This window comes from Lepisosteus platostomus, chromosome 12 (genome assembly GCF_059453375.1).
Source record: "Lepisosteus platostomus isolate fLepPlt1 chromosome 12, fLepPlt1.hap1, whole genome shotgun sequence".
Lineage (NCBI taxonomy): Eukaryota > Metazoa > Chordata > Actinopteri > Semionotiformes > Lepisosteidae > Lepisosteus > Lepisosteus platostomus.
The window spans coordinates 5,410,284-5,686,900 of NC_142622.1; the positions used below are offsets into that span (position 1 = coordinate 5,410,284).

The 276,617-nt window shown below is 39.3% G+C and overlaps 6 protein-coding genes and 1 long non-coding RNA gene across 27 annotated transcripts; 5 read left to right on the forward strand and 2 right to left on the reverse strand.

Annotated features, from left to right (window-relative positions):
* Positions 1 to 840: 840 nt before the first annotated feature.
* On the forward strand, positions 841 to 14,865 carry krit1 (KRIT1 ankyrin repeat containing). Of its 2 annotated transcripts, none has more exons than XM_088600565.1 (17): positions 841 to 1,047; positions 2,921 to 3,090; positions 3,588 to 3,744; positions 5,753 to 5,845; positions 6,299 to 6,428; positions 6,582 to 6,825; positions 7,115 to 7,230; positions 7,936 to 8,079; positions 8,998 to 9,154; positions 9,492 to 9,599; positions 9,987 to 10,143; positions 11,043 to 11,194; positions 11,739 to 11,905; positions 12,418 to 12,505; positions 12,810 to 13,016; positions 13,408 to 13,524; positions 14,521 to 14,865. In XM_088600565.1, exons 2-17 carry the CDS (start codon positions 2,989 to 2,991, stop codon positions 14,608 to 14,610), a joined length of 2,229 nt encoding a protein of 742 aa, XP_088456691.1. In that variant the 5' UTR covers positions 841 to 1,047; positions 2,921 to 2,988; the 3' UTR covers positions 14,611 to 14,865. The 2 variants fall into 2 exon arrangements, with proteins under 2 accessions (XP_088456691.1, XP_088456689.1); XM_088600563.1 differs by lacking the exon at positions 841 to 1,047 and adding an exon at positions 1,200 to 1,399.
* Positions 14,866 to 17,693: 2,828 nt separating this feature from the next.
* Positions 17,694 to 22,368, reverse strand: LOC148650925 (uncharacterized). Of its 5 annotated transcripts, none has more exons than XM_088600595.1 (8): positions 22,271 to 22,368; positions 19,073 to 19,204; positions 18,753 to 18,823; positions 18,496 to 18,675; positions 18,338 to 18,408; positions 18,197 to 18,241; positions 17,836 to 17,970; positions 17,694 to 17,740 (listed from the first exon to the last, which is right to left on the reverse strand). In XM_088600595.1, the coding sequence occupies exons 2-8, from the start codon at positions 19,180 to 19,182 to the stop codon at positions 17,711 to 17,713; spliced, it is 642 nt and encodes a 213-aa protein (XP_088456721.1). In that variant the 5' UTR covers positions 19,183 to 19,204; positions 22,271 to 22,368; the 3' UTR covers positions 17,694 to 17,710. The 5 variants fall into 5 exon arrangements, with proteins under 5 accessions (XP_088456721.1, XP_088456722.1, XP_088456720.1 ...); XM_088600596.1 differs by having other exon boundaries at positions 22,201 to 22,337; XM_088600594.1 differs by having other exon boundaries at positions 22,023 to 22,318.
* A 1-nt stretch (position 22,369) lies between these two features.
* On the forward strand, positions 22,370 to 27,597 carry LOC148650926 (uncharacterized). Its single transcript, XM_088600566.1, has 6 exons — positions 22,370 to 22,458; positions 22,952 to 24,501; positions 24,837 to 25,035; positions 25,455 to 25,616; positions 26,011 to 26,131; positions 27,102 to 27,597. Exons 2-6 carry the CDS (start codon positions 22,984 to 22,986, stop codon positions 27,280 to 27,282), a joined length of 2,181 nt encoding a protein of 726 aa, XP_088456692.1. The 5' UTR covers positions 22,370 to 22,458; positions 22,952 to 22,983; the 3' UTR covers positions 27,283 to 27,597.
* A 4,398-nt stretch (positions 27,598 to 31,995) lies between these two features.
* On the forward strand, positions 31,996 to 41,534 carry cyp51a1 (cytochrome P450 family 51 subfamily A member 1). Of its 4 annotated transcripts, none has more exons than XM_088600567.1 (10): positions 31,996 to 32,531; positions 34,550 to 34,651; positions 35,366 to 35,542; positions 35,972 to 36,098; positions 36,485 to 36,659; positions 37,170 to 37,289; positions 38,176 to 38,371; positions 39,485 to 39,583; positions 40,617 to 40,785; positions 41,081 to 41,534. In XM_088600567.1, exons 1-10 carry the CDS (start codon positions 32,364 to 32,366, stop codon positions 41,257 to 41,259), a joined length of 1,512 nt encoding a protein of 503 aa, XP_088456693.1. In that variant the 5' UTR covers positions 31,996 to 32,363; the 3' UTR covers positions 41,260 to 41,534. The 4 variants fall into 4 exon arrangements, with proteins under 4 accessions (XP_088456693.1, XP_088456696.1, XP_088456694.1 ...); XM_088600570.1 differs by having other exon boundaries at positions 31,997 to 32,531; positions 34,553 to 34,651; XM_088600568.1 differs by having other exon boundaries at positions 31,998 to 32,531; positions 39,488 to 39,583.
* A 256-nt stretch (positions 41,535 to 41,790) lies between these two features.
* akap9 (A-kinase anchoring protein 9) lies at positions 41,791 to 124,334 on the reverse strand. Of its 7 annotated transcripts, none has more exons than XM_088600551.1 (54): positions 124,192 to 124,334; positions 109,686 to 109,889; positions 101,790 to 101,834; positions 99,776 to 99,832; positions 99,162 to 99,332; positions 97,332 to 97,487; positions 95,540 to 95,737; positions 92,349 to 94,991; positions 90,379 to 90,483; positions 89,487 to 89,700; positions 88,425 to 88,504; positions 87,945 to 88,077; positions 87,712 to 87,809; positions 87,336 to 87,447; positions 86,282 to 86,498; positions 83,885 to 83,945; positions 82,922 to 83,251; positions 82,146 to 82,568; positions 81,553 to 81,720; positions 80,865 to 80,951; positions 80,298 to 80,410; positions 79,204 to 79,367; positions 76,414 to 76,640; positions 72,021 to 72,183; positions 66,692 to 66,904; positions 65,829 to 65,870; positions 64,016 to 64,248; positions 63,307 to 63,426; positions 62,094 to 62,270; positions 61,487 to 61,591; positions 60,723 to 60,875; positions 59,232 to 59,405; positions 56,522 to 57,817; positions 54,040 to 55,239; positions 53,393 to 53,437; positions 52,848 to 52,997; positions 51,608 to 52,111; positions 51,445 to 51,508; positions 50,675 to 50,814; positions 49,805 to 49,996; positions 49,153 to 49,341; positions 48,661 to 48,811; positions 48,043 to 48,205; positions 47,701 to 47,851; positions 46,652 to 47,326; positions 46,143 to 46,366; positions 45,540 to 45,648; positions 44,658 to 44,843; positions 44,184 to 44,387; positions 43,780 to 44,012; positions 43,094 to 43,188; positions 42,729 to 42,849; positions 42,407 to 42,540; positions 41,791 to 42,304 (listed from the first exon to the last, which is right to left on the reverse strand). In XM_088600551.1, exons 1-54 carry the CDS (start codon positions 124,237 to 124,239, stop codon positions 42,261 to 42,263), a joined length of 13,704 nt encoding a protein of 4,567 aa, XP_088456677.1. In that variant the 5' UTR covers positions 124,240 to 124,334; the 3' UTR covers positions 41,791 to 42,260. The 7 variants fall into 7 exon arrangements, with proteins under 7 accessions (XP_088456677.1, XP_088456676.1, XP_088456678.1 ...); XM_088600550.1 differs by having other exon boundaries at positions 46,143 to 46,369; XM_088600552.1 differs by lacking the exon at positions 124,192 to 124,334 and adding an exon at positions 110,308 to 110,400 and having other exon boundaries at positions 46,143 to 46,369.
* An 81-nt stretch (positions 124,335 to 124,415) lies between these two features.
* On the forward strand, positions 124,416 to 134,796 carry mterf1 (mitochondrial transcription termination factor 1). Of its 7 annotated transcripts, none has more exons than XM_088600578.1 (3): positions 124,480 to 124,551; positions 131,858 to 132,063; positions 133,336 to 134,796. In XM_088600578.1, exon 3 carries the CDS (start codon positions 133,351 to 133,353, stop codon positions 134,509 to 134,511), a length of 1,161 nt encoding a protein of 386 aa, XP_088456704.1. In that variant the 5' UTR covers positions 124,480 to 124,551; positions 131,858 to 132,063; positions 133,336 to 133,350; the 3' UTR covers positions 134,512 to 134,796. The 7 variants fall into 7 exon arrangements, with proteins under 7 accessions (XP_088456706.1, XP_088456704.1, XP_088456705.1 ...); XM_088600577.1 differs by lacking the exon at positions 124,480 to 124,551 and adding an exon at positions 130,475 to 130,615; XM_088600576.1 differs by lacking the exon at positions 124,480 to 124,551 and adding an exon at positions 130,623 to 131,093.
* Positions 134,797 to 256,160: 121,364 nt separating this feature from the next.
* Positions 256,161 to 273,338, forward strand: LOC148650930 (uncharacterized). Its single transcript, XR_015925613.1, has 2 exons — positions 256,161 to 256,461; positions 272,016 to 273,338. It is a non-coding gene; the product is annotated as an uncharacterized LOC148650930 (long non-coding RNA).
* The last annotated feature ends 3,279 nt before the right edge of the window (positions 273,339 to 276,617 follow it).

Below are 276,617 nucleotides of genomic sequence, written 5' to 3' on the forward strand. Positions count from 1 at the left end.
CGCAAGACTGTGACATTGTTAATTATTAAGAACTTGGTTGGGGCAAAAACCAGAAGACAGTGTTTCTCTAGGGTCATAGTTGTGAACCTCTGCCGTAGACAACCCATTGATCCGTTGATAACAAATCTTTATCAGCAGGACGAGTTGACCAACGTTGAGTTTGTCCCACGGTGTCAGTGGGGCACGTGCTACAAAAATAATCGTCGTTTTTCTATTAATCGGTTTAAGTCAGTTTCTTTTGTTGTTCTTTATCTATCTCAGGCCATTGAAGATGAAGTACGTAAATGAACATATGTAAAGTATGTTTTGCATGCCTGTTGCCTATATTGTGTGAGGTCTTATTTTGCATGGCTTTTGCGTGCGACAGAGTGGTTGATTCAGCGGCACTTGTTTTTCACGTGGACCTGTTTCTGCTTTTATCCTCTGTCACACCATAAAATCCAACAATCCATCAGTCCTCATCCCCACCCCACCCACCCTTAACCTGATCATCTGCCTCAGTGTTGTTCCCCTCCACGTTTCTGGAACACCCACCCACACAACAAGCCTTTTTTATAATACAATTACTTGGAACGTGGATTTTATTTGTTCAGTATATTGATTCAGGTTAACTGCCACGTAAACGAGCGCACCCAAATTCATTTAATGGCAACTGGATTTACTGGATTACCGGATTACTACAACTGGATTTACTCACATAATATATCGTGTTGGATTTTTCCTAATAGATTTTCCAATAATTAATAAAACATTTTTGTCAATTCATTTATATCTTAGACTGCATCAAAGCCTTGGGAACGCAATGATTAGGGCTGTCGGCGCCTCTCTGCTAGAGATTTTCTGGAGGCTCGACTGCTTGTAGTAAACCGGATCACGGCTGATCTCTCGGTCTAAAATTGAAACTGAAAATAAATGTATTCCGGAGCTGGGGGGCGATCTTTAAATTTGTCCGCTACATGGGTATGACATCCTGAATGCTCGTGTAGCGGTGTGCATTAGAAATCCAGTATTGCCACTGGAGCCAATATCGCCAGCCTAACAGGAAAGGTAAGAGGTAACCGGCATCATTTTAACCATCTGTTGCAGTATGTACAAGCTCAGAAAAGGTCAACAGCTCAAACTGGCCCCCTGGCAATTCAAATGAGATGTAATTTGTCTCCATGAGCCGAACAGCTCTTAACTGCTGCTAGTGCCACAAGCGTGACCCGGAACTTCAAAACTTACCAAGCCGAAATAATAGCGTGTAGGAGGAGAGCAGAGCTGTTGGTGAGGAAATGGTTACACAGGAAGCCAGAGACCTTTTTATCTTATGTTTTGTTGTTATTGTTGTTGTTCCATATTTACCTGTAAAGGCATTCGTCTGAATTTCCATATAAAACGGCACGCTTCTGGATGATAGGTAAGAAATTTATTTTAACAATGAACAGAGGAGCGAATACCCTGTGCTTCTGCACTGTACACAGTTTGATGCTGCTATTAATAACGATGCTAAGGTTATACATGTATTTATACTCCTGTTGAACGATTGTAATTCGCTCTTCGTCGGTATGTTTATAAATTCTCAGATTACGAAATGTTAAAATGCAGGAACAACAACGTACTGATTTTGTAGCGGTTGACTTAAACTGGGTGTGACTGTCACTGCTGTATTGTGTTGTGATGTCACTCCTTGAGATGTTAGACAAAACGAAAGAATAGATTTGTGCACCCGAATATCTCAAATAAATCTGTCTTTGGTTTGAATGAATAGGCTAGCAAGGATATTGTGATTCACAATTTTTAGTATTAAAATACAGTGTTACTTTAAGACATGATACTGTATCATGTACATTATAAGAAAGTATCTGCTTTAACAACACTCGTTGTTCTTATTGTTACAACGTCGTAACGTTTACTGTTTTGTAATGTATTGTCTGCATTGTGAGGTCTTATCTGCTGTAGTGTGCATGTCCCGAGAGAACAGCGCAAATAAGATTCTCGTTGTACACGTACACATGGCAAATAAACTCCTCTAATTCTCTCTATAAGTTGTAAAAGGTTCATACGGATGGGAGTTTTTCCGTTAGCAGTACAGCTTGAAATGCACCCATTCCGTTGTGTTTGCTGTAGTTACAACCACTGTCCACCTGGTGGCACAGCTATGCTATACGGTCAAATGAAATCTACTGCCTTTGCGTTTCGAGGTAAATTGAGATAAAAGTTATTGCTCCCTAGGGGAAAGTTCTTGTGGACAAACTGAACGTTCTGTACATCTGAATACATAACAAAACATTATACATCACGTCTATTGCACATGCATAACTCTTTGCAAAAAATAGTTATGGCCGGTTACACAAGAAAAAGAAAGTCTCTTTAAAAAGAAGTGGTAATGACGATACCAGCTGAATATAAAATAAAGGAGATTAAAACATCCTGTCGTTTTACAGTTCACTTTATTTCTTAGTAGTCGTATTCCTTAGATGAGGAAAGAAAATGCCTTTTACATGTTAAATAATGATCCATACAAAGAGTAGAATCATTTGGTGCACACTTAAGCCCTATCTTTACACTATATTTTAGGAAATATCATAGTACAGGCTGAGCTCAAGGTAATGGTTAAATACTAATAGCATTATTTCTAAGCCTCACACCGCCCTGTGAGAGTTAAGTGACGTCAAAACTCAACGGTCGGTGTTCAGTTGCAGGCTGAGGAGCCCTCCTGTAGAATCCTGGCCCCAGTGAGCTAACAGCACAACAACAGGCTCGAGCCAGCTGTGGTTATACTACGGGGCTGTACTTCTCTATGCACTTTAATCACTGGGTCACTCATGGGGACCCAGGAGAGCTCGGTTCTACACATGGAACCCATCTAGTTAACTCTGTAGCGAAGTTTAGAAGAAAGCCTGCAGTACTCGTATTGTGTGTGTTTCAATTTCTTTAGGCATGGTGAACCTCGGGGGGCTATTCTTACTTCTGAAGCGTGTGAGAAACTGAAGCCGATCCCACAGAATGGGGAACCAGGGCAACCTGGAAGACATATTTGTAGCTGTGATTCGACCGAAGAATCCCGTCAGTCTGAACTCCAAGGAATACAGGGCCAAGGCGTATGAGGTAAGGAGGAAAACTAGATAGAAACGGAAGTGCAATATTATGTCTAATGGTTCAGATGTTTAGGAACCTGGGTTTTAATTATTGAAAAAGTACCACCGACCTTTATTTAAGCCTCAGCTGAATCCTTAACCCTTATGATAGCTTTACTGCTTTCTCTATCCCTGACTGCTGCTCGAACTCTAACAATTACCCTCTCTTAAATCCTGATCCTAACCTTAACACCAGATCCTAATTCTTACCATATTTCTAGTGCAATTTTTAACAGTAAACCCAGATTTGACTGCTGTCTGTTGCTTTAACTGTAAGCTAGATCCCAGCTTTACTGTTAACCCAGCCTGTAGCTTTAAACATAACTGGCACCACAACCCTTAATGTAGCCCTCATCCTTGCCCTCAACCTTACACCTAGTCCTTAGCTTTAGCCTAACCCTGTTTATGTCTCCAGCTCTAACCTTTGCACAGATTAAAAACTGTTACTGCTTCTTTTTTCACTTTCAGATTCTTCTCTTAGAAGTTCCTTTGGAAGGGAAGGAAAAGAAGAGGAAGAAAGTTCTTCTAAGAACCAAAATCCAAATAGATGGTGATAAATCCAGGTCAATTTTAGAATATGTGGATGAGACAACCAAACCTGTATCGAACAACCAAGGGTTCAAAGGTAGATTCAACTATGACTTGATTGTGGGCATGGAATTCTTGGTGTGGTTATTTGTGCATGACCTAAATATATGATTTTAGGAATTCTCTAATTGAAACATGGTATCTGGTCAAAGTGTCTTTACATTAATTTGCATTACAGTAAGTACAGAGTGGGCATCTTACATCACCTGTACATATACCATGAGCAGTTTAAAAAATGTGGACATTTTTAATAAATAGGAAAACGTTATCCGTTCACATTTAATTGACTAATTTAGCTGACAGGCTTTTGTGCCACTGGTCCATGAAGGATTTCAGCCATAGCCACAACAGGTTAGTAAGTTAACGTGAGAGGAATTGTAGTTGAAATGCATTGTTGAAAGTCTTTTGCCTTTTTAAAAATATAGTTTGAACATTGTGTCCACCCCTGCTCTGATTAGTGTAGTAAATTCTCACAACAGCAGCAGCAGTCTTGCATACAAGTTGGGTGTATTATGTCTGATAGGTCAGTAGTGTCTGATGTTGTCTTTTAGATACACATACACTTGAAAATGGTAGTCTGGCTTTCTGATTATAAGCAACCATGTCTACACAGGGCATATTCATGTGCTAGAAATGTTTCAGCAATAGCGTGTGTTAAATTAAACTTTTTTTTTTTATTTTGTTGAAAGGTATGACTTTGGAATTAGCCAGTTCTGCCTGATGTTGTTTTATTGTAAAGAAAATATAGCAGGGAGCTGTGTCATGTGAGCAAACAAGAGGTAGTGAAGGCAGAAGAAAGAACAGTATTTTTGCAGAAAGGCAATATTTTGCAGAAATTTTTAATTGCTGAAAATTTGTTTTCTTGTTTTTTTTACTTACCGTCGTGAAAAACTTTTGAACCGTCCAACATCGTTGTTGTTTTCTAATTCAATATAATTTTGGTTGCTGTGAGCAAGTGGTTTCCTGTAACTGTAGCCACAAAAACAAACATTTCAGATGGCTTTAGTGAGAGAGCATGCTCATGCTGGAAGAGGTGAGGTTAGTTTTTGTTTTTCTTTTGTCGTGGTGAGGCTTATGACTCAAAGGCAGCCGTCTCCGAACCCAGGCTTTTTTATCGAGTCTCTGTCAAGCTGAAACACACCTTACTGGATGAGGCAGAAAAGAAAATAACCTTGGCCAAAACTTTGTTTTTTAAACCGCAGTTTATACTGCTCATGCATTTTATTACAAATACATGCAGTTTGTGCAAGAGGGTGCATTTTACTCAATTCAGAAAAGTGACGTTCCCAGCCCTGATCTTTGGGGATCACTGTGTGTCCTGAGCTCAAAATCCCCAGTGGTAATTCATGCCTTTAATTGGTCTCCTGGCTTGTTCAGTCTTTTGGCTAATCTGATTCTGCACTCAATCCTGAGTTTCACAGATCTCCCATTTCAAGGTTATAGTATCCAACAACTACAGCTTGGAGACCTCTATAGACCTTCTCCTCTATGTGCCTGTCTAAACAGCACTTAATTACTCAATTACTTAGTTACTCAAGTTTATAATGTGGATATACTCACTCAGGTGGGAGTGACAATTTATTAAACACTTCTACAATTAGTTTAGTTTCCTTCTGTTTGACTGGTCACACTTCAGGAAACATCCTTAAATAATGGGTAGTTCTGACACTTATCAGTTGTATTTACAAACATGCCACAAGCATAAAACGTAAAATACATGTGTCCTGTAATTAAGAACTAGAACACAACTAAAACCTGTAATTAAGGAGAAAAATGCAGAAGGGAGGGTTGGGAATAAAATGACAGAATATTATTCCACGTTGGTTGTGTCTTTCCAGGAAATTCTGAGACTTGTATTGCAATCATTACATGGCCTGAAGAACTACAGTGTCAGTCAGACAGATAAACGGGGCTCTTTCGTCAGGGTGTCTTTGCGTCAGTAAGGCTTTTGAAGAAGGCAAGTTAACGGGAGCGCTGCGGTTGTTGTGTGAGGAGAGAACAGTTTTTTTAAAGGGCGTGGCCGTGGTGTGTGTTGCTCGCTGCAGGTAAGCGAGTGGTACACATGAGGACGTTTCCTCTGGATGGGGAGAACGCGGGGAAGGAGGCCTCTTTGTTCGTTGTGCCAGTCACTCCCAAAGGTAAGCTGCTGCCGGACGGTTTTTTAAGTCGGAGATTAGCGGAGGCTTTGCTGTACCTGAATGTGTTGCCTGGAAGAGATCTTACCGTTTTCATAGATGCATATAAAACGGGCTTTTAACATATTCAGTCTAAAATAGAAAAATGAATAATAAGATGTATGTAATGGCAATAAAATGAAATGTGGTGAATAAAACCTCTTACCCGAATGGCAGTGATTTGTGATTTCAGTGTGGATGGTTTGAGTTCAAATTACAGAATTATAGAAACTAGTGTAGCTGTGAGTTTCACTGAAAGTTTACCTGCAAGAGCTAATTTGGCCATTCTTTTTTTTTATCTGGCACTCATTTATAGTGGAACTTGGCTATGGGTTCTAAGATGGCATCTAAACCTGTTATTTTCCAGTAGAATACTGGTAAGCAAGATGTCTGTCCTCACTTGTTCCTAATTCACAGACAACAGCAAGCCTGTGTATTGCCCCGGGAGTCCAAGCTTTTACTGCTTTCAAGACATCATGCGAGTGTGCAGTGAGACGAGCACTCATTTCTCTACTATTACGGCTCGGATGCTCATAGCTCTGGACAAGTAAGGTTCAATTCCAACGCTCCGTGAACGTGATACCTCTACATGTAGAGCACCGCAGAGTATGAGCGGTTCTTGTCAGCCTTCGGTGCAGATCGGCTCATCTGTCAGGCTTACATCTGCTGACGGTGCTCTGTTTCTCTCCCTGGTCCCAAGGTGGCTCGCCGAGCAGCACGCCGTACCCCACGCCATACCAGCGCTCTTCAGACCCGCCCCTGTGGAGCGGGTTAAAACCAATGTCACCAACCCTGCCTATTCCATTGAGAGCAGCCAGTCAGAAGACACGCTGCACATGGGCTACACTGCCCTGGAGATAAAGAGCAGGATGATGTCTCTGGAGAAAGCAGACATGTGTATTCAGAACCCACTCTATGGCTCTGATCTGCAGTATACAAATCGGGTAAATTCAAATGTTAGAAAATTGTGCAAAACAGCTCTGAGCTGTAGAAGTATACAGATATTTGAGTGTGTTATTTGCTTCGGAACACTGATATAAGGTTGAAGTTTGGTTTAATCCAATTCCACAATGTCTACTGGCAATTCAGATTTACTCCACAGTGCTCAAGTTTTTTAAATCTGCTGGGTGACTGTTTTCTTTGATGCAGGAGTGATTAAAAGGCGTGAGTGCATGTTGTGTGTGAGCATCCTCTCAAGCACTGCAGCAAAGTGCATGTCTCTCATATTCCCAGGTGGACAAAGTGGTCATAAATCCGTACTTTGGCCTTGGAGCTCCAGACTATTCCAAAATCCAGATCCCAAAGAGGGAGAAATGGCAGCACAGCATGAGCAGTGTGACTGAAGACAAGTGAGAAACTTTTCTTTCTCAATCGTTCCTGTGCCACTGAACGCTGGAACAGATCTCGGGCCTCAATGAAGTTCTTTGAGCAGACTTCTGAAATGATCCTTTTTGTTCGAAAATTGACCTCTGACCGCATAATACCTTTAAGTTTGGATTTATGTATATGTTAACGGTGTGAAGTTTGTATGAGTATCAGCACTTTATTCAGTATTTCATGGACACAAAAGTGTTCTTATTGGCAACCTTGTTTTCGAGCCCTAGGAGTTTTTGCATCTCAATATTTGTTTGCACGATTTGCAGCCTCCTTACATTTAGTTAGCAATCATTGGTACAACAATTTGTCCATTTATTAGCGCGGCCCTTTTGCTGGTTAGACTTCCCTCAATTTTCCAAGCGTTTGGCTATGAAACCGCAAAGAAATTCTTGCAATGATGAGAAGCGAATTAAAGAGCTGCTACTCCCAGTTGTTCCTTCTCAGTGGCCCCTGACAGCCTTCACTATGGTAATAGCGGTGATGGAACTGTATTTCTACAAGCTGTCGCTCTTGATGATACCCCCTGGAAAAACACGTAAATTTGCAAATACTGGAGTTTCTCGGGACGGGACGTGTTCGGGAACGCCAGCCGGGTCGTGTATAATTTTCTGGTGAACCCGTGATGGGGTCCAGGGTCCTTTCAGGAATGAGGATGTGTCTGTGTGCTCGGTCCTCAGGGAGCGGCAGTGGGTGGATGACTTCCCCCTGCACCGCAGTGCCTGCGAGGGGGACACCGAGCTGCTCACCAAGCTGCTGGACAGCGGCTTTTCGGTCAATCAGCTGGACAGTGATCACTGGGCCCCCATACACTACGCTTGCTGGTAGGTTGTCATGGGAAAGCAGAGGCTTCCCAGGTGTCTTTAATGCATCACTGAAGTCAGTAATAGTAGAGTATCCTTCCATGTTTCCTTGTTGTCAAAGCAATATATATAATTTACTAAGAAATCTAGCAGTGGTCTAAACTGAGAGAGTTTTTAAGTGCAGTGTACTCAACACCTGCTAGAAACCTGCTACATCCGCATGTAAGTGTTCACTTTTGCACATTATAATGTCCTTTGAAAACCTAATTTATAACCTGTATTTGCCACGGTGTTATCTGCTGTGTAGTGGGGTTGCTGGTGCACAATGGCTGCCATGTGTCATCCAGGTAGGTGCTGTCCTTCATAGATGGATGAAATGGGTGCAGTAAAATGAGGCTTATAAATTCAGAGAATTATCATTGTTAAATATGGCTATTAAAATTACCATGCAAGTTATTTCTGTATGTTTGTGAGCACATTTCACAGTCTGATGCACAAATATAACAGTGCCAAGCCAAGTAATGTGCATGAGCAGGTTTGGGCCTGTGAATTTGATTCGAGTTTGAACTCCAGCTCTTCTTTTTCATTAATTGTCAAATTGCAGGTGGTTGACTGCATTTGGATTGTGGATTGGTTAATAGTGTGGGGGTACCACAGGGATCTGTACTTGGACCACTGCTCTTTTAAATTAAATAATAAAACATCAAAACATCAGCTGATACAGCTAATACACAGTCAAGTGTGCCGATGATACTAAATCAAGAGGATGAGCACACAGTAGAAGCATCACTCAATTTTTCAACCTTGTATGGTGGGCCTTATCAAAAGCTTTCTGGACATCTTAAATATACTGCATTATGCCATGTGCCATTTTATCTCATGTCCTTGTTGCTCATTTGAGGAATTCAGGCGAAATAGTTGAAGTGAATTTTGCTGCAGGTGCGGAAAGGTGGAAGCCACACAGCTGCTGCTGGACAAGGGGAAATGCAATCCCAACCTCCTGAACGGGCAGCTGAGCTCCCCGCTGCACTTCGCTGCAGGAGGAGGACATTCCGAAATAGTGCAGCTTCTGCTCCAGCACCCGGAAATCGACAGGGTAAGCCTGGCATCGAGCAGCACGCTGGCGCAGTGGTTGGTATCGGGGCCTCGCTGCGCTGGAGCCCTGGGTTCACTTTCTGAGGTGGCATCTGCGTAGATTTCGTAGGTTCTCCCTGTTTGTGCGCGGGTTTCCTCCGAGTGCTCCAGTTTCCTCCCACAATTCAAGAACATGCTGGTCGGTTCATTGGCTTCTGGGAACAGGAGCCTTGGTGTAAGTGTGTGCGTGTTTGTCCATATAGGTTAAGGTGTGTCTTGAAAACCTCTGTGGAATCTGCAATATCCAATGAGTCCTTCGTGTAACAACTATAAGATATATCATTGCTTATTTTTTCCAGCACATCGTGGACCAACAGGAACGAACACCATTACAAGTCTGTGAAGAGAACAAGCAAAACGATTGGGAGGCAACTGTTAAGTCCCTCCAACAAGCCATGAACAAACCAGTATGTGAATTTATATAATATTTATACTTAACATGAAATACTGTTTAACTGAGATGTCTTAGAGCCAAGTTCGTACTGCATAGATTTCAACTTCATAAGCTGGACATGTATTCACACTTTTTGGGAGTTTTAAAAATGCATACTGTGTTTTAAAAAGTAAAAAAACGCAAGAACTGTGAGGGAAAAAAAGCTGAGAAAATTCAACAATGCATGACACATTTGTCCATGTAATAGTGCTACCAGTGGTATGTGAAAAAAACAGTTTAAAGATGTTATTGATCCTCCCTGTAAAAACCATTCAGCTTCTGAAAAAAATCACACATCACTATGATCTATTTTTCTGCAAATAATTTTTGCAGAAGAGCAAATGCTTGTTTCCGTTTCTAGTATGAAAAGGTGCGGATCTACCGCATGGACGGCTCGTACCGCTCTGTGGAGCTGAAGCATGGGAACAACACCTCTGTGCAGCAGATCATGGAAGGCATGAGGCTGTCCCAGGAGACGCAGCAGTACTTCACCATCTGGATCTGCTCCGACAACCTCAGTAAGAACTGCAGGCCTGTCTCCTGCTGACTGACTGGAATTCCCGGTGGTGTGTCTGTCCGGCCCGCGGTGACCTGTGACTCGGCCCGTGGTGTGTCTGTCCGGCCCGTGGTGTGACCTGTGACCCGGCCGGTGGTGTGTCTGTCCGGCCCGTGGTGTGACCTGTGACCCGGCCGGTGGTGTGTCTGTCCGGCCCGTGGTGTGACCTGTGACCCGGCCGGTGGTGTGTCTGTCCGGCCCGTGGTGTGACCTGTGACCCGGCCGGTGGTGTGTCTGTCCGGCCCGTGGTGTGACCTGTGACCCGTGCCGGTGGTGTGTCTGTCCGGCCCGTTGTGTGACCTCTGACCCGGCCGGTCATGTGTCTGTCCGGCCCGTGGTGTGACCTGTGACCCGTGCCGGTCGTGTGTCTGTCTGGCCCGTGGTGTGACCTGTGACCCGGCTGGTCGTGTGTCTGTCCGGCCCGTTGTGTGACCTCTGACCCGTGCCGGTCGTGTGTCTGTCTGGCCCGTGGTGTGACCTCTGACCCGGACGGTCGTGTGTCTGTCCGGCCCATTGTGTGACCTCTGACCCGGCCGGTCGTGTGTCTGTCCGGCCCGTGGTGACCTGTGACCCATGCCGGTCGTGTGTCTGTCCGGCCCGTGGTGACCTGTGACCCGGCCGGTCGTGTGTCTGTCCGGCCCGTGGTGACCTGTGACCCGTGCCGGTCGTGTGTCTGTCCGGCCCGTGGTGTGACCTCTGACCCGTGCCGGTCGTGTGTCTGTCCGGCCCGTTGTGTGACCTCTGACCCGGCCGGTCGTGTGTCTGTCCGGCCTGTGGTGACCTGTGACCCATGCCGGTCGTGTGTCTGTCCGGCCCGTGGTGACCTGTGACCCGGTCGGTCTGTGTGCTGCCTCCCTTCAGGCCTCCAGCTGAAGCCGTATCACAAGCCCCTGCAGCACCTGCGCGTCTGGCCAGAGATCGTCAACGAGCTGACCGTGCTGGATCCCCAGAGGGAAACCCCCCAGCTCTTCCTCCGCAGAGACGTGAGGCTGCCCCTGGATATCGAGAAAAAGGTTGGGTTTAAAATGCACTCTTTGATCTACGAACCCTGATATGATCTCTTTTATTTTAGACTTCTGTTCTTTTGCTGTTTAAGTTCTGAATTCCAAGGTCAGGTCTAAGTGCATTTTAACATCAGTCATGCAGAGAAGAGCTTTTGCATCCTGGATTGTTTTACTTAATTACTATGCAAGATTATTGACGTCCACAACAGCTCAAAATAAGGGGGGGAAGAGCAGGCAAACGCACTGCTCTTACTTTAGAAACATGCATCTGGCTTCCCCCCCCTTGTTACAGGAATTGGTGCCATTTACAGAGATAAAACTCGTAAAACCTCCATGTAGATCCTGCTCTCCTTTATAAAGAAGAATGGCAGATCATGATAAAGTAGATGCCTTTTAAGACCCCAGTGCCATTCCCCTTGTCTCCACTTTACAGCTTGCAATACTCATTGAGACCTTTGCCAGTGGTAATAAGACCTTACAGACTTGAGTCGGAGAGGGGGGAAACTGGGGGCCTCGCACAGGAGAGCTAACGCATCGCTCTTGAACTGCCTAGGTTGAAGACCCCCTGTCTATTCTCATACTGTTCGACGAAGCCCGCCACTGCTTGCTCAAAGGGTTCTTCCCCTGCCCTGACAGCAAGCTGATAACCCTGGCAAGCCTGCTGCTACAGATCATCTACGGAAATTACGAGAGTAAAAAGCACAAGCAAGGATTCCTCAAGTAAGAGCAAACGTATGGCCTTGGTTTATGTGTTTATGGGTTGTTTATTGTTCCATCCCATGGAGAAGGCCTATCTTCTTCAGTTACAGGGGGCTTTAAGGTCACCCGTCTTATGATAAATGAGAAGAACCCACATAGCTCAGTTGAGTGCTGGTAACTAAGCTAATTAATAGCAGAGAATATCATTCTGCCATTTCTTGAGCTAGAATATTTGATACTACGGCTGGGTAACTTTTTCTAGACTGCCTCTTTATGTAAAGAAGAGCCTACTGTTCTCAGTGTTCTCTTTTGGCCTCAATAGAGACTATGAATATGTAAAGAAAGTAAAGTAGGACACTGAAAAACTTTAGAAGCTTCAGCTAAAATCCAGAAACTTGATCTTTGCAGACCCTTAAACGGCACAATTAATCCACATATTTTTATATACAGAGGTGGTCGCAATCGTAATGCAAGTAATGTATTCTTTTTATGCTGTTTTGAAATCTTTTTCTTAACATATTCTTCTTTAACAGTGAGGAAAATCTGAAATCAATTGTCCCAATTACAAAGGTGAAATACAAAGCACATCATTGGACAAACAGGATACTCCATGAATACAAGGTTGGTTTTATTTTTGCAGTGCCACATGAGTTTTTGTTTCACATGCACCTGGTTCTATATTTTGAAAATATATCTATATTTGAACCAAGACAATTTGGGGAAAATGCCTGGCTTTTCTTAATTATGCATTTTTTTGCATTCATTGTGTACAAAAAGACTTAATCAGGCTTTTCAATCACTAATTAGAAAAATTACCTTTCTGAATATGCAATGGAAAAGCAGCTCTTTCTAGTGTCCACAGGGACAGGGAAGGAGGGAGCACAGTGAGAAACGGGCTTTCCAGCTGACTCTGGTTGTGTTTCAGAGCCTCAGCACCAGTGAGGGTGTGAGCAAAGAGATGCACCATCTCCAGCGTCTCTTCCTGCAGAACTGCTGGGACATCCCCACCTATGGAGCGGCCTTCTTCACCGGCCAGGTCTTCACCAAGGCCAGCTCCAGCAACCACAAAGTCATCCGGGTCTCCATTGGGGTCAACACCAAGGGGCTGCACCTCATGAACATGGAGACCAAGGTGCTGCCATTGCATTTAACTGATTATTTCTGCTTGTGGGGAACGTACATTTCATTGACACCAAGACGCTTCTTAATGTCTCGGAGGTTTGAGCAGAGAGCTGTGTCAACACCACAGTGAGAGGGAGAAACGAGAAGCACAGCTTTTCAGCTCCTGCAGAAGGCCCAGCAGCCGAGACAGTGTTTTTCTTTCGGCTTTTCTTTAAATGCTGTTTTAGGAAAAATCACAGCTTATCATATTTTCATTCACATGTTTGAGTTAATAATACATTGCTAGTTTTCCCTCTGTACATGTAATACATTGCTAGTTTTCCCTCTGTACATATGTTGGTGTCTTTGGCCTGAATGGTGCAAAGGAAGTTGAAATAAAGCTCTCTTCTTTTTGACCCAAGGCCCTGCTCATCAGCCTGAAGTATGGTTCATTCATGTGGCAGCTGGGAGAGGCAGACCAGTACTTCCAGATCCACAGCCTGGAGAATAAAATGAACTTTATTGTGCACACCAAGCAGGTAAGAGGCAGTGGGCCCAGCCAGCAGTGTTGTGCTCCCTTCTCTTTACAGTGTGCTGCATGGTGTTGTGCTGAAATATAATTAACCTCAGACTGCGATTAAGGTAAAAAATAGTCGATCCATCTCCTGGATCTATGGGTTACATTTGCATTTTCTCCAAATACCTCTTTACCTTCCAAAGAAAGGACAGGTTTAACGTTTTTGCCTTTTTTTTAATTATATGCTATCCAGTAGCTTGTAATGTGGAGACTGTTGGATTATAGATTTGCCAGACGCCACAGGATGTGATCACCCGTCCTTTTTCCTTTGTCAAGGGGACTGGGGAGACCAGCTGTTTCCACCAGTTAATAACCAGCTGATCCAGTTCATCCACATGCAGGGAAGCTCTTTGAAAGGGGGATCGCCTGTTTATATGCCCCATCCCTCCTGTATTATTTTGAAAGGGCTTTTTTGTTAACAAAACTAGTTTAAAACAAAGGAATTCAATCTGCAGTTTGAAAAAAGATGGTACATACTACATTATGTGTACAAAATAATATATCTTACAACATTATAACCAACTTAAAATGACCCTGAGGTGTTGAGGGACTAGTTAACAGCTGATCTGCTTCTAGAAGCTGTAAAAGACCTTGATTACTTGTAAATAGACACAGTAGGTGCTAATTAGTTTATTGATGGTGGTTGTCCTAATTCACACCTGGTTAAGTAATGGAATGTTTGGGTACATAAAGGACTTTCTCAGCCCTTTCTGGTGGTTGTGTGCTTGGCAGCAGGCTGGGGAGACTGCTAAGGAGTAATTTTGTTCACAAAACCTACAGAGTCTCCGTGCTGACCAGTATTGTCCTTTATGAGTTTTCATGAGACATCTTCAAATTTACTCTTCAAATAGGACAGGCTGTACACATCCATAAAATAACTTTCAATTACATGGTTATATAAAGAGGATTTGGACTGAGAAAGGTTATAGTTTTTTTTTCCTCCCATTCTTGTTAATAGGCTGGCCTCATTGTCAAGCTGCTAATGAAGCTGAGTGGACAGATGACGCCTAATGACCGAAGTTTATCTGACAAGTACGCCTATGGATAACTTGACGTTTAATGGACACAGATGAACGTTTTTGTTTAATAGTTCTTCATTGGTTTGTATGCGGGAGTGTTACTGGATTCTGTCCAGTCATTTCCAGAGTGGTCCTCAGCGTCTTGCTTCAGATGGTAGCCTCTTTATTAACTTTCACAGTTTTTTTATTGCTATTTTTGTAGTCGACATTGAGGTAGAGTTTCTTTTATGCTTTTTGTACATATGTATTATTGTTTCATTTTATTAAAGAGTATATATATTGCAGGGTGCCTGAGCATTCTTATCCAGCTATGTTTTTATTTGGAGTGCCCATCCATCTCGTTTCTAACTCCTTCATCCAGTTCAGGGCCAAGAGCCTATCTCAGCAAGCAGCAACGGGCGCAAGGCAGGGTATACCTTGGTCGAGAAGCCAGTCCATCGCAGGGCTCACACAAACGTACACTCGCTCACACCAGGAGCCATTTATGCCAGAACCCAATTAACCATAAGCCAATTAAGACCTACACTAACACGGGAGAACATACAAACTCCACACAGATAGCATCCCAGGTTTGGAACTGAACATGGGGGGACCCTGTGTTACCATGCTGCCCTGTGTGGATGTAAAGTATCGGAGCTGAAGGTTGATCAGGATAATGTGATTTGAGAAGACGACCCTAATGATTTGATTTGTGACACAATGACAGAGCTGAATCCAGATCCTGGGATCTCTAGCAGATTCTTCTTCCTGACATTTAATAGCTCAGTATTGGTATCGGTTCCCATGTTTAAACACTGGAGAAGCAACAAATAAAGTGCATGTTTTTTTTTTTTCCCTTGAAACACAGAGCAGGATGATGCTACATAAGGAAAACAATCTTCGGTGTTTATGTTCACAGATCATTTTCGTGTTCCAGACAATGTGGGAAAACAATGAGGCAAACAAAATCTTAGTCTAAGTGTAGAAGTTGAATCAGGGCACGTTTAGGTTGTAGTATTGTTGCTCTGGAATCAGTCTGACCGGCATTGAGGACGTCAAACCAGTGGAGTTCTTTAGAATGGACGGTGAAAATTTGAGGATACAAGTGAAAATAACTTTAAAATGTATTTAAAAACCCAAGAACAAAAGCCAGAGGGATGTGGGGGTGTGGACCTGGCTAGCCAGCCATGTCGTTGAGGCTGACGCCCCAAATTCCTTCAAGAAACAGGGGGATGAGGTCCTTGATCAATTGGCTGCTAACTACCAAACAGGGTAGAATGGTCAAATGCCCTCTTCGTGTGGGAACTATTTTTGTGTTCTTATGGTCCAATGTAATGGAGTCTGAAATTTCCTCACTAATAGTTTAGAAAGAATCATTCTCCAGGGTATATCGACACACCACCTTATTGAACGTCTGGATTATGTGTGGACATTTAGAAACCAATGTGAGAGGTTGTTGCTTTTAACTGAAACTGCTTTTTTGTATCCCGTTATACCACTAGAGGGAGTTAAAGACAGAAATACTGTAATGAGCGCAATAAATTACAGACACGTATAACCTTGCAGGCATCATTCCCAGTTTTGCAAATTCCAGTTAAAAACCACTTCCCAGTTTCAGCTCCGTATATTTTAAAATACTGGAACTGGCAATTGATTTGCCAGACTGAATTGGCATACAATAATACATAACCATGAACCATGTTATAGTGTTGTCTGATTAAGAAACATTTATGAAAGGAAATCTAAAGTTAAAACTAAAGTAGACTATATATTTCATAGGGGCTATAGCTTCTTCTCTCAGCGCATGTTCTTGTTTGGCTTTTTGGTTTCAGGAAACAAGATCGAACTGTACCTGTTAATGTAACTATAGCAACACATCTTAGCCTGACCCGAGTAGGTGAGGACAATATTAGCCTGACTTCATGAGGAAGAGCACGCTTTGCCTACCAATCATTTTAAATGAGCCGGTTAACGTGGGAGCAACTGTCAGGACAAACTTGTTCGGAGATGAAGTCTGGAGATCGCCACAGCCGTTTACAGTTCGCGTACACGTTTTTATTTGAAATATACTGTACAGTTTCAGCACACACGATCTCCTTTGATAATGTTACTCGTTGCAGCTTATCGCTAACAGAAGAAATACAACCTACAGTATGTGCACTGGGCTGCGATACTGGAGAGTGGTGCATTTCTTTGCTCCGTAGGCGACTCGGCGAGCTATAGCAAAGCCACAGTGTGCCGAACAGTAAGGAAAGCGATGTTTGCACTGAAAGTTTTTGCATGCATTCATAGTTTCCTTGCTATGTATGAATGAATACCGTCGAACAGGTTTAATAAAATAGCAGGTAATATCGTCATATACAATATTATCCAGTGTACACGTAGCTTCTGTTTCCTGACGCTATGTACCCTTATCGAAACATGTTCTTTGTCAAATGTACAGCGGAATAAAATATAATCGAAAACATTGTACATATGACACAATAAAAACTGTCTATTATTTCCACACCAGCAACATGTACAGTATATTACTCTCAACTACTCAGGTCTTAAAATACAATGTTTTGGGAAGCAGTTTCATTTTACTTCATTCCTCTATGATTCAGGTCCACTTGTGTTTCACCTGCACCACCTTTTAAATACCTGCCCTTCCTGACTCAGACCCTGAAGCCCAGGGCTGCTTTCACTGGACTCTCACAAAGACAAGAGGCTGCACTGAGATCACATTTGGGATCTCGAAGTTAAGATTTCACTGTCTTGGCAGTCTGAGATTGTCCCCAGACAGGGCATGTAACATCACTGTCGCATGTGCTGAGCTGACTCACACTGCCTCCCTTAGGAAGGAGAGAGTTCCTCCCTGCCACCTCTATCCTACACTACCCTCCTCCCATTCCTCTGGGTGAACAGGATCTGGCAGAGACATCATAGCAGAAGAACATCATTCTAGTTAACAGTGACCAATTATTTTAGGAAATATTTTTGGGGGTTTACATGAAGGTGATTTTTTTATTCTGATTATATTTAGGTCACGTTTTTACCTGGCTTGAGGCTTTCTGCAACATGGAGAAGGGGAAAGTGTCACCAACTAGCTAAATCACTCCAAAGCATGTTTGGGAAAAAAAAGACAAAGCAATAAAGGAAACTTGCTCTTTATTGTGAAGATGACGATGATGATGATTCCTATGAGGGAGAGAAAAAAGCAGTTAAATCAATCACCCCAAAAGCACTTAACACTCGATTCATTTTAGTAAAGTGCTCGACGTGTACACACTTACATTCAGCTGCTTCTCAAGAAGCTTGATTTCCAGCTCCACCTTCCTCCTCTTTAGCCTGTAGTATTCTGTCTGTTCTTGCAGGTATCTCTGATAGGTGGTCTTGATATCTTCATCAAGGGTTTGACTTCTAGACCTCTGAAAACCAGCAATGAAGATGTAGTTACTGGCACAACCAGATCATACATTGAGAACATCCTGCACCTAGTGACACCTGTCATCTCCATGCTTACAGGCCTTGGGGTAGAAGGGCCAGCCTCTGGGTAGGGTGGATGTGGGTCAGTTTCCTATAGATATCAAGTTCACCACTCAGGGGGCATACAGTCACGTGGGATTTACACTGATTTCGACAACTAGATTTTACCTTCACATGGTCAGAGAAAACAGAAATGGTCTCTTCATCTCTAACCTGTATGAGAAAGAAAAACAATGCGAGGTTTACAGCCACACACATCCACTATCAGCACAGCTTCCATATCATGTGGCAGCACAGGCTGTAACTCACAAGAGTGGCAAGTTCCCCTTTGTCCAAGATTTTAGGTCGTGGGTCCGGGAGGCTGACTGACCCACTGGTCACTGCAAAAGTAGGAGCAACGTCATAACACGGTGGGAGAGAGACACAGTGGCAAGAAGTGCAAACCACAGAAAATGCAGTTAACCAACCTTTGTCTGAAGAGCGTGTTATGGTGGGGCTTGCCTGTTGAGAACAGCTGCCCCTAAGACGTCCGTCCTTTATAGGGCGACCCTGATCCTGCACAAGGCTGTGCAGCTCGTCGGCAGGGCTGAAGTCTTGGAGTGGGGAGCCCTCTCCGGTCTTTCTCTCCTCACGCTTCTTCTTGTTGGCTAAAATTAGGGAACACTTCCATTCAGAGGTTTGTGCTACGTGGTGCATAGTACAGCTCTCAGGAATAACCACTTACCGCTTTGGATGATATTCTTGTATTTGGTCTTGACCTGCTTCCAGGTCCTCTTGACTCCCATTGTGGTACAGCTGGATGCATAAATTGAATTAATTGGGAATTAACCTTTATGTCCCCTAAGGGAATTTACTTGAATTTTCTTAAAATCCCTCAATTACTGCTGCATTAAAACAATGCTGTACAACTACACGATGGCTTAAATAGAAGCTCCATTTCGATGCCGTAATGGTGTAAGTTAAGGAATCACAATCAACGCGTGCTGACCCTCCTTAGTTTTATCATTTTCAGAGACGTTTCATTGCATCAAGTAATTCACTTACGCATTCAATTTATCAGCGATTCTTTGCCAGGCATCTTCTCTGGCTTTTGCGGCAGCTAGGGTGTTGTTCCTCGCTGTTAGAACAGATTTTTCCTTCTCATAGTTCTCCATAAGCAGCCGCAATTCGTCCACGCTGAAATAAGACGCACGTTCTTTTGCCATGATTTCGTTTGCGCGGACGGACGATCGCCGTTTAAAGGGCGGCTTGCACTCAGAGTTTGCGCCTGACTTGCTTTAACCAGACAAATGAAACCAGATTTTGCTCTCGTGAAACCGGAGCGAAGCTGAAGTCAGCTATTGGGTTAATTCAACCCGGCTAACTTAAGAAAAATCCTGAAGAGGTCAAACCTGCTTTGTGAAGCAGCCTCAGATACGGAAACCTCTTCAGACCTGAATTCAGTCTTCTGTAAGAGGACACATATCTTGGTCTGGGAATCAATTAATCTTGGAGTTTTGAGCTGGGGGTGTGTCACAAAGCAAAATTACTCAGTCAGCCGGGTAACTTTAGTAAATACTGTATGTTGACAAAGGTCTGGATTTTCGGTTTCAGGAAGCAAGACCGAACTGTATCCGGTTAAGTAACTATAGCAACACATCCTATTAGTCTGTTCCGGGCAGGATAGTTCAGTCTTAGCCTGGCTTTGCGGTTAAGCGCTGTACTCACAGACCAATCAGCCCCCTGCAAAACAAATGATGTCACGTTTCTTAAGGGATCCGGGTGATGTTGAAGCAACCATCAGGAGAGCTTTGCAGAGAGAATAGCAGCCACTATACATGTAGCCGTTCCCTGTAGCTATATACCGTGATCTAAACACTTTCTTGCACGATCTCTCAATGTAATAGGCGCTCTGGACTGCACAGGCATTAAAACCCCAACAGGGCCAAGCAAGGCTGATTTTGTTCACAGAAAGTCAATTCACAGTATTATAATAATAATAATAATAATAATAATAATAATAATAATAATAATAATAATAATAGCTAACACTTATATAGCGCTTTTCTGGACACTCCACACAAAGTGTATAAATGTATAGGTGAAAAAATGCTATTCTAAAAAGATATGACCACTGCTTACACAGGGCACAATCAAAACTGTCAATAATTTCCATTTAAAGTTTTTAAACGTGTACCTACAGTGGGTGTTAGGTAGATTCGGGAGTTCTGAATCATATTAATGTACAGTTTCTGTCATCACCATGATTCCTATGTTATCAGATTGATCTGCGAAGCATGGTGTCACATCAGCATCAGATATTTAGAGAATCTATGCTGTGTTATACATTCGAGCAAGGTATGGAAGAAAAACAATCATTCCAACAACCATGAAGTACACTGTGTTGTGAAACAATCACGTTTAGTTCCAGTAACCTGCTTTTCCAGTCAGTGCCCTGGACCTCTTCTTTGGGGATAGTTAAACAGTGACCAGTTATTTTAAGTCACTTTCTGCACTTTGGTCACTTTCACAGAGGCTTCAATAGGAGCTCCAGTTCAATGCCATTATAACGTAAGTCACGACAATACACGTGTGCTCACGCCATTTGGATAATTTTGTCATATCTTAAGATATGGCATTATATTACATAATGTAGTTCATTCAATTTCTCGGCGATTCTTTTCCAGGTGTCTCCTCTGGCTTTGTTATCTCGTAAGATTGTTTAAACTTGACTTGCTTTAACCAGACAACTGAAAACGTATTTTGCAATCATGAGATGGGAAGCAAGCCTGAAGTCAGTCATCAGGTTAATTAAATCTGGCTAATCTGAGAAAATCTTAGTTAAACCTGCTTGGTGAAATAGCCTCCTGATCTTACAGTCTGATCTTGCTTTAAGAAACCAAAAAGCCAGACCTGTGTCAACATATTTATGAAAGTAAACCGGCTGATCTCACCTTGTGTAATACTGTACCTCCATGAATTACACAGAATAGGAAATATGCCCCTTAGATGCTATGTGAGTTTTGAATACATAGAGTTATGTAAAAACAGTCTGTATAAGCAGAGAAAAACACCAAACAATACTTTCAAGGCTGAAAAAGGTGAATATCCACTGCAAATTAACACACAGAAGAGAGCAACATCTCCTATCACCACGAGGCCTTAAAAGCTCAGAGATGAGGTCCCTCTGCCAGTTGACCTGAGGCTCAGTGACAACAACCAGCCTTCAAATAGCACTGCTACAACACCACTAATCAGAGTAAAGCCCAACAACTGTACCTCACCCACTGGACCCTAAAAAGACTAAACTCACTGACTGAGTATCTGACCAGGCTAAGAGCCAAAAAGGAGAAACAGAGAGGACAGGCTCAATGACCACTGCCTTTCCATAGAAACTGGGCGACAATTTGATCAGACAGACCTCGGTCCTCTCTGGACAGTAGGTGGCTGCTCATACAGTACAGGCTGTGCTCCCACTGCCAGCAGGGATAAGCAGAGCCTGGGCTGCACTTTGTACTGCGCTGTAAAAAAAACACTGAGGGATCACACAAACGGTGTTCTCTAAAATCACTAATCTAATCTCAGACTTTCCCACACCTGGCAGAATCAGAACAGATTCCAATGCTCCTGGGAGAGAAAGGAAACTCAGTAAAGCTGGGGCCCACTATGTGATCTCCTGTCACAGCATGAGAAACAGAAAATGAGCCTCTCTAATAATAATAATAATAATAATAATAATAATAATAATAATAATAATAATAATAATAATAAAACTGTCCCCTACAGGATGTATCCTGTTCCTGCTGGGAAGTAAAGCCCTGCTGTGTTGAGTAAAACAGTTAAATGAATGATGGATGTATAATATGTTTTTAAGATATAAATGTCTCATAAAAGTGCTTTTACTGTAAATCTTCCATTAGTTGTTATTGCTTTCTCAGGACTGTAATTCATTGGTCATGCTCTTTAAATCTGAACTTGTGCACAATCAGAGAAGCAGAGAGGCTCCAGTTGGTACCTTGTCAGGTGGGATACAGTACAACCAAGACGGCACTGGATCATCTAACCACAAATGCAAACTGGAATTAGCAATCATACTTATCTGCGCATCTCTTCATCACGATCGGCATTGGTACATTTGCATCCATTGATAAATGCGGCGATTGAACTAAAAAAAAAAGCCTCTGCTATCTTACTTTCTCCCCTGTCCTTTCACAGACAGGAAGTGCACAGTATACCGAGCAAGTGACAACAACCAACACTCACACCACGCCAATATCACCCCTCAACCCAGTGTCACTTCACGAATTCGGGCAATTTTCGACGCATCCTTGTGGCGTAATAGCAAGAGTACTTCCTGTTTCATTGTTACTATGACAACGCATTACAGGAAGTAGCGTGCTACACAAGCATTGTTCACAGAAAGTTTATGCAGAATAATTCCTCTTCCCGTGGTAAGTTTAAACGACATAAGATTTTTGGACACAGATTTGATAAATTACTGAGTTTAGGCTACTGTGGAATTTGTGTTAATATAGGATTTATTCCCTCCACATGTAGATCAGTTTCTTTAATTCCTATTTTGCAAAAGCTAATTGTATATCAATAGGAAATATCTATTTTATATACAGGCATTCGTTTGAAATAAAATGATCAACAATGAATATTAAACTAGCAAGTTTGTCACTGCTGATGTTAGTGGTGCACCTTAATTTTAATTTTAATTTTAATATCACTACTGCAATTACTCTGTGAGAATAAGACTTGAAAATTCTTTTGAATTGTAATGTACGTGAAACATTTAACTATTAATTTGTTACGTGACTGCGGTGACAGTGATTTAAGGATTTTATATAAGAAAATAACAGCAACAACAAAATTGATTGAATTTGTTAGAGCACACTTAATGAAATGCCTTAATGTCTTGATAATATATTTATTTTTCAGGAGAACCTTACGTTGAGACCTGAGGGAGGAAAATGTTACAGGAAAATTTTAGGAACACTCTGAATGCCTCTCTGTCTTTTGATGGAAGAGGTCTAAAAGCATTCCCTGGTGAAATCATGAAAGAACACTGTTTAAAAAAACTCTCTTTAGCCAACAATGATATTAAAATAGTGCCTGAAGAAATCGGGAGTCTGACCGATCTGGAAGTTTTATCTGTACGAGGTAACAAACTTACCACAGTTCCCCCTGCTATCTGCTCACTATTTCAGCTCAAAACTTTGGACATCAGCAATAATCAGGTATCATGGCTACCGGAGGAAATATGTCATCTGGCGAATATTGCACAGCTCTATGCCAGTTATAACAGTCTCGAAAGCTTGCCTGCTCTATTTGGCGGCCTGACTTCTTTAGAAGTTCTCAGCCTTGCAGCAAACAGACTGATGTCTTTACCAGTGTCAATGTCAAACTTGAAAAACCTTCACATATTAAACATTGAGGCCAACAAGTTGACATCTTTCCCACCAGTTATATGTCACCTCCCTCAGCTAATCAAGCTCAGCCTGTCTGAAAATGAGATCGAAAGCTTGCCCAAGCAAATTTCTGAGCTGAGGCGTCTGAGAGAACTTTCTTTGAACAACAATAAGCTGAGCTTTTTACCTGTTCAGCTCTTTCGCCTGTCTAACTTGGAGGAACTCAAGCTTTGTGGAAACCGTCTCACGACAGTTTCAGATGAGATTGAAAAGTTGCAGGAGCTGAGGGTGCTCCAGCTCAGTAACAACAGGATCAGTGTGGTTACAGAGAAACTGTGCAATTGCACCAGGCTTCAGCACCTGGCCTTGAACGGAAACCTAGTGGCAAGACTACCCAGACATTTAGGGGCCTTAGCAAACCTCAGAGAGCTGCTGATCAGTAAAAATCAGATGGAGTCCTTACCTGATGGAATCTCCCATCTGAAAAATCTTTCCTTATTTGAGTCTTCAGGGAATCTGCTGAGCTGTGTTCCTATAGAGATCAGTAACTGCACTCTCCTGACCACTGTTGACCTAAGTGGTAATCAGCTGTACAGGTTTCCAGCCGGCCTCTGCTCTGGAGCTGCTTTGAGGCGTCTGAACCTGAACAACAACATGATCTCTAAAATACCCGCAGATATTAGTGCAATACAGAGCCTGCAGCATCTGGAGCTGAACAGAAATAACCTGTCTTCATTCCCAGCTCACCTCTTCCGTCTTCACAAGCTTGTCTACTTGGATTTGAGCAGTAATAGAATAGACAGCATTCCAAGTGGCGCCTCTGCTTGCAGCTGTATCCAGGTCCTCCTCCTCCAGTCCAACAAGTTTGAAGTTTTCCCTGCAGAACTGTGCTGCCTGAAGAGCCTCCAGGTCCTTGACCTCTCGGAAAATCAAATCGGGAATATTCCTGCTGACATCAGGAACTTGGAAGAACTTAAAGACCTCAATCTTTCCAACAACAATTTTACTTTCTTTCCCGTTGAAACCTGTCATTTGAGTTCTCTAGAGAAATTTAGAATCTGTCAAAAGAAAGGTCCAAAGGTAAGGTAGGCAATCTTTAGTGACTTATATTTGATTCAACCACCAATTGTAGCAAACGTTGAGGCAGTTTAATAAGAAGGATGTTTTACATTTGCATAGTGTGTCAGAACTCTTTTGGTTTTTACTGTAAGTATTAAGTTAAGCTTCATTAAATCGATTTGTAGGGGTCATTTTCAGTGGATTCTTCGTTTATGTACAGCAGTGCAACACCAAAGGGAAGTTCTGTCGCTTGATGTAAAGCCTCTATATTGTAAAACAGAATATCCTGCCATGTCCTCCATCAGTTAAGTGTATTGTTGTTTGTATAATGTGTTTATTTCTTATTTACTTGTTAGCTGACTTTGCTTCCAGAGGAACTGTCAAATCTGTGTAATCTCAGAGAACTGGATTTGTCAGACAACGGAATCCTGGAGATACCGGAGAGCGTTGGAGAACTGAAGAACCTGATCAAGCTGACAGCCAATAACAACTGCCTCAGCAAGCTGCCAAGATCCATGTCTTCTCTCCGGAGCTTACAGCATATGAGCTTCAGAGGTCTGACTCTCGGAAATGTGGGGAATTTAAAACATTTGTTTTCATAAAAAAAATAGGTGGTACAGTATGTCCCAATAAAGTCAAAGCCCTTCAAAACTAATGCAGAAGTTCGAAAAACCTACTTTATATTCTTTTAAATCATGCACCAAAGCACCGATTCATGTATTTCAGCTGAAAGGTGCTATCACTGAAGACCTGAGTGTTACAATGCTACATAGAGATACATTGCTTCTTATTGCAAAAACACATCAAAAATAAAAATGTAACAGTTCAGATTATGAAAGATGAAACAACTGTATCAGTGCCAGGCCATTATCAGTACCCTCAGGCAGGTGGTAATGCATTCTGATGAAACACATTTATGTTTGATGACATCATCCTCATTTTATCCGCACGTTAACCCCAGAGCCTGTTTCCAGGGAATCATCTGACATCCCTGCCTGGTGATATTGGGCAGCTGCTTTTGCTGAGACAGGTGGAGCTGGAGGGGAACCCTCTGACTAGACCACCCTCAGCAGTCTGTGAGGGACAGCAGCTGCATCCCATCGGACAGTACCTAAGAAGTGCAGCTCAGAGAGATGGTGGGTCGAGCTGTGGTGCAGTGTGTTATTTACTAGTAGACCTGACAAAATACTCAGTTAAGTAGAACATGTTATTTTGCACTAGAGTGCATTATGTATTTGCATATGGCATATATCTTTTTATCACTCCAAACAACATTAATATTATTATATCAAGGATAGTGGTACACTGATCACACGTTAGATAAAATGTTTATATAGTTTTTAGGGCTTTTAATTACTAAACACTATTGTTCTGCAGCTTCACTACTAGTGAGACACAATAGTTAGACAGCCACTTCCCTGTGAAAACCAAAATGAAATTCTGATGATTAAAGACTGATGTTGTGTGCAACATCACAATATTTGAAAGAAAGGCTAATATGGAAAACATGCACTTTGTCTTTTTATTCAGAAAAAATCTTACAGAAAGTCTTCAAATTTGTGGCAAACAATATATCACAATTGGACTTTGAACACTTCTGCAAAAAGCTCAGAGTGCCTCTTGAGGAGCTCAAGTCTGGACAGAACAGACGGTAGGTAGGAACAACACAGGTTTTATTTATGGGGTTGAACAGGTAAGCACATTATCACTGCAATTCTATTCTGATGAAATCACAAACTAAGGATACTGAAAAGGAGCTCGTACAGGAGCTCTTTTGTAAGAGTGTTTGGACATAATATTATATCTCTTTCCATTTATGCATAATTACAAGTTGGTCGACTTCATTTGTCACTTAGGCGAGAGAACTGCAGCAATGAAATTTAATTCACTTATAAAAGGGACCAAGCAGAAGAGGTTCCCATGGATACCAAGAGCACACACCAGGGGGCACTGCTTGTATATCCTAGGAATCCACTGTGTGAACTCTGGTTGGCACTGGAAATGTTAGTGCCCCATGGGCTGTAGAAATGATCTTACATCTGAGCCTGCTGGTGAGCCTTCCTCAGGTGTGCCGAAGGTGCCCAAGGAAGGCTCAACAGCTGACATGTTGTTTCTTCTTTCTACTTCTCTGTGTGAAATTATCCATTGCTCATATATTGTATACACACACACCCTTAAGTGAAAGCTCACGGGTATTTAACCATTTCTAGACAGCACCAGAAGAAATAAAGCTATGTATTTGTGGCTTTTTAGATTGGTCCCAAAATCATTGATTCTTTTTCCACTCACACAAAACACAGTCACTTGCACTACACTGAGGAAAAGGGGTTTGTTTTTGTTCAAATGATCATGACATCTACAGCAACAGACCTCACTAAAATGCTCGCTGATTATCAAAAAACTGTTACAGAGGGTGAGAAGTGGTACAGTACAGTGTAGAACTGTTTAATTACAATTAGACACTAGACTCTTGTTTGGATTATTTTACTACATCAAGTGCCAGAAATCGCTTATTGCTTCTATTTCCATACAAATGGCGTAATTAGAACTGTTAGCCGAGCTTTTGCACTGCTTCTAATGAACAGAGAATGAACGCTGGATGTGTGTCTCTGTCTGCACAGGATGCCGCTGAAGGACAAGGCCCTGCTTGCTCTGAGCCTGTGGAGAGTGTCCAGGCAAGCCGGCCAGGAGCCCAGCGCGGTCACTGCCCAGCTGGTGAGGACTCTGCTCATGTCCGGTCTGCACAGCACTGCTGCCAGTGTTCAAGCCCTCAGGATATACTCACAAGCCATCAGGCTCTGAAGACCCTCAGCAGCGAACACGACCCACTGTGTCCAACACTCATCGCAATGAAAACGTCATGTGCCGTTAGAGTGACACGTTTCTCAGCCCCTTCCTAAATTGACAACGTGAGCACTTACAGCAGTATCTTTAAAGATGTTTGACTGCTATGGAATTACATTATTTTTCAATTAGGAAAAAAAAAAGTATATTTTATGTGCAGATTTTCTATTATATTTTACACTCTCTGATTAATAGCAATGTAACTTGTTTTTAAAATACAATTCCAGCCAAGCTTTTAAAACGAAAAAAGATTAAAATTAAAGACGACAAACAGTACACGTGTGTTCACTGAAATTTCAGATTGGACGAGCTTTTCCCGATTTGTGTGATCACACCACAGAAACCCAGCAAGGTCTGTAAGTCATTTAAAATCTGGAACACAAAGTCTGCTTTCCCCACCACGAACCACAGCGATCACCCCGGAGAAAGGGGGCTATCGGCCTGAAACACTTCCAGACGGGTGTTGGGCAGCAGCAGAGCGGCCCGGAGCCCAGGTGCGGGATTTAGTGCTGTTTTAGAGAAGAAGGAAACGGCGACAAACGGCAAAATCACCGGACGGGTCATTATGAACTGTTCAAAAAAAATTAAGCGAGGGTCCCAGACGAAAAATAAAGAAGGGAGGTTGACGAGCCAACGCAGATGTAATAGTTTACACAATCCAAAAAAAAAATACAAAGGAAAGAGGCGAAAACACGGGGCAAAAAAAAAAAAGAAATAAAACCGACCAGGACAAAAGAAGCACAGAAAACAAACTTTCGTTCACAGAGCGGCGACCGCTCGCACGGAAACTGGAGCTCTGACACCAGAACAACGATGAGCAGGTTTGAAGAAACCAAACAGGGCATCTAACGAACAAGATTATTGATCTAGATCGGGGGCCTGACTGAAAACGGTCTGGCTGAATTGAACGGCCCCCCGATCTCGTTTGAGCGACAGGCGGGCAGCTCGCGGGCGCGTTGCCGTTGCCAGGGGCAACAGGACGACGCGAGTGCGGCCGGCGGGGCGTGACAACATGCGATTCGGCCCCGTGACGGTTCAGGAGTTTCTGCACTCTTCGATAATATTATAATGTTCGATAATAAGCACTACCAGAAAGATGGCGTTAATGGATGAAACACGTCAGTAACAGCTCAGTATTGTGCTCCCTTAAACGGTGTTTTATAACACATCTCCTTCCCTCCAGCAGCTCTTCATTGCAAAGTACTGAGGCAGGCTAAACGGGTGGAATACTATATAAATGAGAAAAGATATAATATCATGTATATGAATATATTCATATAATATCATATAATATTCATATAATATCATGAATATAATATCATGCAGATATTATACCAATTCCGTACTGTGGACCTCTATTATATCAATCACAACACACTTATATCTAAAGAGTGTTTTATTCAGAGCCAGAATAACAGAGCTGTCAGATTTCTTGATAAATGCGCGGGCAAGCGGGCTGAGAGAGGCGCCTGGGGGCGGGACTGCGGGACTGTATATAGTGGGGCGGAGGCCGGGAGACAGCCCTTCCCTTCGTGTCTGTGTGCCAGTGTAGGTGCAGCGGTGAAACCTCTGTCCCTGTGTGTGCATCTTTCCCGGTTCAAGTGTTCAGCCGTATTCCCTGAGTCCCATGCCTGCTCCATTCCGTACCGAAACCCGGATTCGTTACAATATGTAGATTTGCGCACTATCGGATATGTGCACATATTGCAATTCTACCGAAACTGAAACATGCATGTTTTAAAAGGCTTACAAAATTGGTTGACATGAAGGAAAAGGGTGGAAATCACAAATAAAGCATAAAGGAAAGTTATGGGACTGTCAGAGAAACACAGAAACACAGCTGATCGATTCGATGACAGAGAGGAAGGAGCAAGTTGGAGAGGAAGAGGAGAAAAAGAGAGCAAAGGAGAGGAAGGGCGAAGGCCAGCAAGATCCTTAGACAAAATAGGAACAGAAGAGCTGGAGGAGCCCGGGTCAAGAGCAAGCCTTTAGGAACAACACATGGGGGCAAATGTGAGTCTGCAATCAACAGCCCAGGTTGTGAGAGCCGTCGTGAAACCTCCCAAATTCAGTCCAGCAGCAGTGAGACGCTTAACACAAATAAGATCCAGCATCAAGAGGAATTCAAAAAGAATGACCAAGAACTTCTATCAACTAAAACCCAGAGACAAGAGACGCCAAACCTGTCAGTGCCAGCAAGAGAGAACTCAGGCCCCACAGAATCTGGGACAGAACCACAGAACAGGCCTGGGCCACTACAGGAATCTGAGCTAGAGAGCAGCTCTATCCCCACTGCGCTCCCACAGCCTGGAGACGGAGAGGAGAAAACGCCAACAGATCATCAGCAAAACCACAAACAAGCAGTTCAATGACAATGACAATGAACTAAAAGGAGAAGGAAGAATGAAGGAGTTGGAGGACAGGGATGGGGAAGGGACTGCTAAAGAAAACGAGGACAAGGGAAACGAGGAGAAGGAGGTCAAACCTACAGATAAAAATGAAAGACCTGAGGACGAAAAAAGGGCAACATGGTGAAAATGGTGCCAGGGGTGAGGATGAGACTGAAAGAACAAAGAATGAGCCAGCAGGAAAAAATGATGTTTGTGACAAAATTGACAATGGTGAGGAGATACAGAGCAGGGCACAAACAGAGGACAACAACACTGGTGCCATCTTCCCGGGAGAAGAGGCTTCCTGTGGAGCAGACACAGAGAGAAGCACACCCACCCCTCTGACGCCCCTGCAATGCAGCTGCAGGTCCAGACCCCTGTAGACCCACACAGCTCTGCAGCCGACAGAGACCCCCGCTGACCTGAGAGGACAGGAGGGCCACACTGATGCAGCCCCCTGCATGCCCTCCACAGCCCTGGGACAGGGAGGGCTAAAGACTACAGAAACACAAAAGAGACTCGAGCCCGAGAACGAAGAGGGAGACAAGGAAGACGAACTGAACGCAGAGGAGAAAAGAGGTGGGTGCCACACTTAACACTGAAACACAAAACAAAGAAAATGTCACGGATGTCGGAAGGGATGAACCGTGGAGAGGCAGGAGAGCGGAAAACAGCCCATACTTCTGGCGCTGCTGGTGGTCGTTTTCGGAGGGGCAGGCCAGGCAGGCGGGTCAGCGGCTAAACCATCAGACGAGCAACCCCTAGCAGAGGCAGTCAGATCGCCCGGTTTGGGTTGTTCTGTGAGCCCAAAATGAGCGAGTAAAGTTCCCTGTTTTCCCTTGGGCATCACTGCCCCCCTTCAGAAATATATATGGGAAACTGAATTTTTTATATATGTGTTGAAAACTGAATGTCATTGGACATTTTCTGTGAAAATTCACTGTACGCCTTTTGTTGTTGTTGTTGTTGAGACGTTAGCAGGAGCGACTTGATAGCTCGTCCGTTTGTCACGTGAAAAGAAACGTTGCCTACTTTTGCAACAGCGCCACCAGAGGCCTTGATCGGTAAGAGCATTCAATTGCATAGCTCTTTCTACGGCAACTACACGCTCAAAACAGAAACGCCAATGTAGTCTATACCGGAAAAAAGTGACACATAAAAATAGGATTTTTATTAAATGGACAGTTTCCATATTTTAGAGACCCCTCCCCCCCAAATTTTCGCAAATGGTCTCTTCAGGGGAGCTAAGCTCTCCCGTAATTCGCGCTACTGTATGGTTGTATGATTAATATAGATGCAAAGTAGTATTGAAATGATTTCAAATAAGATTATAAAAGTAACACGTTATGTGCACTGATTCAAAATCAAAATGGATGTTTTATCAGAGATCTTGGATTTTAAAAATAATGTCAGCTTTCAAATTATTCCACAGGCGGTAGATACTGATCTAAACTACGAAGACACAAATACAATTACGAGATAAACACAAAATGCAACCCTACTGTAGATTCTTAAGGAGAGAATAAAATCTTACTGATCCTAAACGCCGAGGAGCCAGAAATATTGATATGAATGACGTTTAACACATGGCATTTTTAAAAAGGATTCACAACATACAGATCTGACTTTCCCGGTACAAACAATGCAATCCGTATCACACATAAGGAAGCTCTTCAATAAACCTCAATTTTATTTCAGTTAACATGATCTTGTCCTGTAGCTATAGCTACACACGTGTAAAAATCACCTGTGCAATTGCGTATCTTTAAAAAATATTTAGTGCAATGATTTTGTATTAAATATTGTATAGTTGGAAATAAATCAGCTTCATGACTACACTTAAAACACGTACTCTACTGTGCCCTTCATACAGCGTGAACTATGTAGACAAGATCGGATCACTTTATTGGCCATATACAATTTCTTGCATTAGGAATTCGTCTTTTCTCATACCCCAGCCTGCTCTCCATGAGACACACAGACAGGGAGAGAGGCCTGGGGTCAGAGCACAGGGTCAGCCGTTTATACGGCGCCTGGAGCAGCTGGGGTGAAGGGCCTTGCTCAGGGGCACAACGGAGTAGGATTCCTCTGCCGGCCGCGGGATACAAACCGGCAGCCTTCCTCTGAAGCAGCCTACAGCCTACCGCACACGACACCTCTCTCTCCCGTTACAGCCCTGTGTTCCTCCGGCAGCCAATGCAGCGCCTCCCCGGTGTAGCCAGTTCAGGAGACCGGCCTATGACATCATATAGCCAGACATCAGTTCAGGCCGCGTCACCCAATCACGGCGCGGAGCTGCAGACGCAGAACATGAAGCTATTCGGTAGAGATATCAAGCCGCCCTGAAAGAAAAACCGTTCCCTACTCGACGCAGCTGCGAGTCCAGGATATTGTTTTGGGCTTCATGATATCTGCTCGATTTAACGCTGCCAGAAAGATATGTTGGCTTGGTATTACTGCCACGCAAGGGGACGTCGGTTTTGCATGTAGGCTAGCCCGTTAAAAGCTTGCACTTGACCGACCTCATAGAATAATACAGTTTATAACTGGATATTGGTGCAAAAAGTTTGTAGGAGAAAATAAAGTTCGTTTCTAGCTTACTAGTTTGCAGGCTATTTAGTAAACCGGGCACTGAAAGGCGCACAGAAGATGTCACAGTCGTTATTCGAGGCTGGCAGCTCTCTGATCGAGAATGCGGTGGGGAAGATGGGTGACAATTTGACGTCTATGGTCTTGGTTACCACAGCGTCTATCCTCAGCCTGGGCTACGTCTCAAAGCTGGTGTTCAGGCAATTACAGGCACCGGACAAAGACGAGGTATGTATGAATTTACGCTTAGTTACAAAGTAGATGCGTCTCAAGACGTGTTGTGCTCGCTATTACTTCGTGGTTTTAATTTGTTATTAATTTAAATGTAATTAATTTAATGTCATTTAATAACAATAATGACATGGAGAAATCCTGTTATATTCCACATGAACAAATCAATGCAGTATTCTGACCAACCAATATATGCAACGTACTGACCTTTGCTTGTCTGAACGATACTAGAGTGAGATATTCGCTTAATTTAAATACGAATAAACATTTATATTAACCTGGTCAATACACAGTTATACATACATATATATATGTATACGCAAGTATACAACTATGAATATACAACTATGGGTATTCAGTGTCGTGCAAAAGTACTCCCCCTATCAGTGCCATTCCATTTTGCTGAATAACTGCGATGTATAGGTGTTTTTAATTTATTATTTTTAAAAAAACTTCAGTTTACACTGAACTCTCAAAAGGGTGAAAGAAATGAAATATCAGCAAAATAAATTGAAAATAAAATATGTTGATTTCAAAAGTATTCACCCTTCTTTAGTATGGTAATGCTAAACTAGTAAAAGTGCACATTTTTTTTGACAAGTCATCCAATTAGTCTCAGGTCATCTGTGTGTGATACTAGTGGTTTACCTGATTTCAGAATAAACCCAGCTGTCTCTGAAATGTCCCACGGTCAGGTAGTGGATTTCAAGTAAAGATTCAACCAATAAGACTAAGGGGCTTTCAAAACAACTTGAGGATAACAAAGATCAAAGACACTGAGAGTGGGAATGACACCCTACAAGTGCAGTGATATTGATGACAAATACCCGGAAAGTGTATGCTATCACCCAGAACAGACTGTCTTTTCAAACTGAGCAGCTGGTAAGAACTGAGTGACACAGCAAACAGTACTGGACACCAGCCTGCAGGGGCTGTCACTGGGCTGTCTCTGGGTCGTGATCCTGACAGATACAGCACAGTTTCTGTACCCTAGTGAACCCAGTCCATAACCTAGCAAACACGGTCCGACTGCCTGCTTACTTTCACAAGGAGCTGGCTGCCTCTCTATCTCCTGTCTGCTCTTTCCACAGTAAAGTCTCGCTGTTCCAGATTTGGAACCCATCTTCAGGAACCTGAAATCCCTCACATTCAGTTCGCTCTGGCAGACTCGCTATATAGGCATTACATTGGGGGCGGAGTGGTGGCTCTGTGGCTCAGGATCTGCTTCTGTGGCTTGAAGGCTGCTGGTTCGTATCCCGCGGCCGGAAGAGGAATCCTACTCCGTTGGGCCCTTCAGCAAGGCCCTTAACCCCAACTGCTCCAGGGGCGCTGTACAATGGCTGACCCTGTGCTCTGACCCCAAGCTTCTCTCTCCTCGTCTGTGTGCCTGTGTGTCTCATGGAGAGCAAGCAGGGGTATTTGAAAAGACAAATTCCTAATACAAGAAATTGTATATGGCCAATAAAGTGATCTTATTACACCATCTGGATCTATAGTATCTCCCAGCTTGCCCATGTCGCTTTTCAGTGACGTACAATTTGGAGACGACAGCCCCAAGCTGTGCTGAACAGTTTTCTGGCATTGCTGAGACCTGGAACGTCTTCGCCAGCTCAGTTTTCACAGGCTGCTCCAATGACTGCCCCGGGGGGCGGCCATGTTGGCCAGCTTTGGACAGTCAGGCTCTTTCAGGTTCTTCTTAGCTGGAGAAGAAATGGGGCATCAAGTCTCATGGCTTGGAGCACAACAAGAACACATGGTGTGGTGAGCTACAGCCTTGAGAAACTGGTCACTTGCTGATTTTAACCTTTCTCAAGAAAGAAGGGACATACAAGGTGTGTATTGAGGATTTGTGTTGCGTTTTGAGGATATAGGTTTTACAGACAGTAAAGCAAAATATATATATATAACTGGCAAGTATATTTACATTTTTGTAGGTTTTGCCACAGGGTTTATTTAAGATGTTATATTACTTTGTTGTGATTAAAAAAAAAACAAACTATTGTATTCTTTTCCAGCAGAAATACCCTCCATATATCCAATCAAGCATTCCTTTTCTGGGCCACGCAGTAGCATTTGGGAAAAGTCCCATTGAATTTCTAGAAAATGCATATGAAAAGGTAAGGCTGCCGTTCTACTGGGGAAAATACACACAAGCTAGGGAATAGGACTATTTACTGCTGTGCACTACAGTAGACCATTACACTTTGGCTAAGCTAATTTATTTGGCTTATGTTTTTATTCAAAGCAACTTACATTTGCATCCATCTATGAATTGTTTACAGATAACATATAGATTATTTGCCTGGACCAGTCTTGGGGAAGTGTCTTTTTTCAAGAGAACAACAACAGTGTCTCACCTGGGATTTGTATGGTCACTTGCATTGCTAAGCGCCTTGGAGCAACCTTGTCGTGAGAGGCGCTATATAAAATAAATTGAATTGAATTTGAACCCACACTCTTCTAGTTATAAGTCCAGGGTACCAACCACTGCTCCAGTGACGACACATTAAAGCATAATCCAGCAAATATCATAAACTTACTGCTTTAAGATGTAGGACAGTTTCTGTAAATTGTTTTGTTATTTAGTAAAAGTATTTGAAAGAATTGTAAACTTTTGTCACAGATTGTTTCCTCGAACATTGAAGGTGAAGCTGAAATCTCAGAAAAGCAATTGCTGCTCATTTGCTCTGTAAAAAAATGAAATACATACTTATATTAATAAACTAAATTCCTTCTTTATAGCTGGTGATGTAAATATGTTAAGAAAGCCGGATCAGCGAAAGGTAACGGTTCATGGGCTTGCTTTTTAAAGTACATTTCTCTTTTCACAGTATGGGCCCGTTTTCAGCTTCACGATGGTGGGCAAGACATTTACATACCTGATAGGAAGTGATGCGGCCAGCCTGCTCTTCAACAGCAAAAACGAAGACCTCAATGCCGAGGATGTGTACTCCCGCCTCACAACGCCGGTCTTCGGCAAAGGAGTGGCTTATGATGTCCCGAACCCTGTAAGAGGAAGCAGCTCATGGGAATTTGCTTGAAACGACAAGCACTTGGAAAAGGGATTTCCTACTTTATGCCTAAGAGCTCCTTGTAGTTTTACTTATGCTGTGAAGATCAGCACCATGGACAGTGACACAGAGACTACCCTCCCCTCATTGTCCATCCTTTACAGTATAATAGGAGTGGACCTAAGGTCCTGTAGCTCCATGTTTAATTTTTTTTTTTGCATTAACTGTGTTTTCCTAGTAGTTTTAAACACGCAGCAGTTAGGTTGACATACACATAATTTTACTCATTCTATGGATATTCATTTACAAGCCATAAATGAGCTAAATATTAAAAATAGAAAATAAAACAAACTTGTGATTTTTTTGCTCCACCTCAAAGAAGGTGCACTCATGTTCTGATCAAGGGATCTGAATCCGCTCTTGCAGATCTTTCTGGAGCAGAAGAAAATGTTGAAGACGGGACTGAACATTGCTCAGTTCAGAAATCACGTTCACGTGATCGAGGAGGAGACCAAGGATTATTTCACACGCTGGGGAGACCGTGGAGAAAAAAGTAAGATGCTTTGCTGAAGAAACTACACTGAAATGGTGTGGGTTGAGCCGCAAAGATATACAGTATGAGCCCTGACTATAGCATTCAGATAGATGCTTCCATTTCTGTTGCACAAGCCATTCAGAATTTGATATGATTATATTAATATTTTGTACACTGCTTGTATATCTAGCAGCTCCTTGGCTTTAATACAGGTTGGATTAGAACAGCAGAAGAGTCTGTAGTTTCTAGTCTAGTTCAAGGTGTGCTCTGGTCTAATTACTGCATGTCCATTCTGCTAGAGGTCAGCTACCAACATTGGCTCTGCGGCTCCTGAGCCTCGGCTGGCCACAGCTCATCCTAAATCCGCACGGCTCACTCTCTCTCTCTCGCTCCCCTCTGCTCAGACCTGTTCGAGGCTCTTTCCGAGCTCATCATCCTGACGGCCAGCTGCTGCCTGCACGGGAGGGAGATCCGGGCCATGCTGGATGAGAAGGTGGCCCAGCTGTACGCAGATCTGGACGGGGGCTTCACTCACGCCGCCTGGCTGCTGCCGGGCTGGCTCCCCCTGCCAAGCTTCAGGTGGGACAGGGCGTGAGTGTGGCTCTTGCACACTGCTGGCTTGTGAACACTGGGCGTGATCATTACCACGCCGTGCACATTGAGGGCTTTTTTCGAATACCGCATTAGATATGAAAACTTTGTTGAGAGTGGTATTTCATTTCATTGTTAAATGTTATTCTGTTAAAATGATTCAAACATGAAGATGATTTAGAAGCACCGGCAGGCCAGATATCCATGCAGATACAGTCAGCCTGGGATCACTGCTGACCAGTTACAGACTCCGTATGACAGGGAGCACACCCAATGCCAAAGCATGGCCACAGCCTTTTTGCTCTATTTATACACTGGCCAATTGCGTTCTGTAAATAGGACAACAGAAAAAATACAGACGTCTACACATCCCTTGTAGCCCGTCCAAGATTTACAGCAAAACTCTTCTACAAGGTCCAGGTATGGCTTTTAGAGCATTTCAGACTGATGCAAGCTGCTCTGCTAACAGTTATTTACGTTTGAAATGTTTGTTTGAAGGCGCAGGGACAGAGCTCACAGGGAGATCAAAAGCATCTTTTACAAGGTCATTCAGAAACGGAAGGAGTCCGGCGCGAGAGAGGATGATATGCTGCAGACGCTCATGGACGCTACATATAAGTAAGACTCTAGACATTGTTGTCTTGTCATGCAGTCGTTTCTATAGACAGCAGGAGGCCATCCGACTCTTCGAGCTCACTTGGTTGGTCCTAGGATCTCATTGCGTGAAAGAAGCTTTGACAACATGGCTGGGTAGCTTGTTGCAGACACTACAGTATATGTGAATAAGTGCCTCCTGTTCCCAGGTTTAAATGTCCTCCTCCATAGTCCGCACTGTTGAAAGTGAGGAAGTCTTCTGGTTTGACTGTGACTGGGACTAGAGGAATTTGAGTCCTCTGAGTACTTAAGCTCGTAGTCTTCTCTGTTCAAGGCTAAAAAGGTTCGGTTCTTTAAGTCTCTCAGTGCAGGACATTTCTTCAAGCCTGACAACGTGTGTTACAAAAAAAAAACTACTTATTGAAGTTCAGTTGCTATTCTTGTTTTCTTTTACTGCTTCTCAGCTCAGATTGTTGCGCGCTTGTCATTCTAGTTAAGGTCACTCAAGATCCAAGACTTTCTGTTAGAATCAGGACAGATTGCTGAAAAATGTCATTTGGTTGTCTGCAGAAATAAATATAAAAGTTTTCTGCGTTTTCATGAAGCCCATGTATAGGTTTAGCATAGAAAGAGTAGACTGGGCCACCTTATTTTGAAAAACATAATCTAAACTCATCTGTCTTAGAGACTATGGGCATCAGGCCATATTTAAGAAAAATCTAGTTGGAAATATTCATTGTAAAAATGATTTCCCAGTTGTCCTAAACTCATTTCTGTATACTCATCTATTATTTCTTGTAAAGGAGGGCAATCCAGGATTCCGTGCCTTGTATTCCTGGAAATCAGGAAGGTAACAGATTCAGTGTTGTTTTGTTACACGGTGCAATCTCTGACCCCTGTGACTCTGCAGGGATGGACGGGCCTTGACAGACGACGAGATAGCGGGGATGTTGATCGGGCTGCTCCTGGCAGGACAGCACACCTCCTCCACCACCAGTGCCTGGCTGGGCTTTTTCCTGGCCAGAGACCGGGCACTGCAGGAACGCTGCTATGCTGAGCAGAAGGCTGTGTGTGGAGAGGACCTGCCTTCCCTGCAATACGACCAGGTGGGCTCTGCTTGTCTGCTGGACGCAGACGTATAGGTTGCAAAGAGTGAGCTTGCGTATTATACCTGCATCTCCTTTATGGTTCATTTTTAGAAAATACCTTTTGCAGTTCTTTCGACGACTGCCACACTTTAAAAGATTTTTCACTGAATCCTTGCATTTTAAACGTTATTTGATCTAATTCAGGGAGGTGCATCATGTTTCAAATTCAGTGAAAAACTGTTAAAAGGACACCTCCCACCTATCCAAGCACAGACACAGACACTAGTTTTGCACATGCTGTGTTACCGATTAATAGGGGACAGTGTGAACCTGCTGTATATTGGCCATCCATTATCAGCATAATGTTCATGTAGGAACAATAACAGAATCGTTTGTCGGCAGTTTTTGGATTTGTGTTCAGATGATTGTGCTTCATTCTATATCCATTTAATGATCCACTTGCTCTAGTCTGCAGTGGCATGTTTGTGCTGTTTTAGGTATCTGAAAAATCACAGTGGGAGCAGAATTACCAAAAGCGAGCGCACCCTTCACAGACAATCCCAAAAAAACTACAATACAGGCGTTCTGACGCTTTGTGCCTCCTTACAAGCTGTGATGTCAGGGGTGGATAGAATGTAATCCTTGATTAAGGAGTTAAAGATGATTTTGTATTCAACAGCTGTTTCATGAAAGAAGCTGTGGTACTAGCTTTCCACACCCCTACAACCCTTTGTGTAAAGTAGTGCCTCTAGTTCCCAGTTTTAAATTCATGTCCATGACAATAACATCTTTAACGCAACAGGTCCAAAAATAATCGTGAGATTAAGAATTGGTAGGATGTTGATTAAAATATTAACTGGAGGTTCAAGGGCAGCATGGTGGTGCAGTGGTCAGCATTGTTGCCTTGACATATTGATAAATTACTAAAGACATACTGGGAGGTTATTAGGCTTCTGGGAGAATTGGCCCTGACGTGAGTGTGCGCCTGTCCAGGGTGGACCGTGCCTTGCGCCCGTTGCTTGCTGAGACCTGTGAGCCTGAATTGTACAAAGCAGTTCGAATCCGAAAGGCTGCAGGATACACAACCACCCGTTCTGGCTGAATTGCTAATTGCCTTTGTCTTTTTTTAAGCAGCTGAAGGACTTGAACCTACTGGACCGCTGTCTGAAAGAAACTTTAAGACTTCGGCCCCCAATCATGACGATGATGAGGATGGCAAGGGGCCCTCAGGTCAGTGTCCGATGTTTGAGGTTGGGCTATAACTGAGGAGAAGCGAATCTGAGGCACCGGGGGCATAGAAAGTCACAGGGAGGACTGGACAATCATCCTGATACACTACCAGAAAAGTCATCATTACCATCCGATTGAAAAAAATGTTTTAGAAAGAGAAGGTGTTAGGGGGCGTGGTGTAGTGGCATTAAATATATCATCACGTCTTAACCAGAAAATGGACATCATGTGGGAATCCCACTGATCTTCCCTCCAGGTGTGGATGTACCACAGCTCAATTGTGCCCATTCAGTCCAAATCTCCAGGGGCGATGTTTTGCACTTTTTAAAAAGGTTAACAATTGTTTTTCCACAAAGATTAATTTTGAATACAAAGATTAATTTGGATTTCTTTGTTGTATTTCAAGATCATGAGTATAGAAGAGATCGACCTGGAGTTAAGATAACTACAGTTTTTTAATTGTGGAGGGTGGAGTCAACAAAATTGACTCATTTGGCAAAATAACCTTTCTAAACTGATAAATTCATAGGTATGAATTAAAAACGTATAGTTTTTATTTAAAGCTACAGAATAGCAAGCGCAAACAAGCCCAGTGAAAAATGTCTGGAGTAAATGATCTGCCAGTGTACTGCTTGGTCAGTTAATGTTTCTTGTTTTATCTGTTTTTTTTCTTTTTCCATAAAAAAAAATGAAAACATGTGATGGACCTAATGGATTAGAATTAAAAACATTATAATTTTATTGAATTAAAAACACACGAAAGGCCCGTTGAATGTGTTTGGTAAACTGGAGTAGTTAATTGATCCAAGGTTGTCCTTGCAGGCAAAGCCAGAATATCAGCTCCACAAGCTGGGTAGCTTGTTCCATACTCCCACTACCCTTTGTGTGTTGAAATGCCTCCTGTTCTCAGTTTTAGAAGAAAACCACAGTATGTTATTAATTCTGAAATGACTGGCAGAAATAATTGAAAAGGATGTGGTACTGTAACATAATGGTGCTAAAGTTGTCTTTTTTTTCACACGTCTGTTTGTAGAAGGTTGCAGGCTATACCATTCCTGCTGGCCATCAAGTATGTGTGTCCCCCACTGTAAATCACAGACTACACGACAGCTGGGTGGAGAGGCTGGACTTTAATCCTGATCGCTACCTGCAAGACAACCCAGCAGCTGGGGAGAAGTTTGCATATGTGCCATTTGGAGCAGGTACGTCTGAGCTGATGTATGGGACAGAAACATTTTTTTATGTCATTATAAAAGACGCTAAACATTAAGAACATACCCCTCATAACAGGTTGTCACTCTATTCTAAACTAAATAACAGGGCACTTAAACAAGACTTCCAATTCCAAAACAAGAATACTTGTAGTATTTAAAATACTAGACTGCAATAGTACTCTAGAATACTTTCTCACTATGTTTCAAGTGTTGGAATCAAGTTCAAGTTCTGCGGTTTGGATGCTTGTTTGACGTGTAATGTCCTCATGCTGGATTGCTCTAGGCCGTCACCGATGCATCGGTGAGAACTTCGCTTATGCTCAGATCAAGACGATCTGGTCCACCATGCTCCGGCTGTATGACTTCGAACTTGTGGATGGCTACTTCCCAACGGTGAACTACACAACGATGATCCACACGCCCCACAACCCCATCATCAGATACAAGCGGCGAGAGCACTGACAGAATGTACAGACTCTGCGCCACGAGTGTCAGTCCATGAAAGGGATCCTCTCAAAGTCTTCATTTCTACATAAAAAGCCGCCAATATAAAGATCAGATTGAATGGAATACCTTTTACTTGAATTTCTTTAATTTTTTATGTGACACTAAATGATTGTTAGGATTTAAACATTTTTTTCTGTGTTTCTTATGAATTACTTGCATCTCACAGCTTTCAACGTACGGAACTGTTCAAAATGTTAGGAGCAGCAATAAACTAAATTGGGATGTTTAAAGTTTTTTGTTTCTTCTAAGTTTTAACTGAATGTCAGGTTTGATCAGCTATTTAAAAAAGCGTTGATAACCATTGATAAAACTACGCTAAATTAATTTTTCAATTGACAATATCATTGATGAAGTCAAAAAGATTATAAATTCAAATTTAAATATTATTTTCAGGAAATTAGTTTGGATGTAAAAATCTGTAAAATATAAACTTGGGAAACAATCTGCGCTCAAGAGTAATGTGTGTACAACAGAACAAATAACAGCTTTCAAATGTTATATTAATCTTTATTTTGGATTTTTGACAAAATACCCATAAAATTCAGAACCTCTAGCTTTACAAAAATAAGCCTCTAGAAACTGTTTTCTGCCATCCAGTCCCAGCAGTTCATGAAGGACAGTGTAGTAAAACCTATAGCAGCTGTCTCACAGTGAAGCCCTGCATCCACCAGATATTCCTCCACCCACACAATACACAGTATAAATAAATCAGTTTCAAATTAGCATTCCACAAATATACATTTAAACGACTGTTTTATGCACAACAAACAAGCAGACTGATATACATAGAAGCTGTTTATCCTCTCAAGTGCTGGCAAGAAAACCGGCAGTAATATTACACATTTAATTTGGTCCCACAAATATATATACACAGCATTATTACTGTACAAAAACACAGCAGCTCAGCATTAGAAAAAGGCAACCGAGTTTCAAGTCAGTCTGCAAATGGAGGACTTTCATCTTCTTATCCCGTAATGCAACGGGGCATATGACGTTGAGCCTGCAGAAGGGACATAGAGAAGCCTTTTAGAAACATTCTCGAAAGGCACACCTGCGCTGAATAAGGTATACTTCCCTAAGGTTGTCCGGTTTTGTTCTGTACCTGACTGCACACTCCCCAGCCTCCTCTGCAGCGCCTCCAGCCTGGAGATGTAATCTGTCAGTGCCCTGTCTGGGTCATAGTTCTGGAGATGAGAGCAGGCAAGAGAACCTGGGGCGTCAGCAGTGGTCTGGTACCTGCAAGAAGACCGATGAGAGCAACATCAAGGGCCTTGAAATTTAATTGAGGAGCACAGGCACAAGAAAATGAGCCAACTACATACTGCACTTAGAGAGACTTTTATTTCTTGACTGTTACATAAACACAGGGACAATATAAGCACTGGCAGGGTTCATTCACAGACATCATGTCTGTCCTCCTGTACCTGTGGTGCACTGACAGGGTGGATCTGGGCGATTCCCGGCCGGATCTCCCTCTGCTGGACGCCCTGCGCTCCCCATACACCTCCGGGTGGAGATACGGCGAGTCTGTTCTCACTTCGTTCCCTGAGGAAAAGGGCGATGGTGTCAGCCCCAGCAGGACAGAGGTATACTGCTGACAATGCTGGCCCTGACTTTATCACTCATTCAACACACAGCCCACGCCCCATCCTCACTGCCCTGCCAACCTTGAAGGTCTCAGTAAATAAGTCAGTGAATACTCTCAATTCCCTGAAACAATTACTAGCAATTATATTTTACGTCAATCTTTTTAACTTCTTCCATTAATGTATGCCGAAAAAATCCTTACCAGTTATCTGGCCAAACCCATTTCGGTTAACACTGGATGCTGGGCTTGATCCTGACCCTGTTGCCCTCTGCCACCTTCTCACCAGAAACTTCATTCTGGAAGAGATTATCATTCTGCTAAGACCGCAGTGCTTTACAAACACACTGTCTGGCAATAAAGTAGACATTAAAATAATGACAGAAACATTTGCAGGTTTCCTTCCACAGTTCAAAATCAAACTGGATTCTAGGAAAAGTGGCCTTAGATCCGAGACTCTGCATGTCTGTGTTTGTGTCTGTGTGTGCCCTGTGACGGACTGGCGTCTCACCCAGGGTGCACCCTGCCTCACGCCCGCTGCTTGCTGGGATAGGTTCGTACTGCCCTACATTTTTCAATTGGAACAAGCCGGTTAGGGAACGGTTGGATGGATTTAATATCTTGTTATAACTGCACCCCTCCAGCTAAGATAAAGACTGTCGAATTAAAAAAAATCCTAGGTGCAATATTGCCCACAATGGAGAGGAATGATAGAGACCTCTGTGTTATAAATGATTTCCCTGTGTTTTAAGCCATCCTGCCACACATGAGCAAAGAGGACGGCTCAGATCATTGGCTGTAGGTGGTTCTTGCTCCATCCCCACACTTTCTGGAGGTACTCATCCTGTGCACACTCCTATCAGCTCGTGTGAGAGCTCCAGTGGGCTTACCTGGAGAGTGCTATCGAGACCCGGACCACAGATCGGAATCTGGTGAAGCCCCTCCTGTGGTGAGTGATGACCTCTAAGTTTGTGTAGGAAGGTCGGCCGCCCATTCTGGCAATTAGAGAGAGGGTGGCCTCTTCGCATTCCTGAAAGCCTCCCAGTAACAGCAGCAAATACTTCTTCTGGTAAATAAGAGCCTTCCGGAAACTCTCTGCCCGCAGGTACTTCCCATAGATTCTCTGAGGAAGAGATGTTTTTACAGGCAAGTTAAAAGACAAATCCTTAGAGATAACAGCAGCCATTTCAAAACTGCCTTTTTAGTGCAAACTCCAGTCAGGGTGAATGAGCATTTTATTAAAAGGCTGAATGCATGCATTCAAGATGACATGCATCCCGACATGAAATGTCACCTTTAATGCAGTACTGTCGGAGTCAGACCCTGCCATATCTCTGCAGAGGGAATCTGTCCTGAGCTCGCTGCGCAGTCTGGACACCTCTGCCTCAGCCTGCTGCAAAGATTTCTCCAGGCTGGCCTTCTCCCTGTTCCAGGCCTCTCGATCTGACACCAGAATGGCATCAATGGCATCCTGGTTATCCACGGGGCTCCTATTGGTCTGCAAATTAAAAACAAACAAACAAACAAACAAACAAACAAACAAACAAACCTTTTAAGAGCTGCATATGAAAGCTTAAGCAGACTTGTTGACTGCACAGAATGTTGTTTTGCTGTAAGAAAATGCTGTCCAATACTGTGCTATTATTTCTAGGATTTACTGGCTCAGCAATATTAAACAGTACAATAAAGTCACCTGAGGCTTTGCATTAAACCAGGTAACTATACGCAAGGATACTGAAAATCAAGAAGCTGATCACCGTGTACTTACACAGTCCCCTCCTGCGAGGCCTCTATGGCGGTAGCGACGCAGCTCCTCCTCCAGCTTGATGAGGGCGTTGCGCAGGTCGTTCTTCTCCTCCGTCAGGCGACTCACGAACCCGGTGAGCTCCGCGTTCTGCCTGAGGAGCCGCTCGGCCAGCGAGCTGGAGGGGTCTCCCGAGGGCACCGGCGGGCTCTGCACACGGACACAGGCACAGTAGGACTCGCTCCTCGCCCACACGCCAGGGCGGGGTGTGGAAGCAAGGCACAGCCGGGCTCTCGACCAATCCTTTCCTTCACACCATTCCATTTTAATGAGCAACTACAAAATCCGATTCCCTAGCCTAGATACACTTGATTTTATATAGCACCTTTTAAAGTTGCATCTCGAAGCAAAAAGATCTCAAAATTGTTTTCTTAAACAGTTTAAAGAATCCAAAAGTCAAATATGATCCTTACATCCATTTCAGTCATTACCATTGCTGGTGTAAAATACAAAGCACTGGGCTTTACATGAGTACCCTGCGAGTACTGTCAGCGGTGTTTAGCCACTGATCAACATGAGATAAAACACACTTATCGACAAATGGTAAAATACTGAGACTTCTTGTGAACTGCAAGATATTATTAGAGCATTTCCTGTTGATAAGCATGAAAACAATAAATAACTCAGAAACCTGGTGCATTCTTTATGAGTTGCCCTTTATATATTTCTGAATAGTTTAGAACAGTTCATTTCAATCACCAAAGTTATTTTGTAAAACATTTAGCTGATTGATTCTGTTATGTGTATACTGACTTCCTAGTCTTCAAAGGCAGGAGAAATTGGCCGATGTGCACAAGTGGGCTCTCAGTCAGGAAAGGGGAGTACTCAGTCCCAGGGATCACCTACCTCGGGCACAGGAGGGACAGGAGGCAGCTGCTGGAGCTGGGAGACAACATCCTGCACGCTGTTCAGGAGCCACACCAGACTCTCGCTGTCCAGCTCTTCAAACGGCACGCTGCACACACACAAGGACAGGGCCATCATGTGCAGGGGACAGCACACAGGCTGCTGTACACTAGCCATTACACACATCTCAAACAATCCAGGCCTTCTTTAAAACATTGATGTTTTTCTCTGGTCAGAACAAGTTTGCATGTCTCAAAAAGTGTATAGGATTTTTAAGATCTCTTTTATAAGTTACTTTAGCACTGAAGATTTATAAACTATGTCAGATATGATGCACTGAATTAAAACTTCCACAAAGTTGTGATGCTAAATCTTGACATTTTTTCGTATTGACCGTTGCTGCTATATGAAAAAACAAATCAGCAACGTTTCTTGCAAAAATAGATCTCTGAATTGATTACATTTTTCTGTAGTACAATATCACAATGTAGAACACAGAATTTTTAAGGGTTAGATTATTTTTAGGCAGATTAGGGCAATAAGAACAGCATTTTAAAGCTGAAAACCATTTGTTCACATTCTTCAAGCTTGAAGGTACAGTACCTGCTGGAAGCTTTGCTTGCAAGTGATCTGATTTTGGAAGCAATGAGCTGGAGCTCCGGTATGACGCTGTCGAGGAGTCTGGAGTCTGTGGGAGCAGCCTGACTCGCAGCCCCTTCCTTCAGGGGGAGAGAGCTGGAGCCGGCTGTCAGCACCTCAGACATTTTCTGCTGCAAGACCCAGTCTCTTGTCCTGTCACTGGGCTGTAGGTCTGCCTTCCACGGATTCTGCTTCGAAAACAAAAACAAATAAGCACCATGCAATACATTTCAAGATATTATTGTCCCCCCCACATGAATTATAGCTTTGAACTACCTAATACACGTCTTCCAGACTATGATACTGGAGAAAAGCAAAAAAAAAAACGAAATAAAAAATTGTTGGCAAACTGTCCTAGTTATCAGTTACACTTTATTCACTGCAACAGAAAAGAAAGGCAACAGTGCCGAAATAAGCAAGATGGCATGTTGGCATTGCTGATTCAGCTCACTGCGCAGCGAAGCAGGACTCACCGCTCGTGCGTCGGGATGCTGTGGCTGCGCGGAGTCTCGGGCCGCCTCGCTGAGCCGAGCCGTGTCCTGCAGCTCTCGGACGCTGTCGCCCAGGCGGTCCCTCTCCTGCTGCAGCCTGAGGACCTGCTGCCGCTCCCTGTCCAGCTGCCTCTGGAGCTCCTGGGCCTTCCCCTGCAGCTGCTGCAGCTTGTCCTGCGCAAGCTGCAGCGCCTCCCGTTCCCTCTGCGCGGCCAGCCGCTGCGAGCGCCTCTCCTCGTCCCACTGCTGCCCCACCTGCGCGGCTTCCAGCTTGTGCCTCTCCACGTCTCCCACCAGCTGCGCGATGCGGCTGTGCTTCTCGTCCAGCTGCCTCTGCAAATCGGCGAGGAGCTCTTCCACCCGCTGTTCTCCCTCCTCCTCCTCCTCCTCCTCCTCCTCAGCCCTGCGCTGTGGGCTCTGCTGCTGCCTGCGCCGGCTGTGCAGGCCCCTCTCCCGCTCCAGGGCGCCGCTCAGCTCCTGGGCCCGGGCCTTCTCCGACTCCAGCTGCACCTGCAGCTCGGCCACGCGGCCCTGCTCGTGGGTCAGCCGGGCCTGCTGGCGGGCCCTCTCGGACTCGGCCGCCTCCCGCTCCTGCTCCAGGCTCTCAGCCAGCTGGCCCGCCCTGTGCTTCTGGTCCGCCAGGGCCAGCTTCAGGTCCTGAAGCGATTGTCGGAAAGGGTTACCGGGGGCTCAAAGAGAGACTACCTGGACCTCTGCCACAGAGGTCATTAAAGATGGGTCATTAGTCCAGTTACAATGACTGAATCACTTCCTAATACAACATTACCAATTAGTTCTTTTATAAATGCTTTTAGCTTGAATTTGGTAAAGAACCAGCTTCTCTACTTGGCCAGTTTTCAGGTCCGTAAAAAAGCTATTATATAAGCTCTATGTACTGTACAATAGCACACCCAGAGGTCCACATCAGTTGAGACTTTGTACACTGAAAAGATAAATACTTTTTTGGTCTTCTTCGCCACAACAAGTCGATTTTGCTTATTTCAATCCGCTTGTCAAACGCAGTAACTTACTTCAAGCTCCTCGTTTTCTCGCTCTTTTGTCCTCTCCGACTTGCACTTCTCTTTTTCAAACGCCCACTGAAGCTCTCTGGCCTTCCTCTGTTCCTCTGCCAGGGCATCGTTTAGTCTGTCCACTTCGGCAGCCTTTTCTGAGACCTCAGTCCTGTAAATAAAGACGTTTATTGACCAGCAATTTCAAACATTAGACATGACAGAATTTTCTGTACTCTTAGGAAGTTATGTGTGGTATGTTACGATATTATACGCAGCAGATTATACTATAGGAAAGCTTTTTAGGATAGCATGACCAGGAGAGTCAGCCAACAGGAATACTATAGTACGTGAGGAACGTGCCTGAGGGCTTCCAGCTCTTTCAAACGCTTGTGCTGTGCAGCCAGTGTTGTTTCCAGCTCCAGCCTGGTCTGAGCCAGCTCGTTCTTCAGATCAGCCAGCACCATCCTCTCGGAGAGCAGAGCCTCCTTGCCTTCAGCTGCCTGCTGGTTCTGCGCATGGCCACCTGAAATTGACATGATTACAACTCACCGAACATAACCTTTCACTCAGATCTTATTAATCAAGACATATTCTCTAATGACAGTCTAGGTTCTTCAATGTAAAAAGCTATTCTCTCCTTTGGTTTGGTATCATACATCTTTGTTCCATTTAATGTGTAAGTCGTGTCTGTCATATGATCTTCAGGTTCCTTTTACTCTTAATGTCTGATATTCTGTAACTTTTTTAAACTGGTGGCAAATGAAATTCATTATGTGGAGACAGAAGTGTCTGGAGAAGACGAATTAGGCTACTAGATTATTGATTTGACCCGTCATATTCATTGTAACAGTTTTATACACAGGGCTTCTGAAAACATCTTTAAATATATCACTCTGTATGAAATACCCCTTTCGCCAAGCTGATTTGTACAATGAGCAACGTACTTCCATGAGATTAGAAGGAGACCTTAGCCTTTACCTGAGGCGAGTAAGGATTGCCCATCAGTCTCTCTCCTGCTCTGCCCTGGCTGGGTACTGTGGAGCTGGGCTTGGAGCTGCCTGACGTCCGTCAGCAGGCTCTGTCTATCAGCACCCTGCAGGAACTCCATGGCTTCCCTGTGCCGGGTGTCCTGTCAGAAAGTATCGCGTCAGGCCTCTGTGTCAAACTAACAGTTTGTGCTGGTGGTAATAACAGGGCAGTGAGGTGTCAGGGCTTTTCCTAGAGATCTGTGTTTTTTAAATGGCAGTTTAGTGTAATACACAGCTTTTGAAATAGCCATTTTTTTTCTTAAACAATCCTATCGCTCAGGGGTTGCATTTTTAAGGTAGCATCTCCAGTGTCCTCCCCACCAGGTGCTGTAGGACTGTCCACCCTTCAGCAATCAGTGTCGAGGTTTGTTTTGTCAGACCCATCAATGCTCCAGAAAATCTTCGGCCTGCGGCTGATCATTTCGAGTCTGCCCTCTTTTACCTGTTCGTCCAGCCTGCATTCCAGCTGGTTCAGGTGGACCACGATGTCGCTTGTATCCAACAGCTCCAAATGAGTTTTAAGAGCACTGGTTAGCACACCGCGCTCCTTCAGGAACACCTGCTGGACAGCGTGCAAGAGCTCTCCTCGCCAGTCTGCCGACTGCTCGGCTGCGATGTTCCCAGCCAAAGGCTGCGGGACAGAAAGAACCCCATGTCACAATCTGGCCAAGTCAATAAAGTCTTTATCCCAAATAAAAGGCACATGAATGGCAAACCTTTAAATGGAACCTGAATGGCCTTTAGAGAGACTGAGAAAATGAAATGTACCAGTTAAGAAACCATATTTGGACTTGAACTATACATCTTTGTAGTGTTAAATTAAAACCATCAGACTGCATATTTGATTAATTACACTCAATTTTTAACATTTTTGTTTCAGCTTACAGCAACAATCATACATGTCACCTTTCAGCTTCATCTGCATACAAAAATTTAGCTGCTCTCCATTGTCTTCCTTTTCAAGACCCTTCCATGAACAGCCTTCACGAAAGGCACAGCAGTTCACCTCCTCTCATTTAAGGACGCCTGACTATCAGCTGCACTAAAAAGCAGATCACAGAGAGATGCAGTGGAATGAACCTCAATGAATGTACCTCAGGGCCTCTGTGAGCCTGCATCGTGGTAATCAACGTCTTGAGGGATTCGACAGCTGCCAGGAGTGCGTCCCTCTCCCTCTGCCAGCTCTGAGAGGGCTCCCCTGCCCCTGTGGGCTCTACGTCAGAGAACGGCAGCTCCGACAGAGACAGTACCTGCATGCCCTCCTTATGCACCTCTCTCAACAGGCTCTGCACAGACACATGAGCAGACGTCACTCCACCCCACCTGTCCACAAACACTGGCCCCCCAGCTGCACCATTATATGGGGATTTTTCCCCTGTGTATCACCAGCAGTCTTATCTGACCCAAGTATCTTTCTTGGGATCCTTTTCAACATTACAAAGAAACTTGTTATTGTTTACAGTCATAATGGCAGAACTGAAACTGGCATTTTTTGTCATGCAAAGGAACAAGTAAAGGTTAATTTCACACTGAAACGTAGTAAGAAGAGACACAACACTATTATCAATATCGATTAATGAATAGATATTAAGATTTTCAGCACAATTGTGGTACTGTTTCTGTTAAAGAAAGAAAAAACTCCATAGGTCTGGGATGATAAAGTAGTGACATGAGCCAAGAAAAGAGAAAAACAAGTCCAGTATCAAGGACACACTAAAACAGCTTTTTACGATAAACACTGGGCCAGGCGTTCACTAAACCAAAATAAGGGAGTCATGAATAGCCATCAATAAAAAAAAATAAAGGTTAGCAGGAAGAGACCAAACTTTTCTAACAATGTAAGATGCAAACTGACTTTAATTCCATCCATGTAAAAAGGATGAAACAACATTTATTGGGGGAAAAAATCAGTGTTGCTCTATTAGAAGGTAGTGGACAAAATACAACAAAATGAAATGTCGTACCTTAATTTTGTCAGGAAGCATATCTTCTGCTAACTGACGCACTTCATTGTCCCTTCTGGCTCCTTCAGGTGTGCTTCTGAATTCCTGGTTCTGGGAACCAATGTCATAACCCAGTCTCTGACTCCAGTCTGAGCTACTGTCTGAAAAAGGTCAGAAAAATCATTCTGGTGTGTACAGTATGTGAGACAGGACCAAACTCATGGTCAGAACTGTTCTCATGGGAAATGATCCGTCTTATTTTATAAAAAGAAATACTATAATCTGCTACTACTGTAAGTCAACACAAGGCACAAGTTCCAATTCTAAATATTTACATTTTCCTTTTGCAAAAGTAAATTGATAATGAAATGTAGCTTGATTCATATATCTAATGTTTTTCATCCGAAGGGATCTCAAAGTGCTTTATGTATAAGAGGAGACCGTCATCATCCACCACTTAGATGCAGCACCAACAGCACTTATTATGCATCAGCAGCAACTGTGCTCAGAAGGTCAAGCAGATAAGTGAGAAACTGCTTTACCAGCTGAACAAAGAAGAAATTTGGGAAGGCCAGACTGTTCAAACCCAGGCTCTAGAGATAATATTTTATAACATCTATATATAAAACTTATAATATTGTAATATTTGTAATATTAAGTAATATTGTTTCCACTGCATGAAATATTTCACCTTTTCAGCGCCACTGATTACAGCATGCTGCAAGATGAAAGCATGGAAATTGCAATGATGGATGAACTGGTCTAGCCTTTATTGGTAGCATAAAACTTACCACTGGTGTACCCGTCTTTAAATTGGGAGGTAACAGGATGCTCCAATCTGGATGAGATGATACCCTAATTAAAAAAATAAACTGTATTAGATCAAGCTTTCCTTCTTTGTGTAAGTTAAGAATACACTCACAATAACGAAACACAAAAATCCCCCAAACCAACCTCTGCTGTCCTCAGCTTGTCCACAAGTGCATTGAGGGCCTGGCATTCTTCACGCAACATCTCCAAATCTCTTTTCAGGGTTTCGCTCTCAGAAATGTGTCTGGTCTCCATGTCCATGATCTCAGCAGCATGCAGATCCTGCATCTGTCCGATCTTCTCAGTGTACTGACTGATGACCTCGGCAATATCCTCTGACCTGGCAGCACCAGGTTTCACCAGGTCAGCCTGGACCTCTGCATCTCTGCAGGCCACTGGCAGAGTTTGGACGCTTCCATTGACAACAACAGGCTTGTCAGTCTGGGAAGCAGAGCTCCTTCTGGGCAGCGAAGCTTTGTCTTTGGTTATTGTGCCATTGTTCTTGTCAGAGATGAAGTCAAGTTCACCCTCTGGAGCTCCAGCTTCCTTGTTGACTGTATGAAGTGCCAGTTCCCTTTCCGACCCTGCTAAAGCTTCTTTCACCCGCTGGAGGTCTTCCCGAAGCTGAGCTACTGACAGGTCTCTTACCTACACAAAACAAACAACAACCCTCAAGACCTGTATACACTCTACGAAGGCCCAGGGAAATTTCTATTTTATTGGCAATGGGTTTTCTTTTGGCAAAAAAAAAATCAGATTTTTCAGTATCAGCATATAGTTCCCCGAAAGGTTTCAAAACATTAGTTTCAAAAGTCACTTGCTACACATCGGCATTGCTAAAGTATTAGATGATATACCTTAATACACAATTACTCAATGGTGACCACTAAGTGGGTAAAAGGTGTGTTGAGGTGGTTAAAATAGCCACTGTGATTTTGAGTATGTGTCATCTCAGTATTACATCACACTTTTCAAGTATTACATTACAGAGAAAGCCTGACTGCTCTTTTCAAATAGAATAGTTAACCAAAAAGAGAGTCTTTGGTTACCTCTTGTTAATGGTGTCAGAATGAAAAAAAGAAAATATACTGTTCCTTTAAACGAAACTGATGAAACGTTGCAACACTGATTTCTTTCTCTGGACTGGCTAGATACAATTTCAAAAAAGAAGTGCAGTTTGTATATTGGGCAAACAACATTCATTATAGCGCTTCTAACTATACTACAAGCACTTGTTCCGCATCCCAGGTTAAACCCCATCACAATCCTCCCAGGGACATGGAACCTTTCAGATTTTATATTATTCACGAAATAGAGTCTTACTGCAGAAAGACTTAAGTTCTTAATAATGGTTCTTAATAACAGGCTGATTTCTGCTCTGTACCTGCAGCACCTCCTGCAGCTTGTCGGCGCGCTCCCTGGAGCTGCTCAGCTCCTCCTTCGTGGCAGCAGCCTCAGCCCTGACCTCCTGCAGCTCCTGAGCCAGCTGAGACACAGCAGCTCGGTCGGCCTCTTCACCCGCACTGCCTGAGGCCTGAGAAACATTCATCAACAACACCTCTATATTGGCTGAGGAATTGCACATCTCATCAAACCACGCAGAACAAAGAATATATTCCTAAAAGACATCATTGTCATTACAGTATAGATTTAGTAAGTTAAGCAGGATGCTTAAATGTCCAAATTAAACCACATTAAACCCACCAATCCCAAAGCACGATCCGGGTTCATGACAGGGGCTGTCCATGAAACAGGAGGACAGCTCTGCTGAGCAGAAAGCTGCCATCAAGCACCAGATTTGGAATCTGGGACTGGTGAGTGGCCTCAGGTTTGGGTTTAATCCAGGTACAAGGAGACCTCAGTTTAATGAAATCTAGCACTCGTAGTGCTTTAAACTGCTGCATTGTGATGATGCTGAAGATACTTTACCTTTCTGAGATCTTCTTGAAGCTGCTTTATTGTCAGTTCTCTTGCCTGAAACAGAAATAAGACAATTCCATTAACCAGAATCTAAACAAACAGTATACACTCAATCACTCACAAAAAGATCATAGACTGTTCCAAATCATGTTTAAAACTTTGACTTAACCTAAATATGCTTTATAAAATCAGCAAAAGGGATGTTAAATACCCATGTTTTCATAACGAAGCAAAATAATTAACAATAAAAAGATAAAGCCTAAAGATAACTTTTAAAATAGCAGTTAGCCTATAAATTTGTCACTGTAGAAACACTTAAAAATGAAAAACATTAATTCATTTTCTTTTGATAAATCTGATCAATAACTGATTGGTGTGACTGGAGTATCTAGACAGACTTCAAATAAAGGGGAAGTGCATCAGATAAGTGGGATAATGTTGATTTTCAGTAACGCATTAATAACTTAATGTGCACACTAGTCTTACACAAGTAAACTTTACTCGAATGCGTGTTGCTTTAGTAATCTTATTTTATAAGAAGTAGCATTTATTTGCTTCCCAGCCATGGTTAAAACATTAAACACATCCTCTGCTGGAGACACTAGGTGAAACTGTTCTCTCCCCACAGTCCGGAGTGGCTGTGTCCTGCCCTGTACCTGCAGCTCCTCCTTCAGCTTGTCGGCGCGCTCCCTGGAGCTGCTCAGCTCCTCCTGCAGCTTGTCTGCATGCTCCCTGGAGCTGCTCAGCTCCTCCTGCAGCTTGTCTGCGCGCTCCCTGGAGCTGCTCAGTTCCTCCTGCAGCTTGTCTGCATGCTCCCTGGAGCTGCTCAGCTCCTCCTGCAGCTTGTCGGCGCGCTCCCTGGAGCTGCTCAGCTCCTCCTGCAGCTTGTCGGCGCGCTCCCTGGAGCTGCTCAGCTCCTCCTGCAGCTTGTCGGCGTGCTCCCTGGAGCTGCTCAGCTCCTCCTGCAGCTTGTCGGCGTGCTCCCTGGAGCTGCTCAGCTCCTCCTGCAGCTTGTCGGTGTGCTCCCTGGAGCTGCTCAGCTCCTCCTGCAGCTTGTCGGTGTGCTCCCTGGAGCTACTCAGCTCCTCCTGCAGCTTGTCGGTGTGCTCCCTGGAGCTGCTCAGCCCCTCCTGCAGCTTGTCTGCGCGCTCCCTGGAGCTGCTCAGCTCCTCCTGCAGCTTGTCTGCATGCTCCCTGGAGCTGCTCAGCTCCTCCTGCAGCTTGTCGGTGTGCTCCCTGGAGCTGCTCAGCCCCTCCTGCAGCTTGTCTGCGCGCTCCCTGGAGCTGCTCAGCTCCTCCTGCAGCTTGTCGGTGTGCTCCCTGGAGCTGCTCAGCTCCTCCTGCAGCTTGTCGGTGTGCTCCCTGGAGCTGCTCAGCTCCTCCTTCAGCTTGTCGGCGTGCTCCCTGGAGCTGCTCAGCTCCTCCTGCAGCTTGTCGGCGCGCTCCCTGGAGCTGCTCAGCTCCTCCTGCAGCTTGTCGGCGCGCTCCCTGGAGCTGCTCAGCTCCTCCTGCAGCTTGTCGGCGCGCTCCCTGGAGCTGCTCAGCTCCTCCTGCAGCTTGTCTGCATGCTCCCTGGAGCTGCTCAGCTCCTCCTGCAGCTTGTCGGCGCGCTCCCTGGAGCTGCTCAGCTCCTCCTGCAGCTTGTCTGCATGCTCCCTGGAGCTGCTCAGCTCCTCCTGCAGCTTGTCGGCGCGCTCCCTGGAGCTGCGCAGCTCCTCCTGCAGCTTGTCAGCGCGCTCCCTGGAGCTGCTCAGCTCCTCCTTCGTGGCAGCAGCCTCAGCCCTGACCTCCTGCAGCTCCTGAGCCAGCTGAGACACAGCAGCTCGGTCGGCCTCTTCACCCGCACTGCCTGAGGCCTAGAATAATTAGGAGAACACGAGAAATTAAGAAAATTCAAGACATTTCACTTTACTTTGTGTTGCTTAGCGTGGTCTAACTAAATTAAAACAGTCTTAAACTTGTTATTTTCTCCTGTTTTTACACTCATGAGAAGTATTTTGAAAGATGATGCAATGTATTTTTCATTTAATCTACAGGAAATAACACTTTATAGCCTTTGCTTTGACCTTCCCAATATACAATTGGTTTTGTGTTTATGTCACATATTATTTATATCCATGTCTGACTGAGAAAAGTAAAACACAGACAATATTTTTTGCTGGAAAGTACTCTGGAGGATATTCATGACAGGATTTCAAACTTCTTTTCACTGTTACTTATTTAACTGATGAAAGTAATCACACTACATTTACAGCAGGGGTGCAGACCATTACACAGGTGAAGAAGACAGAGAACCAAGAAATAACCTAAAAAAATAACAGATTACTAGCTGGAAAAACACCTTAGCATTTCTTATAAGTTTTTTTGTTATCAATTTTCATAAGAGATAAAACTAAAATAATTTAACCACACAGGTGAACCTGACTACAGTTTCTACGGATAGAGAGCACTTTCATATAAGAGTCAGGGTCAGGATTTGGTATGATCTTCCTAGCTTTCTGACACTTATAAAGTGTGTTAAGCAATATGAAGCTGCATAATCTGCTACTAAGTGGAAAATTGGCTTTCACTTCTTATGTCTTGTTGGATTTATGTCAGTTTTAAAGTAACACCACTAACATTTAACAGATTATTCTTCACAAGCAGGACTGACAGATTCCATTTACTTTCATGTCCTTTAATCCAGGACCAGTTGTAGGCTCAGAAATCAGGGTTCAGCATTACTAACAGCCTTTGACTGTGTCAGAGACACCAACTGTTAATTAATCTATGACTTAACATTCTTTAAATAGCGACTTGTAATTAAGGAAATAATTGTTTTTCAAATGTTAAGACCCAACAGGTGATAACATGTTAACAAAGCTTAAATTCCTAGAATTATTGCAGGACGGAATCTTCACAACAGCAGGTAACATATTGATGCATTCAGCCAATTATGTTTATGCTTTCTAGCCTTTTGTATGACTGTGTTCATCATTACAAAAGCATCATATAATTAATGATCATTACTTCAAGGGTTTGGACATTGAAACAAAAGTGTTATTTTTATAGTACACACATGGACTGCCAAGACCTTTATATTAACTTATGCAGTAAGTTAGCAACATTAATCCACAGCATCAAAATGTATCGTTTTACCTTCTTTGTCAAAGTCTCTTGCTTTTCTGCCCCCCACTTCGAGATCTGCTCCAAGAGGTTCATCAGTCGAACGAGTCTCTTCTCATACTCTTCCAGCTCCTCTTCTGAGCCAAGCAATAGCTGCTTTTGTAGATCTTGATCCTTCTGCACATCAGTCAGCTCGTTCTCCAAATCTATGATCTTCTGTGTTAAATCAGACAGCTTTGTTCTAGTCACCTCTTTACTTTCATGGTCTTGCATTTGCATTTTCTTACCTGGGTCAGCAACACTGAATGCTTTAACTGCGAAGTTCTCAGCAGTCTTTTCAGACTCTTCTGTTCTTCCTACCTGTCCGGGGTGTTCAGATGGATGACCCTGAAGTTCTTCAATTTGACTGTAAAGCTCTTTGGTGTGCTCTTTTGATTGCTGCAGGAAAGCACCAAGTTGTGCTTGACTCACTAGGGCAGCAGCCACCTTCTCCCGGAGCGCGTCTTCCAACTGTAGAATTTTCCGCTGAAGGGTTTGAGCTTCAGCACGAGTCTGATCCACTTGAAGACGACAAAAGCGCAGCTCAGAATCTTTCTCTTCCACAGAAACCTCAAGATCCTCCACTTTGGCATTCAAGTCGGCCACTCTGGAATTTGCACTCTGTTCCAAAGCTTTTAATTCAGCCTGAATAACTAAGATGGCCGCAGTCTTTTCTTGTAAGGCTTCTTCAAGCTCCATTGTTCTGCCATTTTTCTTATCAACAGAGCAATCTGATATTGTTTCCTGTAAGCACCTGTGTTTCTCTAACAAGGAGAGATGATCAGCCTTAACAGATTCCAATTCTTGACATGCCTGCTCCATTTTCAGCCTTATCTCTTCCAGCTCCTCCTCTCTTTCATTTTTCTTTTCTGTAGAGCTATCTGATGATTCCTTCAGCAAACAGTCATATTTCTCTAACAGCACAATATGATCAGACTTTAGGGTATCCAGTTCTTGGTTTGTCTGCTCCATTTTCATCTTCAGTTCTTCAAACTCTGCCTTGACCAGACTGAGCTCATCACAAACCTTCTCATCTTGGCCCTTAGGATAGTCTCTCTCCAATATTCTCTCCAGTAGGTGCTGTTGACTGAGGGGGTCTTCAGAGTCAGGAAGGTATTCTTCTGCGGTTTTATGCTCGATCTTTGAAAGTTCCTGCTGTAGCTTTTCAATCACTTCATTCAGCTGCTCTACTTCATCTTCGCTTTTCTTTTTCAAGCGCTCTTGCTCGCTCCTTAAACACTCGATTTCAGATCTTAGCTCTTTCAGCAGCTCATCTTTTTCTTCAATTTCCTAAAAACAGAAAAGAAATATACCATTCATGTACTGTAAGTAAATATGGGAGTTTTCCCAACAGCCTGTATGAATTATCAGTAGAGCCTGAGAGTTGTATTTATTTGGACTACTTTTCTAACCTGTATTTCAGTGTTTGATTTAAAAAAAACATTGCCATAAGCAGCCATCTATTCAGAGCTCTACTTTAAAGGAAGAAAATAGAACAATATCAAGGGTATTCAAGAACTAGACCTCTCCAGTGCATTCCAGTACAGCTCCTTATTAGAAACACTTTCTTAATTAAGAAAGTGAATTAATTATTAATGAAGCATTAAGTATGTGATTGCCAAATTACTGCAAAGAAAGAAAATATATCTTATTTGAGATATTTGCTTAGCTGTACTGTACCAGAGGTATGTACCTCAGGTAAATACAAATGATCGAAGGGATGTTTCTACTTTCGTTAATTAAGTTCTTGATAAATCATCAGAGGTTTGTGAACTCAGAAACATAGGATAGAAAAACAGTCACCAAGGATGGGAAAGAAAGAGGGAGGAAACTGAAAGGAAGACTGAAGAAAAAAAGGACACTGGAGAGAAGAACAGCACCATTACCCTTCTCTTCCTCCAAGCTTGTCCTATGTGAAAGGACATTGTCCTGATCAGTCTTGGAGACTAAGAACATTGCTAAAGAGAACTTGCTGTCTGTTTTATTTTAGGAAATTCTAAATTCCTTTTTAGTGAAATCCTCAGGGTAAAGACTTTCTCTCCTAGTCTGGTGATAGTGATAGTCTTAAAGGGACTCAATTAATCTAATATTACATGTGCTCCACTCATCAACATTGATTTTACCACTGATGTTGATTTGTTGATTGATTATTGTTAAATATCCTATTATTGCTCCATTTTATATTCATATGTCTGTATACTCTTGTAACATTCTGGCTTAAGTTTTAAGATATATGAAGCTGACGTCCCATGTTTCTCACCAGAATATTTGGGAAGATGTCAAGAAAGACATAACATTGACTTGAAGGGGGAACTCAGCGAGTAGTGCACCACAACTTATAGATAAGGACCGCTGTCTCCGAAATACATGCATGCAAGGTATTGCAAACTGTTTCTGATTACAAGCGTAGAATTCTGCATTTCTAGGTGGGTCTGCAGGACGTAGGCCTCCGAGACACAACATTTTATAAATAGTGTCATGTTTAATGTTGGATGCTGTTAAAGGTTTTGTGTCATTTAGTTTTAGGGTATTTTATTTTAATGTTTGTCTGTTCATGTTTTGACTGAATTATTACTCTTTCGCCAGAGATCTGCCAGGGAATAAAGTACTCATGAGCCTCACATTAGGCATACTGCTCAGGTTTATTTACATTTCTATTTCTCTGTGCCCCAATATAAATAACAATATACATTCCCTGTATTACCTTGTTATCAGGTACATTTTCCAGCTGCTGAAGCTTAAACAGTTGTTCATTCAGGAGTGCAATCTCCCTGTCTTTGTCTTCCATGACTTTCGTTAGGTTAGAAATTCTTACTCGATCTTCCACAGACACATCTTCAGAGTCACAGTGGGATTTCTTTAAAAGCTCCACTTCATTCTGTAATCACACAGAAAGCATTGTTTTAATGTCTGGCCTAGAAATACAATTCGTGAAAACAAGGATAATATTATGAATTATGGAAAACAGTATATACTGTTTAAAACAAGACTGGATGGTACTTTAGTTTTCTAAATAACATATACATTTTATTTAAGAGTTAAGGGTAGACAGTGTCCTGAGAACTAGTAAACTGGCACCACAAATGTTCTCTTCTAGAGATTAAGAGCCTTTAGACCACAAACCTGACTGAGCTCCTAATACCACGATGGACTATTCTGACCAGGGATACTGCCTGGGCTCCATGGAGAAATACCCACTGAACAGTGATAGGGAATGGAAGTGTGGACCTAGCTGGGCGAGATCTGTCTTTGAGAAAACGGTCTTTGTACGCATTTCAGCCGCAAAAACAGGAATCTGAACCTCATTAATCCAAAACAAAGGAAATGTGGCAAGGTGGCACAGTGGTTCACACTGGGCCCTGTGTTCAACTCCCGGGGGTGCCACCTGTGGGCGTCTTTTTCCTCTGGGCGCTCCAGTTTCCTCCCACAGTCCGAAGACTTACTAAGTCAGCTAATTGGCTTCTTGGAAAAATGGCTGCTGTGTGTGTTTGTGTCTGTGTGTCCCCTGTGATGGACTGGCTAGGGTGTCTCCTCCCTTGTGCCCACTGCTTGCAGGGATATATTCCGGTTCCCTTGCAGCCCTGGACTGGATAAAGTGATTAGAAACTGTATGGACGGTATGGAAAGGAAGGAGACTAAACACAGAATTTAACAGCAGACTTTAAGATATTCTCCCGCTCAGGCAAAATACGCTGAATAATCTATTTTGAGATTATTTTATGTATTTAGAATATGAGTGCAGTCCAACTCAGAAATCTGCTCATGCAGGTCTTCAGGTCCAACACCTTGGGTGAGGGTGATAGTCTCCTCTCGCACAGCATCACACCAGCGGAATTGACCCCACAAATCCACTGGAGATTAAGTGACGGCTGACCCTCACAGAACTCACTCAAAGACCTATCTTATCATTACAGCTATTAATGAACGGCTTAGCTTCACTCTTAGTTTCATTATGTCAGTCTGCTGTAATTTTTACCACTTTCTTTTTTGCTTCTGATGTATAGAGCAAATGTGTTACTGTAAACAGCTCTGAGTTTCTTGAAAAGCGCACGTACAAATTGTATCTGTATGATAAAACGGATAACATTGTAAGAACTCCCACAGAGGGTGGCAATAATAAAAGGAGGTGAACTACAATACTGAATCTATATTCGTCTTTGAAGAGAGTCAGAAAGGAGAAGCCCTGCTGTTTTACTTTCAGCAGCGTGTTTCCGTGTTCCAGCTCTTGCTGTTGAGTGCTCAGCTCCTTCCTCTGGATCTCCATCTGCATGTGCAGCTGCTGCACCTCCTCGTTTTTATTCTCCAGCTCCTCTCTGAACTGCTCCAACTGCTCCTCCAGATTGCAGATCTGAGAGGACAAGTACAACTTTTATGTACGCTGATTTACACATGTATAGATAATACGGCCTGGGAAAACCCCTGAGTAACAGTGGCAGAGCTGCAGTTTCTGTTACACTGCGATAAATACTGCACGGATTAGACAACAATTTTTCCCTAAAATAACAAATCACATTCCAACATCTACCAGAATCAGAACAGCCATCAATCCTTCTGGAAGAGAGCAGAAGAAACAACAGCTACGAATACCTCCTCTCACAGTCAGAGAGTGAACCTCTTAAATGATCAGATGTCATCGATGTGCATTTTTGCTAATTGTCATTGCTTTGGTATTTTTGTAAGGCTGCTGTACAGTGAAAAGCAGTAACAAATATTTTGTAACCTTTCTTTATTGTAACCATATTGAGGGCCTGCTCCATGCCACTAAGGCTCTTTAACTCTGAATTTGAAATAAAATCAATTAAAGAAATCTGAATTAACTAGCATCTGTTTCGAAAGGATTTTGAATAATTTTGGGAATTCAGAATCTTAGTAAAGGCAATAGCAAGCCCTATAATTGGCAGTAAATACATGTCACATCATACAATTGTGATCAAATTATACTAAAATAAATAAAAACACCTCTTTTTCTTTTCTGTCTAAAGCTTCCCGCTCCGTCTGCAATTGAACTTCAAGCGTCATTTCTCCTGGGGCGTCAACAGAGGCATATTGCTTCCTCTCCTCCACCTTAAAAACAAGATGAGATTTCTAAAGGACAGGTACAGTACATTAGTACTCAGCTTTCAAAAACGCACTGAGCAGGCAATATACTGTAAGTTCAACCATGTTTTATTCAGTCATCACTCCATCCTTACGGGGTTTTGTTGATCTAGAGTCTAACCCAGCAGGTGTAAGGAAGCACCTTGGAGAGGGCAGCGGTCCACTCCAGGGAACACAGGGAGCACAGACACACACAGGAGAGTCATTCACAAACAATTAACCTGCTCAGCATGTTTTTGGACTGTGGGAAGAAACCAGGGCACCTGGAGAAAACCCACATAGAGGGATGTAGAGAAGGAAATGGACCCAGAACTACAGCACTCTGCAAAGAGCAAATTCTATCATTAATTGGGCCTTCTCGTTACATTGCTGTAACCTGCAGACCGTTCATGTGTGAACATGTTGTTTATTCAGTGGAAGGAAGCGCCAAAGCTCGGACTGCCGTACAGCGAAAGTATCAACATCCCACCTTTTGCAACCTTTCCGTGCTCACGATAAGGGCCTGTTCCAGTTCCCGGATGCGGCATTCCAGCTTCTCGATCTCCTCGTTTCGCTCCTGGACGTCGCGGTCCAGCTGCTCCACGTGCAGAAGGAGCTCGCTGCATCGATCTGCCTTCTCCTTCAGCTGGCTGGTCAGCTGCTCCACCTGGCAGAAACGTCCACAAAGACGTGCGCAGCAGGCAGTGAATCAATTCGTCATCGAAAACACAATGCATAAAGTTCTTTAACAGGTGGATTCTTTTCACAACAATAATGCCAATGATGCAAGTGACTGCACCAGCAAATGCACTATATTTAAAGTCCAGCTCCTGACTGCTAACATGCCAGCTACGCAAAGACAATTTTAAAGTCTTATTGCTCAACACTTCTTTCGTGCATTACCTTAAGCCCCCTCTCCAAAACAATGGTAACTGTTACTAATGTATGCCATAACCCAAGGCTACAAAACTGACTTACTATAATTCAACTTGGGCATACATACAGCTGAGGTACCCAATATGCGTTCAGGTATAATAGCCTTTAGGCTACCCCATCCAAAATGCTTTGTTGTAGAGTATTGTGCATGGACAGGAAGATTTTTGCACTTTGTATTTGTGGCCAAAGATTTAAGAGCTCCAAGCAGCTAAAACCAGTCAGCTGTTGGGAGTTGCTGGGGAACTGGTTTGATAGACATTCCCACCAGCTTGCTCTCCATAAAAACAGGAAGTGCGGACACTGGCTCTTAGCCATCAAAGAGTTAAAGTCTTGCAATGCACTAACACTGGGAAAAAGAGAGTTTCATCAAATAATGTATTTTGTTCTGTATTGCAGGAATTAACTCATCTGTAGGTGAATGATGATAAAGGTTCAACGCACTTCCACAGTATGTTCATCAATGAGAGCTTCAGAAAAATCCTAACTCATGGCTTTGCTTTTATGACAAACAAAGGAGACTTCCTACAAAACAATCAATGTGTGCATATTTCTTAGGTCCTGTCCAACGAGTTTGGCATCATATTGTATGTCTGATGCATAAGTAATAGTACTTTGGTATTGTTCAATTCTACTATCCTATCTGGGAAAATCACATATTATGCACATTAAACTGGCATTATGACACCTGTTCCTTTTGTTAGAGCACAATAGGTAGATGACAGTTTAAAACCCTGCAGTGCTTTAAATGGAGACTATAGATACTGTACCTTTCTATTTCTTTGTTCGCTAGTCGGCTGCAGCTTTTGTGGACTCTTCAGCTGCTGTTCTAGTTTCTGTATCTCTTGCTGAAAGACATCCCTTTCATGCTCTCTGTCAATAGCTTGCTCCTGTGAATCAACACCAGTAATGCAAGAAAATAACTCACAGTACGTCAAACTCTATTAAGACATAAAATACTGACCAAAGAAATGTAAAATTAATATTCAAGATATTTAAGGTTTTACTACAAATAAATATATTATATTTTCATGCACCAGGTAATCTTTTGAACAAAAAATGACTGGCATGAAAAACATTCAAAAACAGAACACTTTATTTTTTCCAAAATATAATGGTAATGCAACGTGTAGGTTTTGTAACACTGCACATTTAATAGTTGGTTTTAAGGAATGATGATAAAGCTTTGCTCCCTCAACAGTCAGCAGTATTTCAGTGCAATTCGGTTAGCCAACAGACTTTCACATTACTAGGGAGAAGACTACTGGACTGCAACGTTTCTGTAGAAAACTACAGTAGGTCACCCAAGGTTTTAAAACAAGTGTAATAAGGCTGTTTTTTAATCTGGTGCTTCAATGTGAAAAACAGAAACAAAAAAGCACTTGTTTTTATAACATTCTTTTAATTCTCGACTTGATTGAGGCAAAGACAAAGCCGCCCACAATAATCCAGACCACGCGGACGCACAAGTGTACTCACGTCCAGGAACTTCCTGTTCTTCTCCAGCTGTTTCTCCAGGGCCTGGATCTGCTGCCGGAGGTCGGCGGACTCGGCGGCCTTGGCCTGCTCCAGCTCGACGGCTCGGTTCACCTGCTCCTCCAGCTCCACCTCCAGCGCCTTCACCTGCTGCAGCAGGTCGCCGCTCTCCTTCTCCGCCTGCCTCTGCACCTCCACCTTCTCCTTCATCAGCTTCTCCGTCTCCTCCAGCAGGCCTGCAAAGCAACACAGGCTGTCTGCATGCTGCTTCTGGCCCTTCCTCTCGTTTCGGGGTCTTCATTCAATGATTACAATACAGGGGAGGCAGGGATGCAGACACAAAGCTCAGTTGGTGGCTGTCACACAAGGTTAAATAGATGGCATTCATGATTAAGGTTGAGCTGCATATTCTTTATACTGATAGGGGAGGTATTTTGAAGCTGCTCAACAACCTTTAGGTTTCATAAAAACGTCTACAGTATGTGATAAGAACTCTCTTGTTGCATGCACACGTGCAAATGAACATGCATTTACTCCCATTTTCTTAAGTGTGGGAATTTAAAAAAATCTATCATGTATACAGTATATGGGCATATACTGATGTTTAAATTGGTACACTAATTTGAAATCTACTTTAAATTGAGTTTTTTGCCTATTCTTCAGTATTATACAGCATGCGTTCTGTGTAATTCTCTGCTGTTGTCTCTACTTCACTCACCATGATAAATAATTTTTCTAAAGCTTTTGTCAAGATTATAACTTAATGAATGCAATGTCAGGAAGTGTGTAAGGGAGGCAAAAAAGTGCTTCTCCATATTTTTTGATACATTGCTAAAATGCCACTCTAGTAGGATTCCTTAACTCACCAGCTTTGAATAGTTTTTTACAAAGGGGTATTGGTGCAATTTGAAGGCATGATAAATGTAGCAGAAATGCTACATAAACTCACACAAAGTGTGCAAAGTCTCACTAGCAATGAAATACGGGAATGAACCCATCACATCACAATTTGCATCTTTAAAACTGGAATGAATTGATTTTAAAGCCTAAGAGTTTAATTCTTAATTATAATACAGATCGGGGGGGACACATTTTTGTTTTTGCAATTCTAGTTTGTTATGTATTGTTTGACTGGCATCCACAACATCACTTTGTGACATATCCCCTTGATGACCGGTTACAGTCCACGCCCAGCGATTTGCTCCAGTCAGTAACCACATTATCACCTGATTCCCTAGCACCCATCCCAACAATCCACAGCTTTACCCAATGAGGAGATAAAGCAGACAAGACTGTTAGTAAAAGGAAGGGCAAGAAAGTGCAAGGGAAAGCAACCATGGAAAAACAATTATACAACATCCAATATGACGACCATCACCATGTGCATTTCAGGCAAGGGAAATATCCCAAATTGAACAATCATCTTAATGGACAGTTGCGACAGCACTGGAAACTCAGAAAATCAGAAAGAGGAAAGAGTTCTTTAATCCCTGCGGAAACAGTAACGTACTCCAGAATCACAGCAGGATTTCTTTAGATCTCTCTGGGATCATAAATTAAGATGATTGCAGATTAGGATATTTTAATTTCTCAGCGTTTAATAGGGCAGTGCTCTCATGCTCTCTACGAACATATTGTTAAAGTTTTATAATTAAAGGCAACGAAACAAATCAAGGCAGAAGTTGTACGTTAGTAAGAGTAAGTGAGCTGAAGGCAAGCAAGCTCCAAGCTTCCCATAGCATCGGATTCACCAGCGGGTAATTCCTGTGTGCCGCCCAATTAAAAGATGAACTGGCCATGCTTAATGTAAACACACCTGCTTCAGGTGCTGCGTCAGTTAGGCCAGCGTCAACTAGGCCTGGGAGAACAAAAAAAGCGTAAGAATTCACATGCTGTCTTGGCAACAGGACTACAGGAAGAAAGCACAAGAAGAAAATGAAAGATGCGGCCTTACAGGTCGTGAACATTACAGTCGTTAGGTGCATCTGGAGAGGAAGATTAAGGCAATGCTGGGAGAAAAAAACATCGGTTAGGTCTTCCTAAAATGTCTTGTCTTGCATTTTGTACTTCCCACATGTTTTGTCTGTCACAAAGCTTGCCTTTCGCCTGCAGGTGTGTAAAGGCACAGTGAAAAGTGTTTCTTGATACTGTAGAAACAGACCTTCTGAAATTAATACAAAAATTAGTTTATAAACCAGGTCTCAAATCAAGATCCTGCTAATGTCGATATACTGCAATCTAATTTTGATTGTACAAGGTATTTATTGGTTGCATGCAAAAATGAGTTAATAATTTGTACTAATGAAAATTTGATTAGTGAACAAAATAGCCTACTACCGTATGTAAAGCATTAAAGATTCAATTATTAAACTGAAAAAAAAAAAACACTTCGGACTGCAATCTTTTAAAATAAAGGAAAGTGATCAAAGAAATTCTAACAAATTGCACCCTGTAGACATGCATATGGTGAACAATATGGTAAGCATAAAAATAAAATCTGACGTCTTCCCCCCCCAATATGTGCATAGCAGCAGGGCGCCATTTTGTTTTTGTGACAAAAGAGCGACTGGGAGACCAGTTTCCCAGGTCTTTAAAAGGGTGGGAAGTCCAGTGACAGGACAGAGGTGGGCCGCGCGATGGAACCCGCGAGGAAGGGGAGCGATTAGCGGCCGCACGTACACAGCTCTCGCGGTCCGGCCGCGTCCCTCATGGCGGCCTGCTGGCGGGACAGCAGCTCCCTCTCCTGCTGCATCTGCTGCCTCTCCTGCTCCAGCTCCAGCAGCCGGCTGCCCGTCACCCGCAGCTCCTGCTCCAGGTGCTGCAGCAGCTCCTCCTTCTGACGCACCTGCTCCTCCATCGCGGCCTTCTCCTCCGTGTAGCCATCGATCAGCCCTGCGGGACAAGCGCAGCGCGTCAAGCCGCGCAGCAAGGGCGCTGGGAGCGCAAGGGTTTCTGAACTGGGTCCTTGCATTTGTGTTCCTTAACTGGGCCTAAAGGTACAGGAAGGGACACCTACTGTACTAGAGGTCTGCGCGGGCATGAAATTGAAACCCGGCCCATACCCGAGACCTTGAGACCCAGCCCGAACGGTACTGCCAAATTTGAGACCCGAACTGGAATCGGACACTGTCTTTTCTATCTCAGAGCGAGTAGACACGGAGACGGAATATCACAGTTTGACGGTGCTTTTCTGGGCTGCTGTGCGTTACACACATAGGAGAGAGAGAGAGAATGAACGAGCGAGCGGGTTATGCAAAATGAGTTACGAATCTCTTCTAATAAAAATACATTTAAAGCATAAAAGAATAATAATAATTCATTTTCACTTATTAGAAAACAAGCCGGAACCCGGCCCGAGCCCGGTTGTACTGTATGTGAAAAACCGACCCAAACCCAGCCTGAAACCCGATACTTCAATGGGCCCCATCAGGCTCGGGTAGGGTCTCAACCTCTAACAGACCTCTAACACCTAGTAATAATAGAAGTAAAAAAAAATATGCTATAAGTGATTTTTAAATGATGACGTGGTACTCCATTGACAAAGTGGACAGCTTCGATGGCACGGCGCACCTCTTCAGCAATCGGTGTGTAATTAATCAGTCTAAACCTACAGACACAACTTGTTAGAAAGAGATGCAAGTCAAAACAAAGGAGCAAGCAAAAAAAAAATCTTATTTTGAAAACAGAAAAGGAAAAAACAAAACAACTGGGGGTAAAGCACACCCCACTCTTGCCACATTCAAAAACCTTCCTCTACCAAGCAAATCTGATTTCGTCTAACCCTGTTGCAAAATGTAATAAGGCACTGTATTATAAAATAATTCAGAGCCAAATTAAAAAATCGGATTAAATCCTTTTGGGATGTGTTAACTAAACCTATAAATATGTTGAAAAAGTTGTCATGTTTATATGATTGATTTAATAAAATTTACAGCCAAATAAGCAAAACACAGAAAATTAAAATTACTTCAAATAATAAAGCAATTATTAATTTGAAGTATTTTAATTAATATTATTTTTTTAAATATAAGACTGTTAAGAGAAGATGTTAACATGTTTAAACCCTGCAATGGTCTGGAGTCCCTTCATTCAGGGTGTATGGTATTGTGCCCGGTGTCTTTCAAGTTCCATTAACCAGTATTTGACTAAGCAGTTATTGAAAATGGTTTGATGGATTATCTTTTAAAGCATACCTCAACAACTGGAAATAAATAACACACATTTCAGCTGCATCTGCACTGTGCCCCAAAGCAACGTCTTTGTATTCTGTTAATAGCTTTCTGAAGCCAAGATTCATTCCTGAAACAACTTCTTTCACCAGGGGAGAAAACTTTTTCAGCATGAGCAAACTCCTCATTAAACTCTCTGGAATGCAGCGCATGGTTACAGCATGTAAATGAATGAATGCTACATAACTACCCATAGAACCTACTACTGCACAGTGAGTCCAGAATGCAGGGGATCACCTAGACTGTAAATCAAACTGGCAGAGAGCAAGCCATGACATGAATCTAGCCCTATTAGTAAAGCAAAAATACACTCAGCATTCAATTCTTCATACATTCTACACACACTTTTAATTAATGAAGGACAGATGTTCAATGATCAAAGACTTTGATGAACATTTTAAAGACGTATGTTCCATGAGCTAGATTATTACTTGAAAAAAGAAACTTGCATGTGCATAAACATTATTAATTTGATAAATATCACAGATATTGTTTACGGTTGAGTGCTTTTGTGAGATAGTGTTATTCATTAGAAGATAACTAGTTCTAGTTAAGATTTATACATCAGATTATAACAAAAGTATCATTTTTTAAATATTTAATTTTTAAAAAGGTCAAATACTTACAGCATCTGAGCTGCTGTCTTGTTTTATTTGTGTTCTATATGCAATATTAAAATTAACACCTGTTGCCTTTAAAGACCCTGGCCAATAGCAGTGAAGGATTAGATAGATACTTTATTGATCCCGTGAGGGAAATTGCAGATTATTTGATAAAGAAGCAACCATTTCATTGTGTGTACACATAGGTGTGGTGTTTTCTTAGAGGACAGAGATCCTTTAAAACATACTGTACTTCAGGAGTGGGACATAGTGCTTACTACTGTGAATGACTGTTCATAATATACCTAATAACCATACACCCTTACAGCTAACAAAACCAAACCACTATCCACTATGTTAGGATTGTTGGTCTTATCCACAGGAGTTATATTTCAAATGCATGTACTTAAATATAATCTGTAAACCATACTACACTTCATACTAAAATCCTCCCAGCCTAAAAACATCTGGCCATTCCTGGGTTCAAAGAAATGATTTGCATGAAACTTTTTAGTCTTAATGCAGTCAGAGGCTTCAAAAGCATTCAAAAAATTAAATCTACAATCTTCTTCAGAATCAGCAGAGAAACATGAATTTCTCATAGTTTCCTCTGCAATACAAGAGGAAACTATATGGAAGAGCTTTTAAAAAACAAACCAGGAGTTTTTTTTACACAAGGGGTGTACAAGGGGGGGAGCACGTTGCCGGATCATAATCTTGAAGCTTTCAAGAAAGATAAAGTTATCTGGTCAATCAGTTGCCAATAATCAAAGGAGCTACAAAAATAGCTTTACCTGGATTTAACTTCTTTATAAATTCTTTAATGAAACATATGCAGATTTGGCACACTCTGACAGATCTAGGGAACAATCTTAAAAAAAAGTGAGTCCTGTAGAACTTATTAAAGACTGACTCAGATGACGTATTCAGCATAAATATTTTAAAGGTGAAAGCTATGTATGTATTACTGACACATATCGTAGCTAATGCTACAACAGGTTGCAGGAAAGCATACATTCTAGATTTGTAATGCAAATTATCTCTGTCATTAGAATAAAGTTAGTCACTCAGTAACACTACAGAATTCTGAAACTACTTTTCATAAAAGCAGGTTAGAAATTATTTATCTCTTATGAAGAATCAAAATATGCCATGAAAAAAACAGATGTACACATATAGAATATGCAGCTACTTAAATGTGGGTTTTCAAACTTTTGCAGCACAGGAAATTCAATAATTGTACTATAATTCAACAAACATAACGAAGGAACCGCAATGTAAAAAAACTGCATCTTCGAGATACATCTGAGAATGATGTTTTAGAAAGGGTATCAACCTTCATTCTGCACAGAACTGTGTATTACAGAAGAATCTTACTTTCCTCAATATGCATTTATAATAAAAAGAAAAAGAACCAAAATAAAAAAATTGCATTATAACAGCAGTATAATTCTTCTTGTTTTCATATTTTATATAATTTAATCTGCTAGTAAATAAAAACATAAGAAAGGTTACAAAGAGAGGAAGACCTTTAGGTAGTTAGTAGGTTATTGATCCAAGAATCTCAACCATCTGCTTCTAGAAGCCAGGGTATCAGCTGAGCAGCTTGTACTATGCTCCCATACAAAATGTAGATGTATTGCGAATACTGCAATAGTCACACATTTCTATATCCTTTTATAACAACTTCTATTCTTCCAGCTCTATTTCAAGATCTTAAATTTATACTTATTCTCTTCAAAATCTCAATTTTGGCTTTGATTGGCAGATTAATTGTATCCCTCAGTAATGTGTTTGTACAAGTGCCAACAAGTATTATTTACCATGTCTCATTTGTTCAATTTGAATGCAAACTTCTAAGGCATGTTAAACTCCAAAGCATACTGAGATAATCAGTTTAGTGCACAGATATGCTTCTAAAATATTTTTGCCGGGCAAAAGTAGTTATATTCCATGTTCTCTCCTGTGTACTCATCAACAGAAGGGCAAAAGGTTTTATGCTGGTCATATGCAAACTTAAGGAAATCAGTCATGAATTCCAATCTCATGCAATGTTCTACATAAAATATCACATAAACATACATAACATAAAAAACATAACAGATGATTTTTAGAACAGTCAATGCAATTACTTTGTAAAATACAATAAAGTCTTCTGCAATACATTGACCTGAATAATGACAATAGCACTTAACAACTGGCAGATCACAGTCAAGAATGAACTTTAAACAGATGATTAGCCCAGTTCAACCAGTATTTCCACACCACACCTGTCACAATTACCCACAGCAGGACAGACAAAAAGCATAGGATTAGGCACAGAACAGCACAAAAATACTAGTGTTTTGACACAGCAGGACACTATAACTAAAGATATCAGTATTTAATCTGAAACTAAATATATTGATCAAATTTAAAATATCAAATACAGTATCTCACTGACCTAAAACATGTAACCAAAGACAAATCCATATTCATTATGAATATTTCCGTTTCGATTTCTGAATTCCAGTCCTCCTTTTGTTTCTTGACTTGAGTTATGCAGGTGCATTGAAAAATAAAACAGCTGAGAGATCAAATTGTTCAAGCACGGAACTATTAAAGTCATTGTTTAATGAGTTTCAGGGGATGATATTTTGTGGGTGGAGATGAAAAGTAATCATGCCCTTTTCAGTCAGCTGAGCATGACTTTGTTGACTTAACCTAGCTGTGTGAAGTGTAAAGATCCCCCCCCCCCTCCTCCCCCAGTTTACAGCAGCAGTCCGTGCCAGCAGAGTGGAACAGGTGCTGTACTGTGCTGTGCTGTGCTGTGCTGTGTGTGCACCTTTCACAGACAAGCGGACAAGCTCTCCCCGGGGAGGGCTGTGACATCACACGCACTATGGTGACCAGCTCCAGCAGTTACAATATCCCGCAGCGCAGCGTGAAGCGTGCTCGCTTCTTTCACTGATCTATTATTCATTCTCCCATGTGACACATGTGACACCAGATCCTGCCCATCCCAAAGCAGCTAGCAAGCGCTCTGTATCCTGCCCAGCCCTAAACTGGTATGTTTCTCAGAGAACCCGCATGGAGAGTCGCCACCTGGAGTACAGTGCCAGTAACGATATACCAGGCTCCTGGCGGTCAGAAAGGATACGGAGTAATGTATTACGTGCCCTGTTGGCCATACCACACCTTCGGCCCTGTGGAGCTCCAGCGCCAGCTGCTCCTTGGCTTTGGCCTCCTCGTCGAGTCTCTCCTGCAGCTCCTCCTGCTGCCTCACCAGCTCACTAATTTCAGCATTGTGCCTGAATGACTCCCGCATCAGCTCCGTCTGGGTCACTTTGGCATGTTCAAGCTGGGAAAGACAATGAAACCAGAAAATCCGACAATCATTACAAATATCTCCGCCTGCTGCCCCTTGGAGCGTAACATTCCTGAAGCTCCATCTACATAATTAAACTGTGTCACTATGGAGGCACTGGTGCCCAGTTTGGGGACAGCTAAACAAAACTCTCTTATTGTTTTCAGAATAGGATGCAGCACTTGACGAGAAAGAAGATCGGGGCATCTAGACCTTTTAATCAATATATGCATTTTTAAATTTTCTTTAAGTGGTTAAAGTTTAATCTTTAAAATCCTTGCATTCCTCATACCATATTGGTTTATACACAACCTGGAATACAGCAGGAATGTGTGGCCTATAAAGTTCTTTAAGGTAGAATATCAAAGATCACATACAGCGACTGTGTCTTCTCCTGAGAATATCCTTTTTCACTTCGAGCACGAATGAGCCTATAACTTCCAGAACAAAAAGTTCCAAAATACCCGCGCAGTATAACGGTAAAGAAAGAGAATTTTTAAAAACCCATTTCACTTTGCTCTAAACATACAAACCTCCAAAAGCAGTTTTGCACCTGAATAACATACTAAAGCACTTTAACAAATAATTCTGTGTAATAGAGAAAATATAACATTCTTGCACTTGCACTTACTGTGTAAGGAGGTGTTGGTAAAGATATTTTAGAGACCACTCGAAGGAGGTGCCCATTTATCCTATGATTAATGTGCGAAATTTGGGTCTGCACCACAACTGAGTTTTTTTCATTTAAACTGGAGGGGAGAGGAAAGGGTCTCGGCAGCGGGACTCGAGATTCGACTTCATAGATGTCTTCATCCTGACCTTCGACCCACAGGGCCCCCAGAGAGTTTGATTTCCAGTACGTCCGATAAGAATCCATTCTGGACGACAAAGCTGCCTCCCGGGTCGCACTTCACCTGGAAGCTGTGCCACTTCTGGAAGCACTTGGTAAGGATGAAAAGTGCCCAGGATTTGAAGCTCCGTGAAAGGGCAACATTGCCGAGCTAAGCAACTGTCTCCACGGAGCTGCCACTAAGAACCTTAGGCAAATACAGGCAGCTCACATGGGCAATCGCAATGCACACCGGGTCCCAGGTAAATATTAAGAAGATTAAGGTGTCAACAAACACTGAGCCAATCCCTGCATGAAGAAAGAACTGCAGTTCTCAGAATCCTTGCAGAGAGTACCTGTGGCTAAAGTGCATTCCAAACGGTTTCAAAAGTGTCAGACAGACGAAGACCAAACCCGGTCACAAACAGCTTTCCTTGTCCTCGCCGAAGCTCAGCCTGCGACGGCTTCTCACTCCCTCTGTGGGTTGAGATGTATCCCTGTTAGCAAATCCACGCCCCCAAGGCAACGGGGCGCCTGGGAAAGCTCGCAGGCCATCAGTTACTTCCCGCAACAAACAGCGGAGAGGGAGCACAGGAGCAGCACAGGGCCAGCACAAGTGCGGAGCTCTTCCCAGAATGGAATTTCTCTGGTGAAGGGAGGGGAAGCCTGCCTAGCACTTCCTGAAACACAAGCATGTCCAGGATCTAGAGCTGCAGGGAAGACAGAAGAGGAGGTGTGGCCTGCAGCCTTCAGGTAATTAGGCAGGTAGAGCCACAAACTGGAGATCAGCCTTTGAGAAAAGCTCGTCTGACTGGATTCATTTTCCACGTCAACAGTTCTGACAGGGCTGCGTTTTCTTTAATGTTCCAAGAATGGTCTGCTTGTGCTTCGTGTAAACGTAGAGATTCAAAACTCATCTTTTAAAATAAACCTTGGGCTGTGGACTGTATTAAAACACTCAGCCCTGAAAGATGCAAACTATGTATTTCAGAGCGTCAGGGCTTCAGGCAGAATTCTATTCACCCAAGTTACAATAACAAAACTGAAGTCCTGAGCTGAATATATGGGAATTTGTTTTTCAAAACACAAGTGTACAAGAGCAAATAGCAGTAAAATTCTGAATTCTACTGTAAAACAATCTTCTCTGACTTTCATGTACAAGAATAAAACCACACTTAATGCCACAAGGGGACATTCTGTTATCATTACAGTTCATTCTTTAATGCTTTGGTGATTATGGAATAGACTCTAAAGGCTGACTTAGTCCTTTTTGTTCCCCAAGTCTACAAAAAACTTGAGTTTCCTCAGTCTTGTGACACTTCACTGCATCATTCAGGTTTACATTCCTAAATAATCCTAAAGAAGAATTGTATACAATAACTATTTTCAACACAATTCTTAACCTCCAATTATCACTTGTTGAAACTGAAAGCTTTAAAGTCACAACCTAACAAGGGACATGAAACCTGAGGTGGAAATTGATATGAACTGTTTCTTTGTAATCTGTAATGCAATTCACAAAGCTTCTTGTAGGAAATGTTATATAACATTAATGGTAATTTAAATACTGAATGGCAACATATAGTTTAAGAACTGCAACAGCTACTGCTGGGTACAATTAGGTATTGTGTTTCTGAAAAAAACATCTGAAGACCCTCACAGCAATGCCTTCAAATGACTGGTACTGTTGCAAGTATACTGATGTGTATTAATAATTAACAGCATAAATGTCAAAGATCAAAATCTTTATTGCTGAACAGGGAGATCTGAGTAAAGTTGGGACTGCAGGAGGTAGAAATAATCATGGAGTTTGACATTGCTGCATGACATCAAGTAGTGTAAAAGAGATTTATAGGAAAGTAACAATCTTAAGTCCTACAGGCCGCAATGGAGTTAGAAAACAGAGACACTTACCTTTAGGACATACTTGAAAAAAATATATATAGCTGGGAAATGTGCTACTCAGATTAGTTTCTGGTTAGAAATAGAAATATTTTTTTAATTTTTCCTTGGCTGCATTTTACTGAAAAACATGATTAACCCCTGATCCATCCATTAACAACAGCTAATGCATCCCGGAGGGCTGCTCATAATGAGCACTGAGAGAACATGCAAACGTCAAAGAGAAAGCTCCAGGCTGGAATTAAACCTAGAAGCCTTGAACAAGAGCTTCAGTAAGCAGCACTGTTAGCTATCACATCACCCTCAGTACAATGAAGTGCAGGATATTCAGGTATTAATATCCATCAAAAACCACATTTAAATACAGTACTCCAGTACATTTTGTTGATTTAAGGCAGACTGTTGATTCTTTTTCAGCAGCAGAGGTCAGAGTACACCTTCATTCCAATATTTTATTAGGCCCGAGGAAAGGTTTACAGTGGCTGCATAAATGCAGGAGGTGGATATTAACCTGCCCATTTTATCGCACGTTGAGCAAAATACTACTGAGCTCTCAATAACTTGTTGTGCAATGCAAATGCAAAGCTGTTTCTAGGGTGGTACTGACATGGGGAGAATTAAAAAGACCAAACTACTTTCTACTGTTGAGGACACAAAACATGAAAATGAACAACCTCGCCAAGCCACTCTGAAACGGATATATTCAAAATTCTGAAAGTTATTGACAAAGTCAAGCCAAGGGCATATTCAAGGAATACCTGCAAAACTATCACTCCAGGAAGCAAGTGCATTGGGGGCTTCAAACAGGTAATATTTGCTAACAGTTAGGTTATGGAAGCTGATTCCTGGAATCCTTTTAGTAACCGCTACAAGCAACCATATGATTGAGACTTGCCGAAGGGTCTATTCATTTGTAATCTTTCTTATGTTCTTATGTGGGGGTCCTGATATTTGAAGCCATGTAGGTTAACGTGCCTAATTCAAGGATATAGGCAAAAAAAAGGACAATATATTCAAGTATAATACAAGTACAAGAACAACCATCATACTATTATATTAGACACTGAGAAAGCAGGATGGAATCCAGGCTGCCCCTGTCATTTATCGTTGTTGTGTAGCAAAACTAGTGCAACAGCAGGACTGCATAGGCAGTCACTGTCCTTACCATCTTAGGGGTTAATATCTGTTCATTGACACTTAAACTTTGTTGTCCCTTGTAGATTTATAGGCCAAATATATGACTGTATGTGTGTCTTTTGTTTTCCCAGGTCAGTGTTTGATTGGAGTGGTGAACCTTTCAGATTAACAACAGCCAGGCATAAAAGTAGCATAAAACATAGGTCAAAGAAACTCTGCTAGCTAAGAAACACAAAGAATTATTCCTGGAAATGTCAACAAAAGCTCCAAGACCCTGCTAGGAAAACTGACATATCCAGGACCTGGGAGGTTTCTGAGTTTTCTTTTCCCTCAATGAAACTTAAGGCTGGTAGTACCTGATTTGTTGTTTCAGTGATGGCCTCCAGCAGTTTCTCCACTGCTCCCTGGAGCCGCGAACTGATGCTCATTAGGTACTCCTCGTTCTCCAGCTGGAGGTCAGCTCCTTGAAACAGGCCGTCTGTGAGCCGCTGAGACATCTCCAGGCCCTGTTCAGTCTCCCCTGACCACACACTCCCATCACCCCTGCCTGCTTCACTGCCATGGCAGGACTCTGAGGAAGCATCTTGAAACAAAGCAAGAGCAAGAGTGGGCAATCAGACTGGACAAATCACATCAGCGGGACTAAAGACAGGATTACTCTATGACTTCTGTGATTGTGAAAACGATTAGGAGTACTATGCTGACTACAAAAGCAGATTTCATCATACTTAGATGCATGTTTTGAAGAGGAGAATTTGACAAAGGGGGTGAATAAAAACAAATTTATTCTTCTAATCCCCAACATGCCAGCATTTCGCACAAAGGTAATGTTTACCGCAGTTCTCCAAACCCGATATCTGTGGCAAAGGAAAAACAAGGAAGATAATCAAACCGATGTTGGTCTTCAAAAATAAATGATATAAAAAAACCTAGGAATCATATAACATTTTGTAATGATTCCTGGTGTTTCCAGTTCATGTGGTATTCTGAAACACTCTATACCACCAGAGGGCTTCTCACTTTCACTCAGCTGTGACAGGATGCTGCCTCCCGAGTATAACTAATGGTTGCATGCAGACCTGTGCTCTCACAGAAAACTTTCACTAGCATACGAAATGATTAGTTGCAAAAGACATTTCAACTGCTATTCCAAATTCTGAGAGCAAAACATACTAATGTTATGCACATAAAACAAGCTCAACCATGCACAGTAAGCCACTTCAAACACAATTGCCACATTTGCACAATTTACAGAGCATAATAAACCATCCACCTAACTCAAATTACTTTACTGCCTATTAAAATTCCAGGGTCTTCCGCCCTGCCTGAGAAAGACAGGCAATGGCAAAGACATTTTAGCTGTACGGAGAGGTTTTAAAAATGCTGTCTTAGCCAAGGAAGTCACAGAAAATTTAAAAACATTTATGCTAGAATTGCTACAAGGAAATTTCACAGAATTGCATACTTAAAACACATATTATTCATTTTCCATTACCAAAACTATTCTAGCAGCCTATTTAGACAGGGGTAATACTACCTTTTAACTTCAAAAAAGCAAAAGTAGTACAAATAAGTAAAAAAGTTGGTATTACTGACCCAAGTAATAATAGATCAATAGGCCTTTTCTTCTATTACATGCAAGTCAATGGCAGAGAATCATCTCTATGGCAGTCAAGTTTGAAAGGATAGTCAAAGTGAACTTAGAATGTATAGGTTTTGCTAAACCAACTTGTTACAGTGCTTGTTCAAAGAAACAGCAGCGATGGATACAAACAGGGCATATGTCAAAATGCATTTAAATTTTTAGTAGGCTTTTGCTAAAGTTCCCAGTAAAAGAAATTTGCACATTTCAGGCATTTATGGTAATGTGTATATCTGGATTGATAACTGATTACTAGAATACAGGACAGAATACAGACACGGGGTACATGCTGAAATTGGGGTGATATACTGTAATTACAGGAGCACCACAGGGAACTGTAGTAAATCCAGTGCTCTTCCTTATTTCCATTAATAATCCAGAGCATGGTTTAGTTAGGAAACTAAGTTTACAATCAATACCAAAAAGGGATGATCGGCAAATACTGTAGAGGATGAATTTCAAAAAGATTTAGAGCAAAGGGGCAAACACATGGCAGAACACATCTGATATATACAGAATGTTACATGGAAGAAGGAAAAATTATAGATATAAAACAGGGAGCATTGAACAAGGTTTTGGTGTTGATATTGTTGCATCATTTTAAACTGCTGGAAAATGTGTCGGAAAGTAGCAAAATGAAAATGGAAATAAAAGTGTAGAATTAAACCAAGGTATGTTATCTAATTGTTCAATGCACTATTAACATCACATTTAAAATAATGTGTACACTTTTGTTCACCGTAGTACAAAAATGACATTGCTGTCCTGGATCCTCTCATGTCTGTTACAGATTTGTCAAACTAAGAAGTACTCTTTTCTGACATTACTCATTCGATATAGTAGTCCAATTACAATGTTGACTGCTAGCTGTCTGGGGAATGGTTTGGGAGTGTAATTTCATGACTTACTGAAAGGAAATCTAGTTTAAATGCCACATAACAGGAATCCTATACCACAGTCTTTACTCTGGATATGCTGGGATGATCCTTACACTGCTGTGATAACTAGCCATATGGATTGAGAAAAATACATCTCTTATTAGGCAACTAAGCTGCTTTCCTTGAGAGGATAAACTGATTTGTTTGAAGAACTGAAGGAGTTGTGTAAAGGATTGGCACACTGTGGAACTTAGCATAATAGGAACTGATGCATGGGGAGTCAACTTGTCTTTATGGGCACAGTGCAATAGTATCGAGTTCTACAGTAGTAAACAGAATGGAGGTCTATCATTGTAGTAAAGACAGGAACTTCTTATCTTCTAAAACATTTTAGCCCAAGTTTCTAGTACTGTTTTCCCTAGTAAAAAATGTTAAAAAGAAGGCCCAGATAAACAAAGGACACTTAATTATTAGGCATATTCATTATGGGAGAAATAACCATTATGAAAAAAACAACCTTTGACTACAGACCCCTGAAATCTTTTTTCCCCCCCAAAGAGCCTGTCCTGCAAGATATTGGTGACTGCAGCCGTCAGCGTGTCCCCGAGGGAGAGAGCAATACACACCTCCCCCAGGCCCAGCAGCTGATCTGAGCTGAGGCTGTCCTCTACCGGACGCGTCCAGCAGTCCCTCAACATGACGCCCAATCGTCTCCTCGGCCGCGGCGGTGGTCTTCAGCACGTCGCGCAGAACCTGCCGCAGACGCTCATTGGCCCTTCTTAAGACATTCCTGACGTGGAGGAGAGAAAACCACACATTTCTGCACCACGCTGCGGTTGTTCTGATGCAGCCAAAGACAACTCAAGACACATGCTAATGGTATCCGTGGGCAGCACACCTTCTCAGTCTACTGTCCGGAATGCTACAAACATGAGTTACATCCTTTCTCGGGAATTCCATGGGACACATTTTGGAAAGCTACACTGGCACAGGACAAACACGGTGAAGCAGAAGGAGAGCGTCACCCTACAAGCAGAAATACAGCAACTTCTATCCTCAACCATGAAGACACCATCGGGAACCATGATACAGAGACCTTTGGATCAACTTTCAAAAGTTTTCTTCCTAAGGTTCTGTATAATACATGCAGCATATATGCTGGGTATAAAAGAACATGTCAGAAGTCCCCTGGTATCAGACCATATCAGACAGTTCCCCGGCATATTTGAATAATTATCACTACCTGCTTATCTCTGCAAATCATTAAAATTACTAAAGGGCCTCTGATGACAATGGAGCCGTGTAACATTAAACAAAATATTTGTCTGGTTTCACTGTGATAATGCATTCTGGACCAGCAGCAAAAAGTAAAATTACTAACTTATTTTCTAAACATAAAATTGAAAAAAATACACTTTATTTTAGTTTTAAGAAATTAATTAGAAAAACACACAAAAAAAGAAAAGGTTATTTACAAACATCTGACACTTTATTTTAAATATTGCACATCTGTCTTATAATAAGCCAGTATTATAATAAGGTTAGTATTAACTACTATGTTGCAAATGTCAGACACAGTTTTAAGTTATCTATAAAAACTACTCTACTGCAGATGGCCCAAGTTTCTGAGAAAAGGTAGTTCCCTACATTTTTTTCAAAATTAATGAGAAATCAAAAGTCCAAGCTGTTTTGTGAACTTCCATCAAGAAACTATTCAAACCTTTCAGTTGTGTCTCCATCAGGTGCAGGGTGCTCTGTCTTTCCTGGACCTTCTGCTGAAGTTTCGGGATCAGTTTTCTTTTCCTCATCTCCCTGCTTGTTTTCTTCCTCATTCTGCAACAACGACCGGAGAGGCAGAAAAGACAAAAAGGACAACAAACCCGTCATGCTATCCTCACTTGCTTTCTAGAACCTTTCCTCCCTGGCAAACTAGAATTGAAACAGTTACATTTACTTAAGTTAAGAGGACAGCAAGAACGTGCTTCTTCGGTAAAACCTGGTGCAGACAGGTGGCATCAACAGAGATTAATATCTCAGTGTCTCTGCAAGGCTGGAAAGCAGAAACATTCCCATCTGCTTGCCGTCATAGCAACAGTTGCACCTGTAAAGCACTACAGAGGACACACGCTCCACCTATCAGCTGGTATGCAGAAGTGCACGACAAGATCGTTCAAGACTGGCAATCATATTTAGAGCAGGCTTGCTTCCCTAATCTGATGGCACTAAGTGCAGAAATGCACAAACTCCTGCATCTTTTTGGAGATCTGTGCAAAGAGTATCATGTTACCTGCTCAGTCTGTGTGCTTCTGCTTTGCAGTGCAGGGCCGTACCCCTCCTGTCTTACAGTCTCTGGGCCCTCTCTTCTTGCCTTTGCCTAAATAAGAGTTCAATTCTTTGTAATTGAATTGAATGGAAGAGTTGTGCATATACTTTTTCTGAAAATGGGTCTGAATGTAAAATAATTCTACCTTTGCAAATCTGTAGGATGTATGTTTATAGTATTGTGAAGCTGCAATAAAATATATACCTTTTAAAAAAAATGAGGGCAATTAATTAAAAAAAAACTTTTGCAGTAGATATGATTTGCAACTCCTGTATGGTGCCATAAATAAAATCTAAAATGTAAAAATGAAAATATTGAAATGCAAAAACATCAGGCCAAATGTGACCAACAAATATTTTCAAAACTGGGACAGCCTGTATAACTCTTATGAAGAATACATTTCTCTTGTTAAGGCTGACATTAGAGATCATCACCAAAATACGTGATTCGTTGTCATTGTATGTTACTTATCGGCTACTTAGAAAATAAAGACTTGGATCCAAACTAGACAGTTCATAAAAAAACAATACAATTACAGGTTTGTTAGGGCACTGTCTGCCACATGGTAGGGTTTCTTGCCTGAACTACAGACTCTTTGCACTGAGGAGGTCTGCAGGATTACTGTTGCCTCGTGGTTGGCGGGGAGACGCACCTGAACGAGCTGTGTTCCCCGGCTGTCCAGCTCCGCTCTGCGGGAGACCTGTTCCTCCTGCTGCCTGTCTAGCGGCTGTGTGTGGGCCACCCTCAGGGCCTGCGCCGCCTGCAGGTGCTCCTGCTTCTGGTTCTGGCACTGATCTTCTGCCAGGCCAGCGGTGGCCACCTGCAGCACACACACCACTGAGGACACCTTCCACACAGTGATTCCTTTTCAAATAATTAAGAGTCACAACTGCAAGGACAGTAATTTAATCGCTCCAGTCTCTAGGAACAGAGACGCAAAGACATGCAAAAAGGGGACAAAAATTCCCATGTCACCAAAAAAGGCTTTGGTCATCTAAAGTCACTCTGTATAATTATATGGGTTAAGGTTAAGCTATGTTTAAAATTTCCGCATTTATATTTCAGTATTGCATAGAATATTACTAGCAAGCCGAAGAACATAAACAGAGTGTCATGAAGATGGATGCTGAAAAAATCTTGCCATGGCCAACTTTCAACCTCAGTCTGCCTGTCAGTTTGTTAGAAAAGAGTCTTATTTACAGCAAGTAAAAGATCAAGGTGCACATTGCAGTCTTAAACACTTACCTTACTTTCCGGAAGGACAGGTTCTTGTGTGATCACAGACTCAAGAGGCAGTATAATACCCGTGTCCTCTGAGTGTTTTGGGGATCCTCCCTCAGTATCGGAGAACTGGCACTCTTTGTCAAGCATCAGTGGAGCGCCTCTAGTCTGCTGCAGCTGCTTGGTCAACGTCAGGATTTCAGCAGTCTTTTCTTGCAGTTGTTTGCTCAGTGCGGCTTTTTCTTCCAAAAGCCTCCTCTCCGAGTCCTTATTCTTCTGCTCCAGAGCGAGTCCCGGCTCCTCACTGGAAGGGTCCGTTTCTGCCTCTCCTTCTCCCTCCGGGTCTCCCGCCAGCGTCTGCATCTCGGTCGTCGTCTCCCTTGCTTGCTTGTTAAGTCTTGCCAGCTCGGTCTGCTGAGCAAATTCAACCGACATCTGCACGATCACCTGCACGCACAGAAAACAGACATGTAAGACACCCGATCAATAAGTCCAGTAAATCAATAGTCCATGTACTATTTGCTTTTGCTTATGGAAAAAGTAACCATGTTCATAGAGAATGACCATGAGTAAAATAAACATCTTAAGTTTCACAATTATAAATTAATTTTAAACATTCCAAGAGCTCTTTAGATAATTGAGATATTTAAATTTTAATTATTATTAAAAACGGAAATTCAGCTCCCTAGTCCAGTATATCTCCAAAGACCTCAAAGTCTCCCAGGGCTAGCCAGGCAATGGCTAAGCACAGAGCTTTTTCATACAGTATATGCTAATACAGCAGATAAAATAAATGATACCTTTGCTACTTCCTCCTCTGTCCTTTCTTTGTGCCGTTTCTCCAGTTCCTGAATATTTCTGATGAGGTCTTCTTCAGTGTCAGGGCCTTCAATGGACCGGACTCCTTTTAAGCTCTCTGGGCCTGAGTCTGAGACTTCCTCTTGGAGAGCTTGCTGTTTGCTCAGTCTCAGCGCCAGCAGTTCCAGCTCTCCCCTGTGCTGCTCCTTCAGAGCAGAGACCTCCTGGACATATTTGGCGTACAGGGCTTTTCTCAAGGTCTGCAGCTGATGGGTCAGTCCAACAGACTTTAGTGGATAGTTTAGGGCCACTTCCAATTCAATATCATCCAGCTGAAAATTATATATATATATATTTCATTGTTCTCACTATTTTTTTTTTAAAAGAGTGCTGTACTTTATATTTAAATAGCTCCTATATACAGTAATTCTGTCACAAAATCAATCCCTACAAGAATAATAAAATACACTGAAATTGTACACATGAAGAAAAAACAACCAAACAATTCACACTAATAGTTGATGTTTTGTCTCTCAAACTCCCAGAACAGTAGCAGCATTCAAAATGGAGTAGCTCATCACACACCAGTGGTTGGAGAAGAGAGCTGTGCTTTAAGAGTGCGTCTTTAAAATTGATTGAATCATCCATGCAAGAGAAATTGCTCTTTCATGCAGATGGGAAATTACAGCCATGTTCAGGTTACTGAATTTCAGTTTGTTTTTTCATCAACAAATTCATCATAACATAGCCTCTTTTACATTGTGCACCCATGTAAAGATATAAGACAAGAAAGTGCCCCAGGCAGTATCCCAGCTATTCATAATGGCTCACTGAATCTTTTAATTTAAATATGGATTTTGTTTCAAAGACACCATTAAGTTACAGACTTCTAAAGTAAGCAAGAAATACTGTTCACTTATATGATGCAAGGAAGTCAAAATTATTTTAAAAGGAACAAAAAATACCTTTAGTTCTTCAATGCTTTGCATTTCCTTTTGCTCAAAAAGCTGGGCTTCACTTGAAATACTGAAAGACAATTTTAAACCTCCAGGTCAAGCTTACTGTTTTGCACTGACATCTCACAAAACACAGAAACATTTTGTGAACTTTGACATATTCAATGCTGCTGGTGTTTGGAACAATGGCACCTAGAATAAAGCAAGCATCTTATTCTTTATTTCATCAAGGTTCATAACATTCTGTACTGCATATTTGTACCATTTTAAACACTTTCAAGACTTCAAAAAGTCTTAAACTAATAAAAATAAAGGAAATATACAAGAAGAAAAAGGAATAGGTAAACTGTTGAACATAGAGAAACATTTCTTATATTTCTTTTCAAACGTTAAAATTTACTTTTATGATGGTGAGCAAAAAAATCTATCTCCTTTAATGCCAGCAGAGGGCATCACAACATCAATCGGGTTTTGCTGCAAAGTTCTTAACACCAGCTGCCAATTTTGAACTTCCCTGTCTCCTGATATGACGGGGTTTCTCAGACGTTTTGAGTGGCAGACCACTTTTCAAGCAATCACTTGATAAAGATGCCCAAATTAACTCCTAAACCAAACCAACATGAAATAATTTCAAAATACAAGCTGGAATGATATTCTACCAAATGTAGAGTTGCACATACGCAAATGCAGTGTATGATTGAAGCACCAAGCACACTGCCTAGCAGTGTTGATTTTAAATACTACAACCGTATACCAAAAGGGTGAAAAGTTTCCCTTGTTTTCCTGATTTTTAAATCCAAGAAGTCTTGGAACTCCAGCTCTGTTTTTGGAATATCTACACATATAACTAAGCTTGTACAAGAAATGTTTTAGCTTGTAACATCTAGTGAGGAAGCAAACACTGCCATATTAGTGGAATTTAGTTCACTATATATGCACATGCTTTTAAATATATTTTATATTAAATTTATGTGTAAGATTACTTACAAATAGAACTAACTATTTAGCTTTTGCTGTTTCAAAAAACCGTGGAGGGTGGAACCATATAAAGAGAACTTTATTAACATCTTTTGCTTGTAAAAAGTCAAAGTTGGTAGCCACAGACTGCTGTTTTGTCCTTATTAATGTCCAACAGCATGACATAGCTGACATTAACCAGCGCACTGACTATATTTGTGTATACTCCACAAGAACCCTTCAGGTTTACAGTGTTTTCATAGTGACTGTATGCTCTTAAAAACACTACAGGAAGAGCAAATTCATATGAATTCCTATAATCCACAGTAAATGCTTGCTCTATAAAGGTTACCATCACCATCATCATCATCAGTCTCTTTGGCAGCACTGCCCCTTGGGGCTGATTGCTTGCTTCACCATTCTTTCCCATGTTGCTGTGTCTAGTGCCAGTTATCTAAGGCTATGTAGATTCTTCTATATCAGACAGACATTCTCTTGATGAGCATCCATTTTGTTCTTTCCTGCCATGATTCCAAACACTGCTGCCTTTGTCAGCCTGTCATTGTGCATTCTGCAGATGTGTACAAACAGACCACTCTATTCCTCACAATTAAAATATATATTTTCAAATACTCATACTAACTGGAGTCTCTGTGAAACTGGTCTGCAGAATGAGCAAATGGTCTTCAAAAACCATAAGCTACTAAAGGTAACTGTGTGACTACTACTGTATATATACAGTAGCTCTAAATTGCCTGTAAAGAAGAGATTAAATGTAATAAAATTAAACTACATGGATAAGTGCAGAGACCTCTGGAAGCAGGCAGGACAGCACATAATTAAACTGTACTTCAAAATTACTAATGAGTCTGCTAAGGGTATTCCCATTACCCTAGATGAATAGTTGACAATCTAGAATTTCCCTGTGTCTTGGTATCAGATCACTCTACCCTGATATGCACTCATGCTCTCTCCTGCTTGAGACAAAGCACAAAGAACATGACCACGGTTTTCATAAATCTTTAAATACCAGTGGGAAGTAACAAAATATCACTTTCTTACCTAAAGTCTTCAAATTCATGTGAACCAGAACTTTTGTAAAAAAATTTTTACCCATTCTACAGTACCCATTAATACTGGTGTCTGCCCTTAAAAAATTCAGAACCTTTAAAAAACATTTGATAATAGTAAAGAATGGAATATAAGTCGTAAAACCCAAGCTAAATATCACACTATGCTGTTCAAATCAATTAAAAAATATATATTTTTAGATAAATGGTATATGATTTAGAAACCAATGTTCAACACCAAATAATCCTCAAGATAACTGCTTGAAGAAACTGTGAAAAATGTGAATTGGCATGCCAATAATTTGTGGTTACTTTAAAAGAGAAAAATGTCTGCTTTGTAGAACTGCGAAGCCAGCTGCACATTTGAGCATTTCCTTACCTGCACTGCGCCTCCTGCAGCCTCTGCTGGAGAAGGACGAGCTCTGTGGTGTATCTGTCCTCCAAGTCCCTGGCCTGCTGCTGATAATAAACCCGGAGACGCTCGATCTCCTGGAGGTGCTGCTCCTGCAGCTGGGCCTGCCGCTGATGAAACTCTGTTTTCAGCTTCTCGACCTCCTCAAGATGCGCCGACCGCCCCTTCAGCTGCTCCTTGAGATCTAAGCGATTGAAGGAATAACATTTCTCACACAAGTGGATACATTTAAATCTTCTACCCGTAAATTTCATCCAATGGAGTTTTCCCACTTATGTCCTACGGCGCGTGTTTGACTGTTGATCCTGAATAAGTCCACTGAGTTGACTGTATTCCTGCCCAAATCCTCAAAGGCACAGACAAAATCAACCCAGTGGACTTCTTCAGGACCGACAGTGAAAACCAGCAGCAGTGGAACTATGGTTTTAAAATTGTGTACCTTCACAATTACAGGAGGCACTTTTTTATATACGTTTGTGGAAGTAAGGAACGAGTTCCTAGCCATGTTGCTGAAAGGAATTACTCGGCTTTTTTCAAGAAAGAGCTGGATGCTCTGTTCAATTACAGTACGACCAAACGGCTGTTCTTTAGTTCATTAGACACCTTATTTCTAAAGAGATTTTACCTGGACATTGAATTGATGATCAAAGCCACAAAAACAATAGCATGAATCTAAAATATATCTTAACAAAAAATAATGTGATTTACAATCAATTTGACAAATAATAGCTGTGAAAATGTGCAACAACTACAGTATACAATGATTACAGATGTGTCACATACCATAACCATGCAGGAGCAATTCTGCAGTGTATTGGTTTACTCAGAAAAGAACAGAAATGTTTTTACAAGGCTTCAAACATTATAATATATTTTCATGTGGAATAATGACTAATAAAAGTGAATCTTTCCATATTGTTTAACATCAATGCACCATTTAACCATTAATCAGATCAGTGCTGGCAGGCTAAAAGGAAAGTATATCAATTAAAAAAAATAATAATTCTTATGTACAAATTACCACTCAGATCCTGAGAGCTGGCACGAGAGCTATCAATTTGCATTCGAAGGCTGGCAATTTCCTTTTCGCTCTGATGTCTGAGCTCATCATATGCTGTCTGAAGCTCTTCCAGCTGAAAACAAAATGACAAGTTAGATTAGGATGGGGAAAATGTTTGAAGTATCTTATTTTCCATTAATGAATCGATTATATACTGTATATCCAAAACACAATTAAGCACAATGTTCTGCAACAGCTCGAGCTGCATCAGTTTTGTTGGACCAAACCGTGATTGGCACAATGCTGCAGTTAATGCAAAATCTTATTTTGAAATGGGCAAACCTCAGTATTTGATCACAAATTCAACTGCAGCCAGTAAGGAAGAAATACACCATACCTTGTTGCAGTCAGATGTCAGTAAGGACTGAAGTTCTGTCAGGCGATTACATTCCTGCAAAATCCTGTCCTTGAGCATATGTAGACTTGTATGCAATTCTAAAATTAAAGTAAAAAAACAAAGTTTGGAGATGTTTGAACCTATCTGTTCCATGAATGGCCTTTCTTCTGTTTTCAAAGTAATGTCACCAGTCACTAACAATGACTAAATTAATATGCTAGCGTAAAACATACCTTTTGCTTCTTGAAGTAATGGACCAGGATCTTCGGTTTTCCTTTCACCAGGTTTCCCTGCACTCTTCGGCTCTGCAGTTTCTTTGAACTGAAGTGGCACTAAGTAGTCTTCTCCCAGAACTTTGGACAACGACTAAAAGCCCATTTCAAATAATTATTCAATATATAGTAGATGGACAGTTGGTGTGATGAGTTTCATAGTTTCGATTTCACAGTGCAATAACAGCTGATTGACAGGACCTGCTACACAGTTCAAAAGTGAACAGCGTTCACAGCTACTGGAGTGTTCAGAATTTAATCTTACGAAAAAACAATTACTCATGATTTTACAGTATTCAAAATTGATATAACACTGAAAAACTCGAATACCAAACTGCAGTGCTCCAAAGAATAACCTGCATAAACCTTTCTTTATAAAGCTGATAAGTCACCAATCAAAACTGGCAAATCGTAACCAACATATTGTGGCAAATATTTTACCAGAATCAGTTGCGTGCATTCTTCGGATACCATGCTGATAAACCTCTGGTGCTTCGAAGATCTTGACTCAGCTTCATAATCTAAAAAAATCACAATATTGTAAAATCAGTAACTTCTACAAGACATGGTCATATTTTGGTCACGATTGAAATTTTGTCTCCATTCCATCTCTAAAATGTATCAAAGTCCTGGCCAGAGATGTGAGAAAAGGACCACCTTCTAAAACTGAGATTACTGCACCACTCAACACATCTACTCAGAGTTTTTTTTTTGGACTGAAAACCTTCATAACCCCACATTCATCTTACAAATGGGCTTACAAATCTATGCCACAACTAGGCTGTATCCATGCAAACCCCTCATATCCATAATCAACGACTTCAAGGTTTTTAATAAGAAAGCATTTGCCCCTGTAGGGAAAAGACGACAAATTAATCAAACATAAATGTTTAATAATGAATTGGATTGGGATATGTGCTACAGTTCCCAGAAACTGTTACTGTAAGAGGACTGGAAGACTAGTTTGCTGTACATAGCTGCACCTCCCTAGTATTTTGTTTCTTCCTACTTGTCCTGTTTGTCCCATGACAGTCCAGACTGTTGTTTCCTAAGGCTATTACTTGCCCTCATTATAATGACTCCTGAGCAGACATCACAAATTGGATTTAAAGAGGTGTACAAATGAAATAAAGTTCATCGGCAAAAGGGAGAATAGATAGTACACATAAGTAAAGTAGCAAAACCAACTATGAACGTGTTTTGCACATTATGCACCGTGGCCTGGTGCTACCAGATGGACTGGAGTTGTACTTCTACAGTAGACCTGACAAAACAGAAAAATAAAAAGTGAACTCAATGGGTCACTTTTTATTCTGTTCACAAACAAAAACAAGCTGTGGAGAGTTTGCCAACCCAGAATGGGTTATGTGCTCCATGTTGAAAAAACTAAGCAGGACACACTGGCCAGGTAACAGCGGCATGAATGATGGATCAAAGGGAAGCCAGCAGCTGTGATGTTCTTTTTCCTGCACAGAATCTGCTTCAGACCAGCGCTCCTCTCACCTGCTTTTTGTTCTTTCAAGTGCTGCAGCTCCTGCTGGTGCTTTTCATGGAGCTGCTGTACCTCCTGCGCGTGCCTGCCCACGAGGCTCTCTTCAAGGCTGTGCAGGCAGGCCTCCTTCTCAGCTAGCAGGCTCTCTCTCAGGAGCTCCAGCTGTGCTGCACAGATCTGGGAGAGACTGATGCGCTGGGCCTCCATCTGCAGCCTGAGCTCGTCCTGTGGGGAGTGGTGACAGACTCTCGCTTGGTGCTCCCGGTCTTCATTTTCACATCAAGGCAACGAAAACAGCAAGCTAGCTAACCCTGCCGTGCTCAGAATCAGGTTGCCTCACTTGACAATGGGCAAAAAAGCCAGTTATGAAACGGAACCTGCCATAATCTTACTGTACATCTATTATAATAAAATACCTGTGATTTGTCAATTAGGCTAAGGCCATGCTTTAGAAACTTACACTGGGGCTGGACGGACATGTGCATGCATATTAATCTTACAGAACATCACTTCATATCATCGCTCAATAACAAATATAAATCATTTTACATCTAATTTAGGCCAACAAATGTCAACACCTCCAGCAACAGATGTAAAATGGGTGATTTCCTAAAAAGCAGCAAATATATGAAGTTACACATTACATAAAAACTAAACATCCTTAAAGATTCACAGATTCACAGCCTGCAATTCCAAAGATATCAATAAAATTAAAATAATGTAAAAACAAAAGAGGAATTACGTTAAAGTTAATATTTACTTGTGACAGTGAAATAACAATCTCAAATGAATTTCACACTGATGATCTATTTCCCAGTCAATAGTATTCCAAGCTTCTCGTTTAAAGAAGGCTGTGCAGAACTCCATTTTAGAGTGACAAATGTGTCACAACTGGAGACTTACATTCAACAGCACCTGCTTCTGGTCCATTTCAGCCGGATCTGCTGTGCGGTGCGTTATCTGTTCATCTCGAGTATGGACCTCATGATCTACCAGATACTTTTCATCCTACAAAAAAGTGTAGTCCACCATTATTGCCTTCAAAAGCTACATGAACATGATTGAATTCAAAAGAACATGACTGAATTCCTCTTGTAAGAGTGTTCTCGCTTACTGAGATAGTAACTGAACCATGTTAAACATAATTAGTAATCAAGTAAAGTTAGTATGGCACTGGTATGTTCTAATGAAGCTGCTAAATACACAAGTGTTCTATTGTATGTAAATGCAGCAGTTACACAATGTTATTGTAATAATCCAATTATAATGTTATTTTATTTTGAATGACTACATGATCTATATGGCATAATCTACCAAGATGCCAAGAAGATGCCTATTTTGGTGCCAAATGCCAGCTATGCAAGCTAACATGAACAGGCAGTTGACAAAATATTCTGAAATTAATCATTGCACGCTACAGAACAGAAGTGACTGGGATTTTCCATGCAAGTCATTGTTAAAGAGGTAAAATGTCTTCAACAAAGAAGAAACACAAGAACCACCCTTCTAAAATTTAGATTAAGACACTGATATTCACTAATGTCCTGGAATATCAAAAGTCCTCAATAAGTAACAATCTGGAAAAAGTGGTAATAAAGACCAAATAAGTGGACAATTAAGTCGCTTAATTCATGTCATTGAGAATCCAGGGGGGAATGACAAGACGACACCGCAGGCCTCCTGATACAGGAGCAAATACCAGTGGAATAAGACATCAACCGACAGCTCTAATTTCCGAGTACTTTGCAATTCTTCCCAAACTTTGTTGTTCGCTTTTGATTCAACACTTCAACCCCACGTTCAGTTAATATGGCAGCACTACAGTGCATCTACAGCTATCTATTAATTCCATATTCATTACATTAAGATGTATCATCACGTAGAGGAGGGGGTCTGTAACAATTAAAATAGTTCGTAACAATAAGCAATAATTAGAACATTTTCAAAGAAACATTCCTCAAATAATGAATGATGAAACTATAGTGAGAGGCATTTGCCGCTTTGCAGTACTTGTTAATAATTTCAAAAGAAAAAATAGGAAAATTAAAATTCCTATTCAGGTTTTATGATTAACAACAAGTTACTTGTAGAACTTGTGTAACAAAATCCTCACAAAATAGAGAAATCGTATTCTGTATATTAAAGTAAATGAAATCAAACTCCCTAGAACAACATATCCTATTCCCTGAGGCACACACTAATGCAGTAGTGAAGATTACCTTCAGGACACAATGCCATCACAAGCTGACAGCTATTATCAATTTCTGAATCCAGTTTTTTGCTTAGGGTGCTTAAGTGAAGGTCAAACACTTCAATGTATCGTCTCCACACCAAAGGCTCTGAGTTTCCAGGCAATTTGTAATTAAATTTCTGTCAATTGCTGACAGCAGAAACCATTCAGACTGCAGCGAACAGCCTTCAGATTGTACTTACAGGCAGATGTGTCAAAATAAACAAAGACACATTTGCAAAAATAACCAAACAGCAACTTGTTCATTAAACTACCCTTCACAATCAAATGTATGCCTACCAGCAATACAGAAACAGGCATTCTATGCTTATAATAGTTTTTTATATGCAATAAAATATCTATAAAACCCTGTATCAATAAGTCCATGACATTATTCTTCATTTTTATTTATCAAAAACATACGTTCATTCCTCAAAGATTCAATTATACAGGAACATGAGGAAAAACATACAGCAAACAATACATTTTTGTATTGCACTTTGAGGAAAAAAATACTGAATATAATCCGAACTACATCTTTAACAGTATTTAAAGTGAATTTATTGTGAGGGTGTTCCGCAGGCTTCTTTCCGAGATTGTGTATCTTTCTACCACCATGAAATACACAGGCCAGATCGCTTACCTGTTTTAAGGTGCTGCCTGCCACTTTCTCTTCATCGCGCTTTCCCGGGCACGTCTCTCCTTCACCGCCTGAGAGCTGCCGTGTCCTCAGCCTCTCATTCAAAGCGACTATCTCTTGCTCTGCAGCAGTCAGTGCCCTTTCTTTCTCCTCGAGTTTCTTGTGCAGGGATTCTTCCTGCAGGGCTTTCTGCTGCACCAGCTCGGCCAAGCCCAGCTGCTTAGCCCTTAACGCGTCCAGCTGCTGCTGCAGTTGGTCCCTGTCTGCCCGGAGAGCAGCAGCCACGGGGGTCTCAGCAACAGGTTTACCCCTCAGCTCCTGGAGCTCGGCTGAGAGCGTCTCATTCTCATGCGCAAGGGCACTCTGCTGTTCCTGAATATGGTCACGCTCGAGCACTGTAGTCTGCAGAGAGGACTGTAATGCTATCACCTTCTTCTCGAATGCTTCTATTTGGTGAAGATGATCGTCATGTGTGCACAACTCCCTCCCAGTGGCCTGATCAGTTGTGACTGCAGTTGTCTGAACAATTTCCCACGTCTGTTGTTCCTGTCGCTGACCCGCAGTCTTTCCTTGTGCCCCTTGCCCTCTCCTCAAATCTTCATAGCTTGCAAGGATCTGCTTGTTTATATCCGTTACCGACATGAGTTCATCCTTCAGCTGTTCGATTTCATTCTGTTTTAAATTTAATTGCTCTGAAGCTTCAGAAAGTCTCAAGGAGAGCTCCTTTTTTTCCCGCTGAGCAATTTCCAGTTTCTCCATGAGCTCTGTAGTGTCTTTTTCAACAATTTCCCCACCATCAATAAAGTCCTCGGTGTTTCTTACTTGACTGACCTCTACCGTTCCACCCAGCTGCTCTTTGCCGGCCTGCAACAGCTGAACCTGTGACCGTAGATGGTTTAGCTCAGTCTCATGTTCACCTGCTTCCTTGAGGAGTCTGTCCTCTAGTTCTGCTTTTACTTTCACAAGGCAAGTGTATTCATCTTTTAGCTCCTGATAATTTACCTCGAAATTTCTCTCTGCAAAAGAAAATGTATTTGTCTGCCTTTCAATGTTTTCCTTTAGTTCAGTTATCTGTTTGCTTAATTTTTTGTTTTCCAGAGTAAGCGACTCTATTTGCTGATGCATCCTAGAGGGTAAAACTGCAATATCACTGGACAGTGCAGATGAATTGTCTTTAATATCAAAATCCAAATCTACGGATTTCATTTTTTGTCTCATAGCCTCATTGGTTTCCTCAAGATAATTCTTCTCAGATTCTAGCTTTTTTATTTTTTGTCCTAAGGTGACTTCCCTCTCTTTGGTCTCCTTCTCCAACAGCTCATTCTTTTTCGACAACTCGTGTATTTCTCTTTCCAGAGAATACTTTTCCTTCTCTTCTTTTCTCAATTCACAAATCTCTGTTTGAAGCTCTTCCAATTTCAGAGCCATACCTTTGGACATAGGGTCTTCCAATGAGTGATTCAAATCATCTTTCATTTGTGAGATTTCACTTAACAGCGCTTCTCTGTCAGCTGCTAACTTCTCCTTTTCGAGTTTTACCACATGGAGCTGCTCCTCAAAGCTCATCCGCATGCTTTCCAGAACCTGCTTATGTTTTAAAGACATTTCATCTTTGAGGCTTTCAATATTCACCTGGCTCTCTCGCTGTAAGTCTTCTCTCAGCTTGGTGAGCTCCTCTTCATGACTGAACAGTAGCTGAGTCCTCAACCTGTCTAGCTCAGCTTCCTGTGACTCCGCCATTCTGTCCAGAACTGCATCCTTTTCACGTTCTAACATTTCAAGCTTTATCTTGTAATTCGTAATTTCTGATTCATGCTTCGTCTCCAACTCCTTTGTGGCTTCTGCTGCAGCAGTGAGTTGGGTCTGCAGGTCACTAATAGTAGCGTGCAACTGTCCCACTTCACTCAGTTTGTGCTCCTGATCAGATATGCTCTGGGAAGCTCTTTGAACTTTACCCCGTACAAATCTTAGGTCCTGCAAGAGATCTTCTACCTGACTTTGCAAATTTAATTTTTCCTCTGCTACTTGTGTCAGCTCCTGATGTACCTTATCTTTCTGCATCTGTGCCTCTTTCAGCTTTTGTTGCAGCTCAATGATTTTCATATTCAACAGGTTTATCTGCTCTACATCAGCACCATTTTCAGAGGACTGAAGGCTCAACACCTTCAGCTCTGATCTGTGCTGCGCAGTTAGTCTGTTGATTTCCTCCAAGTGCTGCTTACGAAGCTCTTGCTTCATCTGAACAATCTGCTGTCCATACATCTCATCCATTTCTGCTTGAAGTTGATCCATCTTTCTCTCCATGTCCCCCTTCATCCTTTGTACAATTTCACTTTCCGCCTGGTTTCCTCTGTGGTTACGTTTCTGTAATTCTTCCACAGTCCCCATCAGCTGTTTTATTTCATCGGATGACATCTTCTCTCTCTGTTTGGAACTAGTAAGCTCATTTTGAAAGGTTTCTAGTTCTTGTTGTTTCTCCACAAGCTGCTTCATTAAATCCTGCAGCGACTTCTCTGAGATCGACAGCTCGTCCTTTAATCGTGTCACAGTAACTTCATGCTCTGTTATTTGTTTCTGTTGTCCTGCAATTAACTTCTCTTGCTCACGTAATCTCTGTGTAAAGGATTCATCTTGTTTACTTGATAACTGCAATAACAAATCAATATTAAGAGACATGCAGATGCTAACAATTTAAAACCCTTCATACATATGCATACTTCAAAATTACTAATGCAGATAAAATGTAAATTTCACATTGCAATGTCATGCTTTGAAATCTGCTAACAGTGCATTATTTATGTTAGTGAATCAACAATATAATTCATGCTCAAACTGATGTGACAACACACATGCACACTCTACACTTACAGGATATCTTGCAAAATTATGTAGAGATGCAAACTTAAAATTAAAATAAAAATGCATGCCAGACCCCTTCTGATCACTTTGAAGTAAACCTTCAGAAACGGTATTGCTGGAAAGTCAAGCAAAGGTTTGTATGTAAAAAGGTCACAGGGGTGAAAAACATTATTTTTACTTCCATGACCATTGCTGTGTTCTCTGCTCCTATCCGCATTGTTACAACTTTTACAACGACTTCCAGGACCAAAACTTTTCTTTGCAGCTAAAGCTTTAGAAACCATGCGCAGACCTGTCAACGTGCATACTGACATGTGCAATAAATCCACATTTACCATCTCTGTCTCTTTGACTCTTTCCTGCAGCTGGCTGATCTGCATCTGCTGCTCATCGTTCTTCCTCTGACAACCTTTGAGCTGGAGTTCTTTCTCTTCAGTCTGCTGCTGGTACATGAGGATCTGCTGCTTGGCCTGGAGCAGGTCTGCAGCCGTGCTGCTGTGACTGGTGTTTCTCAGAGTCTCACCTGCCTGCAGCTGAACAGGACGGAACCACAGGACCTTCATTAAAACACTCATTCAATGAAACAATGTAGAAAAGCAACTGGAAACATGCTGTATCTTAAGATATGGAATGACAGCTTTCTTTCAGGTGAGTTTTAAATGTTACTTTTTGAAACAATGAGATTAATTTTGGTCTCTACTAAGTTATAAGAAGCCTAAGCAACTACCTAATATCTTAATGAAACATTTGATCACCTTCATATTTGTTTGAAATGTGTTTCTTTTGGACTCTGACCAATCATCCTTTAACAATATCTACCATTGGTCTTCTATGCCCTGCAACAGTGAAGAAACCAGCTGCAGAGCCTCTCATCTTGCTTTGTGCAATCATTATCATTATATGTTCCCTTAAACTGATGAAATGTACATTTATGAAAGCTTCATCTTCATGAAACAAGAAGAGAAAGGGATCTTGAATACAATTTCTAAACAGAAAACAGAAGTTGTACAGTAAATGTGAAAGTATATATTTTATTTGTATATTTTATATTAAAATATAAAATACTTGTGTTCATTCTTATTTGCATTTAAGCACAATTACCTGTAATATAGAGTTTCATACTGGCCTAAGTACAATTTTCATTGGTGATGGTCAAAATGCCTCACTTGGTCTCAATAAAATGTTTGCAATAGGGCTATATACCCTTTGAAAATTGCTTTTTTTTCATGTTAGTTCAATAAGCCATATGTTGCAGATTTGGCTACAATGCAAGTAAAGTGAAAACTCGGAAAAGTGAGCCGTCACTAAAAGATGAGGAGCAGTTATTATTACACAAAGATCTACACACAAGGGAGTCATAACATTGATCTAACTCTGGATAGAACTTCATTCTGTAACGCAAATCTCTGTTCTTGGAATATGACCCAAAAAATACAGTATAGGAAAAAAGATTCTTAGAGGGGCAGAATTCTATTTGCATAATATATTCAAATTGGTCTAGAGAGAAGATCATTTAACCACGAGACGTATGTTTTACAAATATGTGATTTTACATGACTGTATCTGATGAACCCTCTAGAGAGCACCTGTAGGCCTGTGCTTACTGCTTGTGTGTGCCCTGTAATGGACTAGAGGCACATGTGGGCGGGGATCCTGACTTGCGCCACATGCATCTTAGAAAAACTCCCGGTTGCAGCAACGCTTCACAGGAATAGACCGTAAAATAAAATTCTGAGCGGGGGTTTTGAACGTGAATACGTTTACGTAAGACTGAATCGTCATCGGACCACTTCCACCATGATTTCAAAAACAATGATCAGTTCTAGTACTATTCTATTACTATACTACCTAAGCTGACAGGATGGACAAAATCTAAAATAAAATAACACTTTACAAGACAAAGAGAAAGGATTCATGCCAGAATTCTTGATGTTACAGGTCTTATTTCTAACAGCAGAGCCACACCGGAGCCATATTTCAGAGTAACTTTAGGTAATAAACTAGCCACAGTGGGCTCAAGCAGCTGTTCTCTCTCTAGCCATTTGTTATTTTGCTCCCTGCACAGCAGCTGCTTCAGTGTTCACTGAAAGCGGTGTGTGGCGTGAGGCGGACCAGTGGCGCCGTCACCTGCTGGAACTGAATTTGCAGTTTCTGACTCTGATCCGTGAGCTCCAGGAACTCCCTCATGATCTCGTCCTTCTCCTTCCGGGCCTGCTGCAGGTTTGCCGTGAGCTGAGTGATGATCCCATCGCGCTGCTTGATTGCAGCTTCGAACTCCTGGAGCTGGGAAGGAAGAAGCAGCTGAAGTTGTTTCAACCGGCAGTGCTCCATAAAGAAACAGGCATGCGCATCTCCGAATATTATTATTAAGAGACTGCCAGACAGCACAACCTTGTTTACAAAACAGAAGCAGCAGCATGATGGACGCAGGTCTTGGAAAAGTTCAAGTAGGGAGCTGCATCAGTATGCGTTGGCTGCAAAGGAACAGGTAGCGGGTTTATTCCATGCTGAAAAGAAAAGAAAGGAAACAACGTTTCACCCGAAGAAGGCTCCACAGCTGAAACGTTCTGTTTCCTTTTCTGCATGAAATAAACCCACTAGCTGTTCCTTTGCAGGTTTTGGAATACAGCTTTCAGGTCTCTAGTATGGGTGGAGCGTGGGAGCGGAGCTGAGGGCAGAACAGCGGCACCTTGTTGGGGAGGAGCAGGAAGCTCTTGGCGCTCTGTCACTCCTACACCCTCCCAGACATCACAGCTGGGCAGCCACACAATCCGACAATACACCTGGCTGTCACCTGTCCAAGCCATTCCTTACAAAGTGTTTGCAAGGAGGCAAATGCTGAATCAAACACAAACCTTTCTTTGAAACATCTGTATCTCTGTGACTAATACCTCCGAATTACCTGCACTTTCTTGTCTCCCTATCCTGGCTCACTAGTTGACATACCCACCTCATACTGGACCCATGAGGAACCACAGTTATAACCCTGATGCCATAAGATCGAGGCAGTAAGTAAACAAGGCATGTATAATGTTTGTCATATGTTAAAATATATAAGCTTTTACAGAACATCGTTTTTGCTGATTCAGAATGGAGGTTCATCTGTGCATTGCAATACATAGCTGTTTTTTGTTTAGCTCTTAAATTTCTTGTTATTTTGCAGATTGACTTATACAATTCTAATGTTATACAATAATTAGTGCATTTAGAAATGGACACCATGAGCTAATAGATTTAAAAATTGATCAGCTATTTTTTTCACATTTACAAATTCTCCATAGAAAGGTGATGTACAGCACATTTCAAGGGTCCACAACACACTCCATCATCTGTCCTGCACAATGTCAAAAAGAGGGTGCAACAGCAGTTTGTGGATGTGAAGAAACACTTTTACTAACTGCAAAACCCAAGAAAACACTTACTCTACAGTAAACAAATTCTTCAACCTGTGCAACCAAATTGGCAAATGCTATTCAGTGTAAAGGCTATTGGTCAGGATGTATTCCTGAACCTGAGAAGGGAAACTAAATCTTCACACAAATACCAGGATGAGGTCCTATGTAACTTGGTCTTCAATAATTTGAAGAAAAATTCCTATAAACTCAAATGGCAATAATCAAAAGTTCTGAAAACTGAGTTAAATATAAAAACATGGACCCGTCATATTTAATGAAAATAATAAACTGAAATAACTGTGGGAAAATCTTGTGTGAAAACATGCATGATCTCATACGGCATTATTCATCTGCAAAACAAAAGACAGGTGCTGCAGTATTTTAAAAGCTTGTAATCAGTACAGAACAAGTGTTCCTGAGCTTCAGCTTTAATGAAGGTCAGCACTGCAGCACTGCAGCGCCAAACCCCAGACATGTCACTACAGAATGAATCAGCTGCTAGAACCAGAGGAGAGCAATTTCTGATTTCTAATCAATTCAACAGGCAGAAATGGAGAGGTACCTGTTGCAGTCCTTCACTCCCGTAAGCAGCTCTCATTTCCTCCAGCTCCCTGCTCAGCTCTTCAACAGCCTGTTGTTTGGCTGCCAGCTCATCCTCCATAATCTGCAGCCGTGTCTGAGAGCTGTGCGCTTCGTGCTCAGAATGCGATGCAGAGACGTGCACTTCTTCCTCCTGAAGCCATCAGTCATAATTAAGAGCCTTGCTACACTTCACCACATGCGACATAAGAGGACACAGCTCCCAAAATGTCCTTCCAAAAAGCATTGCCCGCAATGTGCAGCAGCTTAGCAACCCCTGCTATGCCAGCCCCTGACTCCCCCCATAAACAATAACTCTGCTTTCAGTGTAATTTACACCTAGAAAATGCCAACAGGCTTTTCCCCACTACGCGTAATGTAAGTATGTTTAAAGTATGAAGGTCTACATTCCCTGGCCTGTAAATCCCAACTGGCCATCGCTACAGAATCCCAGCAACCCAGTTTAAAAGGAATTTGTTAGTGAGGTAAAAAAAAGGTTGACATGCAGTGCACACAGTATGCGCAGCAGAAAACACAAAGCAGGTCTAAGTGAGCGTTATGCTTCTAGCAAGAAGGTGTGTTGCTGTCTTACTGTACCCTGATAAAATCCTTAGATTCCACTGTATTCACTGCGACTTCAAGACACCCATTTACCTGTCAAGTCACAAAACTATTTGTTATTTAACTCTTTGGAATTAATTTGCAATTGTAAGGAAAAGGGACGACTGTATGACTGATAGACTGAACCCAGCCAAGGAAGAAAAAAAACAATGAGCAAAACGCCATCTTTTAGGTGTGTAGTGCACTTGAATATAATCAAGAAAATGTACCAATTTTAAAAGGAAATAACAGAAAAACCAGAACACTGAGAAGGCTGATCTCAAGAATGAGATTTCTAAGAGTAGTGCCTGGCAACAGTATTTAGTCACAAAGGACTGCAGTGTTTTTAGTAACACGGCGCTGCAAATCCCTGTCAAATGGAGAAATAACAGCAGGTATGTCCTTAATTCAGTTCAAACATCAAGGGCAAATGCCAGGCAAAAAACAAGCAATAACAGTTCTGAGGGTTTTAAAGAATTTGTTCTCACCCTCACCTTTTGTTCTCCAGAAACACATTCTAAATTAATATACATCCCCAGCATTAAAGTATTCATGTCTCTTGACTTGATGCCTAGTTGATAGTCCAATATTTTAAATATTCACCAAAAGCACATTTGTTTCATTTTATTCTTTTCAACTGTTTTGTTTTACTCTAATTCTCTGCAAGGCTATTTTTTCTATTTTATATTGCTATGCTAGTCCAACACAGGTTAATAAAGTGTTTTTCTGATTTACTGACAGGATAAAGCATCTTTACAAAAGACTAAGAGTCAAAGTTGCATAAATTTGTTTCTGCCAGGCCTGATCAGCAAAAGAAATTGTACGATAGAGTGAAACTATTTAAGCACAGTGGATTTGCCCTTCCCCAACGTATTGGAAATTACTGTGGGTTCCAGGAAGAAATGGTCACAAACCCTTGGCACTATGCTTTCTGAGTGCAATATACATTCTGCTTGTTCAGTCTGCTCAAGTGTCAGCAAACCCGAGTTAAAAACTGCAGGCAATTCAGAAACTGTAATCAGTTAGCCATACATTTCCAGTATGTAGCATTCAGGTAGTAGCACTGAATTACTGCAATGGGTTACATACACATCTAGAAAAATGCTACAATAATATATATGGTAAATAAACCATATACTGTAACCAATATATGGTTTATTAACATAATTATTCTACTAACAACCAGGAATCTGGTGGTTAACATAGCCATTTTGCCTCGTGGAGCACATGAATGTAGTGTGCACTCCACGGTTGAAACCAGAATAGGAGCATTGCTAGTTTGTGGACTGGACGCAACTGGGCTGGGTCTGGTCAGTACTGGAACGGGAGCCCTCTGACAGTTGCTGCTGTAAAGGAAGTACTGGTGGACCGGTAGGTGGTGCTTCTTCCTCTGGATCAGAATGTCCTAACCAACACTCCACAATGGTGACAGCTCTACATTAAACTGACCACCTGTCTACTTGATCACTAAGGATCTCTTGGCAACGATTGCAAGATTAGAGGTGTAATCTCCAGTGTCCTGGCTAAATTCCACTTTGGGCTTGCACAATCTGTCATGGCTAAACACCACCCTTAATTAATTGGTGAGGTAACTCCTCATGTCTCCATGGGTATATAATGGATGCTGCACTTCAACGGTATGTTAAGTGACCCTCCTCTTATAAATTATGTGAAGCACTTTGGGATCCTTTGGGCTGAAAAGTGCTATACAAATACAATGAATTATCCGTAATTTATAAAACATACAATTCATTGCATCATTAACACATTTATACATGGATATTTGCATTTGTATGATGCAAATAAATGGAAATTAATACCTTCTCATTAAAGAAAGCACATCCATCATCATGATCATGGGTTTGTAATGCAGCATCTACATATACGTATTTAAACTAGGCGACTGTCCCAGAAAAGCCTGAAAAATTAGACTGCACAAGAACAAAAACTAATTTGTAAGTAAAACATTTAAGAAGATTTCTGGGTAGTACTGTACCATTTAAAGTCTTACCTCAGATGTGTAGTCATCTGCTGTGGTGGAGACTTCACTTTCAGGCTGTAATAAAAACAGAAGACACACAGTCACAAGCGCAAGAGACCAAATATAAGTACTGTATATCTTTCACATGGACTTCAAACGGAGCTGTCTGGTTAGTCTTGTGTATTTCTGCATGAAGAACGAACTGTCAAAATCAACCGTCAACAGAACTGGCCTACATAGGGAAGACAAAAAGGCTGTTACTGCAATAATAGCAAGACAATGCTTATGATTCTGGGGAGCTTCTGATTTGGTTTTTAATGAAGTACTACAAAACAGATGGGTGCCATGGTGGTGCAGTGGTGAGCATCACTGCCGCCATTTTCTAATTTGTAAAACACATAAAACTGTACTATATTTAAAGCATTTATCGAAATACACAGTAAATGGTCATTTCTAAAAAGTGTAGTTTTTAATAGAAAGGCATATCACAAGAAATCATTAAAAGCCCATTTCATTGATGGCACTTTTAATAATAATAATAAGAAGAAGAATAAGAATAAGAATAATAATTATAATTGCTTACACTTATATAGCGCTTTTCTGGACACTCCACTCAAAACGCTTTCCACCACCACCAATGTGCAGCATCCATCACACTTTAACACCTAGTTCACATGCGAGTGATTCAAATTTTGTTTCAATTAAGGTTTTTTTTCCACATCAGTTTAGTTTAGGTTTAGCTTGTTTTGCCTCCAAGAGCAGCTTCACAGTCAGCGGGTATTACCCCTATCTTTTCATCTTACTCCGTCTCTGTCGTTGGAAGAGTTGTGTTTGGTGCAGTCCATCCCAACTACGCTGAGATCTTTTTTGAAGCGGTCTTAGTTTGCTTGATTTGCATCGTGATGTGATTACATCAAAGTCAGAAGTTTCTCAACTTTTTTTCCAGACTTCAATCAGCACAGATATCTCAATCAAGCTTTAGCTTCTCCTTCACAAAAGCCAATGAGACCAGAGCAGTTCAAGCCCTATTAAAATGACAAGGCATGTACTCTTTTGGAAGTCTCACCAGTATGAAACTATGCTGATTCACCAAGCATTCAGGGAACTGGGAGCTCAGATGAACTATTTAATTTTTCAAAGTGTGTACAGTATTTACATTTATTGTGGCACCTGTCCAGAAAAAATAAACAGGGCCAACTACACATTTAATGACTACAACAATTATGAAAAAATGTTAAAAAGTAATTAAAGAAACCAACTTGGGCTCCTAAAAATAAAATTTTAAATTACTGTAGGAAAATGCTATTTAAAAAGCAATTTGTAGTGCATTATACAGTAGATCCTCCAAAAATGTTTGCAGGTGAGATGCTATTAATAAATTAAACACTAGAATTGATCATTTTGTATTTTTCAAATTTCTTGTAATGGCTGAACTTTTCAGGCTCAGCTGGCTCTCTTTTTGAAACAGAATTACACAGCTGAAGGCCCTCACATACTATTATGCCCAAATATGCTACCCTAGGCAAACAAAAATACTACTGAATCTAGGACATCTGTTACAGTATCACGTCCAGCAGTATAGCAGGTATGACATTATCCCTACTACTAGAGGAGAAGAAGGAATTTGGAAAAAAAAGTATTGCATAGTTTATGTACAGTATATTTCCTGATATTGATATCTGGTCTACAAACTCTCAAACATGGTATCGCAACTTCTTTGTATGGAATGCCAGTTTGTAATTTTTATGTATTTAAATGCTGTAAAATCTGGAAAGTTATTTTTATTAAGGATTACTTCAAGGCTAAAAATGAACCACATTAATGAATGTGCATGCCCAATGGGGAAAATGGACACCTTCCAGCCGCATTTTGAATTAAGAGAATTATTATTGCCTTACTGATTCATAGTGAAGATCGTACATTTTCTACGTGCAAGCCCAAGATTTCAGGGATGCACCATTTCAGCTCTGATCTTAAGTATCTAATTGAACAAATTATTTGCACAAGAAGTCAAATGACCTGTCATTTTAGGACTTAATTAAAAACTAACCGTGTAATTTCCTAGTCTCTAGCCCTGGAGAAAATAATGATGCAATGCTGCTTAACCTTGTGAAATTATCATTCGGTTTCTATCCATTTCTATATGAGGACCAAATGCTCAGTAATCATTTCCCTTTTAAGAGAAACATCTTTTATATAACAAAGGTACTGTATATTGAAAAAATAAAACTAATCAAAACTCCTGAATGCATTAGTACAGTAGTTAAAAGAAAAGTGAGGCATTTTGACAGCACTGGGTATCTTAATTTGGAACACTAAAATTTTGCAATGTAAAATACTTAAATATGCATTATGAAAAGACTTTATTTTAGAGAAATACTTTACTGCATTCATTTATAAGTGCCCGACAGAGAAGCACTTTAACATGGTTTCCACAGCAACCTTCAGTAGAGAAAGTTACACAGAAAATTGGAACACTACAACAGTAATTGAATCAAAAGCTCAAGCTAATTCCATATTTTATTTAGAAAACATGATCATACAATGTCAGTGATTTAAAAACACTCTGAAAAAAAGATGCATCAGTATTTTTCCCTCTATTATACTCTTTCTTTAAAGACGCAGCAGGACGAGGTCCTGAGATCAATTATCTTCTTGTATCCAGCCAAAAGCTAGAAGATCTGAATGGACCCTTTATTTGGAACCTTTCTTGCTGCACGTTCAGGAGCGTGGTTCGAACAGGGCTTTTCAGAGCCCTAATTGTTGCTACAAAAATGAGGTAGACTGAACAAAAACTGCCTCACTGCAGGTGGATCAACAGCTGCTGCCTGTCAATCTGGTCAAACAAAAGAAGTCACCGCCATTTCTGACAGAACTCGAGTTTTTGGACTTCACAGTCATTTTGGGCTGCTGCCTCTAGGAGCTGTATTTTCTTTTAATGCTTCCTCCCACTCGCCCCAACAAGGACATGGGGTGCTGGGTACACGTTTTCACGTCTCATTACCTAAAAACACCAACATTAATTAAGACTCAGCATATTTACATCTGGCTAGTGGGAACTTATGGATTTTGCTGGGGAAGGGAAGGTGTGTTGATATCTTTCAAAACATTCGCATGAAAGTAGCTACAGTACATCGGGGAAAAGGCAAAGACTAGAGACAATTATAAATATTTATTGTTCCCATTTAGAACAAAAAATGTATCCCAACCGAAACAATCCCAATTTAGAACCAGGTGGGACCTTACTGGGGTGTGTGTTAACCCTAAATTCAAGAACAAGCATTGCTGTTTTTTCCCCATGGAGTAAAAGCTCCTTTTCTTCTTTCCTCTCTTCAAAAGAGAACAAATAACACCCCCCCCCCCTTGAAAGGCATACATACTGTACATCTAATGTAACAAAATACTTAGGCCAACATCTTTCCAATGAAAACATTTTTTTTTAATAACAGCTTTCTCGCTGAATTTATTAAGGATTTATCCATCTTCTTATATACTTATCACAGGGCTGTCAATTGGCCATACAGAAAAAGGTCATCAAAAAAAAAATCTTTGGATTCAACCCATTGAAATAACTTCTTTTTCTGTTTCCGAGGCAACGAATAAATTTGCAGTCACCTCTGGTTGTAAATCAGAAACCGATTCTTTAGGAACACTGAATGAGCAAAAGATTAGGCTCCTTCTTCAGCTACACGTGCCAAAACACTGTACCAAGTTTAATTCGCTCCTTCCTCACATGATACTGGCATCAACCGGATTTCTGTTAAATTATCTGAAACGGTGATTTTGTTCACAACCAAAGCATCAGTTATGTCAAAGCTGATGAAGTGCAATTGCTAGTTGCTGCAAAACATCTTGGGATACACCACCACTAATGCAAAACTGCCTGCAGTGACTTTGCTACCAAGAACCTGTTCTTGTTTAAAACACTAAGTAGGTGACAAGACCTGTTGTGATTGTTTTTGGGCAATAGATAAGGTGATAAAGGCCCAGAAATCCATATCGATCCCCAGTGGAAATTACATTGAGTAACAAAAAAGCTATCAGAATTGACAATACAAAATTACATTTATTTACTGTACAGTAACATGTATTGCAGTCACCTTAACACTTACTGTACAGAACATGGAAAAAAAAGCAAGCATGACAGATGAAATGATCTTGGTTGAATTGGTTTCTTTAATTAAAATGACTATATAAAACTGGAAATTGATGCTGCAAATCAACTAGCTATTACAAAAGGCGGTACCTCTAGAATTCTGTATTTGCATTAATTCCTGTTTATCTTCCTCAAACAATTACAAAAGTAGCCAATGGCAACCGCATATCTTTCATTAGGGGTTTTGGCAGTATTTTTTAGGCAGTACTTGTTCCTTCCTGTTTAATGGGTTTTGATGAGACCTTTGATGTTGTAAAAGCGAGTTGAGTATCTGCGCTTTGCAAATTTCTCAGGACGTTAATATTAATGATAATTGCAATCAACAAACTACCTGTATTGGTGGGAAGGTTATTTTACATAGTCCATGAAAGATATTGTAATGATTCTCCTGCCAAGCTATGTCATCAGCTATCGCAGCATCATCAATATCGTCTTCCACAAAATGACTTGGTGGTGTGTGTTTGTGAGATGAAAAGCAATAAAAAAAGAAAAAAAAACAGAAACACAAGGCATTCTATATAAGGAAATCACAGAAAAAGAATAAAGTAAAACTAAAAATGCAGTTAACTTATAATGCATTCTAGATCATTCGAGAGCAGATACCATCTTCTAATGCTGGTGAACTGTAATTTAACCTGGCAGCTGACCACTCAAGATGAACTACATCTCTAAACACAATCATTAATCATCAATGATACAGGAAGTCGCTCTAACAAGTTCAACACAGAGTTTAAGGATAACCTTCTTTGTGGCTATTAAACCTCACAATACAATTTTACACTGCTTTAAACAACTCATTAAATCATCATTTTGTAGAAATAAAAAAAGGGATCAGGCCTGACTCCAGATTCAAACAAAACATAGCAGACTACCTACTTGTTTCCAAACTCTGCATAAATATTGTACGAGAAGTTCAAGATGGTTATGATACAAAACTGTCTATAAGCGACTGAATTAAAACATGAATACAGTATATCATCTTGTTAATACAAAATGTAAAAATGTCAATAATCTGACATTGTTTTATTCCTGGCACACTAAGGAAAACTCGAGTAAAATGAATTTAAAGGAAATTCATGCAAAAATACAATGTCAGGTGTTTGCACTTTTTAGTAATGGAAAAATGCAAATATGCCACCACCCAGAAATAAAGCTTTCTTGCTATTACAGTATCTGCGATTCCTGTGTTGAGAAACCTTTGAGAAGAACTGAAGGACCTCATATGAAATCTTTCCATGTTTGATTCCTGACCCCCGGGGACTGTCAAATACAAAACAGGTAAAGACAGTTAATGCTCTTCGGTCTAGACAAAGGCGATTAAGAGCAGATGTGATCCAAGTACAGTATATAAGATCTTAAGGGGTATAGATGGAGTTAACCCAGTGGACTATTTTATGCTCAGTACCTAAACAAGGACACAGGGTCACAATTGGTAACTAAGAAGGAATTTATTTAGAATAGAGAACAGGGGTGTCTTTATTTGGAACAGGTTCCTTAGCAAGGCACCTTTAGTCCACCGCTGGACAAAACGTTTGTTTCACTTAGTGAAGACCAAACAACTGAACTCTCTTTTGCAACCTTATGTTCTAAAATGTAGCATTTTGATAAACTGTTGACATAGTGGAGAGAGAAAGAGACCATCACTCTATAGTCCCCACCTTGCAATTCATAATTACTACCTATAAAGTAGACATTCTGTCATGAAGGAAGAAAATCGTATTTAATAATTAACACAACCCCATGCCAGCCCAGAAGCCCATACAAGCATGGTTTGTATTTCTATAAGCAGATCTTCTGCATTAGAAGGCTGACAGGTGTGATGTGCTATACACACACAAAGAGGATCTCAGCATAATCACCAACAGTCCTGCCAGCCATTATTTTATCACATGCTGCACTTCAAGGTTTAAGTAGTACAGCTGTGCTGTTTGCTTAGTTTTCAGGCACACAATACACAACGCACTAATTCACAACCCCATATACTGCAGAGGCAATGAAAGCAAACAAAATGGGCATGGTTAAAAAACATTTACATTATTTCAATAATTACTACTCTTAATACAAGACTACACACTTTTACATAAAAAAGTTGGGGCGGAGCAGTGGCTCTGTGGCTAAGGATCTGTGCCTGTGGCTAGAAGGTTGCTGGTTCAAATCCCGCAGCCGGCAGAGGAATCCTACTCCGTTGGGCTCCTGAGCAAGGCCCTGAACCCCAACTGCTCCAGGGGCGCCATACAATGGCTGACCCTGCGCTCTGACCCCAAGCTCTCTCCCTGTCTGTGTGTCTCATGGAGAGCAAGCTGGGGTATGCGAAAAGTTAATTCCTAATGCAAGAAATTGTAAAGGGTTAAGTAAAGTGATGTTATTATTATTAACTGCATGATTTATAAATTTAATAGCTATAACTAAAACATGGGCCCATCTATGCAATCCATCCACTCGACTAATATATATAGATATGACAAAATCAAGTGTTATAATACTTTATAATCATCAATTGAATGATAGCCTTTATTAATCTTTTCTAGCTTTATAATAACTTTGTTAATAATTCAGCCTAAGAACAACCCAATCTGTTATTTAGTAATATTTCATTCACATTGATCACAATAACTCAGAGTAAACAATATTGACTGCTCCTCTCTAAAGTGCTGTGGTACCTAATCCTCCACAATTACCAACCAAATTTAATTAACTTGTCAGGTGTTCCTTGTAATTATCATTATTTGTTCCAATGTACACATTCATAAAGTTTAACTTGGTTTTGTACAGCACTACAAAATACAGATCAAGATGATGTTATCATAAAACTAAATAGCTCACATTTCACAAGAAAACTACCACAGAATTGTATTTCTGCACAAAGAAGAAAATACTAAGTGAAAACAACCTAAGAATGTAATGGCAAATGCAAAATGCAAAAACTGCAAAGATATTTGCACAGGAGTCTATGTATGTACTGTAGCATAAAAATGGCTTTTAACTTTTTTTTAAATTCTTTTGGAAATCTAAAAAAATATTTTCATTTTCATGATTTTGTACAATTGTCCCTTTTTAGAGAGTGAAGTGGTATAAATAATGAAGATTCAGAACAATACTATTCCAGAGAAGAAAAATTAAAGGAGTTTATCAGCTCCTGCTACATCTGTTCTTCTGTCCACTAATGTACTAATCAAGGTTTCATTTTAAAGCTTGCACTTCCATGCCAACTATAGACTTACAAAATATGTGCCACTGAAAACATTTAAGGGTCTAAGATAGCAGCTTGTTCATTTCACTCCAGCCACTGAACAAAAAAAGGCAACCTGGTTTAACAAAATGGACAGGGGACATTTTAAAAAGTAGAAAAATGCATTCATAGGCATGCATGCCACTATCTGTAATAATGTACAATCAAAATGTAAATGTTCACGATTATGAAAACATAATAATAATTAATATCATAATAGTGAAGTATCATTATAAGGTAGCTGTCACATATAAAGCATTTTTATACTCAGAGCAAAAATATGATATACAATTCTCTTTCATTTCAGAGACAGGATTTTATGTTTGTAGTGAATGTTTATAAGTGACTCCTTGGCTCATCAACATTGAAGCATGAACCAGAGAAAGGTTAGAGGCTTAGAACGAGAGAGTCAGCCTTAAACACAACTAGAGAAAAATGCAAAGGAAACAACTTCGTGTGTTTGTGGAAGCCGGCGCAATCAGCGAAATCGGGGAGGCCCTGCGACGACACCTCGTGGCGAGGGCGGAAGGGCGCAGCGTACCTCTATAGTGTAGGTCTGGTCCTGCCGGATGGTGTCTCCGCTCCGCAGGCTGCGGGATACTGTCGGGTCAGCCGAGTGAGCGCCCGCTTCTCCGAGCTCCTCCGCCCGGGACGGCTCGCCGTCCTTCGCCCCGGCCGGTCTCTTCTTCTTCTTCGTTTTCTTCTGCCCGTCCGCCTGCGCCTTCCTCTGCCTGTATTCGGCCAGCTGCAAAACACACAGGTGCGTCAGCAGCTTGCGGCGCCTGCTTCTTCAGGTGCGGGGGAGAAAAAGACACAGATCTGCCTTTTCCCGATCATCCCAAAGGGAAAACTTCCTCAAGCCCTGTAAGCCAGGAGATGGATCCAGGAGCGAGCTGCCGCCTTGAAATCCGTCTGCACCTCTACAAAATACATTTCAGAAAGACTGATATAGTTTTTGATTGCTGTTAAAAAAATGTCGGTAACCGACATTAGATTTGTAACACATTGTTATTTAAATGTTCTTAACCATAACCTTAAATTAAAAACTACAAAGCATGTTAAGAAGACTGTACTAAATGTAACTATAAAAACTGTAAGAGCATCTCTTATAGAAAATTCAAATTAGAATTAGAATCTAAGGTCAGTTATAAATAAATACCTACCGTTATGCTGCATAATTTAGCAAAATTGATACGAAACATTGTAATCTAGTATCGTCTCCAACAAATAAGACCCTCACTGTGGCTGCCTTCATTTCTCCCTTCTCTTGTGATGAGCACTAATCTCTTAAACACCACTAAAAGGATTAAATTTTTAAAAGTTTTAGGTTTAGAAACAGCCACTTACTGCAGTGCACAGCAACATACTGTATTGAACTTGTCTGAATTCCTCACCATATTTGAAAAACACCCTACTAGCTTAATATACCACAAATATCTTTTTGTCAGGTCTACAATACTTGTTCCAATACTCTAAGATAAACTGTGAACATAAGTATAAATAACGTATTTTCCTTATTACTGATGACAGAACGATTATCCTTTGTAAAAATGTTGTTACAGTACATCTTTCTACAAGGAAAATTCAACAGATCAGTACATCATGCATGATTGTTTTGCATTACCCTTGTCATTAGGACCAACAAAAAAACAAGATAAATCCAGCTCTGTTGGAAAAACACTGACCTTCGGGTATAAACTTTAATGAAAGTGTTTAGGCTTTTAAGCATCTTTGCCACTTTTTCAACATCCATTTAATTGAATTTGATCACGTAGGCTGGAATCAGCCCCACGCTTTTCCTAATCCTGACACACTGAGCTGCTTAAGAGACTCTGCATGATCAGAGCTGGGATCTTCTCCTCTGGTATAGACAAGACCACAGTAAGCAGCTTCAAAAGGAGGGACAATCTGACACAGTTTTGCCACAATACACGGTATCTCACATACAGTAGCATGGATCTAAACCTTTAAATATTCAAAAAGGCAGCTGGTGATAAAACCAAATTAATATTTAGGAACAAATATAAAAAGTAGAAAAGGGAACAACCTGAAAAAGACTCATCAGCAAATGATGAGCCAATGATTCTTCTTCTCGTTACTTTTCACAGTGAAATTAACCTTTACTGGTTCCTTTGCAGCCAACGCACACTGACAGAGCTCTCCACTTGATCAAATTCACATTTATACTGCTATGGGCGTGTGCTCTCTGCAGTGTAAAATCATCTTCTTATCACTGTTATGGTTGTACAGATGCCATTGATCACACTATTTGGGATTTCATCGCTGTAGAATCTACTTAAGTTACCTACTGTAGTTCAAGAAATATCGGACACTTTGAGTGCCGAATGAAAGGGCAGATCCTATTGGTACAGAGCACACACAATTATGGAGGGGGTTAAAGAGCCAGAAGATAAGAGACAGATATGAAAGCCTCCAGCATTCGTGCTGCTGAAGAACACTGGCCAAGACAGCGACCCTGGGGAAGAATCATTACAGACAGGAGGTGGCTAGACCAAGAACACAATTACACTCGCAGACAAATCTTTCCATCAGTGCTATATTATACTGCTGCTCCGTGGAGGGAAAGACTGTCTAGTTCCCGTAAGAAACTGCAGTCTGCATCTGCACACTGAGGATTAGAAAAGAAAGAGAACAGTCCCTGTAATCACCAACACAATTTTAGTGGCTCCCACTGCAATGATTATGATGCTTTTCATCATGAAACACTATTTGTGCTGTTCTTCTTTTCATATAGGTGAAGTATACACCCTGCAGCTGATAAACAGGACTGATTTTTCCCATAACAAGCTGTTAGTTGTATTCACTAGTTGTAGAAAGCACCTAAAAGCGTAGACTAAGATAAAGATGTTCATTCACAGACAAGAAATATGTAATTAACTAAGAAAATATATTTCATAAGTATGTTGTACAGTACATTTATATTAATTAATTTAAAACCAATCATCTGAAATACTGATTACAAAAGTGTCAGACTTTTATACCTCAACCAGCACTTGGTACTTTGCCAGGATGTTCATTTTAATCCAAGATGAAGAATTTTTGGTCCCAAAAAGCTTGTCTTAGACTGACCATGCTTCATTTTCATAAAGGGAAATTCCTTCTCCGCAAGGCAGTCATTCTCGTCTTCTGTATTTGTAACATGTTCCTCCTAAGGACTCTTATATTAAAGGACTGTGCTATTCAGGGTGTCCTGAGGAAACAGACGTACGTGCATGTGTACATACAGTATACTTATACTAGGCAGTCCTCCAAACCAAGGATTATCAATTACCTCACACAGCTACATTTTCCTTGTCCCAGAAAAGTTCTCATCAATTATTTATGGCACCTAGGATTCTCTCGAAGGGAAAAAAATTGCATTAAAAGAAAAAAAAAAGCATTTTGATGAGGCACAGGGATGGGGCATTTCGACATTATTGCCTCAGTGTTACTACCTCGTGTCATTTACTAATTGTGTGTGCAAATACAAAGATGTTCAACACAAAAAACGTCTGAGCCACAGAAAGATGCCTGGACCTGGTTCTACAGAACTACTGACAATACTCTTTCCACACGAAGGTTACAGCCTCTAAAAATGACACTTTGTTTTATTCAAGTCTGCGTGTGGACTCAGGTGTCTCCAACACAAACCTATTAATTCACAAGTCCCTACCAGGCACTCAAAGCATAGCTACAATAGTGAACACAGCCTCACACGCCACCAAGTTCATAAGCACTTTAATAACACTTCAAGATTTATTACTTTGTACTGCTGGAATGGAGGATGGAAACCATGTCAAGAAGTAATTGGAATAATAAAGAAAAATCCAACTGCACAACCAAAAAATAGATCTAAAGAATGAGAATCAATCCCATTTCATTAAACATAAATGTTACCTTAAGTGAATTTTACCAAAAGAGTTGCTGAAGTAAACGTCAGTGTACATTTAATTCATGAGTGTGAAACTGTCAGTTTTTCAGCTTGCCAATTATTTTTTATTTTACATAGAAAAACACATACAGTACAGCACATCAGGTTCAATTACATGTATCATTATTGCACAGCCATCAAGGCATAAAACACGTACGTGTTAACATAAGGTATAATTTTAAAATGCAAACCTGCTAGCCACTCTTAACCTAGTCCATGTTAGCAAAGAGTTCCCACTGTTAATAAGGTGAGTGCAGCTATTAAAAACAGAACTCCACTTAATTGCAGTTGATCTCACCACTGATGCTACTGATGACTGCCATAGTATGTGGAGACGTCACAGGTTTAATCTCTATTAATTCCCAAAACACTTTCTTAGTTTCCTAAAGTGAACTTCGAAGCTTTGCAATCTTCACTATTACACAACCAAACGAAGATGTGGAGTGATTCGCCATTCAGTGCTTTAAACCGTCCTACATTTAGTCACATGCAAAAGGCAGGTTAAGAATATATTTTGCTCCCTCAAAGATTTTGCATACCGTAGTAATCGGATAAAATGCTGTAAACCAGACATGATAGCTCCCTGTCACTGAAAGAAAACCCCACCTTAGCATGGAATACAAGCTTGGAGAAATCTGCGACAGTAGAGTATTCCAGAGCACCAGAAATCCATTATTCCACCTTTCCACACGAAGGTGAAGGTGAATTCTTCCATCACTTCAGGTGATGGTGACATTCCAGATCTGTTATTAGGCAAAGCAAAAACGCCCTTTCCTTCAAGCCATTTTTGTGAGAACTGAGCTTTATCATGTTACTTAGGAAAACAGCGAGAGAAAAAAAGCCACTAAAATAGGTGCCCAGAAACACTGTTCTGAAATATTTGTGTCTAAATATGTTATTCCTGTCTAATGCTCCAATTTCGGCCAAGAATAAAATGCAATTTGTCACCCTTTGATTATCCTATGTTTAATACAATTGGAAGACACAAGAACATTCAAAACCTAAAAAACACAGAACCACCAAAATGAAATGAAGCAAGTGCGAGAACAATAGCAATTCTTAAATGGACTACAAAAAAACACATCATTTATACGTCATTATGTACAGCATTCTTAAACATTATTTTTTTATATTTGAGAAAGTAATTTTAAAGTATGTTTTATTTTTAATGCCTTCCATTGCCTGAAGTAACTCATGATTCATTTTTACATAATGATGTTTCATAGGCAGCTCAAACATTTTTTATTGAAGTACCAGTATTTTTATACTTCACTTGACAATTATCTTCACCACATCGTTATTGATTGTAAATTAATAGTTAACATATGTAGTTGCACAAATTTTTAGAAGCATGTATAGCATCTAACCATTAAAAAGGGTGTTATTTTCTTGTCGGTTTAACAACATAAATGTCACCAAAGCTAACAGGTGTGACAGTCAACAAAAGACACAGCAATACCAAATTTAACTCATAAAAGCTATGAATCGCATCAATAAAATTTCAAAACGTTTTCATGGTTAAACAGAGACTTAGGGGTTCACCAAAAAATGTATTTTGGCAGTATCTGATGGGTTAAATACGATAAGGCTACACACCAGGCAGTCAAAACACTGAGCTATCTCGGGATAAAATTCCATTTGGGGATATTTATGCCTAAGATACAGAAACAATTTTGTATTTTCAGGACATACTGTATGTTTTTCCAGTTAAGGTATTAACTGTCTGAATTGTATTGGATTTACAATAGCTATTAACTTTTTCCAGTGGTGAGAGTGGTTTGTCAGAACTGGAAAAGGTGTAGTACTGATGGATTTCAATGTCTCCGCAAGCTACCAACAGCTCTTGAACTGGGACAAGGGTTAAACTGATCCAATTAAGTCCTTACTACACCAACTTATCCATATTTCCATAGCCTTCAGCTGTTGATGATTTAAAGAGACATGGAAAACTACATTCCAGACCTATCCAGAGTTCAGATATCCTGTCCATACCAGTCCAGAGTTGGGAAACACTGGGATATCCAGCCTTATATCAGGATGTAGTAGGAGTTTGCCACTCAAATTTCAGACTGTTCCATAAAATTGTTTCTAATAAGGTAGTGCAAAATTTCATCCCAATCCGATGTGTATAGCGACATTTTCAAAAACGTCTGGTCGATTTAACACAGAATGACCCAACATTTACTTCTGAGGATTGTTTAGTACCAGCACTAGCAGTGTTTGTCAACACTTTGAAAAAAAATGATAGGCAAAGCCAACTTTACATTCCCAGGACCAAGTGTTAACTTCACAGCTGCTCAAGCGATCAGCGAGAAAGCAACTGTTGGCGTTTCAGCAAAAACAAAGATCACTGCCAGCTCGGATATGCGGTATCTGCTATAGTGAAATGTATGTGTACCAAAATAATTCTCTGGCAGTGGAATATCAGCAATAAGGAATGGAAATCTGTCCCGAAGGCGTCTAGTTTTAGGTCACTAAGAGAAGAGCACAAGTCTTATGAGTCTTTAAAACATATTTTCAAGTCTTCAACTTACCAGCCAGTGAAGCACAAAGAAATGTATTAATTCTCCTTGGACCTCACAGTGTTTGATTTGAAAACTTTCTAGGTTATATACTGTACATTACCTAAAACATATTCTCTTTGAGGGTTTCGTTACTTTCTCATGTTCTGATGCAAACTGTTAGACTTATTTTTTCTGTGCTCAGAAAATATGATATTTAAATGGATGTAAGGAAAAAATGAGAAAAAAATTATACTGTATTCTGAAAAGATGAGCTCAGAAATAGGCTTATGCCAAAATAAATTTTACAAGGTGAGTAAACCAGAATTTTTCCAAATCCTTTTACAGCACCATTACAGACCTGAACATCTTAAAGCAATACCATCGATACCAGTACCTAAGAATTATACACTGATTCACATATAGGCATATCTTTTTTTAATACATTTCTTATGTGTTTCCATGCCTGATAAAACAGTGTTAGTTAAATGAAGAAACACAATAAACGTACAGTATCTGATTCAAATGTCTTAAAAATGAATTGGACTTCTTTCTAAGTGATTATATACCCACAGTACATACGATACTGTACAAATCTATATCATTTCCCTGACTATTGTAATTGATTTATCTAATTAAATATAATATTATTTTTGACTCAGTTTCTCAAAATAACTTTTCTCCTTTAAAAAATAAAAAAGAGAGAAAAACAAAATGTTCTCACATGTAGTACGCATTTATCTTATTCCCACAGCACTTTGACAAAGATTTACAACACGGTTTAGTCCTGTTTCAACTACTGTATAGACTGTACATTATACAGCAAAACCTTACCCCTTTCAAAAATATTTATTGTACTTATCAATACCACCAATGCCATTTATAACTTAAAAAATTAAGTGTTTTTTTTTTCATTATATAAACCCTAGTAACTGTCTGAAAACAAGAACACAGCCAGAGAAACAAGAGGAGGGTCTCTGGCCCATCCAGCTAATTTGATTCCTAGTTGCTAATTGATCTGAGTGTCTCATTCAGCCTTTCCCAAGGAGAAGCCAAGGTACCTGCTTCAACAACATGGTTGGAAGGCTGATTCCAGACTCCCACAACTCTTTGTGTAAAAATGTGCCGCCTTAAAGAAAACATTTACATGTTTTGGATATTACAAAATTCAATTTCCAATCATAATATTCTATAAAATAACACTATTTAAGTAATGAATTAATGAATTACCTCTTCTGAACAGTTGATGTCGAAGCATCTGTACTTCTAGTTGCATTGAGCTCAGCTTGTATTTCAGGGGCAGTTAGTTGCCGGTTTCGCAGACCTGTGACACTGATGAACGTATTCTCTAATTCTGAGGTCACCTTTAGCCTACCTGACCTTCTTCGGTCCTTATGAGTGCCAATTTCTTCATATCATTTGATAGTCTTGGCCACAGCAGATACTGACACTTGCAAAGTTCTAGCAATTTGTCTTAAAGATTGACCTTCATTATAAAGTAATTATAGACTGTCCTTTTTCCTTGCTTGCTGAGTAATTTTTGCCATGTTCCTTCAGGAATTACAAACTTTTGCCCATGCTCCCTATTTTTACAGTCATTGTGGACCCTCACCTGTTTATCAACAATAAGTTAACTGTGAGAACATCTAACAAAGATAATTTTAAACTTCTTTTAGTGTTCTAACACCATGTTATACACATTTCTGACTTTTAACTAACCTGGGCTTCAGACTGAAATCTGCTTGCTTTGGGTGTTCATTTTATTGAAAATGAATAATTAAAATTTTCAATGCAGTTCATTTAAGATTATAGGTACACATATCACGTAATTAAATAATTAAGTGTTTATAGAGTTTTAAGCACAGATAATCATGAATAACCTGGTTTCAAGCAGGTGCACTCAAACGTTTGACTGGTAATGTACATAGTACAAGTAGTTATGGCGAGGACAAGCTGCAGAAGGGATTAATCATCTTTTAAAAAAAACTAGATGATTTACTTTTAATAAACACCTTAAACAGCTGTCACTGAGGTCGTGGCATTTCTTGAACGGTCTCAAAATGTATTCTTGATTTTAAAAAGAGACATGAAAAGACCTCCACATTGCAGGCCTTAAAAAAAGTTTCAGTTTCAGTTTTTAATATCCTGCAGGATACAAGATACAAGTCCACCGATCCATCCATTTTCAAACCGCTTTATGCAATCCAGGGTGGCAGGAGAGCTCGAACCGATATTGGTAAGCAACAGGCGCAAGGCAGGATACACCTTGGACAGGACGCCAGTATATCACAGGGCACACACAGACACAAACACACACACAGCTTGACTTTGGACTGTGGGAGGAAACTGGAGCCCCCAGTGGAAAATGGGGAGAATATACAAACTCCACACACACAGCCCTCCAGGAACTGAACAAAGGCTGGGAGTGCTGGGAGGCAGCAGTGGTCCCCAATGCATCACCGTGCTGCCCCACTGACAAAGACACCCCAGGGAATTCCTTCCGGATTAAATGTGAAGAAGTCACCAAGCATGTGTATTTTAGGACTGGAAAAAGGAAATTAGATTCTTTATACAAAGATTTGTGCATGTCAATGCACAAAAGGGCCTGGGATCCTTCAAGGCTGGATAAGATTCTCAGATCAACAAGTTACTTGCAACAAAATATGCAAAATGGGTTTAATGGCTTCTCACTTAAAATACCTCACTTTTCTGTTTTCACCATACATGGTCTAGATATTGGTTAATGGAAATTATCTCCTTTCACACTTTAAACAGATACAAATACATGTTCTTCACGACTAAACAACTTACAAAACAGATTGCTGCCCAAACATAAAAGTAAAGATTTACATTACAAAAAATACACTTGTTCCCCAAAAAATAGCCATACAGAGAAGGAGACATTAAATTTGAAACAGAATGAACACACTGCAGTGAATAACTTAGCAAAGGAGTTAAAATGTACAGCACAAGGGCCTACATTATTCATAAAACAATCATAAGTAGGGGCTATAAAAACAAATATCTGACGCTTTAGAAAGAAAATGCATGGATGACATTGTATAATCCTGAAATCGTAAGTTTCCTGAATGTCCAAAGTAACTTCTGCCAACAGTGCAACGTTAGGACTCTTTAAACTACATGGAACAAACTACCTCACAAAATCTGGCAAGGCTTCCCAAACTGTACCGCAAGACCAAGGGCTGTTTGTGGGGAAAGATGAATGACCTCACAGTCAGTGATAAAAGTAATTCCAAGGGAAAACAGTAAACTGATTCACTCAGGGTCAGCCTTTAACAGTAGGATCAAGCGTGGGTTCAGTTAAGACAATGGATGCTACAACAGCAACTGTTCCTTAAAATAAGCAAATATATATGGAATCACATTGTTATGTCTGAGAGCATACCACCAAGCACCCTATGATTATGAATGATTACATGAATCAATAAAATAAGGAGTATAAATCACAAGTGGAAAAGGCCAGATTACACTGTTTATTATTTCTTAATGGTCTGGGCATTTATTTAAAAGACTAAGGTACTCAAGTGGCAATTTTTAAAATAGTTCATGATCTCAGTCTTCGTGGTTTTTTGAAGGTGGTCAGTGTATCATCTCCAACAACATGGCTGAGTAGCTTGTTCCATACTCCCACAACCACTAAGGCTGTGTTGAAGGTGACAACCCTCGTGACATTCTGTACTTCTTCAATACAAATTCATTACGTATTTGCCTTTGTAATTCAAGCGAACCCTTAAAATGCCCATTACATGGTTCATACAACTTCTCAACAGACCAACAGAATGCCATTATCATGCTCTGAGAGAAATGTGAGATTTACTGGATGGTGCTGGAAAACATGATGCCACTGTTTCTTTTGACTATTATTGAGTCTTTACGCACCGTTATATATTGTTTTATCAACCACTACATTCGTTTATGGTCTTTTCCTGAAATCCACTGCATTTGTGTGACTTTTTGTAAGGTTGTGCTCACCAAGGAGCAACATTTTATTTCCAAATCTAAAGCTGACCGGCTGTGCAGGCAGCTCCCTTTAGACAGTCTGCAACAAACCCAGAATGCACAGCGGCTACTTACAGAATACATACGCAATAGGTGATTCAGCATCTCACCACAGAGGAACACTCTCTTTCTGAAGATATCAAAAACAAAAGACGCCCACGTTTATCCTATGGATATTCACAATTTGGTAGATGTACAGGGCCTCTCCCCACCGAAAAGGTCTTCATCTGCATTGTTAATGCATGTAGCCACACAGACTTTGTCTCTGATAACAATAATTTACAATATCAGTACTGCTTAGCAAGCAGACAAGACCTAAAACCTAGTGACACACACAGGAAAAACACCCATTTGCCTGCAGAATGACTGAATTAATAATCACTGATTAAAGGCAAAGTACAATATTCAATATTCAGTTATAAAAAACCTTGGGCGATGTATTTTTACATCATGCAAATCTAAACCACTATGCATTACACTGCATCTGGAATTGTAAAGATCTGAAGGTTTTTTCTGTGAGGTTGGGCTTAACAGCTTGCAAAATTGCCTATATTTGTCAGTAAACAGCATGATACAAAAATAACACACTGATGAGTATGTAATCATAGCAGCCTGTTTTCCAAATCATTGTAACAATTTATTGGCGCTTTTACAGTATAAGAAATTCAAATAAGTATAAAGACATTGCTGTGCCATAGTTCTGAAAACTAAGCAAGGAAAATGTGGAGAAATTTTATTTTAGGCAATATATCTTTCACGTAGTTAAAGATATGAACACTGAAATTAAAAATAAATACATATTTTAATGTTACCATTTTAACAACAACATTCCATGGGAAATGAAACCTAATAACTTATTTCTTAGTTTTTACTGAATTGCAAGCTCTCTGATCTTTTCCTGCTCTACTGCATTTATTTTTGTATACACAACAGAATATATTTCAGTTTCTTCAGCATGTCTTCTCTTCTTAGCACACAAGAGCAAGGCTTCATGGAAAACCCAGGACATCCTGGTTGAAAGAATCTGCTTCTGCCTGTAAAGCACTGAGCAGTGAATACAGTACGTGCCTTAATCTCACAAGGAAGGGAGTGGCATAAAATCTCATGTATTGAATAATACACCCAGTCATGCACTAACATCGCTGTGTTCCACGTGCTCGGTTCATTGACTAAATAACACTCTAAACTCTCTGCAAAAGCATGCAGCTTTAATTCGATCTGCTTAGTTACAGCAGGCCCAAAACATTTCATAAAGCAGTTAATTAACTTTAGGGTCACTCTAATTCTTGGCCTACAGTGGCGTTCAACTTATTCAAATCCAGTCATTGCACCTTAGGTGACTCACACCTGAGTTTTAATGGAGCCTACAGTATGTGCACACACCACATACTGTACATTGTTCTTTTTAAGAGACACCAAACATTTAGGAGATGATGTCGGTAGTCAAGCACACTTCAGGCTCAGACCTGCGGATCGAGCTCACAACTCCGAGAGTGGAATGAATCTGTTCCCTGCCTTGAACACTCAATACCCTTGTTCTCCCAAATAGACATGGGATGGCCCACTTCGCACTGCAACATACAGGGATCTCTTGTGTTCAAGCTTACTGTATATATCAGTTAGGCCTGCCTGAAGGTTTTGGGAAACTGGAAAAACCATTCAGGACTTTATAATCATAATAATAATTGCTTACACTTATATAGCTCTTTTCTGGACACTCCACTCAAAGCGCTTTACAGGTAATGGGGATCCCCCTCCGCCACCACCAGTGTGCAGCCCCACCTGGATGATGTGACGGCAGCCATAGTGCACCAGAACGCTCACCACACATCAGCTATCAGTGGGGAGGAGAGCAGAGTAATGGAGCTAATTCATAGCTGGGGATTATTAGGGGGCCATGATTGGGAAGGGCCAATGGGAAATTTGGCCAGGACACAGGGGTTACACCCCTACCCTTTTCAAGAAACACCCTGGGATTTTTAATGACCAAAGAGAGTCAGGACCTCGGTTTTACGTCTCATCTGAAGGACAGCGCCTGTTAACAGTATAGTGTCCCCTGTCACTATACTGGGGCATAAGGACCCACATGGACCGCAGGGTGAGCGCCCCCTGCTGGCTCCACTAACACCTCTTCCAGCAGCAACCTTAGTTTTTCCCAGGAGGTCTCCCATCCAGGTACTGACCAGGCTCACACTGCTGAGCTTCAGTGGGGCTGCCAGTTTTAAGTTGCAGAGTGATATGGCTGCTTCGAAACAAAAATACAACAGACTCGCCTTTTATGCTAAATATTTTTACCCGAATTCGTATTTACGTGGTGGGAGATGAAAAAAATGAATGGAAAATCAAATAATGCAGGGAATTTAGCAAATTCACATCTGGTGTGGCATGTGTGGTGTGGCCAAGTAGTTACTGAGGCTCCAGCAAATCGAGATTTTGAACAAGTTTAGGGGTGGGACGATGGTGACCTGTTTGGGGCGTAAGTATGGCAAGAATGAAGCTTCAATTCGTGCAATGAGAGGCAGAAGACTTTTTGTCCGCTATGTTCCCTGCATTTAAATATCAAATTTTATTTGATCTATTTTGTATACTGTACAGTAATGTATTGGCTGTATTACTGTTTTCATAATACCTTAAACTACATACATACACATACAAATACACCTGCAATTGGTTGCAGGGAGGGGAACAGTGGGGTCTTAGGGAGATGCTCTAGTTATACATGATTTTGGGTATACAGTAGGCACTATGTCAGGAAGCCAAAATGTCATTTACTGTATATAATCACTTCCTGAATATCAAAGTACTACCCAAAAAGGCTTTTGGTTTTAATAATAAACCCAAATTATCAGCAATGTCTTTTGTCTTGAACAGAACATGTTTCCAAAAGATACCCAAAATCATCAAGCCTAATATAAAAGCTGCTTGCATAGCACTAAAGTATTAACAACCCTATGCGTTAGCTGGGAACTAACAGCATATAGTAAAATCACCAATAAAGTCCAGTGACACTCTGGACACATTAACACTGTAAACCTAGCAGAAGGATGTTCCCCTGCTGATGCACAGCTGTTTCACTGCGGGGCAGAGCTCAGCATAAGTGGAAGGTTGTGGGTTCAAACTCCTGAAGAGACACTGCTGTTGGACCCCTGACCAAGACACTTGTTCCAGTAAAATAACCAGCCTTACAAATGGGCAGAAATATCAATCACTTCAGATTAAAGTGTCTGCCGGATAAATAAAAATCAGATTTTCCTAGCACTAGTCAGCGACTCACTTACACAACATCGGGAGAAGCAAATTGGTTTTCACAAGGATTTAGGCTCTCGGACACAACATATATCAGATGATTTCACACTGAATTTCATCTTACAAGGTGAACAGAGTGCATCCGGGTGAGGCTTTTAATAAATTAGTGAAAATGTTAGTCTCCTACTACTGATAAGAACCTTTACTACAAAGGAAATAAATTCAGGGGGAGGACCTAAAACCTACTGTATTCTCATCTGTCAGACAAAATTGTAAAGGAGACAACAATTATGAGTTTGCAAAGGCCATGCCCACAGAAACTAAAAGTGATCCCATTGAAGAGATAATATGACCAGAATGAACCTACGTAACACTTGCACTCTTCTGCCCTGCTCATACTGTATTTTTAGGTGCCACAGGATAAGGGTCTGGTCTATTTTTAAACTGCTGTATCTTTGTCATCACCCTCACACACACATATGAACTTGGGCAGAAACATTTCACCGTTGCATGAAACCCCGGCCTTTTCAAGAGCACTGTTAATAAAATGGGCCGATACTGTATATTCTCACCTGTGCAGACTTCTGATTTCTGGAACGTTTTGCTTATTTCATTTAATAACAAGATTTCAGCTACAGTGTGTTTCAGGTGCAGCAACTTGTATTACAAACTACTGTACATATAAAAATAAAATGAACAGTAACATCAACAGTGCGGATATACATTATTACACTATTTTATCATTGATAGGTCAACGTAATTATTTATAGAAAAATATAAATGAGCGTTAAAAAAAACAGTGAAAACCTAAGCACTTTGTCTTAATTATAATGTGCTAACTCAGTGAATCCTGCTGATTGAAGAAATGCCATTCTGATGTAGAGCCATTCAGTGCCGTATCTTACAGCGATGACAAGTTCAACGATGTGAAGGCATGCTTCTCACAAATCTTGTTCAGCAGGAATCTCGGGATTGTCTTTTTTTTTTTAAACCGATCCAAGACAGTCCAGTCATGTCATGATCAGTCCGACACACAATCCGCGTTTTCCCCGACAGCAAGCGTACGTGAAACTTACACGCCACTTTTCAAAGCTTCACTACAACAAAGACAACCAAGGCAAAAGTGAAGCTGTCAGTCGGAGTTGCAGTGTTAAGGACAACAGCTGACAGATACACTGCAGCAATACGGGGCCTGAGCTGTAGCTACAGTAGATCAATGAAATAGTTACTAAATTACTGCCGGTTACACTGCGCAGTGTTACAACTGAAAACAACTAGCCGGCCTAACGACACGAAATCATTTCTGAGCACACTGTCCTGACAATAGCGCATTCCCTCAGATGTCATACCTTCGCTTTGCCGGCCTCCAGCTTCTTCTGTCTCTCTTCGTCTTCCATTACGGTCGTTCCTGGGCCCAGGGAGAGGAGATTAAGGCTTCACACAAAGTGTCAGTTAAAAGGGTCAGAGCCGGTCTAACGAACTGACCACGTACTGGCATGTAAGGCTTCTTCTGCAGCTCCTAGCAAATACACTGTGCAAAAAACGTGTAGAGGACTCTCCGTTACTGGCTCGCCTCGGCCGCCATATTCAATACCACGTAAACACAGGGACCGCTGGTGATGACGTTCCTGAAGGTGCCTGCTTGCGATTCACGCCTCCAGGAAAAAAAAAAATAACTCGAGGAGGGGTTTAGTTTAAGGTGGCAGCAGGTAAGGAATTTGCGTTTTGTAAAAAGATGAAAATTAAAAGTTGAGATCATTCACTTGGGCAGGCTTCCGAGTCGGTTAAACTTTGGTATCACTTCTAATATATATAAATTTGCTCTAAATATGGTCTAATCAATATTTCTGTGAACGACAGCTCTTTATTATTCTTTGTTTGATTTGGTGGTTATTTACTGTAAATAAAGTTAAATACGAAATGAAGTATTTTCAGTAACAACATTTAATTATTTTTCCTATTATGCAAATGTGTTATATGATTTATTGGGAGTAAAGATGTAATGCAATACAATAATGTGCTGTACAATGAAATGCAGTATTCTTGTATGGTGATGTTGGGCAATGTTGCAATATTATAACTTCAATGAACCGATGGAATTCATAAAAAAACCATAATTCTTGGAAGCACATTTTAAATGAATAGACACCTGTGGCTGGCAAGCAGACTGCTGATGGATCAAATTACTGTCTCGATAAGGCCCTCAACTCCGTTAAAACGTCTAATTGTATTAGTATTGCAACCTCAGTTTTCAATAATAATACTGTATTTTTTATATCTTGTGCGATTCTAATGTAGCCAAACATTTAGTATCATACCCTCCAAGCAATCACCAAGCAATATGGACAAAAAAGCTAAGACAATAAAATGCAAAGCTAAACACCTGATGCGACCTTTGTTTAAATGCACTGGGGGGACATTTCACAATTCCTGAGGTTTATACGATAAATAGACTACGTACCTGCAGGAGAAGGTGGCCTCTGTCTCCGGACCACTGGGGTTGTACAGCTGATAGTCTGGCTGATCTTTAATTCCACCCATCTTCGCTTGGACATTTTTAGGTGTCTGTAGCAAGATGCGTCTCTCTTCTTTCTGAGGCTCTGCGGCTGTGAGGCTACAGCTCTGGGACTCCAGACCATCAGAAAGTTTAGGGCATTAATAATTGACGTGACAGGAGTACTGTGTCAGCCACCGTAACTTAAGCACATACTGTAGGTCTGAGGCCATAATGAACTTATAAGAGGAACACGTCTAATTGACATAAACATTGCTCCACAGTACCAAGTGTGTCTTTTTTTTAAATGAAGCCACAATGGAAAAGTACTTGTATCACAATGTAAAATTTAGTACACAAATTGTGGCAAACTCAGTTTCAGTTTTGTAGGAGGATTATTCTTGCTAATCGAGGATTTTTGGTCATGCCCTGTATTTGTAGTACATGCGTTTTAAGGTGCTTTAGTGATAAGTATACATGCTTAAGGAATTTATTCAATAAGAGGAAAAGTAATATGATCCTGAAACATAGTCGATGCTGCATTCAATTAGATTTAACGCTTTGGAAAAATATTGCGCTTAAATATTTTGATCTGAACCTGTAAATCCCCTGAAAAGAAGACAAAGGACTAATGGCTCCTTATATACAAGAACAAGCTGAATGAACAAAAGTTCTGCCGCAGACCTGATGCAGAGAAGAGGGCTCTAACTGCACTGACTGTTCTGTCTGAGAAGCAATGAATGTCAGGTCCCACTGTCCCCAGTCACACTTCATCTCAGAGAATGGCCTTTGAGCACTGTATGAGAAAGCAAACTGTTTTAAATACAATACATGAGAAAGGAATGGCTGTATCAGGTTCCCAGCTCACTGCTGTTTAGCATCCTTCCAGTCTGATGTTGAATCTGTAAGTGATATTGATCTACATCCGGTAGCAGCTGCTTCAGAAGACACAGCTCTCTGAACAGAAATAAAAAAAACAGTTGTTTAATCTGTTTATTAGTCAAGATGAAAAAGCACCTTGGGCTAGAATTTCTGTCAATCTCTCAAGTTACTGAGAGATTTTCAATGAGAAAAGTTCTGTAGCAGTCATTCAGTTGAAACTTTTGGTAAAGGAGTTTCTCAGCCATGCTGGGATTTGGGATTTGGGCTACTGTACCCCTGCTGGAACCTGACGTACTTCTTCGAGTGATCAAGGAATGGATGATCTTCTCAATCTCACCTTTTTCATGAAAATTGCTCATCTGAAAATCTCTCTGGAAGCCGATCAGACATTCCTACTAAACACAGCAGAAGAAAAGGCAATATAACATATCGTGAACTTTGAACTTGAACTTGAACTTTATTTCCATATGTAACCGGTACTGGTACAATGGAATTCTTACTTACAGAAAGTCTCTCGATTGTAAAACAAAACAAAGTGCAAACAGTGCATCAAGACAATGTACAAACAAACAATAGACAATGTGCAAGTAAACATGTAGACAGTTTGAATGTAAACAATACAGACGTGTAAACAATGACTGGAGATGTGCAATAGATAAGAAATCATAAAGAGGTAGATGGTGATGGTGTAGGTGTGGTCCGAGGGGGATGGCTAAATGTGTTCGCCAGTCTCACTGCTTGTGGATAGAAGCTATTGAAGAATCTAGTGGTAAGTGTCCGTATGCTCTTATATCTCTTGCCTGAGGGCAGTGGGGTGAAGAGCTCATGCCCGGGGTGGTGACTGTCCTCTGTGATGGCCAGAATTCTACCACGGCAGCGGTCCTCATAGAGCTGTTTAATCTCGGTGAGACCGCAGCCGATGATCTTCTGGGCCATATTGACCATTCTCTGCAGTGCCTTTCTTTCTCGCGAAGAGGTGTTGCCATACCACACGGTGATCCCGTTGGTGAGGATGCTCTCGATAGTGCATCGGTAGAAGTTCACCAACACATGTATTGGCATCCCCCATCGCTTGAGGCACCTCAAGAAATAAAGGCGCTGCTGAGCCTTCTTCACGATAGAGTCAGTGTTCACAGTCCAGGTTAGATCTTTAGAGATGTGAATTCCCAAAAACCTAAAGCTGGTGACTGTTTCCACTTCCGTTCCATCAATACTGAGTGGGGTGTGAGTGTATGGCCTGTGTCTCCGAAAGTCCACTATTAGCTCTTTCGTTTTCTTTTATGTTCAAGTCCAGGTTATTGCTATGACACCACCTAAGCAGCTGTACAACTTCATCCCTGTAAGTGGACTCGTCATCATCACTGATCAGTCCTATTATAGTGGTGTCATCTGAAAACTTAATGATGCGGTTGTTGCTGTGTCTTGCTCTGCAGTCGTGAGTTAATAGGGAGTACAACCTTGGACTCAGACAGCAGCCTCAGCTCTCACAGAGCTGAGCTCTCACAGAGTAAAAAATGTTCTGCGTAGTTACTGTATTATGCTTTTTAAAAACTATAATCTTCTTTGATAGGGCCATTTAATTTCAACGGGCTTTGTCAAAAGTAGCTAAGACTATTCTTCAAAAAGGAAGATTTTTTTCTAATGGAATCTGTATTAAAAAACAGACAGTGGAAGACACCTTACAGTATACAACACTCTGCCATAAGGACAGGAGATTCAAATATTAGATCACAGATACTATTAATACTGCTTGTGTACCTTTAGGAGATACAATAAATGCAAAGACATTTTTACTTATGAACCTTAAACTGTGCCTAATTCTGGATAGTGTCTTCTTTTTTTTTTACTGTAAATGAGTTACAAAGCCAAACAGTAGCGGTTTTGTAACTGAAGTCCTCTGTAATGTTTGTTAGGGAAACATCTGAATAATTGATTTCATAGATTGGAAAGTTTTCCCTTTCCGAAAAATATTGATTTCAAAACAGGTAAAAAATCCAAACAATAAAACCTCTCTTTTTTTCCCTTGCTTCCATGCATGAATAAGCCCATCGCAAGATTATCTGCTGGGGGGATATTGGTAGGAATGGTCATCACAAAGGGCACGTTGAGACTGTACAAGTGCAAAAAGCATGATTAGCCTTCTTTCCTGCAGAGACATGTCTGGAATTTGTAGCGACAGACTGAAAAATGACACTCAGATTTTAGTTATAAATAAACTGAGGCTGTATCAAATGCAACAAATGATACACAAAGGAGGAAGAGTGGAATGCTGGTAAACATTGGGTCTTGGGGCAACTGAGTGGGTTTTCTCAGGTCACGAAAGACATGCCAACCAGGTTAATTGGATTCTCTAAACTGCCCCTTGTATGCGAGTGTGCCCTGTGATAGACTGGCATCCCATCCAGGAAGTGGGCCTGCCCTGTGTCCTGAGCCTGCCAGCTGAGGCTCAGGATCACAACGGATCAAGTGGCCACTGCAAATGAATCAATAAGCAAAGCAGTAATTAAGAGAAGCAGCCAATATAAAATGGGTATTATTGGCATAGTCTAATCTTAAATGCAGGGACAGCTAATAGAATTCAAGAGTGACAGCTGGATGTCATGATGATACCAGAGAAGGAGAATAAATAAACAGCAGAGGGCTGTTAGTGCCGAAACATGAGAGTGTCTAACATTCACAGTTGTATCCATGCATTTGATGGTGTCAAAAAATAAATGGAATCTATTCAGGTGAATAATAAATACATTCCAAAATTACAATATGACTGATCTGTAAAGTAAATAATACCCTGCCATTGAAAATACTAAAGTAAATTATACCTTTCTTAATCAACTACCTCTCTGTAATGAATAATGAATTTTATAATGAATATAAAATAACAGAACAAAATGATTTGGTTGTATAGCACAGTCTTGTCTTAAAATGTGGATAGAATGTTGTCAACAGATTTCCTGTTGTCATCAGGTTGTAGGTCCTGGAGATGAAGAAATGGGGGTTTAGACAGGTGTCTTAATTAATAATAATAATTAATATTAATAATTGCTTATACTTATATAGCGGTTTTCTGGACACTCCACTCAAAGCACTTTACAGGTAATGGGGTCTCCCCTCCACCACCACCAATGTGCAGCATCCACCAAAGTCTTAACTGGTTATGCCTTTCAGGAGGCTCCCCTCTTTGGCCTGACAGGGGTGCAGTGAGCAAGGAGCTTCATTTCAGACAGCATAGGCCGCAAGGCAAGATCACACCTTGGATGAAGTCTGATAGACCCCTGAGCCAGTATCTAGCTCGTGAATGTGACATGGTGAAGTGACTGTGGTTAATACTGTTCCTGAGATTTTTCTAAATGGGTTAGTCTTATTTTCCTTGGTTTGTTGTGGAACTGTACTATAGCTTGATATGACAGTAATCCATACACTCTAATGAAGATTTGCAGGCAGACATGTCACCTCTCTGTGCCACCAAAAACAGGTTGTGTCATTTGACTCTGTGTGACGGTGCTGTGGCATTTAATTAATTGTTCTGGAGGTACATAACAACCAGTGTTTGCTTAGTCTTTAAAAATGCCATTCTGTGCGAAGAAAGATGTCTGTGAACAATGAGGACTGTATGTCTTAGCTCTGCCCTGCAGTGACGTTTGGGGTGACAGCGAAGGGTTCTGTTCCTTCTGGCCCTGGGGAAACCAGACAGCAGCGAGTTAAATGGAGCCCACCTTCCAACATGACAATAGCAGCTACATTACCAGTGTTGTTTATGGTTTAGGGGAGGTCTGTGGCCGAGCAATCCTTAGTCACCTTCGACAGAAGACCTGTACTACAATAACAGTAATTAAACTTAAATTACTGCTGTCCGTAGAGAAAGAACAATGAAAAATGTGTGCAAGTGAGGCATTGGAAATATTTAAAAGTACACTTCTACTGGGCAGCATTTCGATGGCATACTGACAGAAACATTTCCTTTTTTGCGCTGCTACAAATCTCCCCCTATTATGAGACCAATTTTCCTTCTCCTCGTGTTACGGAACAAAAAAACGTTTTTCGATCTTTGAAAAACATGGTGTGGGGACATGTACTCCGTCTCTTCTAAGTTTATTTTCTAAATGTAATTGCAACACTTCATGTGTGCTAGAATACGTGACTCTATATTTATATGAAGGATAATATGATTAAAGCAATTATTAACATGCGCCATTTCTGCCCCGTGTCTGGGCGACCAGTTGATGCCATCTAGTGGTCACAGGTCATTCCGACTCCGTAGCGGAAATGCGATCCCTTCAGGACTGCAGAGGGCGCCAGCAAATGCGTTCAATCAGAAATAACTCAAGAGCCGCTGTTGCAGGACACTTCTCTTGCCGTGCTAGTTCTATTACAAACAGCGGAAATGACCTGTGAAAAGGGTAAGGGAAGAGATTAAAGGCTAGAATGGTGTGCTTTTCAATGAAAGCAAGTGTTTTGTTGCGTAGCAACAGAATTGAAATGTGTAACTCAGTATAACCTCGCATACCAGTTAGCCTTGCTTGGGACAATAGTAATTATCGAGTTATTTTGCTGTTTGTGGGTTAATATATTAATTAAAAACAAAGGACCTGGTGAAAAAAGAGATGTACTGTACACTAGTGGCAGTGCAAGCTGCGGCAGTACTTTACCCAAAAGGCTTGTGTTAGTGACGTGTTGCATATATGAATTGGCACGTTTTCCAGTATATTTTATTTGCATTTGATTTTACACTTCCTAGAATAAACGGTTCAGTGTTATAAGATAATTGAATATGAAACACGAGAAATTGGGAGACTGCAGCGCGAATCAGCTTCCGTATGAGGCGATGAAAGTCTCTGATGTCACGGCCATTGGTATCATCAATTATACGCTTTGCTGGTGTTTCCTGTTCACAATTACTACCTTTAAAAGTACTGTCCTTACATATTCTTTAGGTGTTTGGATCGTAGGTCTGCTTTACGCGAAATCCCATTGCTCACGACCTTAACCTTTGTTCCAGAGTGCTGGATTCTCATTCTCAATTATAACATGTTGTTTATATTAAACTTCTAACGATTTTCAGGCATGAAAACACATCTGTTACTGCTAATAATGTTTTTTTGGGGGGTATTTAAACATCAGATGAGCCGATCGTTCCAAGATCAATTTTCATGACAACAAGAAATGACCTTTATTTGTTAAATTAAGGTTACATTTAGAGCATCTGAATTACATTCAGATAATTAAGATTACAGATAGATAATGTTTTTGTCATTTGTAAAAATAACTAATGTAATATTTTTTGTAATATCAGCTTTAGTTTTATTTTTCTGTATTTGGAAAATGTTTTTAAATGCTCTTCCACGTAGCTGCTACTTGTGACCTCTGACCTCTGGCTTTTTCTTAAGACATCCGGGTAGACGTTGAGGCTTTTCGATACTGGTATCAGTTGCCCTTGCTAACTTTTCTGTTAAAAAACTATAAAGGTTCCTTCAGCCTGTCAGCGGAAGTTGTCTGTATTTTACCCCAGGAATTTTGAGAGGATGAGAAAAGTGTTTTTTTCAATTTGTTCAGATCTTATATGCCCAATGAAAGTTTTATTTTTTTTAACCAAAATGTTGCCCCTGCTGTTGGTCGCAGGTTATTCTCTAATATGGAGTTAGTCTGCTGCTGGTTTACCTGTCATCACCCATCATCTCTGCAGAAAATGCATACCCGAGCTCAGTGTGAATCCAGGACAGGAGGGATTGTGGGGGGATTGTCTAATTCCTCAGTACACCATTGGCCAGGGCAGCTCTAGCTGGGAAATACAAGCCTTGCTGTCTGCTGGTGCACACACCTGGTTCAGCAATGACTCCAAGGCCCAGTGGTAAAGTATAGATACTACCTGCAGGCTAAGAAGGAATAGTACAGCACCCTGGTTTAGCTGATAACACATATGGTACCTACTGTGTAAGATACAGATTTGTGTGCAGGCGAGCTAGTATGTGCTTTGTCATGTTTTTTTCGCGTAATATACAGGAGTTTGATCACACTCTAGGAAAAATATCGACTCATTTATTTGTAATTAGTAAGTTATTGTACCTTGCGCAAGGGTACGACAGCCATGCTTATCCCCAGAACTGAACCTGCAACCTTCCATCTATAAATCTAATCCTAGCCAGAGCTTTACACTGCTGCCTCTGAGTGCCAGGTAATAAGGGCAGTTTATTTTTAATCACCAGCAAAATCCCAAAACGGGCTGATGGAATTATTCTATCCCTGTGAACATTCATACTTCTATTTTTTAGGATACATAGTATTGTGCAATTAGTGCATTAGTGACCTAATGTGACACATAGTGTAATTAAAAATGGAGGCTTGTGTATTGAATTTCTACATCTTATTGTCACAACGGTTAGCCCATATTCTCAAAAATGTGTTTATATATAATACCTGTGTTTGTTTCTATCTAGGCACTGTGATAAAACATGGCAGTGATTCACTTGCTCTGAGCTTGAATATATAGAATGGGAACTATATAGAGATTTAGGGCAGTGAATCAGGGAGGCTGAAGTCTTTTGTTGTGCTTCTCAAGATTTCCATTAGACCTCCCCGAATATGGTAGGCAAATCGGTTGGTTAAATATTTAAGCAGAGCAAACAAGGTTTCCATCAAGGTAAACAGTAAATTCAAGCTGCAGGGATGTGCTAATGTGCCTCACAATGAACAGTTCTTCAGTCCCAGCCAGGGCTGTTTCAGAGCGTGTGAGGGGAAAGATTGTTTAGTGTGTTGTGTGTGTCTCGGGTACAGCACTTCACACACTAGTTTACAAGTAATGTATTAAGACCTCTAACTTCTGCCCTTTCATATTCTAAAACTCACCTACATATTTCCTAGTCTGTGATTAAGATATTTGAACGGTGCCTGCAACCCTTGTTTAAGAAGGGCTTTATTCTTCTAAGCATTAACATTATTGCATTATAATTATGAATTTGCATAATCCAAAAAAGCAACATCAGTGAAAGTTAAATAAAATCTGCATTAAAATCCCCAGCTTTGTTACAGAGCAGTTGTAAGTCCATTTGAATGTTTTATTGTTATAAATAAATAGCAACGAACCATGCAGAACACTAACTTTCCTTTCCATTCCCCCCTCCAGGCTCCTGAATATTGCATGACGCCTTTGATTTGTGAGATGGTGCTGTCCAGCATCACAGGCATGCTGCACTGCACTGCGGGGCGAGCTGTGCTGGGTCTCTGTTTCTCTCGTCAGCTGGCACCATGGCTTTCCTCGCTGCGCAGTTCAACATCTAAGGTCGTCCAGGTCAGCCCAGGCAAGGAGAACGAGGTGCTAGTGGAGAACTTGACCGTTCTAGGCGTGGACATTAAAATGGCGAGGAGACGGCAACCAGGCGTCCTTCGGAAAGTGATCACTAACGAGCAGGGCCTTGCCCGCTTTCTGCAGGCCAAAGGGGCGAGCAGGGAGGTGGTGGCCAGCATCATCTCGCGCTACCCCCGCGCTATCACTCGCTCCCACCAGCACCTGGAAGAGCGCTGGAGGCTCTGGAGGAACGTCTTCAAGAGGGACGACGAGATCGTGAAGATCCTGGAGCGCTCGCCCGAGTCCTTCTTCCGCTCCAGCGACAACGCCAACCTGGAGAAGAACATCGCCTTCCTGTGGTCCCTGGGCTTGACCTCCAAGGACCTCCACCGGCTCCTCACCACCGCCCCCCGCACCTTCTCCAACAGCGCCGAGCTCAACCGGCAGATGGTGGAGCTGCTGCAGGACATCTGCGTCAGCCTGGGCGGCACCGACCCGGAGCAGTTCATCAAGCGGATCATCTCCCGGAACGTGTACATCCTGATCCGCAGCACCAAGCGGGTCAAGGCCAACGTCGAGTTCCTGCGGGGCGCTCTGAGGCTGAGCGACGCGGAGCTGCTGCATCTGCTCCAGGGCCACGGCGCAGACATCCTGGACCTCTCTAGCGAGTACATCAAGAGGAACTTCCGCAGCGCCGAGCAGAAGCTGAGATCGCTCGGATGCTGCCAGGAGGGGGTCAAGAACTTCATCATCTTGTACCCTCCAGCCCTGTACATCTCTCCTGAGAACCTGAAGAACAAAATAGACTGCCTCCTGGAGGGAGGGGTGGATATTGAGCAGATACTGGAAAAGCCACGGGTGTTGGATTTCAGTGCTGAGACGGTGAGGAGCCGGCTCAGGGTACTGGAGAAGGCTGGGTACGACTTTAAAAAGCGGGGGATAGCCATTTTAGACTCCAGCCGAAAGCGCTTTGAAGCAAAGTTAGAGAAGTTATCGGAGCAGCCTGAAGAGTGAAAAGGATTGAAATCAGCCACTGCCTACTCACCTGTGTAGTCCCACATTAGGTTTTGCATTCTTTTCATTAACATCTTTTGACAGAGGGATGGTTTTGGACATTTATCTTTCCTGCATTTAATATTGAACAACCGAAAGACATAATCCAGATAAAAAATAATAAATATCTATTTTGAACAATCTGTGTATTGATTTAGCCTGCATGAAAAATGTGTGCTCCTTTTGCAGGGAAAATCAATAGCTTCACTGCAATAGCTTGTAAAATAAAGTGATTGCAGAACGGAATTGGTCATTTCCTGTTAAAGAAAAAAATCACCTGTTTGTCAGAGCGGTTCTATCATCTCACATAGGTGCAAAAAAACTTTTACTTTAGTCTGTCAAACCAGCTATAGTAGTTGAACATGTTGTGTATGAAGCCATCAGGGATGTATTTTTGCATTTTATACAAAATGGCAGCCTATCACTGTACACACAGAGAACCCTGTTAGTACAGTTTTCTGTTTACACAGTTATGAGCAAGGGTGACATCTGTAACCACCAGACATATGAACCACTACCTACTGTATATATAACAATGACATAGAGGACAGAAGCTAGTTGTTACTGATAAAACACTAATATAAGCACATGTTTAGTCACCCAGGATAACTGATAAATGGGATTAAGTGCCTAAGAATCATTCCTGATGTCTGCTTTTATCAAAGCTACAGCAATGCCCTTTTCTATATGGTATTTGTTTTTCACCAGTCTCTGACTAAGTGTGAACTATCCACTTTTGGAAAAATCAAAAAGTAAAGATGTAAAGAAAAAGTTTTTGCCAAGTAATGACATCCAAGATGGTGGAGAAGCGTGCTGGCTGTGATGTCGATGCACCTTCTTCGTAAAACCGGTGAGGGAACTACACCTGTGTTTAATAGAAATTAATTCAAAGCCTTTTATGAAGGATAACCGTTGCTGAAATGTGAGATTTTAACAATTGTAATTATCTAAAGTCTTGAAGTCTTATCCGCTGATATTTAAATCATGTTGTTTGGAAAAACACTAATTCTAATTCACTGGGATGTGGAAACAGAGGCTTTGTTTTTGTTGATTACGAGCACATAAGAAATATTATGAATTAAACTGCACAGTGCTGTTGTGACCAGCAGGTGGCACTATGAAATAGGTAAACGGAGTTGAAAGTTATTACAGCAATTTAACTTCATCCCCCTCAGTGTCTTGTGCCCATAGCATCTGCTCTGGCTACATTTTTTGTGATGCCAGTCACATAACAGACAATTTAAAATGTAAACAGGCAAGTGTGATAGTTCTTTCATTTCTCCCTGTAACAACATGTCATCTTTTCCCACATGGCAGGGGAGGGACATGGATACAGAATATTCAAGATCTTCACAGTGTCAAAGGCAAATGCTCTGTCAAGGTGTCTTTGAAGACCAAACCGTCGACATGCTCTGTTGCGCTGTGTCTCGGAGATCTACCAGTGCAATCATGAGGAGATCAAGAGCAAATCACAGGACCAAGCAGCAGGATTAATGAAAGTCTTGCATTACCTCATTATCCTGCTTCTCAGGCATGTGTCTCTTTGTAAACGTTGAAACATCTGGAGTAGCATTTACTTATCCAGTAGATAGGAAATCTATCTTTTTTATATCTGCTTTCGCAAAAACTTAAGTTCAACTTAAGTTTTACAGACGTGTGACTTGGGTGTTATTTTTTTTGGCAGGAATTGACAGGGATTCTTTTGTCAGTCCTTAACAATGAAACTATGGTACATGTAGATTTCCAGTGAGCATGCCAAAAGGAATGGGGCATCACAGCCCCGTGACATCCATCCATCCATCCATCCATTTTCTAAGCGCTTTATCCCATCCAGGGTCATGGGAGAGCTATAGCCTATCCTGGCAAGCGACAGGCAGAAGACAGGATCCACCCTGGTTGGGATGCCAGTTCTTCACAGGGCACACACAGATACACAGACACACACAGCTGGTCTTTGGACTGGGGGAGGAAACTGGAGCACCGGGTGGAATATGGGGTGAATATTCAAACTCCACACACACAGCCCTCCAGGGCCAGTTCTCCCAGAAGCCAGTTAACCTACCAGTATGTCTTAGGACTATGGCAGGAAACTCACCAGAACATGGGGAGAGTACAGAAACTCCACACTGCCATGTTCTGGCCTTGTATCAGGCATTTCCTTCACACTCAAAACCACAGGCCTTGTCATAATTTAATAAAATGTGTATTCTAGTCCCTGTTTATTGCAAAGTTTGTTTCTTTTAATGTATAACTTTTTAATTTAATTTACTGTTAATTGCCCATCCAGACATGAAAGGTTGCACATAAAACATTTATGATTCCTGCTGGGAAAGAGATGGAGGAAACAAAAATAACTCTTTTCTGTTTTTTTTTTTTTTTTTAGTCGCGAAATGCTTTGTGGTATTTATAGGGTGCTAAATTTGTATTTAACAACGTGGCACACGTAGAAATCCTGGAACGCTGGAGTCTGCAACCTTCCTGCTTGATAAATTAAAGTTGGATTACTTTGACCACGGATAGAGCTGGCTTTTGTTTTGGTACTGTAGGTGCTGGGGTTGCACAAGGTGAGCTGTCAGGGTTCACAAAATACCGTGTGACCTCTTTCCAGGAACTGGAATCGCATGACCCATGCATCTCATCTGTGTTGGTTCTCACAGGACCTGTTCCTGGATCACTGTGTATGTTGTAGTGTTTTATACACATTAATACTGTAAGATCTGTGGGACTCGTGAGTGACCACTGCCACCTACTGGACATGTCAAGGAGTTGTTCCTTTAGGACTACAAAGCTCCTGTATGTTGTGAAAGCAAAAGTGTAGGACTTTTAGCAAAGTGCAGTTTGCAATTCAGTAATGTTTTATATACCCACCCTCTGTATTTTTGTTTATCAGTGTTTGTATGCTGCGGTCTGGAAGTCTAAGTGTATTGCTAAAGCTTCTATTAAACAAGCAGTGAATGTTTCAGGATGTACTGTAGTAATGAACCAGTTCATTACTGCTGTGCTACAGCCTAGTCAGAGTGGTGAAATGAGATTACACTGTGAAAATGAACACTTGAAAAAGTGGTGGACTTATTTTCTAATATTAATTTAGAAACCTAAACAGACTTCTACATTAATATGTGTTGGTGCGCAGGGACAGGGAACAAGGTGCAGTCCTTTATTCTTGTTCGGTGTTGTGTGCTTAGTGTTGTACAGTATTTGTATTAACCCAGTGTCAAGGCTGTGTCTTGAATTCCAGGACCTTCTGAGGACAGAAGTAAATACAATTATATAAATGAGGACATAGGGGATTTATGCAAATCTTACAATGTGCAATATGCAAAAATTTACAATTAATACGTTAATGTCTAAAAGTCATAAACGACACAACTCTAATTTGCATTCCAGTAATACATGAGATTTCTACTAAAAGCAAGACTAACACTGGGAACATAGTATTGTCCATTTAAACATCCATAATTAGAAACAACATTTTCAGCCTTCCCAGGGTTTTGGAAGAACATTTTACTGTGAAAGAGAACAATCATCTACTTTTACTGGTACTACAAGAATCTACAGTTACAAAACAACTTTTTTTTTTAGAAAACAACAGCTTCTGACCTTCGATAAAAAATGAGAAACTCCTAGTATCAGAGGAGACGCCATGACGTCGATACAGCCCGAAGCATTTATTTTTCAAGTAAATCAAAAACAATAAAACCTCTTTGTTTTAGCCTCATGTATGAACTGATCTTCTTAAGTACTGAACTGTGAACATGAAATATTGCTGTCAACCCTTTGTGTGCAATGTAAAAAAAAATAATGGTGTGGTTCTGTAGCATAGTGCAGTATTTAGTACTTTAATAAACAGCTGTAATTGATTTAATACATTGCCTAGAACGCACTGTGTTACCTATATGACAGTACCAGCTCCTTTACAGAACACATTATTTACAGAACACATTAGAACCTCAGAGGCCATGTGGACCGTCTAGGCTGTTTGGTAGCTAATTAATACAAGGATCTAACCCAGCATTTGTTTTTAAATAATCCCAGTTAAAAGCATGGCTGAGAAGCTTGTTTCACACTCCCACAACCCTTTCTCCAAATAAATGCCTCACATTTCTATTATATGCCATAAATCTGGCAAAAGTGACATTTATGATGTTATTTCCTGTGGCATTTTTTCTGTAGCATTTTTTCTTCCTGACAGGAGGCCATTCACCTCATCTTGCTCATTTGGTAGATCAGTAGCTAAGTGACTCACAAATGTCGCACAGCTGCTTCTTGAAGGATCCCAGCGGTTGGGGCACAACTAAATCATATTTGTGAAATTTTGAAAATGATTATACCATTATATTGTTGTTCCTGCGTATGTAAGTGTACAGCAAGTGTGAACTACAGTACGTGGACAAACACAATAAGCTTTACAACAGATGCTCATGAACTGAAGATGAGGCCGAGTGTAGACTGTTACAAAGGGCATCAAATAAGCTGCTGCAGGTATTTTGAACGAAGCATTTGTGAGCTTGTGTCCATCGTCAAGGAAGGTGCCATTCCCAGATTACTCTGGTTTTAACCTACTTTTTACTTATTTGCAATTTATTTGTGCCAGCAAACGTGATGGCTTTTGCATAATGTTTGTAACTATTTGAAGTACAGCAATTTGTCTGGGGCTAGATTGATTTTAGAAATGGGCAACAGGTTTTCAGTCTTGTCAAATAGGTAAAATCTGGTAAAAAGTATAATGATATATTAACAACATCATAGATTACCAACATCAGCCCATTACTACTGGGTTATCTAAACCCCTGTTTAGGTTTTGGCTTTATATTACATTATGGCTGCTCTGCTATGTTTTTACTACTACAAATAATATTAAATAAAAAGTTAAAAAATATTAGGAAATCTCAAATATAGAGAAGGCAGAAGAATTTGAACAAACTGGTTAATGAGTGAAAGTCTGCCTTAATTGTTCATTGCTTATCTAAATACTCATCAAATGGGTCATCTGTTGGAAACTAATTTATATTATATTAGCTCTCATAAAAAAACAAAGACCTCGTTATAATTCTGTATTTATTTTTAATAACAAAGGCCACATTCTTGCAATTTCTGTTGAGCCAATTTCAGGATCTGTCAGACTGTGACCTTTAAGCTCTTGTTGTACAGGAAAAGGTAAGCTGGAGATGGCCACCACATATTAACTGGACTCAGACTCTGACACAGTCTATCTGTGATGACAGAAATAAATCAGCACCAAATCTCTTAAAGTATTTGGGCATGTAATGAATGAGTGACACTGAGGACCATGTTGTCAAAGGATTCAGTTTCAATTAAAGATTTAACCTGATACTTGTTAGTGTTGAAACGGGGCCTTAATTTGGAAAATCCCTTTTAACACTGAATATGAATAAATAGACTACTTACAATCCTGCTTTCTCTAGGGCAGTCAACATCACCATAAACAGGCCTTTCAGAAAGTTAATGTATCACTGAAAACTAGTGCAGTCAACTGACATAAAGATACATGCTAAGAAATGTAATATGAACTCCTAAATATAGGGCAAAGTGTATTGTTTAAAGTAGGTGAAAGTCACCTGCTTTTGTAACATTGAAGCCTGACCTGACAAGCCGTTTACAAAACAGGCAAAACATGCTTTTACAGCACGAGCAAATCAATCTCCCGGTCATAACTCAGACTTTCAGGGCTAGCCATTTGGGAGGCTGACTCAGCCTTAAAGGGGATCACAGGTTTCCGCGCTGATCCAAAAGAGGAAAGATGGCTGTGGGTTACTGAGTTACAGGGCATGTGTTGCCTTCTGCCCGATTCCAGCAAGACTAGACTTTCACAGGAATGTCCAGGTGGGAAAGTTAAATGGGAGATCTAAGCCAAATCTTTTCAGGCGCGTCAAGTGGGAAAGAGCCAATCCCTTCTCCTTATGCTCCATACAGTATGTGTTTTGTTTCAGCTTTGAAGATTTCCAGTCATCTAGAAAATGAATGAAACACAATACACCGTATTTGACACATTACATCAGACAAATAATACTCAAGTGAAAATGGGGGGCTGCCCACATTAACCTACCTTCAGTTTTAAAAGGTTGCAGATTTTGTGCATGAAAAATTTTGATGCGCCTATGGACATGTAATGGTCTATTTCATTTTTCCTCTTTCTCATTTGTTTATTGTTATGACATAGTATTCGGCCATTCTGTGGCACTCATGATAAAATGGCTTCAGTCATACAGAAATGAACACGTGAACATTATCACCTGCAGCACAGGCAAACATATCTAGCTTCGAATAAGCTCATCATGCCACACTGGCCCTGAAACAGGGAAGTATCTTGAAGACCATGTAGGTATTAAGGTACAACAGTCTGCCGATGATGTAAAATGTGTGATTTTGAGAAGCTGTGAGATAAAAGATCTTTCGTGGGGTATAATTTGCATGGTATAGTTGAGTTAAGGTGACCCATATGGGACAACATTTCCTTTTGTGAAGAACATAAATGTCAGGAAGGTGGAAAGAAACAATTAAATGTGGTCACACTTATCAAGAATCAGAGAAAGTGTAAGATCTTTCCACAATTCCAGGGATGCAGGGAGAGCTGTCACAATAATAGGGACTACTGTCTTGAGTTGAGTGTTTCATCTCAGGGAAATAAAATAGCTGTAGTGAGGGTGTGGAATGGGTGGCTTGAAGGAGATGTGCAGGAAGATCAATCTGTTGACTGTTTGAGAACAGGTAAATGTAGGGAGCTGACTGTTGGGTGACTGGTTATCTGTGGACTCTGAATGAATGGTTTGAGTGGTTGACAGTGCTGGACTATGACCTTGTGGGCACAGCTGAGAGGAAAACAAACTCCTAGTGGGAGGAAACCTCTGGGGGTCCTGGCTTAGTGGATGCCTCTCCTAAAGGCAAGACTGTACTGTACTGACCAGAAGTGGGCATCAGCTTGGAGCTACCTGTACAGAAATAGAAATAGAAACAGAAATTGATGATCCAGCAGGTACAGGGAAAATAATTGTTTCTTTAATTTATATTCTAATGGAATTTTGTGTTAATGGAGAGTTTGTTGACGATTATGCTACAGTTCAGCTGTTAATGGCAGGAAGGGTTTATGAAAGGACGAGACATGGATGACTTGTGAATGTCACAGCAAGTTAGTGTTGGTCCGGAGCAGCCTGGGTTAGAGGAGGAGTAACAGGATGGTTGAGAGGCAGGCTGTTTTGAAAATGATGGGATGACAAGGACAGATCTCAGTCTTCGGTGAGGCATAGAATCTTGAAAAAAGGACCAGCAGATGAAGCTGGCCGAGGTTGAAAAGTGACTAACTGAGATGCAAAGCAGCAGATGGAGCACTTACGGATAAAGGCTGAACACGAGTAGCCGCGGACTCTTGGCCGAGATCAAAAACTATTAATCGGAGCAGCAAATTAGAATATCCATTGCAAAATGGGGAAAACAAACTGCAGCAGTGAAAACGGTCGGGAAAGGCAGAGTTGAAGCACAGTCCATGCACGAAGACATATGTGAGGGAGAGAAGGACATTAACATTTATAAATTATAATCTTTTAAGTAAAGAAATGACATCAGGAGTGATTACGAATTACTGACCGCTGAGGCTGATGGAACTTGGCTGTTCTCATCCCTCCTCAACTTTTGTTACAAACTCCATTAAAGAGTGTGTTGCAACAGTGATGCGACGTTTTCTGAAACCAAGTATTTGAAATTATAAAACGGTAAAAAAACAAACAGCCCTAGATGACTGAAAATGTAAAAAAAGCAGACTTTAGTCCTTAAGAGTTCTGATTTCTGAGGAAAATCCACTAAAGACTCAAAACTTTTCATGTTTTTAAAGCTTCACTAAACAAAGAAACGTCTGTGCACAATAGCCCCAGTTTTACTGTTGTAAAATAAAGTAATTTTAAAGTCAAATTAATCAAAGACCTCTGACAGTTGGATTAAGCAGAGGTTTCAGCACCAAATTGCTGACTGTGGAAAATGATATTAAATTGGTAGATTATACAATGACTAATTTATACTGATTTCATTAAACTTTCAACAGAGCCACTTAATCCTGTAAATTGCTTAATAACTTAGCTCACATGGCTGCTCCCCTATCAACACTCAAATGCTCCAGATATTAGATCGGTGTCTGGATAATTTCTTTTTTCAGTAAGGAAATGTTAGCGTGCGGCCACATACACATGCTGCCCCAGTCTTTTATTGTCATTTACTGTAACGAAGGATAGTTTTCTCAAGCAGCTACATTAACTCTTCCAGATCCAGCTGAGCAAATCTAACCCAGCACAAATTTGGCTTTGTTCTGCAGCTCAATCAAGCAATTGAAGCCCCAGAAGCCCTGAACTAATGCAAATGCAATAAGAAGTCTTCTCATAGGCTGGCAATGATCGCTGGACACCAGCTTAAACGCTAAATTGGCAGATGTTTGGTTCCCAGGATCAGTGTAAACATTTCTGATTTTTTCCAACTAAAACACACATGTCCCCCCATGCCACAGTATAAAGGCAATAGCGTCCTGAAAAGGCACCTGCAGAAAATAAGCCAAACGAAGGCAGGCTTGCGTGGTTTATTAAGATCTCACACTACAATGGAAAGGACGGCTCAGCGACGGCCAGTCAGCGAAGAACAAGTGAGCAAATTTGGGCCAGACAGTAGGATCATCCAGCAGACCTATGAGATTGTTAAACACAAGTCTCTGGGGAAGCAAAACACACAAGATAGCCTTAAGTTACTCTTTGATGGGCAGAGCTGCCCTTCCTTATTATTGAAGTCTGCTCGAGGAAATCGGCCCCTGCCACTCCTTATCTTCCTCGCTTGTGTGCTTGCCAGACAGCGCCGCTCAGCAGGTCAGAAAATAATAATTTAAAAAAGCAGCAACAAGGAGGGGAAATAAATAAGCTTGTCAAGGACGACCCCTCAGAGAAGAGCTTTCCTGCGTGACCTGAAGAAAGGCAAACAGATCCACACTTACCGATTTCAATACGCAGGCAACAATTTTTTGTTTTCTTTCTTGTTTCAGTGAGTGTAAACGGTTACTCCCACATTCACTGCAACTCAGTTTTCTATTTAAGAAAACGGGGTGTACTGCCCGCTGCTGTTAGAATATATTTCATTATATAAAGTTTTTTTAGTTATTCTACAGTATATCTGTTTTAGATCATTTGTGACAACAGAACACAGTATTTACCCCCAAATATAACCATTATCCTGTAATTAGTTATAACAATTTATATATATACAGTACCTTGTGTGTCCAGAGTATTAGTATTCATGTTGTCTCCTGGTCAGATTATTGACATTTTAACTGATTTGTGGATAAATCTCTAGCTAGCTTTCCAACTAAATCAGATACGAAGATCAGCATGAAAAAGAACTATGTTAAACCGTGACAGAACAAGAGATTATACTCAAAGGTACTGCTCATGGCACGGAAATCAAACTGTCTCTTGTTTAACAAAGCCCCTTGGTGATACATTTGTCCCTGTGTTTCTCTGTAAAGGGCGTGTAAGGAGCATCTTTCTTCCATTTGTGCAATATCACTCTTTTAAGATATCATATCATTACTAAAATAATGAAACTTGCCATAAGACTCGAGTACTTTGATACCGCATTTACAGAGACATTTACAGTAAATAGGCTTCAGTATGTCTGAAATTCTACAGCTCGTGTGTTAACTAAAAGTACTCTCCGTCTGCACATACTGTAACTCTTATCCTATGTAATCTGCACTGGCTCTCTGTGAAATTTGTGAGAGGGGTTGAATTTCCTCTGTTCCATTATAAAGCACTTAATGGTCAATCTCAAGGTTATTTTAAGACCTGCGTGAGTATAGTCCAGAGCTTAATCTCAGATCTGCTGATTCACACCTTTCTTTGTTATGTGAAGACCAGGCTCCAGACAGGTGGATGCTGCAGAACACCTGTGGAGCTCACCATCCCCAATCCATTAGCCTCCAAGTGTGATTCCAGCTTTAAAACTTGCATTCAATCTTTTCCCTGTACTTTGGTTTAAAAATTGGTTTACTCTTGGTTTTATAGAGTCAATTAACTGTGCTCTTTTTTCGCTCTTTTTACATCTGTGTGTTACGCACACATGATTGTACAGCTCTTAGAGTTAAAACACTTGTAATTTACAGTAGTATAGCACTCAGTGTATGCTGTTTATATTTCAGTTTTCTGATTCTTCTTTCCTTATGAGCAAGGCTGTCTCTTCATGAATGCCTGAGTTATGGTGGAAAAAGTTGGATCTTATCTACAGTTGTGAAGGCACAACACAAAGAGTACAGTAGGTGTGCACAGAGACACAATGTTTTATAAAGCAATAATTACCAGAGTCAAAGAGAGATCTCCCACCTCTCCATTCTCCAGTCCCCTCCCTCGGTGCAGATCTAATGACACAGAGCACCCTCCCCTTTCTCGATGGAGGGCTCTCGGTAGAACTGATTTTGAGCACTCAAGTCTACCATCAAACAAATCCTGGGAGCCTGCAGACACAGCTCCTCTCCAATTCTTTTTCAGTCCAAGTAAAAAGAAGTCTGAAGTTCAGAGGTGCACACCATTCAATTATCGTGCACCGACAGAGTTTGGGGTATCGGGAAGAATACATATGAGGGAGCTGACAAGGAAAGACTTCTGAAAAATCAGCAATGCCTTTTTTCCCCCAACAAGGCCCCCGCTCCTCAATTTTTTAACACCTGATCCCTGAATTGCAGCCCTCTCTTATTTAAGGCCAAGCCTGGGAGCAGTTTTAATTCTGTCTTGCCCCCTTTTTTAGTTTCCTCAACAAAAATTCTGTATGCACCGTACTCACTCCAAAATCGGCATAAAGCAACCCAATGTGATGGCCTTTGAAATAAGAATCTGGTCATAATTTTGTAGAGAAAATGGAGTCTCAGCATGTCTTACCACACACAGAGTGCAACCAGACAACAAATCTGGATGGATTACACAGCACACTATCCTTGCCGGCAGGCAAAATAAAACGTATCTCTCTTAAAGGATGGAAAGGTTGTATCCTTAACGTAGGAATAACAACAGAAAACTAATAGCATTAGGAATGAATTAAAAAAAATTAATTTCGGTCTTTTTCAAACAAATGAACATGGCATGCCACATCAAAAGGAAGACAAAAGCAGTGATTTTTACCAGACAATTGAATCCTTGTGTAATTCAAAAGACATTAAAAACGTCTGTTCTCAAGATTGTCCACCATGAGGTGACATAAGACATGAGACATTCAGAACACACAATAAGTGTTTTCAGCACCTTTCCTCTGATAATAATTCCAGTGTCAGCATAATTACAAAGCTAACCTGCTTATTAATATAATAATATTATTCAGCCGAAGTTGACAGAGTATGTGGTTATCAAAGTGACTGAAATTGTTGCTATAAAAATGATGATCTCAGAGAATCATAGTGGACTGCATAACACCAATGAGGGCAAAAGAGGAAAGAATTTAGATCAGTGTAGTTTAACAAAATTACAGATTTACTAATGCACGAAGACATTTTATAAAAAACCCGAGCCACAGCTGTCCAGATTTAAAACAAAACATCAAAATATTCTGCCTGGTGAGGTTAATAATTGAGAATCCAGATGATCACAGTACCAGAACTAATTTGCACATCTATTTTTCAATTATTAAATAAGATTGCATCAGACATACCATTGATGGTTCTTCAAAACGAATTGTTATTTAGGCTTGGTATATACTCATCTGTCACTTGAGGAGCTTAAGGATTCGGTACTTCATGGATGTCTGACTTTCTCCAGAAACCAGCTGCTTCAACCCAGAGCTCCCTGTGGAACTGAAGACGCCATTTGATCTCCCACTGCTTCCTATAAAATTCAACCAGACAGCAAAGGTTAGGGAAAATATATTGCTGGATAAGGGCTTTTTAGTCGGCATTAAAGATCTGAAATTAATACACCGCAGACAATTGGCAACAGACATAAAAACATAAGTAAGGTTATAAACTTGATAGTTAGTAACTAATTGATATGAAATGTGTAAAAAGAGCAGGCCCTCCCAGGGGACCAGGCAGTGTGTAAAATGTAGCATTGATTAATGGAATACCAGCCAAGCTGTAAATCCTGAATTCTCTTTTATAGCAACAACTTTTGTTCTGTTTTTTTTGTAACCACCTCAGAGGGAGTGGGCCAGGTCAAAGTGTACAAAAATGTATTTTGGAAGGCAAGGAAAAATGTTTAAACAACTCCCAGTAAGCAAGTTACTGTGTTTGCTTATGATTAATACTATCCTAATCGGTGTACAGTACCTACTGCAACAGACCAAACATGGAAATGAGTGAACTAACCTCTCTGGGAATACATTTCTGATAGCTTTGTAATTTGCACTAGTCTCCTCTGAACAGCCCAGGGGTAGACAGCACTAGTCCTTGAGTGCCGTGTTTCTGTAGGCTTTAGTGGAACTTTTCAATTGGCACCTGATTTCAGGGAAAACACAGCCCATCTGACCTCTTGACCGCTTAGGTTCAATTAGGTCTTGTAGTTCTGAGATGGAATGAAAACCAGAAACAAACAAAATCGCTCAAGGACCAGGGCCGTCAACCCTTGTACTACTCTCTGCAGTCCGCCACAATCACTAACAACAGAAAGCAGGTGAGTACCAGACAAAGTGCTCCTGCCTCTCGTCTGGGTCTCTCCATGTGACTTTTGCCTTCTTCCCCAGGTCTGCATTGCTCTTTAGTCTTGAGCAGAGGATACTACAAGGATACTACAAGGGTACAAGAATTCAAAATCTTTAAGGCCACCGATTTTATCGCTATGATTTTTAATATTCTTATTAAAAATGTTCCAGCTCCAAGATAATTGCAATGCAATATTTTATGGCCTATCATAAAGATCACAATGCATAAATCTGCCACTTATCACACCAAAAATACAAGCTGTGGTTTATCAGGAAAGCAAAGAAAAGATAAGCTCTACGTACAAGTACAGATTGATTTGTAGTTAAGCTACTTGATCTATTAGATCAGGTTCAAATCATAAGACTAAAACTATGTTTTTCAATCATTTTAAAAGGAATGATATTCCACAGCTCTGATATTGTGATATTTTCTGGGAGGAATGAGCACAGTTATAGTCCAGTTATTGTCCATACCAGAAGCACATTAGACATGACACAAGGAGTGTCCAGGATTAAATTTGAAAAATAAAAGCCCATAAATAATTACTTTTTTCATGCTGTGCTTAAATAACTTTTTTCTTATCCTTAGATCTTTACAGATTAGTTAAATCCTTTTTGACTGATATGACTGTCAAACATTCTTAATGATGCACATGGTATTGTGGTGTGATTTGTACTCTTTGTATCCATCAAATCACTCTCTGTCAACACACCCATTTTAAAAGACGGCCTAGTCAGCTGTCAGATGCCTGAAATGTAGGTAGCCTGGGGCTGATTAGCCCTTATCCTGGGCTGCTACATGTACGTGTCAGAGCCTGTGGTAATATAGGAAATGTCTGGATTACAAAGAACATATTTTATTACAGCAAGGCAGTATTATGTTAACACGTACACACCGATTCGCCAAACCAGTGATCGCCACAAGCATTTTAAGTAGTTCTTCACCTCATTCTTCAGAAGAGCCACATACACCAGCTCCTGGAGGTGGAAAACCAGATAAAAAAAAAAAAAAAGAAAATCTGATTGGATTTTTTATGTTCTTGTTTGTTGTGAAAGAGCTTTATGGCACAAGCTGAAAAGCACAGAGAGAAACACGGTCAAGTCTGTCCCAGTGTATTAAATGGATATTGTAAAAACTGCTGTCAAAAGTAGAGTTTGCATACTGTATGAGAGAGAGATATATGGAAGAAAAAAAATAAATTACAGTATACTAAAATCATGTAGTGGGTTTTGAAGATATTTTTGGTTTCAGGGCCTTTTGACTGATATGTTACTTCAGTCTATGTCCTGACTATTTCTCTAAATAAATACAGAGAGAAGAGACCCCGAGGAACAGGGTATAATATGAGTTTCATCATTTTTCAGGGTGTTTCAAAGCCTGCATAGATTTTATGAGGTTATGATCCCTGTAATTACTTAATGCTTTAATATATCATTATTTCACTTTCTTTCTTTCATTTATTCTTCAGAGATTAACTGTTTGTCTGAAAGAACCAGAACACCTGGTTTTTAACAGAGAGAATGCAAAGGATTTCTGGGCTCTTGCAGAATCTTTGCTGCACATTTTTAACCCTTAGTAAATTTAAGTTCTGTTTTATATAGAGAAATAATGGAATAAAAATATAAAAACATGTTTATTAGAATATTTCCCCAACTAAATTTGTTTATTTCATGACTTCATTGTTGGGACCTTGAACATCTGAGTTAAGATTATTGATGGAGAGATACATTGAGATGTACAGCACTTAACATTAACTAAAATGTTAAATGTATTAAGTGAAATGATCTGTCTATGGATTGAAATTAATCCAGGAGTCCAAAGAGAAGGTGTATCCTTTTTTCAAACAGTTAAATAAAGATATGTTACGTGAATTATGAGTTATGAGAAATCAGATTTATTTTTGTTATTTTGGATAAAACTAATAAACCTTAATAGACCAGAAAAAGATTGCCTATTAATTATTCTTTATGACAGATTTATGTTGATTCTCTCCAAACCTATCATTTAAACAAAATGAAATAACCAAAGATTTAAATGCAGTCATAAAACTATATAAACTCAAATGAAAAATCTAGTAATAAGCCACTATCAGTTGGATGAAAATCGGCATACCTCACTCTGCTCAGAAAAAAACACGAGTCATCACATCTGTTAAACTATGCTATAGATTATGTGTCCAAATGTAAGACGTCTGACCATATTGTAGAGAATAAGGTGCTTTAAACAATTTATGGATGTCATACAGATATCAAAGACCTATAGTATTTTCAATCACCTATTTTACCTTTCAAAGTAGGAAAAAATCGATGCAAAAGTAGAAAAAAAAGTAAGACTTACTGTTATACCATGTGTACTGCACATATAGCTTGTTTAACGCTAGACTGGAAATTGAACGATGTGGTGCTAATGATTTTATTATTAAACAGGTGTTCGACTAAAACAGTGCGTGAGAAACAGATCCCTCCATTAACAAGGAAGAGGGATGAGGGAGCTGTGCAAGCGGAGAGGGCAGTGCTGTTTGGCATTCCCCAATGTGTTTCTCCACAGAGCCATCTAGCACCTGTCACACCCAGCCGATCCACACAGTGCAAGGGGCTCCTGCATCTGCCTTTCATAGGGACACCTCACAGCCCAGCAGTTTGTCATTAGTGCACGAAGTCTGGGACGGATCGGAGCTGGAACCTGTCTGCTTCCCCGAGCGATTAGAAACTGGTTCATAATTGATAGTACAAGTCCTGTAATTGTACACAGGCATTAAAGGGGAATGGCACGGTTATTTTTATATTCTGGGGTTAGAAAGAATCAGCTTTGATGAGTGTATTTCAAACCGCAATGAAAGTAAAAACCTCCAATTTACTTCCCAAAATAGCCTGAATTTCCAGGTATGCGCAGCACCATATTTTGTGACGGATATTAGATACTCTGGGGTGATTTGATGTGAAATGGCCTTCTTATATCATAAACAAGCAGGCTTGTGAATACATCTCTTTTAATCCAATACAAATATTGCTCTCAATGTTGAGATAAATACTACTCACTCGTTAACTCTGTGTGCAGATGATGTTGGAATATTTCTGTGGTGAAATGTCTGCTGCACAACGTGTACTTACTCGCAGTCGGTTCTTGAGATTCTTTGCCTTTCACTCATGACTATGACTAGTCTGATGTGCAGATTTTTGCTGACTAACTAAATACGAATAACAAACCCGGTATTTGACAGTGGATTTCTTCTGAGTAAAACAAGGCACTGCAATTAAAAACCATCAAGTACTGTGTTTAGGATGTGATTGGCGGTTTGGTCAGGTTTTTAATTTTATCTAGACCAAGATCTAAGTAAAAAAGCAAAATTCTAAAACAGGACGTTATTTACTATGTCACTTTCGGCTTTCTTTCACCACAGACTGTCATAACATGAGTCTAAAAGAAAACATTGCATCAAAATGCTAGTCATGCAGGAAGCCAACAGTAAATGCAAAAATTACCATTACTCTTTGTCAACCTCAGTTAATGAGATGGTTACATAATGCTCCTAGTGAACTTTGAGATTATATGGTACATTCAAACGTCAGATACTGTAGATGTGTAAGCCCACTAAAAATCAGTTTGAATTTGTCCATGGAACCAATTAAATTAAGCACACTAGAGTTAAAGCACTGGGTGTGCCTGGTAAATGCTAGAATTCTGGCAGTAGTACACCCAGCCCGACGCAGAGTCTTACAGAGATGTAAAAGCAACCTTCCATCATTATTTTACTGTACTCTCTCCTGGGAAAAAGGGGTCATGTAGGTCAGGATCTCTGCTTTACCCAGGCCAGAAGTAAACATGTAAGAGTAACTAGCTTTCAAAGTAATGCCTTGGCTTAGCAACAGGTTCAAAACACAACCTTCCCTTTTTTAAATATTTAGGACGAATCAGATTCATAAAGACATAACAGATTCTTAAAGTTTTACTTGATCTGTTTTGTAATGGTATTAAATATCTTCTAATAGCTGAATATGTAATATGATAACATGGGACTCGACTAGATATCGTTACTAAGCAACTTTAAAAGAAAGTAGCTCTTATTTCACTGGTAGATATCATATAAAAGCTTCTGCTTTCTTAAGTGTCTTTCTTTACGGGGCACAATGAAGGGCCAAACTGCGTTGAGTGATGGCTCGTTAGCTATAAAAAGTTTGTAGACTAGAAATGAGCCTCCTGAATGTCATTTGTAACTTAGAAGTAGAGATAGAAGAAGAGACAGGAGAAAGAGTCTGCAGTTTTCTAAAGATTCACTGTCTAATGTGTCTCAGTCTCTGTTTTCCATACAACCGTTGTAGATTATCGGAATGGGTCGGATTTTCGAATCTTCATCTTACATTACATTATTAATTGTAGAGCTTAATTTTCTGTGGGCATCATATGAAAACAAATGACAGAAGTAACCTCTAAAACATGTTAATTGACATAACGATGTACTATACAGTACTGTACACATCTATGCATAGTCTGTGGGATGTCATTAACTGGTGTTTCGACTTAAATAAATTCCTAGTTACGTAGGCGTTTCCGGAACGGAGCGTTTACTGTATGTAACTCGAGGTTTGTCTGTATATGCCAAGCTTTTTAAAAGCAGATCTAAGAAATAACTATGGTATTGTATATATACAAGCTGTACTATGTATGGATTATACTGCATAACTGTATGGTTTATAGTGGCTCATAATGGTTTAAAGTGCATTAAACAACACTGATGTATAGTAGTGTAATAGCAGGAATACAGAGGATCTGGAGGCGGCAAACTATTTTGTTTGGATTGTGCATGAACTGATAGCCCCTAGATGCTATTCCATCAAAAAGAGAGAGGAAGGTGTATTATGTCAGTACTTCAAGTAGGTAGCTGCAAAGATGCAGCTGCAAAGGAACAGGTAGCGGGTTTATTCCATGCTGAAAAGAAAAGAAAGGAAACACAGCGTTTTGGCTGTGGAGAAATGGTGCTCAGCCGAAATGTTGTGTTTCCTTTCTTATCTTTTCAGCATGGAATAAACCCGTTACCTGTTCCATTATATCAGTACTTACACTTGGTATTAGAAATGTACCCTGATGAAAGAGAGAGAACATTAGATGAATTTTTAAAGAAAATTGGAAACTCCTGTGATGTATTCTTGATAGAAGACACACCTGAAAAAATAACATTTAAATTGTTGTCTTAGACAAGGCTGGGCATTTACTTTGGAAAAAGAACTGAAAAAACAAGAGGAAAAGAGAATGCCATAATTAGACTGCTCAACTTGATTTTACATTTCTAAAGAAAAAAAAATTGAATATGTTTATCATTACTAATTGCCATGCTTTTCTAAATCTTACTATTGTGATTTGACCTTGGAGTCTGATATGTAAAAAAAAAACTGAATATATTTCTTCATTTCAGATGCTGTATATGAATGAGAGGAATATGACTGTAAACTTTAAAAGTGCTTCCTCAGAGTCATCAAACCCAGACATCACCAGTAAAGCTTTTTTTAAAATACAGGGAAAAAACCTTTCAAGATGTACATGTACTGTATGACATCTACACTATTACGCCCTTCAGTCAGACTAATTTATTGAACTACGCCTCGTGTCCTCTCACAGAAAAGAAAAGGCTGGTAGTTCAATTGTTTCTGTCTTGGTGTTTGAAAAGAAGAGTTCTGCCTCTAAGTAACGTGGTTTCAGTATAACATGCACTAAGCTGTTCTTTGTGTTATGAAGACTGGTATTTTTCCTCCTTTTCTTCCACTTTAGAACAGATGTGAAACTTTCCTTGACAGTCAAATTCTGAATCCAGTCTACTATTGCCAATGGCAGTGGAAACTAAAAAGCACTGATAAATCCATAAATCATTTGTCCTTGATTCTGTGCTGTCCTTGCTTGATTTACTTACTCCCCTTGCTGTTTCCTCTAATTTAAGAATTTTGACATGAGGGCTGCCCAGTTTTGTGATAGTGCCTAGTTATATTATATTGTACAGTAAAGACTGTATATTATCATCTTTACCTATGGTACTGTTTACTGGTACTGTATGTCTTCAAAGAGTGAAAAGGTTAAAGCGTGTTGGCATTTACAGTATGTAACAGAAGGAGCATCTGGTTTGGGCTATATACTGCATGAAATGTTATGGATTCCACTTCGTACTTTCTGAAAGGCTACCCTTGGGGCTTTAACATAGGTATGGCTGCTCTTACTCATGTATAATACAAAAAAAAATCAGAATGTCAAGGGCAAATTAGCCAAATTTACTGCTGAAATAAACCTTGGGGAAATTGGAAATGCAATTAGATCGACACAGGAAGATTTAAACCAGATTCAGAGACGGGCTGATAAGTGAAAAAAAGGATTGGGAGACACAGAAAGGAAAGGACTTGGAAGGAACTGAAGTAGTTTCATTGCTCTTAGCTTCTCTAGGATGGTGTGTGTCTCCACTTCTCTAAATGGATCAAGACACATTAGAGATTCTAGACAACAGCAGACTCCTTCTGGGGCTTAACAGGATGAAGAATGAGGACTTACAGAAGGAACTTATTTATTTTGTAAAAGACATTTGAGAGACGATTTGATTTAGGATTTGAGCATTTTTGGGGAAACCTGGAATCTTACTGAGAGTAAGATCCATATCCAACTGTCACCCTTAGTGGATTAGGGTTGTGATTAGTCAGACAGGACTATATGACCTCTTCTCATCATTAGCTTTCCTTAAACATCAGAGATATTAAAAACAAAGTCCATTGTCAATTTTTACTAAGCCAGAACAAGTGCAGATTAATTTATTTCTTAGAAAGACAATGAAAGGAAGCTAAATGACACGGGGGTCATTTCAGTATGATTTCAATATCTCTTATTTCCTTCTTTTGCTGCTAGCAATTCCCACACCCAATGTAACAAATACTAGTGGGTGTGTTTGTCCCTGGAAATCTATATTCCAGTCAGTGAGAAGTGCCTCTCCATGACGCACACACCAATCCAGTGTGTCCCTGAGCAGCTCGGGTGGCAGCATGTTAAATGGATATTGTGCACAGTCCACAGTGCTTGGGAAGTCTGACAAAGGTGTGTGACATGCGGCACTACCTGTATCTACAGTAGAAATGAACAGGCATTGTTTTCCACATTGCAAGATGTAAATAATGTTTGAGACCAACATATCTATAGCATAGTTTAGTCAAAGAGCCTTCAATTAACACAAACTGTGAGCTTCATCCTCTGTATTGCAGTCCATACCCCCACACCTACACCTCTCAACCAGACCTTTGTGCAATACAACTGAACACAACCCGCATGCCTCATGCCCAATTTGTGCTTGGCCAGTTTCTGGTGGAATGATTTTGTGCCCAGGCATGTTGTGATCTCCTGTGCTGGTTATTCAGCACCAAGCCAATGATGTACAGAAGGCTCTAATAATGTTTTTCTCAAGCTGCCGTCTAACTCTACAGCACCTGATCAGGTCACAGCAGTGACCAGGTCTCTGTGTCAGTTTGGGATGCAAAATGTTGATCCAAAAGATGCCACAGTTGGATATAGGAATTGGGCCCAGGGACAATGGCGCTGAGCTCTCTTTTGAGCCTGTGTGTGATAGATTTTCTAGGTGTCTGGGCAGTAGGCATTCCTAAAAGCTTACTGGATTTCATTGCATCATAGCTTAAGGATTCCAGACATACTGTACAATATGCAAGGATTTTCTACAGAACATGCAATGCACTCAGACTGAACTACAGAAAAAAAAGAAAGGGTTACATGCTTAAGATAAAAACTAAAGATATTGGGGTAACAAACCATGATTAGCTGTTGAAAATGTGTGCAAGTAGGTTTCTCAAACCTTTCCCACAATACAAAAGATGCATTGTATTAGTATTGTAACGCAACGGGGGCTCAGGCGGGCGCCCTTGCTGCATCTGGTCGGCCCCTGCACCCTCCGGGGCTCGAACCCAGGACTTCCGCGTCTCTCTGCAGCGACCTAGCCCCGTGAGCCAAAGAGAGATCTCTCCACAGCCCAGTAGCTGTGGTCCTGCTATCACAGGGAAGGGCGGTGACGTCACCCGCTCTGGTACGCCGGCTCTTACACACACTGCTTGTCGGCCGTAAGCGTTACACTCTCCCCCGCTTAAATCGCCGTCCCCGGCGAAGGGCTATCCCATCCCACTTCTGACACCAATGTAACGCAACGGGGGCTCAGGCGGGCGCCCTTGCCGCATCTGGTCGGCCCCTGCACCCTCCAGGGCTCGAACCCGGGACTTCCGCGTCTCTCTGCAGCGACCTAGCCCCGTGAGCCAAAGAGAGATCTCTCCACAGCCCAGTAGCTGTGGTCCTGCTATCACAGGGAAGGGCGGTGACGTCACCCGCTCTGGTACGCCGGCTCTTACACACACTGCTTGTCGGCCGTAAGCGTTACAGTATTGTTTGCTCTGCAGGCTAAACAGTTCCCAGAGTCAAGGTGCAGAGTAACAGATGGCACAGCCAATCTTTTTGGGAAAGACAGCAGAAGAAATGTTCAGCACACAGAGCATTTCTCGGAAAATAAGGCAGAATTGTTTCATGCTTTGTGTCATGCTTCCATAAAAGTTCCCTATTTGTATTAACGTTACAGAATTGCAGTCTGTTTCCAGGAAATTGCATTGACTGCTGCGAGCCTCGCATGGAAAGACCCTTTCTTTATCTGGCACTTTCAGGACTGTTTTCCATTCCAAAGAAGCAGATGCAGTATAAAAAGAAAATGGCACATACAGTATAGTCCAGTGGTTTACAAGTTATTCAGTTTCACATCTCCTGGGATTTTATTTTCTTTCGGAAAAGATCACATTCATCCTGCCTTTTCTTGTTTTAACCCACACCCCTATCAGGCTGAGCAATGGCTTTTATTTTGTCTCTTCATTACTGTAAGTCGCTGGCACAAGAAAGTTTCACAAACCGTTTTATAAGGAAAAGAAGAATTAAAATCATTAAAGAGTTTAGAACACATATTTCTTTGTAGTATTGCATTCTAGGGATCCCACATAATCTCCATTTTCTTATTAGTACATGTTTCCTGTGCCTGTTTGTTTTAATGCATTGCAGAGCTCAATTGTTAATGATTATTAAGTGTTAAAACCTCTCTCAAGTTGTGCAGTACAGGGATTGCCAATTTAAAGAAATCACATTACTCCCAGGATGCTGTTCACAGACTTTTAAACTGTACTTTAATGAGACAATTTAAAAAAATAACAAGCAAAGTTTGAATCAGTTTGAATAACACAAAGGAAAGAATAAACAGTATAACCCTCCCACACCCCTTTTCACAAAGCCCTCATTTTAGAAAAAAGAATGAAAATAAATCTATCTAGCCCCTGCCCAACAAAAATATTACAAGTAAAAGACCAGTTCTCCATTTACACGTAGTCTCACGTTGTCAAAACACTACACTTCCTCGAACAAACAATTCCACTTTTCTCACACAGAGAAAGAGAGAGTATCCTCTGTATCCTGACATCGAAACAAGAGGAATACAAAGTTTAGGCAATTCAAAAGAGCTCTCTCGGTTACCAATTTTTTATATTAATAACCAATTAAAAATGTTGTGATGACACAAAAGAATAGCAAAGAATAATAATACTAATAAGGACAGTGGTTAGTGTCAATATTTAATTTTACATGATACAGTGCTCAGCATACATTTACTGTAGTTCTACTTTGCATCTTGTAGCTTGTTTGTGGACTCCTACATGTGTGGTTTAACCCTATTTCATGGTTGCTACACTACGGTAGGTGAAATTGTATACCAGGAATCTCCAGGAACTAAATTTCTGGGGGACCAAGGGCAGGGATCCCCAATTCTGGTTCTGGAGGCCTGTTGTTTTAGTTGGACCACATTACCTTCTCCCAGCTCTTCAGGTACTCATGCTTTAAAGAGACCTAGAAAACCTGCAGACATATTGACCCCCCAAGACCAGGACAAGGGACCCCCGGCCTAGTGCCTTCTGTTTTCTGTTGCAGCCTGACCTGTCAATTAAACAAAAAATATTAAAAAATAAAAATGTGGGTCTTTCACAGCTGATTACTCCAAATTTACAGATTAGAAGTCCTACACCTATTAACCTATAACTCATTAAATAACTAGACTATGATTGACAGTCTAATTACTTAATAATTAGAGAGCTATGGAGGAAGAAACCCCAGAAAACAGCACACTGTGTACTACGTGTACTGTACCTTGTCTTTGCTTGTGCTTGGTTTGGGTTTATCTGTGGGTGGAGAGTGTCAATAGTTGCTGGTGGCCTGAAGGAGCACTGATTCTGCCTCACATTCTGAGCACATTCTGATAGATCCGAAACTTTTCCATCAGCTGTGCTGCTGTGTGTCAGCTGCAGTGTTTTCAGTCTGGGTAAGTTATCTGCTGGAGGTTTCCATGAACGGAAAGCAAATTTGCCAGTTAACAGATTTAAATTTCCTGTTGCTGCCCTGACTTACTGAGACAGCAGCCGTAACACCTTGTACAGCAGGGGTAGGGAGGGACGGTGTGTCTGTAGGTTTTCAAGACCTCTTCGAAGCTGTTAAATCGGGCCCATTAAGCCGGTAATGAACTTAAGTTAAAATAAAAGCCTGCAAAAGCACCTGCCCTACAGGACCAGGATTACACACCCTTGTAGTAGATTGATTTATAAGATATTGGACACAAAGCAAGACTTGGCCTTATCAGTACAGAACTGGTACAGGTGGCGCCAGTAAGTAGTGGACCAGTAGGTGGCGCACTATTCTTTGGACCAGAATCTTCAGTCTAATGCTGCACTATGGTGACTTTGCTGTAGGAATTGCTGTCATTCTGAGTCATTAAACTGATATCCTTACTTTATAATTATTAGTCCCCTAACCCACCAGAGGCCTTTTCCACCTGGAATGTACAGTATGTTCCCTTAAACATCTTACACCATCTTGGAAAGTAAAGACAGTACAGGCCTGGCACTGGACTTAAATTCAAGGCAAAAATCCAATGGCACAGCATGTAAGAGCAAAAATGTTATCCTGGCTGAATTTCACATTGGGCTTGCACTATGTGGCCTCTCTAAATTTCTTCCTTAATTCATTGAGATGACAACGACGATGGTGATGATTAAATTTCCTTGTTTTCCCGAGTTCTAATGACCAGAATGTAAGAAACATTTATCTTGGTCTTGGAGTAAGAAGACTAAAATGTGTGGTATAATACAGAGATGACCAGAGCATTACCATTTGTTATATAAAACCAATATAACCTGCTGTGTTCTGGCAATGGCTATGTAATATTATAGTATTTTTATATGCTGAGGAGGTGGATGGGAAACAAGAATACTAGTTTAGTTTGGCAGACAGGGCTGTAATTCCTTTTGTAAATATGGTAACATAACACGAAGTCATATTTTCCTACCCAAACATTTCTTCTTGCTGTTAAACGCCTTCCAAAGTCTCTGTCAGTCAGCGAGCATCCACTGCTTGGTCAGGGCCCAAACAATTTATTGTAATTAATCAGAGCTCAGTGTTGCTTATCTGTGGATTTTAATATTTCAATTTGGCAAAATCACAGGGAAGAAGAAAGTATAAGTACAGAATAGACACAGAATATTTGCAGGTGTGGGAACTGCAAGAAAAGCTAAATCCGTCTGACAATAACAAACACTAAGGACTTCTGACAGTGATTAAGGTGTGCTGTATGTGCACACATAAGTACTGTCAGGGATTTTAAACAATGAGCTTCACCTTTGACTCTGGCATAGAAATCTGTTGGCCTCTGTACAAGATTTCTATTTTGTTCAGGACCTTTCACAGTTCCCAGATGAGAGCAGTGTTGAATGGATGCCTGTTCCAACGTCTGATCTGGACTAACTCAATCCCCACCTGACCTTTGTAAAATGAATATCAGGCGTGTTGGATCCCCACAATGGTCAAGCCATTAATCACCCCATTCAGCATTATTCCCTATGGGCATGTCATTTAAAGCTCTTCTCTTCTTTGATAGAGTGCAGTTCAGGCAAATGTAAGAGGAAATCACTTACTGTGCACAATACGACTGTTTTACTTGTTGTCACCTGTGTAGACTATGTCTAGTTTAGATCATAGAGAATCATAAACAGATGCAAAAAATAGGTGTTCTACACATGACCTGTTTCAGTTCCTTGTAAGGATATCTCCTGGTACTGCTTTTGCTGAGTAAACCTCATTGTCCATTTTCTTCTTATTATTTGAGTGATGTTGAGTGATGGTGTTTGCTGATGAAAAAGAGTGCCGACACTAAATTACATCAAGGTGATTCAGACTAGCTCATGGTTTAATTACCCGTTCCCAGCAGAGTAGCAGAAAGTGAGCAACTTCTTTACAGTTCGAACTCTCCTGCCCCCAGTCAAGGAGCCAGACAGACGAGAACCAATTTCAAGCACCATCTGGATACACAGCCATGCGTCTGATGTGGGCAGTACATCTAAGATGTGTGGAACCAGCTCACAAGAACAGTTACAGACTTCTATGACATTATAGTATTTCCTAATAATTGTTCTTAATCCTGCTAGTGTTCACCTTTAAATTTCTTCACTGATGGTTATCACTACTAATTATGTGGTGATTTAGATTTGCGCTGAATGCCTTCATACTCCAGGGACACCACGGGCAATTGGTTTCCCCCAGGGTAGCTCCTTGGCAGATGTAAGAAGCATGCATTTACTCTAACAATTTCAATCTCAATGCATGGATACAGGTTCAGAGCCAATTCAGCATGCGTTACTAGACGAGGGTGTTTCTGAGTTACTGAGTGAGAAGGTGTTACTGGATTCTGACTGGACATATTGGACAACGAATTTAGCAATTGACTTGAATACGCACTGAGTCTTAAAAAGCAGCTCACAAGAACGTTCAGAAATTGATCTTAGGCTAATGTTTGGAGACCAATAGGTGTTTGCCATTAGGTCGGTGAGCACTGTGTGAAAAAGTGATGAATCTGTCAGCCAGGTAGATAGCAGGGCAGGTTAGTACGCAACAGTAGTGTGCAGTATGCTGAATCGAATTCAGTGAGCTGTGCAGTTAACATTTTTCATTGCACAAATTCAGTCATGTGCCACTTAGCTTCTGCTCAGGTACAACACCTAAAGTGTTCCTGAATGCTGTCTCCACCTTTGTGTTTCACTGCTAGTTATGCATCAAGCTGCCATCAAGGGGAATTTTTTGGTATTATTTTTTAAACAAACAAATCATAGTCAGGCTGTAGTACTGTCCTTCCTCTGCTCACCCATGTTTTCACATTGCTCCATATTTTTAATGGAAACAGTCTTACACACTTAGCTTATACAAAAGACAAATACCATTGCCACTCGTCATCTCAGGATTCACTTTATTGACTCTTCTGGATCTGTGCTTAAGTTAGACGAAATTCTAAGGACTAACTAATTGACTTCACATAACCTCTTATGAAGTCTAATACAAAACCAGAAGGAATACTGCATAGAATTCAACAACAGTGTGTACTGTACCTTTATATTATGAATAAAAAAAGACAGCCTGGAGAGGAAAGTTCTGAATAACATTGCTGAAGGCAACTAGTATTGTACCTGTAGGGCCTTCTGTTTCTGGAAGATTTGCAATCAGTTATTCCTTGATGTATGATGCCTCGTTCCTGCTCATTGGGGATTTGGCCTTGAGAGAAAGTAAAGAATAACCTTCAGGTCAGGGAGCAAAATCTTCCCTTCAGCTAAAAGATAATGAGAGCCAAGTGCCAACAGCAAGCAAAACCTGTACCTTTGCTGTGTCACAGATATAATGTGAAGTGTAGTCAGAGCACACCATTTACATTTCTGTGGAAGTGCTTATTTAGGTTGGATAAGAAGAAAAATTGAGTTTTGTAGGTGATAATTTTGAAAACACGCAGGGCTGTTTTAGTTTCTGTTGTAATTATTTTGAGGCATTTAACATTTTAAGTTGCCCAAAGTATAATATGACCTAATATGTCATGGATCTACATTTGATATCTTAGGCTTCAGATTTTGATTTGGCATCAATGTCAAAGAGAAGCATTGTAAATAAAGTTGGCTTTTGCTGAAAAAGTCATATAAATAACTACTTTCGGTGACTGCTGATTTAAATTAGAACTTGAATTTCTTTTTTTTAAATTTCACAACTTTAACGAGACTTTCAATGGTTATACAGTGTAGCTGTCTGTTTGGGTACTATGAGTGCTTTTACTGGGCTTTAGTAAACTCCTGTCATTTTGTGCAATATCCATCCATTAGGAAATGACATATAAATGTTTGTCATTCCATAAATACTCACTATTAGATAAAGGTAATAAAAACATTTTAGTTCTAAATTTAAAAAATGTTTTCCATATGAAGTGCACTGCTGCAAATTAGTCCAAGCTTGAGAAGCTGATAACATTCAGGAAAGTTCTTTTAGTTAATGAAACATCTTATTTCAAGTTGTACCCTGTATACACAATGGGTACCTCCTACCCAAGAAAATACCATATGGTTTTCATAATACCATCATAGCTAGGTGGAATAATGGAAGACCGCTTTTTAAAATTGGGTACATTTTAGTTCATTTTGTAACAATTACTTCTCCAATCCAGTGTACAATCAAGCAATACTGAGAAATATTATCTCATTCCAAGAAAAACTGGGGAAGGAACCTTGATAATTTATCAGCTGGAACACATTAGTAACCTGCAGGCATAGAATAGCAATGTTTCAACAATAAATGACTAACTTATTGAGTTTACTCCTTTAAAAGGTATAATTACATTTGTGAATCAAAATTGAACTATATTGTAGAATCATTTTTTAGAAAACTGTTCAAAGCTCTTCAGACCTTAAACTGTACACTATTGTTTAATCGTTGCAGGTTCCATTTCACCTTCTTATTGTTCACAGATGTTCGTGAAGAACGCTGATAATTATTTTACACTAACAGGAGTGCACTGAAGGCTCACAAAGAGAACACGACAGCAAACAAAGTTTGCTAATTACACCTCATCAGCATGCAGACATGCTTTCTTAGGTTAAAACAGCCACACCTTTCAAAATATTTGGCAGCAATTAAATAGTGCCAATAACACACACGTAACTCTTTTGGCAATATACCAATTCACAAAGTAAGGTTTTCTTTCAGCTCATCCTCAGTTTCCCTTTCTTTTGAATGCATTCAATCTGTCAGCCTTTTAGAGCAGCTGAAGATGTGCTGGAACAACAAAAGTCTTCAGTTCAGCACTAATGAGGCAGACAACAGAGACAGCAGAACTTCAATTCAAAATGTTGCTCATCTTTTTCTGGTGGATGGATAAAAACAAATTCTTTTAAACTTATTTTTATTCATAGAATATAATAAATGCATTTTAAACACAGGTACTGGTATTTAACTCACTTTGCAAACTAAGGATGGTCAAATTGTCCGCTCATTACCTGATTTCGGACTGTGATCATCAATATACAGTCCTTATACCTATGTTAGTATTCAGCAATGTGTAATAAGTGTAAATAAGTGAAAACCTGGTATTTTTGTCTAATTACAGTATGTATAATGGTTTCCATTTATATACCATGCTTACATTTTTGTTTTCTTTACAGGTCTAGATGTACCAATCATTGTTTCCTTCCAAACCCTTGAAATTGTGGACCTGTCACTCGTGCTGTGTCTCGGCTCGCAGTGGCGATCCCTTCACTGCCATGGACAGAACGAAGAGGGGGAGGCAGGACCCCCTGACTAGCTCTACCCATTCATCGACAATTATCTTCTGACACAGTAGATCTCCTCCACAGACAGGAGATACAATCCCATTATTGATACTATTGATAGCCTGTAGGGGGTGCTGAAATAGTGGGAATACACCAATTGTCAGTGGCCACTAGGGGACTCCCAATAAACTGGAGGCAATATATTTGATATATTTTATACTTTATACTTATTCCTAATCCTACCTGCTCAGTATATGAATGGATACATCATGTCCTTCTGTTCTAAATGTCTGCGAATTGAGTCCGCCATTGTTGTCGTGCAGTTACACATTATTGCACATCCTGTTACCAGATTTTGACAATCTGATCATTTTTATTCGGAGAGAAATGGTGTTGCTGTGTGGGGAGCAAGGTGGGGCAGTGGTAAGCACTGCTGCTTTGCAGTGCCAGAGCCCTCAGCTCATTTCTGGTACTGTGCTGGTGACTGATTGGCTACTGGGTAAATTGACTCTGGTGTGAGTGTACAGTATGTGCGTCCTGCCTAGTGCCCGTTGCTTGCTGGGACAGGCTCTGACTTGCCTGCCCCCCAGTGTTAGATAAAGTGGTTAGAAAGTAGATGGATGGTGTTGCAGTATGGGTAGGAAAACTTACTTCAGATCTGGTTTACCTATAAAACTTGATTTTCTTTCTCTGTCTTCCTCACATTATCAATGAAATTCTTAATTCAAATGGCATCTAAGAATGGAGAGAGGAATCAATCTTTTAACATCAGAAGTCTGATCCCCCCTATTCAGAGTACTATTCAAGAGGGTCAATCTTCTTGAACTGATTTCCACCACAGGAAAACTCTTACCAGCAACATTATTTTCGTATGAGAAACCAATAGCAGCCGAAAATATCTCTCAACAAGACTTACATTCTCTGTCCACTAAACCTCTACTATAAATTAAATTACTTTTAACCATTAATTTGTGATGCTGAAATGATCCTCATAATTCATTTAAGCGGGAATCAAACTTTTACTATTTTGCTCAAATGGCTTTGGAAAATCTTACTTTCCCATGTTTAATTTTTCCTGGAGAAGTCTTACTGCACATGGACAAAAATCTATTTAAGGGTATGAGAGTCTACTATCACATTGCATTAACAAAGGCCCTTAAACATCTTTGGAACCAAGGATGATCTCTGCAGGTTCTGCATACAAACAAATGTGTGATTTGCTGTCTGCTGAAATCATTTGAAAATCTAGGGCTTGTATTAAATATCTTATGTCCCAGAACCTTCTTTTTTAATTACTTGGAAGCACAGCTATGGTAGAAAACTTTAAGCTGTACTATTCAATACCTGCAGAATCATTAGCTGCTGTGGAGACTCCAGTCAAACTCTACTCTGCAACCCAACGAAATAAAAAAAAAACACATTGAGCTGGACTTTTAAATTGCTATTAAAACTAAATGTGTAAGCTAATTAACTCAGTAACAGGGGTAGTTAGAGTTTTGGACCTGTAGCTGGAAAGGTTGTGGGTTCAAATCAAAGGTGAAACACTTGTACTCTTAAGCAAAATACTACATCTACATTGCTTCAGTTAAATCCCTAGCTGTATAATGGATATAAATGTAAGTTGATTTGGATGAAAGTGTCAGACAAATATGTACAGTATATGTAATCTGACAAAATTACCATTTTTTTTTACTCAAAGCCCTGACAAACTTTGTATGTAAAGTGTCGGATTAAATTCTGATATTTTATTTAAGCCTGTTTACATGTAAGAATATTACATACTGGAGAAAACAGACTCTTCCTCCTTTCCCTATAAGCTCTCAAGAAAAGAAACATTTATTATATAGCCATAATACACTTTGTACACTTTGATCCAAAGCTAATATTATATGTTTTTATATCATGTGTAATGTTTACTTGTAATTTAACAGGTTGTAGACAATCAGGAAATCATTATAGATTTTTACATTACAGGAAAGTTTTCAGCAAATACTGAAAATGAACACTGGACTGATAATAATCCAGACTGCGGTCTATCACCCCTGATGAGGTCAGAAGTATGATCTTCAAATGTTTCAAGATTCAAAGACAAAAATCAAGAGCAGAGTGTGTGAATGAGTGCAGTGAGCAAGAATCCCAGCAGTGTTTTTAGCAGTTAGAAATTGACCGTGTTTGACTTGTTTACAAAGTCCTCTTTAATAAATGTTTGAGTACAGTAAGTAAAGTTCTGTAGCACAGAGGATGCACATTGTACGTTTTTCTACAGAAGGAATATCAATCACTTCGTCTTAATAATGAAGGGATTTTCTAGGAACACAATAATTGGTCTTATGCTTAAGACACATTTTGGCTAAAATACTTTATCTGTAGCAGAGAAACCTAAAGTAAATAATCCCCTTTACTATTGAGACTTTTATCCCATTCAATTTATTACATTACTATAATGATGGATCCCATTCTGTTGTCTATCCTAGAATATTCTCTGGGATGTTATACACTATTTAAACTGCCCAAAGACCACAACAATTACAACCATGCTTGATTAATAAGAAATGAACAAGGGAGGCAGCTGCAAGGGTGAAGTTGGGGTGGAGAGAGGGGAGCTACTAAAGAAGGGATCAGAGTTGTGGGAAGCCAGCTAGTATGTATACATATGGAAACGGAAATGCGAGATTACAATTCAACCTCCTCCCAGACTTCATTTCAGCAGTTCAAATTCTAATAATGTAACAAGTTAACAAATATAAATGAGCAAATGACAGTGGGTGTCAAAGATCAGTGTAGTCACAACCCCTGAAAGGATCCCTAAAACAGTGACAAGTTTTCTTGAATGTGGACCTAAGAGAAAACCGGTTTGGCTGCAAATTGCCATAGGGACTGGTGTGTGGAGTGAATCAGAAGTGAGAATGATGCAGGCTTGAGCTTTGTTTGACTGAGTAGTTTTGGATATGCATTGCAGTTTTGGACAAAACTGTATCCGAGGAACACTGATGAGGTGAAAGAGAAGCAGTCATGACACAGGCGATGGGACACGCGTCAGCAAACCGGTGCCGAGATAGCTAAAGCCAAATTGTGTGAACAGATTCTTCAGGATCTCCCCTTGTAGATTTTTTGCAGTCTTTGCAAACTCCAGCGAACTATGATGACAATCAAATGTTTGAGGAAGAAAAGTCCTACACTGCAAGATTTATTAAAATATAATAATCTCAACAAAGCAAATAATTTACCTTGGAAGATGAGGTTGTTTCAACATGTTCCTTGGCACCTAAATGTGACAGAGATAATGATTTTATTGTCTTATTAAAAAAAACAGATACAATGATCTAAGGCTAGTCTGAATAGTCACCATTAAAAAAAAATCTCTTCCCCCTTGTATCTCATTTACTGAAATGTCAAGCACAGGCAGGAGAAATTGACAAATAGATGCACATTCCAACTTTTAGGTTTTCTCTCTTTTTTGCATTGCCTTTCTGTACATGCTGGAATGGGTTCAAAATCAGATAAGACAAACCATCTTTGGCAAACAAACTACAAAAGCCCCACAGCTGCAGAGCCTGGGGTTTATGATATGAAAACAGACATTTAGGATTCAATTCTATCACTGTTATCACATTCCATTAGTCACCTTAGAGTCTGTGCGATGGGTAGATTTGATAGGCTGCCACTGCTAACAGCTCTAGGCATTTGTGGAAGATAGCAACAGGAAATGTTTGCTTGCTGAGTTAAACTCATAATTTGTTGCCACCCAAGACAATCTGCATTAATCCTTTATAGCTCCTGCACACACACAAAAGGAGAAAAAATACCAAGCATTTCACTGTGCATGTGTGAGGTAGCAAGACTAATTGGATTTGAAATGAAGCCAACAATTTTCCACTTACATTTGGCACACGGAAAAGAAAGTTCACCATTGCCTTTGGTATAACACATTTGATGGAACATAAACCTTCTGCTTTTGTTGCAATGTATATATTTTCACACTATTTTACTATTTACTATTCTACTAAGTACAAATTATATATATACACATATCATCTAATAAAAAAATAAGCCATAGGTTTATTCCATGCTGAAAAGACAGCATTTCGGCTCTGGAGCCTTCTTTGGGCGTGCATTCTTCTGCCTTCACACCCGAAGAAGGCTCCACAGCCAAAACGTTGCATTTCTTTCTTCTCTTTCCAGCGTAGAATAAACCTTTACTTGTTCCTTTGCAGCCTATGCATGCTGACGCAGCTCCCCACCTGATCTACTATCATCTAATAAATATACTTACATTGTATATTGTATGGCCACTCATTATACAACTGATTAAATTAAATCTGTAAAAAATCCAGAAGGATAAAAATCTAAAAGAATGGATACCTTCAATGAAAAAGCTTTCAAAAGCGCAGTAAAAGAAACTGTCCAAAAGCCACCCCAACTGCACTTTCCCTACCTTGATTTTATTCCTAGTGAAACTTAATCCTAGAGAAGTAATGGGATTTAAATGTGCTTAATGGATAAGGTGTTATGTCAGACTGCAGGCAGTGCAGCACCATGAATATGCTTTGTCTGGGGCTGAATTGTTTACAACAAGATGTTTAAATGAGCAAGCCCTGTGTGCGAAAACTGGAGATGCAATACGAGAAATGTGGCACACTCAGCCTCTGTTAAGTGGCACTTTGTCCACTTTTTACATCTTTAGTGCTGCCCACTTTACAATTCACATCCCAAGTAATGTTCTGAAACAACGAGCACTGCAGAAAAGGACCACCACAAAGCCCATAAACAGCTTCCCCACACCATGAGTCAGAACTCAGGCAGCTATACTAAAGTGACAACTGACATTCTTCACCGACTCTGGCCACATTGGTGTGATAACCTCAAGTGTGTGAGGTTACCCACGACGCAGGCTAAAGAGCCACCCACAGCTTCTTAAACACAAATTCTTTGTAAAACAACTAAAAAGCATTAAAAAACTGGATAATGTATTTTAGGAATAGAAATATGTAGGCCTTCATATGCATCCAAGTAGAACCATAGGATACCTATTGTTAAGCTTGAGGGACCTTGTATATAAGAATAGTAGAGGACTCCTTTAGTATGACTATGTTCATTCAGGGCAAGATTTAAAGCAAGAGTTGTGTACTCCAATCTACCATAGAATAATGGAAAAATCCTTTTTTTTAAGAATAGTGCCAGTTAATTGACCTTGAGAATAAAGGAAGAATTTCTTTTCTGGGATAAATTCTATTTTCATTCCTGACTACATTTTACATCTGCCACATACAAAGATATTTCCCTGAATACAACCTAGGAAAAATAACTGCTCCAGTCTCAGCAGAGACCTTTAGTCCTCAGCAGAACGATTTAATTTAAAAACAAATATTCTAATTCGATTTTCAGACTGCAGGTTTTTTTTAAAAATAGTTGGGCTTGGAGCCTATAGCATGAAAAAGGACTGCACAAAAAAGGTCAAATGTGAACAAAAAGAACATTACCTAAATGTTAAATCCTAAAATACCATATTACTGCTCTTTGTCAGGGGTGGAATGAAGGTCTGTGCTGTATGCGAGGCAGATCAAACTTTATCTTTTATTAAATGCATCATCATCATCATTATTATTTTTATTATTAGTGGTATTATTATGAAATGTCTGGTGTCTAAGAAACTGAGACAAAAATAAAACATTCAACAATAAGGAAGAGTAGGTTTGCTCAGCAGCTGATATTGAGTTTCTGTATTCAGTGTATATTATGCACAATAATGCAGGTTTTTGCATTCCACAGGCAGATACTCTGATTAATACTGTACATTGTTTCAGTTTGCTCAGTAAAAGAAGAAAACATTTAGGTAATCTTTATCCAACTGGCAAATGTTTTGTTAGAGTCCAAGCCTGCACAAAAAAGAGTGGGATAGTCAAAAGGAGTGAGGATCTGGTCTAAAAAAATGCAACAGTGTTCACAAGACGCCTCCAATCAGCTTCAGCCTGTGAGAAATCAGTCTTTTTCTTGTTTTCTAACATTTCCAGTTACACTGGTTTGATTTCATTTGCGTACCATGTCAGAACAATAGAGTGGGCTGTACTAACAAATGTACATGGAAAATACCTGTCTGTCGAAATACAGAACAGCTGTCCTCGACTGCTAACTAATGCTATTATATGCACAAAAGGAAGAATTAAGAATTAGTTGTCTGTCTAGGTGGTCCTGCCCTCCCAATTTTGTAAAACATCAAGATCTAATTAATATTAATTCCCAGAATTCAAAGCAACCTTTTGCTCTTAAAAAAATCCCGAACTTTGATTTTATACACACATAAGGCACAATTAAAGTCTTTAGAAGGTGCCACCCTGCCAGCTTTGTGACATTACACGAGCTAATTTATATGAATTTCCATAATTCATCTCTCCATATTTTAGACTGAAACAAAAGAACATTGTGTAAACTCAATTGTAGTTTCAGCGTCATAAACTGATGATCTAATTGGAAGAGCTCCAGCAGTGCTTCTGGGATGAGCCAGAACATAAAGTATGTGGACAGAGGAAAGGGAAAGGGATAGTTTTAGGAATTCAACACAGCTACTAGCTACCCTTTCTTCTCCTGTTTGCCCGGAGCTGAAATGTAGATATGGGAAGCTGATTTTCAGAGTTCTTGTTATTTTGAGCTCTGTTCAAAAACAGTCTTAACCTTGGGGACAGAGAAACGGAGAACCACATGTTTCTGCTCCACCTCTGATCATTTCTGACCTAGATTCTCATTCTTGTCATTGTGCCCTACCAAAGTCTGACTCACATGCTGGCTACGTGTGTTGCATCGAATGGTGCCTTATTCAGAGTACCATCAATTTCAGAAAATGAACTGCCTTCGCAATAGTCACAGGGCAAACTGCCCATGTCCAATATAGTTTGTAGGCCTAAACAAAACTGCTTCTATTTCCAGCTCACAAAAAATCCCTCTTGAGCAGCAAGTTAATAGTCATCTTTTCTTGCTGCTGTTTGCCCAGGGATATTCAGTGAGCAACTTGGGGATTCATCTCCAGCAAAAGCAAGTCATCATGGCCTTAAGGTTTGGTGTCATGAAGAGATAAAGGCAGATGTTCCTGCTGTTACTGCAGCTGCTGCGGATTCTATTCTGTTTCTCTTAGAAGATGCACTGCTCATCACATTATTCATGTCTTTAGATTCATTCTGAATAATTGTCAACATTACAAACAACTGTAGACCTGTCCAAAACAGTCACCTTAGGGTATTGTAAAAACAAACTACCCAACTATCAAAAATGGCTGAGCCCTTCAGTAAACTTTCATTTGGTGAAAAAATATAAAGGCTATTCCTTTTGTAGTGACTCTTATCAATGAAACAGGAATTATGATTTTGATAGTTTTAAATTCATACATTTATATTAAGTGCTTTGAATTTATTTCTGTAAGATATGCTGTATAAAATAAAGCTGATTATTTTGAAATATGTTATATTTTGGTTTCCAAAGAACTTTTTCATTTAGTTCTTATTTTGCATACTGTGATTGTTACGCAGTAACGAGTTAATCCCTCTTTAAGTTATAATCATGAAAAACGTCAAACTCTGGTAAGGAATGGAACATTTCCATTTCCAAACTTTCCAATTGTCACTTTTATCAGTCTAAATATGAAAATACAATTCCGCAATAAAAAGTTAGGAATTAAAAATTCAGAACTTAAAAGAAATAGGTTTCAAACACTGAAAATAGAAATTTAATTCGATAACACTGCAGACATCCTTTAAAGTTATATCTTAAGATATCAAGCACTGATACAAAAATTACAAATGCTGTTATGTGTGTGACTACTTTATAAAATATTACTTTTTAATGACATTTTCAATAAAACTGCCAAGGTCAAATGAAAATGTGAAAGTGTGTTTGTTTTCCGCCTATTTTTTAAAAGGTGACAATCAAATGCATTGAATATTCTGACAGGATGAAGTTTCCTCTGCTTTTTCAAAGTTCGCAGCTTGAATATCAAGTATGTGTGATTTGACTTCCAAAATAAAAAAATAAAAACAAAGAACAGCTCGTGGTATGTTAAGGTCCCCAGTAAAAGAGCATAATTCAAACAGAAAACAACAAACAACTTAAATGGTTTTGAAACAATTTGAATCAAATCCTTTACAAATGAATGATTTTCCTTTTCTTGGGTATCTCCTGAGGACAATAAAAAAAAATCTTTCATGCCTAGTATTCATTTACCTGCTCATCATCAACAACAACAACAACGTACACTTTCACCACTATCAAGGATCGCAGTACATTAAAAAGCCAGTTGTCACAGTCACATCCTTCATTTAGAGGCGCAGATGGAGTGCAGCAATAATGATTATTTCATTGCAAATAATGAAAGAAGTGCAAGGAATTATGAGGAACTGTTTTCCTAAAGTCATCATCCAAAAAAACAAAGAGAAAAATACAAACTAACCAAGGGGGAAAACAAAACAAAACTATAATACAATAATATATATACATTGATTGATTGATTGATTGATTGATTGATTGATTGATTGATTGATTGATTGATTGATTGATTGAAAAAATAGACTGCTGTAGGCACCCCCTATTCTACACTATGACCAACTTCCTCCTCTTATCTTGAGGAGCTCCTTTTCTAGGTTAAACTCCTCCCCCTAGAATATTCCAATAAAAAGCAAAAAAGAATTCTACAAAATAATAATCAGAATTCTGATATACACCTTTCTCCAGTGACTACACAATTAAAAAATTAACATGGTATTGACAAAAAAAAATGTCTTTAATCCTTTTATGTACATAAATAGTTTAAAGAAAGTATTACCCCCTCTTAATGGTATCTTCTTATAAATCGATCCACGCATGCGCAACTCTAGAACAGGCACTACTAAGCCAGCCCCGGTTACCATGGCGAGGTTTGGGTCCTACAGCTTGCGGGAGAAACCGTCTTGCCGGTGAGAAATCAAAATAAGGTATTTATTTGAAACACGTGAGTCAAACACCAATTTAGTTCATTTCACTTATAAAACAAGAAAAATGTGTTTGGTTTTAGTTAATGTTTAATTTTGTGAACACATGAACAACCTTACTTTACACCCACAGAGCAGGCAAGCAAAGCTATCCCCAATTCCAGACTAGGTGAAGTTTGTTTATGTTTGAAACCAGATTTATCACCCTTGTTTGAATAGTGAAATGTTTGCCCTTATGAATGTGTGTACATGTGGATACCTCATGAGTGCCAGGTGATCTGGAAACGGAGTCTCCAGTCACAGTTTATTTTGCATACTTATTATTATTATTAATATTGATATTTACGATTGTATATCAGCCATTAACTTTTGTTGTGTTTTTGTGTTACCTTTTGTGATGATGGCTCCACAATGCTTTCCTTGATTCCTTTGTGTCCCACTATTTTGGGTTACACCATCTGTCTCGCCTCTGGATTAAATGTTTAAATGGAGGCTTCTTGTCCATTAAGAGGAGTTGGGGGAGGACCTAAGAGTACAGTACATAACCTGACACTCATGATAGAGCAGTTAATCAGTCTCTAATTTAATCTAATCTGTGTGTAAGACACCTGGACAGTTGTATTTAAAACCTGAACTCTCTGGATCAAAACAGTCTGATCATTTTTCCTTTATCAATGTTGCCTTTTACTTTGCTAAATATTTTTCTTACACTAAGGGAACCTCATTAAATGGACACCCGTTTAGTTCCATTTCTGAAGGATATAAATATTCTGTTGCAAGTTAACCACATTTAAGTTCTGGATGATCATCAACAGCACAGGGTTGTGGGCGAGCCAGAGCCTAACCTGACAATCAATGGGTGCAAGGCAAGATACATCCTGGACGAGATGCCAGGTCATTGCAGGGTCTGATTGGTCATCCACTGTGTGAATTGTACAGTATATGTTCTGTTTATATCCATTACTGCTCTTGCTTGTTCAGGGAACTTAAACACAACGAGGAGCAAATCCTCCCTTTTCTGATTAGTGCCTTGGGTCCTGTTGCCTAATGGGTGATCTTGTGAGTCAGTTATTTCAAGGTTCAGTTCTGTCACCATTTCTATGGAATGGCACTCCATCAGCAATGTTATTACCCATTATCTGACGGTGACTGTCAGGAGGGTTTTGATAGTGGCCCGTTGTTTCTTTTTAATTACCATTTGTTCAATAAATGTTCTTTTTGGCTGTATTCCTCCTGTGGTGTACTGCTTCATTTTTGCACCACATGCAGCATAAAACAAAATATTACCATCCAAGAAAAATACATCATTGTAAGAACTGCTTTACCACTGTGATTTAAAGAAAATGTACAAGATGAGTCATTTGGAATGTGATATAATTAAGATATATCTCTTGCTATCTCTGGGATACTGTACAAGCAATTCATAACCACACAAAAAACAGACGTACTGTAGTTTCAAATGAAAAGAAACGGACAATATCAGCTTCAACATCATAGCTGTGTAGCTTGTTCCACACTCCCACAACCCTTTGGGCAAAGAAGTGCCTCTTGATGTCAGTTTACTTTTACATAGTTTAGACTTGTGCCATCTGGTTCATGTGTCTGTTCAATGTACTTTTAATGAAGTGTACGTTCTGAGTAATCAATCGTCAAAAACCTAGGAAAAGTCTTATGTCTGTCAAAGAAAACATTGAGGCTAATTGGTTATTTCACCACTTACTGTAAGTTGGGTGGGGAAAAACTGAAGACTCTGGGCCACTGGTTTTCAGTGGTGGTCTTGAATATCCAATGGATCTTTTGGCCCCTGAATAACTCATCCTAACTGTACTATACAGTACATATAATTTATCTTCTTGCTTTTTTAGATGTTTTCGGTACTCAGTCCTTGCTTTCAGAAATACCCTGTACACAGCAAATTATTTTTAACAATTCAAGCATACAGAACAATATGTTCCTTTAATATCTGATGTCAAGCAATATCAGGAAACACAGTTTTCATCTAAGACAAAGACAGAGAACAACTACAGTACAATAGGCAACAAAGATTTACAAAAATAACATATTTATAAACTTGAATTGATTTTCTCACAACGGCTTTTCATCTGTAGGACACCTGACCAGTCTTCGGCCAGAATAGATTCCTTGGAAACGTTTTTTAATTGAAAATTTTTTTTCCCTAATTATTGGCAGAAGTCGTGTTTCCAAAACAAATTACATTAAGAAGATAAAGATCTTGCCAGGCAAGTGTTGTAAGGCTTTCCATTGTTTCAGTCAAATTTCAATAATACTCTTGTTTTTCTGTGAGCAAGCTCACTTGAAATGGTCCATTTGTTAACTGAATGTCAATAACAGAGACTTGGCTGCTCTCCTTGTATCTTGAACAGTTGGCTTTACTTCCAAGAAGCCCCTGTTCATGTCTGCCGACAAGCCAGTTTCATTCCACATACTATTATAAAGAAAAGCAAATACAATACTTTTCAAAACAAATTCCTTGCTTCAGAACTTATGTAGCAGTGCTGGAACCAATATACCCCCCCTGCGTTAAGTCACAAGGCCAAGAATTACAAAAGGCTTTGATATCCTGGAAACTACTGTGTCTTGTTTAAAACCAGCATTGTTTTCCTGACACAAACACCATTTCTGATCTCTCCAAAGCTCAGCAGAGAATACTCTGCTTCTTAGCTAATGCCCTTATCCGGGGCAACTTGCAAAATATACAAAATATAAAATAAATAAAAAAAACATTCAAGTTCAATTTAAAAAAAAAGTCAAAATGCAAAGAAAAGAAAAGGCAGGTAGATGTTAAAGCAACACAGAGAAGAGTGAAAGCAGCACTGTGTAGGTAGGGAATCATCAGTCAAGTGTAAAAACAGACACATTAAAAATTACATTCTACATAACTTATCGCATACTGTATATTGCTAATATTCGAGCAAAGCTCAAATGAGACATCCCAAATGTATTCATGTATTTTTCTAATGTTGCAAGAATATTTTTGCCTAACATTTTATGCACACTTAATTAAAACATATTCATATTCGTATGCTGCGTTTAGATTCCACCATATAAAAATCGAATGAACTTCGGAATTCTGTCTGTGTGCTGTATGCAATAAATACATGCCTTTAATAAACATACACAGCTGATTCCGTTAGTCAAATGAACCTCATTCTTTCAAACAAACACCTATTTGGAATAAGCAAATCAGGATTCAACAATTAAGGCCTCATTCTCAGAAGGCTGTTTTAAGATAAAAGGTATCTTAGCCAAAGATAAGGGGAGTGCTATGAAACACCATATTCATAAACCATGATAAGATTTTACTTTTCTTATCTTGTACTTTCAAGCTTAAGAAGTCAATCAACACAAATGCCCTAAAAATAAAACAATTAGATTCTGCTCAATATGCAAGCAATATAATTTGTGTTAAATTGTGTGGAAAGAACATTAATGAGGACTGTGATAACAGGTGGTACAGTATGTACACTATGAAATGTTCTGAACCATAAGGCACACCTTAAATCAAACGTAACGTGTGAGGCAGGAAGTACGAGTATGACCTGAGAAACTTCTAATGAAAAGCTGCCTCTAATCGATATTTTTTCTTGTAACAGAGGCAAACAGAGAAAGGCAGCATTACTAAAGGAAGGAGGAAGGAGAATGGTTCAGAGCCCTAAAGGGAGGAAGCCCGAACAGCCTTTTTAATCAAGAAGGTTGCTTTTTCTAATGGTTGAGAAAGATGATTGCATGCATTTTTTCATTAACCCCTTAATTTAGAATGAGTTCAAGGAACAGAATCGCCAACAACACCTGATTTAAAAGTGAAAATGCTACAAACTGAACGTGGAAAACGCAGCATCCAAAAGATCTGTTTTTAGGTTACTAAGTCGGGTATCACACCATCTTACTGTATACTTACAATATAACACTGTTTTTTTTGTTTAAGCTGCTTTTAGCAATGTTGCAGTGTTGAGCTGTTATAATGCTGCAAAAACTAGAGTGGTACAAGGGCTGGCTTAAAGAAGAAAAAGATGTGTTGAGCACATTTGTAAAGCCCAGGTATGCCAGCTCTGGTCCTGGAACCCACAATCAGAATGGGTTTATGAGTCACCCTTACCTCAGGCTTCTAAACACTTGAATCAATTTTGCTTTGCAGATCCATTTGTACAATGAATTTGTCTGGATACCATTTGAAATAAACACCCTGTGCCTTTCACACAGCACAGCTGGCTGTTACTAACTTAACCGAAAGCATCAGTTTACTAATTTGATTAATATGATCTGCTGGACTCTTGCTGAACTTTGACAAATCTCCAGCACCATTGTTGGGACAAACATAAAAACAATCATTGAACTAGTGGAGCCAGGCTCTACACATCTTTCCATGTGTCCAACTGGTTCGCCACTCACAACAATGTTAGTAGGATGTTAGTAGAGCTTGTTACCACAATAGAAAAGAGCTAGAGAGTGAGAGAATCAAAGATGTGTACATAATTTACATAGTTCCCATAGGTAACTGTGTCAGCAGAGAAGAAACACAACGTTTTAGCTGTGGAGTCTTCTTCGGTGAGACCCGAAGAAGGCTGCACAGCCAGAACGTTTTCTTTTCTTCTTTTGTGCATGGAATAAACCTTTACTTGTTCATTTGCATACTTAACACAGTATGTTTGTATGTGTGTTTGGATTGAAAAGAGGCTAAATAAAAACAGAGTACAGAAAAGGGGTAAATGCTCATCGTGGGGTGATGTATTTAGTGGGGTACTGCAGGGATCTGGTACTAGGACTACTGTCTTTCCTAATTTATATCAATGATCAAGGTTCTTGTATAGATAGACTTCTTTCAAAAAATGATAGGATGAGATCCTCCAATCTAGTAACTCCTAACTACCAAATGGGCCGGATGGTCTCCTCTCCATTGTAACATTACTTATGTTCTTATTTTCCATTGCATTGTACACTCCAAGGAGGCTCTGCTTCCTGATTTCTAAATCATTACAGTACCTGACTAATCATCATGCACTGACTGGCCAGGTGAAAAAGGGCAGAAGGTCATCACCCACAGCCTTTAGGTACTGCATGTGACTATGTGACTGATTCAAGATCTCTAATAAACTTGAAATTACACAATCTAGTATTAAAGTTTTTTTTAATAGATTTCAAGTCTAGATAAAAAGTTAAATAGCCTGGTTCTGTGCATGCATTTACATTTAAAATTATTTTTATTTCCCTTTTATACTAGGCACTTCAAGATAGGTGCACAGAAATATACTTCATTTATTTACATTTTTCAACAATTTTGTAAGTTTTGTAATGTTGCAAACTGTGAAAAAATATAAATGAGAAAAATCGTAAATGTAAAAATAAAAAATGAGCCACCGATGCTGTACTTATAAGAACATCAGAGAGCTTGCAAATGAGATGCCCATTCAGCCCATCTACTGTAAGTAAAGTCAAACATTTTGTATAATAACTAAAATAACAAAATAAGTTTAACGCCAAATTATAGTGTGTACAAAACGAGCTATGTCTTATAACGAGCTTGTATAAATGTCAACAATTTATACTGGTAGCTTAAGCTAAATATTGAATGTGTGGTCTGCGGTATCATAACAGCTTATTTAAGAAAGTTATCAAATAATAACATTTTGACAGGAAGACTATTTACATTCTTCTTTTACCATACTTTAGAGATTACTTTCAACTTTGGAATTCTTTCTCTGTTTATTTGCAACCAAGTGGCTGGCTCTCTCTGACTTCAAAGTGTGTCAAAGGAATGCTGAGAACTATGGAAATGTAAGTTTTATGACCTGTCTCCAAATCTTGGGCTTTTCTTCTCTTCAGCCGTTCCAGTAGCATTGGAAGTGTTGATTCCAATAGAGGTGTCAAATTTGCCCCATTTTGTCAATGTATATTATGTATCTCAGTTATCTGTGTTCAGTGCATACTACGTTCTGATGTAATGTCAATCTCTCTATATACATTTTAATCATATTTCTTTCCACTTGTTAGTGAGTCTTTTTTAAAATCAACAAAACTATGTAAAGTGACCGAGATATGAAACAACCTTAACTAATGATTAACAAATCACACAATTTAAAGCAATTACTCATAAAATGTGATACTTCTTAACTTGTTGTCTCAGTTTCACTTGAATAAATGCCTTAGCATATCCAGGTAAAACATGTGCAGTTATTGTTTGTGGTTAATTAGCTGGGATGTTCATTATTTAACAACCATTGCATTGTTCTTTCAGTTTTTTACTACCACCTGCCAAGAATTCTGTCTCTCAGACCACAGATCTAAAATGAATTTAGTGTTTAATTATCAGTACTTTGCTCATATTAGACAATAAATATGTTGGATTTGTAAGATTCTCATACCAATAAGAATCCTGTAAGCGAAACCTAGAGGTGAGAAAATAAATAGGAATTGTTTTCGCTTGTGTGATTTTCACTCTACTATTATTTTTAAAATATATCAAACTCTCAAGTTGTACTGATTCACCCCCATAGCAACAAGGCATAGGGATTGCAGACAGCCAATTCCAGGGATTGGGAATTCCTGTTCTGGGAATTTTGTTTGTAGCAGTTAGGCCCAAGTATTACTAGTAGTTTGGGTGAGGCCCAAGTATTGCTTTGTAATCAACCAATTTATTTGCAGATACAGATTAATATAAAGAAACCTAACAAAAACCTGAAGATTGAAAATGATCATTTCTGTTTACACTTCATTCCATTTGACAACAGCTCCAAATGCTTGCAAACCTTGGGGTCTGTGATACTGTCTTGCAATGAAAATTTACTGTCCTGTCATAGAATTGAAACTTCTTTCACTATTAAACCTTCATTGTTGCCAGTCTTCTTTCAACAAGAAGGCCATTTTAAAAGCTAATTTCACTCAGAAATATTTAAAAATGCTGAATACCAAATAATAAAGACCTTTCAATAAAACATGTTTAGGTATTCAGAAGGAATTTGATGGGTTAGCTTTTGGACATTCCAGTGATTTATATTTGATGTGAATGCAGGCTGGTACCGACGGTGATTTACTTTGCCTGCCTGTGAAGTAGTGCAGTGAGATTCAGTCTCGGTCTGAATCTGACAGATTGCCAAACTAATAAGAACAGAGACGCCAAGAAGGCAAGTACATGTCAACTGAGTGTGTCCTTGAGTTACGCACCGGAAACAGATTCCCAGTTCAAACAGTGTATGACAGGAATGCACAGCTGGATTAATTACAGATTATCGTATCTGTACCGAGCCCGTCTTTTTAGCAAATACTGTAGAAACTGAAGAAGAATTTATTTCTCAAAATATTATATTTCATACTCAATGGTAAGTGGATCTTTTGGAAACTAAGCCTCTCTTTGTCATGGACCGTGTGTATAAATGACACCCAAACTATTTGGTACCAGGTGCATGTCCTATCATATCTGTCCATCTGTCATGGCGAATATAGCAGGACAGAGAGATCAAACACTAGAGGCTTTCGCTTTTAAAGATACAGTTACCACTTTGAATGTCATCCTGTTTGATACACTTAATATTTTCCCGAACCTCTGGAGAGAAGAACAATTTTAGTATTATAGTATTCCAAAAAGAACAAAAATAAAAACAAATGTCAGCTTGTTCAGGCAGGGGACACCCTACAGGATCCTTGTACTAACAGAGTCTACGCTAGCATACAGTACATGAAATTAATCATGCTAACTGGTTTATTCAGATACACAAAAGTATTTTTATCACATGACTTTTCTGGGAGCTGGGAGTTCAAGTTGCAGACAGATATACAGTACACTTCACTGCTCATTTTTTGTAGCGCTGATCCTCATTACAATAACATGGAAAATAAAGCAAAGATTTAGTTCAGTCATGTATAATCCTGCCACAAGCAGTCTTTCCTTTCAACTTTAAAAACCTTACAAAATGACAAAAACAATAAACTCACAATCAATAAAAAATAATTTAACAGGACTGAAAGATAGAAGCTCAGGTCAACATCCGCTCATGAGTTCAAATCCATCGTCCCAGTTTGTTGCACCTGTAACCTAAATTGTGCATATATTTGCCTTGGTTCTTGTCAACAGCATGAATGTACATTGCATTAATTTCTGTAAATCATTTTACTTATTTATTTGTTTTTGCAATTCATTTAAAAATGTATGAGGCACAGCAGGACAGACTCTAGAGATTCATGTACCGTCTGATATAATCAGGAAAACAAAATTCGTATAACAGTTGTCAAAAATTACTAGCCTTTAATTCTGACAGCAGATGATGGATTTGCCATTCTGCCCTTCAGGCAGGTAACACCTAAGTATAGCATTTATACAGAGCTCCTATTATATTTATTTTTAGATTAAAATTATAATCCTGTAATATTCACATAAAAAAATACTGCACTTATGTGGTTTGCCTGCTGAATCCATTACCCAAGAATCTGTTTCCAACTACATCATCCCCTGTACCCCAGAGATGAATATTTAGAATTCATCTTTTATCGGCCCTAGTGGTGTCATTTGCTGTTACAAACAGTCATCAAGCACTTCACAAGAAAAATCTGGTACATTTAATATGAATCTCTCAGGACAGCAGGAGATTCCTCCACATACAGTAAGATATTGATTTTAATCCAAGATAAACAGCCTGATTGGTATAATCGGGTGCTTCACAAGCACAAGCGCCATTAAATTTTCAGTAGTTTACGCGTTGGTCTTTTGAACATCAGTCTTATTAAGGAGTCACCAATGTACGTTTTCAGCTTTCAGGCACAGCAAGCAGGTGCCTTCTCAAATCAATTGCAGGACGAACACAGTCAGGCCTTTCATGTTGGTGGAGAGTGTGGGGTGGTCAGTATGTTGAAGGTACTGTATCAATAAGGCTGTGCATTCTTACTGGGGGACTGCGGATGCTTTCAGGATTCAATCCAAACACACAAAGACTGCTTCAAAAGTGAGAGATCTAATGGTGTTAATGCTGAGGACAGCACATAAATAGGAGTGTAGACAAAAATATTATTGAGTTTAAGAAGTGTGGCTAATATTGAAATATATTTTAAAATGTATTTTTTTTTAATTAAGCTTAAACTATTTCTTTTACAAGCAACATACAGCACATTTTGGTCTAAATGTACTGGATCTTTATCATTTACTCAGAGTGTACATTATTCAATGTAGTTCTACCAATCATTTCATTTTCTGGTAGGCAGAGACCTTAGGGACCTGCAAGTAACCTAGTCCTCACTTCAAATCTCATATTTCAGAAACTGAACTCACATGCATCTGATACAGCTTTCATCAATCAAATCCCGTCGTCATGGTTAAATGAAATTGTGTATATTCAGGCATGCGTGATGGCTTAGAATCTTTTTTCCTTGCCAGGATTTACTACAGTATTTGTTTCAACCTGTCAGAATACAGTACATACAGTTATCTTCTAGATACACATTTAAGCAATAATAAAATAATAAGAAAATAAAATTGTAATGAAATATCGTTATGCACAGTATATCAAAAACAAAAAATAGACTATGAATTAGAGGGACGTAAATGTAAAAAATGTACACAAAATTAATCAGGAGCAGACTAAAAATTAGGGGAGATGAGCATTGAATGCAATGCTAAATGAAAAAACAATACATGAGAAGAGATATAATAACCTCTAATGAAGACACAATAAGACAAATCAAAATAGTGGTAAAAAGTCTTTAGGGTATTCAGATTGTAGATCGCAGTTTAAAATTATTGTAACCAAGGAGAATCCGTGTTAAACATTGTCAACATAAAAAAAAACACCTAAATTACAAAAAAGCCCCTAGCCATTGAAGCTGAGATATCAGAAATTATTGCCAAGTTACAAGAAATAACTGGGGTAAACTTGGCTCAAAAGCAGCTAGGCACAATTTTAAAAGCAAAGCAAGCCAACACTTTTTGTAATTTGGCTCTTTTTTCACACTGTTAATGCTTTTGTTATATGATGATAAAACATTAAATTGTATTAAATACTCCCTGGGTGGTCAATACTTACACTGCCTACAGAACATACAATACTCTCACTGAGAAAATGAAACACATTATTATGTTTTTCAAACGTTCTGCATCAGCATATTTATGCGAAGTCACCCGACACAGTACTGACCATAACTAGCCTTGCTTAGAGTCAGAGGGCTCACATAAGCCTTAAACTGCTATTGCCACTGTCTGCTTAAAAATAACAATGCCTTTACAATGTTCAACAGTCCTATATTGTAAAGGGAAAACATTTCACAAAGACTTTACATCCTACTTTATTTGACACATCATTGAGATAACAAAAAATCTATATATCTATAGATTTTTTAAACATGATCTATGGTAATGATTACTTTTTTGTTAAAAAAAAGAAGAGAATAGAAAGAGATGTAACCCTAGGAGGTCTAGTATGCAAACGTGTCTTGCTTTAATTTGCAGTACAACTAATCCTTTACAGACCCCTTGCAGTTCAGGAGCAGGTTAACAGATTTGAATAGTAATCATATATTGACTAGACTGAAAAATGAAAAAGATACCTTTTTTCTTTTCAAATGACACATGCAATATTCTGACAGTTTTCACAGTGTTTTAAACTCAGTGTCCCAGTTGAATTCAAGCTTGGGTTTGTGCAGTCTGGACTGCCTAAAATTTCTCCCGTAGCTCAATTAGTGAACCAATTGCTCATCTCTCCTGATCTGCTGTGTAGCAGGGCTGCGGGCATAGAGTCATTGCTAGGACCAGGTGGAAGCTTTACTTCTGTACTTCTGTGGGTGATTAAGTCATTCCCTGGGAGACAACAGTAGGTTCAGATGGAGAAACGTGTCTGAACCACATTGCCCAGAATTCTGTGGGGAATATCTGCTGCCCTCAGTCACCTGACTGGTTGACGTGAGGCAGCTGGTCAGGTGACAAGTTTAAAAACTAGGAAGATGAGGCCTTCTGGGTCAGTCAACATCTGGCGTCTGGAGACCAGAGGGCAGCTCCTCTTTTATGTATGCTACACTAGAGGGAGTGAGAAAAGGAGGCCATGAACTGACTAAGAGAGCAACTGCTGAACATTTTACGAGTTTTGACTATTCAAGTCTTAAAAGTTTCAGAGAGGAACATTTGTTGTGGAGCCAGTAGGCAGTTAAGCTGCCTAGCTACTCTTAGAAAGGGACCCGAATAAGTCTTGTGAGAAGCACGAAGAGGAGCTTAAGTTTTTTGTGGGGTTTGGTTTTCATATTGCTTACACTGTAAACAAGCACTTTTCTCTTTACCTTATTACCCACTACCTTATATGGATGCTTTCTCTTTTGGTATCTGGCCAGCAGTATTGATGCTGTGCCGCTATTAGAGGTTGTTTGGAGCTCAATCAGACGTACATAAATTTACATTGGGTGAATCAGTTAATTCGATAATTGCTTAAGGGTGAGATTCACAACTCCCATGACTGTCATTTAGCCTAGATATGGTATCTGAAGCATTTCACAGTACAACCCGGGGTTGGGTTGCTAGTTTAGGCGCTTTCTTTTGTGTATGGAACTTGCTTTAAATGAAATCCTTATTTCACTGTATGTTCTTTCCATTGTGATTTGACCATGTGCCTCACGAGACACCCGAGGAGAGGTAAGCCTGTCACGTCTCCCTGTCGATATTCTTGAGGACACCTGCACTCCAGAAATTTCGCATTCACTTCTACTGAAGGGGTATATGTGAAGGGGTTTGGAATCCTTTGGGAAGAGAATAACTATATAAAATGTAAATAATTTAATTTGTGTTTATAGCATTTTATTTTATTTAAATGGAGAAACTTTCGTGTAGACACATGTAGACATGTAGTAAATACAGCCTCTTAAACAGTGAACAGTATTTCTTACAAGAAATGTCACTTATGATTTAAAAAGCAGAAAAAAATACTTTATAATCCAATTACATTAATAAAACTCCATTTTTGTAGGAGAAAAACACTTTAAAACCATAAAAGTAATCATTAAAAATCCCAGATATATGTAACTCTAGTTATTAAAAATAGATTTTTGAAAGCCATAAATTATGAACTGGGTTACTTCTTGAAAAATAATAGAAATATACCTAAAATAACCTGAACAGTGTAAGCCAATCATGTGTTTTTCCTTTCAGAAGGAATTTTTGCTTAGTGATTTATTTTTACAACTGACCAAAGGCTGTTTGGAACTACATATAAGTGGAATAGTTCTTCTGATTGATTGGATTTCTTGTGCACGTCAAACTCTTGTGTACAGATAATATCTGCAGGTCATTTGCCTCATGAAATGAGCTTCTGAATAATGTGACTGGACTGCATTTCAGTCCTAAATCTCAAACTGTGGATCAAGCTTCTCAAACAAAATTGGAATCTCAGATAAAGAACACATCATCTACTGGATAATGATAAAATATGCTCAGAAAACAGGGAACTGTATGGACAATCCGTAAGCAATGAATTGAAAGGTGAAGTCTGATTTTCACAGGCTTATACAGTTGAATGAGTGAGGTACAGTATATATGATGTGGTCAAAGGCAGTAACAGTCTTTCATACATAAAATATATATTTAGGATTCTTCACTGTACATTGTAAAAATGTATTATAATTCTCCTATTATTTCAAATAATGTTTGTGTAAATAACTCTGTGTAACTGCTAACAGAGTTGTTAATGACCATCAAAAGTATATAAATTACTGATATTTGTTGGTAATAATGTATTTAGATCAAGTTGAAACTTAAGTGTAAATGTGGCATATCTCAGTGGATTTATAAACCTGCATTTGTTATAGAGCAACAACTGGAAAAACAAGTTTCTACAAGTTTTGTCATGAATTTTCTGTGAAGACACAGATGGATTTTATCAAATGTATGCATTCCTATGTATTCTTCAAACACTGCAGGTATGGAAAAAGTAGCCATTGTGGTGAGATTCAGCCACAATATATTGTTTCTAAGCTGCTTTCTAATCTGAAACATTGGGAAAGAGACACTTTGGTCTTCTGTTCTGAAGGTCAGAAAGATTAACATATCTTTCATCAAAAAAGGAAGGGAATTAAGCTGTGTTCTTTGCTATTTTAGGCTCAAACCTGCGATCATTATCAGTTTGATGTCACTTCAGTCATGTTGAGGCCTGTGCTCATGTTTCTCATAAAAGTAAATGGATGCCTTACTTAAAAATAGTTCACGACAAAGGCTACACGGCGAAAACAATGTTGAGCAACTTTGTTGGTGACTCAGGCAGTGCATGAGTATTTTCACCAGGAGTCTTCATTCATCATGCATGTGCAAGTCAGTGCTTTTATACCATCATTGGAGCACCTATTTCTTTTATCCCGTTCCACTGTTTGCCAGCATCATCTACATTAATATCATACCATTTAGGCAGATCAACTGCAGCGATCAATTCAAAGAAATGAATACAGAGAATTAACACATTCCCAAAACACTATAGTAATAAAAATGTTTTACTCAGGAAGCTAGCATTACTGCATGTACTGTAGCTACATATGTGACCTCTAAAGTATTTTCAGTAGGTGAGCAGTAACTAACATAACCAGTATTTTTTTAAGATTAAAATACTGCCAGTTCTAATAATGCAGTAAATTACGTTGGATATTTTCATCCATGCATCCATCAATTTTACAACCCTAAACTTCAATTGATTTTGTTTAGTTTAGGGTTGAGTGGGAGCCGGATCCTATCCCAGAAAGCAAAGGGCGCAAGGCAAGATACACCCTGGATGGGACGCCAGTCAGTCACAGGACATGGATGATATTACATTTTGCTAATTGGAGACAAATGTTAAAATCTCATTTATTATAATCATTTTTATTTTTATCTTTTTTTTTCTTGCAGTACAAAATGTCAGTTCTGTTGGCAACTTTTTCAGACCAGATTTGCTTCCTGTAAAGCTCTGTGCCCTGTGCGCACAGTGTCATAATCTGGGTTTGACAGCAGGCTTGTCAATGTCTGCAACAAACATGCCATTCCTCAAATACGGTGCTCTTAGTTTAACTTAGTTTAATTAGCCTTAATTAACTTTTAATTTGACACTGTGGGAAAGCAATAAATTAGGCAAACAAAATCCTAGTTTAAAGCTAGTTAAAAGCATAGAATTTAAATCAAAGGATATTAAAATTGTACAATTCACTAGCTGTGTACAACACTGTGTACAATTTTGGTCTCCACATTACAAAAGAAATATTGCTGCTCCGGAATCAGTCCAGAGAAGAGAAACCAAATACATTTTGAGGTTTAAGAGAATGCCCTATGGTGCTTAAACACAGTCTTGAACTGAGAGACTATGAAGGGACCTGATTCAAGTATTCAATCATGTTGCTGCAGTCTTCTTTCAAGAAATGGCTAGATGAGATCAATTAACTACTTTCAAACGGTTTAGAGGGGCCAAATTCTTGTCAGTGTCAGTGCAGTGATCACTGTAAATCTCCAGACATTTGAACAACATTGAACAACTCTGGGCTTAAAAAGCATAAAGTTAAAAGTCGGGCTCTTTTCTTTCTTTTTTTATGCCACAGAACCTGCCATTCTGACCTCTTAAACTGACGTAAAAAAAAACCCAGATGCCAAGTCAAGATAAAGCCACATAATGGGATGAGGGATCCTGTAAGGAACATCTGCATGTTAGGTCATCAGGAAAAAACGTAGTTAAAGATGGCTACAAATGGTTCCAGGAATAAGAACCCTCCAAAATTAAGTGTATTAAAAGTGTTTCTTGAGTGTTTTAGGCATAGTAAAGTTACTTAACCCCCTTGGCTATGGCAGAGTGAGGAGTGACCAAGGGGGAACTCCACAGATGGAGTGGGGGGTGAACAAGAGATGTACAAGATGAATGCAGGAATGATTACAGCTGAGCCACGCCAAGCCAAGTGAGCTTTCTGTTCAAGGGAGGAAGACTACCTGCTGCTGGCCAGCACAAAAGAGATTACCCACGTGCAGGTATACTTCCATAAGTATTTCCTCTTAACTGAAATAAAGTACAGACGAGAAGAGTTCGTACTGAGGGCACACACATTTACTTGTCCTAAAGCAAGTTGCTTTCATATAATTTGAGGCCTGAAGTTTCATTGTTCCCATCTGCATTAATTAGTTCTTGAACAGTATATAAATCACACCCTGGCCCTTACAAACTGAAAGTACATTTTCAGTCTCTCACACTGCTGAAAGAATCTTTGAAAGTGGTAAAAAGGCCTTGTTGTGAAATGCATAAGTGCTGCCAAAAAATGTAAACAAAGATGGAACGTTGTATATATCTGTTAGTAATTAAGGGAAATGAGGTGTTGCTGAAAAAAAGAATGCTGTAATATTTTTCATATGCCACAATCCAACACACATACATTAGTACCTCATCAGCTTTTGTTTTGAAGTTATGGGATAACTGCCAGATCTCTGAAGTTGATTCTTGAATTACACAAAAGGTGCACAGAGTTTACAAATGTTATTCTCAACCCTTAGGGTTTTATTTTCCCTTGTGGTAGAACAGAAACTGTGCATAGATTATCATAATACATTTGAGGGTTGGGGAAAGTGAATATCCCTACAACAAAAGAAAAGTGAGAGCACAATGGCTTATTGGCCTCAGCTATAATGGAATGGGATTATTATCAATTTGTTAACGAATATTTAAGCTATGGAATTGCAGGGTAATGAATTCCAAGTGATATAAAAAGTTACAAGGATAGAAATTTGGTGACAAAATACACTCTATACTTAAAACTAACATTTTATTTGTATCACTTCAGTCATCTGGATCCATTGCAAAACATGAATCAGCTCCAGTTAAACTATCAATTAGCTGGGTGTTTAATGATGAAGTTATTCATGCTATTGACTATGAAGATTGTGATTAATTAATTTTTTGGCATTGGGTCTCCTAATGCATTTCAGTTAACCATGTGTAATGGAAGGCCTTTATACTGTATGTTTTAAACTTAAAAGACATTTATTAGTCTCTTCCTTTGTAGGTATGTAAGCCTACTGTACAGGGAAATACTTGTAAGTTTGTGAAAAGTCTGAACAGTTTCACAGAGACAGTTTATGTTCAGATTTACATAAATTGTCCTCACCCTTTACCACAGGGGATTCTGTGCACAATTATATTATCCTGCGTGTATAAGGATGAAAAATGACTATAATGTGCTTTGCACATTGTGAATGGAAACGTTTGGCTTTGAACTTCAGTTAGGATCCCTATCCAATGATTTCTGGAAATGAAAGCTTGAAATCAAGATGTGTCAAACTGTCTAAAGTTCATTTGTTCCTGTCCACTGTCTTACTCCAAAAACATCATCTCCTTTTTCCATTGTGTATTAACAGCTTTTATACCCTTGCCTGTCTTTTTTGTACAGTTTGTCTACTTATATTGCTGGACTGCAATACGAATAAGAGAAAACATTTTTTCTTTCTCGGCCTACTAGTACTGCATCTCTGAATAAGCTTTTTTTTTTTGGCAACTTTGCCTTCTGCCTGGGAGGCTGTGAGCTGTTGACTAACTACGCAGGAAGATGTCAAATTACCCTTAAAGTCTAAATTAATTCAGCATCTTCCTAGAGCCAAACAGTTCACAAACTGTCAGTAACATATTTATTGTGCACATTGAACTCATGTAACAATGATGTTTTGCGATGATAATAATATCTTAAGTTCTGTATGATTATAAGGGTGAAATATAACAGCGAACAGTTTAGATAGCGTTATAGGTGAAAAATAGTTTCTCCAAACATTTTGCAATGAGGCTAGCATGGATCATTTGAGACCAGGGAAGAACACAAACCTTGTGTGAGTTTATTATCTTCTCTGTCACATATACATTTTATTAGACATTTCCTTCGAAAATGGACTGCTTTCTTTATCCCATCCCTGTGCGTAAAATAGCGGCTTCTGTTTAGATTGGCAGGATGAAAAGGAGACATGGCGCTGGAGCTGCTCTTGAAATATACATATCTCTCTTAGTGGGAGAGGGATGAAAGGAGAAACGAAGCCAGTTTGTCTTATACTGAAGTTAAATGTGCAGCTGGATCAACAGATCTCTAGCCAGATATGCAAGATGGCCAATATTTTTTTAAATCCAATTCAAATATGCCTATGGACTCTTTGGTCTTAAAGAGCAAATTGCAATGCAGTGATTTTCATTATCAAAGGAATCTTTGGGAAAAGTAATGAATAACAAGTCTGCAAATAATTTTCGGAATCTCCTAGCAGTGCTGCCCAGTCATGTTTTCAGACTTTTTTAAAACACCTTTGATTGGTTTTACTTCATCTATAAACAAAGGCTTAAGCACTTTAAACATCCACCTTAGACTCTGTTTGCATTTCAGCTCTTCAGATTAACTTGCCCTAATGGTTCAGAAGGTATAAAGATCTGCCCACAAAAGTAGCAGCAGGACTTGAAAGCCTCTGTGATTTAGCAGCATGCAAAAATGGAGAGGGCACAGGAGACTGCAGTATGACAGGACCCAGGCTCAGATTTATAGCTAATTTAACTAGTAATTATCCACTGAGACCAAATCCCCATTTCCTCTTTCTGTTGTTTCAAATAGCTTGATTAGGGAGGACTAAGGTTTCTCCCTTTGTTGAAAATAAGATGTGAAGCTCCTGTCTACACTTCCTTGCCGTCCTGTGTGGCTTCATTCTTCTCAAGGAATGCCATTGAAACTTGAGACAAACAATATTTCCAGTTGTTATAGATTAACAAGACTTAAGTACAACTAATCACCCATACAGTATATTATAGATGCTTTTAATTTTTGATACAGTTGTGGAATCCATTGACATACACTTTGTGGCATAATTCATTTGTTGGTGCAATGTGATTATTAAATGTAACATGAAAAATGAAAAGAACAATAAGTTAATTCCAGACCCAACCCCAGCTTGTTTTAGTCAACACTTATTCTAACAAGCAAGGGTTTGAAAAACTTTCCTTCCTCTTCATTTCCTTACATTTTGTACACGTGCTTTTTATCCCCTAGTATTCCAAAACTACTTATAGGAGGGGGGTAGATACATCAAGTTCTGAAGTGCAGCACACACCTGGGTGACACACAGTCGCCATTCTGCTCCAGCAGCAGCACTGCATAGCAGATAAGATGCCAAAGTGAGTATTATGTTCATCATTTTCATTGCGGACTTGGGGTAGACCAGGCTGATCAGAATGGCATCTAGCCTTGACACCAGGACACCTGTGTGGTCATGAGAAGCATGCCATGTGATCCTTCAGATAATTAGGATCTGGTTTAGTGCCTCACCCAACTTACTCTCACACTTGCATGGATTACTTGCACATACAGCTACTTCAGTACCTGAACAAAAGGAGCAGCAATACAAACCTATGCACAACTGCCTAGACTTCTATTTCTAGTGCAACAGTTTTTATATAAGAAAGTGTAGCCATAACTAGAATGTTAATCCATACTATGGAAAAATGAAAACTAATGAAGTATACAAGTTTTAAGATTGCTTCCACAGATCTCAATTGACACAGGGAACTGATCAGAGGAAATGCTCGGTTGTATTCTACTTGCATATTCCCTTTATTCTTACTGCAGATGTACAAAACCAGCAGCAACACAGGTATAAATATCTCTGTAACTTCTGCTCAAGGGAGCAGTCCTATTTTCAATACTGACAGGTACAAAATGGACGAAGTACAGCACCAGGATGTAAATTATTTACCTTTACGTATTCTGTGAGAGGGTATAGTAATGTATATTTAGAACTCCTCTTTTCTAGCACAATCTATAGGTCTTTTTAAAATGACAGGCATGAGCAATAATATTGCTATAACCTGAGTTTTTCATTTTTGTTTTTCCTATTTACCTAGATGAAAACATGTTTTGCATCAGAAACCACTGGGGCAAGGAAATGAAAGATTAGAGACGAATGCTTTCCAGGCTGTTCTGATTGCTTAATTATCGTTAACTGATAACAAACCATCATCTGCATAGTAAGAACCAGTTAAAAAGTTAAGTTAATTGTCAGGGTACCGTGCACTGTGAAAATTACAATTATACTCATCATTCTGCTATAATGACATATCAATAAGTACGTAAAATGCAACTATTACTAAAATATTTTTTACAAAAGCTTTTCTATAACAATTAAAAGCACGGAATGTATATTATTGTTGGTTGTAATTGAATTGTTTCTGGTTACCACGGGGAAAGACTATATAATGCTGAATTATATGAGCAAAATGAGCAGAACAAGGCATTTTTAAAACATTTTGAAGGATCTAAACTCTTCCTAGAATATTTTTGTGGATAGTATAGCATACAGTTACCATGACCCCAGTAATAAATAGCCAAAAAACAAATATATGTCCTAATAATTGTGACTTTTAGAGATTGTGAATAGAAAACAACAATAACATAGGATAATCAGCTCTGGCTCATGCTGAAAAGAAGGGTTTATGTTTAACCCTGCCTAAGGTGGGTCAAACCTGCATTTGGTTGATAAAATAGCTGACCAACCAAACTTAATTAAGAAGTTGCTTATGGAGTTATCGAGGTAGTTCAATGGGCGTTAAGCAGCTATGCCCCAGTACATCAGTCTTCTGTGCTGCGAGATAGAATCCCAGCAGGGGTCTTCAGCTAGTGATAAGGAGAACAGCGTTTAGTCACTGGATCTGCACACTGTGGCCTGAGGCCGTCTTTCCCAGTACTGAATACTCATTTACTGTCACGCTGAAGAATAAACTGTGTCTTGAAATGCCTCATACTAGTTAAACAGACAGCTATTACAGAGGGGCAGGCCTGTTTTTCTTAGAATTTTAGTCATTTCCACAGTTATTAGGTGGGTGTGGCATTTGTATGATATATATATATTTACTTTCTGATGCGGTGGTAGTGGTTTCTCTGAATATGCTACTTCAATATATATGCATGCATTCTGCATCAGTTGAAGTCCAGCCTAATAGGAATAATTCTTTTAAGCATTTTATAACCCAATTACAGCAAAAATAAATTATGCTAACATCTAATGGAGTTGTCACAAACTAAATCTCTTGAAGAGCAGAAGAACAGAAGGCATAGCATTCTTCAGCCATTGTATTTTTATTATATATGAACAAAAATGAAATAAGAACCCTTATTAATACTAGCTAAATCAAGAAAAATGTTTCAGAGCACTCCAATACATTTTTCAAAGTTCAGTATTTTTAATGATGCTGGGAACAGACTTCCTTAGACTTTCATTTAACCACATTCCTACAGTAAAAGGTACATGACTGGAATTCGGCTATACCAATAAACCAAACACAAATGTTGAACAGAGCAATAAACCACAGATCTCTTTTATAGTTAAGGAATTGTCTGCTTTTACTTTGAGATATACTGCTGAACATCTGTAGAGGACAAAAAGGAAAAGAACTTTTGGAAAGTCTTTTGAAAAAAAATTGTTTATATAAAATGTTACTTTTTAATGGTTGTACTTGGACAAACTGAGTCAGTGGGAATTTCAGCCAGAACTCACCACTAATTAGGAGGATTTCATCAACAATATATAAACTTTCCAAAGAGATATGATTGTAAAAGATAATCAAAGGCATATTTTTTATGTCGATAAGCAATATGGAATGTAATGCTAAACTCTGTATTTACAACTCTGAATGCAACATTTCTAAATTTTCTGTGTGTGCTTCGTTCAGTTTATTATGTTGTAGTGTGGCCAATTTCTTGGCTATTTCTTTTAATTCAAGGGTGACTGTCTCCCATTAACCCTAAGGTCAATATAAGACCAACATGAGATCTATTCTCCAGCAGGTGGGGCACATACTACAGTATATGGTTGAATTCAGGAGTTCTCAGGCTTTAATGAAGGTGGGGCATTGTGGTCAGTGATTTTCTGCACAGTACAAGAGTGCCCTGATGTGATGGCTGAGGTCCAAACTTTCTTTTGTGCTTTTGACCATGGTAAGTTATCTTTCTGGACATGGCTATCCATTCAGGTATCCAGTCAGGTAGACTGTTTAGTGCATATTTGTATAGTGCATAACGCATATACACCTCAAGTGCTTGTCGGTTCTCTTGGAATGGCCGCCTGTGTGAAAGATCGTGACAAGGAGCCTCCAGGCAGCATTAACCTGCAACCGATCATATTAACTGGGCCCGTTAGCAGACAGAGAACATGTGAGGGAAGAAAGACGCTTGTGCGTGACATCATGTTTTGTAGAGGAACCTTTGTATTCCCGCTTCCTACATGCACATCGAGACAGAACGTGACTTTCATCCAATGGTGTGAAGACCTAGGCAATTGGAGGACTCATTCTGCTGTAGCTTTCATCCTCCACAGTCATTTAAATATTGACGGTTCGTCCTCTTCTGCCTGTTCATATTTTTAAAGGGGAACTGCAGTCCCAATTTCTGAGACCGGTTAATCAATCTTGATAACAAAATAAATTCATTGATGGTACAGAAAAATTATACAAATTTCAAATTCAGCACAAGATCTTGAACTATGTGAAAGTATGTATAGCTTCCATTTTTGTCCCAAACCCCTGGTCCGGCCATGGGTGGGAGCAAGGGTTTGTTAAAACTGTGACGTGATGCTGCCCTTCCTACTCACTAGTCACTGCAATGGCTAATGTAATGTGATGTACAAGCGAATATGCACACCAGATATGTAAAATGTTATGACATGATCTGCATGCAGAGTTAACAAGTAAGTTCCATTTATCAACAAAACCATCTCGAATTTGAGAGCAGTATTTCTATTGGATTAAAAGAGATGTACAGTATTCACAAGCCTGCTCGTTTACAATGTAACTGTAACGAAGTGAACCAGGTAGTTGTTGGACCCTATGCAAATTCCTGGGAGAGAAGTAGAAAGCCAGGTGTACTTAGCCGAGAAGTCAAATCCAAAGCCGTACTCTAAGATCGGTCACGAAGCCAGGAGATCAGGAAGATCTAGATAAGAGGCTCTGGGCTGACACAAGTGAGGAAAGCCCAACTCATAGACACAATGACAAGCAAACTGGAGCAGGTAAGCAGTCCTTAAATAGTGTGGGATAAGACAGTCAGTCCAGGTGATGCTGTTAGTGGTAATTAGGAGCCGGTTAGTGTTGATTAACGGAAGCTGAGACTAATTAACGTTGGCGTCACCTCGGGGCAGGTGGAACCATGACAGTTACAGGACCACTTCACTGGAAGTTTCGTTGCCTTGTTTTGAATCACAGAATGTGGTGCAGCTCAGACCCGGAAATCTAATCTATTTTGTGATGTTAATTGGAGGTTTTACATGTTACTGTGTACATTTTACTTTTATTGTGGTTTGAAATGCAGTCATCAGAACTGATTCTTACTCACCCCAATATATAAAAATAGCATTGCCATTCCCCTTTAAAACAGGGTTGCCAGAGCCCTGATTGCCTAGTACAGTCTGCGGGACGTATGAACCTTGACAGGCCTTGGCAGTAAGGGAGGTGGCTCTAGGACTGAAGGAGTCCTTCCATACTTCACCTTATCAAAACTCACCCTACAATAATCATTTCCCAGTTTCCAAAGAAGAAGAGGAGGTGGATTGCAACCCACTTTCTTGGGCAATCCATATAGGATACAGAAAGAGTGAATACATCCGTTTACATGGGAGGAGAAGCAAAAGATTCTGTAATAATTCTATATGCTATTGTCTGCATGTATTTCTCTACTTTGTTTGTGTCCACTCATTTATTGCACTTATTGTGCACTAACCACTGTAATTCATGTTCACAACTCATGTCCACACAGACCAGCAGCACATTGTGGGAAGACAAGCCAAAATCCTGCTGGGGATTTAGTACTGGATACAGATTTAATACGCATTTTCAACTTACACAGATAGTTAATGGCTTATACAGATGGAGATTTACAATAAACAAATTCAGCTGCTTTAGAAATGTGATTAGCAACTCAGGGCCACGAAGGCCAGGTCCTCCATGGGTTTATACAGGAGCCCAGGTGATTTGACTTAGTTACAAATAATTAGTTTAATTATGGCAATTATAAGATCAGAGTTGGTAGGAAATCTCAAGGTCTGGAGGTGAAAACTCCTAGTGATAAGAATGTCAGTGTGTAACTCACTTTCTATAACTACCCTGTCTCCCCAGCTTTTGAATGGCCAGCATCAAAAATTGTATTTCAGAGTCATGTGCTTCTCATTAAAAATATGATTGTTAACATTTCATGTAAGGTTGGTTTGATTACTTTGTAGTATTTGAAATTATGGTATTTGCTGAAAATTAAATTGGACAACAGAATACAGCAGACATGCAGCTTGTTGTTCAGCCACACAAGACACAGTGAGGATGTGCTGCAGTCACTGTGCTCTTAGTGGTGTGGTTTTGTTGGTGATTTTTAAAATTTAATTTTATGCACCCATTGCCTAATGTTTTTCTCTTTGGCTATTATAGCTGTTAATTCTTGACTTTTATTGTGATTAGTAAATTTATTTTCAGAGCTTTTCTTTCATTGTTAAATTACCACATATAGTAGTTATGTAAAATAATCTAAAAATAATGGTAATAATTTCAAGTAATCGGATATGAAAATTTAGATTTTAAAAATAAGTAACATCACATAGTAACCTCAACTCTAAAGCATTTCAAGAAAAGAAAGAATGGATGAGAAAGTCCGTCACTAATTTCCGGTTAAAGAAAAAATCAGTCGCTAGGGGCCTGTAAAAATATACTATAAAATCCAAATATTAAAGAAATCTTTGAGTATCGATATCTGTTTTTCTAGATAAGTACAAAGCACAGAAAATGTATTTACTGTATCTAAATATTCAAAAACAGTAAGCATTGTATTAAATCTATAACATATTTATTTCAAAATGAATAATAAGTCAATTATATATTTCACTTTGTGTAACAATTGGCTTCATGCAGGAAAAATGTAGATAGTAAATAGTAAATAGTACAGAATACTTACAGCAAATGGGAATAATGTTTTTTTTCCCACTATGAAACTCAGCTCTTGACTTTTTTCCTGCTGTTTTTAATTCTTTTTTTTTAAAATAGCAATTATGTTGAAAACAAATTTCCCTCATGTACATACTGTAAATCAGGACACTATTTTGCCAATTGGTTTACATGACATCAGCACTTCTCCCCATGCAGTCCCCCAAGGTGAACCTTCACGAGCCACTGCCTGCTTCTGACACAAGAAGCGTGCGTCTAAGGGACAAAAGAACAGCCCAAATGCCTCCTTCATCTCTGTAAGGCTGGAAACAAAAAGAAAAATGTTTGCATTAAAAAACACTGCACTTTCTTTTCGGGTTGTTTTCTTTGATATCACAGAAACAGCAGAGGGCCGACTTAAAACACAGGTAGAAACAAAATACGCAGCTTGTTAGCAACTCTGAAGCCACTTCAAAGCCACACATTCCACCACCACGTTCATATGGGAAACATTAAAAATAATTGCCTTGCATGTATCAATATTGAGAAAGTGGAACAATACTTATTAAAAACACTTAACAATGTATGCACATTTTACAAAAGTAAACAGTGTTTTATGGACAATGGCAGGGCTTTACTTTTTTTAAAAGTAGACATACAGTAAGCAAGCTTTTTTTGTTTGTTCAGGCTTTCTTCATGCCAGGCTCTGTTTGCGTGCTTTACTTTATGTTAGGATAAATGTACCGCCAAAGTTTATTTAACCACACATAAAAGCCCTTTTTATCTTGGGACTTTTTTCACCCATATAGAGCCATTTTTGACAACTATTATCCATTAGTTCAATAGCAGTAACATTGCTAGTACCTTACCATTTTATACAAAGAAATGACAGATTCTTTTGTCGCTTAAATATCACTGGAACATGAAGCCTAATAACGCATATCTGTATGTGTTCTTCTTTAAAATTTAAATGGAACTGACAGATTCTGAAACCTTGTCTTGTTTGTATCTGATCAAACAAATATGTAGAGAAGACTTCGACTGGCAGAAGCTTACCACTTTGTAACTAGTTCCTTGTTCCTTGCAGTTTACCTGTGATACTTCCATTGAGTTGCTGGCAGGGTGTCCCTGCAGTAGTTGGTTCAGATTTGACACAAATCTAACTATTGACTCAGTGGAATTTCTTAGACCAAGCATGAAATATAAATTCACTTTCAGTACTGTCAACAGTGGCACCTTGCGATGCATGTTTACCATTTATGTAGAAGCATTTGTCTTTGACATTTATGAATTCTACTGTGATTTCTTCTGTAATGTTTCCCAGTGAAGATAAAATTATCTTGCTCAATGACTTGGACTCTCTTTGTTCTGGCTTCTGGGCCATGGCAGTGTAATGAGGAACACTTTGGTCTCACTACAGACTAGAAGACTGCTGATGATGGCAAAATGTTTTCAAAAACCAATTTTACTGGACTATTTATATATGGGTCTTTGCTTCATAGCTGTTTGATTTTTGTTATGATCAAATTATCATGTTTTAGTAATATTAAAAACTAAAAAAAAAAGATCACTTCATGTAACCTTGTTTTATGAAAATGCCAGAATCATGCCAGCAAGAATAATGTTTTTTACCTTTCATACTGTACTTCATTTATTTTTTAAGGTCCTTTTTGTAATATATATCTGTATGTTTAGCTGTAACCCTTATACCTGAAAGTATAAAGCCATGCAAATATTTGTTTTGGTAAGAGTTTTATACACTCCTAAAGGCTACGTTTAATGGTTTCATGATGAATAACCTAAATCAATTTGATTTTCACATTTAAAAACAAACAAAAAGCCTATAGTTGAAAGAAAGAGTTTAAAAAAGGAATGTTACAAAGGAGTTAAGCAAAGTCATGTTTATTTCAGTTCTCCCTGTAAGTGTTTATGAGTGGTCACATCAAAACCAAGCCAATATGGACTGAGGGCAAACCACACTATTCTCTTCCGGAAACAAAGGAGAGACAGTTGCAAAACAAATCAGAATCTTCTGCAAATGCAATATGAAGAAAGGACATGAGCACAGGAGGATAACAGAGAGTCAAGAATAAAACGGACATCTGCTCAATCAAGATACTGATACATTGTTTTACTAAACTCATAGAAAGTTGTCTTATTCTTATAATTTGTTTGCCTTGCCATTTCATGTTAAAGAAAGGGGAAAATGATTGCTAACTTAATTTGTTTGTTTTTTATTTTGAGAAAGGGAGTTTGTATATTTTGCCAACAGGGTAAAATCACAGTCTTCACTATTCTATAAATGTCCTTAATGTATAATGGGAGAAAGAGTCTTAAGCAAAGTAGGAAGCAGGCAATCTAGAATTCAATTGAGGATTATTTTCTGATTAGCAGACTGCCTCTGTAATGAAGAAGCCTGAGTAAATATAGGGTTTATAATGATTTAAAATGGAACATTATGTGTGTCTCTACATTCATCTCCTGTAAGCTGTTATAAATCAAGAAAGTTAATTTGCATGTGACGTAAAGAGTCCTTCATGGGTGGGGTTAAATGATATCTTAGAAAAGGCCATTAGGTACTTTTGTTTATACCACACCAAAGAAAATCTACACTTACAGAGATGTTTATAATTCTGTGGCTACTGCTGTTAGCGCATGATGATAGCCATCAAACCAATTTCCTGACACTGATGTTTGCAAATAAGCCTTTTCTGGTCTGCTTTACATCCTGATGCCACAGTGGTCAGACAGGGCTTTTGAAAGCCAGCAAAACACAATGTTATATAAACCTTGTCAGTTTCAAACATTTTCTAATTGCTCTGCGATTTCATGGCTCTACTCATCACCCACTGCAAACAAGTAATAAGGGACTAGAGTTTAAATTGTTGGTATTTGTGTAGACAGAGAGGCACAGATATTATACTCAATCAACCTCAGACCCACATGAGAAGTTAAGGTCCACTGTTATTTGGTTTGCCTTTAGAGAATGACACAAATAACAATGTAAAAGAAATAAAGAGGAATTGTAAACAAACAATAAAAAAGACAGGGCAGGAGGGAATGATGACATGGAGGCACAAATTCAGCTGGTAAACATGCCAGATACCTGGTGCAGTAGCTGATGAAAGAACTCTCATCTTCAGGGATATTCATTTGTCACTACCGCAATTAAACTTTGCATTGATCTCTGAGGGCTTTATGCCAGTTACACAATATCTTATTGAAAAATCAAAGAACCCCCAGTTACTAGGAATTAAATTAATTCATCTGTTAAGTCTCTTCTCTCCCTCCTCATTACCACTGGTTTAAAAAACAGGTTTTAAATAGATTCCGCTTTTTTTTTACTGCAACATTGTTAAAAATCACAGAAATGGTAGCTGACTGAAATGCTGAATGAAGGCATGACACATTAAGAACAGTTCTGCAAATGAAAGAATCTTCAATGATAACAACTACAGGTACTGTACTGTATGCACATGCTGAAGGATCATTAGGATTTGCTTCTCATTGAAAACTATTTCTTGCAACCTGAACAGATGACTTTGCCAACCACACACAAACAATACAAGACCATTTTTTTTATGTATAGCCTGTAACTGACTTGCATTTTCAAATATAAAGGTGCATCAACTAACAGTTTTCAGCGTATTGCTTCCAAATCAACCTTTTTAGAACCCTAAAGATATAAAACGAAAACTTTTATTTCTCTTTGTCCCGACACTTGTAAAGTGCAGCAGAAATTGGAGCACAGACAGGTGTTATTTTTACTACTTTGTAATATACTGTACAACTAAATGGGCCCAATTAAACAATTTCAGGAACATTTGTAAATCACTCGATAAGCTGAAAACCTTTCAGAAGGCTTTGTAGAAACATTTGTGCAAACCTTGTTTCTTCAAATATCCCTTTTCCACAATTCAGGGCTTCACTGAGGAAAAGGGCTAGGTGGCTGGTTTGATCTACTTGACCCAAAATGCTGTATTTGATCAATATTTTTGTTACTCATAGTGTTGATCCCTTTGTGGGTTGTTGCTTATTTCAAAGATGGCGAAGGCTTGGGTTCGGTATTTCTGAGAAACCTTAAGGAGCTAAGGAGTGTGCTGATTAAGTGGGTAATGTTCATTTTCTAGTGCCGGTGTAAGTTGACTATGGTATTGCAGTCAATTCGCCTCACACAAGGGTTTCCTGCTGTTGGGCTCGTTTATTTCTCTGTCATCTTTAGTTTGTTTTATTTCTGTGTCCTCAGTGACCAGTACAACCTCTAATTTTTCTGCTCTTGGGCTTTCTTTACATAGCTTCCACCTTACCTCTCTATACAGTACAATCCTCTGATCATGGCTAGCGTCCTATTACAATGCCTTAGAAGAGATCCATTATTTTAAGTAGCTCTCACAGAGTATAGGATTTCTACACAGACTTTTTAGCATTATAAACACATTAGCTTCACTGAAACACAGACTCTTCTTATTCAGCTGAATGTAAGTTTTCATTTTAAACAGAAAGACAGTTGAAATATACAGTAAGCTGTGTAATTGTGTTTCCCATTCTGAAATATTAAATGTCCATATACTGTGAGGTGATATACAGCACAGTGGGTGAGTCATCCTTCTAACTTTACAAAATGCTAATTTAGACTTTGCGTAGACTTTGCACTTTGCATTTCCCTACCCTTTCCAGCACAGCTCATTAGAATATGTATTTGACAAGACATTAATACTTTTAAGAACTTATGAATCTCTATTCTAATAATAAAAATTAAGAATCTGTGAATCTTCTACTAATAAAAATATCTGATTGCTCATAGTTTTTTTAGATCTTGATGAATTTGCATTTTCTTCTTTGAGTTATACAAATATTTCTCCAAATATTTCTCCAACCTCTGTACATCTTCATCTGTACATGTTCTTTATATTTCTGTGTATCTTCACTGCCCATTGCCTATGAATAATGATATATTGTAAATTACTGATAACAGTTAAAAGTAATTTCCACATCCTGGCAACAAAATATAATTTTCTCTATGCTAAATGCAAGAAGATTTGATTCGGGTAAAAATGTAATTTGCCATAATCCAGCAATATTTCAGAAACTCTTGATTACGCTGTTCTACATTTTTTCTGTTGTTTGTTTAATCCAGTGGATGCACTGTTTATAAACAGATATTACATTTATTTCACAGGCCTCTTTATTGAAAGTAACCGTTGCATGCATTGCTGTAAGTGTGGCTGATTATACACCCAAAGAATAAGGTGTTCTTTCTCTCCTGTAGGTATCTATCTGTATGAAGGTAAGTAGTAAATGAAGGAAAAGCACTAAACCATGATATAAATTCAATGGATTATTAAAATCGGTCCATCTAAAATAAAAGATTGACCCCTGGGCCTGAAGGTAGCAGCTGATTCACAGACACTAACAGAAAGAGGATTATTTCTTTATTCTTTTTTAGCCCATAACTGGGAAAGATGAAACTGAAAGTGTACTGATTAAATATTTTAACAGTTTAATAGTTTAGTCTATGACCCCTAATTCAGAAGAAGCTATGTGTAAATATTACAACACACGTGATCATTTTTAGTTCCCAAAGTGAAGAGCTGCTTTCATATTAGGCAGCTCATATAAAGCATTATAATAGTAGAGTTCAAAAAAGTAAACCTGACAATTATCCTTAAAGGCAAATGTGGACAAATTAAATTAAATCTGGTTTAAAAATATAACAGTTCTAGAATCAAAGTTCAATCAAATACACAACTTCTGCCCATCAGACACAGACCGCAGTGTCTCTTGATAGCATAATTTAAGCTGATCTGATGTACTGCACTAGCATTTGATACTTTGATGCATTGCACACCTCCCAGTCTTTTCCTTTCAGTTTCCTTTCTAACTGCAAATATTACTTTCTCTGTGCCCTTAGCTTCCATGTCAACTTAGACTGGTCTTGCTAGAATTTAGACTCAAATCAAGGTAATTTCTTTAAGAGCTTTGACAGGGACAAGGCCTGGTGAGAAATCTGAAATTCCTGGCTGAGAGGAGAACCCACAAGACTAATTCCAGTTACTGTGACACAAACATATTAACACACAAATAGATTAAAGCAGCTGCACAGTGAACACCATCAGATGTGTTCCTAGGAAGCTGAGGAAATGTAAGAGTCACCTTTCACAGACATAGAATTCAAATGATCATCTACCAAAGTGACAAGGCAGGGAAACACTAGCAAATTGCATGCAGAACAAAAATCATAAAGAAAACACCAAAATGCTTTTTGAGATGAGCAAAGTCCTTTGACTTTGAAGTGTTTTACCTCTTACTGAAAGAATATTGAAAGAGAGAGATTTGCTGAAAAAAATCTGAAATAAGAATTTGCCAATGTGTGGTTTGTATAATATCACACGAAACATGGCGTGATAAAGAGACAGAGCCCATGTTTCTGATTAACAAAATGAAAGCCAGATTATAACAGGACATCAGGCATTAAGAAATTCCTGCTTCCTTTGTCTGTCTGAATGAATCTGAATTGGAGCAGAAAGGAAAGCAAAAAGATGCAAGACCTGACCACAACAACATTTTCACTAGTTTGGTCAGATTCTACTGAATGCAACAATGAAAGTATGAGGGCTATTTGGTATAACCTGGATGGGTGAGGGAGTGTGAGACCTCCAAATTTGTCAGGAATGAGCCAGGGGGCAGCTGCAAGAGTGTGACAGGAGAGGTGCAGGAAAAATGTTGGCAGGCTCAGTTGGTGATATATATTTATGTAGGAGTGGAGAAGTGTGTGAGATGAGGATCTCACCTTCCTCCTGAATTTCTGTTAAAAAGTCCATAGAGTGAAAATTACAATAATGCAGAATACTTAAAGATGTGTAAAGAGTACAGCAGTGAAAGAAAAATGATTGAAAACATTTAAGGAACGTTAGCAGACGTGCACACTACATGCTTAAGCCAATGGGACAATAAAATATGCAAAAAGTGCTTTTCAAAGATGTGATGAACAAGTAGTACAACTTTCTTTTAAACTACAGTTCTAAACTCTTTTTAACAAAAGTAATTAGTAGTTTTGTGGGTTGGCAGTACCACAAGAAAAGAAAACAGCGCAATTTACTGTGAGTGGGTTGTGGTACACCCTTTTGGTAAAGCCCTCCAAGCCAGCCGAGTCTGGTTTCTGTGAACACACGCAATCAACAGGCCTAAGGAAAAGCCCTGATATGCTGGCGTCATTGTGGTTTGAGCAATGATGTATAAGTACTCTGTTTCTGCAACAACAAAAAATAAAAACAAGCATGGGAACAAGGAGAACAAAAAAGTTTAGCTTACCGGCTGTATATAAACAACAAAATACTTTGATATCAAATGTTTAAAATGACAGTCAAAAATATTGAGCTCTTATACAACATGATGCACAGACGGTATAGTGAAAGTCCTAATCTGTGTTCTGGAAAAGGGGAACAGTGAAGCAAGGTCTCCAGAGATTTTTATTGCACATTCCAAAAATAACTAATATGCCTCGAAATAAATGTGCACTTAACGGAAGAAAGCAATTTTAAACCTTAGCATTTGGAGCTTAGCATTTTAGGAAAGCACAGAAATCAGTGCTGTCAGGTTGAAGGTGTATGTCTAGCCTAGGTCACAGAGACCATAAAAAGTTTCATTCTGAATACCATGTCTTCATTTAGGTGGACTTCAGTCAATGCTTTGGCAATGGAGGCATGTGAGTTCAGTATTATGGAAGCCGACAAACTGGCGTTCATTTTCACTCAAGCTGGCAGCCTAACATTTGAGTTTTCACACAAAGGGAGTCTAGTTGCTGCTTTCATGTGAAGGAGCTTAATTGAGGGTCTGCATACATTGTGTAAGTGCATACAATCATCACTGCCCCGTAAAACTCTGGTGTTGCAACCATCCATCCAAATATCTATTAAATAGAGAAATATGGAGATTTGACACATACGGTAACTTGATTGTGATGCAGAGAATAGTGGGTTAGGTTTCGGGGGGTATTGGGAATGTTTCAGGATCAATCAGCTGGAATTGGACTGCAAAAGTAAAAGTAAACAGTTTTTGAGTTCATTGAGAATTAATAGAAGATGATAAAGTAATGGTTAAAATGCTATTTTATATATTTGAGGCAGGGTTTTGTTAAAGAAACCAGCACGAACTATCTAAAGCAGAGCAGTATTCCTAGCACAGACACCTGTGGTACTCCATTGATTACATCATCCCTTATCTATACTCTCAATATAAACACTGGTGTTTCCCTGAATGCTACTGTCTGCAATTTGAGAATTCATCCTTTAGGGGGATCTTTATCAAAAGCCTTCCGAGAATCTAAACCCACCATATCATATGCCTTATGTATGTCCATTACTACTGAACTGTAAAGAACTATAACAAGTTGGTCAGGCAAGGCACCTACCTTTTCTACATGCATGTTGACTATTTCCCAGGATATTTCCACATAGGGGATCCTCTAGTTTAGTTCTTATAATCATTTCCATTACCTTGCATGCATAGATGTCAGACTTATTGGTGTATAATTACCTGATTCAGTATTTTCACCCTTTTTATAGCTACTGTAGGTCCTACATTAGCAGTTCTCCAGTCTTAAGGGACTAGTAGAAAAGTTGCATCAGTGTGCCTTCTGAATTGCATCTCTCATTTCCTTGAGTACAACTAATAATATCCCAGCCAACCCTGGGGATTTAGTAAACGTCTAGTGCTTCTAGTACCTGAAATATAATTCCTTCTTTTATGTTATTACGATCCAATACAGCACTTTGTCCTTCCACTGCCTTAGGCATGATGTGAACCTCTTCCTTAATGAATATATGAGTGCAACATTTGTTTAGTACATCAGCCATTTGTTTTCCATTTTCTAGAAAATTAGACAATCTTTGGCAAAACTGATTTTTTTAACAAAATGAAAAACAAGTTTAATTAAAATTCCTGCTGAAAGTACAAGCTGCATGACTACTTTGCTTAAAAGCTCCAAAAAAGAAAAGCAACACCTGCTGTTAGATGTGATCAATTCTGAAAGCACATGACTCCACTATGGTGATTACAGAATTCTCCCTAAGGACAAATAACTACCTGTAGAAAGGTATATGATGTAGATTTTAGTATTTTAATTTGTATTTTGTATTTGGAAAACATAGCCATGTATATAATAATTTACCGATAAACCGATTTTTATCTATATATTTTTTAATTAAAAGTTTTACCTGTGACAGTAATGTGTCTATTTCATTAAATACGAATTGCCATTTCTTGCAATCATACAGCAGATCAAAGTAGTCAGAACTTTTTCGTAAAGTATCAAAATGCAACTAAATATTGATATTGATTCAGATGATATTTCTGATAAAAATGCTTAACAAGAAAAGTAACATGATGAACACCATGTGCAAAAAGCCCTCTGTTACAGCTAGTCCTTGCGATGCTAAAGACTTTTCCTAAAGTTGAGGTTTTGAAACATAGCAAAAGAAAACATATCCCTGAGAAAGTAAAAACATTTTCTGGATTTGGTTATAAAGCACAAAGAATTGCAAACCGCAAATCCTTCAGTACAGCTTAGAAGAGCAGAGCATATTCATGTTTTCTTCAGCGAACTTCTCCCTGGATCAGCCAAACTCCCTGAAGAAAACTATTGACAAGGTTAGGGCTATTCCATCTGATTCTTTTCCTTCTAATGGCGTAACATGTTTACCATCTAATCTGGCTACAAATACCCTGAACAATAAATAATGCATAAGATATCCAAGAAACCATCAAGTTTCCACTGGTGTTAAAAAAGCTCACTGATCCACTTTGGCTTCACTGTTCTAGGAAAGTCGTTTTTTTTGCATTAATCAAAATTTTAATGAAGGAGATTGGGGAAACTCTGCATTGAAAGTTCCCAAATGATTCTTGATTGTTCTCAGTGGAGTGGGAATAAATTAAAATATTTAACACAACAATCACTGTAATAAAAACTACGATTCTGTTCAAAGCTGATTTACTGTATTATACAGCATTTTGTTCAGTCTCTATAAAGGTATGAAATGCCATTAAGAAGGTTTTTATGACTGAGTCTTTATACATTTACCTTCTTTTAACTTCTTTCAGTTTTTTTACAGCAATTGGCCTTGTCCTCACTACTTTCCTATGGCCATACCATTCTTTGATTGGACTTGCACTAGACTGCAATAAACTGCATTAATGTCAGGATTTATTGGTAAACCTTTTCCGTTATTTTGGATTGTTAAATGTGGTTCCTATGGAAATACCTTGGAAGGGGATTACGTAATATAATATCCTATGTGAGTCACTTGTACAACTTCATTATTTTCAGTAATGTGCTGAAGGTATTGCAGCCATAAGTTACTGTAACTGGACTGTTTACTTAGCAAACACATGTATGGTTGATGCTACATGTTTTTTCAAACATACAGTAGTTCTTCTTGAAGGTTTCAGCTCTGAAAAAGTAAGTATGAACAGCCTTTGTGCGATGTGAAAAGGGCAACGCAAATGTTACCATAACCAATAATGCGAACAGCAACAACAACAGCAAAATACCTGCACAATTCACATTCTTCATAAGACACCCAGATTAAAGTATTTAACAACTAAAATAAAAGAAGCTCCATCATACACACACAAAACAAAACGACAGAACACAATATGTATATTTATCATAGATGTTTCTGTTCAGCTTTAGCCAAAGGTTAAAAAAAGTATCGGACTGATGCTGACTATAGAGCTGACAGCCTTTTGATTTATAAATTGTTAAAAAAAACATGGCATTTGGCATTCCTGATTGTGTTTCCAAAATAAATGTTTTGTAATGCTCAAATGAAGTCTGTCATGTTTTTAAATATTATGTTTCTAGTTTTTTTTCTAGTTTTTGAGAGCATTTGTATGAACATTGCTATGGAAACATGTCTTCCAAAGGATGGCGTGTCCTACAGTGCAGTATCCCCAGACACAGTACTGAAAGCACCACCTACTGGTCCACCAGCACCACTTGCAACAGCAACCTGGCTTTTCTCAGGTTTCCACTGATCTGATCAGCTCAGGATAGAAGGTGGTAATACTGCTGTCTGGTAATACATAATAATATGCAGTCTTTGCAAATCCTGAACTGTAAATTTGATATACCGTATAACATCAATTGAGGTTTTTTCAGCATTGGAATTGGTTGTTTTATTCGATTCACTGTCCAGTTGAGTGTAGAGCATTTCTGCAGAAAGTATCTGAGAATATTTATAAGATTTCATTTCCTCATGCTAACAATAAAGGAAGGAGAAAATTCGGTGATTCTTACCACAATATTTAAATGAACAATTGATGATACCAGTGAAACCAGTAGCATGTACAGTATGGCACAGTCAAAGCTACAAGGTCCTTTGGCAGAAGATATTTAAGATACTGAATTTAAACACCTACGTCTGTCTGATGATTTGACTTTACCCACTGTTCCATCAAAAACAATGAACAGCATGTTTAGGCTTGGGAATACCACCCTCAACAAGAGGGATGTGTGGGAATAGAACTGCTGATTGGACACAAAGACACAGTATGTTAGAGTTTGCAGGTAATATGGTTGTATATCCTAGAGTACCTTATTTGTCTGCTGTTATTTGTATAATATAGTATTCATGCCTGATTTACAGCCTTGTGCTAAGATATTACTTGCACCATGTAATAATGCCACGTTCATTAGAGATCATGTTGGACTCTAACCAGAAACAAACATGCAGCTGGTTATGAAACAGTGGTTACCTCAATCTTTCAATAAAAAGAAACATTAAATCACTAAAAGATGTTCTTTAAAATGGCACTCATCTTTGTGTGTTAATATTGAAAAACAAATTCATTTTTCAACAATAAACACAAGTATTATTTCTGTAGTTGAGAGGACTTTTAATCTGTTTCCGACACAAAGAAACATGATGCTTGTGAGATTAGTCATGGTTCAGGTGACTGAAGAGTAAGGTCTTGTGTTACCTGCAATACACAATACAGTGACAATACAGAAACTTATATCGTTGTTCATATGGCTTTGATTGAATCAGGACCAGCTGTGGCAAAAAAAATAGAACAGGTCACAACAGTTTACAATAAGTGGCCTATATTTTTGTGCTCAGTAAATATGGGCATTCAACATCTTGCTTTCACATTATTCGAGAAAAGACCTGAGCTTTATAAAGAGTCTTTGTTTTGTTTTTTTCGGGTCATAATTTTGAAAATGTGTCAGAAGAAGGCAAAAAAGTCAGACACCACCCCTCCACTGATTTTACTTGTTTCTAGTTGGTGTGATTTTATGTGGATGTCAAAACTCTTCCCTGCTGTGTTAAGAGTGACTGTTTTGAAATACATGCTGGGCTCACTTGTTTTGTCTTCCACTTAACTACTGTCTACACAATGAACTTTGCCCTAGCCCAGTAAGACCCCTGAGGACTTGACCACTGAAATGTAACCCTTGTGAGAGCTTCACATGACAATCTTTTAAATAAAACAAATAGGGCTTTATAAAAGAGTCCATGACTGCTACTCTTGGCTGTATCTCACATTTACTGTATATGAATCCCTAACTTTTCGGATACATATCATACATACAATTCTACGAAATGCTCTCATTGAATTGCCTATTACTTTAAAGGAAAAGGACAAAGCAGATCTTAGCATTGTAATATTTCCATTAAAATCATTTCAAAATGAAAGACCACCCAGATTCATTTCATTGCCCTCTAACCCCTGTATTATTCCTTTGACAGCACCCCCAACCTTCCTGAGGGGAGGCTGTGGGGTAAACAAGTGTATTGGTGGATTCAATACTAGCTTTTCAGTGTCAGATCATTGTACAGATCTGGTAATCTGATAGTCATTGTTACCAAGCTCAGTCAGATTCTTTACTATCTACAGTATAATTCATAGAAAAACGGACAATATTATATGGGTACAAACATATGTGGAAGGATCAGATTTCATGTCCTCTGCTATGTGAGCCCAGAGGGATCCCCATATACAGTACGTGGGTGATAGGCACATTCCAGACATACTAAAACAAGCACAACACATGCAAATTATTATTAGAATACAATGCACAGTATTTTGTGCACTGAGTTAGCATTATGGAATTTGTAATTACTAGACTTCATTATTTAGACTGTGAGCGCGGACAACTTTTTTCATACTCCTTGACCTGCACATTTTGACCATAGATTTCCGTATTAAAGCAGAAAAGGGCTATGCACTCTTATAAGCAGACAAGCCCCGACCTTCATGGGGGAAATTAAGATACACAAAGGCTATTTGTGGTGTGTGGAAAATACAGCTCAGCAGATCCAAATGCAACCCTCCAGCTATACAAGTGGCCTATTTTTTCCTAACATGAGAAACTGTTCTAGTGTGTGTGACCAACAAGCCTTTTTATTTGCTCATTATATACGGCCTTCAAATCCACGTTGTGTTTCTGATGAGTGACAGATAATTCCTGAAATTTTCAATGAATGACAAATAAATGGAAAATAATGAAATAATTGTTTCCAATATTGTTGTCAAGGATATGTTGGTGGTGAAAGTGGAGAGGGTCAGGTTAAGCAGGGTGTGGGCTGCTTGTGTAAGATGTTGTCGCAGGCCAACAGCAATTAGGCCAGCAGTTTCAGCTGGCCTGGCATTAGAGGTCGATTAGGCCTCTACTGTGTTTAAATAGGTTCACATGTGGTGCATTATTGATAAATTGGTTAAATGGAAAAGCTCTAAAAGTAAAATAAAAATGACATGGGTTTCATTGTGGTGGAGCGGTGGCTCTGTGGCCAAGGATCTGTGCCTGTTGCTGGAAGGTTGCCATTTCAAATACCCTGGCTGGCAGAGGAATCCTACTCCGTTGGGCCCCTGAGCAAGGTCCTTAACCCCAACTGCTCCAGGGGTGCTGTATAAATGGCTCTGACCCCGCGCTCTGACCCCAAGCTTCTCTCCCTGTCTGTGTGTCTCATGGAGAGCGAGCTGGGGTATGCGAAAAGACACATTCCTACTGCAAGAAATTGTATATGGCTAAAAAAAGTGATCTTATCTTATTTAGAATAGATTTGGTATATAAAAGGATTCTAGGAGATTGGACAGGGTGGGTTTATGCATCCTGCATCCTGAAGAATATTAGTACGAATAATATTTTCTTTTTCCTTTCTTTTTGGAAATGGTGATCATTCCAAATTGATGCCAAACATCAATTCAAGCTTATCATGAGATCACACTAATTTTGAAATATATGGATTAGTAGACAATACTTTGTTGCAAGATATCTAAAAGTAATCAGTGTAAAGTTTCTTAAGCTACATCTCATTAAAACCCAAAATTATTAAAGGTTTAAAATATTTTTCAGACAAGCCATTTGTTTCAATCCTTGGCTGCTAATTGATGCGCCTTATACTGTAAATCCAGAGCTATTTCAACACAGCCTCACATACTGATTCGGTAAACATTTTGCAATAATCTTTTCAGGAAGGTCCAGATGTTGGAGTGATATGGGTATTGTTAACAGGTTAAAATGGGGAAAAAGCAGTGAGTTCTGAAGTGGGTTTTGTGGGTAAGTGCTGTATTGAATCTGTTTTCAAGCATGTATTGATTTCAAGACCATATGTAAGCTTCTAAATCAATCCAAATCTAAGACGTCTTTCCTTCAGTGCTTCGGTGTTTTAATGTCCTATAAGCCAGTGAAGACCAGGCTCTGATCCAAAACTTCTGGTTTCTATGTCTTTAAATCATGCCATGGTTTAGTGGCTTGAAAAACAAATTTTCATTCTTACCAAATAAATATTGTACCGTAAATAACTGAAAGCAGACTTAAAACAAACATGAGGCTGTGGTTGTGTGCAAGAATTAGAGCTGACTACCTGTTTTTAAGTTACAGAGGAACACAGTGATTTATTCTTTTTCATGATGTCATAACTTACTTTTTTGTGTCATTTAACTTGTGGTCATATTATATTTAGTTTTTCTCCCACAACCTTTTGTTGTTGTGTGTGCATAGTAAAGTCATCAGACTGAGCAATACTGTGTTTTAATGTTATTTTATTTGATGTTACTTTTATTTAATGTTAGTTTAATGTTACTTTTATTGTATCAGTAAACAAAGTAAGCAATATATTGAGAAAATGGTTTCATATCTTCATATGCTATACATCATACTAGCATTTATACTAGCTACTAATAAACTACTACTTTATTTTTACTAGCATACTAGCATTATACTCTAGCAGTATAGCTGTAGAAGCATTCATTTGTTTTCCTGACCCCAAAGATGACTGATAAGAACAATATGGGATCCACACACTCTCAGACAGGTTGAGCAGGTGTTGTCCCAGGAGATATCTGGTTGTGTACTGTGCAATCTGGTTATTGCGAGTTATTATGACTTTGTGACATTTTTGCTTTGTTTCCTCATTCTAAGATCTTTAGGTCTCAAGGAAATTGGCTCATTCCCAGATATTAACCCTCCTTTTGATTAGACAGGAGTCATAATCTTCCAGGGGTTTATATTCATGTTGGATTTCTTCAAGTTTGCTTTTACCATATGTTTGAAACTCCTCTTCTGTCCTTGACTGACTTGTTTGCCTTGGCTGAGCTGGGAGAAGATAAGCCTGTTTGGGAGCCTGTAGTGTGATATCTGGATGATATAATGCAACACTGTTTATCTTGCCTGGTTTGGAGGGAGCACTGTTGTTGGTGTGTCTTGATACTGTACATAAAATCTTACACAAAACTGCTTTGGTGATATAACTGTAATTATTTTAAATGTTTCCTGTATAATGCTTGTGTTTCCTCCGTAAGATAAGATGACTGTAGAGTGTGGTTTCATTTTTAATGTCAGAAGCCTAGATTTTTTTAAATTAATACTAGCTTTCTGTAAATACTGTATAACTCCCCAGTTATGGCAAGTGCTCTACATTTTCAGACACTCGTTGTGAATCTGTATTGACAATTCTGTAGGACCTGACCAGGGTTCATTCTAAATTTAGACTTTGCAAAGAGACAAACACTATTTTTTTTTATCGGTTCTAATGCCCATTGCCCATTCATATTTAGTAATAAAAACGAACTTGATCTCTACTAGATCTCTATAGATCTCTACTATAAAACCTTTCTGAAAATTGTTTGAATTCATGGCACCAGTGGAGGCTGAACTCTGTGTGGCTTCTTGGGTGTTCCCTGGAAAAAGACTTTGACTTCTTGCATTCTCTACAATGCCAGGGTGTGTGCATATAGAGCTTACTGATGGAGAACTGCGGTCTCCAGACTGTTAAATGTAAGTCCCATCTTCTCATATGTCTCATAAGTGTGTTGACAATTGTCTGGAGATCCATTTCTGTCAAGGATCATACTGTAGCATGCCCATCATACTGGAGACTGGCTGAAGACAAGGTGGGTTTAGTTTGGACCAGATACATTAAGATTAAATAATTTCCCAATGAGGCAGCTGCACTCCAGCAGGGATAAAATGGGGATCAGCAGGGATTATCTGTGATCAAATGAAGCATGGCTCTCAGAAATATTTAAAATAATTCAGGAAACGACACCCCCTGGTTTGACTTGTCAGGACTTCAAAGGGCTCTGTAATGATTCCATCACTGAGGATGACTGCATTCATATCATGATGAAACTGAAGAAGCACACTGACGACATCCAGACTTCAGGCAGATCTTCCAGAGTGCCTCAAGATCCATCGCTCTTTCGTCCAGAATTTAATCCTTACTTTTATCCAGTCAGAGTGATGAGAAAGACCAATTATTGGTAACATGTTTTATCCTCTTTTTCAGAAGGGGTGAGGAAAGTGGATCTTAAAAAAGACAATTCAGTCATAGTTACAGCTGCACTTCTGACACAACCCAAGTGTTCAATGACCTTCCTGCAACAGCTGCCATGCCAGAACATTACTCCCAGCATCCAGCTCTTGAGAGATATCCTTAACCCGGTGACATTATAATTGACAGTCAGAAGAGTTCTGGAACGTTTATTACAAAGAAGCCATTGCATGTCAGTTTCCACAAATATTTTGACAGAATGCAGCCTTGATCCAATGGTATGGAGACCAAACACTACTGGAAATCATGTCTTGTTGCAGCCTTTGTCCATCAAAGCAGCCATTGAGCTTTTCTGGACACTCCACTCAAAGCACTTTACAGATAATGGGGACTCCCCTCCACCAACAGTGTGTAGCCCCACCTGGATGATGCACCAGAATGCTCACCACATACCAGCTCTCCGTGGGGAGGAGAGGAAAGGGATGAAGGCAGTTCATAGATGGGGATTATTAGGAGGCCATGATTGGTAAAGACCAACGGGAAATTTGGCCAGGACTGACACCCCTACTCTTTTCTAGAAACACTTTGGGATTTTTAATGGCCACAGAGAGCCAGTACCTTTGTTTCACGTCTTCCCTAGAACAATCCGAAGGACGGCGTCTCTTTACAGTATAGTGTCCCCATCACCATACTGGGGCATTAGGACACACACAGACCGCAGGGTGAGTGCTGCTTACTGGTCCCACTAACACCTCTTCCAGCAACAACCTTAGCTTTCCCAGGAGGTCTCCCATCCAGGTACTGACCAGGCTGACACCTGCTGAGCTTCTGTGGGCTGCCAGCTGCGAATTGCAGGGTGATATGGCTGCTGGCAATGACACCCAAGATAAGACCAGTACTACATTACATTTTTCTTTTTTACCAGTTTTGTTAAACAGTTACCAGCTGTTGCTTCAAGGGTCCCTAGTCATACTTTTTGTGGCAAGGAATGGAGCAGGGAATGGTAAAAACGGAACAGTGATTGCTGAGCATATTTAAAGCAAATCATTGTATTAAAAAGATCTCTCTTCATTGCCCCAAATAACAGTCACTGCAGACCTAATAATACACAGAAAGGCACAAACAGCAGCACGTGTACGTGGCTTTGGTCTTGCTACTTTTACTTCTTACTAAGAGGCACTGCTGCCTGAGCCCCTTGAGCAAGGTTCTTCATTCAGATAGGTCAAGAAAAATACCCCGCTCTCTAAATGTGTGCATATGTAAGTCAGGTTGTATAAAAGCCTCAGCCAAATAAAATAATAATGACACACTGCAGGAAGAATGCTTCCACCAATGCTTACAAAGTAGCAAAATCAGATTTTAGTCATAGAACCCACACCATCAAATCCAATTATCCAGAATAAGATTAGAGGTACAAAATCTGATTCGGAAACCTTGATGTTATGGCAGAATGGTAGGATTTCAAATCTAAATACCATATCATCTAAGTTCTAACAGGATTTGACGTACCACGTAAACTTTGGGAAGATAGAAATTCAACCATTGCTATTCAACGGCTGCATATACAGTATGGGATTTGTGATAAATCAAGATTGTAGTATTTTTTAGTTTTTTTTGTATCGCTTCATTGCATATATCAAACTAATCAAACCTGTGGGAACAAAGGGCTCCCAAAAGAATGATGTAAAGACCAGTATTTTTTATTCATCCTCACTTTAATGTCTTATATCTTTGCATATCGGAACTTAAAATTGTCTCCTCATTTCTAACATACTGTACAGATTTTGATGAGAAGGCTGTCAATAGGACATGGCAGCACAGGGAATAATCCTTTCACTTGAAAAGTTGTACATCTATGGAGAGTGTGTGGTGGGATAAATACTGTTAGGGATTTAGAAGAAAGCAACTGTATGTTCAGAGTAACCAATTTCTCCAACATATGCATTGATAAAAGCACAAGACCCCTTCCTTAAGTTAAAATAACGCTATATTTTTCCAGGTTACCACAGATTGCTGCAGTGCACTTGGAAAAAAATCTTGGAAGGAAGCTTTGAAAGAGTGTATGTTTTGCCTAAGGTGCTTTTTGTCACCTTTGAAAGTGAACGTAATACTTAACAGGCACAACAGCCACTTTTAATTTACATTGATGACAGAAGAAAACTTAAGAAGTATTTATCAAAAATGTTTTTTAGTTTTCATATGTAGAGTACACCTCTACAGAATGAATAAGCTTGGAAAATACAGTGCCTTGCAAAAGTATTCAGACCCTTCCCTTAATGTCTCATTCTGTGGGATTACAAAATAATATTGTATGTACTATAAGGCAAACACATAATATTTTATCCAAAATTTCAACGCTCAAACTGAAGACTTCAAAGAGTAAGGCAATTCCCAGTAAATGACATTAAAAAGTAAAGAGAAAAAATGAACTATGTTGATTATACACAGTAATTATTCAAACACTTGCTCTCTTCCCATACAGGGGTCTCTTTTTCCTGTGAGCTCACTTTTTTAAAGAGAGATGTGAAAAATGATTCTCTTATTTGAGAAGCACAAGAACAAATGGTTCGATCCATCTTACTTGAAGCTGTAGTATAGCCAGCAGCTGTCACCCTGCACCTCACAACGGGCAGCCTACTGAAGCTCAGCAGGTGTGAGCCTGGAGACCTCCTGGGAAAAACTAAGGTTGCTGCTGGAAGAGGTGTTAGTGGGACCAGTAGGGGGTGCTCACCCTGTGGTCTATGGGTCCTGATGCCCCCGTTTAGTGATGGGAAAACTATAATGTAAAAATGGCGCGGTCTTCTGGAAAACTGAGGTCCTGACTTTCTGTGGTCAAAACCCAGGGCTTTTCTCAAAAAGAGTAGGGGTGTTACCCCAGTGTCCTGGCCAAAATACCAATCATGGCCTCTCTTCCTGGTTCTAAAGCCAATTAAATAAAAAAAAATAGAAATAAAGTAAAAAGATCACTAAAATAATTCCAGAACCACCTTCATGTAGTCAATTGGTATTTTAACAAATGGAAGTCCGAGGTGGATGATGTCAATTTATTCACTCTTTGTGAATTCTATAAATACTATCCAGAAAATATGACGACTGAACCTCTGTTTGCATTCGCTTATGCCTCTCTCTTCCATCCTATCTCCACCTGTGCACCTTCCCTTTGGTCACTACTCTCCCTGCATGGGGTTCCAGCTTCCTAGTCCTTCGACCAGATCAGCCCTCAGCCATATGTGTTTTGCCAAATATCACTATGCATAAATACTCAATAAACACCTCAAACACATCTAATTCTTCGATGTTGTTATTCCTGATGGAGTCCACAATAACAGACATTTTATTGCAACCTCAGTACTTTTTTGAGTTTGTTAAAACCATAACATTACAGTGTTACGTTTCTGTTCTGCACCTTGAGGAACTTTAAACAGGTTTTGGTCAAGCCTGAGCACAGAAGCTAAAATACTGTATATCTGAATCCTTTTAGCCTACAGGATGAGATCTTCAGATTTAATCACTGACTATCAGATGTCAATCAGTAGACGTTTAGCATTACCATATCTATCAGGTGTGCAATAAATAAAGCTGGGCTTCACTGAGATCTTAATTGAAGGAGGGCAAATGATCCAACCTGCTATCTGATCAGAGGAGGATAGCATTTAAACCTATTTCAGTGTTCATTGTAATGCCAGTCTCTCAATAGCCAGGTGTAAGAGAAAGAGGGGAAAAAAGAAGTAATTAAAGGAAGAAGGTGTCTGTAAATAGTCTATAAAAGCAGTAAGATTTGTAAAATAACTTTTAACAATAATACTACTGTTTCATTATGCTAATTTCAATTGAAAGAAACAACAGTCTTGGCTAAAACCCTTTTTAATGTTTCAGGTGCAAACAGATATCCTCAAATAAAAAAATAAAAAAATAAACGCGCGTGAAACTATTTTTTCAGTTGTTAAAAACTGTGATGTGATTTTATGAGAGGAAAAGGCATCTGTACAGAATATCGGAAGATCATAGGAACAACTGCATGGCATGCACTCTTAAAGGTTTTTTGACACACTGCACAGCAGCCCTGGTAAGTCGGTGAAAAGATATGTTTTACTGAAGGAGTAATACCATAATGATAATAGTGAAAGCTCCAGTAGGTTCTGCTTTTGATGAATGAATCTCTAGGAAATGACTGTAAATCGCAAAATTGCATTTTCATTTAACCAAGATGAGTAATGACAGCCTTTAGATAAGCTCCTACTGGGAATAATAAAACAAACATTCTTTCTTTTTTTAATTCTCAATCCGTCCTTTGGGTAGATGAAGGAGTTAGCTTTGCTTTTCCCCAGTGTTAATGCTTGAATGGCATAGCTCTTCTTTCAAATAAAGAGCTCATTTGATGGGCCTGTGTACTTTTCATCCCCCAGGGAATGCTGTACCACCTTGGGAAAGGTGGCATCAGACACCTAAAAAACATAAGAGAACCTTTCATTCTATAATTTCTGCAGATTCCCACCAAAAGACTGCAGTCCTACTGTATCAAAAGTGGTTGTATAATGTATTGATAAAAGGACATGAGAGGCTTTTTTATTTTTGTGTGCCTGCTCTGCTTGCTGCCTGTTCAAATACCTGTATATACTGATTTCCATTCAGAAGCCAGTGTTTTGTTTGTATTGGAAATAGGGAGACTGCTACTATGGTTAAAATGTCTAAGATGGGAGAAAATGTCCATGAATTATTAATATCCATGTCACAGAAATGTATATACTGTATGGTAGAGTAACAAATCCAATCCAAACCCAGCACGGAATATGCAACAAAACACGAGGCACTGCAAATGTGGCAAAATGTGGAAAACCCAAAGTAGTGCATCACCCAGTCAATACCAGTCCTACTGTCAAGAGCGTAGTGGTGGCCACATTCTGTTATAGTGCTGCTTCTCAATAGCAGGGACTTCGTATTGAGATTGACGGAAAGCGGAATACAAACCTAAGAGAAAAAAAGCTTTCTCCAGTCTCCAAACTGAAGCAAGTTTTCCTCTACGGAAAATAAAAATGACCCAAGGTCAAAGCTACACTGGAAAGACTTCACAGAAAGAAAGTGAATGTCCTTGAGTGGCCTAGTCAAAGTCCTGGCTTCAGTCTGATAGACGAGCTGTGGCAAGCCTTGAACACTACTATACTGTACATCACCTTACCCTAACCAGCTTGTCAGAGCTGTGCAGAAATGTGCACAGTCATGGTGTGAATACTGTAGCTGGTAGAGACCTATCTAGAGATTCATGTACTGTATAATGGGTGACACCAAATTTGCTTCTGCCGAGTATTGACTAAGGGGGTGAATACTTTTGTGATCAACATATTTCAGTTCTTGTTTTTCCACAAGGTTTAATACCTTGAGCCTTTATGTATTGATTTCAAATATTTAACTTTAAAAAGTGTGCACATCATTTCTCATTGTGCAAGGGTGCAAATCGCTGTTTAGTACATTGTATTCCCACAACACTCAATTAGGGATGAACGTGGGACTCGACTGGCACTTTAATGAGGCGATGAAAGCCAGAGGGCAAATGAGCAACAAGAAAAGGTGATGAATTCCCTCTAAAGCACTGTGGACAGGAACTATCACTAGATCGCCACGTCTCCATTATACAGACCTGTGCTGCAGAGGACATCCGGAATGAATTCTCCAAAGACAAGACTTCCAAAGAGATCTTCCAAAGAGAGCGCTAATCAACCTGCAAATTTCACAAACAGATCTCTGTGCTGTCCTATTACACAAAAGATCAAAGAGCTTGTCTTCTTTATTTGTACTTCTGTGTGTCAGAATGTGAATTATATAAACTAATATAGATATATAGTAGACACATTTCATACACTACTTATCCATTCATCCATTGTCTTACCACTTTATATAATACACTCTTGGTAGAGATGGTAGAGCACGAGCCTATCTGAGCCAGCAGTGGGCACAAGGCGGGATTCAACCTTTCCAGGATGTCAAGTAGTATAATCTAGAATTGTGTTAAACTACAAAATATGATCACCTGTGAGGAATGTTCTAAATAACATCTTGCATAAATATACTGCAATACATACCGTATACTTATGGAAAAATATGGGGTTTTAAAAAAGGCTCATTTCTATTATTGCATTTAAATGTAAATGTAAATTCAAATGTCTGCAGATCCTATGTTCTGTTATTGAGAATGGGTCGTACGAACAACTTTCAAGGACACCCATTCAAATTCTTTCATAAATGAGATGTGTCGCTTGTTACAGGAAGGGGGTTCTTCCTGTGCACAGAGATCAGAAGACCCTTCTAGAACCTAAAGGCAACATTCCTATGTTTATCTCAATGTATTCAGAACTCTGTGCTCTTTTGACCGAATTCTGGTACTATGCATGGAGAATCACACTTCTTTCAGCTTTTTATTTAGAACAGTTGGGGTTTGTTGAGAATCACCTTGTGTTTCTAATTCTGGTAAGCAAATTACTCTAGCTTCCATTCAGTAATCATGGAATTGGATTTCCTTTTTGCCAAATGCCAAGCACCAGAAAGCTAATACCATCTTGAATCAACATTGCCATAGCAACAGAACTCCAGAAATAGATGAATCTAGTCCAAAGAATTCCTACAGTAATAAATGAAGGATTAACCTTTACTAAATGATGTTAACCCACACTGCTTTTAGCAATAAAGAATTTTCCCATCTAGCCAGAAAATCTGTAAAAAAGTACAATCAATACTGAGTAAAAGAGGATTGTTTTTCATGCTAAGAACATTCTATTTAGGGATTATTTTTTAGAGTTGGTATCTTTTAGATTGTATATACTGTATATGTACTCCACACTTTATTGATATTTGCTATGAAAAGCAAAAAAAGTTAATAGCCTGCACTATACTGTATCTCTAGGCAGAGCTCAGATCCAATCCTTACCAGGTACAGCCAATTAAGAGGCTGAGAAGACCTTAGACAGGGTAATCCCACAGCTGTACACATTGTGTCTGCAGGAACGTAACTTAATCAGAGCAGCTGTCTGAATTAGGTAGTCACTGACTCATTATATTTCAAGAAGTGGTGCCAGAGGAGATAACACAGATCTTGTGCCAATCAGAAAACACTGTACAAGAGAAGATCACTGTATTGGCCCTATACAATTTCTTGTATTAGGAATTTGTCTTTTCACATACCCCAACTTGCTCTCCATGAGACACAGACAGGGAAGGAAGCTTGGGTTCAGAGCGCAGGGCCAGCCATTTATACAGCACTCCTGGAGCAGCTGGGGTGAAGGGCCTTGCTCAGGGCCCCAACGGAGTAGGATTCCTCTGCCGGCCGCGGGATACAAACCGGCAGCCTTCCAGCCACAGACGCAGATCCTGAACCACAGTGCCACTGCACCACCGTGCACCACAAGCTTGTGTGAGGCTAGAGATACAGAGGCACATGACAATTATAACTTTTTTTTAAACATTTTAACATTATTTTTTCTTTGCCACATAGCGTAGTCAAGGGGTCATAGTGTGTAGGCTTTTTCTTGCTCTAGCAAAATCTGTATTTATCCACTTCTATTTTTTTCTTTTATATAAACCGATCAATTAGGAATTGACAATTAATTATTATGTTTTAGGCGTTGTGACCTCTATTCTATGATTTGGAAGTGAGGACCATGCACAATTTTCTATAAAAAATGCACTTCTCAGTGCCATCATCCAAATTCCTGTGTCGCAAAAGCCAAAGTGCCCATGCAAAACCCACAAATCAACAACATTGACAACACTGCAAGATCACAGGGGTTGTGAAGATCACCCACTTCCAAAGGCACTTTCCCAATTGTGTGCCACTGCTTCAGCAATCTGGAAAAGATGACTAATCACTTATGATACTGATGTCTGTACTACAGGGCTCAATCTGCACTCTGAACAAAAACCTTTTCTGGCTGAGCAACACAGGAATATAGCTGTACACTTTCACTCGAAACATCGACATTATCTGAATCTGAATCTGTCACCGACAGACCCCAGCAGTCTGTAGTTCTCAGCACAGGTGGGCAGTCTACAATCTGTGAAGAATTGCATTTGTGAACCTCCAGAAGCCTCAGGATCTACAGTACATCCTCAGCATTAGATTTAACAAAGAACCGCAGCACCACAGGCAGCCTTAATGGGTTTAAGTTTCCTTTATGCGTGAATCAGTTTTGCATTGGAAAAATGAAAATTTTATTTTGGAAAAGGGCCACTTTAAGGGCTCTTAAGCCAGAGGGTGGCGACCACTATATTATCTCCCTGAGTCGCTACTCCACCTTGTGTTTTGAAGAGGAAAGATAGATCTCAGTGTGACACCAACACGAGACAGCTTCCCATTACACACCTCCTTTGTAAATGCACTAAGGATGTCTTACATGTGGTAGCAAGTCTACTCCCACAATACTAAGATCAGTCTTTTGCCAGACAGCAAGGGTACTCGTCATTACAGTCCTCTGCAGATATATGATGAAAGAAAACTGTATTGCCAGATGTCCTCGGCAAACCTCCATAATGTAAATTAGAGCCGTCCTGAAGAATGTGGAACACTACTACTGTATAATTTGTGTCACAGCTGCACACAAACAGTAGGGCCTAATTCAGCTTTCATCACCATCTTAAAAAAATTGCAACTTTTTTAATCTTAAACATTAAGGAGGTGGGTTGCATTTGTCAGTTGAAGCTATGTACATTATACATTTAAACTTGTTTGTGTTAACTTTGTTGTACATGTTACAGTGAAGACAAACATTTGCGCACAATCTTGATCTTATACAATAGTTTTTTTGTCAGTTTTCGAGACCCAAATACTGGCAAAGCTTTTAATTTACATCTTAAGTATTCCACTGTAGGCATTTTCTATTAAAAACTTTCTTGGCAAACAAAATAAACAAACAGTCTTGTTAGCCTGGAAATTGTTTCTCTAAATTTTCACAAAATGAGCTCTCTGTGTCATGGTGTTTCTTTCACCTCACAGTGACCTCACAGACTTTTTAAAGGCAAAAACACCTGGTCTGAGCTCTTTCTGCCTTTGTTAGGGCAGATAGAAACAATGCTTTACAAGTGTAGGGAGTAGGACCATGACCCAGTGATTAAATTCATAAGTAGTTCCAGTTGTAATTTCAAAGTCAACTGCAGATTCAATTTGTGAAGAGTGGAGGGTAGATACAGAATAACATACTTAATCTGACATAAAACGAGAGAACTACTGTAATTCCTCTTTTCTTTCAGCAACAGATCACACAGTTTGAAAAGGAAGCTAATTATGTTTAAATTTGAATTTCTTTCAGCTTTTAGGACACATACAAATTAAACAGATGACTCTTGTTTTAAGCAAATTACATTAAATTAAATTAAAATGCACCATGAAGTTTTCATCAGCAGGTTTCATAGGTTTTTACAGATCACAACATGACAATATTATGAATCTGAGCTTTTCTATTACAGTAAGAACGGTAAAATCACAAACAGATCGAGTCAATACTACTGAAAATATGTAAACAGATCAATGGAAAAGTATTGTGTGGATTTCTTAAAATACTACAGCTTCAGCACTAGAAAGTTAAAAACGAAGCCTGTAAATGTAAAGTGCATGTCAAACATTTAATTTTTGTGCCAAAAAATTAATAGCACATGTTTGGTATGAATAACAGTAACAGGGTAAAGTCACAGTTTTTATAAGCCATTGTCTTATAATTCCTATGAAATCCCTGTCTGACTGACAGTGCTATTCAGAGAAAAGTACACGAATGATCCCTTCAGACAGCTCTGTAGACACTATCTCAAAGGGAAAAGGAAACAGATAGAGGACATTTAGGAGTTCAAATGTAAGCTAGTTCAGATACCATGGGACAATCTTTGCATATTTTAAGTACGATTACCTCTCCAAAGTACACATCAAAATGTGCAACTTAAAAGCTGTCACTTTCAGTTACCTCTAAAAGGAAAAACAAAAAATACCTTAGATTTTTTACACATCAATCTCAGACTCCATGCAAAGCTAATCTTGTGGTGGGAGACACGCCAGGAATTAAATTTTTTCTATTCCATTGTGTTCCACACAATTGGTCTAAGACTAATGTTTAAACCCGTAAAGACATCATTGTGGGATTCAAAGAGAATTATAGCACAGTAGTTATCAAGGTACATCATATTCCATTTGTTCATCTTTGAAATTCCTTGTTTTACTCGGAAACCAGGGTTAGATGAAATGCTATCAGACACTCCCTGCATGCCAGGATCTCAAGTGATAATCCCCATATTCCAAAATAGTGACCCATCCTGAGAAACAGCAGTTCGAAGCAATATTAAGCCCAAACTTTGGTTGGGCCAATGGATGGATTGCAGATGGAAATAGATCTGATTTTACACTCCCTATATTTGTATGTTAATCAATTTCGGTTTTGTGAGCCTTATTTGTTATATATATATAGAAAACACTTCACCACAGTCACAAGGTATTTTTTGTGATGCTTAGAAGTAATAATGTACAGTAGTTGCTACGGTCAGGAAACCGAATGTTTAATCCAACATTAAAAATAAAAATTGAAAAGAAAAAAAAGAATTTTAAGAGGAAACAGCTTTTTTTTTAAAACAATGGTGATTATTTCCTTCTGAATTAACATTTTAGAAAAGTAAACTTGGCAATTGAGCACAAGCATGAGCAATTCCTACTAAGTAGTGAATCAAGTTTATGCTTTTCCACTTGGAACAAATGCCTCAGGTTATTTACTACGTACACACTGTCCTGTTTGAACATTTTATGTTGTGAAAACATGTCCTCTTATTTTTCTAAAATTGTACTGAAATAAATAGGCTTTTTTATTTATTTGCATTAGTAGTGCAAAAAATATTAAAACCTACTCATCAGGGGCTTACTTTGTCTCCTTGCTTCTTATTAATGAAAATACAAGGGAACAAGATATTTAAATCCGATTGACTTAAATAGCTCTGCCTTTCAAACCCTTTTGTTTATACTATATGTGCAATACTCCTGAATTATGTCAAGTGTCCTTTAAGTCCATTTCACTGTTAAACAAACACCAAACATAGCTCTTATGTCATTGGGGTCCTACTTTTTGTAATTCTGGGGTGGGACAGAGTCAAAGGAAAATAAATTCAGGTCTCTGGACCATTGTCTTGTAAGGATTTTTAATATGATTCCTTAGGCTCTCAACCCTGGATAATAATTCTCATTTCTTCCTTTTTCTCTTTCTTTTTTTTTTAAACTGCAAACGTGGAAGGGAAAGGCACAATGTAACTATTACAGCACTCTTGGGTAAGCTGAAACCTTCAGATAGGCTTTAGAATTTTTCATACCAATTCCAAGGGAGTTAAGAATTATGACTTTGACTCAGGACAACGAGGCTGACATAGAATCCCCTTTAATGATATCCTGTAACCCGAGCTTGAGCGGACACTGACAGCTGTTCTTAGAGCCCAAATGAACCGTGCCCATTTACAGATCATTGCCTAAGAGAACCTAATACTGGTCTGCTCAGGCAAGCCCTGACACTGGTGGAAATAACTTGCATGGTATTAAATAACAGAGGATCTGTTATCATGAGATTACCTGTCTGTGAAATACCTATTTATCTTTATTATTGAGTGCTTTCCTTCTCACAGGGGGGGGGATTGTCAACCACAGAGCTCCACCTGGTAATTTAACGTTTTAAAAGCTTCCTAAACAATCCCAAGGAAACAAGAAAAGGGAAAGAAGGTGGTCATAATATTCAAAGAGCTTACTGTTAACACCACCGGCCCCCTTCTCCCTCCACCGCCCTTTATAGGAATGTGCTTCATAAAGAAAATAAACATCTAATGGAGGAGAACACAAACAATGGCGGCAATGGCACAGAGGAGCCAAGCATGTTAGCCTGCAAAAAGGGGCACAGGCAGCTGGGGGCATCCATTTTACAGAAGCAGTCTCTGCAGACTGCAGAATCACTGTGGATGTCTGACCGCCGAAGACAGAAGACTTTGAGTTCTGAAAGACACAACTGCGCAGTGGAGCTGACCTTGCGCCAGTAAACACAGCAGGGAAAGGTGCAAGGATCTAGGTACAAGCACGGGTAAAGAGGTGTGGTGAAGGGCCAGGTACAGTACCTGGGTGGCAGAAATCGAACTGCTCTGTAAAAAACAGGCCTGTTCATTTTTTTAACTAGTGAGAGTGAAACGAGCGGTTACTTATGTTCAACCTTCCTGAGTCATAAATCCCAGGAAGTGGGATAAGAGACACAGGATATGACTTCTCTTCACTCTATCCTTAAGACTCATTTAAAGCAGCCGATTAAAGTTACTTAGAAAATTAATACAGAATCAATTACCAGCTAGTAATCTTTTAGTTTTTTTCATATTGTGGTTTACATGCAATCCCAGAAATGTATTGTAATTATATACACACACTACAAAGGCAATTTTGTGCTGTTTTTTAAAGGACTGCTATTGTTAGCACTCTAAGTAAGTGTATAGTTTTTCTTTGGATTATGCAAGGTTGCCAGTTTGGTTTAAGCACAGAACGGAATGAAAATGTTTGCATCCACTTATCAGTCTCATTGCTGTTCTCCAGGCAGCTAGGATAGGAGCTGCTTAATCAGAAATGGTTGTCCTGATCAGACTGATGTTAAACGGATTTCATAATTTCCTTTTTGCCCTTTTTCCTTCTAGCTGCAAAGTGTGAAAAGAATTTTAGCTAAGCAACAGTGTAAAGTAGCGGCGAGAGCTCTGCACCTGTAAATGAAAGTTGTGGGTTCTGCTCCTACTGTAAGTATGACAGTACTGTAAAACACTTATCTGCAAATGTAAATGTAAATTTCCATGAATAAAGACATCAGCCAAATAGTAATAACTAGCCATAATAATAATAATAGATATGTACTAAATTGATTGGAAAAGGGCAGCATGGTGACTCAGTGTTTAGTATTGCTGCCTCATACAGCTGGGGCCTGGGTTAAATTTCAGCAGTGCTATCTGTTTGGAGTCTGCATGTTCTCCCCAAGTTTGTGTGGCTTTCCTTCCTCCCTTGATTGGATTAAGCAGATGGAAAATGAATGGATGGGTGGATGCTTGGGGGAAAAGGAAACCCCAAAAGCATCTACTGTAAGTAGAACTTTGCTTTTTCAAAACCTGCTCTCATCCTGCCGAATCCTTGTGGTTCAGAACTCACACAAAAACATTATTTGCATCTTTTTTGCTGATTAGTCACCACGTCAACCTGGGTTCTTCCTTCTGCAAACTGCGAAAGCTCCTTTAGAATGACACAAAGGTCCTATCGCGGCACATTTGAAAAACAAGTAGAATGCGTGAATATTTTTAAAGCCCCCCAACACTCCTAAAAAAGGGTTAGAAAAAACTGTAGGATCCCCTTGTGTAGAACTTAATTAACGTTCTCCAGTGCTACTAAGGTGTAAAGGTTTTAATTAAGTGAGCTAATCAGAACCTCATATTTGCACAAGCCCAATGTGAGTTCTTTTTATCAGAATTCAAGTAATTTCATATTTTTGTAATCAAAATGAGAAAATACCAGCATAAACCGTATCAATTTCATCAACAGTTTCAACATTGAAAGTAAAAGGAAATTGTTTCTTTTTCTTCCTTGTTCTGTTTTGCATTATTTTGCCAACAGGAACAGACAGTATAAAAACTGAACATTGATCCCTGTAGACTCTATTTATTGTTTGTGATGGGAAATGGGAATTCAGCTGCTGTTGCTCTCTTTAATAATTGCTGAACAATCAATAATGAACTTTTAATACCTATATTCCTGAAATATAGAACATATTGTAAATATCCTAAATGTGGAGTATATATAGTAGCACTAATTGTTTTACTAGAATAGCAAGAAAAACACCTGTCCGGTTTTTTTTTCTTCAGTTTTATTGTTTCAGTTGGCTTCAACAGAATGAAAATATGATATTTTTTGCTAGACTGCACTCCTGTGCTCTGAAGCACAAACAGCATACTTTAAAAAACCCAACAGGAAAAAAAAAACCCAAAGAAACCCAAGAGACTTTCAATAATGAGCCTCAGGTAGCAACATTGAATTCTGATGCATTTCAAATTTGACTGCAGACTTTACCTGGACATACCTGAGCTGTTAATATCTGAGACAATATGATTTATTATCTATAAAATGGTTCTTAAACAAAAAAAAAGAAAAGAGAAATCAGTCTTACAGCTGACACTAAATTCTAGGTGAAATGCATTGGATTCATAAACAGACTGCCTTTCCAAAAAAGAATGCCTGGCACCTTATTAAGTTTCTACTGCAGATACAGTAATATGTATATGCAGGGAATATTTATGAGGCAGCAGGCTCATCTAAGACGTCTGCTGTTGCCTCAGGGAACGTCATTTTATTGACAGGGATTTAAAGCACTGTCTAATACCATATGGCCTGTTGTCATTCATGTCTAAAAGATGTTCGGTTTTTCTATCCAGTTTATATGAAACCCGTCCCACAAGTCCTTACGATTTAATTCACATAAACTCAACAAATACCATTATACCATATGCTTGTAAGTGCCCACTGCTAATGTGATATGTTGTTAAAATTTTAATTTTTTTTCAGTGCCATGAACATGAATCGGACACCTGCTTCGGCTAGGAGCTCTAAATAGTTTATTAACAATGATGAAAACAGCTTCAGTCTTTTGCAAGAAAATCCTGCAATGGAAAATCTTTCATCATCATCTCTCGTATTTTCAATCAGAAGAATGTGAAACAATTATTATGAAAGTACAGGTTAAAAAGAGAGAAAGTGTGTTAACATTGTAATGTAAAAAAATGGAAAAGGCCTGTTCTGAGTCACTGATCTAATCAAAAACTCAACATCTGTTTGTTTTAAAAAATCATGTTATCCTAAGAAAACAACTAACTGTACAGTCACTGCAGGCACAGTTGTCTCTCTGCATAAATCAAAGTTTAACTGGGCAGGGAGAGCATGTTAACATTGTTACATAGACATAAAGAATGCAACAGTTGCATTCCAATGCAGAAAGTCAAGCAGGACAAGTACAAGAACAACAGATTTATGACCTCTAGGAATTACCCTTTAACTCTTTATTTAGCTTCCATGTAACTTTAGTGTATTTATGCACAGAACAGATAAGAATAAATTAATAACTTTCATTCTTCTATTCTTCTAATAGCTACCCAAGACCGGTGTTACCCTGTGCACAAACTGGGTGATGCAGTTACTGGAGTACTACAGGGGTCTGTATTAGGTCCTTTACTAGTTCTAATTCATATCAATTACGTATTCTGGTATATTTAATAAACCTAATGAAGCTTGCAAATGAAACTAAGATATATCAATACTGCAGAAACTACAAAGGGAATTTAAAAATGATTTAGCCTAAATTCAAGACTGGCAAAAACCTAGCAGATTTTCTGGTGGCTGACTTAATGCACTAATAAGACTTCACTTAAAATATTGTGTTTCATTTCAATCACCAAGTTACAAAAAAGGTTTTTCTGCTCTGCAGTCAATCCAGAGAATCCAGAGAAAAGCAACATTCCCAGTTTCTAAGGAATTAAGAATGCACTACTCTGAAAACTTTAAAACAACTAAACATGTTTAGTTTAAAGCAAAGAAGACTGTGAGGGAACTGAAACGAAATATTAAAAACCCTTAGAGACATTGAAAAAGTCAATTTAATGGACATCTTCAGAATCAACAGTGCAACACAAACCTGAGGACACGAGTAGTTTGCAGCTCAAGGCAATTGCATATAAAACTGAGAACTAGAGACTTTTTTCAGCTCAAAAGGTTTTGGAGCTGGGATCAAGCTACCTAGTCATGTAGTTGAAGAAGATAACTAAGCTTCTTTCAAGGAATGAGATCCTTAGAGCAATTAGCAACTAAAACCTAACAGTCAGTCTAGATGCCTTTAATGGACTCTGTTTGCAAGTCTTCTTTTCAGTGCCTTATCCTGCGAGTTGTACCTTTAGCCCCACCAAACACCAAGGCAATGGGTGGCTAAAAAACTGGCATACATGTTTGTATTGTTAAATCAAATTAAATCAAATATTTCTAGAAATTAATCAAATATCTGTATAATTGAATCAAATGTATATTGAAAGGAAACTGGGGACAGCTTGGTGGCATGGCCCTGGGTTCAGTTCCACAGTGGAGCACCTTCAGTTTTTCCTGTGTGCACAGTTGGTTTTATCCAGGTGCTGTATGTTTTTCTCCTACATGCTAAGACATGCTGGCTAAGATCAGTGGTGTTCCTAAATTGTGTTTTAGTGTGCACCCTGTGATGGACTGGCATCCCGGGCAGAGTGTAGTCTTGCCTTACAAAATACCAGCTCGCTGATATACTGTGTAGTCTCCAGTGAATAAAACTAGAAACAAATATTATCTTTCAATAACATCTAAAATGACAAATCACACCGGTGTACATTTATTTGTTCACACTAAAGTTTTCTGATAGCCCATTTGACCGGTTTTGCAATACTTCACTGGGGAACCAGTTCCAAATAAAGAAGTAAGAAAAAGTTGGTTCTATTCCTTTGCTGCCACCAAGGCATGTGGGGTTCAACTGCTCACCTGACCTCTAAAGGGAGGAGGTCCGGGCCGCTGAATTGTTCCACCCCACTGCCACCTCGCCACTTGTACTCCACCTGATATTTGCTATCACACGTTTCACCATATAAAACATTAAAGGTCCTTTAAAAAAATCCTTCAGCTTCCCTGACTTGTGAGGGATTATTAACATCAAAGTCTATAGAAATGTCAAACCTGCTATCTTTGGAAATGCCAGAAGCCTTTGCATATCCCTGCCACACTAGCCAACAAACCCCCAGCAGAGCGAGGCGATTACTACTTCAGTGGTGAGAGGATGGCTTTTGATCTCTTAACATATTGGAAATTACTTAAAGGTAAAGCTGTCCACCAGCTGAGGCACAAAAATAGATTACATCACACCCTGCCAGAAAGTCCCTGTTAAGTCCTGTACTTCAAGGCTTTTCATAATTTGATATTAATTTGGCTAATGGGATTATGCAAACGTTTTCATGTGATTTACTGAACGGAAGTCATTCCCCATTTTTGGCGTATTAGAATTTAAAGTGAAGAATATTAATATCGCACCCTCAAACAAAGCAGTCAGCACACATTCATGTTTATCACTAACTCCTATTACAATGGCAGAAAGATGTTCTCGGAAAAATTCTGTTCTGCCTTAACTTTAGCAATCTGGAAAGTGAGTTTTAAAATGGACGCCATATCCTCGTCTTCTTTTAGCAGCCTTCAGTACATCTTGCATCAACAAAACAGTTGTTATGAGGAGAAAACAAAGCGGCTTTTAAAAATATGAGCTCACCTGCATTATCCCTGATTTAATAAGAGATCTAAAAATCCTTTGCTTAAATGTAAGGGGTTGCTAAGGCTCTAAGACCTGCACAACAGTGAGGAATCTCATTTGAAACTGACAATCACAGCAAACTGGGACAAGAAGATACAGAGATACAAAATATATAAAATAACCAATCAATATAATTGTTTTATTTTTCTAAAAATAAGAATAAAGGAGCTATTTTCAATCAACTTTAAGTTAAAATCGAATCATTCTTTTTAACTGACATGTATGTACCAGATAATGGCTGGTCAGTCTTTCACAAAACAACACTTAATGAAGTCATTCAATCCAGCTGCAGCTCCGTCATCTTCGCCTTTGCCAATCATTATTAGATATGGTATAAATGCTCCTAGCCTCAAGTTCGGGACGTTCATCTGTTCATAGTTTCAACTATTCTCATGGTAAGCTGCTGCAAGGGAAATTATGGCTGAGTAATTTTGAAAATTGCGCAATTACACAAATATGCCAGGTTTGATTTATTTTTTTAAGCCAGCAGTGGTGCTCAAAGGATTTGGGGGAACCTACCTTCAGAGGCAACAGATAAGGTGCAAGCCATTCCACATCCCTTGTATTTATTAATTATTCCAAAAATCTGCTGTTCATCATGGAAGTATTCGCTTTTGCAACAGAACAATCTCAAATGTCATACGGTAAAATGTTATGTCAATATTTTACAAAAGATTAACAATGTATGCATTCAAGAAAAAAACTTACAGTATATTCACCACTAAACATATTGAATTTAGAACCATACAAATAAATGACAACAAATTATGATAAAACTAGAATTTAAAATGCGATGGATCATTGTTATAAATAACATATTCACACAGCTCTGAGGTCATATTGCAGTGGTGATTACTGTAATTAGTGAGATTGTCTTTTTTAACAGCTCAAGAACGTCTTTCTGAAATGTTCAGACACAAAAGTTTAATCATTTAAACCTTGTGTACAACATTATAACTTCTTTTCCTTTACCCTGGGCTTATCTGTTTACGTCTCTAGCGTGAACACACAGACAGATCCACAGTCTTAGATTTATTGGCTACATCATCGCTTCACCTAAATCTGAACCTTTTGATATTATGAGAACTTCCCATTTACAAAAGCCGGAGAAGAACAAATTAAAAGAAAATTGCAATATGCAATTTCCTGCAATTTCTATAGAACTACATGCTGTAAGTCTGTTAATACTGTTCATATTCAAGAACACAGCTAAATTACTTTTCTGACTGCTGGTCAGGGACAACCACTTGCGCACACTGTAGAGAGATGAGCTGTGTGTCCTTCATCGACATCCTAATGTCTGAATACAAAACACTGTCGGACAGGTTATTGTTGTGTAAACAGTTAGGTTAACTGTTATTGAGAATTCTATGTTCTGTGTACGTTATGGTCCATAAGTCCAGTTCTCCTCCATCTGTTTCCCATTTATGTTTTATAGGGGTACCTCTTATTTGGTTCCTCTACCTATTTTCAGAGTGTATTTATTTGTGCAGTGGCATCCTGGGGTTACCCTGCATGTTGACCGCCTGAAAGGTATTGGCTTGTGCATTGTTCGCTCCATAAAGAGCACCGAATCCATTTCCTGCTCTGCTCATCTGCTTGGAACCCTGGCCAGAGCTTGCAAATGCTACAATATTGAACAGGGATTTTCAGACATGAAAAACAGCTTCTCCTCATCCTGTACATACAGTAGGCTTATGGCTGTGCTGGATGAAGCATGTATTCTTTCACCACCATTGGAGGCTACACAAAGATCAGGCTTTGTGCTTATGATAAGGGAGATTACATAGTAATGTTTTTCCAATTATGTGTGACCTCATAATGGAAAGTGTAACCAGTAAGTGCACAGGCTTGTATACATTTAAATCCTTTAATCTTCCATTCTATTGTATTCTCATAGATACTGTACAGTATGACTGCAATATTCCTGCTGCGTGAAAATATCGAATTCTGTTTTCCCTCTAAATCTATCCAGACAATTCATTTTTTATTTTTCCATACTATACCCCTATGGCCTATAGTCTTCACAAAGTGAAAATGTGAGACAAATAGAATGCTTCTAAAATTAATGAAAGACTAAATTAAGTTTAAAGTGGGGTGGCATGGTGGCACAGTGGCAAGCATTGTTGCTTTGCAGCAGTGTCAAATTCTCGGCCTGGGGTGATACTGTATCTACATGGAGTTTGTATGTTCTCTCTATATTTTTCTGGGTTTCCTACAGGTGTTCCTATTTCATAACTGAAAAATAGAAGTGTTTCTATTTAAAGTAATAAATACCGTACGTAATTCCATTAAAAACTACCAAACAAGATGCATGGAATAAATGGCTTACCTCCATTTATAACCTTTCTTATGTTCTTAAAATAGTATGAAGTTATTGATGAAACTTTTAACAGTTCATTCTAGGCATTTATACTGTATGTGATTTAATTTTCCCTTTATCTAAAATCATGTATAAGTATTGTGTTGAAAAAATAATCAAGAGCTATGAACAGAAAAGAAATTTAAAAAGATTTAAAAAGTGATATTGCAGGACATATCACAATTACAAATTAATTACAAACATGTTTACATGGATATGTCACTAGATGCAGCACTTGTTGGTTTCAGGAATGCTTTGGGCTATTTTTAGTATAGTTCTATTTAGTTACTGTAAGTTCGTTTTTAGGCAGAGAAAGGGTACACACCAAAATACTCAATAATATATGAGGTGGCATTTTTAAATGTGTGTGTGATGTGAAGTTTGAGTGTATCATGAAACATGATTCATAAGTTGCTGGTGTAGTGGTCACATATTATGGGGGTGATATATGGCATGCACCCCTGTTGCTGGGGGTGTTTGTATGGGTGACCATAAAATGTTTGACCGTACTGGTCCAAGTAATTATAGAGCAGTAAGTCTTATTTCTATTAGGCTATATATGGGGATATGGAAAAATATTTAGAACTAAACTCAAGTATGTACAGTAGATGAGTTTTTAAAAGTTTAATTCTAAAACTGTAGGTAGTGCGTATTTATGCATGTGTTTGAATTGGGAACTGACTGATCAATCGAAAACAGAAAACAAATAAAGGGTGAATGCTTATACCAGAGTAATTTACAGTAATTAGTGGTGCACCAAAGGGATCTATAGTAGGAGAGCCCCTCTTCCTAATTTACTGTATATCAATGTTCCAGCTTCTGGTAAAGTTAGAAAACTAGAAGAAGAGACATTGTAGAAGCTGCAAAGTAAATTCAAAAAAATTCTTAACACAAAGAAATGACTTTGGTGTTTGTGTTAATATTTATATTAGATGGTTATATCATGTAGACCCTAGACAACACAGGGTCTGTATGGTATAATGATACTTGGGGTATGGACTGGTATAATAACTTGGTGTTTGTGCTACGCTTTGCAGCTTTAAGGAAAGGCCTTTTATGTCTTTTATAGAGAGAGGGCAATGCATGTGATATGTGTGTTATAGCTCGTAATGTGGCGATTTTCATGAGCATGTAAACCCCATTAATAACAGCTCATTAATGTAGAATTTGCACTTGCTTTATTCTTCAGATGAAATTGGATTCAAATTTAAAGTGTTTTTAATGGATGATTTTTGGCGCATTCAGATCAACCTCTTATATTTTTTATATTTTTCACCTGCATTCTTCATTTTCTGCTCACAGTTTCAGACCTGGGCTATACCAGAGCATTTTGAAACACGAAACCAGTTTTTAAACCCAGCTACTTGTCTTAAGTTGCCTGAGTTAATTTTGTTTTGATACAAAACATACAAAACTGAGTACAATACACCATTACAGGGCAGAGTGGGCAACACGCTTTCAACGGTAACACCAAGCATCGTTTCTTTCTGACATCATTCAGTTGCTTTTCTTTTGAAAGTACATTAAATTTTTTTTGAGGAAAAAAATCACAGGCAAAAAGGAAACAGACTAAATGCAGGATAAATTTCAGTTATGTGCTATGTCACAGAACAAATATCTTAGTAAGTCAACAATGGACTAAACATTAAGACAAACTACTCATGTGAGAAACTTTTACTCCTGAAGAAGAGTACAATGTGGTTTTGAAGGCCTCTCAGCTTAATCCGAAAGACTTTGCGCAACACTCCATCACAAGCTTGTGTTGCCACATTTATCAGTATTCTGATCTGCCTAGCCTGATTTTTCATAGACACGGCCACACACTGTGGAGGAAACTCTCATGACATTTGACCTGCAGCGCTTTGTCATACCTCTTATCTCTACACAATACCTGAGAGCGGTTATTAGACACTGGAGCCAGGACACCAAAAATTCACTACCTGTCTGGAGTCTGGAGTGCCACAGGCTATGAGCTAAAAAGCAGCAGCCTTATTTCCATATTTCAAAAACGCACAGAAGAAACCTTTCTTTACTCTCGTGCTGCTCACAGAGGTCTCTATAGACAAGCAAAGAGGCCTTCACCAAAAGCAGATCAGTTTTCTCCTAGTTTCAATCACTTTTTAATTAAGGCTGAATTCTTTTAGCCTTTTCCACTTCCTGTACAGATTGCATCCTTTTTATTTCCCCCATCCTGAATTCCTCTGATCTACAGAAGCTAAAGTGGAAGTACATGATAGAGTTTCAGGATATTATTTTTCTTCCCCTTTTTGCAGCATATTAAAATTACAAGACATACAGTGTTTTTCTCAGAGGGAGGGTGAATGTTGTACAGCATGCTAAATGAATTAACACGGTCTGCTTTTTTCTTCCTTATAACGACACTGTGGGGTACAAATTGTACTGTCTGGCCATTTCAAGATGTTGTAAGAAGATCCTTTGCTTTCCCACGAGAGTGCGATTATGTGTGAAAATGACAGCTTTTCTCATTTTTATTGCAGTTCCCTTGAATATTAAGTGTAATTGGTGAAATCGAAGGAAGGAGGGCAAAGTTCTTTTACTTTTACTCTTTAGAAAACTAAGGCGTAGCAAAAATGCTGTTCGACATTATTGTTACAAAATGCCATTAGAATCACTATCACTGTGAGCTGATATGCGGTATAGCTTTGTGGAAAACCATAATTACCACAGCACCCAAAATATGTTGAACACCCATAAATACCTTGTCATTCCAGAAGTTTTATTTTCAGTATGTTTGAACATAAATCGAATCTCTGTAATTATATTCTTCCCTGGAAAATGTGTTATTAGCATATTGTGGAAATAGTGATACATGTTGCATGATCAGACAGATATGAGCTGTTTCTCCAAATGGAAAACATCATGATCTCCACGAATCCTTCTGGCATTAAAACAGAATTTTTCTGTTTTGCAGATCCTCCTCTGTTTTCTCACCCATTTGAACAGCCTTGCTTACCTTAAATGTTAAAAAAGTGGAATATCCAGAAAAACAGACAAAACAAGCTTCCCATTAAATCTATCCAGACAATTCAGTTTTTATTTTTCCATATCATACCCCTATGGCCTATAGTATTCACAAAGTGAAAATGTGGGGACAAATAGAATGCTTCTAAAATTAATTAAAGACTAAATTAAGTTTAAACTGGTGTGGCGTGGTGGCGCAGTGGTTAGCGTCACTACCTTTCAGCGCTGTGGTCTTGGGTCCAATTCTGGGCCTGCGGTGATATCTACAGTACATGGAGTTTGTTTGTTCTCCCTATACTTTTGTGGCTTTCCTACAGGTGTTCCGATTTCCTCCCACAGTCCAAAGACAAACTGCTAGCTTAACTGGTTTCTGGGAAAACTGCTGTGAGTGTGTCTGCGTGTGCCCTGTAATGGACTGCTGTCTCATCCAGGATGCACCTCGCCTTGTGCCCGTTGTATTGTGGGTTAGGCTTCGGCTACGCTGCAACCCCGAATTGGATGAAGTGGTGAGAAAATCGATGGATTGGATTCAGTTTGAACTGTAAGACAAAAATTCACATTTGACTATACTAATCAAGCAGCATGCTCAAAAAAAACATGACTTCTAGAACCAAATTATGTGCACCATATCCAGACCCTCGACTGTTGAAATCGTTCTATACTCCCACAGCCTGTCGGGTCAAGACCTTTTACCACTTGAGCCCCCTGGGTTGTTCTGAAGAAGCCTGCTGGGTTAACTCTTGCTGACTTTAAAGATTTTCAGATATTGGCGAAAACTAGTTGAACTACATTCAGCTTCATACATTTTCCAGTCTGTGCCTGTATTCGAAAAAGCACCATGACCCTACAAGCCTTGTGATGCCCTGTGGGAAGTGCAGCAGAGTATGGGGTACCTGTCCCAGTGTCCACTCTGAGATTAGGTCAGACTTGTTCTGGGTTGGCCTTTGAACACCACCAAGGCTGCAATAGTTCGAGTACAGGATATCAAGGATAAAGATAGATATAGGAGTTTATTTGCCGCATGTACAACAGTTTTCGTACTTGTACCATTCCCTCAGGATATGCACAGTACAGCAGACAAGACAGATAACAGATAACGCCAGTATGTTTCAAAACAGTTAATAGTAAATAATGACTGTACAGACAACCAACAAACATAAAAATATATAGGTAGGAAGTCAAAGTGCAGCGTACAGAGTGTGTTGAATTCTGAGGCATTGCACAGTTAACTTTAAGGATGCGTAGGGTTGAAGCTGTTCTTAGGTCTAGTAGTCCATGCTTTAATGGTCAAAGCACACACAAGATATGGAAAGTGTCCTATTTTTGGGACTTGGAGGTGGTATCTTAATTAATATAAAATCGTACTGGAATACTGGTACCTGGTATATACTTTCATTCCAGAAAATGTAACAATTAAAATAATAATCCCTTACATTTATATAGAGCTTTTCACTCAAGGGATCTTTTACATAAAGGAAGGAACCCAATTCATGCACCTAGGTGATAGACAGCTGCACAACAGATCAAGCAGAGGGATCAAATTACTTCACCAATAATTAAGGGGGAACTTGATGTAAGTCAGATTGTGCCACCTCAGAGTGGATGTAAGCCACACCACTGGGGTTAATGCCCCTACTCTTCCCGCCAGTGCTATGGATTTAACATTAATCATTAATCCTAACATATTAATCGTCATAATCATAAATATTAATAATTAATTAATTAAACTGGAGCCTCCATTTGACATTAATAATGCAGGTTTGTAAATGCCTTTCACATATTGTGTAATATATCATATAGATACAGAGGTGTTTTATATTTAAATTTTGGCAAATCTGTTTTTGTCTGAATTAATGACATTATAAAATCTGAACTTTTTTCATGATAAAATAAAGCCACTACAATATAAACTGCAATACGTTTGTCAAAAAGCCATAGATTGCAATTACAAAAATATACCAAATTTTAAGAATAGCAAAATCTAAACTGGAACACTAAAGTAACTTGGAAAGCCAATATTCTATCAAATGGCTTACTCTGAAAATCAACACTGGTGCAGATTCTGAATTATGTTTTGAGTATAAGCAAACAAAGCATACAATTGACTAGCATATGCCAAAAACTGTAAATTCAAGCAGCCTTTTTTATTATACCCTATTGGGTTTCCTGCTTTAAATATCATGGAATCAAAAAGACCCCTGTAGATCTACAGACAAGAGGGCAGATTTATGGTGTACGGTGCGTAAAGAAAATTATGAAGTTATAAACTGTTCTTTCTTTGTTTTCTTACACAACGTTGACTAGTTTTGTGACTATTTCTTGCTATGGCAAAGAGCTAATGCAATTTTACCATTGAAGGAAAACTGCGTCTTTTCTATTTTAATCTATATAACAGCAAGACAGCACTTACTTTACACATGTGAATACAACATGATAAGATAAAATATTCTTGTCAAAACACTAAACATTTATTTGTCCCTAAAACAAAGTAGCATTAGCTGTCTAATCTGCAGGCTTATAAACAAAATGATTTTTAACCTTATCTTTCTTCGGTGTGCTTAAGGGAAATATCTTTAAAGAGAACTTAATTGCTTTCACCATTCCAATCTCTTTGACAGAAGGGATGTTACTGCTTGGAAAGTTTAAATGTATAATGTATTAGTACTTTGGAAATATATGTGTATTGTAAAAATGCTCAAATCAAATATAAACAACCAGCTCCGGTCAATCACTCCAGAGGATGAAAGTTTTCTGACACAAGATGTTGGCCGTGACCAATAGTGAGCAGGTTGGCTGGTAAGAATTGATCTCCAGCACTTTACCAGTTGAGCTATCGGCATACCTACAGTATGCATTATATTTGGAGTCAGCCTTTTTAAATAAAAATTAAGCACTGAAGGCCTTTGCTTAAAGAACAAATAAAAGCTGATCTTTTACGCCCGCAGTAATTTATTATATTGAAATTCCATATTGTACCATATCAGAAAAACAACATTAGAAGTCCTATTAGAAGCAGCACAGTAGTGGTGCACACAAAGCTTTCATTTGAGGTTAGAGTGGGGAGCTGCATCAGTGTGCCAGATGCAGAAGAGCAAGCAGGGTACCCCACACAAGTAAGATATAAAGTAAAATACTGTCAATCTTTCAGCAGCGGAGACCAGAAACATACCTGAGGAAGGTTACACAGTTGACGTGTATTTTACTCATTTCTTTTTACTTTTCAGCCCAGAATTAACCACGGCATAAGCCTTTAATTTGACCTCTCAATATCCTGAAGAAGATACTACCTTCTGTACTTCAGCACATTATTCTGTATAACTACGCACTGTAGATACTGTAAAATGCAGGCCAACCTAACAGTAACGGCTCAGTTTTAAAATGCTTTATAAAAGCAGTAACGCTGGATCTGTGCCTGCAGCTACATCGCTGAAGGCAGGGAAAACACACAGAATCTGCTCAAATTACAGGGTGCACACTGAAGCCTGACATCCAAAAAAGTACATAAACATAGCCTGTGAATTTAAAGGAGTATTGCCAGCGTGTTAAACATTTGCTTTCTTTAACAATGGTGACCTTCATGAGACCTCAATAGACACTTAAAGCAAAGTTTTAATCACTATTCGTCTGTGAACATAAGTTAAATAAAAAACGAAAAACTTTAAACGTATTTTAAAACAAATGTTCAGGAGAAGGTCGAACCCTAGTCTTGCCCACTTCCACCTACCTACAGTGTGTATAAATATCACTCTTCCTATAGACTCGCTTGCTCATTTCATTTAGAATCCCTTCTTCTACCCCATCCTCACCCTTGCCGCAGCTCCTCGGCTCGTCCTTCATTTAAAGAGAGGCCTTTTGACAGCCCTGTCCCTCACTGAGGGCTGGTGCTGACCTCAGACAGATGAGTTACGCCAATAAAGCTTTAAATCACACCTCCCCTCAGTCTTAATTAGGGTTTGAGCAACCTATTGAACTGCCATTCAGGTTGGGCCAGTGTCTTCCAAGAAGTAGTGTATATCTCCAGTTCTGGCTGTTATTAGTTTAACTATGTGTTACTACAGTCAGTTTATGCATAGAGTAATATCGGTTTTGACTCCACTTCACAAAAATGAGGCCCTCCTGCAGAAATAAATGAGCTAGGGTGTGAACAAGGCCTGGACTCATGATTCAGACAAACGAAATGAATGGAAGAGTAAAAAATAGCTCATACAGTATGTTGACATTAAGAAAACCTCCTCAATCCTGTCAAAAGCTGTCACAGTTAATGGGCTTTTGCAAGATTCACTTTATATCTCAGAGTGTATTGTGTAACACAGAACGTAATCAGGTATCTGCTTCAGCTACCAAATAGTATTGTGGCTGTGATGAAGGGGTGCCCATTGTTTGCAGTAGCAGAAGAATCTTTTCAGAATGGCACAGTGCCACTGCACAGTATCCTACATTCTTTCATTCATTCTAGACAGCAAACCACAAAATCCCAAAGGAATCTGCAGATACCAATGAAGAAATTGTGTGGAGTTTTCAGTGACTCTAAGCACAGTTTATTTTCTCGAACATATAAAAAGTACATATTGAAAGCAATTGGCAGGAATTGGCGAAGCAGTTTCTGATTTCTGTTGTGCCTCTTAAATTGCTTCAGGCACTTAAAAATAATATTCTACCTGTCCCTAATTCCCTCACCTGTATTGAAATCCTTCATTAAAAATTGACTTTGTGAGGTGAAGACTACGTTTGCATTTTTTTAAATGTGTGAACATCAGATGTTCGTGTTCAGTATCTTAAATACAAAAAAATGAACTTTTTTGTAACATTGTCCATTATTAGCAACCTGTTGTCAATACCATCTCCTATAAAACTCAATTAGTATGGTAAATAATTGGCTGACATCAAAAACGCTGTGTCTGCTCCTCGACCTTCCTTATTGGATTAATTTAGCTTTTTACCACTTGGGAATTAAGAACCTTTTATAATATATCCATATTGTATGTATAGAACTAATACACTTACTGTACATGAATGAATAAAACATGAAAACAACAACTGAAATCTCATCTATGTTTTGTTTACAGTCATAGTATTCTGCTTTCTATTAGAAAGTATTTTAATATACTAGTAGAATTTCCTGCACAGCTTAAATGACTAACCAGGGCCTCAGGTAAAATTTTCCATAGGTATCTGAAAAACCTATGTGCACCAATCAAACTGGCAAGTAGAACACTATCATTCATTTCTTAATGTACCTATTTCAAGCTTCTTCATAAAGCAAGAATCACTTAAACTCAATGCAGCACAGTATTAACTGTCAACTGTTTCAAAATATTTTTGAGTCTACTGCTTAAAGTGAGCAATATTGTACTTGTAATGTGTTCCGTTATGCACGAATCTTGAAAAGCTGCTTACTGACTGCTGTCAGATTTTAAATGTACAGTAACCAGGCAAAGCCTAAAAGGATTTTTTTTTTACCTGAGTATAAAGGAGATACTTATTTGAGACTATAAATTGAGGCATCACCTTACATGCATGTAGTCTCTCTACAAGGACACATACCTGTATGGATATCGGTTTTAACAGAAATATGTAAAAGGTTGTCAGAGTGATGTTTTTAGCACCTTCTCCGTACATACCTTAGGATCCTGTTCAATGCACCTTTTGAGCAAACTGTATTTCACATCACAGCATGGGTTAGGTTTAACAACATGTCTCACAGCTGCTGTGCCTGTTAAAAAACAGTATATGATTTTACCTCTGAGTGTCTTCTGATGAATATTCTCCTCAGAATGTTTTTAAATGGTCAATAAGTTCTGCTTTTTTAACAATTTAAGGCAGTTAACATGTTTCTACAAGCAATAGCATGTAAACATTGGACAACGAGCACAAGCATTAAAATTCAAATTCTGTGATTTCTGAAATTTAAAGGAGTAGTTCTCCTTTTCTGGGTCGGTATTTCAGACATCTTTTGCTTGTTACTGTTTCAAGTTGTCCATTGTTTTGATGTTTAGATTTTTTCCTTGCATAGCATTTATTTAACATGCAAACTATTAATTGTGGCAAACAAGACATGTAACGAGTAACAGAATGACAAAGAAAAGGATTGTCTTCCTTGATTATTCTTCATCTAAATAATCCAAGGAAGATTAGTACAAGCCCAACTGTAAAACAAATTTCCATAAAATACCAGATGGATGTTTTAGCTGATAAGCCCAAAAGATGTAATGATAAGGCAGGAGCCCATTTGTGACAAGTCTGCTGAAAGGGCTGACTAAAATACTCCAGTGTTTGCTCTTTAGGATGCCTATATGAACTGGAATGGTATAAAAGAGTGGTACTGTATGACTTAGTCAATGTGGTATGACTGAGTGCTGCGCCATTTGGCTGTGATATAGTTAGGAAACATACAGAAATGTGTATTTATTATAGTCTCTCCAAGAGGCCTTTATGCAGTTTCTGATACATTATGTCCAAGTCATTAGGTAGGTTTCTTTAAATGATATAACACTTACAATATAGTGCACCCTACTTGGTAACAAGAGAGCCTCAACTTCTAACAAACATAACATATAAACAGCTCAAAACAGCTCTTCACATTTTACATGTTATCCAATTTCAATTGACAACACTTTGGCAAAGAAAGTTTTATTTTTCCTCTCTTTCTTAGCACCCTTAAACCAGTCTATTACTAGTTTTAATAAGTGTGTATGATTTCCAGACATCGACAGAATTTTGCACGTCATTAGAACCTGACTCACAACATAGACTTTTTAAACTCCCACCACTCCATCTACACCCATGCAGTGGCTCCCTGGCTCATTCCTCACGAAGTGTATGTTGGGCCTTTCTGTCAGCCGCATCCTTATGATCAGGTAACAGTTTCCTCAACAGGCAGGTTACATCAAATAAATGTTCAAGATGTGGTCCTAATAAACTGCTGCCACATCGTAGTAATTGGGACTTGACGTTTGCAGGGTAGGTGATTTAGTTAGCTGCAGCTCTGACAGAAATCTTCTTGACATTTGAGAAGAGATTTGATTTGGGAAAACCTATAACAGCAGCAACCTTACAAAGACAAATTTAATTTGACAAGTGCAGCAGTATAAAACCACCTACAGAGGTACAGATGTGACTAAGGAACTTGTGTTTACAGACAGTGACACCATCAAACAGTTCTTGGACAAGCTAGCCTGAGAGCCATTCCTACTTTGCTCATGTCAAGCACACACGGCCATGTTGAACATTATACTCCTCTCTACCACTGAGGATTCTGCAATTGGCCTGAGGTCCACCAGCGGAGACAACAGAGTGTTCACCTTTTGCTAATTTAACTCAGCTCTTTTGGGTCAGTGCACAATTAGAGCCATCTTCTCTCTGGATCTTTTTTTATTTTTTCAAAATATGAATAGCATCTATGGTTTCAGTTTTTTTTTAAATATATACTGTATATCTACCCAATTTGCAATAGTAAATTGTGTTTTTCACAACTTGGCTTGAAGCTACAAACCCTGTGACTGCACACAGGGAGAATGAAGACGTGTAGGCATACTCCACCCACTCAAACACCTTCAGGCCACTTGTCACAGGCACCACTGGAGTTTCAGCATTGATAGGAGGAGCGGCACCACTCTCACTGCAGGTGCCCAGGAGGATGCTGGGACCGGGACTGTCTTTTAGGTTTTATAGACTTGTGCAAGCTTTTCTTTGTGCATGTTTCACAGGTTTTAAGAGCTTTTCTAATTCAGTTCTGTGCTGTAGGTACAGTTCTCCTATGCCTGGAAATACATTAGGAAATTTATATCTTCTTAAATCGCTATTTCTACTCATGTAACTAAGTCTAGTTTTGAACCCTATTATGGGAGTTTTGTGTCCTTTTAAAATTACTTATTTCACGTTGTATACTGTATGTCACTGTTAAAGAAGTTACAGGTGTACATGTCACCGCACTGGAAATACTTGCATCACTTTGTGCTCTAAGCCTCACCTTTTCTCTTGCATTTGCTACAAGATTTATGGCTACCCTTGACAGTTCTCAGGGTTTGGCTGCTCAACACTGTCAGTGTTTGCTGTCTGAACTCAGATGTCCCCCTGGCTTCGCTATGCTGCAGAATGTTGATGAGAGCTCTGGTTTCCAGTTTTAAAATTATGTCAGTTCCTCTGACCCCATATCTTGCTATTTAGTACTGGTCTTCTGCTATGTCTACTCTTACTGCAAAAATATCTTCAAGACTAGAATTTCCTGTCTTTTCTGCATTCTCTGGTTCTTTCGTCCACAGCTTCTACAATCTCTATAAAAAGCTGGACACTGGCATGGATGATTACCCACATCTTGCAGGTCTGCTGGTCTCAGCTGTCAATCCAGACTGGTATTTTTAGAAATTCTCTTTCCTTTTTGGTTCTCTATTTAATACATTCTTTCTCTTCACTTTGTCTACAGATCATGTATTTTGTTAGAGACTGTCATCTCTCCAACCTGGCAAAGTTAAATACCTTTATCAAAGCACAGATTGTCTATCCAAGCAATTTATCTCTCAGGCCCATGTCTTTCACAATCCTGTGAGGAGAGAGCTGAAGTTCCAAAGTGGCAAGACTGACTTTTCAGTTCAGATCGTGTGATAAACTCCACAACTGACTCATTTTCATGTTGTACTGCTTTTGAAAACATACCTTTCATTCATTTCATTCTTCCTTGGAGCACAAAGACAGTCATTTTTTTGTAATAACTGACTGTAATTATCCCCCACCATCTCTAAGAACTGGAAACACCAATGGAGTCTGATTCAGCCTGTGATGAATAGCGCAACTTCCTTTGAATCTTCTTTTCCATCACTCCAACCCTTGTCAAGTTGACGGCACATCTTGATTTGAATATTTCCCGCTGTACTTTGACATTGCCCATTAGCTTGAGCTCTATCAGTGTCAGTGGCTAATTGTCCTGCTTTTTCTTCTGATGCCAGTTGTTTCAGTCTTTGTTCTTCATTTTTATTTCAATTTCCACTGCTTCACTGAGGTGAGTCTTCACTTCTGGAGCATCATATGTTTCGCATCTGGTGCCATGTTATGTCATTTAGTTCTGAAATCATACAGAGGTACAGTTTGTGTTTAACACAGAGAGCAATTGGATCTCCCTGACACCAACAGACCTGTTTCCGTTCTTCCTTTATGGAGTCTTACTAACTCACACGGTATGCTTCTTGAAGCGATATTGTTCATGTCCCACTGAATCTGGCAGTATATCTCGCATGGGGGACAGACATGACAACAAGCTAAATATAAATCTGTCTGCTAACTTGCATTCATTACACATTTTGCCATCCACTAACAGACTGCAATGCTATGACCAAGAAAGTGTTGAGGAGGAATTTTCTTTGATGTCTAAAAATAAATATTGGTTCCAATAGATCAAAGCATGTTTGCATTGTGTTATGTTGTAAAGAGGCATTGAAGAAAACATTCTTTGTGAAGAATTGTCAGCTTTAACCGTTTTGGACAGTAACTTACAGTATATTTTACTTTTGCTATCTGATCATGTGGTTTCCATGACTCCCAGCAGCAGGTATAACTCTTAAAGAATAGAAAACAATGTACACTGCCAAGAAATATGATTGGGTTTAATTCTAATACAAAGAAGTAGAAAGGAAACATGTTCATTGCCAATTTACAGTACATTAGCATGAACGGGAACTCTGCTATCGGGCACAAATGTATTAAATGAGCCAAAGTAATTTAAAGGAAGCAAATGAGAGGAAATAAAGTTGGCAATGCTTAATCCAGGGGCTTTATATTTTGCTAATCAAGATATTTCTAGTAATTTGTTTCCTGCCCCAAGCTGTTGTCCTAAGTACGCTGTCAGTGACCCGTGACCATAGTTCCGCATCCTTGACATTAATCGCTTCCTGTCATTGTGAGTTGCCCCTGTGCTTGGCCTTGTGTTGTGCACACATCCCCTCATCAATCATCAGACCAGCCTGAAGAAGTGCAGCCCGGATGGGAAAGAAATGTAAAAAAACCAAAACAAAAATGCTTGGTTATGAGAAAAAAAAAATGGGGCCTATTCCTTTCCCTCTTGCCAAGAAAGGGGGGAACTCGAACACGAGCGCTGTCGAAAATAAAGGTTTTCCCCCAGCTTTGGGAGCAGCCTTCCTCAGGGCCGGCTGCCTGACATGAAACAGTTTCCCTGCACCGAGGCCCTGAGAGCTTGGCTGCCTCTGCTCAATGCTATCAGTGTTTGCCGTCTGAAGCCAGATGTCAAACAGCTACTCCTTTTGCACAGACAATTAATTATCTGCCCTCCTAATTCCTAGTTTAACTTTCCATTACGGCTCCTGGTAAGGTCTATTTTACAACTTGTTGCTGAAGGGGACTCTTCTTTCTTGCCTTTTTTTTCTTCAAAACGCCACTCCCTCCCCTTATTTCCACTGCAGCCGCCATAAAAACAGCATTAAAAGGCAGCCAGTGACACGAGCGATCGGTGCCCATGATTTACAGACATTTCCAAAACCACTTGAAAGCACTCAGTGTTTTTTTACACGAACTCTTTTTTTTTCATTCTGACTACTTTTCTTACCCTCCCCCCCCCCCCCCAACCCCACCCAAAAAAAAATGGGTTCAGTGGAAAATCTATACATACACGGTGTCCACGAGAATGATTTGTTTTTACGAGAAGGCTTAAAAATACACATTCAGAAATGCACAAGGATAAATCTTCCTTTCTTCCTGAATTTGTTTTTTAATTTGGTCTTTTGAGGAAAGTGATTTCAGGCTGTATGGCTGCTTTACAAATTTACTTCTCCCTTAATGATAATATAATAATAAACTTTATTTTATATAGTGCCTTTAAAGGTGGCTTCTCAAGGCGCTAACGATCTCACAATAGATTTTTATTTCGACCACTGCAGTCCGGTACATTGAAAATGAAAAAAATCACCATTAGTAAAACATTGGCCGATTTCAGTTTCCCTTATATAAATAACTTACCTCTTCCTTGGGTTTTTTTGCTGAGAAGTATTTGTAAAAACCTAAGAAAGGTTACAAACAAAGGGAAGTCAATCGGCCCAACTAGTCCATGTGTTAGTTCACAGTTAATTGGTTCTAAGGATCTCATCCGGACATTTCTTGAAAGAAACCAGGGCATCGGTTTCAACAACGTGGCTGGGTTTTTACCTCCAAAAAACAACTACCCTCATTTAGTTAAAAACGACTTGATAAGTGGTATAATCACTGATAAGACTTTATCAGTGATTATACCAATTCATTTACATCAATTCATTGATACCTAATTTGTATCAAATTAGGTATTTGCCATTTACTCATTCACAAAGATCAATTTCAGAATCAGAAATTTAATTTCAATTCTCATTTTACACATAATATAACAATGGAAATCCATCAAAATACTAGAATGTGTTTCAGGTAAGGGCTGCAAAACTATCAAATATTTTTTATTCACGTTGCACCCTCTTAGGTAAACATATAAAAGCAGAACAGTATCTTAAACCAATGTAATAGACACGCTCTCCAACATTTTGTCTTAAGAAAATTCATAGTGCTGTAACAAAAGCAATTGGTATAAGCCACATAACGGCTTTTGCTTTTACAGTATGTCAGTCCAATTCAGATTGTAACTCTATCAGCACATACAGTATACTGCATGTGCGTGTAGCTCTGGTGCTTGCTGACTGTAATATATACCAGCTGTATGGATGCACTGCGAATGAAAATTCATAAACAAGACAAAAAGGCAGGTGTATATTCTATATAATGCCAGAGTGGAAAAAATTCATAACATCATGGGAACCTCACTGCAAGGTTACTGTCTAGGGTTCCTCAGTAGTTCAAGTTGTGCAATGAAGGAAAACTTCTTTCATAGTCTGGTTAATGACTTTAAGAATTTAATTTATCCACATTCTCTGGTTTTACAGGTCTGCAGTTTGGAATACTTGCGTATTTCCTCTTGCCTTGACTAATGAGTCCACAAGTAACGCCACAATTGTAGCCACTTTAAAATGTGTGTTCAATATACACAACCTTTCCATACTAAAAGAAAATCGTGGGCTATGGATAACTTTATATTATCAGCTATAGCATCGATGGAAAATTAAGCACACCCTCCACCCAAGTAATACTCAGTCAGCCCACTTTAGCTACTGTAATCCCTGCAGCTAACCCAGCCAAACTGGAATTGATTTCATAGGTCTTTTATGCATCTGATAATAAAAGCCTGCAATTATTTTTAAACAGATGCAGGTGTTAAATGTTAGTACAGGATCAAACTGGCATTTGCAACAGTAGGTGATTTTTATGGCTTACATATTAAATTCGGAAACTCTGTATTAATGAAACAACAAGGTCATTGTTTCATTTTATGGTATAAATATCAATAATAAATAAGGCCTGCAAGCAGTATTGATGTCTTCCACGCAAGTTCCATTGTCATGAAATAAAGCATGAAGACTGGTGTGCAATGGTTGTCAGGGGCATGGAAACCACGCATAAGAATTATTTGTATCGGCGGTAAATTAATCATTGATAACAATTTAATTTGTTACTTAATCATTTTATCTTCAGCCTCAGACTTTAATCAATTTAATGTATTTTTTACGTATTTATAGCAAGGGAGCAAGGAAGACTTAGAGGCCTTATTAAACCAGACTGCAATACTTTGCGCTTCATAACTGTAACAGCACTTAAACATGCTGATGATAAATGTCCCTGCACCTTTAAGAAATAGTTTTGCTATAAATATAGCAGATATCTGTTTCAGAAATGTCAACCAGTAGATAGTTGTCTTATTTTTTAAAAGGTATTTATGTCTCAGTACAATAATATCCACAAAGAAATTGGGAATAATTTTGCTTATATTAATCAGTATTAGGGAAAATGGAAGTTGTAGAAATGCCATTTTTTGTTAAACACTTTCCCCCTGGTTATATCTTCTGTACCAAGTTTTGTGCTAATTGACTAAACTTTTTCAGCAGAAGTTTTGAAATTTCAATTTAAATACAGTCATTTGTTAAATAGGAAAAGTTTTGAACAGTTGAGTACCATTAGGTATGGATGATGCCTTACAAATCAGCGCTTGCTACCTATTGTAGGCCACTTTTCAACAGACACAATTTCACTTTTGGAATAAGATGGAGGTCAAGTTGACCATTGTGATATCAAAACCAATTCCAGCAGGCTTACGCAGAGCACCACTGAAACACGTGTAGATGTTATCTATTATTGGCAGTAATCCATTGGTTCTGAAGAAGAATAGATAGATAGGGTATGAAAAATCTATTAAAAATAAAATAACACTATCTTCCCAGTAGGGAACTCTAAGGCTTGCTGGTCTCTAAGCTTCCATGTAGATGAAGACTTTGTCAGAATTAACTGATCAGTGAAAATTCAGAATGTGTCTGGTTTGCTCCAGGAAGATGGGCAGCATCCTCCTGTATCTTATTAACGTCAGAGGACAGGATTCTGCCTTGTTGTTAGGACAACAGCAGGGAGTGACAACTTACCCCACCGAGGTGTCTTTTCCTATTCTTTGTTAACCAGACCATAGGGGAACTTAACTTTTCTTTTTCAAGAAAATATGGTGCACTCACATTATTGTTATTTTTTATTTCTGTTGTTTCGGTTTCCAGTTGCAAATACAATAGGGGACATTTTCTATCCACATTTTATACTACAAAGCACTTGTACTGTTTAGCATCATCTCAAAACATCTTACAGTGTGACTTGGGGATTTATTATGCCTGGGGAATTGTTTTGGATGTGTATATTTCAAATGTGCAAATTTGAACATCCAAAGTATTTTACCACCTTGCTTTAAATATAACTTTCAGTGTGTCATTTAAAACAAATGATACCAATTTCAGTGACATCATTGTTTTTCCATGATCTTTCCAGTGCTTTTTTCCCTTAAAAGTTCCAACGCGGCACAAAATCTAAATGACTTTTTTTCTTTTTCGCTTCAGGACATCCTATTCTTGAAAATAATAACTTTTGATGTATTTGGACTTTGTAATACAGTCTTTTTTAAAAGCAAACATTTTAACATGAAAATATTGGCGTCAAAGAAGAAAAAACATGCCCCTACCAAGTGGATAAACTCCGATCAGCCAAGTGCTTGTCTCTGTTAATAACCTTTCTCGTGATGGTATTTCTCAAAAGTACTAAGGCAAAGCATGCTCCTCTGCGAGTATGAATTACATATAGGAATCCATTTTCAGTCAGATGTTTTGTTTTACTTCGCAAGAGTACTGACACTCTTAGGGACTGGTAAAGGCCCTGTGCAGAAAAATAGTCTTCAATTCCATGAAGACTGCTCTCGGATTACAATCACTAGGTAGTTACCATTGATACATTAATACAACCTGTATTACATGCCCGCTGATGCTATGTAGATGCAGAAACCGATCATCGGGTAATTCAACTGAACCGAATAAGATGTATGAAATTGGTAAATTAAATACCTTTGAACACCTGCAATTGCCTCTGCCACAGAAATTTGCAATAAACATCCAATGCGCGGATACAGTAGTTGTGGCCTTTTTAGTCCCCAAAATGACATTCCTACACTGTCACCTCTGCAATGGCTGAAATAGTTCAGAATTTGCCCATAGCAGTACTTGACCAGTATATAGTACCTGACCAGAGGGTAAAAGAAAAAAAAATGCACTCATTCAACCTGGATTGTGATTGGATTTGCATTACAGACGTTTTATACTAGTCAATTAATGTCAAAAGTCAGTTTTTCATTCAGTGCTGTAAATTGCCTGAGTACTTCAAAGAGCGCTAGGCAGAATTCAGCTATGGCTTGTTAGCATCACATAGTGTGATCAGAAATGGGAATTTCTCATGGCATATACATCTATAAAGGAACAAGTAATAGGTTTATTCCATGCTGAAAAAAAGAAGAAAGAGAACACAACGTTTCGGCCGTGGAGCCTTCTTCAGGTGTCACCTGAAGAAGGCTCCACGGCCGAAACGTTGTGTTCTCTTTCTTCTTTTTTTCAGCATGGAATAAACCTATTACTTGTTCCTTTGCAGCCTACGCATGCTGACGCAGCTACCCACCTGAACATATACATTTATATGCAGGCAGGTAACTTGAATTCTGGCCTCCTCAAAGATTCCAATTGATTGTATAAACTGACATTATAAGTGTGCTGCATCTGGCCCCCGGTTCTAATGCTTTCATGAAAAGTACAGAACATTTTTGTGTGTAATCACTAATCACAGACACTAATATTCTAGAAAAAACCAAATTAAAGTAATGGATATTACAACAATGTAATTGTTGTAAAACGTGTAAGGGTACTCTACACAAACACACACAACAATGATGACATTTTTTAATCAATTCAAACAAGCAGTAACTGCTTAGTTTACTTGGTGCTTAAGATATTTAATATGCATATTTATATTCAAGATTACGATTATCATTCATACCCCAAACAATGACATATTTTAATCCAATCATTTTGGCAAAACATCTGTCAGTTTTTAGCAATAAACATCATTACTAACATATATACAAACAAACTTCAGAGATTCAAAAATCAAAGAAGATCTGCTCTTTGTTTCCAGATGAACACACTGCATTTTACAGAAATGAGTTTATTGGATTTTTTTGAAGATGTTATTATGCAAATTAAGTTGTGCGCTAAGGAATGTTTCTTGTTTGTTGTTTTAGGGAAATGTTTTTGTTTGTTTTTTAAAGTTCTGTCTGCAGTTTAAATATGTTAAGTTTCCTTCCTCTTGTACCAAGAGGAAGTTTGTTGAGCTAAAAAATTATAGTCTTAATAACTAAACTTCAAGGACCATTGAAGAGAAAAAAAACAATAAAGAAGACAAAATAGTGTCCTTTGAAGTCGTAAATATCTAAAACACAGTGTTTGAAATACTCAATGTTTTAAAAAGGGTGTGGCAGTAGATTTGGTTGACTGGTCTCACTCTGGTAATAAAGATGTTGGTGCATAGTGAACATCTGAAATAACAAAATACCGTAACATCACTTTATTAGCCCTTTACAAAATCCCTATTCTGGTATCACTGGGCCCTGTCAGTGATGATATTCCTGATGTTTCTGTGGAACTCTCCACTAATAGGATCTATGGGCCAGTCGGAGGTGGACAGGGGATGGAGGAGTTTTGGAATGCAGTCAAGTCCTTATTGAGAAGTACTACTGCCTTAGCTGCCTGCCTGAATTTTACAGGTCCTTTGGTGGAAACTCTGAGAGGTATGTTGCTGATGGTGCAGGTAGACGGAAAAGTGCTTTCTTCGTGACAAAGAGAAAATTGATACAAATTGGCTCACAAAAATGTCAGTCAACGAAACTGCCTTTCAAGATGTTTTGTTTAACTTGCTGGGCAACTAACTGGCTGGGCAAATCATAAATAACATGTAGACTCACTTCTGCCGGTTAAAATGCCATAATCTTCCAAATCTCTTCGACTCTGAAACATAGAAATTGAAGAAATTCTCATTTATGATTTATTAGATGGGGCAGCACCGTGGTCCAATGGTTAGCATTGCTGCCTCACAGTGCTGGGATTCCCAGGTGCTGTCTGCATGTTGGTATGGTATGGTACCTGTATGTTCTCCCTGTGTACCCTGCCCTGTGCCCATTACTCGCCAGGATAGGCTCCAACTCAACCCTGTATTGGACAAAGCAGTAAGAAAATGGTTGGATTGAATTAGATCATTTAAATTTCAAGCTTCAAACAATTGTGCAGAACACATGCTTAAAGAAGTAAGCAAGAATGGAAAGGCTGAAAGAAAGAAAATAACAAGATTAAGAATGCGATAAAACATCAGATTGAGTACAAAAGTTCAATTAGTTCATTAATATAAAATTATGCACTGTTATACAGCTCAGAAAACAAAATGTATGTATTTGATAAACCACACAGCCCTCAGGAAAAACTTATTTGATTCTTATTTGATTATTTATCTAACACTATATTCACACACAAAATGTCAGTGTCTATATGAAAATAAACACAAATTCATAAATTCTTTGTAGTCTTTGTAGTTGATGTTTGCACTGAATTATTTTTCTTCTAAAGCAAAGGATGTTCACAATTGTGTATATGTCTTGCATATGGTTAAAGGTATAAATGTTGGCAGTGGTTGTCCTTTGGGGTCAAGAATATTTTTCTCACAGATTTTGTTTTGAAATGTCCCTTTGTTGGTTGAGGAGTCAAGTCCTTGAAATGTAGACTCATTGGCAGATATTGCAGGTGTCTCTGGAAGGCAGGATAGGGAACACGTTCCTTTTGAGACTGTGGTCTGTCCTTTCATTTCTGATGGTCCTGTCCGAGACTACTGTCTCCTATCATGTGGTGTCAATGTCTTCACTTGGAAGTGAAACTTAGGTGAATACTGGTGGATGAGCCTCTTTGAAGACACACATTTTCCCAGCAATCCTCCCACTTTATGGTGAAGATCTTACCATGAATGTGCTGCTACTCAGTGATTTCATGTGTTTGCTGTAGATCTTGCACATACAGGATTACAACCACTTTGCAAGCTAAAATCTGAGGTTCTGACACTTGTTACACAATCTCACAAAGGTAGTGCTGGCATGTGCTGGCCTGTATTAAGTTGTGATGTCTACATTTGCCTTTTGTGCTAAGATATGCAAATTGATCTACAATTTTGATCTCCTCTGTGTAAATCGTACCTGCTCCTTCAAATGATTGACCAAGATTAATTTTCTGATGTTAAAGATTAGCAGTTTGCTTTTGTAAGGTTCGGAGAAGCATTCCAGGGCTGCTCGTAGATCATGATGCCGTCATTATCATTAGCATTGTTTGATAATTATCTAAACTAATGTCGGCAGCGCCTCATGATGGTCTGAAGCTTCACTGGCAGTAGGAAAACTTCCTGTCCAGGAGAAAAGAGAGCAGATGGCTCATTAAGACTATAGTACAGGACAGTGCTTTGCTAGGGTGGGTGATGATTAGCATCAGATTGTGTACGTCAGTAGGAATTTCTCTGGTGTTGCAGTGTTTGAGAAGAAGCAAATTAGAGCTTGTTGGTCACGGTTTTGTCCACTACACCTTCAGGTCTTCAGCTACTTTGACATCTTTTTTTTACCATTTGCTGAGGGACGGAGCCTATGGTGTCTTCTGACACAATAGACTCTCTGTTCTTTTGCTAGAGTTCCTTTCTGCAAACCTTCATGGATTTGTTGGTTTTAATAGGGATACTGCCGTCTTCAGAACGGAGTAGTGTGAGGCTGCATGAGCTTTGTCTGTACAAACTCTTTTTTTTCACAGAAAAAACTTCACATATTATGTCTGTCAGCAAATGCTTGGGTTTCTTTAGCTTTGTCCTTCCACCATCTGTTTTTATTTTATCAGATCCTCTTTTGAACCTCAGCTTTAAGCTGATGGAAAGGTCTCTGCTTCTGACTGAATGATGGATGGTTTTGCCAGCCGCAGAAGGCTCTTCTGTTCTGGGGGCCTCTTGGGTCGCTCAAGAGGAGCTCGTCCAGCTCCATGTTCAGCTCTATAAACACAGGTTAAGCCTGAGTCTTGTCATTAGCCAAGTGTAACTGGGGTTTCTTAAGTGTTGGTGCACAAAAATAAACCATATTATGGAACATAAATCTAAAACAAATGTATTTTTATGTTTACCAAAATCATGGTGCAGTCGCTCACTATTGGAAGGAATAAGTGGGTTTATCCCACATGCTCTGTTTTGTAATACCTGAACAGAGGACCTTGGACTACACCTGCAACACACAATTACTAATGTTTTAAGTTGTATGTCAGCGTACTTAAATTGCTGCTTATGAAAGTCAGTTTTGTGTGAACACAAAACATCTTCTTCAATCACTTGTAAAGTGCTGTGAGCCAAATAGAACAGTTTATGCTCCTTTAAACCTGGTTTCTGTTTTCTAATGCTCTCCCACAGAGATGTGTATAGTATATGAACTATAAACTCCACCAGGCCTTGAAACACACCCAGGATCACAGATGATTCAATTTTATCATGTCCAAGCAAGGCCATTTCAATGGCACCAGTGTATTGCATAGAGTCAATTACCTTTGAGGAAATGAAATGTATCTATTTTTTATCTACTTCAGCATTGTGTCTTTTTGGAATATTATTTAATTCTATTTCATATGAATATGATATTAATTAATATTTATAGTACTTAATTCTTTTGGAAAGATGCTTCAAGTCAGGTGTTCAAGAAAAGTCTCCTCTGAACAGTAGGTCGGGGAAACAGAACTGATCATTTCTCGACCTGGTGCCACTTCTTTTTCTCATTCCCCATCTTTACAAACATGCAAACATATTCCTTATCTCCCATCTTTCATGGATTGTCAGCTCGAACACATCCTTAAAGAGGACTATTTCCTTTTGTAATTATCATTATTAGTTTTAATCATCTTCAATTCAGCTCTCTTAGACTGAGTCATTGTTCCTGTGCTTTCCTAGTACTCCACAGACCTCTGAGACAGCTCCTTTCATGACACAAATGATTTGTACATACCGTAGGTAAGGACACTGGTTTCAAAGAAGGTGGTGCCACATTGTCTTGTACAAGTTACTTTGTCTGAAGATTGTATTTATGATCACAAGACCATATATACTCAGCTGAGACTTTACTGCCTTGGTTGACCCAACCAGGAAAACAAGACAAGGCTCTCAGGGTAGTGCATACAGACATCTCTGCAACATGAAGATGAGAGCCTAGGACAAAGTTTATGGGCAATAAACAAGACTCTCTGCAAACAGTAAGCTTTTTAAATGTTCTCTTAAAATATTTAATTTAACAGCATGGTATCCATTACCCCAAAAGCAGTGTTGGGGGGGGAATTATTTTCTTGAGGTCACGAAGTACATTAAAAGATGTGCTTTTCTGCAGGAATTAAAGCTTCCTCTGCCAGTACTCGTCTGGTGTTTATTATACATGCCTGTTGGCAGTTATCAGTTTCAAAAATTACGTAGTTTAAGAACTGTGAAAAGTTAGGAAAGGTGCCAATGTACTTATCCTTGTCATCACCTTCCACCAATGATAAAAAAGTATATTGATCACATACTACTGGTGAGTGAAATTTATCCAGTAAGTGATTATTTTAGTAGCACTCACTCCTACAAGAACACACTAGCCTAGAGACAGAATAACTTTGTGTCTCAGTCTATAGTTGGTCTTAAGCCATGCTGGATTGCTTTCCAATCATCTAGCTGCTGGATTGCTACCAGAAGTAATGACGGCCTGATTTTTGGCTAGAATTCTAAGGAGCAGGAAATTCTGCAGCCTGCTTCGTGAACCAGTGGCTTTATTACTGGAATACCGCTAATAAAGCCTGGTGCCTGTTTCGTGCTTTCTTTCCACAGGAGGAGTCTATAAAACATACCATACAGCTGAAAAGGGGTGTGAAGTAATAAAGACAGAAGCCAAGGCAGTTGGAGAAAAAAAAAAGAAAACAAAAAAAACATATTCTAGGCAATTGTTTTACTTAGACCATCACCCTGACTTACTTTGCTGGATTGCTGTTCAAAAATAAATTAAATCCTGCTTTACAACCAACAGTATTAGATTACTGAATAAAATCAGGGGAAAGAGAGAGTGAGGTTTGCCACAGGTATGCAAGATGTGCTTCAACTAAAAAAGACTCACTCCCAACATCCATAACAGATTTGTGATTTCTTCTGTCAAAAACAGAGCCATTGCACATTCAATATTTCATTACGAGTATAAAGCTCAAAAATCTTTTGTGTAGAAAAAATGCACTGAATAAAGTACATATGGAAAAAGTGCACTTGTTTTTTTAAAAATATATATTTTTGTATTAGTTCAGGTGGGTAGCTGCGTCAGCGTGCATAGGCTGCAAAGGAACAAGTGATAGGTTTCTTCCATGCTGAAAAAAAGAAGAAAGAAAACACAACGTTTCGGCTGTGGAGCCTTCTTCAGGTGTGAGAGAGACACAAATACCTTTGCCTCCTGCCTTGTCTCTCTCACACCTGAAGAAGGCTCCACGGCCGAAACGTTGTGTTTTCTTTCTCCTTTTTTTCAGCATGGAATAAACCTATTACTTGTTCCTATATTTTTGTATGCTGTAAAAAAAAGTTTTAGCTATAGTCTTAGGAAGAGACAGTAAAAGAAAAAAAAACTGCCTCAGCATTGTTTGAAATCAAAACAGAGGCTGCCTATCAACAGTGCAGATCCCCAGTACATCTTGTTTTTGCAGTGTCACCACTGTTCAGCTCTTGAGATAATCCTCTCCAGATACTGGCCCATCCTGGAATGTAAGTAAAGTTTAAATCCATTCAAAAGTTGTGATTACAGTATTTATTTTCTCCTTCTGCCGGTGTGTGTGAGTCAGGTGTACTCATTCAGTTCAGGCTTCTCCAAAGATTAGCTAGTCTAGAATGTGAGTCACATTAATGAGAAAACTGACTGTTCCATGCTCAGACCTGTAATGTTCCTGTTATCACAGAATAACACTTCTGTTTATAAACAATAACATTGTCTGTCCACAGCCTGCATGTGCAGTTTGCTCATAAAGGAAGTTGAATATATTTTTTCTTTCTCGCTGTTGCATTCAACAGCAAAAATTCCTCTTAATGCACTCACACAGTTCACAACCACAAAAAAGGACATTTACACAGACTGTAAGTTTAATATTTTCACAGCCTCTGAATTATCAGATACAGTGGTTTTCAATAAGTAACAAAATGGAGGTTTAATAGCCACCTAATTGTTGCAGATTAATATGTGATATGCATTTCTGGCATGAGAATATGAATGTATAGAGCACTTTAAAACAAACTGTTTTTGATAGAATATTTATGATGTGTTTCATAGTATAGCTCTAGTATGTGAATACTTTACCAATGAATGGACTTTTGGACTTTTTTAAAGATGGATTTTTAAATCAGTCACCCAGAGGACAAGCTAAAAACTATCCAATTAAAAGGATTTTGGTTCAACCCACAAATATTTCATAGTGCATTGTACAACATTGTGTTTTTAAAAATGGCACAGATCTTGTTAACAACTAAGTTTGACAAATAATAGTCCTCAATGCAGAAGAAATACAGGTTTTTCAATTTGAACTGGGCATGGGACACTCAGTATCTGTGAAAAATGACTATAGATACTGCGACAAATTCACATTTACTATCTCCTAAATGATCCATTACAAACATGAAAGATTTGCTCTTTGCTTTGCTAATCTGAATTTATTTACCATAACACAAATCTGGTTAAAAAAACAATTTGGTGCATCAGAATGTCATTTCTTTAATATTAATGTTTAGTACTTCACAGCAATTGCAAAAGAAATGCAGCTACATTTGTAGGCGTGAAAGTGTAAATGGTGTGAAGATTGAAAAGGGAGAGATGCTGAGGGAATTGAAAGTGGTTGCTGAGAGATGGAAGAAATATTTTGGATCTTTCTTTGAAATGAGTGATGAGAATAAGTTGAATATATCCAGATGTGAGTTTGATGATAGAGGAGTGATGCATGAATGCCAAGATATTAGTTTGGTAGCCATACTGAGTGATGTAAAACGTTTGAAAAATGGAAAAGCACCTGGGCTGAATGAGTTATCTGCTGATATGTGGAAGGCAGGGGGTTACAGAATTGCAGGAGAACTGCATCGCTTATTCAAGCTGTGCTGGGCTTCATTCCTTAAGGATTGGCAATCATGATACCGATACACAAGGGTAAAGGCAAAACATTTGAATTTAAGAATTACAGAGGGAAATGTCTCCTGTCAATTGTTGGTAAAACGTGTACACAAATACTTTTGACATAGGGAGAGATTAGCATGGGTGCTGCAGTGGTCAGCATTGTTGCCTCTCATTGCTGGAGCCCTGGAGTCTCTTCCTGGGGTGCTATCTGCATGGAGTTTGTGTGTTTTCCCCTGTTTGAATGGGTCTCCTCCAAATACAGCAATTTCTGCCCACGGCACAAAGACACGCTAGAAGGTTAATTGGCTAACTGGCCCTGGGGTGTCTGCCTTGCAATGGACTGGCACCCTGTCTAGGGTGTATCCCTCCTTGCGCCCAGTGCTTGCTGGGTTGGACTCCGGCTCCCACCCATGGCCCTGTACTGCATAAAACACTTTAGAAGATGGATGGAGTGATTAACATTGTGAGTGCAAAAATACGAGAGGAAGTTCGTAGGTTTTGTATTTATGTATTTGGTGACATTGTTGGGAAGTTGTTGGTAAAGATTAAGAAATTGTGAGAATCAGAATTGGTTGTGGTTTGTGAGAAAATGAGCAATGGGCTGTCCATCGTAAGAGTGAAGCAAGACTGGGAATGAACAAAGGAGCTGAATACTGAAATCAGGGTTGTACATTTTCAACACCTGGGTTTAATGAGCAGCAGTGGGCGAGTGTGTCAGATTGTGCTGATGACAAGATGTGCCTGAGTGAGTGGAAAGAAAAGATGTTTCGGACGGTGACTGAACTTAAGAAAGCAAGTAAATGTAAGATAAATGTCAGGAAGTGCAAAGCTACAGTGTTGAGAGAGATGGTGAATGCCACTGTAATGTGCACATTGAGGGACAGTGAGCTAAGCAAGGGAATGTAAGAGGTAGTGTACGATTCAGAAAGATGGAAAACCAAGCACAGAGACAGAATTCTGGTATACAAGCTGTTCATATTTTCAGGGCTGCCGACTGAGACCCAGGTTCAGCTTCCTGAAGCCTTGGTTGAGTGCATGACAGCAAAATGTGCACTGTGAGTGGAAATCCACTCTGTGGGAATGAGTAACTTTGTGTGAAGCATTCCTGGTGTATATTTGCATGGCCAAGTGTTCAATGAGAATGTGTAACCGGAAAAACAGTGCAGACGCAAGAACTGGTTAGAATCATGTTGAGTTGTTCTAGTCATGTGCAGTGGATGAATGAAGAGCAAACTGATAAAGAGGATACATGTGCTGTCAGAGGGAGGAAGCAATGTGTAGACAGATCTAAAACAACGTAAGAGCAGATAGATAGATAGTTGTGAACTCTGGATGTCCTATCCCACTATACAAACTGCAGATACTCAATGAGCCAATGGGTAAATAAGTTTACATCAGCTAATTTGGCAGTTACTAGTTAAATACAACCCTAAAAAGTAAATTGCTTCATACAAACATAAAAAGGTTTCCAACAAGATGACACTCTTCTAGTCCACTTGGTAGTTAGTAGCTAAATGATGCAAGGATCTCATCCAGATGCTACTCTAAAGAAGCCAGGGTGTCAGCTTCAACAACATCTGCTTTCAAACACCCACAATGCAATATTTTCAAAGAAGATAAACACAAGTTTTCCAGGGTACATTTTCAAACTGTTTTGAATTGTTTCCCTGTAATTTTATCATGCTTGTGTCCTACATTCACTTTTGCTTGACCAGTTTCCTGCTCTTTGTATAACGCTTGGCTGTACTTATACAGTATGTTTCCTCATGCCTTTACTATGCTTTTCAGTGCTTTGCAAACTTTTATTCTGCTTTTTCTTTGCGTATCACACCACAGGTACACAGTTCCCCCATACATGCAGAGCCTCTCCAGGGTACTGACAAGCTGGGTAATTAGTAAATAGTACTTTGCAGAGTCACCATGATGTCTGTCTGTTTCTACAATCTTCTCTCAGTGTCCCGTCAGCCTCGCCAGCATTCTTCTCTTGCTGCTCTCCTATATCCTGCAGGCAGCAAACAGCTACCATTCAGCAAACAGAAAAGAGAGGACAGTTACCCATTCTTGTATGCATTCCTTCATAAAACATTATTAATGAAAATACATTACTTGTAACTAGCAAACACGTACACCCCATTCTTTAAATACCTTCTTCCATAATGTCTAATGGGTGATAGAACATACAAAAAAGCTCCCAGGACCTCCCATTACATCTTCCTTCACTCTCATATGGTTGCATTATTTACAGTATATTCTTTATATGCCTTCTGCTTTAAAGGACCAGTTATCATAACTACACTATCTCAATTTGTCTTATTATATAACGTGTGACCTGTGTATCCCCCAGGCAGAGTTCGCATTGCTGTTTGCCACATTATCTACCTCTTCCAGCATATAAAAGCTTCTACATTTGGTGGGAAAGCCAGTCAGGATCTTCCAAAGCCTTAAGACACCACTGCTGAAGCAATGTACTGTAGTCACTGTAGCTCAGCTGATAAAATCTGGACTAATAGGAAGAAAGCAATGAATATAGACAATCATTTTAATGACCTACAACAGAAGAACTGGATTTTAAATAATTTAATTATGCAAAATCTTTACCGCATTAGTCATCATGCTACTAGAAGTTTGTTGTACATTTTTACATTTTTCAGTTTATAAGCTTTTGATGCAATTCCACTGGAGTGCCATTGGGAAACAACATCACAACTGGATGTAAAAAATATAACATATCCAGTGTCATCTCTGCATAAGAAAGAAAACCCTTAAAATGCTGACAGAAGAGGTGTCAGAAGTTTTAAAGAATTCGAAGGTAAATTAACTGATTTAAGCAAATGATTAGCACTAGGACAAAGTGCAATTTAGATTCAACCTGGAGGGTTAAGGTACAAAAAGGTTTACTCTTTGTTTCAACATGAGTTTATTTTTTAATGTTACATGAATATCATTAATAGCTGGCATGATGAGAGACTTCATGAATATACTATGTCAATTACAAGTGCTAAAATTACATATATTTCTGTCAAATGCCCAATACCTTTATTTCGGTAGATTGGTTAGATCTTTCTGAAACCCAGAGAGGGACAAATGTATGAGTTTGTTTGGCCTAACTTGCCTAACTGAGAGAATGGCAGTCTGACCGTAAGAATGAAGTTGACAGAACCCTTCTCACTTACTTATGGAATGAGCCAGGGAGCTGCTCCAGGGGTGAAGATGTGGTACAAGAAAAACGCAAAAACCGTTATTTATATATACGTAGGAGAAAAGAGGTAGGTGAGCTTAGCATCTAACCTTCCTTCCAAACATCTGTAAATTCATTTTTTATATTTTTATGTCTGACTTTCTAATCCTGGAAAAATAGCACTACTTTACTGTTTAACTCTTTAACAGCTGAATAGCAGTTGCAGCAGTTCAAGGTGTAAAGTTGTAAAGTGTAAAGTTGAACCCAATAAGTTAACAAGTTCTGAATCGAGAATAAATGTGTCAGTCAAATACCCCTAGTACATATAACAAAAAACAGGATACTTTCTTCCCTTACTCTGATGATAGGAAAAGTGAGAGACAAGTGCTCAATGCTGTGTGACCATGGGTGGAATTCATACATGCAGCATTTTTAGGCAGTCTATTTTTATAGATCTTGACAACCAGCAAAATATGCTTGCCACTGTGAATACACGTCTTGTGACTGGTGCTTTAAGAGAGCCCTTTACAGCAGAAAAGACCGACAAGGGGGAAGAAACAGTATAGAACACATGCCATACAATACTGAAGCAGCAGGCCAGCTGTCATGCTATTGACTGTAAGCTTTTCACTGGAGAGGAGAATGGATCTTGCTGTACAGGTACTGTCTCGGTTCATTTTTCAAGAAGCACTCCTTCTCATTCACTAAAGAACTATACAAGGTGACAGCTACTGTCTGTGAGACTGTTGAAGCTGGACGGCACAAGATGTGCTCTATAGGGCGGATGAGATTTGAGGAGCACAAACACAAAGCCGAGCCATTTTAAAACATAGTGAGAAAATAAAAAAGACATATGAAGTCAATTATCATTGTATCAAATGGGTATCGCACTATGTTCAGTACATTATAGAAAGTACATCCCATATTCTGGCGAGGCTGAATATCCATGCTGCTACCAATAAATTACTGCCATGTAACATCTCATAATTAAAGGAAGCGAGTTTGGTAGAAAAAAAAAACGTTTTTTTATTAAGACAAGAGCAGAATATTATAATATAACATAAGACATATTTTAATATTTATATACATCATATAAATTAAACTATTTTGGAATTGCATTCATGAAGTCTTAAGATTCATAATTAGTTACTGTTGTTTAAACAATTATGTCAACCTTCTCAGGCTATTTTGTTCTACAGAAACTAGCAAAACTACTAAAACAGTTATAAAGTGAAAAAACTTCCACTTATTATTATTTAAATATATGTAATATTTGAATGAACAAAAGTGCATTGTGTACATGATCTTGAGAATCTTGAGAAACTTTCTCCAATCCCACCAACACCAAATACTTCTTTAAGAGAATGTAGTAATAATACGGAGGTAGATACTTCTCCTTGCAAACTACAACAAACTATTTTTCCTTATTCTATAGGTTACAGTGCTACCCTGTAAAACCTCCATTAAAAACTAAATAAAAAGCATGTGCTTTACAATTCCTTTAAAACATAAAAAACAATATACTATGCTGATGACTTCCATATTTGAGTATGGCATCTGTCAGACTGTTCAGAGTTTGCAGCTGTTCAGATACAGTACATTCTTTCTAAAGCAGCTTTCAGCAATTTTATGCCTTTTCCTCTTGGGCTTTATCTTTTCGGCCTTCAGGGTCAGGTCTCCTGAATAAAGGGCAAGTGCTCCTTCCTTTGTGGAGAAAGTCTTCAATACAGGAACAGCTCTGGGTTTTTGCTCTGATGTTACGCGATATGGTGCTAAAGAGGAAGAATAAACCACTTTTTTTAAAAAAAATTAATCCTTTGGTTGAAGTTTACATTGTTCACAAAACAACAAAAACATCTCCTTTTAGAGTAAGAAAAATATCACTGGGCAACAAACTATGGTAATTTTTTCTCCAAGAGAAATTTCTAATTTTGGTAGCACTTTACAATAAGGTTGCAATATTAAAGTTAATTAAAGATGCTATATAAAATAAAAGTTCTCTTTACTACTAGATAACACTAGTAGTATTATCTTTATAATAGTGTTATATTATATTTATGTATTTTGTTTATTTGATATTTAAATGCAGCATCTAGACCTACAGTGTGAAATAAAATAGACACATACAGTATAAATGTCATGTCAAATGTCAAAAGACATTCAAAAGTCAAATATCATCATGAAGGGGCTCAAATTCCACATCCTTTGTAAATGTGATGCCTGCACTATATAATAACCCCCACCCACATTTTGAGGTGAATGTATGTTTCCCAAAAGGAATTATAAGAAATATAAGAATTATAGTTGGACAAAGAAATTAGATTGAATTGCTGCCAATTGCCACAAAATTCAGATGTAACACAACTAAACAATCCAGTCATCCACAGATTTCCTTATTGTGCTGAATGTAACAATATTCTACCATGGTAAAGTTAAAACATTAAAATAGCTGATTAGAATTTAAAAAAATATACTTGCCTTATGTTAAATAGATACACAGCTACAGTAGTAGTCAGTTTAAGGTAATAAATCAATTTGGGCAAAGCTAAGGGAAATTATGATTAATTAATTTGTTGCTTAACATATTGTGACTAATTAAAGGGATGCAGTAATACCGAGTAAGTGATATGAATTAATGCACATACTTCCAAAGCTGGAGTACTGCCAGCATTTTAATACCATTTTCACAAACATGAGGAAGTGAGTCCAAACATAACATCAGTCATCCGAGCTTCTTAATTAATGGGCAACCACATCAATGTTATTAGACTGGTTAGCATCCAGGCACTGAATGTTAGTGAAAAACATTACATCTATAGCAGTCAAAATATTTTATGTATCGCAAACAATTTTTCCTAAAATTACAATGAGCAAACATGCACAATCTCTGCATGTTTGTTTCCCCAAGTGTTTCCTATAGTGGTACTTTACCTAAACATCCCTTCCACAACTGTAAGAAGTAACTGTCCTGAATGCATTCTTCCTCTGTCATTTTCAGGCTTTTCTTGAGATCAGCCATATTGTAACATGGGATTCCCTAATCAAACATGCTGTCACCTGAATTTAAAATAACGCTGAATGGGTCATTTAAAAGCTGTGTGTACAGGAGGTGTACCATCATCAACTGAAATATACTTCTCTCTGCACAAGCTCTCAGTCTTGTAATTACATGATTTATTTAAATACTTTCCAAACCTACAACAACATTTTATCCAGAAACAGATGTACTGCACTGCTTGTTTGATCCAAGTAACTTAATGTCTTGGTTTCTACTAATGGCTTCTCAATGAGTCACCATAGTATCGATTTCTAGCCAAAATCACTATCAATCTCATGGCTTAGCTTTTCTTCAGATACAAAGAGGAAAAGAAAATCCTTGTCTCTAATGTTTTCACATGACTTCGACTCTCTGGGAAAAGAAGTAACTATGGCTGAGAGCCACTGTGATCTTTGAACAGGCAGGATTCTCAGACGTGGCTACCTGTTACAGATTTCTCACAGAGAATTTGCTGCAGCACCCTGAGGAACCAACTTTTCCACAGCGACTTTGACACTCATACATGTTTCTCGTTTGTAAAACAATAAAATAAAATACTTACCTATATTTAGAACTTTGGTTGGTGAAATGTCTACGTGCCATCAATTTATACTTTTGTGTGGACAAAAAGCGTCCTTCCATATAAAAAGGATCAAATCATGTTATTTCAACTGTAAGCAACAGCACCAAGGGTAACTTCTTCTGTGTTTGCAGCAGTAAATGAAAGCACAGAGCAAACTAATTTCATGTCCCTAATGTGATCAAGAAGGAAAATTGTGTTACATGACAAGTAAAACCAACAGACTTCCTGATGCAAATGCTAGTGCTAGCAATCCGATGATATGGAAAAAAGGAATTTTCAGATGCACAGTGTGACTTCATAAATCTGACATTTCATGGACAGTTTACAGCTCTATGTTGGATTAGTAAGATCCGAATACTAATATACCCCATCTAACAATGCTGGTTTACTAGTAGTGAATGTATTTTTACAATTTAATATAAGCAAATGGACTTGTGTTTTAATTTGGTATTGTGTTGCCAAACTTAATTTGATAGAAATCTCATTTTATGTTAGTGTACTGGTGTGCCAAGGAAGAATTTTGGGTACTGTCATGATATTTTAGTTGGGTAAAAACTTTTAATTTTACATTTAATTACAAAAAATAAGGTAAGTGAAGTTTCGTAGTTGGAATTAGTAGAAAATGCAATGTGAAAGTGCAGGAGGAATTATGACAGCTACATTTTACTCCAGCTGTAACTTGCTATCATTCCTGACGTCATTTCTTATGAAGTTTATAGTACATACAGTATAAGGCTCTTAAAAGGTTATAAGTACAGTCTATACCATAGGTCAACCACCCAAAAAGAAGCACATTTAATATTTTTTGAAGATTCTTAGAAACTGTTTCCACAACATTGTCTGATATGTGTTGTATACACCCACGTTCTATATCACCCACCTCATCTAACTAACTCAGTCTAACTTCACACCAGAGAATTAACCTCCTCTTCTCAGTAACCATGTGCCAAACAGCAATAATGCAGTTTAGAAGGAACTCAGTTTTTTTCAGATTGTGTTAACGTCTGATTATTTCCTGTTTATTATATACAGAATGTGAATCCACCATTGAATTTAGTATCTCTTTTAAAAGAACAGTGGTAATATATGCAAGTATTATGTACTGAATAGAGGTTTTTACTACAGAGCTTTTTCCAATAAATTCCCACTTCGAATTTAATTATAATGGCGTCTTTGCTATACAGATAAGGAAGCCACAAACATTTCTCAGGAAAACGCTGCTAACAGCAGCGGAGTTAGAATATACTGTATATATGTGGGAGTGTTCAGGAGACAGAGAATGACAAAAACAAGCAGAAGTTGAGGAAAAGAAAAAAGCAACATTTCAGCCTGCAGCAGGCTCCACAGCCAAGACATCATGTCTTTTTTCTGTTTCGTCTTATTTTTCAGTGTGGGACTAACCTCCACTTGACCCTTTGCAGCTTGCGTGCTGACACAATTCCCCACTCAACCAACATACAGTACAGCAAGCCCGGATTTTCCTCCTCTCCTTGCCCCAGCATTCTGTTACCCAGAATAACTCCAAAATACCTCAGGTTCCAGAAAGACACCGGTTTGTCCTGCCTGTTGTTCAGAACTTGCCCAGTGCCTCTCTTGGACACTAGAGGATACTGGAAACCTTTTTCTCCCTGAGGCCGTACTGATCTAATCCTGGATTCGATGTTTTCTGCGTCATAAAAAAACACAAAGATAGCTGATGTCTGCGGTGCAGTCATTGCTGAGCAGTAGTGTTCAGATACTGTATACCGTTCAGGTATGTTTATTAAAAGCAAAGTATGAAGTAAGGCATTCCGACAGTCACTGTAATCTATTTTCTGAAAGGTCAGCTAACACTGTCACAAGCATTCAGCCACCCAAAGACATTTTAAAAGACACTTTTTATTAGTTAGTACAACTGTATTTTGTCAGAATTATATGTGATACAGAAAAAATGTAAACCAGGGATTGAGTATGAATACCTAAACATGAAATCAGAGATTTACCCGTAAATAAGAAAAAATACCAGTTCCCTTTCAAGACACAATGTGATCATCCTGGGTCATGAAGGGCCTTATTACTAAGCTCCGGGACCAGATTTCAGTATTTACCAGTCAGTTAAAATATATGTTTCAATATTTAAAAAGTACTGCTATTTTATTTGGCTGACACTTATACAAAGTGACCTACGTTTGCACCCATTTATACAGCAGGGTATTTTACTGGAAGATTTTGGGTGAAGTGCTTAGGGGTACAGCTGTGGTGTCTTAGCTGGGATTTTTAACCCACATACTTACTGTTAGTAAATCCAGAACCCTAACTACTGCTCTACACTGCCATCCTACATTAGAATTAGTAATTCTGGAGGAATTTCAGGTTTCACATTCTCACTTTTTATATTCTTTGCTTATGTACGTATTCTTATAAATATCATCATCAGCCCATTTCAGTCACTGTTGGGCATTCTGTAGCTGATGAGAGCTGTCACTCGATACAGGAAAAATGAATGTACAGTGGGAATCTGCAGTGAGAATTCCAAGGCTATCGGGCTGTTGAAAACGATGCTGTAATGAGATCTTGCCATCATGCTAAAATGTTTTTGACAGTACTATAATCCAGTGCAGAGCTGCAAATAATCCATGATGGGTTATTCTATTATGTTTACTGACACACAGCACAGAACTAAAACCCTCAAGAGGGGAAAAGAGTTAAATAGCTGATTTATTTTTATCAAATGGTGACCTTGGGCTGGAGTTGAGAAATGTGAAAATATACATTATATGAATTTTGGAAATATTTATCTTTGAAAAAATATTAAAGTTTTAATTTTAATAAAATATTAGGTTTATTATAAGTAGTATTTATTTTAAAGAAGGTCCATTTTTTATTTAATCCCCCTCTTTTGGACATTTCCCAAAAATATATTGTATTCATGTATCATGGAGACATTTTTAAACATTCAGCAGTGCCCAACGTACTGATTACAATCACTGAAACATTGAGAAAGCTTCAAAAAAGTTGGACTTATATATCAGTATTAACAGAGGTGGGCAATAGAAGCTCGAGCTTGGTTTAGCAAAACATGTCCAGTTGATTTGACATTATCAGCTTTGACATTGACAGGCAAAATGCTCTTTTAATTAATACAATGGGAATAATAATAATAAAGGAAGAACAGCTTTGTGGATTCTGTTCAGATGCAAATTTTGTTCAGTGCCATTCGTTGTGTGTGACAACAGCTTGTAACACTCAACAATTAGAAAGAAAATCAATTAGCACACAGGCATCACAGAAAGAAGTTAAAACTTTTCTTGTTTCCTTTCGGTGTAAAAAGTAGACCCCATTAAAGGTGGTTGTAAACTGTTTTACTTTTCTCTGGAAATATCAGGTGGTAGTCAGGAGGGAGACAAAATGAAGGAATGAAGAGGAACTAAAAGTATACACAAGTTGCATACATTTTATTGCCCACTTTTTATGCCTTGTTTGTTCTTTTTAATGGGCGATGGAAATGTTAAGTGCTTACCTGAGTGAGCTGTCAGAAAGCCTTTTCCTGGTGTGTCAAAGAGAAGTCACCATAATATCTCTTCCTGGAGAAATGGTTTCAGACAACATAAAAATAGCTTTGGGAAAATAAGTCTATATCCAAAACTCAGCATAGATAATTACGTGGAGAAAGTGAAATTTTACAGATGAGCAAATGTGACCTCATATGCCAAAAGGATTTGCAGCTGTGCATGCCCTTTCTCAGAGTACGACAGATGAGCTATGAAGACAGGTTTCTCCTGGGGAATGAGTGAAAGAAAATAAGAGAAAGAGTTTAAATTAAATTATTCTCCAAATTATCCACACAGCCTGTCTTTGTGCCAGTTGTGAATGAGAATATGTGACCATGAAATTTTTTAATGGAAACAGTGTGTTTTCACCATTAGCCATTATTAGTAATGCAGATAAGGGGAGAAGGGAGAAATAAAAATGGATTTGTGGTGTCCTGAGTCACAAAAGGAGAAGTATGAATCAGAATTCCATCATGAATATCAATTATGTATCTTAGATCAAACTTCAGAATTATGCATTTCCGAATATTTAAGGTTGTAAAGTTTAAAAGTAAATGTTTTTTTTAACTGAGATGTGCAGAACAAAATACTTTTTCCCACAGGATACTTGTTGCCATCAATAATTCCCTTCACTCCAGAACTGAAATTTTACATTTCTATTTTTTTTTCATGGAAAGCAACAAGGTCATACTAGCTAGTTCAGAATTCACTCTTTATCTCTGCCTTGAAAGAAGAGAGCTCAGTATGGGTCAGAGTCAGAATTCCAGGAATAATGTCCTAGTACCGAGGGAAAAAAGGCAAAGCACTGTATGTCCATTCCGAATGTATATACTATAGGAAGAAATGTTAATGTTAAGTAAAAGCTTTGTATCTTATCTCTCACACATAGCGGTTTGTACTAGTTGTTCATGTATTTGTGTAGAGTACATTTAAGTGTAACTTGTGTGGATTTACACTTCTGTATTTTACACACAGGTAAACTTTTCCACACGTCTGAATACCGAAAGCAGAAGAAAAAAAACAAGTATCTTGATAACCGGGAGAAAAACTAAAACTTGATGAAGAATTAGTTCCATGTAAAGTGAAAAAAAATACTTGAATTTTCCTTTTAATTTCTTCCATGTGCGTCAGCTCAGGTGGTCAAATTACAGTATTGCTGTGATGCCAGTGTAACGGAGTGTGCTAGAGAGCAGCAGCTTTGCCTGCAATCTGCTAAACTTAGTCTACAGCTTTGAGGAACACAGAGGCACACGGAGCGAGGCAGGGGAGCACAGCTGATGTAAAAGCACAGTGTGAAGAGAGCAAAACGGAAACCTCTAGAATTTCAGGGGTTACTGCTGATGACTTTGGGGATGGGAATGTTCAAACTTAATGTATGTACTGTATATGTACTGGGTGCTGCGAGTTGAATGGTCTGGGTGATTTCCTCACTGATAATTTATTCTAATTGCACTGTACAGCAAATGTATGTTCTCAGGCTTCAGTTTAATCTTCATCTTCGATTCCAGTCACTCAGTTGTCAATAGATGTCCATTTTAATAAGAATCTGTTGAGGAAAGTTTTGAAAATGTCCCAGGATAAGGCCAAGATCAGCATTGCAACAAGCACAGGTATTAAAGTTAGCAAAATGTCTCCTTCATGCTGTAAGCTTTCTTATTCTCCTCTAGAACAGATTCTAGTATTCAATACCTACTAGCAACTAAATGAACTTGATAGGCTGGAAGCTGTAATATTTCTCATGTTCCTGACTTTGTTGACTGTTCCCACTATGGAAATGCAAAATAACTGCCTCTCAAATGAAATATTAATGAGCAAGTTTCCATCTGCCTTTCCCATTAATTAACTTTTTTGCAGCAGGAGATGAGAAAGTATTCCACAGTAGCACGACCTTCTGTGCAGAATGCTTCTCTAATTGGCTCTAGACACTCTCCCCTAGCACCAATTTGTTTCCCCACTACTCTCTTCTTATGATTTTAGGAAGTCCTTTCATGAGCCATCTCTTTGCTGGAACTATGAGTTGGCAAGAAAAAGACACAAATGGTTGTGGCAGCCTATTTTGAGTTAAGCAAAATCAGATATTTTTCAATAGGCTTATCAAGGTTGGAGTATCAGCTTTGATATAAGACAACAATATTCAGTACAATAGGAGTTTCAGGGTCAGGGTCTAGAATCTATTTTATCAGAAAGACCTGATTTTAATGACAGCAAGAATAGCCTCCTCTTCTTTTCACCTTTCTCATTTTCTTGTAATGAACGTCACCTGGTTACAATTGGCATGTTTGTAGGTGACCTGTGAAGTTACCAGGAGAATGAAAGGATTGTGCTTCAACAACCAGTAGACCTTGAAAGCAGCTTTCTGAGAGATAGGAAGGGATTCTTCTTTATCAGAAAGAATCAGTCTTTTTACCTTTAAGTACAGATTGAGAGCAACCTTACTGCTTAATCGCATATTGTATAAAATAGTTTATCAAATCTTACTGCAAGCCAATCCAGAACTACCATTTTTCTGATAGGACAATGCGAGATCACACAGTGCTAGGATTACAATAGCACAACTTTGAGAAAACAATGAATTCAATTCTGGGGAGCACTCTCCACTGCTGTCAACAGGAGACAACAGCAACCGGCTCACTGCAGCTGTGCAGGAGGAGAAGCAGAACCTCCCACAGCAGTCTGTGCAGGGGCTGATCAGGTCTGTGCATCAATGCTATCAGGAAGCCATACCTGGAATTAACCTTCTAATACTGTATATCTATTTTGATAATGTCATGTGCCATATTGAAATGCACCACAATTATTTGATTTGCTTCTTGTCAATGTTTTCTGTGATTTAAAAAAAACGTTTTTGTTTAACACATTCAATTTTCTGACGGGGTGGCCTAGTGGACCAGTGGTTGGTATTGCTGCCTTGCAGGGCTGGGGCCCTGGGTTCAGTTCCTGGGGTACTTTGTGTGTGGAGTTTGTTATCCCTGTGTTTCAGTGAGCTTCCTTCTGTTGCTTTTCTCCCACATACCAAAAACTGGTAGGTTAACTGGCTTCTGCGAAAACTTGTGTAAGTTAGAGCATGTCCATATTTGTGTCTATCTGCCCTGTGATGGACCGGTACCCTGTCCAGGCGATATTCTGCCTTGTGCTTCCCTATGACCCTGGATTGGGAGAAATGGTTAGAAAAATGGATGGATGGGAAGTTCAGCTTTTTTACTCTTTTGTGCATCAGTATATGAGGTTTGCATGTATTACACATTAGAAATCAGCTATATAAATTAATTAGTTAAGTTTTCTGGGGTCTTTGAAAAAAGGGCAATGGGTAATCAAATGACTGAATAACTTATAATACTCTCTTAGTGGACTTGGAACCATTTAGCATATTCCTGGCTGTTATTAGCTTAACCTGTAATGGAATATAAATGAGCCCATATGGCTGCGATATAATCATGTTTCTTCTAAAAAAGCTCCCTGTGGTGGGTGTGCAGAAAAGCATGTGCATTCTGGAGGGCAAAGTTTTCCACATGACTGCACACTCATTTGCATGGAGAAAGAATCCGAAGGGGCACAATAGCGACATGCATCTTAATGAAAAAGGCAAGCAGACGATGCTGCATCCGCCTCAGGTTCTGTTCCCTTTGATTGACACCTAGTTCGGAGTAAAAGGCTTCTCCCGTAGAGGAATCTTTGACTATGCAGGCGCAATAATCACAAGCCTTAATTATTATTAGTCCAAGGGAATTGGCAACACATCTCTGGGGAACTGTTGCCATCTCACGCTCTCTCTTTGGTTTCCCAAAAGCAGTTAGTTTTGCTCTCATCCCTTTTCTCTCCCCCCGTTTTATTTCTAGCCGGCGTAGAAGGGAAGCTGTGAAGAATGAATTCGGCACCAGCAGGCCCGAAGGAGCTGCAGACTTGAATGCTCCAGAGGTGCACAGCACTGTGTTCTCGGGAGCCAGCTCCAAATGCAGTCCAGATGTTGCCAACATCGAGCTGGAGGTTCTCAGGCGGCAGTGGAGCCACAACAGAGGGGGAAATGGATTTTTAAAATTCCACAGGCCTTCTGTTCGGTTTCCATGCTGCGGATTTCATTTCACGAACGCCTGAGCGTGGTGGGTGCCAAGGAGCACTGTGGCCCCCAGAGAGTCTAAAGTGACTGCTGTCTTAAAGGGCTCCAAGGGCTTGGTCTCTGTGGGATCTCCAACATTTCAATCTAAACATGATTTTGTAGGATGTTGCTAGCTATTGTACGTTATTTAAGAAAAAACTATGTTTGAAGGACTATTATTGTTTTTTTTGCGGTCTAGAATCCATATCGGTTGTTTTATCACAGAAATGACAAAAAAGTTAGAGTAGTTTGATGTAGGCTGTTTATTTATGAGAACTGTGAGGTGACATTTTTTGCTTCTTAAAAAAACTGAGTTCAAAGTGAACTGAAATCTCCCTTTGTGCCATAGCACTGTAAATGCCACATTCATTTCGATATATATCAAGCTATCTAATAGTTACGGTTGAATTTTAGTCCTTTTTCATTCCTGTGAGATATTAAAATTCTGTACCTAATGATCCAAGAATCCAACCAAGCTGATTGGTTCCTAAGTTACCATCTACCCATATCAATTATTTTGCCTTCATGACTCTTCAAGGAGTTGTATTATAGGGTTGTTGCACCTGGAGTTGTTTTGTTTTTTTATAAATTCCTAGACTACCTTCCCTAAAGGATTATGTGAAATGGCAGATGATCTTACTCTTTAGTAACCCGTCATTCCACCTAGTAGGGGAGGCGTTGAAAGAGACTGCTGTCACGCCAACTGGAACTGAGGCAGGTCCTAACAGCTAGTCAAAGAAGGTGTTACAGCAAAAGGATGTGGGGGGGGGGTGCTTCTTAAACCACAGGAAATGTAAAGATAAACTCTTCTGTTTAGATTTTAGAAGCACTAAGGTACAAATTACTTAGTATGACTGTACATTTACAATCAAACAGGATTTTTAAAACTTCATAAATGATATATCCTCAAAAGTAGCTCTGTGCTGTATTTTGCCCTCTATACGTAATTAGAAATTATAAAATTTTCAAAAGAATCCCAGCCTTGTTCGTCAAATGGTGTGTAATACAAATGATGCCAATTTCTGTCTTTTTTCAGGAATAAATGTTCAACTGACCATGACACAAAGTATTGTCTTAAGATTTTTCTCTCATAGTCTTCTTGGAGTTTTGCACATTTCTGAGTTATCTTCTCTGAGGTTCTTATGCCCCCCTTTATTTTTTTTTACATTAAATTAGATTCTTTTATTCATCTGAATCCCGTTGGCAATTTTATACAAAAGCTTCAAACAAACAGCCCAACAGTGGAAGTCTGCAAAAACTCTTCTGAAGGAGGAGGGAGTTCCACAATAATTCAAATCACATGAAGTAAATGTGTTTAACTTGTTTGTCTGCAACCATGAGATGACACTGATTATCTGTAAACCAGCTTACTACTGTAGCTGAATGTTTTACTTTCTGATAGGAACAGCATCTCAAAGAGCCAATGTCACTTCTGAAGGTTTAGAACTATTCAGGTGTAAATCTAAACTTTTTTTAAAATATTATTTTGGAATATGGAGTTTATAACAGATCTCTGGGAGAAAGATTAGATCCTAATTTTGTCCACTTCTGCTCTCCTATGTATCTATATATCTTGCCCCCTGGACTTCACCTTGCGCATCTCTCTTGCACCCCTCCCGCCATGTTATACCCTTGCAGAAGCTCCCATGCTCATTCCTTGCAATAGGGTTCGGGGTTTGGCAGCCTTATTCTCAGCTAGTTGGCTTTCACCCAATACCCTCTACACATTTCACCCTTCTGTTGTTAGAAAGGTTAGGTAAAGTAATTAAAAAATAATCTAATCATTATCAGAATGTCATTCAATACTGGGAAGGTTTGTTGCATTCTGGAGCCTATTGCAGAAACACAGGCTACAAGGCAGGACTTCATCCTGGATGGAGTCTCAGTCATCGCGGGGTACACACACACGGACGCTTTGGGGACACCAACTAGCCTATCTAGCATATCATGGTGGAGGCAACCTGATCATCAAGATCATCCAGATGTTACACTTTCAAATTCCATACCACCCTGCCACCCAACAGTGAAAAAGCTGAGAAGTGTCCCAAATATACAGTAGAAGAAGATGCCAATGGCCATTGCTGAAGTTCTCCATGTTAACTGTACTCCAACAGCCAGGCCTTAATAGTCTAGATGTTTTCCTTCTTTGAATTTTTTTTTTTTATGCAGACCACAATGGATCATAACAAAATCGAAATAAAAAGTTTGTCACAGGAGAAATGCAAAACAAATAACTTTTACAAAAAACTGAAAATGTTGTTGACACTGTTGAAAATGAGCATGACAATGTTCTCAGTGGTTCACAGGTAAATCTTATCACATAATAAGCTACAGACTGACCGATCATGCAGGATAACCCAGGCACTTGTGAAGATACTAATTCAATCAGAACAATGGCTTTAGGTATCCTGTTATTTTGAGATTAACCCATCACACAATTTGATACAGGAATTTGTTGGGTGAAGAATCAAATTCTGATCAGCTATAAATTAATTTGCAGTACTCTAGGTCTTTCTGTACCTGATTGATTCAAGGATGTCATCTACTTTCTTGAAAGAAGCCTGGTTACAAGCTTCTACAAGTACAGTATGACATAGCTGGGCATCTTGTTGTGAAAGAAAAGAAGTGCCTCATGTTCTCAGCTCCTGTGAAGTTTCCATCTGCGTCTTTTGGTTCACGTTTCACTGGTGTTTCAGTCCACTGTGTTGACCATGGCGAACCTTTAGAAGACTCTGAATACTTGAAAAAGGTCCCCTCATATTCCTCTGTGTTCAGGACTAAAGACATTCTGCTCTTTCAGAATGTCAGTGTAGGACATTCCTTTGAGCCCAGGAATGTATCAGGTTGCTCTCCTCTGGAGTTCAGAGCAGCAATACATTTATTGTCATGTTGTGTCCAAAATTGTACAATTTTAACATAACATCCCCTAATTTAAATTCTACCTTTTTACTTTATATCTTAACTTTTTATTTTGCCAATTTTGGGAACTTTTCTGAGAGATGTCAGCATCTAAATCTTTCTCATGAGTAGCCTCTCCAAGCTCAGTGTTTTCTGCAAAACCACTGCATTTAACTACATTATAAATGTCCAGAATTGGCATTAAATCTTTTTTAAAATTAAACTAATTACAGTACATTACCCCCAATTTGAGTATTTATTGATTATTTGGTCATTTATGCCCAGTAACCAGTTATAATCCAAGTACATCAAAAGCTTTCTGAAAACTTAAATATACAGTACTATTGCTCTGTATATTCTAACAAATTAAGCAAGACTGGTGCTGAACAATTCATGTTGAGTATCTCTTAGAACCTTATTGCCAAACAGAATTAGTAATACTTATTAGTCTGTATTGACTATGTTTAGTTCTGTAACCTTTTTCATGAATAGGCATTAGTGAATTTCTAGTCAGGGAGTATTACCTCTGTCTTGAGACTGCTAGAAGAATTATCAGTTGTTTCCTTAAGTGCAATTTGTTTGAACACAATCAGGCCCTAGAGATTTGTTTATCTTGAGTGTCTCCCATAACTGTAACACTTCTGCCTTGTCTATGTCTAATACTATTTAATATGGAACTTTGTCTTTCCTCAGCCTGAGGCATGTTATCTGTTCCTTCCTTAGTAAACACTTCAGTGAAATATCTTCTTAATACATGAACCATTTTCCTGTCATTATCTAAACATTTCCCTTCTTTATCTCTGAAACACTTTAATTCACCACCTTACTCTTCTTTTGCTATTGTAAAACGGAAAAATATTGTTTTAAACTGCATTGCACTATTCCTTCTTAAGTCTCTCTTAGAAAGTCTCTATTAGAAATATCCTTTTCTAATCTGTGCTTGCAGTTCATTATACTCCTTTTATTAAACTGGATTTTGAATGTTTCAGAAGGAGGTTTCTTTCTCCTCATCTTCTTCTTTATTTTAACAAATCAAGTTAAATGGATTCAGCCTTTTTGCACTCTTTCTACCAGTCAAGAAAAAAAAACCTTATATAAAGCAAATAAACACAGAAACTACATTCCTCCTTAGTACAAAGGACAAAAATGCACTTCGTACCACTACACTACTTAGGTATCCATACTTCAGGAAAAGACATGAAGTCAGAAGACCACAGATTCCTACACTATGGAACAAAGTAAAAATTAGGCATAAGGCAACTTTAGGCCCTCAAATAATATTCATAGTCCTGTAATGCAACAATAAGTTTAAGAATTATTTTAAAGGTAAAAAAGTTAAGTGAGTATAAAATTAACATTATTCTGGTGTTACCTTTATCTTTCCTATGAGACCTACAGTATAGACATCTCAAAAGTGTTCTTTTATAAATGTTCAACAGTCCCACAA

Bases quoted from the DNA above. Each gene is read 5' to 3' on its own strand.
- krit1 (XM_088600565.1), top strand. From the start codon at position 2,989: ATGGGGAACCAGGGCAACCTGGAAGACATATTTGTAGCTGTGATTCGA. The intron at 10,144-11,042 runs GTAAGAACTGCA...GCCTCCCTTCAG, and splicing joins GATCTGCTCCGACAACCTCA to GCCTCCAGCTGAAGCCGTAT. The intron at 11,195-11,738 runs GTTGGGTTTAAA...TGAACTGCCTAG, and splicing joins CCCTGGATATCGAGAAAAAG to GTTGAAGACCCCCTGTCTAT.
- LOC148650925 (XM_088600592.1), bottom strand. From the start codon at position 22,152: ATGGATGCAAATGTACCAATGCCGATCGTGATGAAGAGATGCGCAGAT. The intron at 18,676-18,752 runs GTAAGTGGTTAT...CCCTAATTTTAG, and splicing joins CAAGAATATCATCCAAAGCG to CCAACAAGAAGAAGCGTGAG. The intron at 18,409-18,495 runs GTTGGTTAACTG...CTACTTTTGCAG, and splicing joins AACACGCTCTTCAGACAAAG to TGACCAGTGGGTCAGTCAGC.
- LOC148650926 (XM_088600566.1), top strand. From the start codon at position 22,984: ATGTTACAGGAAAATTTTAGGAACACTCTGAATGCCTCTCTGTCTTTT. The intron at 24,502-24,836 runs GTAAGGTAGGCA...TTTACTTGTTAG, and splicing joins GTCAAAAGAAAGGTCCAAAG to CTGACTTTGCTTCCAGAGGA. The intron at 26,132-27,101 runs GTAGGTAGGAAC...CTGTCTGCACAG, and splicing joins AAGTCTGGACAGAACAGACG to GATGCCGCTGAAGGACAAGG.
- cyp51a1 (XM_088600567.1), top strand. From the start codon at position 32,364: ATGTCACAGTCGTTATTCGAGGCTGGCAGCTCTCTGATCGAGAATGCG. The intron at 32,532-34,549 runs GTATGTATGAAT...ATTCTTTTCCAG, and splicing joins AGGCACCGGACAAAGACGAG to CAGAAATACCCTCCATATAT. The intron at 36,099-36,484 runs GTAAGATGCTTT...CCCTCTGCTCAG, and splicing joins GGGAGACCGTGGAGAAAAAA to ACCTGTTCGAGGCTCTTTCC.
- akap9 (XM_088600550.1), bottom strand. From the start codon at position 124,239: ATGGAAGACGAAGAGAGACAGAAGAAGCTGGAGGCCGGCAAAGCGAAG. The intron at 83,946-86,281 runs GTAAGGAAATGC...ATTGTCTTTCAG, and splicing joins CTGCAGGAGGCGCAGTGCAG to TATTTCAAGTGAAGCCCAGC. The intron at 46,370-46,651 runs GTGAGTCCTGCT...TTGTTTTCGAAG, and splicing joins AGCATCCCGACGCACGAGCG to CAGAATCCGTGGAAGGCAGA.
- mterf1 (XM_088600580.1), top strand. From the start codon at position 133,351: ATGACGCCTTTGATTTGTGAGATGGTGCTGTCCAGCATCACAGGCATG.